Genomic DNA, 255,126 nt, shown 5'->3' on the forward strand with positions numbered 1-255,126 from the left:
AGGAGCAGGAAGAGCTTCACAGGGCGGATCTCTGTGGGATTGGCAGCTGTCAAGAGTGAAGGAGCAGGGGCCCAGGAAATAAGGTGGCAACTTTTGCCAAGAAAGCACACAGGGCCTCCCATGCCCCTTGCTGTGGCCTACGTGGGCTTTCTCCTGCCAGGGCCCCAAACACCCTTCTCTGGGTCCAGGGAGCCCAGCCCCCCCCCCCCCCACACACACACAAGTTGCAGGCAAGAGCAAGGACAGGCTTTGGGAGTGCACAAACGATTGAATCCTCCTTCACCTGGCTGGTCCATAGTGTCTCTGGGAGAAAGGAAGGCAGAGGCACTTCCTTGAGCACCAGGATGAGGCCAAGATGTGAGGAGGAGGCGGGCTGAGCACCATGGCACAGCAACATCCTGCTGCTGCTGCTGCCGCCAGGTAAAATGACTGTTTTCCTTGGCATGGGGATGAGACAGGAGCAGCCTCGACATGTCCCATTAAAGGATTTTCTCAGGAGATGCCGAAGACGCCACGGATGTTGCGGTGCACAGGAGGAGGGGGGCATCCTCCCCATCTCTTGGACCAATTTGCAGCTCCCAAAGGAGCCAACCTGGCCGGGGCGGGGGGGGCAGGCAGGCAGTTGCTCAGTCCTAGAAATGAAGAGTTGCAGGGCCTCCTGAATCCCCCAAATGCCCTCCGTACATGTTCAAAGGCACTCATGCTTGCACGGTAGTTCATAGGGCTGAGGTCCCCAACAGGCAAAAGGTTAACCTGCCCTTAAGTTCTCAAAAGAGAGAGGTCCTGGGGCACACAGGCCTGCCTGGAACAGGAGGCCTTGCCTGTTAAATATCAGGTTGGTGGGCCAGCTGTGGTGACTCTATACATGCTCAGAGGTACTCTTGCCATTGTTACTTCCCACGTTCCAGCAGCGATTGAGCTGTGGCAATGAAACCGGGTCCTGAGGCCCAGTCCTCGTGTGCCTTGGCCTGATGCTGCAGGCAATGCTGAGTCCTCTCTCTCTGTCTCTTTCCTTCACAGGTGCGACGAGCAGTTGGGAGGAACAGGTCCCTCAGTGATGGAATTCCCTCATGAACTGCGCCCAGCCTCCGTGCCCTGCCAGCCAGCAGGCGGCCTTTCTGTTGGGGAGGGGCTGCCTTGGCCGGCCAAGCTCCCCATGGCTGCCATCAAGCCACAGAGTGTGACCCTGGCTAGGCCATCAGTCCTGCTGCCTTCCAGAGAAAATGCTGATGGCCTCGACCTGCCGCCCCCTGAGGATCTGGATGGCTCCCCGTCTCCATGCCGCCTGGGACACCTGCATGGCTCCCCAGACATTGGGGCCTTTCCAAGCCTCCAGGCCTGCCCAGAGGAAGTCCACAGCGGGGGCCACAGGCCTACAGCCTCCTGGCACCTGGGATGCAACGGCTTGGCTGGATTCTCCGGCCCCCAGGCAAGGCAGGCTGGCAAGGCTGACAGCTGGCCCCACAGGGTAGCCTCCCTGTCACCCCCCTGCCACCCCTCGGCTTCCTCTCACAGTGACTCGTACCTCCACCAGGAGCCCAGCAGCCCCCCCTGGTTAACTGAGTGCCGACGGCGAGCCTCCCTGGGAGGGACAGGCCAGGAGAAGAGGGCCCGTGAGTATCTGGTGGGGGGCGGAGGTAGCCCCAGGCACAGCAGAGTCTGCTAGGCCCAGCAGCTGCAGTGGTTAGTCAACCTGGGTCTGGACTGTACTATTTACTGTGGCAGGTTGAGGCTTGCATGACTTTGTGGTTCTCCGTAAGAAGAGGAAAAAAAGTTCCCCATGCGTAGAAAGTAAGCATCTCAGGAAGAAGCCTGTCCCAGCCCTGACACTAGTTTTCTACCTGTAGGGAATCATAGAATCATAGAATAGTAGGGCTGGAAGGGGCCTACAAGGCCATCGAGTCCAACCCCCTGCTCAGTGCAGGAATCCAAGTCAGAGCATCCCTGACAGATGGCTGCCCAGCCTCGTCTTGAACGCCTCCAGTGTGGGAGAGCCCACTGTTCCACAACAACAACAGGGAATGTTGTTGCTGTTTGATGAAGCATTCCATCATGCGGGTTGCATGGCTTGTGGTACAGCATAGACGCAGTTGGGACCTCCTCCTTTGGTTCATGTGGGAACTAGACCTTTTCCCCCTTGCCCTACCCTGGAAGCCTTCGCCCCTTCTCTTCCTCACAGAACCCAAACCAGCATGGATCCATTCCTGCTTGCATTAATTCAGACGGCATTGCTGTAGGTCAGCCTCCCCCAACCTGGCACCTTCCAGATGTGCTGAACTACTACTCCCAGCATTCTTGATCATTGGCCATGCTGGCTTGGGATGATGGGAATTGTGCTCCAACATATTTGGAAGGCACCAGGTTGAGGAAGGCAACTGTAGGTAAACCAAAAGCAAAAATGTGTCTTCAGCTGAAAAGTGGCTTTTATCTTTGGATTCCTTGTCAAGTTTGGAGCCAAACAACTTGCAAGACCTCAGAGCTGAGCTCTCCAGCAGCTTAGATCTTCATTATTTTGCAAGGTAACCATCAAAGCCTTGTCAGGAACTCTCCTCTGAGAGGCTCATCCAAAGTCCCAGAACAGAGGGCGTGAGGTAAGGCAAAATGTTTGGCCAAACTCATTTTGCAAAACCAGCTCAAGTCTTCTCTGCAAGCACTTTGCCAAGTGCTTTGCCAGTTAGCCCAAGAGGGGACTAAGCTGTGTTTGGGATTGTCGTCTACACCCATTCAGTTCTGAGTACTGTTCCCAGGGCAGGCAGGGGTGGGGGGAGTCTCAGCAGGTTACAGGCAAAGATGAGCCATCTGGCTCTGAAGAGGGTGGGGCAGAGACTCACATCAACTTTCAAATCATAGATTGGCAAATCACAGATTGGCAAATCATAGACAAACTAAATGCGAAGACACTTATATATAAATTCATTGTCAAGATACTGTGCATGACTTTTCTAATTTTGTATAATTTATTCCAACATTTTTGCCGTTTTGCATAATTTATTTGCGAGAGTGTTGGACTGGGAGTCGGGAGATCCAGGTTCTAGTCCCCACTCAGCCATGGAAGCTTACTGGGTGAGTTTGGGCCAGTCACAGACTCTCAGCCCAACCCACCTCACAGAGTTGTTGTTGTGAGGATAAACTGGAGGAGGAGGAAGATTATGTACGCCGCCTTGGGTTCCTTAAGGTGGAAAAAAGGCGGGATATAACTGTAATTAATAAATAAATAAATAAATAAATAATTGAGTCCAACCCCCTGCTCAATGCAGGAATCCAGGTCAGAGCATCCCTGACAGATGGCTGCCCAGCCTCGTTTTAGTTTCACTAATCCTGAGGAGGAGCCAGGTGGGATCCAAGAGACAGAAGCCCCCCTCTAACCAGCCCCCCTCCCCTCCAGCTCCTGACATTTTCATAGAATCATAGAATAGTAGGGTTGGAAGGGGCCTACAAGGCCATCGAGTCCAACCCCCTGCTCAGTGCAGGAATCCAAGTCAGAGCATCCCTGACAGATGGCTGTCCAGCCTCGTCTTGAAGGCCTCCAGTGTGGGAGAGCCCACCACCTCCCCAGGTAATTGGTTCCATTGTCGTATTGCTCTGACACTCAGGAAGTTTTTCCTGATGTTCAGCCGGAATCTGGCTTCCTGTCACTTGAGCCCATTCTTCCGTGTCTTGCACTCTGGGATGATCAAGAAGAGATCCTAGCCTTCTTCTCTGTGACAACCTTTCAAGTACTTGAAGAGTGCTATCATATCTCCCCTCAGTCTTCTCTTCTCAAGGCTAAACATGCCCAGTTCTTTCAGTCTCTCTTCATAGGGCTTTGTTTCCAGTCCCCTGATCATCTTTGTTGCCCTCCTCTGAACCCTCTCCAGCTTGTCTGCATCCTTCTGAAAGTGTGGTGCCCAGAACTGGACACAGTACTCCAGATGAAGCCTAACCAGTGCTAAGTAGAGGGGAACTAGTACTTCACATGATTTGGAAGCGATGCTTCTATTAATGCAGCCCAAAAGAGCATTTGCCTTTTTTGCAGCCACATCACATTGTTGGCTCATATTCAGCTTGTGATCGACAACAATTCCAAGATCCTTTTCGCTTGTAGTGTGGTTGAGCCACGTATCCCCCATTGTGTAACTGTGCATTTGGTTTATTTTTCCTAGGTGCAGAACTTGGCATTTATCCCTATTAAATGTCATTCTGTTGTTTTCTGCCCCGCGCTCCAGTCTATCCAGATCACTTTGAATTCTGTTTCTGTCTTCCAAAGTATTAGCTATCCCGCCCAATTTTGTGTCATCTGCAAATGTGATCAGCATTCCCTGCACCTCCTCCTCCAAGTCATTCATAAACATGTTGAAGAGCACTGGGCCCAGGACCGAGCCCTGCGGTACCCCACTCGTTACCTCTCCCCAGTTTGAGAAGGTCCCATTGATAAGCCCTCTTGGAGTCCGATTCTGTAGCCAACTGTGGATCCACCGGATCGTTGTTTCATCTAGCCCACTTTGAGCTAGTTTGCTCATCAGGATATCATGGGGCACTTTGTCGAAAGCTTTGCTGAAGTTGAGGTATATGATGTCTACAGCATTCCCACGGTCTACAAGGGAGGTGACTTGATCAAAAAATGAGATCAGATTTGTCTGGCAGGACTTGTTGTTTTGGCAGGCCTCATTGCCGCACACACTCTCAGGTCTCTCTTTACCACCATGAGGGCTAGAACTTTTTTTTTTTTTTTAATGAAATCTGTTCTCAGCACCATCAATGGTGCACTTTTCTTTCACTGTTGTGGAACTCCAAGCTACCCACATGCCTAGCCCTGGGCCTTCATAGTGATGGCCTGTCCTCCCTCCCTCTCTCTCCCAGGGAGGAAGATGCGTGTCTATTCCTCTGACAGCCCCAGCGAGGGATCCTTCGACAGCCCCAGTTTGGACGGCATCACCTTCCTCCTAGGAGCACTGTTCCCCAGCGACAGCCCCCAGAGCTCAGGCGAGCTTGCCCCCAGGGAGACCGAGGGGCTGGGCCTGCGTCCTGCATCTCAAGGCCTTCCTCCTCCTCGTGAGGTGCCTGAACCCCTGGACCTGTCCTTGCCTCCTGGCTCCCGAAGCATGGCCACACAGGAGACCGGGAGGCGCTTCTCAGCCTCGGAGATGATGAACAAGCTGCAGCTTTCCCAGCGCTGCTGGACCACGTTCTCCCTCAAGCTGGGCAAGTCCTTCTCCGCCAGGGAGAGGGGAAGCCTGCCAGGTGGGCAAAGCGAGGGTGGACCTCCTAGTTCCCAAGGGAGGGGGCTCCCTTCCTGGGTCCCATCTCAGCACGAAATCTCTAACCATTGAGTGAGCAGTCTTCTGTTTGTCTCCAAAACGGCCACCAGAAATCTCTGGTGGCGTCCCAACAAAGCGCGGACGGAGAATGATGACAATGGTGGCCATGAAGGAGAAGAAGTGGTCCTGCTAGAGCACCCTCAGTGTGTCCAGTGCCTTACAAAGTAGAAGAGGGCAGATCCCTGCCCCAAGGAGATTGCAGGCTCACATTGGACAGGGGAGACAACAGAGGAAAGGGAAGGAAGTGGGGAGAGCAGGGGGTGCCCTACAGACTGGTTCTGGTCTAGTCAGACAATCCTGACAGGAACAGATTTTGTTTCTTTCTTTCTTTCCTTCTTTCTTTCTTTCCTTCTCTCTCTCTCTCTGTTCCTTTTTTATTATCCGAAGGGAAGATAGGGCTATTATGACATTCCTGTGTCTGCATCTTTCTTTCTTGCAGATAAACTGGCTGGAAAGGAGAGGAGTCTGAGCGGTGGCACCAGCAACTGGGATCAGAACCTGACCTCCACCCTGTTGCCCAAAGATGAAAGGAGCTCCAGGTGTGGGGCATGACCTGGAGGGACTACTGTGCCACTGACAGTTGGGGTGGGGCAGAGAGGGGGGCTTCCCTCAAGCCTGTGAGTTGTCCTCAGACCTTGTGGGTTGTCCTCAGACCTCGGTTTTAAGGTCTCAGGCCCTGGCAAACGTGGTGTGATGATGGACAGAGCACTTCTGGACATACGCAGAGTGCCCGCTCATGCCAGCCCACACACATCTGGGGTCAGGGACACACAGCGGCAGGCTCTGTCTCTCCCTGCCCTGACTTCTGAAGGGTGCCACCTTCCTCTTCTGTCCACCTCCCAGGAATGACTCGGCAGCAGAGAAGGAGGAGGGCACAATCCACAGAGATGTGCTGCTGCCTCACGAGAAACGCTGCTCCAGATTGCTCCTGAACTGTAAGCGCCTTGGGTACTGAGCCCAAACTGGCAGCAGGATTTGTATTGTGGGGGGGAGGTTGTCCTGCCTGCCACTCTCTCTGCCCAGGCAGGGTGGCAGCCACAAAGGGGCCCCTCAGACCACAGGCCTCTCTCCGGCCCCTGCAGAGACCCTTCCCCTTTTCCCCTCCCCAATGCGACTGCAGGTCCTGGCGGGGCTCCTGCGCCTCGAGGGACCATTTTGCTCTCAGGACATTGGCCTGTGCCCTGGCTGGCCACCTCCTGACCACCCTCCCTCTCCTCCTCCCACCCACCAGCGATCCTGTACCAGGAGTACAGTGCTGCTGCCACCAACCGGGAGATCCAGCGGCAGCAGCAGGGGGATGCCTCGGGGGAGGACGACGAGGCAGTGGCAGCAGAGGGGGCTCCACCGCTGCCCAAGAGCAGCCTGTCCCCAAGCGGCTCCTTCCACTCCCCACGCCCTTTGGGGGGCTCCAGCTTCTCACTCTGGCAAGACATCCCCAACGTGCGCAGCAGTGGCTTCCTGGGCACCATCAGCACACAAGCACGCAAGCTGCAGGAGGTGAGGGGCAGGGCGGGAGGGGGGGATCAGGAAGGGAAATGGGGATGGGGACACCACTTCCTGTCGGAGGAGGCCTGCTGGGCTCAGTGGACCAAGGGACTCATTCAGCTGAAGGCAGCAGAACATAGCAGCGGCCTTCTACTGATTCAGACCCCCCTGGGCCCAGCCAGCCAGGACTGTCAACACCGACTGGCAGCAGCAGCTCCCCAGGGTTTCAGGCAGGATTCTTTCCAAGCCCTAGCTGGAGATGCCACCATGGACTTTCTACATACAAAGCAGGGACTCTACCACCGAGCCAGAGACCTTCCCCTAAAAATAAGATCCCAGTCCTCATGGTTCCGAACAAAGGGCTGATTTAAATCATGGGAAGCTGCCTTATACCAAGTCAGACCCTGGGCCCATCTGGCCCAGTATTGTCGACACTGACTGGCAGCAGCGACTCCCCAGGATTCAGGCAGGAGTAGGAGCTTTTTCAATCCTACCTGGAGATGCCACCAGGAATCGAACCTGGGATCTTCTGCATGCAAAGCCTGGACAGTGCTGCCAGTCAGAGTAGCCAGTGCTGGGCTGGATGGGCCCAGGGTCTGACTCGGGGGAAGGCAGCTTCCTGTGAATTGCTTTGGCTACCTGATGCATCGCTAGCAAAGGGGGACGTGTTGTGGCCGAGTGGAGATTCGGACTTGGGTTTCACAACACACTCTCATCCAGGGTGGGCAGAAGGTGGATCTGGATCTGCTGGTCAGTCTCTGGGTGCTTTGCAGTAGATCGGCTGCCAACAGTTGAAGGGTAGCAACAACAGAATGACTGACTCCCACCCCACCTAATGATGTGGCTGAAACGAAGAGGGCTTGTCATAACCAGGAGTGGATCTCTGGGTGGAAGGACTGTGACCTCCAAGCAGTTCTGGCACTCCAAAGAAATTGCTGGGTGCCAAAGTTTAAAGTTCTAAATGTTTGCCTTTTGCACCAGTCGCTAGTTGGTGGATGTCTGCGTTGTAGGAAAAACCAAAGTAAATCTCCCAAGCCTGAAAAGACCTGCCTGCCCCTGCTCTGATCAGGAGGCCGACAGGGGTGCCATGCTGGCTGGGAAGGATGAGGGTTGCAGTCCAACATGTCTGGAGGGCACCAGGCTGGGGAAGGCGGCCCTGGAGCCACGGGGTGCCAGCCACATCTCTCCTGCCTGGCCAGCCGAGGGCATGTCGTGGGGGCAGGAGGGCTGCCTTGGGCTCCCTAAATCCTGTCCTTTGCAGGCCAAGTTTGAGCTGATCACCTCGGAGGCCTCCTACATCCACAGCCTCTCCATCGCGGTCGACCACTTCATGAACTCAAGGGAGCTCAAGGAGAGCCTCAGCACCCAGGAGAAGCAGTGGCTGTTCTCCAAGCTCCCGGAGGCCAAGGACGTCAGCAAGAGGTCTGTATCCCACCACAGGTGGGAGGAGAGCCACTGGGCCACAGACAGGGGGTCCTTTTCCCTTCTGAGAGTTGATGGCACTATGGAAAAAGGGGGGGCACTATGCTTAGCCCAGTTTTGCCTCTCATAAACAGGTCAGGTAGGTTTTTCAAATGGTTCTGAAAACTTGCAGGATCTGTTTGGCCAGAGGTGACGATGGGACAAAAGGAGGGTGATTATGACACCATCGCAGTGGAGACCCTCCAGAGCTGAATGTGGCCCTGGAGACTTCCACAGATGTTGCCCAAAAGGGCTCAATTTATACAAAGAAGAGGGTGGGTGAGCTCAAGTGTTGGTTGATTTCTTGCCAGAGAGGTGCCAGGGTTCAGTTGTGGCCAGGACACAAGGCCCACTGGACCTGACGGGGCCTAGTGTCAATTCCAAAACCTGTTTGTGAGCACTGGAATATGGGGTAAAAAGTAAGAGAGAGTCAGTAGGCATTTCTGGGCATGTGCAGAGTACATTTCCCTCACGAGAGTGTAATTATAGTGCACCTCTACAAGCAGGTTGTCAAGACGATGGGATGTGGAGCCTCAACACTTCCTCTCCTATTAGAAATGAGCTCCTGGTTCTGAGGGGGATGGGACTTGAATGGGTGGGTGCTTCTAAGCATGTGCAGAGTGCACGTTCTAAATCACTGACTGACCATGGCTGGGGGATAGAGAGGCTCCAGGCCAGCGGTGGGCTTGACACTCCCCTCTCTCGGTGAACCTGAACTGCAGTGTGAGGCACATCTGCTCCATCCACATCCCAGACAGCTGCAGAAATGGCTGTGGTCACTCAGCAGGATAGGAAATACTGTGCATGCTCAGAGGCACTCTCTTTTCACAAGCTCCAGGGCTGTAAAAATAGGGACTAGAGGTATGCCGTGGGAGGGGGGGGTGCAAAGTGGATCCTGGTTGCTGTCATGTTTCCCTCCTCCCCGGGTGCGCATGTGTAGATTCTTGCATGATCTGGAGGAGCGCCTGGAGGAGGACGTGCTGCGCTTCGACGTGTGTGACATCGTGCTACACCACTGCCCGGCCTTCCGCCGCATCTACCTCCCGTACGTCACCAACCAGGCCTACCAGGAGCAGACCTACCAGCGCCTGCTGTGCGTAAGCAAGCAACACCCCACCCCCCGTGCCCGTATTTTCGTAACCCGCCATATAGAAATAAATGCAGGAGAGAGAGACTTCTTCACCTAGGTCTTGTCTCTCCGTTGCCCCCCCCCCCAGAATGGAGAACCCCAAGTTCCCGGGGATCCTGGCAAAGCTGGAGGAGGGGTCCATCTGCCAGCGCCTGCCCCTCACCTCCTTCCTCATCCTGCCCTTCCAAAGAATCACACGCCTCAAGATGCTGGTGGAGGTACGGGGGCAGGGGCATTGGTGGCTAGCATGGGGGGCTGTGGGGGGAGTTGGTTTTCACAGAGCTCTGCCAGGTATAAGCGGACCACCAAGGCCAGATCCTGCATTTGGGCTAAATGGTCGTCACTGGCTGGTGCTGTCCATGGTCCTAAGAACCAATTTGCACCACTTGGAGCCAGTTGTCTTCTTCTCAGGCTGCACATCAACTTCAAGGTTCCAGTCCTCATTGTTATAAAGTAAAAACAAGCCTTCCCTGAGTGACTAGCCACTGTTTTATTGTTTTAATCGTTCAATCTTTTAATTTTTAAAATATTTTAACTTTGCATTTTGATTCTGTTTTCCTCTCTTATTGTTCACCGCTTGGGAATCCTGTTGGATGTAGAGCAGTATATAGATCTTGTAAATAATAAAGTAAGTCAATAAGAACTCCTCCTGTTTGGGATTGTATGGGCGTGTTTGGGCAGTAGCCTTTTTAACAAAACTCACCTGGTATAGAAGAGCTAAGCCAAGGAAACACAATATACAAATCAATTCATTGAGAAATGGGGTGTATTTATATAGCATTGGGATAATGCCTTCCCATATACGTTATCTTCTCTTATTGAATTAACAGAGCAATCCTATACTTTGGTTATGCTGGCTGAGGGGCCATGGGGAACTTCTGGCCCCACAAGGTGCTCCACAGCCCCTTTCTTTGACTCCACCCCATGACCTTTGATCACGGCAGGCTGGAGATGAGTACATCTGGCACAGTAACATCTGAAGGTGCTCTCAGCTGGAGTGAGGGAAATGCACACTGTACATGCTCAGGAGCATTCTTGTAAACAGGTTCTGAGCCCTGGGGAGTTTGGGTTCAAGCAAATCCCCTGTTCAAAACATGTGGCCCAGAGAAACACACCCAACCCGAGCTGCAGGGAGGTCCCCGTTCTTATCCCTACGGAGGTGTGCTGGGTGGAGAGGTTCAAAGCTCCTTGCCCAGTGGGCCGTGATGGTGATGGAAATGCTCCTCTTCCTCAGCCTAGAGGAAGGGCAGCTGAGGAGGGGGTCTGGGAAGGGGGGTGCATGAGCATGTATACCCTGCAATGACAATGACCCACCCATGTTGCCACACTGGAGAACAGCAGGGGGAACGAGTCCTCACCTAATCGCACCACACTATGGCAAGGGAAACACTGGGGGAAGGACGCTTTGCACACTGAAAGCCTGGTGCTGAGTGCGTGGGGGGCAGGGCGGACGTTCTACTAACGGAGCAGGGGTGTGTCTCTCCCTACCCCCAAAGCAATTGAAGTATAGGATTGTTCACTTATATATGTTCTAATGTGTCTGATTTAATGTTTTTTTTATCTGTCACCTTCCAATGACAGGTCTGTATGTGAGGACATAGGAGGGCACCACCTCAAGGGAAAATTGTTATTCACGGGTTATTGATACTGCAATCTGCAAAAGCCCACATAATGTGATATTTTTTTCCTCCTTGTTTGTAGAACATCCTGAGAAGGACGCTACAGGGATCCCGAGATGAGGAGACAGCCGCGAAGGCTTTCAGTGAACTGAAGAAAGTAAGGAAGTCCTCCACTGTTTGCCTCAGAGCTTAGCTTCCAAAGAGAGAGGCTGTGGTTTTTGCCCTGATCCCTTGTCCCAGGTGTCCCTGGCCCAAGTGAGCTGGTTTGTGTGTTACTTGCACCATGGAGGAACAGGATGCACCAGACCCCTTACTTTTGGTCCCCTTGGGGCAGCATCCCATCCTAAATACAGCTTTTACGAAGGAACAGGAAGAGCAGGGAGAAGGTCCTTCCCACCCGGCACAGTAACATCTGAAGCTATTCTCAGCTGGAGTGAGGGAAATGCACACTGTACATGCTCAGGAGCATTCTTGTAAACAGGTTCTGAGCCCTGGGGAGTTTGGGTTCAAGCAAATCCCCTGTTCAAAACATGTGGCCCAGAGAAACACACCCAACCACAGCTTATGGGAGCAACATGTCCCATGTGGTATCCAGGGCTAGACTCAGACTGTGGCTGGCATGAGGCAAATAAAATGCTCAAAGCTTGAATTCACTTGCAAAATCTCTCCCAGTTGCAGGTTTAAAAAAAAATCACATTCCTAGACCCAGAGGCTGTTAGCTTTTTTTCCCAGGGGCTGGAGAATTAAAGGTGGGTGAAGTGGAAAGTGATGAATTTGTCAACTTCCCCCTTAACACAACTGCCCTAGGAATCTTTCAGTGAGCCTTAAAATGCCACATCCCTCAGAACCCAGCATTGGCATTTGGGGGCGGGGGGGCAGCTGATAGAGTACACCCACAGATTCCCCTCCAAGTTCAGTAGCACCACTGACTCCGTGGCAGTTAGCTCATGTGGGACCTTTTGAAGGAGCCATCTGGGTGGCCACTGTATGAAGCAGAGTGCTGGCCTTTGGTCTCATGCTGCAATTCTTGCATTCTCCACCCACCCCTACCCCCAGCTAGTCAAAGAATGCAACACCAGCGTCCAGTCCATGAAAAGGACGGAGGAGTTGATCCATCTCAGCAAAAAGATCCATTTTGAGAGTAAGGTGAGCGTGATGTGGAGGAGGGCAAAGCCTCCACCCAAGAAATTCAGCATAACCCCCTCAAAATACACTGCCTGGCATCTTCACTGATGAGGTTGACTTGTTGGGTCTACCCCAGACTGGGCGGCCATTGATGAGGTGTCCCTGGAGCTCTCCGTTGGAATGACAGACTCACAGCACAGTCACTCTTTGTACATTTGCAAAGGCCATGGTGGTTTTTATAGACGACGCCACTTGGGTGGCATTGCCTTCCTGCCTTTGACAACATCATCCTGTGATGGAAAGCGCCACACCATTCCTCAGAACGACCTGGGACATTGGCCCAGCGGAGAATTCAGTCCCAGAAGAAACAGCAGAAGCTGCCTTCATCAGACCCTTGAGCCCACAGGATGGCAGACAAGGACTAGCAGTCCTTTCCAAGCTTTCCGGCAGAGATGGGTCTTTCCCAGCCCAGCCTGGAGATGCTGCCGGGGATCAAACCAGGGACCTTCTGCAATGCCTCTCTTTGTTTTGACTTACATCCCTGAGTCCCGTTTTTGATTTCCCTCCCCTCACAGATCTTCCCCCTGATCTCCCAGTCTCGCTGGCTTGTGAAACACGGAGAGCTGGTGGAAGTGGACATCCACATGAGCAACGCCTCCAGCAGCTCCAAGCCCAAGCTCTCAGCCAAAGTGGTCTACCTCCACCTCTTCAACGACTGCCTCCTCCTGTCCCGGAAGAAGGAGTGAGTGCTGGGGAGGCAGTGCCGCTGCCGGACTGGCACCCTTTTGGACAGAGGGAGGGGCGGGGCTGCCCCATCCATTTCAGGGCAGGAGAGGAAATGATGAAGAATCGAGGGCGTGGCAAGAGTTTCAATCGACACAAAGTCCGTTCGGGGGAACATCTATGCCTGTGCACATTCACAACATCCCAGCACATTTTGCATTCTGACAAGGGATTATTTGTTTGTCGTTCTTGTTAAGTCGTGTCCGACTTTTCGTGACCCCATGGACCATAGCACGCCAGGCCTTCCTGTCCTCCGCTCTCTCCCAGAGAGTGCTCAAGCTCATATTCATTGCATTGGTGATGCTATCTAGCCATCTCATCCTCTGCCGTCCCATTCTCCTTTTGCCTTCAGTCTTTCCCAGCGAGTTTTCTCTTCGCATTAGGTGGCCAAAATATTTGTGCTTCAGTTTCAGTATCTGTCCTTCCAATGAGCAGTCAGGGTTGATTTCCTTTAGGATGGACTGATTTGACCTCCTTGCAGTCCAGGGGACTCGTAAGAGTCTTCTCCAGCACCACAGTTCAAAAGCATTGATTCTTCGGCGCTCAGCCTTCCTTATAGTCCAGCTCTCACAGCCATACGTTGCTACTGGGAAAACCATAGCTTTGATTATACAGACCTTTGTCAGCAAGGTGATGTCTCTGCTTCTTACTATGCTGTCTAGGTTTGCCATAGCTTTCCTCCCAAGGAGCAAGCGTCTTTTAATTTCATGGCTACAGTCACCATCTGCAGTGATCTTGGAGCCCAAGAAAATAAAATCTGTCACTGCTTCCATTTCTTCCCCTTCTGTATGCCAGGGCCAGATGCCATAATCTTAGTTTTTTTAATGTTGAGTTTCAAACCAGCTTTTGCACTCCCCTCTTTCACCCTCAACAAGTTAGAGCAATACGACAATGAAACCAGTTACCTAGGGAGGTGGTGGGCTCTCCCACACTGGAGGCGTTCATGACGAGGCTGGACAACCATCTGTCAGGGATGCTCTGACTTGGATTCCTGCATTGAGCAGGGGGCCGGACTCGATGGCCTTGTAGGCCCCTTCCAACCCTACTGTTCTATGATTCTAAGAGGCTCTTTAGATCCTCTTTGCTTTCTGCCATTAGGGTGATATCGTCTGCGTATCTGAGGTTGTTGATAATTCTCCCAGCAAACTTAATTCTGACCTGTAATTCATCCAACCCGGCGTTTCTCATGATGTACTCTGCATATAAGTTAAATAAGTAGGGCGACAATATGCAGCCTTGTCGTTCTCCTTTCCCAATTTTGAACCAATCAGTTGTTCCATGTCTGGTTCTTACTGTTGCTTCTTGACCCTCGTACAGGTTTCTCAGGAGACAGGCAAGGTGGTCTGGTACTCCCATCTCTTTCAGAATTTGCCACAGTTGGTTGTGATCCACACAATCAAAGGCTTTAGCGTAGTCAATGAAACAGAAATAGATGCTTTTCTGGAATTCTCTTGCTTTCTCCATGATCCAGCGAATGTTGGCGATTTGATCTCTAGTTCCTCTGTCTCTTCGAAACCTCGCTTGTACTTCCGGTAGTTCTCGGTTCACATACTGCTGAAGTCTAGCTTGTAGGATTTTGAGCATAACCTTGCTGGCATGTGAAATGAGCGCAATTGTACGGTAGTTTGAACACTCTTTGGCATTGCCTTTCTTTGGAATTGGAATGTAAACTGACCTTTTCCAGTCTTGTGGCCGCTGTTGAGTGTTCCAAATTTGTTGGTATATTGAGTGCAGCACTTTAACAGCATCATCTTTTAGGATTTTAAATAGCTCAGCTGGAATACTGTCATCTCCGCTAGCTTTGTTGTTACTAATGCTTCCTAAGGCCCACTTGACTTCACTCTCTAGGATGTCCGGCTCAAGTTCAGTGACTGCACTATAGAATCATAGAATAGTAGGGTTGGAAGGGGCCTACAAGGCCATCGAGTCCAACCCCCTGCTCAATGCAGGAATCCAAGTCAGAGCATCCCTGACAAATGGCTGTCCAGCCTCGTCTTGAAGGCCTCCAGTGTGGGAGAGCCCACCACCTCCCCAGGTAATTGGTTCCATTGTCGTATTGCTCTGACACTCAGGAAGTTTTTCCTGATGTTCAGCCGGAATCTGGCTTCCTGCAACTTGAGCCCATTATTCCGTGTCCTGCACTCTGGGATGATCAAGAAGAGATCCTGGCCTTCTTCTCTGTGACAACCTTTCAAGTACTTGAAGAGTGCTATCATATCTCCCCTCAGTCTTCTCTTCTCAAGGCTAAACATGCCCTATCATGGCTATCAGGGACATTAAGATCTTTCCTGTATAGTTCTTCTGTGTATTCTTTCCACCTCTTCTTAATCTCATCTGCTTCTATTAGGTCCCTGCCTTCTTTGTCCTTTATCATGCCCGTCTTTGCACAAAACGTTCCCTTGAGATCTCCAATTTTCTTGAAAAGATCTCTAGTCTTTCCCATTCTATTGTTTTCCTCGATTTCTTTGCATTGTTCATTTAAGAAGGCCTTCTTGTCTCTCCTTGCTATTCTCTGGAACTCTGCATTCAGTTGGATATATATTCCCCTTTCTCCCTTGCTTTTCGCTTCCCTTCTTTCCTCAGCTCCTTGTAAAGCCTCCTCAGACAGCCACTTTGCTTTCCTGCATTTCTTTTTCTTTGGGACGGTTTGAGTTGCTGCCTCCTGAACAATGTTACGGACCTCCGTCCATAGTTCCTCAGGCACTCTATCAGGTCTAATCCCTGAAATCTATTCCTCACCTCCACTGTATATTCATAAGGGATATGATTGAGGTCATACCTGAATGGTTTAGTGGTTTTCCCTACGTTCTTCAATTTAAGCCAAAATTTTGCAACAAAAAACTCATGATCTGAGCCACAGTTAGCCCCAGGTCTTGTTTTTACTGACCGCATAGAGCTTCTCCATCTTTGGCTGTAAAGTACATAATCAATCCGATTTCGGTATTGACCATCTGGTGATGTCCATGTGTAGAGTCGTCTCTTGTGCTGTTGGAAAAGAGTGTTTGCTATGATCAGCGTGTTCTCTTGGCAAAACTCCATTAGCCTTTGTCCTGCTTCATTTTGTACACCAAGGCCATGCTTGCCTGTTATCTCAGTTATTTCTTGACTTCCCACTTTGGCATTCCAATCCCCTATGATGAAAAGGACATCTTTTTTTGGTGTTAGTTCTAGAAGGTGTTGTAGGTCTTCATAGAACCGATCAACCTCAGCTTCTTCGGCCTCAGTGCTTGGGACATAGACTTGAATTACTGTGATGTTGAATGGTTTGCCTTGGATTCGTACTGAGATCATTCTATCGTTTTTGAGATTGTACCCCAGTACTGCTTTTCCCATCCTTTTGTTGACTATGAGTGCTACTCCATTTCTTCTAAGGGATTCCTGCCCACAGTAGTAGGGATTATTTAGGGATAGGTAATTTCTTTTTAGAGGGGCAGTAGACTAAAGCCCCCCCCCATCTCTCTCAGGGTGGGCAACTTGTGGCCCTCCAGATATTTTGGCTTACAGCATCCATCGTGCCTCACCACTGGCTATGCTAGCTAGGACGGATGGGCACTGTAGGTCAAAACATCTGGAGGACCACAAGTTGCCCACCCTTGCTTTACATTTCCTTTTAGTCTTCTCAGTCTCCATCTTCATTATCTTGTCATCACACTTACTTAGTAACATATATCTATGAAGAGGAGCCCATCCCAGCCATAAGGTTCTTTTCTTCTCTCCCGGCCACTGCCTTACCCCCAAATATCTCTGGACATATTTCACACACACACCCAATTTGTTTAAAGCATTTTGTTTCAGTTTTCTACTGAAATTGGTTTGTCGTGCAAATGCGAGAACTGCCATCGGCACGAAGGCTCTTTCTGCTGCTTTTCAGTCGGCACTGGCCCCAGCCTCAGAGATACGGCGAGAGGCTCTGTCGGCTTCACTGTTGCCCCCCTCCCCAATCTCTGTCTTGCCTCCCTTCCCTCAGGATGGGCAAATTTGTGGTCTTTGTTCATGCCAAGATGCATGAGTTGAGGGTGACTGACTTGAGCTCCAAACTGCACGGGATCCCCGGACAGATCTTCCTCCTCCAGCTCTTGGACAGCCAGCAGCTGAAGCACCAGATCCTGCTGCGGACACGGAGCGAGTGAGTGTGGGGCTCCCTTCAGGAGACTGGGAGAAGAAATGGTCCGGGGGGGGGGGGGGGCTGCAGATACAGACTTGCGGTGGTGATGAGATGCACTCTGTAAAGTCCACCCTGGGAAGGCTGGGTGGTGGGGTGGTACTGTGGGCTCCCACCTGTGGGAGTTTTCCCTCATCACATGGTTGGCTTCTGGGGGTGGGGGTAGTCTTTTACCTCTTCTTGCAGTCTGTGACTTGGCTTATTTGCTCGAGTCACCTGGAGAGAAGCACCCTGTAGGCAGCAAGCACCGTGCTGCAGAGCACCTGTTTTCTGCCTGTGGCCCATGGCAATCTAGATGGCATAGGTCTTTCTGGGGCAGGGAAGTTGTGGGGAGGAGGCTGTTGTCATGCAGCAGGTGGGGGGATGAGCCAGAGGGCCTTTTGGTCTGCTCATAGAGCTGTCATTCGAAGGGCTCCAGCGCAGTGCGCCCCAGCACATCAGGAGCCAGACTTGGAGGGGGCTGTCTTGGCTTCTGAAGGCCTGTGTGGCCCCTGGCCAGCTGTTAACTCTTCACTTCAATCCCTGATCTGTGAAATGGGCTTAAAAGCGGCCTCCCTCTCTGTCTGTGAGGAGAACACACACTTTGAAAATTAAAGTTTAATGGTGGCCCATAAGTGCTTTCACAGTCGGCACCGTCACAGCCGTGCCCGGAAGGCAGTTGCACCCCCGCCCCCTGGAGCCAGGCAATTCCTGCACACCTGGAGAAGCAGGGCAGGAGGAGTCCCACTCTGACTGCACCTCTTGTCTTCCCCCTTCTGCACTTCCAGGAGCGAAAAGCAGCGCTGGATCTCAGCCATGGCCCCTGCCAGCCCCCAGCTGGACAAAGAGTTCATCTCAGAGAGTGACGGTAATGCCTGTGGGCGGGTGGGGTGTCTCCTCCCCCTTCCATAATGAAATGAAAATGATGGTGGATGGATAGCAATACCTTTTGTGCATATAGCCCCCCTCCCCCGCCAGAAGGCATTCAAGACCATGTACATCAAGGGTGTTGAACCTCTTTCAGCCCAAGGGCCAAATTCCATTTCAGAGAAGCTCTGCGGGGGATGTACAAAAGCTGAAAAACCACACCGTGATTGTCAGCCAGAGGGAAGGGCCATGGCCTTCTGGGGTATATCAGAGGGCAAGACTGGGACCCTAGGAAGGCCAAGTTTGGCTGCTGGGCCTGAGGCTGCCTACCCCTGATTTACATCAGCATAATACCAAAAGGAGCTTTAAATCTTGTTGGGGAATCTGTTTTTGCAAGCTGCTTTTTAAGGTGAGCAAAGGGTATTCTGAAGCTCTCAAGGAGCACAGAAAAACTGAGAGCCACTTTTTAAAGGCAAGAAGAGAGGGAAAGAGGGAGGAGAGGGGTTCCAATGGCTGAACCAGCCCCTGCAGTTGTGCCTTCCAGCGCCAGGTGATCTGCAGACATTGGCAAGCGATCCTGTTCACACCTGATGCCTGCACTGTGGAGGACTTTGCCTGCTGCTCAGGAGGCACGCAGAAAGAGCTGTCACCGCTGTGGGCATTGTGAAGGGGTCCTGGCACAAGACTCTCTGCTGAGTCGCAGGATCAAGCCCTGGGACAGCAAGAACAGGCCCTGGCTCTCTAGCAGGCGTTGCCGACTTCTGAGCCTGTGCTTTTACAGCAGTCTCACGAGGAGGATTACAGCCTTGCTCATCTCTGCAGGCCGCAAAATGCTTCAGTGGCTCGGCTGTGGCAGGTGGCGCAAAAGCCAGCCGGCCTGGCCACCCGGACGCTCCCTGATGTCCTTTGCCCTTGTGAGGGCTACCTCCTTCCTTGGCTCTCTCTGTCCTTCCAGATGCGGCCCAGGTGCAGTGCATCAAGGCATATAAGGCCCAGGAGCATGATGAGCTAACCTTGGAGAAGGCTGATGTTTTGGGCGTCCGGCTGAAGACCAGTGATGGTGAGCGGGTGTTTTGCGAGGAGCCGGCTCCTCCAGTTGCATCTCTCAGATAAAAAGTGCCAGAATTGCCATTTTCCCCTTTTCTGGCAAGGCTTCCACGTGCCTCTAACAGACAGCAACCCACCAGGCAGCAGGGAACTCTGTGCCAGGATCTCAGCCTGCCTGGCTCGGCTGTTGCAAAGGGGAGCAGAAGCCCTGCCAAAAAGGGGCCTGGCTTTCAGAGCAACTTTCTCTTGCTGTCTCTCTCCTCCAGGCTGGATGGAGGGGATCCGCCTGTCTGACAGGGAGAGAGGCTGGCTCCCCCTGACGCATGTGGAGGAGATCGCCAGCCGGAGTGCCCGGCTGCGCAACCTGCGCGAGAACAACCGCATCCAGCACGCCACGCGGACATTGGAAGGGGAGCGCACGTGAGGCCGCCTGGGTACCCCTCTGGCCAGTGGAGACAGCGGACCCAGTTTTCTCCTCTGTGGGATCTCAGGCTGAGTGTGGCAGGGTGGGGGGGCAGCCAGGCTGCCACAGTGACCATTTTGAGCACAACCTCTCTCCTCCCTAGCAACGATGGGACCACTGAGGCATCCATCAAGACTTTGGCCACATGGCAGGACTGGTCCTCTGCTAACTTTGGGGGCTGAGATGGAATGTGGACCCCAGATGTATTTGGGGAGCCTGCTTGCTTATATAAGAGATAGATGTTTTTGAAAAAATTAGCTTTATGTAGATTTTTACAGGGGCATAGCAATCCGTTTCCTGCCTCACTCGGATCTGATCTCTTTCTTCACATGATAACATCATATTGAAAATGACTCCTGGGAGGGACCCTGGTCCTCTTCATGGTTGGCAAGGGGCAAACCACTTGGCATTGCAAACTTTTCAACTGGCCGCTGTGCCTGTGAAGCGGACTTGGCAGTTTAATGTGCAGACATGAGCAGGAGATAATGTTTATCTCCATGCCATCAAAAGCTTCATCTGTTTGATTTGTCCACCTCAAGTTGCTACTAAATGCACAAGAGGAGCCCTGGCTATTTTCCCTGGTCAGTTGGCAATTCTACCCACTTCTCTTCCCAATGGGCAAGACCATCTGCTCCCCATCCCCAATCTGCTTATGCCAGCTGAGCCCAAAGGAGCCTTGTAGAAATTGGGCCAGCAGAGCCAAGAACTCCAGGTGGGCCAAACCTGGGCAAATCCAGCTGTCCCGTGGCTGGCTAGGGTTCCCCCTTCAGTGATGGGGAGTGGCACTCAGCACATACTCGGTTTGCAGACACTGCAGCAAGCAGATTCTGGGGCTGTATGGTAGGTGGAGGGGAGGGGGCATAGCTCAGGGGTAGAGTGAGCCTCTGCCTTGCAGGCAGAAATTCCCAGGGTCAGTCCCCAGCAAGCATCTCCACTTCAGGGGCAGCTGCTGACAGGGGTGGTCTTTGTCTGAGGCTCTGAAAAGTAGATGCTTTGCTCAGAGTCAGTGGCCCTGGGCTATGTGGACCCCTGGCCTGACTCTGTACCCAGGAGCTTCCTTCAAGGAAGTTGGCTTTCCCCACAGCCACTTCCCCCCACAGTGTAACACTGGATGCAGGTCTCCACGGGCCCTCCATACCAGGTTGGCTTGGGGACAAGACAGCCATCTGTCAGGGATGCTTTGACTTGGGTTCCTGCATTGAGCAGGGGGTTGGACTCTATGGTCTTATAGGCCTCTTCCAGCCATACTATTCTATGATCCTAAGAGAGATTTGGGGGCTCAGTGCTCAGCTTTCTAGCTCGGCTGTCCTGGCCTCCCTATCCTAGACTGAGAGGAGGCCTGGCCTGGCCAGGCACTGAATGGAAATGCTCTCCAGAAATGCTCAGAGGAACTCTCTCCCATTGTTCTGTTGACATTAGATTCCAGCCATTCACAATATGTTTCTAAACAAATTTTTTGTAAGAGGCAGGGGATTCTGCACCCTTAACAACTGGCTGGCAGGTAGGATTTCAACTGGTGCAGCTTCCCCCTCCTGTCACTGCAGCTGTGTGCAGCTTCACCTGTTGACTTCTGCCCTTTGCCATTCAAGGTGTCAACTGTGGTTCCTCCAGTTGCTGCTGGCTTTTTAATTTAAAAGGGCCTTGCTAATGAGCCACCTGGGAAAGTGATTTCTTTGCACGTGGGAAAGAAAGTAACAATTCCACTAGCCCCTTTGCCTGTCTTTTCTCCTTGATGTCCTTGTGGAAAGGCCTGGCCCTGGTTTTGCTCCAGATGGGGAATTCTGGGTTAGTTTGGAGGGTGGCTTAACAGAGAGGTTGTGGGCAGAATGAAATCTGATACTTCCCCAGGGAAATTAGTATTGCCCCCCCCCCGCCCTTTCAGGATTTCTTGGCTTCTGTACTCTTTAGTCCTCTGTTTCCTTCTGGATAAGCTTAGCTGAGCCTTTCTTTGAGGTCTAGAAATTAGTTTTCTCTTGGTTCAGTCTGAGTGAGTCCTTCTCTTTCCAAGTGTCTGGCCCTTAGAGATTGAGGAGGGAAGGAAGTCCAGCTGGACTGGGAACCCCATTCAAGGGGACACTCCCCAACAAATCTCTTGAAGCACTAAATACGTATTGAGAGCAGGCTGAGGGAGAAGATATTATTTGTGTAAATACTCGGTAGGAGTATAGGAAACAGGATACATATTTTGTAACTTAGATGCTCAAGTTGCAGCTGAAACAAATTCCAGAGTTTATGATTTGTTTAATGAGTGTTTCTGGTGTAGATAATTATACAGTTGATGGTTCTGTGAAATAGTAATCCAAGAAAGGAACGTTTAATAGAATGTATTCTTGAGAAAGGGAGGTGAGGGAGAGAGATGGGTTTAATCTAAAGCACATAAATCCACAAACCTTAGTTGACAAAAAATGTCCTGGGCACAGACGCCTTTGTTAGGCAAATGTGGCCTGGAAGGTTTTTTGTTTTTTTTAAAGCAACCTATTTTTGTTGTGTGGCCACAGTTCTTCCTCCAGGTGATTGGCAGTTTACAATTCTGATCTAACAAGTAAGTCCTACTTCTGTTTTTTATGGATGAAGCCCTAAACTAGCCTTCCCCAACCTGGTGCCCTCAAGATATTTTGGACTTCAACTCTCAGCACTCCTGACCACTGGCTATGCAGGCTGGGGCTGATGGGAACTGGAAGTCCAAAACACCTGGAGGGCATGAGGTCAGGGAAGACTGGCCTATGCTCACTGGGAAATTGTTAGTGGGAGATGGGAGGCAAGAGTTTCTATGGGAAAGGCACTCTGCATAAGCTTGGAGGGCCTCTCTCTCTGCTACACTCAGGTGCCTTGGGGATCACCCCTTGGAATGGCAGCATGTTCTAAAATCTATGCTCAGCCATGACATGTGTGAGCTGCACTCCCCCAAACCTTTCTTTCCAGCTGAATTGAAACCAGCTCCATGAGGTCAACCAGCTTTCATGAGGGCAACTGTCCTGAATGTAGAATACGCATTAAATAAAAGCAAAAACCGCTGAAGGAGGAGGAGCTAGGGTGCGGGTATCAGTTTGGTTTCCTGTGGGTGTGTGTTTGAAATGAGGGGCGCCTCTCATACAGGTTCTCCACAACCGTGGGAAACATCTGGCAAAGTATGGATCAACACCTCTGGGCAGGTGGGACGTCCTGGAGACTAAGCTGGCCTGTCCTGCTAAAACACTTTTGCCCTTGGCAAGGTGGGCTTCCCCCGATGGGTTACGGGCCCTTCCTGTGTGAGCAGCTGAGAGGCCTGTCTGTCACACAGGTGGGCATGTCTTTTCCAGGTGCCGGCTTGGTAGGGAGGACTGGGCAGGCTGCACGGTGCCCCCTCCATTGCACGTGAAAGGGGACAGCAGGTAGAAGGGGTTGGGCTCCGCAGCTCTTGCCCCAGGGCCTGTAGTTCAACACAGGTGGAGGGACCTCGGCTGAGGAAGGCTGTCCTAGACGCAGCGTCTGTTGCTGTAAGGAGCCTCTCCTCTCGGCAACAGCCTCTGGGCGTGAAGCCTCTTTTCCTCTGCCTTAGTTTCCAGCTTGTAAAATAACAACTGGAGTCTATTCCATGGTGTGTTGGGGGAGGGGGCAGATGCAGGAGACACTTAATATTCCTGGCAGCAGATGATGCTGGGGCAGGGGGAGACATTCCAGATGTGCTGTATTCCAGCCCAGTCAACAAAGCACAACACAGAATCCAGACTCCCTGCTCCTGGTGAAGGTGAACGAGTGAAATTACCAGCACCTGTGTGGCAACTGAATTCAGTAAACATGGGTGCAAACAGACTCCATGTGGTATTAGCAGTGGCATGGCTTCCACATAGACCACTGAAAAACAAAACCTGGATGTCAGTCCAGGCGATGCTACAGAGAACTGAACTCAATGGAAGGAGCTGATGTCTTCCCAGACAGGTAAGTGGTCTTTGGCCAGCATGAAGAGGACTTCAAATGTTGTGCCGATTTCATGGAATGCTGCCACAGGGAATTGCTTTTGTGTGGATGCTGGAATGTTTCACATGGCTAGTGGTTTGAGTACTTAAAGTGCCATAGAAATTGGGAGTAAGAACCATAGTTGAGAAGGTGGGGAACCCAAAAGATTGGAGGACAGAATGGGTCCATTGAGACCTTTGATTATGCAGGAGAATCAAAGCTTCACAGCACCCTTCATCAGGCAGACTGCAAAAGGAGCAACATTTTAGGTATGTATATATGAAACAGGCCAGCTTATCCATGCCTTTTTAAAAATGGCAGTTGTGATTTCCAAGGCCAATAATAGTCCAAGACCAGCACCAGTTCATTGGAATTCAGTGCCCTTGGAGTATGCCTTATATTCTTCTCTTTCCATCTTGCGTGGAGCAGAGTTCTGTGGAATGTAGGGGCCTGCAAACCCCTCCACCAGCCCAAGCAAAAGGCAAACGCCCTGTTACAGGTGTATTTTGCTAAGTTGTGATCCGGGATCAGTCTTGTTCTTGTCATCATCCTCCACCTGTAGATCTCTCAGACGCCAGGCTCTTTGCACTGCCCTCCATGGATCTCTTCAGCAGAAACTGTGCGTGTTCTGGCTCCCCACCCAAGCTGGGAACCCCTGTGAGGAGACCTGCCCCCTTGCCCCAAACTCACCAGAGGGCAGAGCCAAGAGGCCTTGGGACATAGGTCGCCTCCTAGCAGATTTGTTCTGGCCAAAGAAGTTGAAGAAAGTTCCTTCCGGAGTCCCAAGGGGACATATTGGTGGTGGCCCCGGGAACCAGGCAGAGGAGAAGCCATCCCTTCTAGTGGAAGGTAAGAATGAGGTCAGGTGCAGGTAATTTGAACCCCAGCAGCTGCTCAGAGTTAGAAGGGGCACCCGGATGTCCTCTGGTTCAAACCCAGAAGCAGGACTGTCATTCAAACTGGATGGCAAGCTCACAGCTCACTTCTTCTGGGTGGAAATGGGCAATACCTTTGGGGAGGCCCATAGTTCCCCAGCGGAGCACCAACTTTGCATGCAGAGGGTCTTGTCTCAATCCCCAGGAGTGTCTCCAATTAAAAGGTGCTTGGGAGCAGGACTGGGGACTGCCGAAGAGCCTGCACCAGGCACGCGTGACAGGCAGGAGGCGGTTTTATAGTTCTAAATGACTCTAGGTCACTCAAGCAAGCAAGTTAAGCTGTATGCTCCAGGGAATTCAAATCCCAACCACACTTGATGGTTGCTGACCACTCTGGACCAAGAGAGTGTTTCTTCCTGACTCCCCACATGGGGACTGGGCAGTATCCAAAAGGCCTGTTGGGTCTGCTAAAGGGCAATGTAACTGGATGACCCACACGGTGCCTTCCCAACACACCTGTCCTTTTGCCAGTCCCCAGAGGAGGTGGGGGAAGATTGCATGCTGTTGGGTGCTGGGAGCCCTCCCTGACCTCTGTGGCTGGAATGAGAGAAAGCGCACAATTGATTTCTCTCATGCATTTCGTTGCTGCCTTTTGCGGGTGCTGCCTTCCTTCCTCCCAATGCCTTTCAGCTGCTCTGCCTTCTTCAGGGGATGATAAAAGCAGGTACAGCATCTCTTCTTCCCCTGCCCCAGAGGCAAGCTGGTGGCCTCTTAGCACTCAGTTGCTGAGGGGGTCTCTGGGGGTGAGAGAGCAGAGAAGCTCAGCGGAGGCAAGAGGCACCTGGGGGGGTGGGGTTGTGCTTTGGCAACGGGCTTCTTCCTTAAAGGGCAAGCTTTGTTCTCCCAGGCAGGCTCTTTCCATGACACAGCCTGGTCCTTTCTGTCCCCCTGCAGGAGCTGCTGCAGCTGTCCACAAGGCCTCAATCCCCCTCGGTGCCCGGTCTCTTCCGTCACTGTCCCCTCCTGAGCTGGCTGCAGCTGACTGTGCTGCTCTGGATGAGCCCCCAAAGGAGAAGACTTCCCCCTGTGCCGGCACCCAGCTCCCAGACCTATCGGAGCCCACGACAGAACCACAGCTGCTTCCCCGCAAGAAGCTGTCCCTCCACACCTCCATTGAGTGCCTACCCACAGCTGGGGTGGTGCCACCACTGCCACCAGAGCCCAGGTAACTGCACAGGCCCCCTTCCGACTGGAACAAGTCACTATGACTCTTCCATGCTTGCTTAGGCCAGAAACTAGTTTGGAGGAAAAACCACAAAGAGTCTCGTGGCACCTGAAAGGCTAACACGTTTAAGGTGCCGTGAGACGCGTTGTGCTTTTTGCTGCAATAGATCAACACAGCTCCCCTCTGGAAACTCATTTGTAGGAAATCCTCCTCAAGCCTCTTCTTTGGCTCAGCTTGGCTCCCAAACATCTGAATGTTTCATCTTCCTCGTTTCTCTCTTCCTCTTCCTCCCCCCACCCAGGTACAAGTTTCTGGCTGCGCTTGGCACTTCAGTGGTTAAGCACCTATTTTGTCAGGTTAATATCTTTCCGTAGCATTAATATTGATCGGCTAGGCTTGGAAGTATGCCTTGAAAAGCAAAGTACTCTTTTTGAAGCCATCGCAACCCATATGCACACACCAATTCAGCCATGTGTCTCCTGGTCATGCTGGGCTTCTGGTGCAGTCAGCAGACCTCTCCAGTAGGGGGCGTGGCCACACAGAACGTCCAGCATGAGACCCGAAAGCTGCCTCTCCTTTGCTTCTAGAATGTTCTCGAGAACCTTTGGGAAAGAGACGAAAGCAGCAGACCAGTGGAGGAGGGAGTCGAAATATGTCCAGACCCGTGAGTGTGTAAATTGGTGTTCCTGGGGCTGGTGCCAAGAGTCGGCATGGTTGGGCACCTGCTGAGGGCCCACACCCCAGCAGGGTCCCACTGGCTTGCTCCTCCTCTTCCCATTGCAACCTGCTTGTTCACCTGCCTCCTGCTCCGGCCCTGACAACAGTGGTGGTGGTGAGGAGGAGCAGCAAATGCCAGGCCCCCTTGCTCCCTGGGTCTCTCTGCCTTCAAGCAAGCACATGGCAGCAATGAGGAGAAAGGGGAGGAGCAGCAAGAGCAAGAGAAGGCAGAGTCATTGAGGCAGGCAATGCACACGGGCTCTCAGAAAATTGGCTCTGGTACGGTCTATAGGTATTCTCCTCCATAGGGCTGCTTAGGGGCAGGAGGGAGGTTCCTCACCCTAGATGGCATTGTGTGCCCTATCTGTGTGGACCTGTTTGGAGCAGAAATGTATTTTGGGCATCCAACCCTTGGCCAACTTAATATTTTTGGCGTAGAAATAAATATATAAAGTCCATTGGCTCCCTGAGGACTTTTCTGTCTGCTAAAGCATAGGAACCTCCCCACATTTCCTGTTTTAGAATAAACTGTGGGATGGTGTTCCCTCTTCTGGACATGCAGTCTGCACACATACACCTAGAATGCACATTGTTGGGAACTGCAATCAGAAATGAATTGCTGTGCATTTGTGGTTGGATCCAGATTTATCCATAGGTAGACTCACGGAGATAACTGGGACTTAAGTTAGTTGTGACTAACTGAAGTCCCGCAGATGTCCATGGGGCTACTCTAAGTATGACTAAGTCTGGATCCAACCCTTTACTGCTACGTCTGCTAGCCAGAGAGCTTCAGCTATTGGGCAGTATAGAAATGAAATGAAAAATGAATATATGTATGTATGTATATATATATTTATAAAAATACGTTCTCCTCTTCTTGGTCAGAGCTCCTCTACCAAGACTACTGGGTGAAAAGGCTGAAGGCAGTGCAGCGCAAGCCCCGGGACCAGGCCTTCTGGGTAGATGCCAGCCTCTCTGTCGCTGGGCTCCTCTCCTCCTCCCTGCTGAGCGCCACCTCACAAGTCTCTCAGCGCGATTACAGCTTCGCCTTCTGGCAGGAATTCCCGGAGGTGAAGACCAGAGGTCTGCTGGAGGGGATTGCACTGCAATAGCGCCATTTGCAGGAGGTACCTAGAATCATAGAATAGTAGGGTTGGAAGGGGCCTACAAGGCCATCCAGTCCAACCCCCTGCTGAATGCAGGAATCCAAGCCATCCCTGGCAGATGGCTGTCCTAGAGGAACGGTGTGTGAGTGTCTGGAGGTGCAATGTGCATCATGCCATCAAGGTGAATGCATGGTGCTTTGCAGAGTGTGAGAGGCTGCCTTCCTGCCCCAAGGAGCTTATGACCTAAAAATTGCCACAGGAGAGGGAACTGATGGGGGGGGGGGAATGGGACAGAGGCAAAGGTCGATCAAGGGAGGTTCTGCATTTATTTGTCCCAGCTTTTAGTGAAAGTCGGGGTAGGGACTAGGGGACTTGTGCCACTGTGGTCATCCACGCAGCTTGTACGCAAAGCCCAATTGCCACATCCAGCCACAGCAGTATCTGTGCTGCTGTCACACTGTACTTCCAGGTGTGGGTGTGCACCACCCGATCAGGGTGTAATATACAACTGGATCCTGTGGAATAATGGCCGTGGCTTCCTCTCAGATGGAAATCACACTTCTGTGAGGCAGCAAGAATTCAGCAGGCTCCAGACTGGTTTCCAACCAGGACCCAGAGCAGCAGGCACCAACCTCTGCATGCAGCCCAACAGATCCTGGATGTTGAAGCAGCATGTATTTCTTAGGCCGTGCTGGGAAAAAGAAGCCGCATTTAAAATGTTGCATTACCTGCTCTTAAGGCTAAGCAGTGCATGGAAATGTTAATTCAGTTTTGCTGGTAAATTATCATTTAGGTACGTCCTGCGTAGCTTGCTAGGAAAGGAACAAATTGGACATTTAACAAAGACACTTTGCTAAGCAGACCTTGCAACCCTCCCATCTGAGCTACCAAGCAGTTCATATTTTAATACATTTTAACGCAAACGTGAGAGCTGTTTCCAAAGTGCTCTGCTTTGATCTAGCACACTTGGATCTGAAGCATTTCACTTCCAATTCCCAATCAGCCTGGTTTTGCATGGAGGGTGAGGGTGGGGAGAGGCCTTAATGGTCCTTGGGAGAGTTGGCAGATCTGCGCAGGCTTTGGGCTGACCAGGGGCTACCCCGTTTCCACAAGGTTTGGACCCCCCTCTAATGGTTGTTTGCCTTCGTCTCTGCGGCAGGCCATGTTTGAGGTGATCACCTTGGAGGCCTCCTACCTGTGCAGTCTCCTGGTGGCTGTTCTTCACTTCCAGAACTTTCTGGTGCTGCGGGGCATGCTCAGTATGGCTGAGCTGCACCAGCTCTTCTCCAACCTGTCGCAAGTCAAGGATGTTAGTGAGAGGTAACTCACCTGTCGCAAGTCATGGCCCCTCCAGGAAATTCCTGACTTGTGTGGTGGATAACTTCCTCCTACAGAAAGTAGAGGAAGGAACTAGAGGATCGGCTATCCTTGACTTGATCCTAACCAACAGAGATGACTTAGCGGATAAAGTAGCAGTTACAGGAACTCTGGGGGAAAGCGACCATGTTGTACTTGAGTTCTTGGTTCTAAGGGAAGCAAAAGCCGAGTGTAGTCAAACGCGTACCCTGGATTTTAGGAAAGCTGATTTTACTAAACTCAGAACAATGATCAGTAAGGTCCCATGGCAAGCGACACTAACGAGAAAAGGAGTCCAAGGTGGGTGGGAGCTTTTAAAAAACGAAATTCTCAAGGCACAATCACAAACAATTCCAACAAGAAGAAAAGGTGGAAGACAACAGAAGAAGCCAATGTGGCTTCACAAAAAGCTTAGGGATGACCTGAAAACAAAAAGGGACACATATAGGAAGTGGAAAGAAGGCCAAGTAACAAAGGAAGAGTACAGGCAGGTAGCACAGAATTGCAGGGATGGTGTCAGGAAGGCTAAAGCTGAGAACGAGCTGAGGTTAGCGAGGGATGCTAAAACCAACAAAAAGGCTTTCTTCAGCTATGTGCATAGTAAAAAGCAGAGGAGAGAAATGGTTGTTCAGCTATTAAATAAGGATGGCAAAACAATAACAGATGACAAAGAAAAGGCAGAGGTGCTCAATTCCTACTTTGGCTCAGTCTTCTCCCAAAAGAGGGTCTATGAGCCCCCTGGCAAAGGCAAAGTACAGGCTGAAGGGGCAGGATTGCAGCTTGAGATCGATAGGCATATGGTCAAGGAACACCTCAATACTTTGAATGAGTTCAAATCTCTAGGGCCAGATGAACTGCATCCTAGAGTAATAAAGGAACTGGCAGAAGAACTCTCAGAACCGCTGTCTATTCTCTTTGAGAAATCATGGAGGATGGGGGAAGTGCCAGATGACTGGAGGAGGGCTAATGATCAGGGGACTGGAAACAAAGCCCTATGAAGAGAGACTGAAAGAACTGGGCATGTTTAGCCTTGAGAAGACTGAGGGGAGATATGATAGCGCTCTTCAAGTACTTGAAAGATTGTCACAGAGAAGAAGGCCAGGATCTCTTCTTGATCATCCCAGAGTGCAGGACACAGAAGAATGGGCTCAAGTGACAGGAAGCCAGATTCCAGCTGAACATCAGGAAAAATGTCCTGACTGTTAGAGCAATAGGACAATGGAACCAATTACCTAGGGAGGCAGTGGGCTCTCCCACACTGGAGGCGTTCAAGACGAGGCTGGACAGCCATCTGTCAGGGATGCTCTGACTTGGATTCCTGCATTGAGCAGGGGGTTGGACTCGATGGCCTTGTAGGCCCCTTCCAACCCTACTATTCTATGATTCTAGGTAACCTTGCCCTGATCACCAAAAAGCCCTCCCTGCAGAAAAGTCTGAGATGCTGGGAATTCTGGGAGCAGAGCCTAAAGGTGGACTTTTTCTGCACGATGCATATACAAGCCTCATAGATCTCACAGAATCATAGGGCTGGAAGGAGCCTACAAGACCATCGAGTCCACCCCCCTGCTCAGTGCAGGAAGCCCGATTCCCAGGAGGTCTCCCATCCAAGTACCAACCAGGGCTGACCCTGCTTAGCTGACAAGGTCAGGCACATCCAGCCCTCCCTCCCTCCCTCTCTCTCCCCCCCGCCCCCCTTGCAGATTTCTCCTGGAGTTGGAGGAGCAGCTCGACCACGATGTCTTCCTTCTGAGGCTAGGGGATGTGGTGCTGAGGCACTGCCCTGCTTTCTGCCGTGCCTGTATTCCTTACGTCACCAACCAGATGTACCAGGAACAGCTCATGCAGCAGCTGATGTGAGGGATGGCGGGGGGCAGATGGAGGGCTGCAACGGAGGCAGTGAAATCAGAGGTGGAAGTGCTGCCAAACCATTACCATGAAAACGCTGGACAGGTCTCTTGGTGGCAAGTAGCTACAAATGGAGAGCCTCTGTTCAGGGCCAGGTTTTCTCGGAGAACCCGATGCTGGGGGAAAGGGGCCATGTCCCACTTGTGGGCCTGGACCTTGGTGCAAGCTGGATGCTGGGTTAGCTGGACCTTTCTGCCTGGTCCTGCAGGGCTCTTCTTCTGTCCTGCTCAGTGCCTAGTTTATGCACATAGTCAAGTGTTGTTTTTCTTCAGCATAGGATTGATTTCTTGTTCTAGAACAAGGGCGTCTAACCTCGTTCATCCACAGGAGTGAATTCCATTCTGGAGAAGCTCTCAGGGGCCACATTCCAGTGGTGGGTGGGACCAAAGGCAAAGAGGGTGGGGCCAAGGTACCCCAAATCCCAGCCTGTTGTAGCTTTCAGTTCTTCCTGCCAGTCACTGAGCCTTTGGAGAGGCATCTCATCCTTTTGGAATGGGGGGAAAATTGCACAAATGCCGGGAAGCCACTAAGCGATGGGTAATTGGAGGCCAGGGCCAGGGGAAAGGGCGGGGCCACCCAGGGAACCCCAGAGGGCCAAATTTGTTCCCCGGGCCTCGAGTTCTGCTCCCCCGCTTTAGAGTGTGAGCTTCTTCTGCGTGTGCCCAGGTCCAGCCCCTCTCCCTTTGCTCTGCTTTCCTTCCCCCTCCACCACACCAGGCGAGAGAACAGCCGCTTCCTTCAGGCCTTACACCAGCTGGAAGAGCAGCCCATCTGCCAGCAGCAGCCCCTGAAATCCTTCCTGGTCCTGCCTTTCCAGAGGATCACCCCGCTCAAGGTCTTGCTGCAAGTGGGCAGTGGCGCGGGGACATGTCTGGAGTTTAACTGCTCGAAGGAGAGATACTGGGGCCCAGGACGCCTCCCTGGGAGGTGCCAGGGAGGCCCCAGCTCTGAGCCCTGTGGAAATTGGCCGCGCTTGATCTGTGGTGTGGGAGCACTCTGCACATGCTCAGGGTTGCCTTCATGAGCCAGTGTAGTGTAGTGGAGCCAGTGTAGTGTAGTGGTGAGAGTGACGGACTGGAAGCCGGGAGATCCGGGTTCTAGTCCCCACTTGGCCATGGAAGCTCACTGGGTGACTTTGGGCCAGTCACAGACTCTCAGCCCAACCTACCTCACAGGGTTGTTGTTGTGAGGATACAACGGTGAGGAGGAGGATAATGTAAGCCGCCTTGAGTTCCTTGCGAGAGGGAGAAAGGCGGGGTATAAATGCAATAAATAAATTTATTGCATTTATAGAACTAGACGCCACTCTGCACCAGTGGAAGCGGTGGAGCTGTGGAACCGATTCCAGGTACTTGCAGATGAGACTGGAGGACAGCCTGCAGAGGAAGAATCACAGGGGAACCTGCATGAGAGTGAGCAAGAGGCTAAAGGTCAGTCAAACAGAGGCGATGAAACCCAGGCCTACAAGAAGAAGAAGAGAAGAGTGGTAGTAGTGGGAGACTCCTTGCTGCGTGGGATCGAGACCCAAGTATGTCGCGAAGACCCGTGGACTCGCCAGGTATGTTGTCTCCCGGGAGGACAGATTAGAGACGTGACTGAAAGGTTGCCTGCACTCATAAAGCCCACTGACAGGTATCCCTTTCTTCTCATCCATGTGGGAACAAATGATACCGCCAAGCGGAGCTACGAAGAGATCACGTCAGACTTTGAAGCTTTGGGAAGGAAACTCAAGAACTTTGGGGCCCAGATAGTTTTCTCATCCATCCTTCCAGTAGTTAGAAGAGGGATAGAAAGGGAACGAAAAATACTCCGGGTGAATGACTGGCTACGAAGGTGGTGCCGACGAGAGAGATTTGGATTCTGGGACCACGGGCTATACTTCCTGGAAGATGGGCTGTTGGCTAGGGATGGGTTGCACCTCACAAAGGCTGGGAAGAATGTGTTTGGACACAGCATGAAGAACTTCATCAGGAGGGCTTTAAACTGAATCCTACGGGGAAGGGAGATGTAATGTTGGGGGTAACAATGGACGTAGGCGCATGCACTGCAATGGAGAGAACAGCGCTGATAGCGCCCAATAATAGTCTTCAGACACAGGTAGGAAGAAAGCCAGACTATGAAGCACATGGTCTTCGATGTCTATATACTAATGCCCAGAGTATGGGAAACAAACAGAATGAACTTGAACTCTTAATACAGGAGGGAAATTATGACTTGATAGGTATAACTGAGACTTGGTGGGATGACTCTCATGACTGGAATACAGCAGTTGAAGGATATAACTTGTTCAAAAAGAACAGGAGGAACAGAAAGGGAGGCGGGGTTGCACTGTATGTGAAAAATACATATCTCTGCACAGAAATACAGGAGGAGGAGCTTGGTAGCCCCATCGAGAGCATCTGGGTTGAAATAAATGGAGCAAAGAATAAAAGGAACCTGGTGGTCGGAGTCTACTACCGGCCACCCAATCAAGGAGAAGCCAAGGATGAAACTTTTGAAAAGCAAATAGCCAATGTTTTAAGGAAGCATGATGTAGTAGTAATGGGGGACTTCAATTTCCCCGATATTTGTTGGGAGACAAATTCTGCAAAACATGGCCCCTCCAGGAAATTCCTGACTTGTGTGGCGGATAACTTCCTCCTACAGAAAGTAGAGGAAGGAACTAGAGGATCGGCTATCCTTGACTTGATCCTAACCAACAGAGATGACTTAGTGGATAAAGTAGCAGTTACAGGAACTCTGGGGGAAAGCGACCATGTTGTACTTGAGTTCTTGGTTCTAAGGGAAGCAAAAGCCGAGTGTACTCAAACGCGTACCCTGGATTTTCGGAAAGCTGATTTTAATAAACTCAGAACAATGATCAGTAAGGTCCCATGGCAAACAATGCTAGCGAGAAAAGGAGTCCAAGATGGGTGGGAACTTTTAAAAAAGGAAATTCTCAAGGCACAATCACAAACAATTCCAACAAGAAGAAAAGGTGGAAGACAACAGAAGAAGCCAATGTGGCTTCACAAAAAGCTTAGGGATGACCTGAAAACAAAAAAGGACACATATAAGAAGTGGAAAGAAGGCCAAGTAACAAAGGAAGAGTACAGGCAGGTAGCACAGAATTGCAGGGATGGCGTCAGGAAGGCTAAAGCGGAGAACGAGGTGAGGTTAGCGAGGGATGCTAAAAACAACAAAAAGGCTTTCTTCAGCTACGTGCATAGTAAAAGGCAGAGGAAAGAAATGGTTGTTCAGCTATTAAATAAGGATGGCAAAATGATAACAGATGACAAAGAAAAGGCAGAGGTGCTCAATTCCTACTTTGGCTCAGTCTTCTCCCAAAAGAGGGTCTATGACCCCCCTGGCAAAGGCGAAGTACAGGCTGAAGGGGCAGGATTGCAGCTTGAGATCGACAGGCATATGGTCAAGGAACACCTCATTACTTTGAATGAGTTCAAATCTCCAGGGCCAGATGAACTGCATCCTAGAGTAATAAAGGAACTGGCAGAAGAACTCTCAGAACCGCTGTCTATTCTCTTTGAGAAATCATGGAGGACCGGGGAAGTGCCAGATGACTGGAGGAGGGCTAACGTTGTCCCTATCTTCAAAAAGGGTAAAAAGGAGGAACCTGGGAACTACAGACCAGTCAATCTGACATCAATCCCTGGGAAAATTCTGGAGCAGATCATAAAGCAATCCATCTGGAAGCACCTTGACAACAATGCCGTGATTACTCGAAGCCAACATGGATTTGTCAAAAACAAGTCCTGCCAGACAAATCTGATCTCATTTTTTGATCAAGTCACCTCCCTTGTAGACCGTGGGAATGCTGTAGACATCATATACCTCGACTTCAGCAAAGCTTTCGACAAAGTGCCCCATGATATCCTGATGAGCAAACTCGCTCGAAGTGGGCTAGATGAAACAACGATCATGTGGATCCACAGTTGGCTACAGAATCGGACTCAAAGAGTGCTTCTCAATGGGACCTTCTCAAGCTGGGGAGAGGTAACGAGCGGGGTACCGCAGGGCTCAGTCCTGGGCCCAGTGCTCTTCAACATTTTTATTAATGACTTGGAGGAGGAGGTGCAGGGAATGCTGATCAAATTTGCAGATGACACAAAATTGGGAGGGATAGCTAATACTTTGGAAGACAGAAACAAAATTCAAAGTGATCTGGATAGACTGGAGTGCTGGGCAGAAAACAACAGAATGGCATTTAATAGGGACAAATGCCAAGTTCTGCACCTAGGAAAAAGAAACCAAATGCACAGTTACAAGATGGGGGATACGTGGCTCAACCACACTACGAGCGAGAAGGATCTTGGAATTGTCGTCGATCACAAGCTGAATATGAGCCAACAATGTGATGTGGCTGCAAAAAAGGCAAATGCTATTTTGGGCTGCATTAATAGAAGCATCGCTTCCAAATCCCGGGAAGTACTAGTTCCCCTCTACTCAGCACTGGTTAGGCCTCATCTGGAGTACTGTGTCCAGTTCTGGGCACCACACTTTAAGAAGGATGCAGACAAGCTGGAGAGGGTTCAAAGGAGGGCAACAAAGATGATCAGGGGACTGGAAACAAAGCCCTATGAAGAGAGACTGAAAGAACTGGGCATGTTTAGCCTTGAGAAGAGAAGACTGAGGGGAGATATGATAGCACTCTTCAAGTACTTGAAAGGTTGTCACAGAGAAGAAGGCCAGGATCTCTTCTTGATCATCCCAGAGTGCAGGACACGGAATAATGGGCTCAAGTTACAGGAAGCCAGATTCCGGCTGAACATCAGGAAAAACTTCCTGAGTGTCAGAGCAATACGGCAATGGAACCAATTACCTGGGGAGGTGGTGGGCTCTCCCACACTGGAGGCCTTTAAGACGAGGCTGGACAGCCATTTGTCAGGGATGCTCTGACTTGGATTCCTGCATTGAGCAGGGGGTTGGACTCGATGGCCTTGTAGGCCCCTTCCAACCCTACTATTCTATGATTCTATGATTCTATGAAATAAATAAATAAATGATTGCCCCACACATTCCCAGGCTGGATTGGCTTTGGTTAAGCCTTGCTTCTCGGGGAGCGGGGGGGAGCTTCAGAAGCTGAGACAGTCTCTCTTCTCTGGGGTTGAAGCACGTCAAGTTTTGCAGTCCTGTGCGGGGGGGAGTTTTGAGTGTTTCTCCTCTCCCCCCCCCCCCACAACTCACACACTCTGCTCTTCTCACCATGCCAGAACATCCTGAAATTGGCACTGGGCGATTCTGAGCTGGCCAATGCGATTGACCTGGCCCACAAGGCTGTGGGGGAGGTAAGTCCCAGAGTGGATGGGCAAGGTTCAAGAGCACCCCCCCCCACCCATCCCATGTCTGTGTCCTCTAGTGATGGGGGGGGGGGGTTCCCGCAGTTTTATTTTTTTATTTAACTATTTTTTATCCCACCCCTCAGACAAAAAGGCTTGCATGTAATGAGTAAAATAAGACAGCCACAGGGTTACAATCTAAAAAGGCACAATGCAAAAGGGAAAAGGGATGGGGAGGAAAGAGGAAAAAAATTAAACCTTTCTGTGGGGCTGGCGGAATGGCTCTGCTTCCCCTCCCCCCCCCGCCTCATCTCCCTCAGGACAGCCTGTTACGAAGTCACTGTTGTTTATGGAAGGGGGGGGAAGCTCCCCCCCATTGCTGAGTCCCTGAATAGACCCCCCCCTCTCTCTCTCACACACACACACACACACACACACACACACGCCCTGTTTCCTCTCCTTCCCCAGATTGTGCACCAGTGCAACGAGAACATCCAACTCATGAAACAGACGGAGGAGCTGGTGATGCTGGAGAAGCTGATGGACTTTGCCAAGGTCAAGGTGAGTCAGGAGGCCTCCTGCCTCCCATTCAGGCTTCACATAAGGTGTCTCTCTCCTCCCCCCACACCCAAGGTCCCTGAACACCTGTTAGGTTTGTCAGATAAAACCGGAACAATGAGGCTAAATTAATAATGTTATGCATGGTGCAGGGAGCATGGGTAGACATTTTTCTCCCACTCTCCTATTGCTAGAACTGTGGGACTGGAGAAACGGAGGAGGAGGAGGGGGAGGGGGACTATCAACAGCCATGGGAGGTGAATGGTGCCTCCATGTTCAAGAACCGTCTGTCTCAACTTATGAAACACGGGGGTGGGAGGAGGGCTGTCTCTCTCATGTCATCCTCCTGGGCTTCCTGTAAGTGTCTGGCCACTGTGGGATGCAGGACGAGGTAGCGATGGTGGTGCCCCCTTGGTTTGGTCCTGCTGCTCTTTTGCATTCTGATGCTTACATGTCTGCTCTCTGGCCAGGAAGGCAATGAGGCTGCTGGTCTCTGTGAGGTCCAGAGGAAGAACATGCATTGCATTTCCATCCATTATCCCTCCAAACCTGGGAGCGGATATTTGATGAAGCATTTTGCGCTCCAGAAGAGTTCTGGGGAAGGACGAGTGTGGCTATCCCAAGACCTTTCCCTCCTGAAGAGCAGGCTTTTGCGGAGGGGAAGGCCCATAGCTCTGTGCGGGAGCCCCTACTTTGCATTCAGAAGGCTCAGTCCCCAATAACATGCCCAGTTAAAAATCCAGTCACAGGTGATGGAGAAGCCATTTCTCTGACACCTTGGAGAGCTCTGGCCAGTCTTATCAGACCATGCCGTTAGGTGTTCAAGTACATGAGAAACGGCCTTTACCGCACTTTACTGCACTTTACCGCCCACACTTCTGGAGCAGGTTGCCATCAGAGGTGCATCAGGCCCCATCATTGCAGGCTTTTAGGAAGGCCCTGAAGACTTACTTGTTTACTCTGGCCTTCCCCGATCATGTTTTACCAGCCTGTTCTGGGCTATAGCTGCAGTTCTGTTGTGAGTTTTCTCTTATGCTGGTGTTTGCTGTTTTTATGAACGTTGGCTCTGTTATACCTATATTGGCTTTTGTTATATGAATTTTATTGTTGTAAGCTGCCTTGGGAGAGCTCCTGTCCTGAAGGTGGCCTAGAAATATTTTAAATAAAAATAAATAAATGCTGACTAGATGGATCCAGGAGCTCTAAGGCCATTTCTTATGTCTAGATGGAGAGGGGCTTTTTCAGGGGCTCCCAAGGGTGCCGCAACTTCCCGGGGTCGTCCCTTGCCCCCCTGTCTTTCCGAAGGATACTAACCAGCTGTCCTTTCTGTCTCCAGTCCTTGCCTCTGATTAGCCAGGGCCGCTGGCTGGTGCGGGAAAGAGAGCTCTCTCAGGTCCTGGTCCACGAAGCAGGGCTGAGCTTCCGGCCCTGGGTCAGCGTGAAGCCCGTCCACCTTCACCTCTTCACGGACTTGCTGCTGCTCTCTCAATGCAAGGAGTAAGTACCCCCTTCTTCCCCTGCCACAGGTGCTGGGAAACAAACCTGCCTAGAGTTCTGCCCTTTGGATGAGTTCTGCCCTTCCTAGCATGAGATAAATAAAGATGGTCTCTTTTAATGGGCATTAAAACTTCCAACGGTTTTTAATTTGTTGTTTTTTCTGTTTTGCTTCTTTTCCAACCAGCCACTTCACTATTGTGTTGTACTGAATTTTTTATGTTAGTGTTGCTCTAATGTTGCCAACCATCCTGGAGACATGTGACAAAGGGCAGTATAGACATTAACATATATGGCCGAGATGGGGGCCACTGAAATGAGCATTGAGGGCTGGTGGCTACAAGCTAGAATTTTCATCCTACTACAGCCTTCCCCAACCTGGCAAAGGCCAGGGGTGTTATGACTACAACCCCCATCACCCCTAGCCATTGGCCCTGCTAGCTGGGGCTGATGGGGGTTGTAGTCCAAAACAACAGGCAAGGGCCAGGTTGGGGAAGCCTACCCCGCTTACTTGGGTGGAGGCTGAGGGAAGGCTGAGCTTGTTTCAACCAAAGACTCAGGGTCCAGAACTCCAAGAGCATCTTGTTTGCTGGAGCGGGGGGGGGGGGGGAGGATCTAATGTTGCTGGGAATGTTAAAATATCACCGCCTTGCTCACCCACAGGGATGGCCGCTTCTTGGTGAAGGACTATGCCTGGATGTCTCACGTCAAGGCCGGGCAATTCAAAGCAATGCCCTTGGGGCTGCCAGACTGGACCTTCCGCCTCTCCCTCTCTCAGAACCACACAGGGGGCAGCACAGAGCTGGTCCTCAAAGCATCCAGCGAGTGAGTGTCTTGGGCTTGGAGAGCTGTTATCCAGGATCAGCATCAAGGGTTGGTATGGTTGGGCACGTGCCGAGGGCCCACACCCCAGCAGGGGCCCACTAACAAGAAGCCCCTTGGAGTTGCTCCTCCCCTCCCTCATTGCAACCTGCTTGTTCACCTGCCTCTTTTGAGGGCCCAGACAACTGTGGTGGTGAGGAGCAGCAGCAGCAGATGCCATGGCCTCCTTGCTTGCTGGCTTAGCAGTGAAAAGGTATCGAGCGTGTGTATCTGAAGGTGGGTGTTTGGGACAGAATAGGGATGCTGTTGGTGTCCCCACTGCTCCTGCCCCGCTGCTTAACAGCCTCCCTTCCTGAGCTGGCTTTGGTGGGCTGGGGATTGGTGCTGGAGTCTCCGCGGCTTGTTGTGCTGGGGGACCTCAACATACATGCTGAGGCCACCTTGTTGAGAGTGGCTCAGGACTTCATGGCCTCCGTTGCAACTATGGGTCTGTCCCAATTAGTATCTGGCCTCACTCATTCAGCAGGGCACACTTAGATCTAGCCTTCTGCAAAGGGTGGGATGATGGTGATCTGGAGGTGGAGGAACTTTCTATAGTTCCGTTGTCATGGACAGCACTACCTAGTGGGGTTTAGACTTGCTGGGACTTGGAGCCTCTGCAGGGGCAGTGGACTGACTAATATGGTCCACCCCAGGAGACTGATGGATCTGGATGGCTTTCTGATGGCTCTTGAGGATTTTCCTGTCACCTCGGCAGGCAATTCTCATGAAGCCTTGATTGATCTCTGGAATGGAGAAACAGCCCGGGCAGTTGACAAAATTGCTCCAGAGCATCCTCTCCCATAGAGTAGAGCCAAATGAGCCCCCTGGTTTTTCAGGACACAGCGGGCAATGAAATGAGTGGGATATCTACTAGAGCAACGTTGGAACAAGTCTGACAGAACATGAGATGGAGCTCATTTGAAAGCCTACTCCATGGCAATGAGGGTGGCAAAGAAACTGCACTACTCTGCCACCATTGCATTTTCACAGAGTCACCCAGTAGAGCGTTTTCAGGTGGTCAGAGGCCTGTTACACTCTGACTGGCAAACAGAAAAGGTGGACCACATGATAGCTCGCTGTGACCAATTTGTGCAACACTTTAGAATTAAAATCGATCGTATCCACGTAGACTTGGATGCCATCATTGATATAGGTCCAGTGGATGTAACTTTGGCCCCTCCTTGTCCAATTACAATCAATAGGTTTTCCATTTGTACAGCCTGAGGATATGGACAGGATCCATATCCTCAGGACATGACCATGTCCATGGATCCATGGACATCCATGGGGGACTTCAATTTCCCCGATATTTGTTGGGAGACAGATTCTGCAAAACATGGCCCCTCCAGGAAATTCCTGACTTGTGTGGCGGATAACTTCCTCCTACAGAAAGTAGAGGAAGGAACTAGAGGATCAGCTATCCTTGACTTGATTCTAACCAACAAAGTAGCAGTTACAGGAACTCTGGGGGAAAGCGACCATGTTGTACTTGAGTTCTTGGTTCTAAGGGAAGCAAAAGCCAAGTGTAGTCAAACGCGTACCCTGGATTTTAGGAAAGCTGATTTTACTAAACTCAGAACAGTGATCAGTAAGGTCCCATGGCAAGCGACGCTAACGAGAAAAGGAGTCCAAGAGGGATGAGAGCTTTTAAAAAAGGAAATTCTCAAGGCACAATCACAAACAATTCCAACAAGAAGAAAAGGTGGAAGACAACAGAAGAAGCCAATGTGGCTTCACAAAAAGCTTAGGGATGACCTGAAAACAAAAAAGGACACATATAGGAAGTGGAAAGAAGGCCAAGCAACAAAGGAAGAGTACAGGCAGGTAGCACAGAATTGCAGGGATGGTGTCAGGAAGGCTAAAGCTGAGAACGAGCTGAGGTTAGCGAGGGATGCTAAAACCAACAAAAAGGCTTTCTTCAGCTATGTGCATAGTAAAAAGCAGAGGAAAGAAATGGTTGTTCAGCTATTAAATAAGGATGGCAAAACAATAACAGATGACAAAGAAAAGGCAGAGGTGCTCAATTCCTACTTTGGCTCAGTCTTCTCCCAAAAGAGGGTCTATGACCCCCCTGGCAAAGGCGAAGTACAGGCTGAAGGGGCAGGATTGCAGCTTGAGATCGATAGGCATATGGTCAAGGAACACCTCATTACTTTGAATGAGTTCAAATCTCTAGGGCCAGATGAACTGCATCCTAGAGTAATAAAGGAACTGGCAGAAGAACTCTCAGAACCGCTGTCTATTCTCTTTGAGAAATCATGGAGGACGGGGGAAGTGCCAGATGACTGGAGGAGGGCTAATGTTGTCCCTATCTTCAAAAAGGGTAAAAAGGAGGAACCTGGGAACTACAGACCAGTCAGTCTGACATCAATCCCTGGGAAAATTCTGGAGCGGATGATAAAGCAATCCATCTGGAAGCACCTTGAAAACAATGCCATGATTACTCGAAGCCAGCAAGGATTTGTCAAGAACAAATCCTGCCAGATGAATCTGATCTCATTTTTTGATCAGGTCAGCTCCCTTGTGGACCGTGGGAATGCTGTAGACATCATATACCTCGACTTCAGCAAAGCTTTCGACAAAGTGCCCCATGATATCCTGATTAGCAGACCAGCTCAAAGTGGGCTAGATGAAACAACGATCCGGTGGATCCACAGTTGGCTACACAATCGGACTCAAAGAGTGCTTATCAATGGGACCTTCTCAAACTGGGGAGAGGTAACGAGCGGGGTACCGCAGGGCTCAGTCCTGGGCCCAGTGCTCTTCAACATTTGTATTAATGACTTGGAGGAGGAGGTGCAGGGAATGCTGATCAAATTTGCGGATGACACAAGATTGGGTGGAATAGCTAATACCTTGGAAGACAGAAACAAAATTTAAAGTGATCTTGATAGGCTGGAGTGCTGGGCAGAAAACAACAGAATGACATTTAATAGGGATAAATGCCAAGTTCTGCACCTAGGAAAAAGAAACCAAATGCACAGGTACACGATGGGGGATACATGGCTCAACAACACTACAAGCGAGAAGGATCTTGGAACTGTTGTCGATCACAAGCTGAATATGAGCCAACAATGTGAAGTGGCTGCAAAAAAGGCCAATGCTATTTTGGGCTGCATTCATAGAAGCATAGCTTCCAAATCCCGGGAAGTACTAGTTCCCCTCTACTCAGCACTGGTTAGGCCTCATCTGGAGTACTGTGTCCAGTTCTGGGCACCACACTTTCAGAAGGATGCAGACAAACTGGAGAGGGTTTAGAGGAAGGCAACAAAGATGATCAGGGGACTGGAAACAAAGCCCTATGAAGAGAGACTGAAAGAACTGGGCCTTTTTAGCCTTGAGAAGAGAAGACTGAGGGGAGATACGATAGCACTGTTCAACTACTTGAAAGGTTGTCATAGAGAAGAAGGCCAGGATCTCTTCTTGATCATCCCAGAGTGCAGGACATGGAATCATGGGCTCAAGTTACAGGAAGCCAGATTCTGGCTGAACATCAGGAAAAACATCCTGACTGTAAGAGCAATATGACAATGGAACCAATTACCTAGGGAGGTGGTGGGCTCTCCCACACTGGAGGCCTTCAAGACGAGGCTGGACAGCCATCTGTCAGGGATGCTCTGACTTGGATTCCTGCATTGAGCAGGGGGTTGGTCTCGATGGCCTTGTAGGCCCCTTCCAACCCTACTATTCTATGATTCTATCCTTGGAAAAATGAGGCCCACCATTTCTGTGCTGAACCCTTGACCTTCCTGGCTTATAAAAGTAGCTCAGGGCTGGGGGGTGGGGGGGACTGGCTGAGTGGGTAAGGGCAGTGGTGAATACTTCTTTATGGGAAGGTGTGACCCCATCTTGCCTAAAAGATGCAGTGATAAGACCTTCATTTTTGTTTCTGAAAACCTCCCTCAACCCCTGCTGTGTTGGATCATTTCCAGCCAGTCTCTAATGTTCCAAAGTTGGACAAGGCGCTGGAGCGTGTGGTAGCTTCCCAGCTCAAGAGATTTCTGGATGATGCAGATTATCTAGATCCATTCCAATCTGTCTTCAGGCCAGGACAGAGACTGCTTTGGTCACCTTGGTGGACAATCTATGCAGGCAACTAGACAGGGGAAGTATGTCCCTATTGGTTCTGCTGGACCTCTCAGCGGTTTTCAAAACCATTGACCATGGTATCCTTCCGAGGCATCTGTCTAAAATGGGATTTGGATGCACAGTTATATGGTGGCTCTGGTCCTTCTTGGAGGGACAATCTCAGAAGGTGGTGCTTCCTGTTTGATGACCTGGCCATTGGCCTGTGGTGTTCCTCAGGGTTCCATCTCTTCCCCAAGCTATGTAATGTATACATGAAACTGTTAGGAGAGATTGTATGCTGATGACACCCAGCTCTATCTCTCCTTTCCATCCAAATCCAAGGAAGCTGTTCTAGTTCTAATCCAGTGTCTCATGTCAGTAATGGACTACATGAGGGCAAATGAAACTTAATCCAGACAAGACAGAGACACTCCTGGTCAGTCAAAGGCAGATTAGGGAATAGGGATTCATCCTGTGCTGGATGGCATCACACTCCCCCTGAAGACTCAGGCTCGCAGTTTGGGTGTGGTCCTAGACTCAGGTCCTAGACTCTGCCTTGAACTTGGATGCCCAGGTTTCTGCAGTGGCCAAAAGTCCATTTCCACAGCTGAGGCTAATGCACCAACTGCACCCATTCCTAGAGATGTCTGATCTGGCTACAGTCACGCATGCCTTAGTTACATCCTGTTTGGACTACTGTAACACGTGCTACATGGGGTTGCCATTGAAAACTATTCAGATACTTCAACTTGTCCAGGATGCTACAGCCAGATGGTTGAGTGCATGACTCTTTTGTTACGACAGCTTCACTGGCCACTAGTCTGTTTCCAGGCATACTTCAAAGTGTTGGTTATGACCTATAACACCCTATATGGCTTGGGACCAGCTACCTGAAAGACCACTTTCTCCTATATAAGCTGCCCAGGTCTTAAGATCTCTGGGAAAGGCGCTTCTTTTGAGACCACTGCCTTCAGAGGCAAGTTTGGTGGCAACCAGAGAGAGGGCCTTCTTGGTGGCCACTCCCTGGCTGTGGACTCCTTGCCCAGGGAGGCTAGGTACACTCCCTCTCTGCTGTCCTTCTGCCAGCAGTCAAAGACCTTTTAATTCAAGCAGGCCTTTGGCATGTTAGTGGGTCTATTGAGTTGGATGCTGTTTTTATTCTGTTAGTGTTTTTAATTGTGTTTTGATGTATTTGTTTTATTACTGTTTTAATCAAGTTTTATTTATGATTGTAAGCCACCTTATGTGCCATTTCTCTTGATAGAAAGGCAGGGTGCAATCAAATACATAAATACATAAAGGTGGGCTCACCAACAGAAGGGTCTTGCCCAAGGGCCTTCAAACGCGAACAGCCAGCACTGCTGTTATCCTCCTGCTCATGTGGATGAGAAAGAAGTTCCTTGGACCAAAAAAAAAAAAAAATCCAGCGTGCAGGAGCCCCTGAACAGATGGGTGTCTCCCTCCCCATAATCAATCTGATTTCGATATTGACCATCTGGTGATGTCCATGTGTAGAGTCACCTCTTGTGCTGTTGGAAAAGAGTGTTTGCTATGATCAGCGTGTTCCCTTGGCAAAACTCTATTAGCCTTTGTCCTGCTTCATTTTGTACACCAAGGCCATGCCTGCCTGTTATCCCAGTGATTTCTTGACTTCCGACTTTAGCATTCCATTCCCCTATGATGAAGAGGACATCTTTTGTTGGTGTTAGTTCTAGAAGGTGTTGTAGGTCTTCATAGAACCGATCAACCTCAGCTTCTTCGGCCTCAGTGGTTGGGGCATAGACTTGAAAATTACTGGCAAAGGAATAGCCAGTAATTATTCCCTGCCCCCCTGTTCCATGGGGGCAAATCAGCAGAGAAGAGCAGTAGCTTAATCCCCATGATGCTGTCCATGGCTACCAAAGTTAACTTTGGATTAAACAGGATACAGTTTCTAGTCCTGTGTGAGTGCAACCCAGTGTGTGATTCTTTTTCTTCTGCTTTCCCTAAAGCCCAAAGACAGGAGTGGATCTCTCTGCTAGCAGGCAACTGACCTTCCAGAGACCATGATGGAGGAATCTTCCCCAGGAGACGTGATCAGAGCCCTACTTCAGTGTGCTGGATGTAGGGGCCCCCAGTTTGCCTCTAGTGCCCCATTTGGGTGTCTTGCGGTGGGGGTGGCCAGCGGGCTTTTCTCTCTCCATCCTGGGGCAGGCTACTTGTGGGTTGATGGATTTGTGGGTTTAGAGAAGGCGTGGGCCTCAGGTCCATCTTCAGAAGGTGTTGGCACTGCTGGAGAGATCTCCCTGATCTCTAGTTGAGTGGCAGAAGCAGGTTCAGGTTCTAAACACAAGCCCCCGCCCCCGAAGAACAGGCTCCCCTTCCTGTCCTGCAATCAAGACCCTGTTGTCGATTCCACCCCATCTCTGTCTTTGCCCATTCCACAGCTAATGGAGATGCCCCTGTATGCGCATTCGTGGTGGTGATGCATTTGTGTGTGTGTGGGGAGGTTCTAGTTCTTCTACCTTCTCATAGGAGCTAGGAATGTGTGCTTTTGGGATGGCCCCCATGTGGCAGTGGAAGACGAGAGCTCTAGCATCGGTGCTACCACATGATGAAGGGGCATGCCTAGAAGGAGGTTTTGTGGAGGATCATGGTTTCCTCCGCCTAAGGTGTTGCCCAGTGCCAGTCTCTGTGTCATCGACCTGCATTGCAATAGTCTTGCCATCTCCGAGATGCAGACCATGTGTCCAAAATGATGCCATAGAAATCACAGGACTTGCAGGGGCTAGAATGGAGACTGTGCCTCCCTGCCATCTTTCCCCAAACCTGGTGCTGCTCGCTCCCCCACACACGTCTGCCCCACACTACCAAACGGTTGTGCCGCCTCTTTTGCATGTGAGGTTGATCCTGTCTATGTACTGCTTTTGAAACACGCAGAATAAACTACTTTGAAAACTGTCTTAATCTCATGGTTGTCTTTTCTTGTTCTCCCCACACATGCCTAAAAAGGAACTTGGTCACTCTTGGAAGGTGCACTTTTTAAGACTCTTACAATCCCCTTTTGTTGTTTATTCGTTCAGTTGCTTCCGACTCTTCGTGACTTCATGGACCAGCCCACACCAGAGCCTTCTGTCGGCCATCGCCACCCCCAGCTCCCCCAAGGTCAAGTCCATCACCTCCAGAATATCATCCATCCATCTTGCCTTTGGTCGGCCCCTCTTCCTTTTGCCTTCCACTTTCCCTAGCATCAGCATCTTCTCCAGGGTATCCTGTCTTCTCATGATGTGGCCAAAGTACTTCAGTTTTGCCTTTCATATCCTTCCCTCAAGTGAGCAGTCTGGCTTTCTTTCCTGGAGGATGGACTGGTTTGATCTTCTCGCAGTCCAAGGCACTCTCAGAATTTTCCTCCAGCACCACAGTTCAAAAGCATCTATCTTCCTTCGCTCAGCCTTCCTTATGGTCCAGCTCTCGCAGCCATAGGTTACTACAGGGAATACCATTGCTTTAACTATGCGGACCTTTGTTGTCAGTGTGATGTCTCTGCTCTTAACTATTTTATCAAGATTTGTCATTGCTGTCCTCCCAAGAAGTAAACGTCTTCTGATTTCCTGGCTGCAGTCAGCGTCTGCAGTAATCTTCGCACTTAGAAAGACAAAGTCTGTCACTGCCTCCACGTTTTCTCCCTCTATTTGCCAGTTATCAATCAAGCTGGTTGCCATAATCTTGGTTTTTTTGAGGTTTAACTGCAACCCAGCTTTTGCACTTTCTTCTTTCACCTTCGTCATGAGGTTCCTCAGCTCCTCCTCGCTTTCAGCCATCAAAGTGGTATCATCTGCATATCGGAGATAGTTAATGTTTCTTCCAGCGATTGTAACTCCAGCCTTGGCTTCATCAAGCCCAGCACGTCGCATGATGTGTTCTGCATACAGGTTGAATAGGTAGGGTGAGAGTACACAACCCTGCCATACTCCTTTCCCAATCTTAAACCAGTCCGTTGATCCGTGGTCTGTTCTTACTGTTGCTACTTGGTCGTTATACAGATTCCTCAAGAGGCAGACAAGATTTATTTATAAATTTATTTATATTATTTATTTATTAATTAATATTTTTATTTATTATTAAATTTATCAATCACCCATCTGGCTGGTCACCCAGCCACTCTGGGCGATGTACAACGTACAATAAAACAGTTTAAAACAATAAAATTCTACAACAAAAACATTTTCTAAAATACCCTAACCCACCCCAAATGCCTGCCTGAACAACCACGTTTTTAATGCACGGCGGAAGCTCATTAAAGAGGGGGCATGGCGGAGTTCCCTAGGGAGGGAGTTCCACAGAGTGGGGGCCACCACAGAAAAGGCCCTCTCTCTCATCGCCACCAGTCTAGCTGTCCTGGCTGATGGGACAGAGAGAAGGCCATCCGAGGCTGATCTTGTTAAGCGGCCTGTCTGGTGCTGCTGGAGGCGCTCCTTAAGATAGGCTGGGCCGGAACCATATAGGGTTTTAATGGTCAAAACCAACAAGATGACTTGGTATCCCCATACCACCAAGAACTTGCCACAATTTGTGATGATCCACACAGTCAAAGGCTTTAGAATAGTCAATAAAACAGAAATAGATGTTTTTCTGAAACTCCCTGGCTTTCTCCATTATCCAGTGGATATTGGCAATTTGGTCTCTAGTTCCTCTGCCTTTTCGAAACCCAGCTTGTACATCTGGTAATTCTCGTTCCATGAATTGCTGGAGTCTACCTTGCAAGATCTTGAGCATTACCTTACTGGCATGTGAAATAAGTGCCACTGTTCGATAGTTTGAACATTCTTTGGTGCTTCCCTTTTTTGGTATGGGGATATAAGTTGATTTTTTCCAATCTGTTGGCCATTCTTGTGTTTTCCAAATTTGCTGGCATATGGCCTGCATCACCTTGACAGCATCATCTTGCAAGATTTCAAACAGTTCAGCTGGGATACCGTCATCTCCTGCTGCCTTGCTATTAGCAATGCTTCTTAAGGCCCGTTCAACCTCACTCTTCAGGATGTCTGGCTCTAGCTCACTGACCACACCGTCAAATCTATCCCCGATATTATTATCCTTCCTATACAGATCTTCCGTATATTCTTGCCAATCCCCTGCATTGAATAAAACTAAAAGTTGGGAGTCAGAAGAGTTGAACAGGTCTGAAACTGACTCTACAGCTATTTTCTCTATGTGTCCAGAGTGGCACAGAATGTTTTAAAATCCTGTTCCGTTGCAGGGGGTTGGTTTTACCTGTTGGGCTGGGACTGGGTTTTATCTGTTGGGCTGGGACTGGACAAACCACAGAACCAGTTCTGAAACGGGGTGGGGCTGTTTCTGTCTACAGGATCTGTAGTCTCTGCACTATGAGGATCTGTTTCCTCCCCATCCTTGTTTAAAAATAAAATATCGACCATGATGTTAAAGGTATCCACTTGTCTTCTTCAGTTGGTAGCATGAGCTTTAGCTGCCTTGGTCCCAGAGGTGGGAAAGAGACATGGAAAGTAAGGAGGTAGAACAACCCAAATGGCAGCACTAAAGAGACAAGATGGAAGCAAAGTTCTCCCAAGTATGCTGCTTGGCTCTCAGGATAGGTATGTCCACCATAGCCCATTTTCAAGAAACATCCTTTTTCTAACAATTATGCTGTAATATTTCCCCTTTGGCAGACGGTGCTTAGTCCTAAAGGACAGCACTGGGTAACCGACTTCCACTGAACCAATGTTGGGATGGACGAATCTGCCAATTTTGGTTCTCCACAGTTTCTCACTTTTCTAACCTTAAGCTCATTTCACACTGTTTCCACATCAGTTTGCATTTACTTTTTTACTCCACATAAAGATGTATACACGTTTTCATGCTTATTTCTCCTAATGTACATATTTTTGCAAGCAATCTCACCCAACTGAATGCTTTCCTTAATATACACATTTAATTAATTTTCTGATTGGCAAACTGCATTGCAAAATTTGGAATAGGGTAAATCACAAAGTATAATTGCATTTCAGTCTGTGTTTGGGAAGAGCAAATTAGGTAATGACATTCTTCCCCATCCCTCGTCCAATGTAAAGCGGTGCAGAGAGTATGCAAGCTTGCAGGTTTCACAAAACACTAGATTATGCATAGTATTGTGGAACTCCAAGCTTTCATAATTCCCGTGTAGGCGCCACCCAAAGCAAGATATCTTAAAAGGCAGCTGCAAACTTGAATGGGCTGATTTCAAGGCCAATTTCTATGTAATTGCAGTTAGTTTGTCACAGTGTGTTGGCTGTCCCTTTCCTGACCACTGGGGGACAGAAGCATCCTGTTGCTGTGATACATCCTGCCGGAAACATCTCTGGCTGTGGTGCAGCTCCTCCAAATACAGATCCTAGAATTTATATCTAGTTTTACACCCACAGGAAGCCAGCAGGGTCTCTGCTCTGGCTTTGAAACAGTGGTCTTGATTTGTCTTTGCTCAGCAAGACTCTGAAACATTCTGGCGTGAGATGTCCTGGGAGGGTGAGGCTGGGAGTGAATCCAGTGCTGGAGGTGGGTGAGGGAGGCCCCCTTAAGATGGGCCACCGTTCAGCAAGATAACATGCCTACCACATTTCCATCATCTCCCCCCCCCCCGCCATCCTTGCATAACGCTTGCATTTCCCCACACCTGTATTTCTAATTATATTTAATTCTCAGTCTTTAAAAAAAAATTAACCAGTGAGGCAGTAAAAGGGGGCTGGGCTGGCTGGCTCCCCTCCAGTCCCACCCGCTTGCTGCTTGATCCTCTCTGGCCCAGCCAGGAGTGCCGGCCTTGCGCATGTGCAGGATGAGGAGGCATCTGTGCACACTGTGGCAGCAACTCAGTGCCACAAGCCTCCAAGCCAACTCTGGCAAGAGCGGCTCAGTCCTCGCACAGGTGCAGATGACTCTAGCAAGATTTTCTTAAAGAGATTCATTGTTACATTTTTATTGCATTTATACCCTGCTTTTTTTCCTCTTGCAAAGAACCCACAGCGGCTTACATAGTCCTCTCCTTTTAATCCTGGATGGAGCATTTAGGGGGGTGTTCAGCTCAGTAACCCGTACAACAGTCCTGCCAGGTAGGCCAGGATTAATAGTATGGGAGCAGTGCTGAGAGACTGTAGCTGGCCCAGTGCATCTAGCAGATTTGAGATCTGAATAAGGGGCTGCGGGGTTCACAGTTCCATCTCTTATAGGCCTATGGGGGACAGGGGAAAGATTTCCGTTCCAAAAGATTGTTCTTCCTCCCCTCACCATACTTTGCAGGTGGAGGCATGACAGATAGTGTAGAAGCCAGACATTCAGACAGTGCAGCTTCACCCCAACGTCTGGTACTTTGAGGCAGGCTACTTCCAAGGTTCCAGCCAGGTGCGTAGCCTGGCTAATAGCCCTGTCCTTTGTGACTCTGGTCCATCCTTAAACTCTCTCCCTATCTCTCTCCTAGCCACCACCATCTCTTGTCATGAATTCCACAGGCTTGTTGTCTGGCTCCCCGTTGGGAGGGGGATGTGTCTGTCTATTTCTATAATGCATTTTCCACAAGTACATTGCGCTCAAGGCGGTTCCCAGAACAGGCGGCTTTTTCAGGGTGCATCCCCCCTCCCCTAGGTGGGGCATGGTCACTAGGCTACAAGAAAGGGACCTTTTCTATGGTGGCACCCTGTTGTGGAAGGCCCTCCTCAGAGAGGCTCACTTGGTGCCTATGTTGTGGTCGTCTTGGCGCCAGGGGAAGACCGTTTTGTTCTTCCAGGACTCATGGTCTTTCCATTTTTAAAATATGTTTTCTGATCTGCTGCTGGTTTTATTTTGTGGTGGTTTTTGTTTAAAATTGTGTTTTATTATATTTTATAGTTTTACCCTTTATTTGTGATCTGCCCAGAGAGCTTTGGCTGTTGGAGGGATAAACATGCAGTTAATGCCCTCTGGATTTGCCCCCCCGTCTCCAGGATCTTGGCCAGAGCAGGGAAGCCATTCCCAAGATCCTTTTATAACCGGAGCTGCTGCCAGGGAAGGTTTGAACCTGAAGCCCTCTGTATGCACAGCAGATGCTCCATCCGCCTCTGCACTGTGTCCCTTCCTGGATCTCTCTGGGCTGGCAGGGAGAGTGGGTGGCTGACAAGACCATCCCTTTTTGTCCTTTCTGGGGGTGGGGAGCCATTGGGTTCCCTTCAGGTTAGGGACCAGATGCTGCCTTTTGATGTGACCAGGGTTCGTTTGAGGCACTGGGGCCCAGAGTTCCCGTGGCTCGTTGCCACACATATTTTTGCAGCTGAGCAATCATCCCCGCCTCCTGTCCCCGTTGGGAATGAAATGTCCATTGGATGAATGGCTTCCTTAAGCCTCCCATCCATCTTGGTCGCATTTCTCTGCAAGATAATTGCAACAGTTGTTCTGGCTGACAAGTGGAAGGAATGTGGTGGACCAACAACCGAGGAGAAAGGGGAGCCTTGACGGATGCGCCTTTGATTTTTACAGGGGAGGCAGAGTCCTGACTTTGATCCTGATAGAGGGACTGGCAGCAGGCCAAAGTCCTTGGATTGGCCCTGTGAGAAATGGCCCCCACCCCTCAGAACCATTTCTGCTTCAGTCTGGGCCACTGGAGTGTTGTCATCACCAGAGAGCAGGTGAGAGAAGTTACAAAAGAGGTGCTTGTAGGGCAAACATTTTTTAGATGGCTTGTGCAAGCAAGCCAAGCTTCATAAGGATGCTTACATCTGGCCTGGTAAAAAGAAATTAATTATTATTAATAAATGTATGCATTGCTTCCCACCACAAAAAGCAAGACGATTTATACACATACACAGAGAGAATTTCAAAATCAATGTAAACCATAATCAGCACAATAAAACAAATGAAAATAAACACCATAAAAACATAACTGAAAAACAGTATTTGGTTATTTATGTGGTTATTTATTTATAATTAACATTTATATACCACCTTATCTGCCAAAACACCATCATGATGGTGTACAATAAAACCTTAAAACAATAAAAACAAGAACATTAACAACTGTAAAAACATCAAAACATTAAGTTACGTATTTTAAGAGGCTAAACAGAAAATATGCTTCTAAAAGCCAAAGAGAATCAGAGCCAATAATAGGCCTTGAGGGAGCGCTTTCCATAGTTTGGGAGCAACATGGCCCATTGTCATGTGTCTGAAAAATGGGCCTCTGTGGATCATGGCACCCTCAAAAGGGTCATGGCACCCTGACAAACGGGCCTCTATGAGTCATGGCACCCTCAAAAGGGCCTCTCCTGCAGATCTTCAGCAATACAATGGAAATACAATACAAACACGTTCATCCAGAATACCACAAAAGCAGCCCACAAGAACTGGGCCATCACCAATGTCCAAATGCCTGGAAAAATAAGTCCACCTTTGCCTGGCACCAAAAAGACAACAGTGTCAGCACCAGATGAGAGGGTTCCATCAAAGCAGGGCTATCCCAGAAAAAGCCCATTCCCGAACCACCACACACACACACCAAGCTTCTCTTAGAGGAAGCACACAGAGACTGGCCTCTGAAGCCAACTTTTGTGATGGGGCAGGCTCATATTTGCTTGAGATTCAAATATGGTGATCAATCGGAGCAAAAACAAATTCCTAAGAATACAAGAATGATCCTGCTGGATTAGTTCAAGGTCTGTTTCATCTCACATCTTGTCTCCAGCAGTTGACCGACCACAGGCAGCAGAGCATGATGGACAAGACAATCCCCAGCGTTACTTGGCCACTCTGGTATACTGCCTCTAAATGTGGAGGCTCCATGTTCAGTTACGACATGATGGATAAAACAAAGTAAGCTGTGCTGGAACATAAGCAAAATTCCAAAATCCACTATCAGAAAATATCTTTATTAGGACCGACCAAACATGCAGAACATTCTGGGCAAAATCTCTAAATCTGGCAAAATGTTACAAAAAATGGGTGGGGGCAGGGGGAGAGGTTGACATCATTAAGTCGGCATGGTCTGTTTCTTAAGATACTTTTCTCCCTCTCTCATAATACCAGAACCCAATGGGGTCATCCCATGAAGTTGATGGGTGGGAGATTCAGGACAGATAAAAGCAAGGACTTCTTCACACAGTGCAGAGTTAAACTATGGAATTCACTTCCACAAGCTGTAAGTGATGGCCACCAGTTTGGATGGCTTTAAAAAAGGGTTGGACAAATTCCTGGATTAAAAGGCTATCAATGGCTACTGGTCCTGATGGCTCTATGCTACCTCCAGTATCAGAGGCAGCGTGCCTGTGTACTCCAGTTGATGGGGAACTTGCGCAGGAAGGTGCTGTTGCGCTCCTGTCCTGCTTGTGGGCTCCCCATTGGGGCATCTGCTGGCCACTGTGTGAACAGAATACTTGCCTAGATGGAGCCTTAGTCTGATCCAGCAGGGCTCTTATGTAGTGGAGGAGGTACAAACTTCCTGGTTCAAGTTCCTCTAGTAGGGGTCGTGCAGGTTTCAGGTTACACCTGGAACAACATACACATGCACCTAATGGTCAATTGCCCCATTTTTGGAAGTGTAAAATCAAGTTGTTACTTGGATTTATCTCCAACCTTAAGGCGAAACACACAGGTGCCTTGGTAGGCACCGAGCAAACGTGAAGAGCAACACAGCCGAAGTTTTATATTATAGAAGATGGAAATTAGTTTTGGGTGGTGTACCAGATTTTAAAAAGTCAACAGAAGCCAAATTTGCGTGCTTGGAGGGAAGGTAGCCCCCCCAAAGATTAAAGTCCCATCTTTAAGTGGTCAATATCCATCCTGATTGATGACCATTGCTGATGTGTGTTTGTTTTGTTTCTCTGTTGTCTTTTTCCCACAGAAGGCCAAGTGGCATCATTCACAGTTCCCGGACAATCCCAGATCTGCTGCTGAGCTTCAGAAGCGGGGTGGGGAGAGTGCATCTTGTGTCTTCAGACTTTGCCCTGGCCCTCTTGAACATGGTTTTTTGCTGTTCTGAAGACCTCAACACTTAGTGACACCCCCACATCCTGTAGCAGCATGTTCCAGAAGTGAAGGATGCATGAAATCCACCAATCTACCCATATAGACACTTAATTGGGTGCATCTCCCACCACACCAAACATTTTCATCCCTGGTTGTGGCACCTCGTGATGCCCGCCCCCCCCACCCCCACCCCCCCAGGTTGAGAGTGGGGAGAGAGATCCCAGAAGCCATGCTTGGAAGAGAGGACCTCCTCTTCTTTGTCTCGTCATCATCATCAAAGCGAGGGATTTCAAAGAGAAACAGCACCACCCTCCTTCTAACTGTATCCAGCTCCATCCTAGATTGTGTCCTATCAAAGTCCAGAAGGAGACGGCAGACTCTTTTGGAGGCAGAAAGAACAGGAAGACAAACCTTGTTATCTGTGGTATGTTTCCCACAGCAGCGGGGGGAGATAACATGTATTCACAGTGGTATTTCTAGCTTAGAGCCAACTCCCCACACACACACAGTTCTCACCCCCTCCTGCAAATAGTTGGCCCAGTCTGGTCAATCTCACCCTCTGGAACACACCTGTGAAAGTCAGGAACAGACCTGGTGGGATGTGGCAAGATTTTGACTACCTTGGGGCTGAACAGGCCATGTTCGGGTTTTTTTCTTCCTTCTTACATTAGGAAAGGCAGTCTCTTTCTCCCCTCGCCTCTTCGTACCTCATCTAATTTTTTGCTAAGAAACATGAACGGACTGAGATGTTATCTTGACAAATGAAATGTGCAGATTTTGAGACGTTCTGTGGCAAAGTATGTGTGTGGAGGGGAAGAAGTTGAAAGAGACCCTAAATAGTCCAGTTCCACATTTTTAGACCTGGCAGCCTTCCTTGCAAACTCAGCATTTTACACAAGTCTTCCTGTAGGGTACTTGCTAAGGATTAAATAGAACAATTTGAGCTGAGGTAGGTGGGGGTGGGCCTGGGCCTAGGGCTGCCAAATGATCAGAAATATCCACCTTGGTCTGCTCTTGAGCCTTTACAACAAGAACTTTGATGTATACAAAGCAGGGGGTGGAGCATAGAAATAAGAGGCATCACCTACTAACGTCAGCTTATCGAGGTGCTGTGAAAGGCACAGCTACAGCGCTAAGAGGTTGGCAACCTTTACTGGGGGCTGGCTATGATTAGACAGACTAGGTGGGCTTCTGGTACCCAAGACGTCTTTTAATTGTGCCCCCAGATTTGAAAACGCGGAGGGTGGCTCTTCGCTTCCCGAGAAGGACCAGATGTGAGCGACGCCGCTCGCTCCCCAGGAGCGTGGTTCTCCAACTCCAGCCTTCGTGGCTAGATCTTAATTTTACAGCAAGGTGCGGTGATGGTCTAAGCGTGTTCCTTTGCGACATGGGGTGCCTTCCTCTCCTACTTGGGTGAAAGATGCATTTCCCAATCCTTGGCTTGCAGAGCGGGTGGCTCCCCCGGGCAGCGCGCCGCCTTCCCTCCTGTGTGGCCTCCTTCCAACAGGTGAGAACGGCGGCAGGGCCAACTGATGGGGGGGGCAGAGTCACTCTGGAGGAAATCCAAGAGTGAGAAGAGCACCTGGGCGTGGCGGCATCATCCTGGCTCAGTGTTTGCAGACAGAGGGTGGTGGAAGGGGGCGCCGCCCCTTCTAGAGCACATGCATGGGTTGGTAATAGAAGATCTGTGCAAAGACGGGCCCTTTCCCCAAAGCTGTCCTGTGGGGCTTATCGGAGCCTTCCCCCCGCTCCCGACCATCTTTTTCGTTGTGAAATGCAGGTCTGGCACGCCTAGACGGCAGGAACCACCTCAAACGTCTTGGCAGCCGCCCAGCTCGTCCTCCCCTGTAATCCCTTGCCAGTGGCCCGGGCGGGGTCTGGCGAGGGAGGCTGGATTTCAGCCTCAAACACGCAGACTGCAGCCTCATCCTTCTGCCGGCCCCTCTCGCCTACATTCGCCTCTGTCCTATGGATATGAAGTGACACCAGGTGGGGGAACGCTCCCGGGACTTCTGAACAGCCCCACGCCTAAGCGGGTTAGTTGCCTAGGCCTGATTTGTATCAGCAGGGATCTCACAGCCAATGACCAGTGATGGAGTTACAAAGAAGTACCTCTAAGCATGTGCTGAGTGCCAACTTTCCCTCACCAGTGACTACTGCTGTGCATCAGCCATCTGTCCTCCAGAGCTAACTTACCTCACAGGGTGGTTGTGAGGATAAAATGGAGAGGAGGAGGACCATGTAAGCCTCCTTGGGTTCCTTGAAAGAGGAAAAAAGGCACAATATAAATGTAATAATCATTCACAGAGAAAGGTTCTCTTGCAGGGCTCTCTTAAGAAAGAAGTACCCCATCTCAGGAGGCAAACAGATAGATCTGGACTGGGGGTGGGGGTACAATCCACTGGAAAGTTCTCCTTAAAAGCAGTAGAACTTTCCTTTATGAGAGAGAGTGCAGGGCTTCTTGTTACGTTCTTATTTAGGCCACTGATACTATCAGGTGGATGTCAGGATTACTGATATGCTAATGAGAGCCATGAGGTTTGATCCAAGGGTGCAGAACCTCAGGCCCAGGGGCCAAACCTGGCCCTCCTGGGGTCTCAATCTGCCCCCCAGGGTTCCCCAGATGGCCACACACCCTTCCCCCAATCATTGATCATTTGGTAGTCTCCTGACTTTGGGGCAGTTCCCCCCCCCCAAAAAAATGCTTTCCCCAAGGCTCAGCTACTGGGAGTCAGAGCTTTAACAAAATATGCTGGTATTTTTTGTATTTTAGCCCCACCTCTTTTGCCTTCAACCCCACCCACTTCTGGAATGCAGCCCCCAAGAACTTCTCTGAAATGGAATTCAGCCCTTGGGCTGAAAGAGGTTTCCCACCTCTGGTTTAATCAGTTGACCAAGGCTGCACATACACTTACTTGTGAGTAAGCTCCAGTGAACACAGAAGGCCTTAAATTCCAAGAACATCTGTTTAAGTGTAACCATAAAGCTTTGATTAATTGACTGATTGATTGGGGCAGACTTTTGAATCAGTAGGTTTGAAAGTGTTGGGCATAACTGTGTGGAATGTTAAGCTACTTTGGCTCTGTTGTGTTGCTGTAATATCACCTGCAAAATAACAGTGAATGTTTAAAAAAGGGAAAAGAGAGAAAGATATATTTTGCTGAATTCTAAATTGATCTCTCCCTTCTGTATGTCAAAATGGTGCCCACACTGCGGTGATGTTAAAATGTATATTTTAACTTTAATCAAGGCGTTGATCAGTTAATCCCTTAAGAGGCAGATGGGTAGCCAAATAAAAACTCTGCAAGTGGTTGACAGCTCTTGTTTTTAATTATTTGTAAATGGTTGATGAATGTTAATGTCTGTTTTGTGGTGGTTGGCTGCCGTGTAGAGGAGGGAGCGGTGGTTGTATGCTGCTAAGTGGGCTATAGATGTAAGAAAGAGAGAGTGAGACTTCCCCGCAGGGCATAGGCTGAGTCTTAGCTGGGCACAAGACCGAAGCTGCTCCGGTACTCAGGACACCTGCTTGTTAGTCCCACCCGGAAAGAGGTTCCACTGCCAGCAGCTGCTGTAATCCTGGTCTATCCGGGGCTCAGCGCTGTGGAGCTTAGTTCCTGGCACCTGCTCAGAGCAGGAATTCCCCGGGCTCTTTGGTGGGGGAAACAGCACATCTGGGATATGTATGCATCACCCACCTCAGCCAGGGCACAGAGCAAGAGTCTCTTGATGTGGGCTCCTCATATCTGGCAGGGAGCCAAGAGAGGGAGCCCCTGAAAGCGTTTGCCGGGTGGTTGTTCAGGCCGTTCACTCCAGAACACGGCCAGGGTTACTCAGCAGTGAGGGAGATGTTCACTGCACATGCTCAAGGGAACAGGGAACTCTTGGCTGTTGTGCTACTTCATATGTTTCTGGTGCACTAAGCACAAGAGGAAGAGGAATTTAAAAGATATTCGCATGCACGCTTCAGGTGTCATAAGAACATAAGAAGAGCCCTGCTGGATCAGACCAAGGCTCCATCTAGTCCAGCATTCTGTTCACACAGTGGCCAAGCAGCTGCCCACAGGAAACCCACAAGCAGGACCTGAGTGCAACAGCACCCTACCCTCCTGCCCTTGTTCCCCAGCAACTGCCGTGCCTAGGCATACTGCCTCTGATACTGGAGGTAGCACAGAGCCATCAGGGCTAGCAGTGTCACATTAAGCTGAGTTGCTCATCCTGCCCACGCAGTGTTATCATACCAGGGATCCTTGGGTGTGTGCTCCATTGGTGTGCCAGTGCTAACTGCGTAGTCGCGAATGAACTGCTTCAAACACGAGGCTATGCACAGGAAACCCTGTATGCACAGGACTATTTATTGACATGCCCAATGTGTTTAAAGTGAGACTGTTTCCTCCAGGAGTGATTGTGATCTGCCTGTGCCAGGGGAGGTAAAGGCCACAGACCTGCGTGTGTACTGCACATCCATGATCGCATCGCATGAGCGCCAGAGGCAGACTGGGTTCCTGAGAGCTGAGGCTAGTTTCAAAGCATGCTTCTGGTCCTCATGGCTGCAGAGATGAGCATGAAAACATGGAAGAGCCAGGTCTGCCTGACAAACCCCTACAAATTCGAGGAAGGAGAGCACAGTTGAGAGGTCAAAAGACTCCAGGCACTGGATGGCTGCTTCTCTGACCCTTGTGCTTGGGCTTAAAGCCAGAGCTTGATTTTCAACTGGTTTTTTTTTTAATTGCTGCTCATTCTCAACTATGGTTCTGCTTTTACCAGCTATGTCACTTTATGGGTTTTTTTTTCTGTTATGTCATTTTGGTATCTTTTGGGGGAAGTGGCTGACAAGCCTCATAAATAACAATAAAGTATCTATGAAGAGAGCACCTCTGAACTTGCACAGACAGCCTTATTTATATTGCACCACCATCAAAACACTCAGAGCTTCACAAAGTAGCAGCCAAGGGAGAGGATCTTGCCTGGGGAGGCGCTTACAGTCTTTTCTCCAACACTGAGTCACCACAGCCTGCCCTGTAGGCCATGATCTGGCTTTCAGGGTGCAGCCCATCTGACGTTTATGCCCTAGCACCTCTTGCTTTGTTTTCTTTTGACACTCAGTGGCTGGCAGAATCATGCTCCGTTAGGCAACCCTCTCCCAGTTTCTTCTCTGACACATTCTGCTCAGGCTGCAGAACTCGGCTCTTTTCCTGGCATGGAATGTGGTTCGCTTGGGCTTCACGGTTGTCCTGCTGTGAGCTTGATGCACTCCAGCCTCTGAGCAAGCTTGGGCAGGTGACTGTCACACCTGCAAGGCAGCATTCTGTCCAACCACCCCCAACTGTGTACAAGCTGCCGCCCCCATCTCCCTTGAGCTGCTGGCCATGAATTTTTCTTCGCTACAGAGTGCCTCTGCGGTGCTGCTGCATTCCTCTGCCTTGCTCGGCCGCTGGCTTCCAGGGAGTTGGCCTTCACAAGCCCTGCAGCTGGCAAGTTCCAGTGGAGATACCGCAGAGCATTTTGCTGCCTGAGGCAGAAACCCCAGCAGGCCCCCATTGCTCCTTTCCAGCATGAACACGGAGCATGATCCATGGGCAGGTTCTCGCACACCATCTCCATACATCTTGTCAACAGTCCTGTAGGGTGGGCCACTAGGGTTATCCCCATCTTGAAGATTTGCGGGGTTGGACTGAGTCTAACAAAACTGCTTGTTGAAGATCATCTGTGGCGGGGCGGGGGGAGGCTCAATGCAGAACCTAATGCAGGGGTGGGGAACCTGTTTCAGCTTGGGGCCAACTGCATTCCAATGGTGGGCGGGGCTGAAACCAAAAGGGGCAGGGCCAAATACCAGCTTATTGTAGCTTAATACTCTTACTGCCAGTCACAATCCTTTTAGAACGTGGGTGGGGGGAACTTGCAAATGCCAGGAAGCCCCCAAATGGTCGGTGGTTGGGGACAAAGAGAGTGGGGCCAGGGGAAGAGGGTGTGGCTATCTGGAGAGCCCCAGGGGACTGGACTGGGACCACAGGGGCCCAGATCTTCCCCACCCCTAACGAAATGGGACAGGATCATAGAATCATAGAATAGTAGGGTTGGAAGGGGCCTACAAGGCCATCGAGTACAACCCCCTGCTCAATGCAGGAATCCAATCTTCCTGATGGCTGAGGTTGTCACTGAGTGGCCCTGCTCTACATGTCACCTCCACCCCAGTGGTGGTATAGGGAGCGCGCACAAGTGGCGAGGGGGCTTCTCTCATGCCTCCAGGATTATGCCCCCCCCCCGCCCCTGGACACCCGCCTGACCCCCTCTTCATTTGCCTTGTGCCAGGCTGGGAGAAACATCTCAATTCCAGTTTTGAGGTCGCCTTAGAGTGGATAATGGTTGTGCTTTAATTGGGCTCCTGTGAGGAGTTCTGTAACTTTTCTTTTTTTGCATTGCTCGGCTGATGTTGACTATCGTGCTTGCATTGTATCAATTCTGTGAGCCACCTTGAGCCTTTTCCAATTGGAAATACAGAATAAAAACGTCTGCCTGCCTGGCTTGAGATTTGGGCTCTTGCTCCTCTAAACCTGGCCGGGAGACTGGCCACAGTGCTCCACCCCAGAGGTGGCTGCCTCCCAAGCAGACTGGGGCCTCTCTTTCTGCGTGCAGGCAGCGTCCAGCAGCCGTATGGGCTGTTCTGCCTCTTTCCTTCCCCTGCCAGCTTAATCCGGAGCCTGGTGGGGTGACCAGTGTTTTTTTGGCCCTCGACCCCTGAACTTCCTGTTTGTGTTGCTAAGGCCTGTCTCCAGGGCCGTGCTGAAAAGGAAGTGCCGAGCTCATCAGGTCCGGATGATAATGTGGCCTGGCCACTCACTGCCGGCATTGGCTCAGCGCCACGCTGAGAACTGGCTCTCCCATTCAGGCCTAAAGCCCCTGCGGCTTTGAATGTTTTGTCAGGCTAACAAAAACCAGGAGGTTGGCTTAACGCAGGATTCCCCAAGCTTCCCGGTCTTTTCTCTGTAGTTCCTCTGACAGTCATTTCCCCCAGACCATCGCCACCATTTGTGTAGGGGGTTATTATCTCTATCACGGTGCCCTTCTCTCCCCATTCCTATCTTCTAGGGGCTGGTCGTATCTCAGAAGTTCTGTCCAGAATAGCAGGAGACCAGTATAGGCAAAATGAACCATATCTCTGACAATCCGCCCCTCTTCCTTTTTCAAACCATGTATATATATTGTTGAGGAAGAAAACAAAAAGTTTTTGGAAAGAGCGGAGAGCAGCAGCAAACCTGATCAGAAAAGAAACACAGCACGCTTCGTCAACAATCTGTTTTATTGAACGCTGCGACATTTTAAAATTGCTTTAAAACTGGTTTAAATTGAGAATATAGATGTGTGCACACTTAGGATGCAATCCTGTGCACACTTTAATGGGTATCACACCCTGTTCAAGCAGTCAGATGTACATCAGAGTAAATGTGCACAGGATTGTGCTTTTAGAGAGTTCTCCCTGACGTTTTGCCAAAATTAACCATCACTTCCCTGCATTTTGGAGAGGGCCTGAAGTTTCCCCCTTGATATTATGCAAACTATTGTACATTTGCTAACACAGCGGTGCAGGAATAAATTATACTTGTGTGCTTTGTTCGCAAGATCAAATACTCCCCATTGATTAATCCTCAGCCAATCCCAGCCACTGGTTTGAAACAATGCAGATTAGAATCCCTCTTTCGCCCATAACGATGAGAGGAGAGACTGGGAAACACCCCTCTTTTCAGGTGGTTAAAGGGGTAACTAAGTTCTGCTGAGTTATGCATGTCAGACCACCAAAGGCTGCTGGCTCCCTTTTCTGGAGTTGGAATGTGTATTTTAGACTTCTGACACCGCATCAAGGGGCAACACTATGAGACACTGGGGTGCTGCTTCTCTTAGTTCCCTTCCCAGCACCCTATGCCCTGGCCAGTACCTGCAGGGCCTCATCAGAATCCTCTGTGACACACTGCCCTTCCCGCTGACTCATGCTAAGTCTGTCTGGCTGTCTCATCCCACAATCGTCCACTCCACCACGATGCTGCTGCCGCCTCTTTGATTGCTTCCCTTAGCAACCGGCTGCCTCTTGCAAACAGAAGGAGGGCAGAAGCAGAGTCCACCTCACTCAGCCCTTGGAACTTGACACGCCTCTGGAAGGAATGTGTCCAGCATTCTTGGCCTGTGTGTGCAGGAGAAGGGAGGGAGGCCAGGGGGGAGTGCAGAGCTCCACAGCATGGGATTAAAGTGACATCTCCTTCATCCTCACTCTTGTAGGGTGTTTTTTCTCCCAACTGTGGTTTTCTCAGCATTGGACACTGATATAATTTTACACGGCAATGCAATCATTATCTAAAGCAAACAACACTTTTTTTCCTCCAGGGCAAGACAAGATAGATGTTTTAAAAATGAAAAAAAGCTGAAACAGGGAAGGGAGGTGGAGGAAATCCTGAGGCAAATTCTCCCAGTCTGAATTAACTTCCAAAAATGAAAAAAAAAAAAAGCTGAAACAGGGAAGGGAGGTGGAGGAAATCCTGAGGCATATTCTCCCAGTCTGAATTAACTTCCAAAAATGTACACTTGCATCCTGCTAAGTGTTGTTGTTTTTTTTTAACAGCCTGGATCCAAAGTTCGTTAGAATTCCATCACCCCCTCCGTCTGCCCTTCTTGCCCCTGCTCCTATGATTTTAATGCACCCAGAAATGACGCGGCTGAAACTCCAGAAAAAGAATGAGCCCTCCCCACTTGGGAAATCCGGACTGAAATGCTGGTTCTAGGTGGCCTGAGTAAATGAAGCTGCAGCACTCCATATGTCTGGTTCTTGTGAAAGGCACAGGAGCGGCGGCAGGGCCAAGGGGTGGCAACCCTTCACCAGCTCACTGTGCCTGTCAGATTTCTCACATTAATGACACAGGGAACCTTGCTGGCAAAGAAAGTGGGAAACTTACAAGCCTGGAACCAGCTGCTCCCCCGTGCTTTGTGCACAGATGCGGCTAGGTGCAGCCAGCTCCTGACTTTACCCACATGGCCTCCTGGCCGCTGCTCCTTCCCTACAATGATAAGAGTGAATCTGCTTTGCTCCTCCTCATGCCTTAGGAATCCCTTTGGTGGTTCGCACTGATGACACAATCTGGAAGCTTCCTGCTTGCTCAGCTCGCCTCATCCCACGGAGCTGGCATTCTTTGCCCTTGAGATGTTTTGGGTGAACTCTGGTGAGTTTGCAAGATGGCTTGCAAATCCAAGAAGGAAAAATGAACCCCGCTAATTAAAATGTAATTGCAAATGTTAATGATCAATAAAAGCAGTGCTTTAAGGTCTTATGGTTTTAAATTGCACAGTGCTGTCTTGATGGCTTTTTAGCAAATAAGATGGTATATAAATGTTAATAATAAAATAATAACTTTTATTCATATACATTTTTAATCCAATATTTTGCATTATATTTATGCATTTATAATTAATTTATATTTTAATGCAAAACTTTTCAACACTTCCCCAGTTCAGAATTTTTTTTAATGCACCATCAATTTTTTTCTTAAACAAATTGTTGTAAGTTGCCAAGGAAAACACCACATTCAAGGGGCCTTATACTGCCCCAGGTAAGTACCCATTTGTGTCTCCTTTGTTGATTTAAACAGTGCAAGGCAAAATTAAATAAATACACATCAACACCCCCCCCCCCATAAAAGCTGCTATCTCCTTAGTTTACAGAGATCACGCTTGGGCAAATAAGATGATTTAAGGACTAGGAAATCGATGGGATGAGACAGCTGTTGAATTGATACTAGGTTTAGTGGGACCAAAGGCTCCCTGGGCCTGTTTTTAGTGCAGAGATTCAGCCCAGAATGATAAAGGACAGGGAGTTCCTGAGCATATGCAGAGTGGTCCACTCTCTTTGCTAAAGTAGCCAACACTGCCCTCCACAAAACAGGGATTAGTCAGAGGGGCCAATGTCAGGCTGGCTAAACCTCAGAGTGAATAGCAATAACAGAAAATGACTCCCACAGCCTGCCATTCGCTTCTGGTTGAGTTTACACCGAATCTCTGCAATGAAGAGACACCTGATTTAAAGCCAAGCAAGCACGAGCAGTCGGAAATGAGGCCTGCACAGCAGGGAGACTCTTGCTGCCTGCTGAGCCCAGGATCCGAATCCTGTTTGCAAGGATCCAGACCTGGGTTTGGGGGTCTTTGGCCACAGCCCTGGTGCTCATGCCAGGGAATCTGGCAGAGAGGATGATTCCAACGCCTCCCAGGGAATCTGGCCAAGAGGATGATTCCAACGCCTCCTGTCAAGAGATTAAGGCCATGGGGACAAGACGCAGCCAGGCCAAGGCCTCAGCAGCTGCTGGGCCCAGCCAGAGAGCCAGCTGCTCACTTCCCTGGCTCGCTTGGGCCAGTCCGGAGACTCACACCAAACCGTTTCAGAGCTGGCCTGAAAGGAGCAGAGCAGCAGTCTGGGCTGACCAAAGCGCCCTCCCCCGCCCCAGGTCTCACTCCCATTTTTCTGTTCCAGAGGGCGGGAAGGAAGCAATGAGTTGCATCACTGCCAGGGCAGGAAGTGCTGGCAGGAACAAGCAGCGCATTCCAGGCAGGTTGCGCTCTGCATCAACCTTCTTTGGCAACGGCACAGCACAACCGCTTGGATTTATTTGGGACCCTTCCCATCCTGCTTTTTTTGGCCCAATGTGGGTTCCCCTGAAGTGGCTCTCGACAATAACATGACTGCTGAATCATAAAAACAGAACAATTAAAACGAGACCAGCAGAAGCGGCCGCAATACTGGAGCAGAAAACAAAGTGCAATTGATCCAGCCATGTGCTGGAGGCTCGCCTTTGCCTCCTGGCACCTAAAGGGGGGGGGGCAAGGCAAGCTTCCTGGAGAGTGGGGGGAATTCCACAACTGTGGGGCCAATATTGAAAAGACACTGTCCCCACCTTCCATACCCCTGGAAGCACCTTCATAGACTGCCTACGTACACCAGTAAGATCACGCGCTGGGAACTGACCAGGGACTGGAGAGCGGAAGGGAAGCACACTCTGGCTTCTGCGGGATCAAGGGCCCCTGGGAGGCTGCACCCACTACTTCCCAGGAATAACATCAAGCCAAGAAGGAGAGGACCCCCTGCCACCCCCCTCCATCAGCCAGAGAAGGGGCCGTTGCAGGGAGCTCACTTCCTCCTCCCTGCCAGAAAGAACACTTGGCTCCAGCTGCCAGTTGCCTTGCCAGGACTGCAGAAGGAAGGGGAAAGGACACTCAGGGCCTTCCATCCGCCAAGGAGCCACCAATGGCTATGCAAGCAAAAACACCAGCAAGGGAAGATCAGCATGGCCCAAACTGGATAAAAATGCCCACATTGTTCTGGCCCTGAAGAACTGCCCCTCCTCTACCTTTTCCCTCCACTTCCCTGCCTTTCTGGGTCTTCATAGAATAGTAGGGTTGGAAGGGGCCTACAAGGCCATTGAGTCCAACCCCCTGCTCAATGCAGGAATCTAAGTCAGAGCATCCCTGACAGATGGCTGTCCAGCTTCATCTTGAACGCCTCCAGTGTGGAAGAGCCCACCACCTCCCTAGGTAATGAGTTCCATTGTCATATTGCTCTAACAGTCAAGAAACTATTCCTGATGTTCAGCCGGAATCCGGCTTCCTGTAACTTGAGCCCATGATTCCGTGTCCTGCACTCTGGGATGATCAAGAAGAGATCCTGGCCTTCTTCTCTGTGACAGCCTTTCAAGTCCTTGAAGAGCGGTATCATATCTCCCCTCAGTCTTCTCTTCTCAAGGCTAAACAGGCCCAGTTCTTTCAGTCTCTCCTCATAGGGCTTTGTTTCCAGTCCCCTTATCATCTTTGTTACCCTCCTCTGAATCCTCTCCAGTTTGTCTGCATCCTGGACACAGTACTCCTGATGAGCCCTAACCAGTGCTGAGTAGAGGGGAACTAGTACGTCATGGGATTTGGAAGCTATGCTTCTATTAATGCAGCCCAAAATAGCATTTGCCTTTTTTGCAGCCACATCCCATTGCTGGTTCATATTCAGCTTGTGATCAACAACAATTCCAAGATCCTTCTTGCTTGTAGTATTTTTGAGCCAAGTATTCCCCATCTTGTACCTGTGCATTTGGTTTCTTTTTCCTAGGTGCAGAACTTGGCATTTATCCCTATTAAATGTCATTCTGTTGTTTTCTGCCCAGCACTCCAGCCTATCAAGATCACTTTAAATTTTGTTTCTGTCTTCCAAGGTATTAGCTATTCCACCCAATTTTGTGTCATCCGCAAATTTGATCAGCATTCCCTGCACCTCCTCCTCCAAGTCATTAATACAAATGTTGAAGAGCACTGGGCCCAGGACTGAGCCCTGCGGTACCCCGCTCGTTACCTCTCCCAGTTTGAGAAGATCTCATTGACCAGCACTCTTTGGGTCCGATTCTGTAGCCAACTGTGGATCCACCGGATCGTTGTTTCATCTAGCCCACTTTGAGCTGGTCTGCTAATCAGGATATCATGGGGCACTTTGTCGAAAGCTTTGCTGAAGTCGAGGTATATTATATCCACAGCATTCCCATGGTCCACAAGGGAGCTGACCTGATCAAAAAATGAGATCAGATTCATCTGGCAGGATTTGTTCTTGACAAATCCATGTTGTCTTCGAGTAATCACGGCATTGTTTTCAAGGTGCTTGCAGACTGATCACTTTATCATCTGCTCCAGAATTTTCCCAGGGATTGATGTCAGACTGCCTGGTCTGTAGGTCCCAGTTTCCTCTTTTTTGCCTTTTTTGAACATAGGGACAACATTAGCCCTCCTCCAGTCATCTGGTACTTCACTTGTCCTCCATGATTTCTCAAAGATAGTAGACAGGGGTTCTGAGAGTTCTTCTGCCAGTTCATTTATTACTGTTTACTTTTGTTCGTAAGCCTGATGGCAGAGGGCCTGCCTCTCTTTCACTCTCTCTTTCAATTGGAAGAATTGTTGAAGGAGAATGGGATAAAAATGCAGTCAATAAGTAATAATAATACAGGAAAAGCCAGCCCATGAGGGTCCCATCTCCTGGCTGTTTGGGGCTTGAAAGGCCAAAGCCAGCACGTGAAATTGGCACCAGGAACCCCCTAGGAGCCAGTGAAGCCACTTCCACATTAGAAGAACAGGTTCCATGCAGCCAGGTCCTGTTAACTGCCTGGCAGCGGCCTGTTTCAAAAGCAGCTCCATATGCAGAATGTCACAGTAATCTAGTTTAGAGGGTCAGGAAGGCCCATTGAACTATGGCCAGATCCTCCTCCTTCAGCAAAGGAGACACTGGGCAACCTTCCCGCCCCAACCCATGGGGGGGGGGTGTTTTTCATTGAAGAAGGCCCCCCACACACACACACACGTACTGGGGGCATAAACATTGATCAGCGACAGAGCCATTCACTGTACTGAGCCTTTCCTGTGTCTGCCATGCAGCTGTAAAGCCAGGACTGCCAGGAATGAAAGGAAAACCTCTCCCTGCTACTTACTCTCCTGCATCAACCATGTGGCCTGGCTTGGATAGGTCACCATTTCTCAGCTTAGCTAGCAAGTTTCAGCTCCAGCAGGACCGGTGATTCATACCAGATCTCAGCCCTGGCCCATGCACAGCAGCAAGAGTGGCAAAAGTGCCTCTGAGCATATACAGAGTCCCTTTCTCATACATACAAGTCCAAGGTGTATTCTCCTCCTGTTTTAGTAAGGAAGCGCCTGTAGCAGCCTGATCCAGAATGGATGCAAAGATAAAGAAAACATAAGATATGTTTTTGGCCCCATTCGGTAGGGCATTATCTGGTGGAAAAAGCCCCACTGTGATAACAGGAGTATGCAAGAACAGCGCCATTTTGCTGGGCATCAAAGAAAGCTCCTTTTGACAATCAGCCCCTAGTTAGCTGTGTGGGGGTGGGATACACACACACACACCCCACCCCTTCCTGAAACATCAAAGCCACAGATATCTGGAAATACCAAATTTGCCTCGGCTCTGTTTCTATAAGGGCAAAGATCAACACAGGAAAATTTGCATTGCAGTTAACGTTCAGTGCTGCCTTTAGTGTTTGTGTGTGTAGGAGGACACCTCTTTGGAGGGGGGGCAAGCAGGAGGGGGAAATCTGCATGTGAAAAGGCAGGAGGGGGCAGCCACCATCTACACCACCCCCTGCCCTTCTTCCCAGTAGCACCTTTCGCCCTCCAACAGGGCTGCTGCTTTGTGGAAGTTTAATGACCAAGGAAACAGCCTTCCCAGGATGCTCCAGCCCCCCCTGTCCCCCACCCCCCAGCCATTCAAACCTGTTTGCACCCCCCAGCCATTAATAAGGACACTTCCTGGCCTCCCTCTTGTCAGAGGGGGCCCCTTAATGGTTTTACGAGAGGATGGGGTACTTTCTTCTTTTGAAGAAACCCATGCTTGTAAAACCTTCACCTCCCGGGCCCTGTCAGAGGAGAATTTCAAAGCTGGACTTCTTATTGCCAAAGCAGAAAGATCCGGCCCCCCAAGGAAGGCAGTCTGCATTGGGGGAGCCAGAGCACTGAACAGGAAGGCCCCAGTATGAGTTAGGCCATACTTCCCCAAGCTGGGGACCTCCAGATGTGTTGGACTGCTACTCCCATCATGCCATGCTGGCTGGGAATAATGGGAGTTGCAATTCAACACTTCTGGATAGCCCCAGCTTGGGGAAGGCTGAGTTCGACATGCCATACCCAGCAGAAACCAGCATGCACACTGGAAAGGAGAGGGAACAGGGGCTGAAAAGGCTTCAGAAAGTGGATTATCTGCCCCTTGTACTTCGGGTGACAGATTTAAATCCAAAATGGCCCCAGATGGATTGCCACCCCATGTGGCTGGACTTCATCATACAAAGGGGAAGTCCCAGAATCCTTTGCACCATGAGGTAGCAAAGGGCTAGATGCGCCTGATCTTGTCTGATCTCAGAAGAAAAGCAGGGTCAGCCCTGGTTAGTACTTGAATGGGAGACTGCCTGGGAATCCGGCTTCCTGAACTGAGCAAGGGGTTGGACTCGATGGTCTTGTAGGCCCCTTCCAACCCTATGATTCTATTATATTCTATTCTATTCTGTTCTGTTCTATTCTATCACACAGGGAATGCTGGGGAGCCATTTACCCATCCCCTAACAATATTGATTCACCGAGCAGCCAACACAGATCAAAACAATCACTTTGCAGCAAGCAATGTGGGAATACAGATTGCTTCAAGCGAGGTCCTCCCAACATGCCCATCAGGACAGAAAGCCACCTTCAAAGGGTCTATGAAAGGAGCCACATGGAACCACAAGAAGGTGACCTATCCTAGCATGCATTGCTTGACTTGGCATGAGCTGCCCCAGTGCAGGCTGGGACAGCTAGTTAGGCATTCTCTCTGTTCTCAGCATTCATCCATCTGTCCATCCTGTCACAGCTGAAAGATTAAACACCTTTAAGAGCCACTCAGTGGGGGCCTTTTTTTAGGTGCTCCTTTTCACACCCCAAGAAGTTGCAAAAATTGGCAGTGGCCGAATATGTGAAGCAGTCGTTGTGAAGTGACAGACAAGACAGCATGGGCAGCACTAAGCCAGGGAACTGAAATGATGATGCAAGGTAAGCAAAGGCAGAAATGGAGCAGGGTGGTGTTTACAAATGACCACTGAACTGATTTGAAACTCGTTTAGGGTTGTGGCAGTGCAGAGTGTGTGCACAGTTGCTGTGGCCTGCTCAGAGGACACACCATCTCACTCTAGCCAGAGCCCTACATTTTGGCACTGAGTGAGAGGGAGGAGAGGGGCTTTAAAGGTTAACAAGCTGCTTAATTGCCAGTTGCTGTGAAATGGCCGACCAGGCTATCTCTCTTGTTCTGGACCACCAGCCATGACCCCCAGAGCCACTGGTATCCAAGAGAGATCTGACTCTGATCAGGTTCCAGCAGGCTCTGAAGAAGCCACATTCTCTTCAGGGACCCTGGTGCTTTCCAGTCACTCTACCTGGCCTTCAGGGACCGCACCTTCCCTTGGCCTCTCATTCCTTTATTCCTGCCTTTCCCAAAGGGCTCCAGATGAGCAGAGGGAAGGGGGAGGCCCCTCAGTTGCACCTCATATTTGAAACTGCCCCTCAGATGGCAGCCACAAGGGCTCCCAACTTAAGAACATAAGAAGAGCCATGGTGGATCAGAGCCAGGGTCCATCTAGTCCAGCATTCTGTCCACACAGTGGCCAACCAGTTGTCGACCAGGAACCCACAAGCAGAGCATGAGCGCAACAGCACCCTCCCGCCCATGTTCCCCAGCAACTGGTGTACATAGGCTCACTGCCTCTGGTACTGGAGGTAGCACAAGACTAGTAGCCACTGATAGCCTTTTCCTCCAGGAATTTGTCCAACCCCCTCTTAAAGCCATCCAAATTGGTGTCCATCACTACATCCAGTGGTAGCGAATTCCATAGTTTAACTCTGCACTGTGTGAAAAAGTCCTTCCTTTTATGTGTCCTGAATCTCCCACCAACCAGCTTCATAGGATCTCCCCGGGTACTAGTATTTTGAGAGGAGAAAAATGTCTCCGCATCCACATTCTCCACACCATGCATCATTTTGTAGACCTCTATCATGTCTCCCCTTACCCTCCTCTTTTCCACACTAAACAATCCCAGCTGTTGTATCCTTCTCTCATAGGGGAGATGCTCCAGCCCCTTGATCATTTTAGTTGCCCTTTTCTGCACTTTTTCCAACTCTACAATATCTTTTTTTAGGAGTGGTGACCAGAACTGTGCACAGTATTCCAAGTGTGGTCACACCATAGATTTGTATAGGGGCAGTATGATATTGGCAGTTTTATTCTCAATTCCTTTTCTTATTATGCCTAACATGGATTTTGCCTTTTTTACAGTGGCCGCACACTGGGTTGACATCTTCATTGAGCTGTCCACCCCAACTTCAAAATCTCTTTCCTGGTTAGTCACCGTTAGCTCAGATCTCATCAAGCTATACTTGAAGTTGGGATTTTTTGCCCCAATGTGCATCACTTTACACTTGCTTGCACTGAACCGCGTTTGCCATTTAGATGCCCATTCTCCCAGTTTGGAGAGATCTTTTTGGAGCTCTTCAATCCCTTTTTGTTTTAATCACCCTAAATAATTTGGTGTCATCCACAAACTTGGCCACTTTGCTGCTCACTCCTAATTCCAGATCACTTATGAAGAGGTTGAAAAGCATTGGCCCTAATACAGATCCCTGTGGCACCCCACTATTTACTTCCCTCCATTGGGAGAATTTACCATTTATTCCTACTCTCTTCTTTCTGTTCTTTAACCAGTCACTGATCCATAAGAGGACCTGTCCTCTTATTCCATGACTGCTAAGTTTGCTCAGGAGTTTTTGATGAGGGACTTTGTCAAAAGCTTTTTGGAAGTTCAAGTAAGCAATGTGTACTGAATCACCCCTGTCTACACGTTTATTGACACTCTCAAAGAACTGTAGAGTTTAGTGAGACAGGACTTCCTTTGCAGAAGCCGTGTCAATTCTTTTTCAGCAGGGCTTGTCCTTCTATATGCTTACTAATTTTATCTTTAATAATGCCTTCAACCAATTTACCCAGAACAGATGTTAAGCTAACGAACCTATAATTTCCCAGATCCCCCTTGGATCCCTTTTTGAAAATTGGTGTTACATTGGCCATCTTCCAGTCCTCTGGTACAGAGGCTGATCTTAGGGACATGTTACATATTTTGGTTAGAAGATCAGCAATTTCATATTTGAGTTCTTTGAGAACTCTAGGATGGATACCTTCTGGGCCCGGTGATATATTTGCTTTCAATTTATCAATAAAGCTGAAATAAATAATGCTCTTTTGTTACTACTATTTGTCTCAGTTCCTTAGACTCCCTTCCTGAAAACTTCCCCACCAACCCCTATTTCATTAGATTTATTTCATTTCTATACCACCCAATAGCCAAAGCTCTCTGTGCTGTGCTGCCAGCAGCTGACTTCTGCACTCAAACTGCTGTGGAAGGCACAGGAACAGACCACCCAGCTGTCTTTTTAGTGGTCAGTTGGCAACCCTTTCCCCAGCAAGAACATGCAGAAAGGTGCTGAGGCTCACCCTTGCTTAGGAAGCAAGCCTTACACCCCTAATCCCAGACATGCAGGGACTAGCTGTGGTTACTTGATGGCAGGGAAGCACACTGTACATGCTCAGAGGCATGCCTTGCATTTATCATTCCACAGGAGATGGTACCTTAGAACCAGGTCCTTGGGCAGAGAGAGCCCCTGCTTTCAAGAGGCCTCCGTCACCCCTCAGCAGTGTATTTTACACACACTCAGAGGCTATCTGTTCCTGGTCTTTAACGCAGGTTCTGGGGCTAAAACCTAAGGAATTTGGGTATCCACAAAAACGGGGTGGGGGGAATTCAGCTGTAGGAAAAACCAGGAGACAGTAGACCAGGTTGGCACTTCCCAACACATTTTAAAAAATGATTATTTATCAAGGCAAATCAAGGTAAACACAGTTCAGAAGATACAAGAGTCAACACTTCCTGAAAAGCAACACCCAGGATAAGAAATAGCATTTAAAAATACATCCGGTCTAGGCCATAGCATAGACAATCACACACAGCCTAAAAGTCCCAAACATGTTGTAAAAATATGTCTGCCATTGTGACTGAGTGGGTAGGGAAGTGCTCTGTGTTGGTTCATGTCTGGGGAACTCCCTCCCTCGCTTTTCTCTTGGGGACATTCTGGCTCTGGATTTCCAGCATCAGATGGCCTCCAAGGCTGCCTGCAGCTCTGGGGTTCTCTGATGCAAAACATGCTTGGGGTACCCTTTACTAAATGCAGATGACTAATTTCTTTTATGATGGCGTTGCCCCAACTCTGGGGGGTCCTGCCAAGGGCACCACCATTGTCTTAAGTTGCTGCAAGAGGTTATATAGACAGGGGTTTCCACACTGAATTATATAATGTTTTGAAAGGGTATTACAGGGTTTTGGGGAGGGAAAGTATGTAAATGGTTGCTGTTGCTTTAATCAGATGGAGCAGGATAATATTGCCTACCGTGGTTAAGGGGGCTTCCGGTGCTACCAATTAAAAGGTCTTGTGCAGCTCTTCTGTTTTCTGTGGTAAGAAAAAAGATGGATGCAGCACTGCAGTGGGAATACACAGGAAGGTTGTGAGTGGAAGATGGTGATGATGTCTGACACACACACACCCTGGGAAATTCCATGCACCATAAAAGCCTCTACTGGAAACATTCTAAGCTAAGCTAGTTGCAAGTGTTTTAGGAGATAATCAAATATATACCCAGCTGGGTTAGTGTCATTTCATTTCAGTCTGCTCTGAGGAATTGCACTATGACATTTTAAAAGCAGCTTTTAAAGAGGGGTATCAGTAAGTTTTGCACATGGAACATGGAAGAAGGATTCCTGTGGGTTTTTCCTGATGATAGTGCTATATTTTACAACATGTTTAAAGACCTGGAGCTTTTAGGCTGTATGTAATTGTGTATATGATGGCCTAGATTGGATGTATTTTTGAATGCAGTTTATTACATTGGGTTTTGCATTTTAGACTACTTTGATTGTCTATGTATTTTGAAAAGTGTTTAGAAATTATTCTTGAATAAAGACATGTTTCTTGAAAAATGTGTTGGGAGTTACTAGTTTGTGTAGCTCCCTGTTTCCTTGCTCAAATGTAAGTCCCCAACCTGTTTTTACAGAGCAGTGGATTCAAGTCCTTTCAGGCCAAGAGACAGAAGGAACCTCCTTCAGCTTCTATGAGGTGTGAGTGGAGCACACCATTCTACAGCCTGGATGTAAGCTGTTGCATCTTGTCTGGATGATTCCCCTTCAGACAACAGAACTCCCTCTCTTGCAAGGGAGGCTCAAGGGGAGTGTTAGTATTTTTGGAGTCTCCCATGCACCATTTAAGCTACAACTCCCTCTCCTGTAAGTAAATGAGAAAAGAAGGGGAGGGGGACCCAGTGTTCTAATTAAAGGAATTAATTTTGTGGAAATCTGTTTTTTCTGTTCAGCCTCATCAGATCTCCTTTCCTCTTCTCACACTCTTCCCCCTTCGGCCCTCGCCCTCTATCTGGCTCTTGATGAGAGATCCATTGTCTGGGCAGAAATTGTCTTGCTTGGCCCATCGCCAAGGAGAAGAAAAACGATGCAGGCGGAGATTAAAGATGAGGGTTTCAGACAGATGTTCATGGAGGAGGATCCGTCCCAGACAAGTCCAGGTATGGGAAGCAGAAGGAGGATAGGACAAAAGACGGAAAGGGTTGAATAGATTTGTAATCTTGGCATGGATCAGGGGAGGGGGAATTTGGTTGCCACAGGCGATCACGTAGCTGTGAATCCATGATTCTCAAGCACTTCTGGGTAGAATTCAGCCCAGTTCATTGTGTCCGGAAAGCTAGGGAGCCATCCAGGCCCCGAAGCAGCAGCCTGCGGAGAGTTTGCTGGTATGCCTCAATTGTCCCCACTTCATGGGGCAGTTATTTTCCAATACCGGTTGCGCTTCCTCAAAACACAGTCCCTGTGTTTCCCTGTGGGGAGAAGTTTGGGATGCCCTTTAAAAATCCTATCAGGGTGCTCATTCATAAGTTAGAGCAGTCTTCCTCAAGCCCATGGCCATGCTGGCTAGGAATGATGGGAGTCGTAGTCCAACATAAGTGGAGGGCACCACCTTGGGGAAGACTGCATTAGGGCAAGGCAGATTTCAGCTTCCCACATGCCCTCCAGTTAAATCTCTGAAGTGGGGGGAGGGGAGAAGGATGCTTCCCCCCCCAGTGCACATGCCATGTCAGCACATGCACACAGATCTTTAATGTGGGCCAGTAGGCTGCTTCCCAGCCAACCCCTCCCACCGCAACTGCCTATCCAGCGAGTAAATGTGCTGCATGTGTTCGAGATGCAGCTGTTCTATTAAAAAGTGCAACCAGATCCATTCATGATTAAACAGTGTATTTAATATCCTTATACTTGGGGGGGAAAGAGTAAGCTCTAGCATACCGAAGGCAGAGAAGGATGTGTCATGGGGGTGGGGGTGGTTCAGGTAGCGGCAGTGTTGAAAGCAGGGAGCTATAGCCAGCTTTCCCCAGCATGGTGCCCTGTACGTGTGGTGGACTACAGCCCCCACAATCCCAGCCAGTGTGGCCATACTTTCTGAGGATGATGAGAGTTGGGGGCACAACACATCTGGAGGGCACCAGGCTGAGGGAGGCTGTGAGCATACAAGACCATCCCATTTTCATCTGTGAAATGTCAGTGGGACATTTGCAAGTTCTGCACCAGCTTCTTTGCATTGCATGACGTGCCAGAACTTAGGGCCATATCCAATGGCCAGAACTCCTGATGTCTTTGTGACCTTCCCCATCCAAATGGTTGCATAAACAAGGCGCTTCTTGGCCAAGGCCCCTGGTCTAACATACCACCATCAAAAGGTATGTTGCCTTTTTTATTTTTTTCTAAAGTGGTTTTGTGCATAACTGTCCAATATATTCCTTTTCTTTCTTCCAGGATTATTATTCCTTCTTTCTGTCCTTCATGGGAAGGGCCATAGCTCAGTGGTAGAGCCCCTGCTTTGCCTGCAAAAGGACCCAGGCTCAATCCCCACCAGGATCTCCAAAACCCATCTGAAACCCTGGAGAGCCACTGCTGCCAGTCAGTGTCAATAATACTGGCCTAGATGGGCCCAGGGCCTGACTCAGTATGAGGCTGCTGCTACCTATGTTCCTTTCTGTCCTTCCCAGCTCCAGGGCACGCTTCACACCCATTATTGGGATCCACTTTCAAACTGGCCATTGGAAGGCATCCTTGACGAGTGTCTGTTCTAGGGGTGGGCAACCTGGTGCCCTCCAGATGTGCTGGACTACAACTCCCATAATCCCTAACCACTGGCCATGCTGGCTGGCACTGATGGGAGATGTAGTCCCATCAGTGCCAGCCAGTCTGTTTCCCGCCTCCCAGCTGAGCAGAGCAGAGCAGAGCAAGCTGCTCCAGCTGGTCCAGGGACTACAGAAGCAAGCAAGCTCCCAGAGAGCGAGTGGACAGGGGGAGCAAACAGGAGTTGGCCAGGGGAGTTCGGCAGGGGAGGGCAAGGGGGAGGCCCCTAACATTTTTTTTCATTTTTCATTTTATTTTATTTTTAACTAACTTTTTTCCATTTATTTGTCTTGTAACACACACTTCCACACCAGTGGGACTCTGCTTTTAACCTCTACTGAATAGAAGAGCAGGCATAGGCTAGTCTAGAACAATCACAAAGCTAGACACAAAAAGGGAAAAGAGGCTATGGAAGGACAAGACTCTCCAGCGGTTGTGACCTGCAAGGTGTGTGCAATGTTTGTTTTCTTGCCTGAGAGCAACATGGCCCACACCTGCAACAAGTGGAAGTTGATCACGCTGCTGGAAGAAAAAGTAAGTGGACTGGAGCAGCGACTGTCGACCCTCCGGGGAATAAGAGAACACAAAGAGTTCTTGGACAGAATGGGGGAACTACAGCAGCAAAGGGAAGAACAGAAGCTTGAAGAGCAACAGCAAGATGAGGCAGTGGGAAATGCTGAGTGAAGAAAAATGGAGTAGTGGATACTCCTTAGAAAAGGGTGACAGTTAGGAGAACTAGAAGCCACTCTGCACCAGTGGAGGCAGTGGAGCTGTGGAACCAATTCCAGGTACTTGCGGATGAGACTGGAGGACAGCCTGCAGAGGAAGAATCACAGGGGAACCTACATGAGAGTGAGCAAGAGGCTGAAGGTCAGTCAAACAGAGGCGATGAAACCCAGGCCTACAACAACAAGAAGAGTGGCAGTAGTGGGAGACTCCTTGCTGCATGGGATCGAGACCCAAGTATGTCGCGAAGACCCGTGGACTCGCCAGGTATGTTGTCTCCTGGGACGACGGATTAGAGACGTGACTGAAAGGTTGCCTGCACTCATAAAGCCCACTGACAGGTATCCCTTTCTTCTCATCCATGAGGGAACAAATGATACCGCCAAGCGGAGCTATGAAGAAATCATGTCAGACTTTGAAGCTCTGGGAAGGAAACTCAAGAACTTTGGGGCTCAGATAGTTTTCTCATCCATCCTTCCAGCAGTTAGAAGAGAGATAGAAAGGGAACGAAAAATACTCCAGGTGAATGACTGGCTATGAAGGTGGTGCCGACGAGAGAGATTTGGATTCTGGGACCACGGGCTATGCTTTCTGGAAGATGGGCTGTTGGCAAGGGACGGGTTGCACCTCACAAAGGATGGGAAGAATGTGTTTGGCCACTGCATGAAGAACTTTATCAGGAGGGCTTTAAACTGAATCTTACGGGGAAGGGAGATATAATGTTGGGGGTAACAATGGACGTAGGCGCATGCACTGCAACGGAGAGAACAGCTCTGATAGCGCCCAGTAATAGTCCTCAGACACATGTAGGAAGAAAGCCAGACTGTGAAGCACATGTCTATATACTAATGCCCAGAGTATGGGAAGCAAACAGAACGAACTTGAACTCTTAATACAGGAGGGAAATTATGACTTGATAGGTATAACTGAGACTTGGTGGGATGACTCTCGTGACTGGAATACAGCAATGGAAGGATATAACTTCTTCAAAAAGAACAGGAGGAACAGAAAGGGAGGTGGGGTTGCACTGTATGTGAAAAATACATATCTCTGCACAGAAATACAGGAGGAGGAGCTTGGTAGCCCCATCGAGAGCATCTGGATCAAAATAAATGGAGCAAAGAATAAAAGGAATTTGGTGGTCAGAGTCTACTACCGGCCACCCAACCAAGGAGAAGACGAGGATGAAACTTTTGAAAAGCAAACAGCCAATGTTTTAAAGAAGCATGATGTAGTAGTAATGGGGGACTTCAATTTCCCCGATATTTGTTGGGAGACAAATTCTGCAAAACATGGCCCCTCCAGGAAATTCCTGACTTGTGTGGCGGATAACTTCCTCCTATAGAAAGTAGAGGAAGGAACTAGAGGATCGGCTATCCTTGACTTGATCCTAACCAACAGAGATGACTTAGTAGATAAAGTAGCAGTTACAGGAACTCTGGGGGAAAGCGACCAAGTTGCACTTGAGTTCTTGGTTCTAAGGGAAGCAAAAGCTGAGTGTAGTCAAATGCGTACCCTGGATTTTAGGAAAGCTGATTTTACTAAACTCAGAACAATGATCAGTAAGGTCCCATGGCAAGCGACGCTAACGAAAAAAGGAGTCCAAGGTGGGTGGGAGCTTTTAAAAAAGGAAATTCTCAAGGCACAATCACAAACAATTCCAACAAGAAGAAAAGGTGGAAGACAACAGAAGAAGCCAATGTGGCTTCACAAAAAACTTAGCGATGACCTGAAAACAAAAAAGGACACATATAGGAAGTGGAAAGAAGGCCAAGCAACAAAGGAAAAGTACAGGCAGATAGCACAGAATTGCAGGGATGGTGTCAGGAAGGCTAAAGCTGAGAACGAGCTGAAGTTAGCGAGGGATGCTAAAAACAACAAAAAGTCTTTCTTCAGCTACGTGCATAGTAAAAGATAGAGGAAAGAAATGGTTGTTCAGCTATTAAATAAGGATGGCAAAACGATAACAGATGACAAAGAAAAGGCAGAGGTGCTCAATTCCTACTTTGGCTCAGTCTTCTCCCAAAAGAGGGTCTATGACCCCCCTGGCAAAGGCGAAGTACAGGCTGAAGGGGCAGGATTGCAGCTTGAGATCGATAGGCATATGGTCAAGGAACACCTCAATACTTTGAATGAGTTCAAATCTCCAAGGCCAGATGAACTGCACCCTAGAGTAATAAAGGAACTGACAGAAGAACTCTCAGAACCGCTGTCTATTCTCTTTGAGAAATCATGGAGGACAGGGGAAGTGCCAGATGACTGGAGGAGGGCTAATGTTGTCCCTATCTTCAAAAAGGGTAAAAAGGAGGAACCTGGGAACTACAGACCAGTCAGTCTGACATCAATCCCTGGGAAAATTCTGGAGCGGATGATAAAGCAATCCATCTGGAAGCACCTTGAAAACAATGCCGTGATTACTCGAAGCCAACATGGATTTGTCAAAAACAAATCCTGCCAGACAAATCTGATCTCATTTTTTGATCAAGTCACCTCCCTTGTAGACTGTGGGAATGCTGTAGACATACCTCGACTTCAGCAAAGCTTTCGACGAAGTGCCCCATGATATCCTGATGAGCAAACTAGCTCAAAGTGGGCTAGATGAAACAACGATCCGGTGGATCCACAGTTGGCTACAGAATCGGACTCAAAGAGTGCTTATCAGTGGGACCTTCTCAAACTGGGGAGAGGTAATGAGTGGGGTACCGCAGGGCTCAGTCCTGGGCCCAGTGCTCTTCAACATTTGTATTAATGACTTGGAGGAGGAGGTGCAGGGAACACTGATCAAATTTGCAGATGACACAAAATTGGGCGGGATAGCTAATACCTTGGAAGACAGAAACAAAATTCAAAGTGATCTGGATAGACTGGAGCGCTGGGCGGAAAACAACAGAATGACATTTAATAGGGATAAATGCCAAGTTCTGCACCTAGGAAAAAGAAACCAAATGCACAGTTACAAGATGGGGGATATGTGGCTCAACAACACTACAAGTGAGAAAGATCGTGGAATTGTTGTCGATCACAAGCTGAATATGAGCCAACAATGGGATGTGGCTGCAAAAAAGGCCAATGCTATTTTGGGCTGCATTCATAGAAGCATAGCTTCCAAATCCCGGGAAGTACTAGTTCCCCTCTACTCAGCACTGGTTAGGCCTCATCTGGAGTACTGTGTCCAGTTCTGGGCACCACACTTTCAGAAGGATGCAGACAAGCTGGAGAGGGTTCAGAGGAGGGCAACAAAGATGATCAGGGGACTTGAAACAAAGCCCTATGAAGAGAGACTGAAAGAACTGGGCATGTTGAGCCTGGAGAAGAGAAGACTGAGGGGAGATATGATCGCACTGTTCAACTACTTGAAAGGTTGTCACAGAGAAGAAGGCCAGGATCTCTTCTTGATCATCCCAGAGTGCAGGACACGGAATCATGAGCTTAAGTTACAGGAAGCCAGATTCCGGCTGAACATCAGGAAAAACTTCCTGAATGTTAAGAGCAATACAACAATGGAACCAATTCCCTAGGGAGGTGGTGGGCTCTCCCACACTGGGGGCGTTCAAGACAAGGCTGGACAGCCATTTGTCAGGGATGCTCTGACTTGGATTCCTGCATTGAGCAGGGGGTTGGACTCGATGGCCTTGTAGGCCCCTTCCAACCCTACTATTCTATTCTATGATTCTAGTCCAAAGCATCTGGAGGGCACCAGGTTGCCTACCACTGGTCTATGCTATGAATGTAAATCAGCACAAAACTGGTTTCGGAGTATCATGGCTTCCACCAAAGAGGGTGCTGAGGACCCTTCCTTAGCCCTTCTACACCCTGCAGGCTACAACTCACAGAGTTCCTTGGCTGAAGGTTGTGGGCTGGTAAAGGAGGGAGCTGTGACACCTAAAGTGAATGTGAAAGGGGCCTGCATTTGTAGTGCGAGCAGCCTCTTAAAGGGCACCACAGCACTTTTAGTCCTTTTGTGAGTGACGTTGCCAAGGTCTCCCTCAGGTCAGAGCTAGCTGCAAGAAACAGGTGGGCAGCATGCAGGGAAATCTGAAGAGGGGTGGGGATACTAGAAGGAAGAGCTCCTCAATCTGAAGTAGGGGAAGGATCCCACCATTGTTGCTGGGGTGACAAATGCTGCTAGGAATGCTCCAGAGGCTGAAGTTCCCCCATGCGAAGAACTTCCTGGCCTTGAGGGTGAATTCCATAGGATGACACCACCACTTCCAACTCAAGGTGCCCTCCCTACCTGCAGAGCTAGAAGGTGGAAGATACAGTGCAGGAGCCCCCAGCCCTCCTCCTCAAAAGGAGATTAGAAGCCCTGTGATGGTTCCACACCAGCCTACCCTTCCTTCCAGATGTCTGATGCACTCATCCTCTGACCCCAAGATTCTGGCACTTTCCCTGGTGACCCTTCCCCTGTGGCCCAGGTTGTTTGCCAGGGGTGAAACTGCTGGGCCGAGGGACAGAGCCACCGGATACTGGTTGGTCAGGATCCCAGGCAGTGCAGCAGCCTCTTAGACCTGCCACGGAGGCCCTCTGGGTTCTCCATCTGTGTGCCAGCAAGTCCAGAGAGCAAAGGCCTCCTAGGGGGCTCAGCTGTTACGGAACCCGCTTCCCCTTGAGGCTCACCAGAACTGGAGCATTTTCCAGAAGTGTTGGAAGGCCATGAGTTGTCTTTTGGTGCAAGAATAGAGTGGTTTGGGGCCTGAAATTTTGGTAAACTTTTTAGCCTGTTTTTCATGCAATGCAGATTATTTTGGAATGGTGCAGGCTTGAAGTTGTTGTTGTTATATGATCAGTGTGCTTTACTAAGCAATTACAAGACTGGGCTCCTACCAAGGAAATTAGATTATTATGATGATGATGATGATGATATGTTATTTATATGGCAGCATTAATGTGTTTCCAGGTGATGCTTTTATGGCACCATTGTCCTGTCTCATTTACATAGTTTTACAGGGGAGGGTCCAGATGTCCTCATTGTCTTCCACCTGTAGCCCTCCCATGCTTTCCCATGGGTCCTTCCATCTGTTTTCTTACTGCAGAATATCTGTTAAGGAGAAAAAAACCCAAAATAACTGCATGAGGCCTTTTAATTGGTAGTGCTAGGAGCCTTCCCTTTGTCTGCAAGCACTGAGTAATAACAAAAAGATGGGCCCCTATCCAAAAGAGATTACAATCCAAAACTCAACCGAGGGGGAGGGGGAGATGGAGGCAGCAGGGTTATCGCAGTGACCTGTACTCAGGCTTGGCTATTGTAGGACATAGGGACTAGGGGGCTTTTGCCAAAGCTTCACAGAAAAGGTGAGGACGGATGTGAAGGAAGAGAAAAAGTGAGGTGCTCCTAGGCAGGTGTTGTAGGAAGGAGGGCCAAGCATAAGGGCCGTAAAAAAGAAATGGTGGAGATGTTGAAGGGAGCAGGGGATCTTTGGACAGCTGAGGGTGATGGGATGGGAGGAGTGAAGGTCCTGGGCAGGGAAGTATCAGGATATGGGAGCCGGACATAAAAATCAAGCTGGGTCCACATCCCTGCAAGCAAGCCTGAACTGCATACTACAACTAGAGCTGTTTAGTCCTAAACTGAGGGTCACATCCATTAGCCCCAAGGATGCATTCTACTGGGGCAGTGCCTGGATTTGGGTTCAAATCCTTCCTCACCCAGGAGACTCCCTGGATACCTTTGGGCAAGTCACAACCTGTTTAGGCTAACCTGTTTTCTTGGCCTTGCTGTGAGGATTAAAAGGAGGAAATTGTAAATGGGGAGAGCGGCAGAAATTAGGCACCCCATTAACGAAAACGGCACGTTGCTCAAAATCCACCCCAAGGGACCCAGGAACCTGATCTTTGGGCAACAGCTGCTTGCACAGAAAAAGCACATGACCTCTTGGCCTAACCACATCAGTGATGCAGAGTGGCATTTGGTATGTCAGGATCAGCCCTGGGGCAATTTTTTGACACAGACCAAAAAGGCACCTTGAGAGAGAGAGAGAGAGAGGTGGATGGTTAAAAGCAAACAATTCTGCAACCAGGAAAACCAACTTCACAATGAGATTGTGCAAATGTTTGTTCATTTGGACTCAATGTCCTGCTTAGATCCTCTTGAAAGCTCAGCATGGGTTATGCTATGTTTAAAAAAAAAAAAAAACTATTTAAAGGACAGAAAGTGCCCCTTGCAGATACGAAATATTTCTTCGGCTACTGGGTGGTATAGAAATGAAATGAAATAAATAAATGTTGTAAATTAAGCAGAAATATGCAGGAACTTGAGCAATTCATCTCAAGGCAAGGAGTGCTGAGGCTCAAGGTTCCTTGGCAAACATATCCTCTGCTCTGGAGGTTCTGTACCCTAATCCCAGAGTACAGGAGGAAGGCATGCTGTCATTACCTAGTGGCAACAGAAAGAGAACTCTACAGATGCTCTGAAACACCCTCTTCTTGCTTTTTACTTTAACGCTCCAGAGGAGAATCCACCTGACATTCTAAACTGGTTCTGGGTCTAAGCCCTGCCCACAGTTAAGCCCCAAGAAACACACTGAACTGGTTTATATTTTTTGATGTGAACTTCAGGAAATCGTTCTGCTCAGAAGGAAGAGACCTTCAAGGAAACACAGAGATGCTGCTGAGGGTGCTGTCTGTGAAAATAGCATTTCCTGTTCACAAGGTATTTCTGAAAGCTAGCTAGATTCCTAAGCCCTTTGGGGGCAGGGACATTTCTCTTTCCGGATTCTGTCACTCCATAGAATGCCACGTATGTTGCTGGTGCCCTAATAATTGCATAATACGATGATGGGCTGTGGGCTGCTCCAAATCCCATACAAGCCTTATTTTATTAAGCTCTTCCCAACAGTCCCACTGGGTAAAGCAAGTACAACCCCCTCCCGCATTTCACAGCTGCAGAACTAAGGATGGCATTATGGAGGTGCTGAGGTCAAAAGGTGCTCAGGAGCCAATCCCTCACAAGAGCTGGAGTACACAGGCAAGCAGAAACTTGCTTTGGCTCCTTCCAGGGAATAAGATTCCAGATCATCCCTGAGTAACTTGTTCTAGGGTTGCCCAACAGTTCTGAGGAGGAAGCGCCTTGGGAGAGACGCATCTTGCTGGATTGCACCACACACAGCTCCCTTGAAATTATTTTATGACAAAGGGAACTGAAAGAACTGGGCATGTTTAGCCTTGAGAAGACTGAAGGGAAATACAATAGCAGTCTTCAAGTACTTGAAAGGTTGTCACAGAGAGGAAGGCCAGGATCTCTTCTCAATCATCCCAGAGTGCAGGACACAGAATCATGGGCTCAAGGTACAGGAAGCCAGATTCCGGCTGAACATCAGGAAAAACTTCCTGACTATTAGAGCAATACGACAATGGAACCCATTACCTAGGGAGGTGGTGGGCTCTCCCACACTGGAGGCATTCAAGATGAGGCTGGACAGCCATCTGTCGGGGATGCTCTGACTTGGATTCCTGCACTGAGCAGGGGGTTGGACTCGAGGGTCTTGCAGGCCCCTCCCAACCCTACTATTCTATGATTCTATGAACCCACTGGCAGGAAATGTATCTCCCTACCACTACATCACGCCTCACCTGATGTCCAGTACTGATGGACTTGATATCCTACCTGTGAATCTGGAGTTGTGGACCCAGAGGTGACCTCACCCCAAGCATCATTAAAGGGTGGCTGCAGAGAAGACAGGCAGTTCTGGCCTGTGGGGCTAAGTTGACACATAGAAATGAACAGGAGGTGCACAAAAGCAGGATGCTACTCAGGGCTGGCTCCAGGTTTCGGAGGGCCCTCCATGGGCCCCTCCTTCTCAGAATCTAGCTTCTCATTGCCATGGTCACTAGCTGCCATTGTTCTTCCTCCTCCTCTTTCTCATCTTTGCTACCACTTGATTGCTTAGCAAGCAGAGAACCAGGTTGCAAGCAGGCCATGGCATCTCCTGCTCCTCCTTCTCACCACCACCACTGGCTGGGCCAAAGTGAAAGGCAGGTGCAGAAGCGGGTTGCAGGGAAAAGGAGGAGCAAGTCCAAGGGGCTCTTGTTGGTGGGCCCCTGCTGAGGTGCCTGACCATGCCAGCCGAGATTCTTCTCATGTGCATCTTCCGTCAATTTCAGAGCAGGAAAATCCCGTGGTTGACTGAGCTACATATTAACTTCTGGGCTGAGAAATTGCCAAGTGAATGTTCTGCCCTAGGCATCAAAATGCCTTCAGCCATCCTGGCTTGGGGATTATCCTGCAACCAATCTGTGGTGTTTGGCACAGATTTGAACCCCACCATCTCAAAGGGCTTTGCGCTGCCTGCTGACATGGAGGCTGGCAGCTGTTGCTCTTTGTGGCAGAAGCCACCCCAACAGCTGGAAGCAGGGAGCCACAGAGCTTCCCCAGCATTCATTCACACCTTGCTCTGATCACCTCTTGCTTACCGCCTGCACTCATCAAAACAAATTGCTGTTACGGTTATGGTTGAACTTTTACAAGCAATTTGCCCGCTTTTGTCTGCTTGGGATGGCATTTGGCCCGCACGCCTCTCTGGAACTTTACGGCCTGACTCCTCCTTCATTAAAGTTTATGGTAGCAAAACACCAGGCTGGTTAATATTTTAATAAGGGTCACCTAGAACTGGAGTGGGGGAGGGGGGAGGCTTGGTGCCAGGGAAGAGAACAGAAGGGAAACAATCATTTCTCCAAAGTGTTGTAAGAAAGGCAGAGGAGACGGCAAACAGGACTTGAGGTTAAATGTGTCTTTGCATTTGACATGGACGGTTTTTAAAAGGAACATAGCAGCTACTCAGGGAGCAGGGGGCTGATAATTAAATACAAACACAACCTGTAAGAAGACAAATGGTAAAATGAAAAGGACAAAAATATATTAGGGAAGAATTAAATAGAATCCCAGAACATTGCAATCCAGAGGGGTTGGAGCACCTTCCATGAGAGGAAAGGCAAGGCTCAAGTGTTTGGGGCTTTTTTAGTTTAGAAAAACGACTGCGAAGATTATAATGTTGAAGTAGCAGGTATGTAATTTAATGTCTCGTCAATACGTCAATTTATTTATTTGGATAATTAAATGATATATGTTGTTAGTTCTTTAAATTGTTATGTGATGTAATGTTGAATGTATTTTGATATGTTGTTGTTAAGAGAGAAAAAAGAGACTAAGGGGGTAGGGTGGAGATGATGGAGGCTTATAAAACTATGCCTACTATAGAAGAAGGAGTTTTTATCCGCTTCTCATAATACTAGAATCCAAAGAAATCTGGCATTACATTCAGGATAGCCTAAAGGAAGTCCTTCTTCACACAACACAGAATCTGAAATGAAATTTGGCCCCTGGGCTGAAAGAGGTTCAGCACCCCAGCATTACAGCATTTATTCCCCACCTTTTAAATAAATATTCAAGGCAGATCAGATCCATGGAGAAGATGACTGTGTCTATGGCTCCTAGCCTGTCATAGCTAAATAAAACCTCCATGTTCAGAGGCATTCTACCACAGAAAATCTCTTGCTGGGGCCAAACAACTGGCTGAGGTGGGTGGGGGCTGACTCCTTCTTGCCCTGCCAGTGGGCTTCCTGGAGGCATCCTTTCAACCACTGTGGGAAGCAGGATGGGAGGCTAGATGGGCCCACTTTGATCTGATCCAACTTCAGTGATATTCTTGTGTTCTTCACTTCTTAAAACAGCCCAGACATATAAGCTCAAAGTACTTTGAACCAGAAAGAGGAAGCAAAATGAAGTTAGTTTGAGCTGGTTCAGCCCTGCAATCTATTTTGAATGGTGGGGGTGACCATCTCTGAGCATGTATGAAACTGACTTCATAAGAGCAGGTGTGGTTTCACAGCTAAGAGCCTTAGCAGTTGTAAATAAGGCAGAGATACAGAACCTCAGGCCCAGGGTCCCAATCCAGCCCTCCAGGGTTCCCCAGTTGGCCACATCCCCTTTTCCCCAACCACTGTTCATTTGGTAGATTCCTGACTTTAGTGCAGGTTTTTTCCCCATTCCAAAAGGTTGAAATGCTTCTCCTAAGGCTCAGTGTCTGGCAGGAAGCACTTTCAGCTATAATAGGCTGATATTTGGGGCATTTTGGTCCCACCTTTGCCTTTGGACCCGCCCACCACTGGAATGTGTCCCCCGAGAGCGTCTCCAAAATTGAATTTGGCCCTCGGGCTGAAAGAGCTTTGACACCCCTGCTTTAAATCCTCACATCCACAATGTGAGGAGCTAGAAATATTGGTCTACCTTACAGGGCTGTTGTAAATAAGGACTGCAGTGTGTGTCTGTGAAGAAGCTCTTTAAATTGTCCTGGGTCAGATTAGATGATCTCAGTCAGGACTGGGTAGCTCCTAGCATTCTGTCAAAAGAAACATTCCCAAAGCAAAAGATTCAGGAGAACAAAAATGTCTCTGTGTTCTGCTCATGGAACTTAACTCTGTTTTTTTTCCCCTCAATAAGACACAGGCCTGATTGCCAAACCTTGATAGAAGTTGCGAAAAATTCTTTCCATACTTCCCTTTAGCTAAATTCTTAGGGGAAAAGGTTTCTGCATTAGGTCACCCAGGAGGAAGAGAAACAAAATAGGTTCTCTTAGAGGTGAATAATAGATTACTGATGTCATCGTGTGTATGTGTGTGTGCATGTGTGTGTGTGTGGTGTGTAGCTATTTGTGCAGAGTCCAGCTGCAGAGGGGTGGATTCCTGTGTGCATGGGTGACAGATTTCCCTAAAAATGACCCATCACGATCTTTTAGACTGACCAAAGAAGCCCGTTTTGATTATCACCTCTGAGTGCCAAGTCTAGATGCCAAGTACAAATAAGTAATATAATCTGAATAAGATTAACCTTATTTTACAAAGTTTACCATTATTATCATAGTTATACTGTTTGGAACTTAACTTGCAAGTTGTAATTTTGCTGATCATACTTTGTAATATTATTTTTAAAATTAAAGGTGTAATCCTATGCATGTTTAGACTGAAAACAGTCCTACCACTCCCAGCATTCCCCAGCCAGCCTTAACTGACCTTGGCTTTTGAGGAGGTATCAGGATGTAGCATTTTAAGGCTCAAACTGAATGTTGCTGCCTGAAAGCCTCTTCAGCCATTGGCTGAGGTGTTGTGATGTCATGGAACATCCACAAACATTCCAACTGATCAGCTTGAAAGTGTCAGCAACAGAACATTGGCAGTGTTGCTGCCATGTGGGAACCAAACAATCGGTATGGCTGGGTAAACCTAACATAGGGCCTAGAGCCAGGAAGGGCTGTGCATCATTGGCATGAAGAGCCTTGATTGGCAAAGGAGTTTTGGACTGTGGGTCAGAGGGGCCAAAGAAGTTGGGGAGGGCCTCCTGAATTTCCTATCAATTTAAACTAACCAGGCAAACGTTTGCCACTGATCTCTGGCATGTTGACATACCTCAAGTGTTCAGAGTAATTCACTACATTAACTTGGTAATCCTTGCAACAACCTCGTAAAGCAGGCCAGTTAGGATGTTTTTAATCTAGATTGGTTTTGATTTGATTATTCAGTGTGTATGTTTTCACATCAATACCTTCTCTGATGCCTAGGGGAGGGGTTAGTTGCTGAACATCCAAGTAAATAAGGAAATGGCTTAAATAACACTTCTTACTTTAGTTCTTACCTATGGACAATCTTCGATGTGAGGTAGGTGAGGTCACCCTTTGTTTTAAAGGAAATCCACTCTCCATCTGTCTCCTTGCAAACATCCACCAGTGGTTTTCATACAGGTGTTGTGTGTGTGTGTATGGGGGGGGTGTTGCTCCACAGCCAACCCCCTGGGAGCTGAGAATGTGGCATAGAGGTGAGAAGAACTCTAAAGATCTGACCAGCAAGAGGGGCCCTTTTCCCAGCAAACACATCCAGTGTGTGAATTCCCGGCATGTGGTGGGCAGTTGGGAGAAGGATTGATTTGTATGTCCTCTGTTTAGTTGTGGGGAAAGTGCAATACCAAATCTCTGGACCAGTAGGTAATAGCACCGTGTTTGCATGCAGTAGCTAATAGCGCCCATCTGAATCTGGGTTCCTTTGGGATGGCTGGATGCTGCACAAGAGCACAGCACCATGGAGGAGACCATTGTGGTTGGTCCTGTCCTCTGTCCAGGGCAGCCTTCCCAGATCTGGTGCCCTCCAAAGGTGTTGGACTGCACCTCCAGCATTCTCAGCCAGCATGGCAATTGGCAGTCCAACACATCTGGCATATACCAGGTTGGGAAAGGCTGTCCTGGAGAGATCTCACAAGGATCCTGAGGAGTTTGAGGGGTGCCATCTTGTTTTCCAATACTGATTAGTAATAATAGTAATACACCTGTTGTATGGAATATCATCTGCCTCCACATTCTTGGGTTCTAGACATGAGGAAACGGTGACATCCCCACCCCAATAAGTGACTCTTGGTCAATGAAGCCTGGGGGATGGAAGGCTACTGGTGGTGACTGTTCTACCAAGCTGTCTGTGCCCAAACACTCAAAGAGCCCTTTTGGATGAGACCAAGGCGGGTCTCCATCTAGCCCAGCGCCCTGTTTCCAATGGTGACTAGCTTGATATCCCAGTGGGTAGCCTACCTTCAGGGCTATGAAGGTCACAGCCCTCTGCTGCAGTGCCCCCTGCCCCTCCCCACACCCACAGGAACTGTTGGTTGCTGTTCAGTCGTGTCCAATTCTTCGTGACCCCATGGACCATAGCACGCCAGGCCTTCCCATCCTCCGCCGTCCCCTTCTCCTTTTGCTTTCAGTCTTTCCCAGCATCAGGGTCTTTTCCAGAGAGTTTTCTCTTTGCATTAGGTGGCCAAAATATTTGATCATGGTTAAGAGCTGCAGAGGCCCTGCTATGGCCCCAGAATTCCTTTCATCCTTTACCGCAGCCTTGCCCAGCCTGGCGCCCTCCAGAGGAGTTGGACTACAACTCCCACCAACAGGGCAAGGCTGCTTTACAGGAATGGTGGTAGGCAAATGAGACCAAGGAGGGTCCTTCTCTCCCAGCCCTTTGCTTCCCACAGTGGCCACAAGCCAGGTGCCACTAGCCAGGTCTCAACAAGCCGGGCCTGGCGGTCAAGGGCCTCCGAACCAGAAAACTCGCTTTGGCCGCGCTCCGATCGAGTCTGCACGTGCGTGGCTGGGTACTGCTGCTCTCTGCCCCACGAGGCAGGGCAGGACAAGAGACTAGAGCGGCGCTGCCTCGAGGGGCGTGGCCTGGGTGACGTCAGTGCGGGGCATGAATGAACAGGGCGAGAACTTTCCCACCGGCTCCCATTGAGCTTTTCGGTCAGCGGAGGCGAGGCTGCTTTTGGATTCCCAGACGGCAGGAAAGCGAGCGAGCAGCCAGCCAGCCAGCCGGGCGCTCAGGGCACAGCATGGGCAGCTTCCGCGGGGCCAGCGGCCCCCTCCTCCTTGTCCCCCTCCTGGTCCTGCTCCAGGCGGCGCTCCAGGGCGCCCAGACCCACGAAGGTGAGTGAGGACCTCCAGGAAACCACTCCACAAACGGAGTGTGTGTCTTTCCTCCCCCACCCGCGGGATCGCTCCTCTGCCACCTGCTGACTCCCTGCCACGTTCAGACGAGCCCACCCGTACACGTGATGGGACAGGAGAGAGGCGCACCCCGCCCTCCCACGCCACCGGGAGGCCGCGGGGACTCCCCTTTTGGCTGCCCCCATCTCGGGGGTCCCAGGCGGAGGAGGCTGTCTAAAGAAAGAGCTCCTCTTCTCTCCATGCACCCCCCGCAATCGGGACAAAGTTGTCCTTCCTTTCCCAAGGGGCTTGAGTTGCGAGCTTCTCTGGGTCCCGCCGCTTCCCCTTCCGAAAGAGGGTGCGTAGAAAGTTGTGGCTGAGTATCTCTTAAAAAGTTGTGTTCTCTGGAATATTGCAAACAAGTTAGGTGAAAGGGAGAGAGAGGCATCGAGTGTGGAGGCGAGGGGCAGTTTGGGAGAGCCGAAGCGAAAGTTGGCGGGGAGGGGGAGAAGCGACGAGGCCGCCCCGTCCTCTGGAAGGTTCACAGAGCCGCTCCATTAATCCGCGTTAGCACTTCTCTCCCCTCTCCTCCGATGGGCCAGTGAAGGTGGGAAGCAGTCGCTGAAACGCATAGAAAGAACTGCTCCGGTTTAATCGCAGTGTGTAACTGGGATGGGGGGAGGCTGGAAGTAACGGGCGGGAGGGTGTTCTCCCCCTCTCTTTGGTTTGAAGCCACCCAGAGTGCCTCGGCACTAGAAGGGCGGGATAGGAGTCTATAAGGGCAATTCTAGGTGTGTCTAATTGGAAGTAAGTCCCCTTGAGTTCAAGAGGACTTAGTCCCAGGTAAGTGTTTATAAGATTGCAGCCCAAATCTTGCCAGAACTCAGGTTTGTCCAGCAAAATGGGTCAGCAGGAGATTCAGAGCTGATAGGGAACTGTCAAGTTTCAGGCAATGCAGGATTAGTTTATGACATTCATTGTCTCGAGCTGAGTCGATAGAAATTTGTGGAGGAGGATAGGTCTGTGGATTGCTCCATAGAGCCTCCAGACCAGGAGGCATTCTACCTCAGAGTTCTAGACACTCCTTGGTGAGCAGGCAGGGAGGCCCCTGGTTGCATTCGTGCCCTGCTTCTGAGTTTCCTGGGGATTTCTAGCTGGCTCCCACTGGGGACGGGAGGGTGGATTACGTGCATCAAATCAGATGCAGCACAGCTCGCCTTCTCTGGTTCTGGAGTATGCAAAAGGGTGGCTGAGCTGCTCTTGGGGAGCCTCCTGAGGACGTGCCGGCAGGTAGTGGCTCTGCGAGTTTGAGGACTTGGGGTGCTGGCGACTCTCGGTTCTATTTTTTTAAGCAGAATGCTGACATCTTGTATAGCTTTTTGAACAGGTTGAAAGCTCAAATAGTTACAGGACATTTTTCAAATTCCAGAGCAGGTTTAACAGAAGCGGCTTTTTGTGTGTGGCATGTAGCTTATTCTGTGGTTATGGAATGTGGAGGAGAATTGGCTACAGGCAGATAGATGTTCCTCTGGGGAGATGAAGCAATTTACAGTAAAGGGATTGTGACTGAGGAAGCACACTGTGGAACTCAGAAGCTTGCACCTAAAGGAAGATGGCCCAAGAAGAGAGACCTGGCTGCCCTGTTTGTGTCTCCCATCCTTTTAGGGCTAACCACTTGAGCTCGGTATAGGACATGGCGCTGCCTAGACTGGAGACCAGGGAAGATGTTGATTTAGGGCCCTGTTTGTAACATTCAGGGGAAGTGTGGTGATTCACACACCTTGGTTACACAACGGAGCTGCTGCTGTAGTGATGGTTCATGCCAGGTTGGGCAATGGAGGCAAATATTCTGGTTGCCACGGGGAAAAAAAGGGTGGGTCAGGGAGGGGCAATGAATCAACACCAGGAGACAGGTGATCAATTCAGTTGCCATCCTTCATGGGAAGTTCCTCTTCTTTTTTGAGAGAGAAATTTGGACTTGTTTCGGAAGCCATTCATTTTCCTTCAGTTTGATTTAAAAAAAAAAACACCATACACTATGGGGAACAGGTGAATATTTGGTCTTCCCTCCCCCGGCCCAGGTCTGTACCTCCCACCTCTGTGAATAGTGTCTGTTTCCCCCCATAAGTGGAGATGTGTAGCAATTGGGGCCATCAGTCTTAGTCTCGTCAGTGCGTGGCTCCCAACTTGGGGCCTGTTGGAACAGAACTGGGTAAGCTGTACCTGCTTTTGCAAGCTCAGGAGTATGTGAACTGAGAGCAAATCCTTGAAATCCCAGACCCTTTTTGGAACCTCAGATGTCAAGTAACTCTCCCAGAGTCAGATGGGTGGGTTACTAGTGTATGCCAAGAGGAGAATCCTCATGGCTGAACCAGCCTGTGGGCCTCTTCTATCCTTGGCCAAGTCATGGCATGGCCAGTTCCTCCCTGCCCCAGCACAGCCACTGGCCAGCAGCAAAAGTCTTCCAGGTTAAGTCCTTCCATTGGGCAAGTCCAGACATGTCCTTGGGTGTGTAAGTTTATTGGCCTGAAAGCCAGGATTTGGTATTTGAGCCAGGTGCTTAACCCAGAGACTGTTTTTAATAGCAGGTATCTCTGGAATGTGTGAAGTCATGCTATTTTAGTTGTACCAGAGAAGAGTTCCTTGGAGCATGTACAGAAGGCTCTCTCACCCCTTTTCATCACTATAGCCAGCTTCTATAACACTTGGATATGATGGCTGAGCTCCTGGGGTGTGCCTAGGAAGTAAAAATGGCTAATAACCATTCATACCAGTCTTGATCTGGGGATCTAAGGTGGGTTACAGACCTCCTCAGGCACATGTCATCAAAGGCCACAAATTTCCCTCTTGCCTTCCCAAATCACTCCTCTTACTGACTCTCTGTGCATCCCTGTCTCAAGCATATCTTCTAAAAAGGGCCCAACAACACACAGGAACTTGCTCTCCACCTGGGCATAATTAAAGTAGAAGCAGCAGTGCTCAGAGCAGAATAATGGAAAATGTTCCACAGAGGATTGGAGGCTCCCCAAAATACAGAAGTCCAGAACTGGAAGGGGGAAGGGATATTCCCCCATAAAGCTCACGGGGTCATCCCTGACTCAAAGACAGATGTGTCTTGTTGCATGCAAGGGTAGAATGTCTTTCAAATTCTGGCTTGGATAAGAAGCCTTTTGGTGCACATCCGACCACACAATGGGTTTGTGCTTTAGTGTGCGATAGGAAGCCCATGAATTGGAACCTCCAAAATGGGAGCATGAGGTGGCATGTGTGTTGTGCATACAAAAATAACATGTGGCTTTAAAACCCAATAGCATCGCAGTCTGGTTAGCAACTATTGCCTGTGAATCAAATTTGGTCTATTCAGGTACTCAGACTTCACTGAAAAAGCTCGAGAAGATCAGCTGAATGGTGATGGAGGCCAGCAAAGTGGTCTTTCTGTTGGTAGTCTGTTCCCACTCCCTCCCTCCCTCTTCCTCCAGTCCAACCATTTCAGCTGACTTGAGAGGAGAGAACAGGGAAGCCAAAGTTGGGCTAACCAGCTGGCCACTTTCAGGAGGAAGCTTTGCTGACCAGTTAAATGTGGATTATGGGTTTCGATACAGAGCCACCTCTGGTTTTAAAAAGGCGGCAGCAGCAGCATTGGGTTCTGTGTTTTTGCCCGTTCATCAGCTTTTTAAAAACAGCAACTAGAGAGGGAGCGTGTGGGGCTGTCTGGCGGATGGGAGCGGCAATGGTGCTGCTGCTAGACCAAGTTAGGTTTACCCTGCAGCCCCACAGGGCTGCCTTTTCCAAACCTCAAAGCCAAAGGGCCCCGTTTGGCTTGCTGCAGAAGACTTGCTGCAGAAGACAGGAATGTTAATGAAGAGGCACGGATGGCTGCCTGGGCTCTAATTATGCTGGGGAAAGACATGAGGAGGGATCTGTCCAGTAGGCGGTTCCTCTCCAGACCTGCTATCTGGTCTTGGCGCTGCTAATTGTGGGCTCCCTCGGACCAAAGATGCTGGAGCTGAAGGACAGGCCCTCATGAGGTTTGGTTTTCCAAAGCAGCACCCCAAAACACTTGGTCCCACCAGATGGAGAGCTTGATACATGCAAGCCACTCTTCACACCTCACCTTGTCATAAATGCTTCTTCTCCTCCTCCCATTCAGATCTCCTAAATGGAGATGCCACAGTGAGATTAAGATCAGAATGGTTCTGGCAACGGAGGCATGTGTGGTATGGAACGGTGTTCTCTCTTTCTCCCAAGTCTAAAGGTAATTGGCCTCAAATGCAAAGGATTAATTAAATCTTGCGCCAGATCCCAGGTTGGTGTTCCAGCTAGATGGTATTGACAGTATTCTTTTCACCAGCATGGGGTTGATGTCAGGGTTTTTTCCCTACCTTTTTAGTGTTGACAGGATAAAACAGCTGATACTCAACAGCTCTGCACCCCTGATTAGAACCTTCTCTCAAAGCCTCTGGGCTTCTCTCCCTACCTAACCATATTTGGTTTGAGGCCTACAGCAAGCCCGCAACTTCCTGTGGTGTGGGAAACTCAGTGACTTAACTCTGCAGCCCAGTCAATGCTTACTGCAAAGCAAGAGGTGCTGGGGCTGATCCCCACCTGGACTGCCTTCTGCTCCTGGACCCTTTCTTGCTAACTCCAGATTTGCAGGAGCTTGCTGTGGCTGCTGATAGTCAGGCAAAAGCACTTTGTGTATGCACAGATTTTTTTTAAAGTTGAATTCTAGGACCCCCAAAACCTTTTCTTTCTTTTTAAAGTAAGGTTTTACTGATCCCCTGTGGCTTGTGTTGAGTTCTCATGGTTTGGGTAAATAAGATAATTGGTGTAAAAAGTTTTGAACACTTAATTTGTTAGATGAGAGCTGCTATGGCTTGCGTTGACCTAGAAGTTGAATCTTGTACAAGGAACTCTCTCCTCAATCTCTGGGGTATGTCTGGGGCTTCTCAGTGCTGTGAGAGACTTCTGCATGTGCTCAGAGGTACTCTGTTCTTTTGTGTCCTTCCATATGTTTTTGCTGGCCCCCTGGCATTAGGAGGAGATTCTAGTGGTAGGGTGCGTGTATGTTTTCAGCCCAGAACTTTGACTTTGGGCTTTGTGGTCATCAGGCTCACCCTCCATCCCACAGCGTTACTGATTGGCTGATTCCTGTGAACCACTTTGTCATAAACTCTCAGTCATGCATAGAATTATGGGGTGGTTTTCTCTCTTCTCCACCTCCCCCCACCCTCTGGCTTTCCACGCAACTGAAAAACAGGCAGTCAAAAAATCACATACTGAGAAGGGAGGAGGGTAACGTTTAAAATTAACTCTGGAAGTTGGTGGGAAAGAAAAGCTGTTCCAGATGCTGCTTGCAAATATTTTGAGTGGAGAGTCCAGGGAAACCTTGAACAACAGGCGGCTGGTGGGGTTTGGGGCTTATTTTGGGTGGGGAAAACAGCATTTGTTCCCTCCTTCCTTTCGAAGTAAATAAAAATAGCTGCAGAGGCTCTGATGGTGGTAAGCAGCTTTCCTGTGTCAAGGTGGCTAGGGTTGGAAAACCAGTGCAGTGTAGCAGTTCGAGTGCCAGCCTAGGATTGGGGGAATCCGGGTTCTAGTCCCCATTTGGGCATGAGGCTCACTGGGTGGGTGATCTTGGGCCAGCCATGATCAGTCACCCCAACCTTCTTCACAGGGTTGTTCTGAGGATAAATTGCAAGGGCAGGGAGAACCATGTATGCCCCCTTGAGCTTTTTGGAGGAGAGGCGAGATATAAATGTACTAAATAAGCAAATGGGGCGGGGAGGTCCCATGTGAAATCCTGGTCTTTCTCTTTGTGTGCTCATCAGTCTGTCAACAGCCCTCCATGGTCAGAAGCCAGCTGATGGGGGACAAATGGGCATGGTCTATTCCCTGTGTGCCTTGTGAGCTTCTACCTCACCTTGAGATATTTGATTAGGTGGAGCTTTTGGTCTGACCCAGCAAAGCAGTTCTTGCATTTAATATCTGCCATAGAACCTCCATGCATGGAGGCACTCTACTTCTGAACAGCTGATACGTCAGGGCAAACACCAAGGCGAGACGATAATATTCATGCTTGTGCTGGAAACCTCTGGCTGTCCCCTGTGGGAACCAGGATGCTGGACAAGATGCACTGCTTGGTCTTGACCTGATCAGGGCTGCTGTGGCATTCTGAGAGAGCACTGGAAGGGGACTGGGCTGAGTTTGTGGAAGTAGCACCCTGTGTCCAGTCCTGGCGTGCAATGTAAGGGGATAAGTCAGGGGTGAAGAACCTCTCAGCCAAGGGCCAAATTCCATTTGAGCGAAGATCTCAGGAACCGCATTCCAGTAGTGGGTGGGACTGAAGGCAAAAGGGGTGGGGCCAGAAATACCAACTTATTTTAGCTTAAAGCTGGTAATGAAGACTTCGGAGGGGCATTTCAACCTTTTAGAAGTGGGGGGGGGGTTTGCACAAAAACTGGGAAACTACCAAATGATCAGCAGTTGGGAGAACGAGGATGGGGCCATCTGGAGAATCCCAGAGGGCTGGACTGGGACCCCAGGTGGGCCAGAATTGGAACAGAGTTGCCCACAGCCTGTCTTCTTGGCTTGAGGGCAGAACAAAGAGGAACATTGCCACAAGTCAAATCCCCATTGCATCAGCCATGCAGCCAGTACAGCTGTGAAGGCAGGAGGACCCTCTGGAAATGGCCACCCAAGCCAAGGAGCTCTAGGTCCAGGTCTCTGTGGCTGCTGGGGCTCTCCAGCAAACAGGGAAGGCACCACTTTTGCTTTACTACATCTCCTGATATTCTTTCGGGGGTGGAGAGCTAGGATGGTGAGAGAGGTTCCCAACAGCTTCAAGCGTGCTATGCAGACATGCCTTGGAGGGAAACTGAAGGCCACTGATGGCAGCTTCTCCTTTCTCTACAGCCCACAGACGATCTGAGAGGGAGTGGGGGAGGGAGGATGCTGCCTGCTTTGCTGAGGAGAATGAAATACTATAAGGGAAATAAGCTTCAGAGATGCTGCAGATGGAAGAAAGCAAGAAGGGACCCCCCTCCTGATCCCATCTGCTTAGAGCAGGCATGTCGAACCTCTTTCCGTCTAAAGGCCGATTTCCATTCTGGAGAAGCTCTCGGGGGACCACATTCCAGTGGTTTGCAGGGCCAAGGCAAAATGGGCAGGTCCAAAAAACCACAAATGCCAGCTTGTTTTAGCTTAAAGCTCTTACTGCCAGTAACAAAGCCCTAGGAGAGGCATTTCAACTTTTTGAATAGGTAAAACACTGCACAAAAGCTGGGAAACTGCCAGTGTTTGGGGGGGGGTGGCCTTATGAAGAACCCTGGAAGACTGGACTGGGACTCCTGAAGGGCTGGATTTGGCCCCTGGGCCTGAGGCTCTCCACCCTTGGCTTAGAGTATAAAGAAACACCACTGGGAGGGGCAGAAGCACTCTTCCAACTGCAGCTGATGCTTGCCTGACAGCCATGCCCCCTCTGGCCAGGCTTCAGCCTCTGGCCTCTGTTTTACACTTCATGGATATTTCCACGCGGGAAAGGTGCTTGCTGTGCAGGATGGAATTCTACTCTGAACTGGAGCTTTTTTTCTTTTAAAAAGCCAGCTTCTAGTCCTCATGCCTGAAGGTGTAAAGTTTCACCACCACCTTCCTTCTCTACTAAAAAAAATCCCAAACTTGCTTGAAAATCTGCTGAGAGGATTAAATGACAAAAAACAAGGAAATGTATGCAAATATAAAACTTGCATAATTTTTATTATTTTTCTGGGTACAGAATGTAGCTCTCCTGGTTAGAGTTCCTATATAGACCTACCTGTGTCCGATCCCCTTCACTCTGAATCCCTTGATGTCTCTCCTAGCTGTGGGTGGCTACCATTTGCCCCAGGAGCTCAGTAATGCTGCAGTGCACAGAGTCACCAAACCCAGTGAAAACCCACCTGCAGGATAGAGCCAGTGGTGCCTCCAGAATGGAGGTGCATCTGCAAATTCCAATGTGCCACACAGCCTCCTTTCTGCAACTGGGCGGGTGGGAGATCTCTGCATCTTGAAACAGTTTTAGCCACTCTTGGAGAGGAATGGCAGGGGCATCGCATTAAGGCCTGTGTCAGGACACTGGCAAAAGACAGACAGACACATGACCCGTTGCATTGTCTCTCATGTGCTGTGGAACTGTACTGTCACTTTTTTAAAAAGATAGCATGTTATATGACTGATCTGTGCATTCTTCATATCACCTCCTCCAGTATTGGCTGATATTTCATTTATTCATCCCGTTCTCTCTCTAAGCCTCTCCCATTCCTTGGGGCAGGATGCAAGAATTTAAAAATGACACACATCAAGATAAGACTGAGGCAAACCAGAATCCAGGCTCTCTCTGTCTCTTAAAAGCAAAGAGCCTGCTGCCAGGAGCCCAGGTCAAATAAAAAGGGTTTTATGGCACTTTGAACAGAACAGAAATGTTCTGGCTTGGACTTTGCTGAGAATGAGGGGCGGGGGGACATACACATTTCTGCAGGTGCAAGGGAGCCACTATGAATGCTATTTTGTGTCTTTCTGTCTGGACTTGGCCCCATCAATGGAATTGTAGAGAGGGTATCTTCATTTAATCTTGGGGCTTAATCTTGAACTACTGGGACCACTTTAATACCTGTGCTCAGCCCTGGAATATGTAAAAACAGGAATGCCTTAAAACATGGGGAGAATGCACCCCGCACATTAACTCAGGCTAGTCCAGTATTCTATTCGCACAGTGGCCAACCAAATGCCTATGGGAAGCCTACCTTCTTGCCCAGGTTCCCCAATAACCAGTATTCAGAGGCATGCTCATCCTGATACTGGAGGTAATATATAGCCATCCTGACCAGTAACCACAGATAGCCTTATCCTCCACATACTTGTCTAATCCCCTTTCAAAGCTATCCACTATCCAAGTTAGTGGCCATCACTATATCTTATAGTAGTGAATTCCATAGTTTAACTTTGTGCTGTGTGAAAAAGTATAAGAGAGGCAGAAAAACTTTCCCGTCTACTTTCTCCACCCCATGCATATTTTTCATCACCACAACACCAAGAGCGCCTTCTTTGTCAGTCACGGCCAGCTCAGACATGATCAGCATACACACAAAAAAGCTAGTATTTTTTTTTTTGCCTCAATGTGCATCACTTCACATTCACACTTGCTTACTTTGAACCGCATGGTGGGTTTTTCTCTGGAGAGGCTTGAGCTTCAGCACATCTCCTGTTTTAGAAATTAACTAAAGCAACCTGAGACTGCTCTGGGCTGTAACGAAGGAGGCATTCTCAGCAGGTGGGGCGACACTTATCCTGCCTGGGAAAAGGAGCTTCCTGCTGGTCCAAAGTACAAGAACCAAGCCAGGTGTGACTGAGAGCAGGAGGGCTCCTCCCTGAAAGGCTAAAGTCTCTCTCTCTGTTTCTGTCCATGGCAGAAACAGGCAGGCACCAACCAACCCCCCTCCACCCCCTCTCAGAGATGCGCCCAGATTGTTTTCTGTGCTGGGATGTGACTTTAATGAGAGGTTTGGAGCTCTGGCAACCAAACACAGGAGCTCCATCCAAGGATTGTGTCTGGAAGAGATTTGTGGGGGGAAAGAATCTCTGGAGAGTGGAGTGGCAGGCACAAGAAACCCCAGTGGCTGGCAGAGTGTCTGCCTGGGGTGAGCAGGGTGGGTGTGAGGAAGGGCCTAACCAGTGAGGAGGATCCCCTCTTCCAAGGCCAGGAAGAGCAGGATGTGGGGGGGGTCACAGATCAGCGGATAGAGCACCTTCCTGCTTTGCATGCAGGAAGTCCAGCTTCAGTCCTGACAGCATCTCCCCTTAGAACGGGCTTGGATAGCCAGGCTTGGAAGGGCTGTGGTGAGCCATTGCTGTGGTAGACAATACTGGGTTAAATTGCTGGAGCCAGAAGCAAGGCAGCTGCTTATGGGAGAGATCAGAGGTCATTATGCAGAGCTTCTGCTTTGTTTGCAGAAGGTTGCCTGAATCAAGGCCTGGCAGCATCTTCACTTAAAGGAACTTGGGTAGAAGGATCTTGGAGAGGATGCACCCATCATCTGACTCTGTTTACAGCAGCTTCTAATGCCTGAAAAGACCTCCAGAGGTCATGGCTGTCTTACTGGCCCTCTTATAGCCTCTGCAAGGCCCTCCCTCCAATGGAGTGTGTTTGCAAAGTGCACCTTGTGACTCCTTTTCCAGTGCTGCTGAACGTGGCCCCCTGGACCATGTGCAGAATTGCTCTCTTGGCTGAACTGGCCTTCCGTTACCTGGTGACCATACACCTACCTCTCTCTCCTTGGAGCCCTTTGCCCTTCTGCTGTGGGGCTCCCACCCTGTTCCCAAACAACCGGCCTCTGCTTTACAGCCTCAGCAGCTTACTCACCTCCTCCTCCTTGGCTACAGGGACAAATATACAGTAAACCAAAGGAGCTTGGCTATGAGATAAGATAACTGGATGTCCGATGTACTTTTCATGGCAGCTTCCTGCCATGGCATTTTGCTCACAAAAACTCACACCAGAAGGCATTGCAGGTGACTCCAATGGTTTAACAGAGCAGGAGACAAATGGTGTTAAATAGAACAGCTCTTGGAGGAGCCTGGCCTCTGTATTTCTGCATGAGCCCTTGTGCTGATAAGGAGGCAAGAGCAGAACAACCAACCCATGCAGAGGGATCAACAGGCAGGCAGCCACCTCTGATGGCAGGTAATTCTGCTGTGCCTTTGCACTGGAAATCACACCCAAAGCAGAGATGTAGCAAGGTTTCCCACCCTTTAGGAAGCCAACATTATGCAGAGAGATGGCAGGCACCCTCCTCTGGGTGGGTCTTTGGGACTCATACCTTCATTTTGTAATTATTTTTTAATATTATACAATGCTGTCTCAGCACTCAGTTTGGGAATTACAGGTCTATGAAGACCCTTACTCCTTCCCTGGGGATGCTGCTGCTACTCTTATTTTTGACTAGTGGGGAGGACTGCTGCTGGGGGCCTCCTCATTCTTGGAGTAGTGGATGCATACAACAGAACTGCTTAATTTAAGGCACGTTTCAGCACATCTTGCAGCTTCCAGTTTTGCTGGATCTTGTCACTCTATCCGTTGCACCTCACTGCTAACTTAAACCCAGTTAGGAACCCTGTTGGATGATTGGCACAGCTATTCAAGTTGGGACACCACAGCAAAACCACCAGGAGATTACGACCCCCCCCCCCCATCTTGCTCAACTTTACTTAGGCTCTTTAAGTGCCCTGGGGCAAAGTTAGCCTTGCCTGATGCAGCAGGGAATTATACGCACCTGGGTCCAATCTGGGTAACAAGACACAGTGGTGGCTGCTTCTGGAGCCTGACACCCACTTTGTGCAGGTGTAAACGCTTGACTTCACCCATGCAAGAAAGGGCAGGACTCTAAGCCTAAGAGTTTGTTGCCTCTCAGGCAAGCAAATACCCAGGACCTGATGTTCATGGAGGAGCAGGGAAGGGAACTTGGGTGGAATGAGTGGGGGACATGAGGTAACCTTGGGCAAGAGGTAAGCCCTTTAAAAACCTGTAGAGTAACACTAAAGAACAGTGTCTCTGAGCATGTGCAGAGTTGCTCCCTGCCACATGGCACATTTAGGATTTGGAGGCAGGTTTTCCTGGTCAGAAAGTAGGTCTCCAGTACAAGTTGAAGCATCCTGGAGGGTTAGGGGCTTATTTTTTTCTTTATCTACTGCATTTCTATACCACCCAATTGTCAGAGCTCCCTGAGCAGTTCACAAAACAGAGTTGTCCCATGCCATTCTCCTTCCATCTCCCCCCCCCCCCTCTCATCATTCCTGGTGCATTCTGTCTTCTCTGGGCACAATAAAGTTTCTTCCTAACAGCTTAAGGTTGCACAGGACATGCTTTCCTGTGTGCGTCCAAAACCCCAAAAGCCACCTTTTTATATGTCCACTTTCTGCTATTCGCTGTGTGTTGTTGTTTCAAAGTTGCCCCATTCTGGCACTGGAAAGCCCCAGCTGTTTGGTAAGCGTTCCAAGAGATATTTAACCTCCTCCTAAGTTCTTGTTTTATGGCATCCAGATATCAAAAGGTTTACCTTGGTCTCTTTTCTGCAGTATGAAGCACTCCGTGGGATTGGGATCCTGCTGGGTAATAGCCTTCTTTTATGTATGTATGTTCTGTTTCTCTCTCCAGTTGTCCTGCTAGACTTCGCCAAAGCACAGGGAGATCTGGGCTGGCTCAATCATCCCTACGGCAAAGGGGTAAGTCCAGGTTCATGTATATAGACTGATGTCCTAAAACATTTTGGTGTCCAAGGTAGAGAACTCAAAACTGCATCTCTGCAGTCATAGTAATTGATAATATGCTACCCTTTTAATAGCGTTCCCAAATATTAAAAGGTAGGTGAAGTGATTTTCCTGGAACTTGGGAACTCCAGACAGAATTATTGCATCCTCTGCAGATGCTCCAGTCAAATCAGAGACAAAATTAACAGGGGTGGGGTGAGGCGGGGCAGAGTAACATTTTGGAGCAAATTTGCATTTCAACACAAACCCTTCTGTATGGGATTAATTGCTGTGATGGTTAGTAATGGCATAAATGGCTTTTTAAAGGATTTTAAAAATTAGTAGAGGACAGGTTCATCACTAGAAAATAGCCTTGATAACTGTAAAAAACCTCCATGTGCAGAGGGAGTGTGTCTCAGAGCAACTGATGCTTGGGAGGGCCAGTGGGGGAACTCTATGGCCTTCATATCCTGCTTGTTGGTTTCCCAGGGTGTCTGGCTAGCTGTAACTGAAAACACGATGCTGGATGAGAAGGTCCTAGCAATCGATTTGTTTTTATGGCATGTTTGAATTGACATTGTTTTTTAAGCTGTATCTTACGATTAGCTGCCTTGAGTGCCATTTCTGGTGGAAAGGCAGGATATACATTTAATAAATAAATGGCACTTGAACTTGCCCTCTATCCCTAGCCGTAATGGTATATAGGCACTACTAAATCTATCCTTTTAAGGCCATTTTTACTAGTGCCTACCACTGTTTCCAGTGGCAGTGAGTTCCACAGGCTATTTGTGCACGGCATGAAGAAACAGTTCCTTTGATGACTATGCATCTCTCCTCCCCCCACCAGTGGGATCTGCTCCAGAATGTCATGGATGAGTCCCTTATCTACATCTATTCAGTCTGCAACGTTATGGATGGTGATCAGGACAACTGGCTCCGAACCAACTGGATCTACCGCAGTGAAGCCCAGCGCATCTTCATCGAGCTCAAGTTCACTGTCCGAGATTGCAACAGCTTCCCCAGTGCGACAGGCACATGTAAGGAGACTTTCAACCTCTTCTATGCCGAGTCAGACGTGGATTACGGCATCAACTTCCAGAAGCGTCAGTTCCGCAAGATTGACACCATTGCCCCAGATGAGATCACCGTACGTGAGGACTTTGAGACCCGCAATGTTAAGATCAATGTGGAGGTGCGCTCAGTGGGGCCTCTCACCCACAAGGGCTTCTACCTGGCCTTTCAGGACATTGGGGCTTGCGTGGCCCTCCTATCTGTCCGGATCTACTACAAGAAATGCCCCGGAGTCTTCCGCAACATGGCAAGTTTCCCTGAGACCATCGCTGGTGCTGATTCACAGGCCTTGGCCAAGGTGCGCGGGACTTGCGTACCAGATGCTGTGGCCAGTGAGGAGCCATTCATGCACTGCAATTCAGATGGGGAATGGCTGGTGCCCATTGGCGAATGCCTTTGCCGTGCAGGGTACGAGAAGGATGGGGACAGCTGCAGAGGTAACTACTTTTATTTTCCATTTGTGTTGCTGAACCTCTAGCCTGCCTTTGCCCAGGGCTCAGAGTAAGGCCAGAGCCCAGTAAATGAGCTACCAGTGGATATAAAATGTGGAATTAATGTTACTCCATGCCTTCTTCAGTCTAATCATTCAAGGCCACTTCAAACCTGGAAAGTGTTCAGGGCAGGTTCTGACTTTATTTCTATACATTTTGGGGGGTGGGGTGTCTGTCCACTTCTTCTCAAGGTTGCCTTATCAGGCCATGGGGTAAGGACAAATATTGACAAGCAACTGGTCTGTGAATTTTTCTATGCCCCAGTGATCTGAAGATTGCAAAGAATACTTCTATACCACTTCCCCAACTTCTCCTGCCCCACTCTCCATTATGCCCAGACACTTTATAGGTCCAGCTTTGACAGGAAGTGCCATTTCTAGTCATCTCGTTATGCCATTTCCTCCATGCTGCTGATGCCATGAAGAGGATATGAGCCCAGGCATTTAATAAGCTGGCATTTAAAGGTGTGTGGGGGGGGGAATTTCGGTTTCTGTGAGCTTTGTGTGCTGGAGAGGATTCCACGATGACAGGACAATCAAGGGGAGGGGACAGCTGGATTCTTCTGTCACCGTTTGATTCCAGTGGGATCTGGAATCAATGCTGGGGCCAGTGGTGGGCAGAGCAAGTAAGTATGAAGAGACTGGAGGGTCCAACTGAGTGATAGCAGCACATCATGGTGCTCCTTCTCTAAATCGCAGGCTCCTCACTCCCTGAGTTGAAGAAGGGCCTTATTTCCAAATTCTGGACCACCTGGATCTACCGCAGTGGCTCCCGTCTCTTTGCCTTTGTGAATCTGAAAAATTTCCTTGCTAGAGAGCGAAGAAAGAAAGCAGCTCTTCATGAAGAGCATGAAAAGTTCTGAAGTTGCTTCGCCCCCACCCCACTCCTCAGGCTGGCCTTGCATTTCTTGTGTGGATGTGGAGGTCAAGGGTGTGGGTTGTTGCATGATCAGTACCCTCCCCCCCACAGCCGCCTCTGGATGCCTGGTGCTAGGCTGCTGAGCAGGTGTGCTGTGGCTTTCCTTTCTCTAGGCCCCTGCGGGAGGCCACGCAAAACCACACAGCTCCTTCCCCTCAAGCTTCTGGCTGTGGCGCAGCAGAAGGGAGGCACCGTCTCCCAGCCCGGGTGTGCCGTCTCCTGGCTGGGTTCCTGCCTGTCAGGAAGAGGAGGGCAGGGAGGCCTTGGGTACTGCAGGCGCCTGGCAGAGCCCAGCAAGGCGTCCTTGGGAGAACTGATCCTTATCTGCTGCCGCTGCTATTATTGTGTACCAGGTGTTGTACAGAAGTGATGCGGCCCCCACCTCCTCTGGCTCAGAGAATTTAAAATGGGAGGGAGGGCAGGGTTGTCCACGAATAGTGGGGTCGGGAGAGGATCAGGTGGCCTTAGAAGGCCAGCTAATGTAGTAGGGTATGTTTTCTGTATAGAAGGTTCCAGGTGCCATAAAAGTTCCCTTTTTATATAAGGTGAGTCTAGCTCCCAGATGGAAGTGAGAGAGCAGTGAGATCCCCCTGCCCACACCCTTGCACCTTCGCTCACCTCCTTGCTGAGCCCCCTTGTTGCCGAGTAGGGAGCCCAGTGGTAGGGGCAGGCGGAGACGAGGCGAGGCGGCTTTACTTCAGGAATGTGTCTGTGTTTTGCAGAGACAGATAAGACACTTCAAGGTTATGGAGTAATACAGGCTTCTTGAGCAAGCATTCTTTCCCCTGTCCCCGTGTTTTTTTTACTATCGGGCTTACCTGATAAAGGTGATTATCGAATTTCCCTCCCTCATGCCACCATCGGGCTATGTTATGAAGGGCCAAACAGAGAGGCAAATTATGGGGTTGCCGGTGGCCTGTTTCTGTAGAGCAGCTTTCCCCAGCCTGGTGCTTTCTGGGTGTGCTGGACTACAACTGCCATCATTCCCAATTAGCATGGCTGTTGGGAGTTGCAGCCTAGCACATCTGGAGGGTACCAGGTTGGGTAAGGCTGATCTATATATGGTTGTCTATGAAAGGATAAAAAGATGTCCTTCATACAGCACCTAGTTAAACTATGGACTTCACTACCACAAGATGTAGTGATGGCCTTAAAAGCCATCCAAGAGTGATACTGCTAGTGCAAATATCAGACAGCCCCACAAAAAGGTTTCCCTGTGGGGAGGCAGTACCTGTTTTATCTGAGACAATGAAATAACCCACGGTGGGCTGGCATGTCATGCAAACAGCACTGCTGTGTCTGCCCTTCTTTGGACTCTTGCCACCACCAAAGAGTTCATTTTGAGCAGTGCTTGGTACTACTAAGCAATGCCTCTGAGCATACACAGGGTGTATTTCCTTTGCCATTGAGTAACTACAACTCCCTACTTGCCACATGCAAGTGAATTAATCCAAGGCCTAATGCATGGTTAATCCAAGGCCTAATGCATGGTTCGAACTGTGGTGCTGGAGAAGACTCTTACAAGTCCCCTGGACTGCAAGGAGGTCAAACCAGTCCATACTAAAGGAAATCAACCCTGAGTGCTCATTGGAAGGACAGATACTGAAGCTGAAGCTCAAATATTTTGGCCACCTAATGCGAAGAGAAAACTCTCTGGAAAAGACCCTGATGCTGGGAAAGACTGAAGGCAAAAGGAGAAGGGGACAGCAGAGGATGAGATGGCTAGATAGCATCACTGATGCAATGAATATGGACTTGAGCACACTCCGGGAGAGAGCGCAGGACAGGAAGGCCTGGCGTGCTATGGTACATGGGGTCACGAAGAGTCGGACACGACTGAACAAAAATGCATGGTTTCCTGCAATCCACCTCTCCTCAAAGAACAAGCACTGTTTATTTCTCATCTAGTCTGGGGAGGGGCTGTGTTGGGGTGACATGAAGGGGAATAGAGGGTTCCTCTACTTCTCCTGCCACCCCACAATGGCATCTAGCCCCCTCCCAGTACTGGTCTGTAGGCTTAGTGTAGTTCCCATGACAATAGCCATTACTGTGTCTCATCCTCAGCATCTGTCTGGTGCTAGAGGAGATGTCTGTGGGGGGTGGATGTTTCTGGGCACCAGAGAGGAAGAGGGGAGGCTTGGCTTTCCAGGGGGTGGCTCTGGGAGCCAGAGAGAACTGGTGTTGTCTTTCTAGGTTTTTTTGTTTTTATTTATCACAGTCACTACCTCCAAGGGGCTCAGTGGCACGCCTGTTCTCCAACGTTGATTTTAACAGTAGGGATGGGAGATTAGTTGCCATATGCTTGGTCTCTGGTGGGGAGAATGGACAGCAGTGTTTCCCCTCACACCTCCTCCATTCTTTCACTGAGCACATACTGAGGGCTTCCTACATGCCACACCTATGGACACCCCCGCCGCCCTTCCAGAGTGCCCTCCCCAGTTGGCTACCCGACCACTGGCACAGGCCCCCTTCAGGGCTCCTGATCAGGCCTCCCTTTCCTTCTCAAGGAGTGCATCTTCTCACCTCCCATCCTTTCGGACATCCATCTTCAGTAAGACCTGCCTCTGCTTTTCTTGCTTGGCTAGAAATGGATCAGAATATCATCATCATCTTCTGACACTTCCCACTTCTTCTCTAAGTGTTTTGCAAAAGTGTGGAGTTCATATACTGACCACAAACACAGCCATCTTCTCCCCCCCACACACACCATTCCAGCCAGGACCCTTAGCAAGGGCATCTTCACAGACACTGGTTCTCTGTACTGTCTGAATGGAGGCATTGTGTCCATAAGAGCGGGGTGTGTGTGTGTGTGTGTGTTTATACGGGGCTTGGGTAGAGACCCCGCTGGCTAATAATCACCCTCATTAAACTAGACAGGCTGTTGGGGCTGTGAATGGAAGAGGGCTGACACGTCCCTTTGTCCCATTCAGCCTTGCTCTCCTGGCTGTCTCCTTGCTCCTCCAGCCTTGATTCATGGCTGCTTAAATGTTTGCTCTACTCTCCATAGAATCATAGAATAGTGGGGTTGGAAGGGGCCTACAAGGCCATCGAGTCCAACCCCCTGCTCAGTGCAGGAATCCAAGTCAGAGCATCCCTGACAGATGGCTGTCCAGCCTTGTCTTGAACACCTCCAGTGTGGGAGAGCCCACCACCTCCCTAGGTAATTGGTTCCATTGTCCTATTGCTCTAACAGTCAGGAAGTTTTTCCTGATGTTCAGCCGGAAACATCCTTGTCTGTCCTTTGGATCCTCCCTCATTGGCCATGAAAAGAGTCATGACATCAAGTTCCTGGAGACGCAAGGAAAATCCCATTTCTCAAGCCAACATCAGTTCGTGTTGAAAGTCCCCTCCATTTCAGGTCACCCACACGACTCTCACATTTCAGCTGGTGAAGAGGTCTGTGTAACTCAAGCTGGCTTAATCTGTGCTTCCAACAGCAATATTGCTCATGAGAGGCTTGAAAACTTGCCTCTGTAGTCTGCTGGGGGTACAGGTCTGTGTGAAGTATGTTAGCCTTAAAAAGAATGGTTGCCCGGTCTCTTGCTGCATTTCAGGGCACGTTACGTGTCTTCGTGCAATCCATGTCCATCTTGGAGGTTCTTGCTGAGCTTGTAGCTTCCGTGTGCCATAGGAAGGCCATGGGATCCCCAGTTGTAGCCAACAGGACAGCATGCAAATTCGTGAGGCATGCAAATGAAAAAATTGCTGCTAGCTGATGAACTCCTCTCACAACTGTGGCAAAGTTGTCAGCTGCCTTCCTCTCCCGCACCCTTGGTTTTCGGGAAAGTACTCCTGCTCCAACAGAGGCCTTCTAGCATGCTAGGTGCTGTTCACAGTACAGAATAAAGCAGTGCCAGTCCCACATTGAGTTTGCTGGATCCAATGGCTTCAAGAGAGACAGAATGATACTGGAGCAAGGGGGAGACTCTGGAGTCTGGATATTCTGGCAGTTGGGGCAGGGTGTTCTGCATATGTGTGAGGGAAAGAGGGTAGGCTTCTGTTGGGCTGGCCGCCCCCACCTGCACCCTGCTGTGCCATTGGGCTGCTACTGTCCTCCCTCCCCAGCCAGTTAAGTTAGATGCAGCAGCTTCCTCCAGCAGAAGCAGGGGCTGAAAAAGGAATTTGCCCTTTTGTGTAAAGATACGCTGACCTCCCATCCCTCTGGCCTCTGAGAAAAGAGAGGCCCATGGGCAGGAAACAAAGGCAGTTTATCTCCAGGAATAAACACAGATATTCTTGGCTTCCTGTGCATGGCCCTCTCCCCTCCTTTTTACCTCCTGCTGCCAGGTTCTCCACTGCCACCAGCCATCCCCTCCCTCCCTCTGTTGCTGCTTTGCCTCTCCCTGCTTTGGCCTTCAGAAAGATAGATGTCAAGCGGGATTCTATTCCCTTGACAACTCAGAGGCTGGCTACATTAAGATTTTCCTTTCAGACAGAATCCTTCAGAAGGCCCGTTCCTCTGCCACCACCACCACCCGGCTCCTTGACATGCACCCCTTTTTGCTACACATTTGTGTAGAGAACCTGAGGCCAGCAAAAGGTTGAGCATTGATTGTTAGACAAGTGGCTTAATATCCAGGAGGTGAATTACTGAAAATAGTCAAACCCCACTGGCATATCTATGTACAGAGAGAGCCAAGTGATATGCTAGCAGCCATTTAGCATGTAACATTCCAGCTATCAGGATGCACGTTTTTTGCATTTATGTTTCTAGTAGGGCTGCAACATTTAATTGATTTTAAAAGGCCCCCCCGCCCCCATTAACTGGGCAGTAGGTTACTTTTTAAAATAGTAATATACACATTTCTTTAAAACTGCAAATGGCACAAATCATCTTAAAGTCTCACAGTCTCACAGACAAATGGCAGGGAATGCCTCTTCTGGGGTGATATCTGCTGCTACAATACACATCTGTGCATCATCTAAAAGCAGAGAGCATGTTGCTTGCTTCAAAACTATTGTGTTGACATATGCAAATTTAATCAACGGATTCATATGATTGATTACAATTTTCTTTAATTGGGTTGCAGCCCTAGTTTTTAGTTCTCACCTAGTTAATAATTTAAAATAGTCATAGACTACTCATGGAAAAACACCACATAAAGAAGAGAGAAGTATTCAGCCTGTGATCACTGCCCCATAAAGTACCCTCTTAGATGCTGGGGTACAACATATGGGAACTACATGTCCCAGCATGCAACACTCCAAACTGATCAAGGAGGCAGAGTCATTCTATTTCATGTTTCTAAAATGAAGAATCTGTGGGGGCGGATTGGACTTCTGTGGGTTTTGGATTGCTGTGGAGACGAAAGACCAGACAGGTGGTAGTACACACCTGGGCAATGTCCTAGTTACCCCATCATCATCATCATCATCATCATCACCACCACCACCACCACCACCACCACCACCCTAATCCCTATTAATACCAGGAAAGCAGCTGCTGGCACACCTGTCTGCAGAAGCCCCAGGGAGAGCCTCAACATGCCTGCTAATTGCACATGGTCCCTTTCACCTTGAGGCATGGAAGAAAATCTTGGCCAAGGATGGCTTTGTTTGGGGCGGGGGCTTTTAACTTCTCAAAATAGAATGGAATTTCCAGGCTTGTTGAGCTTATGGTTAATGGATGGGGGGTCGGAGAGTGTTCCAGCTTCTTCACAGCCCAGGTGTGCAGGACTATTTCACCCTTTGGTGTCTCCCCCTTTCTCCACTGCACAAGTGAATACTAGCTGGGCCCTCCCTGTAGCCATACTCATCATGGAGGGAGGGTTAGTATCCATCTTTCTTCCACTGCCACCTCCACCTGCACTCCTGGTTGCAAGCTACAGCGGCAAACAGGAGCAGGGGAGTCTGTGTCTGGACATCCTGTCTGTAGGTTGTCTTGGACCCTGGTGGGTTGTCCCTGAAGGCTACACTTCCCTGTATGACGTATTGTGTTCCCTAATTTCCCTGTTGTTCCACTTCTGACAAGATAATGGCAGCCCTGCCAGAAGCATAGTTCTTATAAAGAGAGATCCTGGGGACCAAGCATACCAGCAAGCATTCTCCCCCTCCCCCCTCAGTTTCAGCTGTGGGGGGACTTGGGTCAGTGGTGGAGCCCCTGCTTTGCATGCAGAAAGTCCTGGGTTCAATCCTCAGCATCTCCAGGTAGGGCTGCGAAAGACCCTGCTTGGAATCCTGCTAGTCAGTGTGATGCCAATCTGGATGGACCAGTGGTCTGACTATAAAGGAGCTTCCTATAAGTTTCAAATTGCTTCGCAGTGAAATAAATGCACACTGCACATTTTCCAAGGAACCCTACTTTAGTGTTACTACACTACGTTTTTATTGCCCTGTTTAAAAACTCTTATTTCATTAATTTCTGTTTGGAAGAGGAGGCAGAAAGTTGGGTATAGGTCATCTTATAAATGAATAGTTCAAGGCCTAAACTTTGATGGAAAAACTGACAATTCTGGAGCTTGGCTTTGGTGATGTCGGCCTCACACAAATCTTTGGTGTGTGGCATTTCCTCTTGCATATCCCTTTCTAGAGCAAGCTGCCTCTTCATCAACACCCATGCACGGTTTTTTTCTTTTGGAAGCTGCAGACAGGAACCTTCCCTGGGCACTAGCCCCTCCCTCTCCTGACTGCCTCTCGTAATGTGACAGTTTTACTGCCCTCTCTTTGTTTCTAGGCAAGCTGGAGACCACACACACAATATTGATGGAGGTTTAGGATAGGGATGCTGTTTCTGGAGGAGCAGCTTTCCAAGAACCAGGCCCTCTCTTTTCCGCTTAACAACCCAATGTATGTTATTGTTGTTTAAATCTGAGTGGCAGTAAAGTCCCAGCTCGGGCAGGATTTAGAAACGCAGAAAAGGTTTCTAGGGATAAGAACCACTAAGTTCACAGGGTAAATTGTGTGAAAGGCATTTCATGGCTTCTGTTCTGGGGCCTCGGTCATGGCCCACTGGGGTCAGGGATGGGTTTTTCTCCCTTCCTGACACTGGAGATTGCTGCAGCCAGGGGAAGCACAGGCCTCCATCCCAATAAAAAAAACTTCATTCAGGAAGTCTGTGTGTTTTCCTTGCATGCTCAGGGTCTGATGCACTTGGGAATCTGATATGAATCCCCCCCGCCCCCCCAGGCCAGATTGGCTAGTGACCCTAGATTGGCGAGTCCCCTTTCAGTGCATGGCTTGGCTCATTTACTTCTGCATTATGGCCCATCATGAACTTAGGTGGTGGGTATGTTGCTGTCTTATAGGTAAGAGTATTTTTGAGTAGACAGTCTCTTGAAAATTAGTTTCTCTGTTTCCAAGTAGAATGGAGCTTCTCCCCAAGGCCCCCACTGCATTTGCGGCATCCTGATGGTGTTGTTTGTAGGGTCTTGATGCCAGCAAAGGGGGAGCCCTCATGCTGCTGGCTTAGAGAGGAAAAAAAGTTGGGATATGGAGTGTGGAATCCAAATGGGAGCCAGAAGCTTCCGAAACCTCTTCCTTTGCGGATCCCTCAAGGAAGTGACGTGATCTAAGGGGCTTCAGGGAGCAAATCTGGTTCCTATGGAAGAATGTGCTCATCGAGGAAATAAGCATGACTGACTGACTCACGTGTGAGTGTAAGCAAGATGGTATTGTCCTCTGCAGCCCAATCATGTACATTCACCATGATATGTGCATACCTGTGACGCATGCTGTAAAACTGAAGCAGCAGCACAGCACACTTCACCTCAGATTGTGTGTTTTTTATTGTGTTTTTAACAGAATAGTAACGAACTAGTAAGTACAGAGTACATATTAAGTTGAAATACACACAGTTCACTTGACAATAACAAAGTTGAGATTACAAATAGTTTATCTATGATACCTTTTTCTTTTCTGTTTTTAAGGCTCAGACTGTGTTTTCAAAGATCAGAGTGCCTCTGAGCATGTGTGTACCCTGCTTTTTCCCCTCTAGTGGTCTTTAATTTTCAAAGCACTTGATGATCTTTCTGGGCTTGCCTTTTACTTAAGCCCTTGTGGAGGCCAAGAGAGACTGGCTTGTTCATGATCAATGATGAGTTAGTGGCTGTAGTTTGATTTGAATCCTGGTCTCTTTTTTTTTATAGAAGCCATCGCCCACGCTGTCTGTTGCTAATGTGGATTACCCAGGAGGACTAACTAACCCACCCCTGTTCTAATCTTTGCAGCTTGCTCACCTGGGTTCTTCAAACAAGGTATCTCCAACAGCGCCTGCTCAAAATGTCCTTTGAACACACTACCTTCTTCTGAAGGTTCCACTTCATGTCCTTGTGAGAAAACCTATTTTCGGGCCCTGAGTGATCCTGTTTCCATGGCATGCACACGTAAGTGGGAGATCTGAGTGGCACTGTTGCCCATGTCCCAGGGAACGATAAAGACTTATTTTCTATTTTTCCCTACACCCAATGCCCTGTTCTACTGAGCTGAGGATGCTTAACCAAACTCTTTTGTAACCAAACTGTTTAGCCAGTTTGAATGTCTCTACATTTAGTACATCTGTTTCACAGCTGGGAAAACAGAGGGGAAACAAAGGGATAATATATATCCACAGAGGGCAGATCTGTTAATGTTTATTCACTCTTGATGGTGTGTATCTGAATCTCCATATCCAGAGGCAGTTCACCAATATTTATTGAAACAATGCTGGAAACAAGCAACAGGAGACTGCTACTGCCATCTTGCTCGGTTTGTTGTCAGTCATTGGAGGGGATGGCAGGAACTGATGAGTGCATCAGCTCCCTCTGGGCAAGGCAAGGTTTGTTGCGAGCAATAGAGGGCCACGAGGGATGGAGGAAAGCGACCATGAAGACCAGAGCAAGGACATAGGAAGAGCAGCAGCAGGGAGAGATCCAGAGAATGGAAACCAGGAAACAGGAGTGCAGAGTTAAGCTATTGAAATGCTGACCTAATTGGGGAGTGGTCTTCTGCCTCTTCTTTATCAAAGAGGCCTTGCATTTTTAAAATTAAGCTTTTTTGCTTTCTGCTCTGCAGAGCCCCCTTCTGCTCCCCACGGCATCACAGCAATTGGTTTGGGCGCCAAGGTGCAACTGCGCTGGTCCCCACCCCAGGACACAGGAGGCCGCGAGGACATCATATACAGTGTGTCATGTGAACAGTGTTGGCCAGAGTCAGGGGAATGCCGCCCCTGTGATGCCACTCTCCGGTATTCGGATAACCCCCACAACCTGGTTGGCACCTCCTTGACCATCAGCGATTTGGAGCCACACGTTAACTACACCTTCACCGTAGAGGCCCAAAACGGAGTGTCCTCCTTCAGCACACAGCGTAGCTACGGCATCACGAGTATCAGCGTCAACCAGACTGGTAAGGATATCCACTATCATGACCAGGTGAAACTGATGCAAGTGTCTGCTGTTCGGGTATGGTGTACAACGTATACAGTGCAGTGTATCTTCTCCAGGGCTATTGCCTTCATGCCCTGCTTGTGGGCTTACCAGAGATACTTGGTGGGCCACTGGACTTGCCTTGGTCTGATACAGCATAGCTTCTTTTACGTACAGTATAGCAGTGCAGATGGTGTACTATCTTCCTCAATTCTTGAACATGTTGGTCTTTAAAAAAACACCAATGAGCTCGTGGAGCTATATAAATATAGGGGCAAGACATGTGAAGGTGGTCTTGTGGCTTTTCTCTGGGACCCTACTAATGGCCCACTGTAGCGAGGGATGTTCGCCACCTGTGACAATCTATTCAATGTAACAAACACTCAAAGGGCTAAGATGCCTCCTTACAGATAGGGTGAGGCTTTTGCATCTGCAAATGTAGCATAGATCTATAGTTACTGACTAGTAATTAGAGTAAGTCAGGTGACCTGGCAAAGACAATGATGTTGCTAGAGAGAGTATAATCTATTGCACGCTGACCTCACGAAACCTCTTCTCCTTCCCCATTGTTCAGAACCTCCCCGTGTGACTTCGGTGACCATAGATAGTCGTACTGCCACCAGTCTGACTCTATCCTGGACAGTCCCACCCCGGCAACAGAGCCATGTCTGGAAATATCAGGTCACTTACAAAAAGAAGGTAGGTCGCAGTGTCTGTCTCTGTCTCTCTCTCTCTTTTCTTGGCACTTCACTGCTTTTAACTCACTTTTGCTCCTTCATGCCCTGTGATCCCCCTCCCTCTTTCTTCCCCAGGTTCTTGCATGCTGTGAGGGGCCCTACGTTTCCCCCTGCCAATGCTGACTTTTCACAGGGGAAACTCAACCATGTGGGTTTGTGCGTTCCTTTTCTTTGCAGAAGGATGAAAACAGCTACTCGGTGCTGCGCTGCGAAGGGAACTCTGTGACCCTGCCAAAGCTCACCCCTAGTACCAAGTATGTAGTGAGCGTCCAGGCATTGACCCAGGAGGGCCATGGGGCCCACAGCGTAGAACACGAGTTTGAGACACTTGCTGAACGTAAGTTGATGGGAGGGGAAGTGCCTACCATTAACACGGGGACAGGGAAAGTAAATTTAGGGGAGGGGTGACTGGGGCAAAGTCACCAGAAGAGAACCCAGGTGTACTGGCACTCTGGTTTTCTGGAAAACAGCATTTTCCTCACCAACATTTCCCCCTTTCCTCCACAGGCTCTGATGGCATGAATACCGCTGCAGTCCTTGGGGGTTCCATTGCTGGCTGTATCTTCATGGCCCTCTTGGTGCTGGCGCTTGTCCTGTTCATTCAACAGAGGTATGCAATTCATTTTTAAATCTGTTTGTCTGAAGCTAGGGATGGAAAATAGTCCTAAGAGAGCTGAAAGTTGTGAGAGGCTTTGTTTCCCATGGCATGTGTACAGGCAATTCTTGTCATCCTGTTGCCTCCAGTCTTAACAGGCTTTGCTGGTTTTGAAACAATACCACAGCCTGTTTTTTTCCAGAGGTAAAAGTGGGATGAGTGTGCATGCTTCCCGAGTGCCTTCAATTTTCTGTCTCCAGCCTCCTTTCCAACTAGTGTATTTTCCAGATGGCCCCTGGGAATCCTGGCCCCCTTCTTGTTGGTGTTTCCTCTGCTGAGGGGTTGCAAGAAGATTGGGAGAGGTGGATTCCAATGGCTCTTGATCTAGCATATGGAAATGTAGCATTCACTTTCTAGCAACAGCTATCTGAGGTCACTGTCAAACTAGACACAACATCTTAGGCTTTGGAAACGTTTTCATTTGTTTAATTCCTTTTGTGTGTTTAAACTCAAAGACCGCCATCAAAAGCTGGAGGGAAACTTCCTGCTGAGTCACACCAGCCACTTTTTTAAAGCAATTAATTTGCACTCTTTCAGTTGTATGTGTACAAGCACATTAATAATGGGTGCAGTGTGCCAAAATTGGGGAGTGCAGGACCTTAAGATGAGATTGTGAAGTACCTGAGGTTGATAAGTGTGAGTGCACACACGTGAAAGCACACACTCACAGAAATCAATAGAAGAAATTGGTAAGTTGTATATGGTACATTGGTGACTTTACACAAAAAAGTTAGAAGGCTTTAATAATGGAGAAGTGGGACAAAGCTTATGAAGGATGCTTCTTCAAGCCAACAACAGGGTAGTTTGTTCCTATTGAAGGAGGTATTCTATGGAAAGAGCTGGATTTGCACTGTCTCTAGGAGCTCTCAATCCACCCCTCATTGTCATTTAGGAAAAAGAACCTGAGGGCCCGGCAGACATCAGAGGATGTTTACTTCTCGAAGTCTGGTGAGTAATCGTCACTGGCCAGTTTGCACTTTGCAAACTCTACCAGGCTGAGTTTGCCAAATCTGGGACATTACGTAGAACAGAAAGTGTCCAAAAGCCAAAATATGGTGGTCGGTTCACTGTTAGCTAAAGGGAAGCTTAACTGAGCATATCTCCATACTGTTGGAATGCTACTCCATCCCTAGTGCCACAGAGGAATGGAATAAACCAACAGAGGGTGAGACTTGAGAGGGAGAGCCACTGTTCACAAAGCCAAGAGCCACCCCTTACTGCATTGTTCCATGTTACCTTCTTTTTCCTCCATAGACCAGCTCAAGCCCCTGAAGACTTATGTGGATCCCCACACTTATGAAGACCCCAACCAGGCTGTTCTGAAGTTCACAACTGAGATCCATCCTTCATGCATCTCCCGGCAGAAAGTCATTGGGGCAGGTAGGATACATTTCAATGATCTCACATGTTGTGGTTGACTGATGGCGAGACAGAGAGTGACTGTGTGTGTGTGTTTTCTTCTGGTGCAATGGTCTTTGGATCAGGAAGGAGAGATCTCTCAGGGGTAAAGGAGAATGCTGACTTGAGCATCTGGGCTGAAGCTACCTCCAATCCCCCCCACCCAGTAGTTCTTTAAAAAGATTATTTCATCTCTTCTGGTTTACTCCTACAGGTGAATTTGGGGAAGTCTACAAGGGAACCTTGAAAAATAGCAAGAAAGAGATCCCAGTGGCCATCAAGACATTAAAATCAGGCTACACAGAGAAGCAGCGCATTGACTTCCTGAGTGAGGCAAGCATCATGGGCCAGTTTTGCCACCACAACATTATCCGCTTGGAGGGAGTCGTCTCCAAATGTAAGAACCACCAGATGGGATGGAAGAGCCTTTATGGCCAATGCTGGATTCCACTTCCATCTCTTTTGCTACCGGGACTGCGCAAGTTCCAAGATACCAACTCCTGGGGAACTACAGTCCTGACTGAATCCTGCTTGGATTTCATAAGCTGATTCTCCCTTCTTTACTCTTTCCAGATAAGCCTTTCATGATCATCACTGAGTACATGGAGAATGGTGCTCTGGATAAATTCCTACGGGTAAGTATGATTTGTCTCCCTGCCAGCCCAGTTCTCATGTAGACAAGTGAGCTAGAAGTGGCTCTGTTTCTCAATGGATCAGTCATTCCAAATTCTTAAAGCACTCCTAACAGGAGCCTGTCTGCTTGGCCGTACCCTGATATTCCCTTGGGAAGGGGTTAGGAAGCTTATTCTGTGCTGGAACTGATCTGCTCAAAAAGCTCCTTCTAATATTTAACTTGCATTGTCCTGAGTCTTTCCCTTCTTGCTTCAACAGGAAAAGGATGGGGAGTTTTGTGTCATCCAGCTGGTGGGCATGTTGAGGGGTATTGCATCTGGTATGAAGTACTTGGCCAGCATGAACTATGTCCACCGGGATTTGGCTGCCCGCAATATCCTTGTCGACAGCCAACTGGTCTGCAAGGTATCTGACTTTGGTCTCTCCCGTGTCCTGGAGGATGACCCTGATGCAACCTACACCACTAGTGTAAGTGATACCAGGCTACAGTGCTTCTTACGTTGTTATTGCATCCCTGCATTCCCAAGGAAGCTGCAAAGAGTGGGAAAGGGGATCCATCTTTGCCATCAGTTTTTTAGGGATGGGATGGTTACCATGGCTGAATAAATTAGTGCTAGGGTTGGCATTTGGAGAAGCTGTCCGTACCACAGGAGAAAGAAACAAGGAGGCAAGAAGGGTGGAAGGAACTTCTAACTAGCTGGCAACAGCTGATCAATGGAAGGATTGCAAGTTATCGCATATCCTCCAGTGGGAGGAAGTCCAGTTGAGCACCCAGAATAATAGGGAGCCTATGGGAACCAACCCAGGCTTGAGGAACACCTGAAGAAAGAGGGAGGGAGGGACATTTCCCAGGCATCCTAAAATGGGTTGGCTGAAGTCTCTGCCCTGAGTCCAGAAGGATCTGACTTCCAGTCATTGACATCTGCCAGTAGGCTAAACCTTGTTGACACTGCTTCCCTATTGGGCACTTCAAGCATTGCCTAAAAGCATAAAGACCTATTTAGAAAACTCAGGAGTTTTGAAGGTCTTTTTTCCCCCAAGTTAGATGCTACTTCTGGAACCAGAGGTTCTGATGTTTGTGGGGGGGTTGTCTCTTGCAGGGTGGGAAAATTCCCATCCGATGGACGGCGCCTGAGGCTATCTCTCATCGCAAGTTCACCTCGGCCAGTGATGTCTGGAGCTATGGAATCGTTATGTGGGAGGTGATGTCCTATGGCGAACGGCCTTACTGGGAGCTCTCCAACCACGAGGTGAGCACTTGGACTCTCTTGCATGGGTGCTATCTGAGGGATGGATGGTGTCCCTATTGGTGACCAAAGTGCTGCTGGATCCCCTTATTTTGGGTTTTTATGGCCTATGAAGAGGAAAGCTAATTCTAGGAAACATGGTCCCACTTTCAGAACACAAACAGAGTTCCAGCAGGTCCATCCATTCTAAGAATCCAACATGGATTTGTCAAGAACAAATCTTGCCAGACAAATCTGATCTCATTTTTTGATCAAGTAACCTGCCTTGTGGACCGTGGGAATGCTGTAGACATAATATACCTCGACTTCAGCAAAGCTTTCAACAAAGTGCCCCATGATATCCTGATGAGCAAACTAGCTCAAAGTGGGCTAGATGAAACAATGATCCAGTGGATTCACAGTTGGCTACAGAATCGGACTCAAAGACTGCTTATCAATGGGACCTTCTCAAACTGGGGAGAGTGGGGTACCACAGGGCTCAGTCCTGGGCCCAGTGCTCTTCAACATTTGTATTAATGACTTGGAGGAGGAGGTGCAGGGAATGCTGATCAAAGTTGCAGATGACACAAAATTGGGAGGGATAGCTAATACTTCGGAAGACAAACAAAATTCAAAGTGATCCTGATAGACTGGAGCGCTGGGCAGAAAGCAACAGAATGACATTTAATAGGGATAAATGCCAAGTTCTGCACCTAGGAAAAAGAAACCAAATGCACAGTTACAAGATGGGGGATACATGGCTCAACAACACTACAAGTGAGAAGGATCTTGAAATAGTTGACAATCACAAGCTGAATATGAGCCAACAATGGGATGTGGCTCCAAAAAAGGCCAATGCTCTTTTGGGCTGCATTCACAGAAGCATAGCTTCCAAATCCCGGGAAGTACTAGTTCCCCTCTACGCAGCAATGGTTAGGCCTCATCTGGAGTACTGTGTCCAGTTCTGGGCACCACACTTTAAGAAGGATGCAGAAAAACTGGAGAGGGTTCAGAGGAGGGCAACAAAGATGATCAGGGGACTGGAAACAAAGCCCTATGAAGAGAGACTGAAAGAACTGGGCATGTTGAGCCTGGAGAAGAGAAGACTGAGGGGAGATATGATGGCGCTGTTCAAGTACTTGAAAGGTTGTCGCAGAGAGGAAGGCCAGGATCTCTCCTCGTTCATCCCAGAGTGCAGGACACGGAATCATGGGCTCAAGTGACAGGAAGCCAGATTCCAGCTGAACATCAGGAAAACTTCCTGACCATTAGAGCAATATGACAACGGAACCCATTACCTAGGGAGGCGGTGGGCTCTCCCACACTGGAGGCATTCAAGACGAGGCTGGACAGCCATCTGTCAGGGATGCTCTGACTTGGATTCCTGCACTGAGCAGGGGGTTGGACTCGATGGCCTTGTAGGCCCCTTCCAACCCCACTATTCTATGATTCTGTTCTAAGATCCAAATCTTAATGAAAATTTGTTGATATGAAGGATTGTGTTTTTTTTTACCCCCAACACAGTGAATGGTCTTTTGATGTGGACTGTGTTTGTCCATCAGTCTTTCTAGAAAATCATCTGTGCATCCATCCACGTGCCTCTGGTTGAAGCTCAGATGCAAAGATAAGGAAGGGTGCTGATTGTCATTATCTCTCACATGAAATTATAGCTGGAGAGTGTAGCTTGCAGTATTTCCTGCTTGCCTTTGATAGTGCTTTTTATGCTACAATATGGGAGGGTGCTCTTTCCAGGCTCACCCAGCTGAACCCCCTCCCTGTTGCTCAATTTTCTGATACTTTCCCTCCCAAACAGGTGATGAAAGCAATTAATGAAGGCTTCCGGCTTCCTGCACCTTTGGACTGTCCTTCTGCCATCTATCAGCTGATGATGCGGTGCTGGCAACAGGAGAGAAGCCACCGGCCCAAGTTCAACGATATTGTTAGCATCTTGGACAAGCTTATCCGTGCCCCCGAGTCTCTCAAGACTTTGGCCGAGTTTGACCCTCGGTACGTGTTGCCACGTGTACTGTGGGCAGAGCCCCCCGCTCTCAGAATCTTACATACTTCCTGTAGTTTGGGAACAGATGCCTGTACTTCTTTTCCTCCCTGTCCTGAGATGGAAGCATGTAAGAAAGAGGCCAAGGAATAAGCTTCCAACTGGTAGTTCTCCAACCACCTGCCCTCCTTCTCCCACATTTAAAAAGGACCTGACTCTAAAGAGCTGGGGTCCCTTTTTTGTCTTTGAAGGATCTCCATCCGCCTACCTAGCACCAGTGGCTCAGAGGGGATCCCTTTCCGAACTGTGGCTGAGTGGCTGGAGTCCATCAAAATGCACCAATATACAGAGCACTTCATGGCCGCTGGGTATAATGTCATTGAGAAGGTGGCACAGATGACCAATGAGTGAGTGTGGCTAACAGATAACATGCCCTAGGCAACTTTTGCACTCTTCCTCCAGTTTTGCCCACATGCCAACTGCACAAACGTTGTCCTCCTGTTGTCTTATGCTGCTTCTTTGGAAATCTCCTGAGAGAGGAGGTGGCTGGAATTCAGACTCCTCTTTTAAAAGAACTCCAGATTTAGTTGGCGGTGAACATTAAGGCCCATTTGATCCTTTCCCTGTTTGCAGTGGTGAGAGAGGCTTCTCTTTGCTTTCTACGTTCTGCACCTGCATGCCTCAGTTTTCCAACTGTAATAATACATTTATACCTTGTTTGTCTTAGTAAAAGAAACTCAAAATGGCTATGCATGGGAACACCATCTCTCAATTACTGGGGGTGTATGGGCGGCTCCCCCAGAAACACGTGACACCGGCAAACTTCATCTGCTCCCTCTTGTTGTTCTCCCCTGTTGGAAGAGGCTGATCCAAGCATGCATCCTATAATTAAGCCACGTTATGGAGGCCAAGAAAACCAGGAGTAGCTCGTTAAATGCAGATGGGTGCCTAGCCTCCTTGGATCACTGCAATGGGAGTCCACACTTTCTCTGCACAGGGACTGCTGGAAACCTTTCTGTGGCATTCAAGCTGTGGCTTCTCATATCTTGATGTGGGCTGCCTTTTTTATGATACTTTTCCTCTCCAGTAAAGTTGTAGACACTGAATATCAAGATATATTTGGGGAGCAAAAGGGGATGGGACAGATGTTAAATGAGGAGACTTATCCCAAGTTTTCCATCTTAAAATCACGATATAATCTCACCATCTCTTCCTTTTCTTCCCATTCCCAGTGATATCAAGAGAATTGGAGTGCGTCTACCAGGACACCAGAAGCGCATTGCCTACAGCCTCCTGGGATTAAAGGAACAAGTCAGCACCATTGGCATTCCAATCTGAGCTGGACAAATCCCACCACACACAGGTAGCTTTGTCACCCAATTTAGCTACTTAGTGGCCAAGCCAAGAACCATTTGGCAAACATACTTCCTGGTACATACTTGAAGTGCAGAATCCAAGTGACCTCTCTTGCGAAGGGTGCTGTTTCACAAAGAAGAGTTGGATGCCTGCCTTTCCTCCCCTGTGCTTCCTGAGCATTGCTCCATATTTATTGCTTGGCCTCTGTTCTCACTTATCTGCTAGAAATGGCAAGCACTACCCTGTGGTGTTGGAAGTCTCCAGGATGAGGTGGCAGACGGTGCTGCACCCCTTGGCTGTGTGTTGCCAAGCAAAACTGCCAAAACCCACATTTCATTTCTCCTGCCTCACTCCCAGCTTGGATATATCCTGAGGCCACCAAATACATAAAACCACCCCCCTCCCACTATCTCACTTTCTCCATTTGCAGCCTGCATGAAGTTGACCAAAGCAGCATAGAGCTGTTTGTTCCACTGCCAGTGCACCCAAATCATTTCTTGGAAACTTACTAGTCCACTGGCCTGTTTATTTCTACATTCAGAAACACACACACCCCAAATGTCACAGTGCTGTTCTTGTAGGTGTGTCTTGGCCCTTTGCTCTTTGAACAAGAATGAAGATGGAGAACTCTATCAATACAGCTTGATTCAAAGTCAAACCTGAACTGGTTAGGACTATGGTTTTCCCAGTAGCAACATATGGTTGTGAGAGCTGGACTATAAGGAAGGCTGAGCACCGAAGAATCAATGCTTTTGAACTGTGGTGCTGGAGAAGACTCTTACGAGTCCCCTGGACTGCAAGGAGGTCAAATCAGTCAATCCTAAAGGAAATCAACCCTGAGTGCTCATTGGAAGGACAGATACTGAAGCTGAAGCTCCAATATTTTGGCCACCTAATGCGAAGAGAAAAGTCACTGGAAAAGACCCTGATGCTGGGAAAGATTGAAGGCAAAAGGAGAAGAGGACGACAGAGGGTGAGATGGCTAGATAGCATCACTGATGCAATGAATATGGACTTGAGCACACTCCGGGTGAGAGCGCAGGACAGGAAGGCCTGGTGTGCTATGGTCCATGGGGTCACGAAGAGTCAGACACGACTGAACGACTGAACAACAACTGCAAATTTTGGAGATTATAGAAACATCAGTGGAACTATGGTACACCAACCTCTTAGTTTGCATTTCTCTGTTCAGGCACTGAAGGGCTTTTGCTATGTCTTTCCATTTTTAAGAAACCTAACCTGGTTGTATAAAAAATGAGGCCTTACGCAGACTCCGCTCTGGCATTTGCAAGTTTGGGCTTTGAAGTGGTTTTGCCAAGGATGACTGAAAATGACTCTCCAGAGAGTCATTGCATTATTTCCTGCCCCCTATTTATTCTTTTTTTTTCCCCCAACTGCTGCCCCTACTCCCTATTCCTGAAATGCACTCTTGACTGACAATTGTTCTTCATTCATATTATTACTTTCCTTTTTTAATTTTAATTTATTTTTTTATATTTATTGTTTAAAAAAATGCAGACTTGATGCTGTTAAGGATAATCATGCACAACTTAAACAAAAAAATAAGTTTACTTTTGTGTGTGCATGAATATTCTCTAGCTTTAATAAAATGTTTTTATTCTTTGTTACTGTGTAAATATGTATTATAGGGAACAAGGTGGGACTACTTCGTTTCCTTTAAGGGGCCAGCTAGTTGACACTGTTGGGTCTCATGACCAGCTTCTAGGAGGTTCTACTAGGTTCAAGTCTTCCCTTAGACTTCTTCCTCTCCCAGTGGGAAGAAAATAACCATAATACTAGAAGTCAGAGTGGTTACTGAGTGGCAGGAGATTCAGGCCAAGTGAGAGAAAGGACGTCTTCATGCAATGCTTAATTTAATAGAGCTTGCTATCATACTGGCTTTATCAAAGGGATTAGACAAACACACAGACCACCTCAGTCTGATCTAGCAGTGCTTCTCTTTTATATCCCTACACCCTTGTGGGCTGTAAGCCATGGAAACTGGCAATCCTTAACCACACTGGTTAATTTGGACTTGAAAATAGACCCCTCTAGCTAGCCAAATTTTAAAAATTTTGCCAGCAACTCGTCACTCTTCTTCCACCCTCCTTTCATCTAAGCTCATCTGCCATCTGCACCTCCTTGCTCACTCACAGTTTCTTTTTTATGTCATGCTTAGAGCAGCCTCCCAATCTCTAGAAACATAGGAAGCTGCCTTCTACTGAGTCAGACTCTTGATCCATCTAGCCTAGTACTGTCGACACTGGCAGTGGTTCCCCAGGGTTTCAGGCAGGTTTTTTTCCAGCTTTACCTGGAGATGCTGGGGACTGAACCTGGAACCTTCCACATGCAAAGCAGGTGCTCTGTCTCTGAGCTATGGTCCCTCTGGATGGGGGTGGGGAGAGAAGAACAACACGGAGTTGTCCATGTTCAGAAATATTATGTGGGAGTGCAACCCTTCAGAGTGAAGCTGGGGTAGGAGGAGAAAGTATACTGGAGCGGGGAGAGGAGGAGAAAGTATACTGGAGGGGAAATCATATCTTTGAATGTTCCCTTCAATATACAGAGAGTATCTGCACACAGAAAGCTAGCAAGGGTAGAATCTTCTCCCCTGACATTACTACCTTTCCACATGGAGGGTGCTTGTGAGATGAGTCTGTCCTCAAGCATTCTCCAATACTGCCTCATTCCTCCCCCGCCACCCAACTACATCACTCTCTTCCCCATGGGCAATGTGGACTACAGGCAATTAGTGTGTTAGATCTGTGTCACTCTGTATAGTACCTGTTAGTCATGTTGCAGTAGAAACATTTCTCTGTTACATGACAATACCTGTCTGCACAAGGTTGTGAAACAACTATAATGTTTTAATTCCATGGTGCATGCCAACCCTAGAAGGGAAAAGATGGCAAGCCTGATAAAGTGAGGCGGTGGATACATGTCAGAATGCCAAGCTACAAATTAGTTCCAAATCTCTCTGTGGAAGGGCATGGCAGCAATGCAAACTGTGTTGAGCAGTTTGTCCCCTGTCTTTGCTGCCAAGGGGGAGCAAGCTGCTGCTTGGCTCAGCCAAAGTTGCCAAGCCAGTCCTCCGCTTGCTGGATTTTCAAGAGGTGGTTTATCCAACCAAGTTGGTAGCATGTAACTTTTGGGGTATTGCAAAATCTTGGGGCATATGGGGGAGTGAAAGCTGCTGCTTGCAAATCACTTGAGTCTCTGGGCTTGGTTGGGACAAGGAAGACAAACCTGGCATAAGCGGTGACCTAGGGGAAGGTCAGCAGCTGAGATTGAAGTGCCATGAACCCACAGGAAGCTACCTTAGACAAGGTCAGAGTGTCATCCTCCTAATATTGTCTTCTGTGACTGGCAACAGGTCTTCAGAGTCTCAGGGAAAAAAAGGTCTTTCCCATCACCAGTTCTCGTAACTGGAGATGCTGTCAGGGATTGAACCTGAGACCTTCTGCATGCAAAGCAGGGGCTCTGCTACTGAACTAGGGTCACTCCCCTGAGGGAGGCAACCAAAAGGGGTGGGGGGAATATAAAAAAAACAGCAATGAAGGGACAGAAATTAGGCAGAGATTTGGCAGGCTAGCTGGAAAACATGGGGGAGTTGGCTGGAGAGGCCCACAGGCTGCCTACAGAGTAGATTTTATACATATTTCTCTTACTTTGGGGTCTCTGTAAGGCATCTACCTCCTAGGACAATTGCTCACAACTCCAAGGGCTCAGCATTCCCAGGCACCATGGTTGGTGACTGCTCCAACAAACATTTTTCTTACAGATTTGTGGGTCCCTCTTTCACCATAGAGGTTAATGGCTTAATTGGATTCCCCTCTCCCCACCCCCTCTGCTCCCTTAACCTACTCCCCACCTCCTGCAGCCCAGGGCCCCTTCCCCCTCCTCCAGCCCCCTCTTCATTGTTCTCCTAACTGTCCTGTGATCCCAGCATGAAGGTTGCTCAAGCAGCCCATTTTCCTCTAAACCCTCTTTTGTCCCTCTTCCTCTAAGCAAGTAGCTCTTTTGCATTTTAATGCCCACTTCCAAGGAAGCATGGGCCATCAGCAATTACAGATCCTGTAACAAAGATCTGAGAGACAGAACAACACACTTTGGCACAGGGAGGGAGATTATTATGGCAGAGGGAAGGAAACTAAGGGGAGGCTCCCTGTAAAAATCACTCTTATTGTTCAGTCGTGTCCGACTCTTCGTGACCCCATGGACCATAGCACGCCAGGCCTTCCTGTCCTGCGCTCTCTCCCGGAGCGTGCTCAAGTTCATATTCATTGCATCAGTGATGCTATCTAGCCATCTCATCCTCTGTCGTCCCCTTCTCCTTTTGTCTTCAGTCTTTCCCAGCATCAGGGTCTTTAAGCAGAACTTATTGGGTCAAGCTGTATTGCCCCACTGGGTGTTTTATTCTGCCTGATATTTAAACAACCAGTGCCTCCTAAAAACAAAAAGGAAATGCCCCCCTACAACCCTTTTTTCATGGGGAATAAGAACATAACAGCCATGCTGGATGAGACCAAGGGTCCATCTCATCCAGCATTCTGTTCACACAGTGGCCAACCAGATGCCTGTGGGAAACCCACAAGTAGAGCACAACAGCACGCTCCTGTTCATGTTCCCCAGCAACTGGCAGGGAGAAGGGAACTGCTGGCACTAGAGGTAGCATCATCCTGACAAGTAGCCATTGACAGCCTTATTCTTGTTGAATCCCCTTTTAAAACCATCCTGCTGCAGCAGACCAAAGATTCCTCTGCTGCAGTACCATGTTTTCCAGTGTGTGGCCAAATATGTATTATTATAAAAAATTATACGCCATCTATTAAAAAAGAAAAGAACCCAAAACTACTTATAACAGTAAAATAACTAACAATATGTGAAATATATAGATCAACAGTAACCATGGGGAAACAACAATTAACATAACAAGCTCAGAAATCAATTAAATAACAAGAACAGCAGCCCCCCGCCCCCAGAAGCCCAGAAGCAGCACATGAAGGCGACTGCTCTACCTGTCTCCCCAGCATCTGAGATATACTCTCTCTGAGTATGTCAGTTCTGTTCAGCTATTGTGGTTATTAGCTCTTGATGATGATAGCTCTTGATGATGATAATGGCAAGGATAATTTATTTAATGTATAATTAGCCCTAGAGCCGTACATAATGAAAGCAAAACCAGTGATAAAACACGTTAAAAAGAATTGAGGCAGCAACAAAAATTCAGCATTTAAAAGAGATGAATAACTGAGCAGCTAAAAACAGATGATTTTAAAATGGTCCAACCTGCCATTAATTGGTCTAATCTTCTCTTAATAAGAACACAAGAGCAGCCCTGAAGGTGGGTCAGACAAAAAGATCCACCTAGTTCAGCATCTGGCCGAAGGTTCCCACAGTGGCCAGTCAGGCAATAAAGGCAATGCCTCCGCCCCATGACTATTTCCCCCTAGTCAATAGCATTCAGTGCACTGCTTCTGAACAGGAAGTTCCCCTCATCATAGCTAGTGACCCTCGAGAGACCTCCTGCGTGAATCTTTTGGAGGCAGGGACTGGCTATCCCCACGTCTTGTGGCACTGAATTCTAGGGTGGAGAATAAATTGTTTTTTAAACAAAATTATTCAGATTTTAATTTTAAGTTTGCCTTAAATAATAACTAGGTTAATATTAAGTGCTGTGCAAGCACCAGGTCATTACTGACCCCTAGATGGACGCCGCTTACGCTGGCGTTTTCATGGCAGACTATAGAGGGGTGGTTTGCCATTGCCTTCCCCAGTCATGACTACCTTTCCCCCAGCAAGCTGGGTACTCATTTTACTGACCTCGGAAGGATGGAGGGCGGAGTCGACCTGAGCCGGTACGTGAGACTCGGCTTCTGCTGGGATCGAACTCAGGTCATGGGGAGAGTTTCGGTTGCAATACTGCCACCTACCACTCTAAACTGAATCAATGCCTTCTCCCTCATCTATTGGGTTAAAGGAGGCTTTTCTATGTAAATGAAGAATCAATACAATAATTTCTCAGCTATGATTTACACTCTGCCTACCAAACTTAGGCATTTATTTTACACCTAATGAAATAACCTGCTCTAGTCTGCCCAGCAACAATCAGACTTCTACCAATCAGCCATGCCACTTTTGTTTTTGTGAGGGTGGAGCTGAGCCAAAGCAGACTGAAGCACTCGGAAGAAGAAAAGACAAATGTGTCCAATGCTCAGGTTTCTATATTCCCATACTTAACCTTACAAAGTTACGACCCTAAATGGGAATATTTTAAAGACATTCCCTCCATAGGTAGAAAAGGAAATCCTGCCAAGCGCATACAGTGCAACAAAGAGATGCAAGGCCTAGCTGCAAGAAAGAAACCACAGTGTAATTAATATTTTAATTGTAAATCAACATGGTATAGTGTTCAAATTTGCATCATTGTTTAGGAAATATATGAGGTATCAATGGAAACATAATTTAAATCAGCCTTTTTCTTGCTGATTTAAATCATGATTTATGATCACCTTGATTTAAATCAATGTACCTTGCTGAATTCTATAAGTTAATTATATATTTTGTGAAAAAATACTTCCCTTTCTCTACCAGTCAGTTTGACTGGGTGACTCTAAGTTCTAGGATTATAGGAGAAGGAGCAGAAGGAGGGGGTGAAAAATAACTTTTCCTACATCATGCATAATTTCATAAGCCTCCATCATAGCTCCGCCCCCTTGTTGCCTTTTTGGTAAACTAAAAAGCCTGAAACGCTTCAGCTTTTCCTTGTAGGAAGATGCACCCCACTGTATCCGGGGCTTCTTCCCTGTTGCCCCAACTAGGTTATTATAAAATAATACTATTGATCCTCTGCAAATCAGCAATGAACTAACACAATAATACTGGTAGCATCTGATCATGTGCTCAGCATCTTCACTTGGGAAGGGCTGTGACAAGCTGCCCATGGCTCTTCCGCATCAGTACATATTCCCATATCAACACGAGCGGGAGGTGGCTCAACAGAACCCACTGCCGGAGCCAAGACAAATATCTGGGTTGAAGTATACAAGGACATAGAAGCCTCCCTCGGGGCCTGCACCCAATCTAAAAATAATAAGCCCCAGGCTGTGTTGGGTCTGTTCTGCTGGGATAAGCAGCAGTTTTGGCAGGGGATGCAGTCAGCCCCAAGCAATGGCAGAAGCAATTATTCTCTTGGTGAGTTTAGAAATGTTGGCTTGTCCTGACTCGGGAAAGAGCTTCTCCCAGAATTCCTGAGCCAGCCAAAGTTAGAAAGGCTCGGCCACTGGCTTGTAGGGGGAAGAAGGAAAGGTGGCTTGGGCATTTATTATTTAGTAGCTTCTAAACTTCCGACAGCAACTGATGTTCGGAGGAGGCACGCTGCCTCTGCTATTGTGGCTAAGCGGTGGTAACAGAGCTGTCTACTCAGAATTTCTCTCATGCAAGATGATTTCTTCTGGACTAGCCCATGGTGGGTCCAACTAGGGCAGCATTTTGTTTCCAAATAGATGCTTCTGTTTGTCCCTTTGAGAATGGCTCCTCCAATAATGCCCTTGATGAGTCATATTCTCTTGCTCAGCAAGTCTCACCTGGTCCCTGGTATCCACCGGACTTAGTGTCCAAAGCAGAACATTCTGGAGACCTCTCCTTGTCAGAGAGTTACTCCAAAACTGGGAATAGCAGCTCAAACCCATTAAGTAGATCATACTGAGAAAAGAAGTAGGTCTTCTGCATAAGACTGGGCTATGGGTTTGGCCCACAGATCTTTGCTCTCCTGCAGCCCCATCCCTTAGGCTGCAATCCTATGGTCCTTGGGAGGATGTCACAGGAGTCATAGGATAGAGCAGGTGCACCATCATCTGAGGTTGGCGAGGGAGGTGCACCATCACAAGCCTCCCCCATTGCAAGCGCAGAAACCTCTGTAGCCATTGCCTCGTTGATGTCAACACTGCAACCCCAGAGAGGGCAAAAGGGGGTCATGTGGTGGAGGTGGATCACGGGGAGGTTGCATTCGCAGGATCCAAAGTCCCATCCCGGTTCCCCTGACATGCCCCCAAACTGGCAGCAAAACTATGCCAACCCTGGAGATATAGTTCATTGGCCTTTCATTGGGACCAGAGGGACGGGGGTGGGGGAAGAAGGTGGACAAGGGAACCGAAGGGGGGCAAAGATAAAAATCCAGTCCCCCACCATCTTCCACCCTGCCTGTGCAAGACCAGCAGGGCACAGGAAAACCCACTGTGTCCGCCTTGGACTCTCCCTCCCTCACACTGTAGGGTTGCTCTGCCCATTAGGTATGTCAATGGGGTTGAGGGGTACATCAAAACCAGAGGGCCTCCAAGGAGCACTAGAAATGCACACTTTGAAAGGCGCAACAGATTTTGCGTGGATACTCTTAAGCAAAGGTACTATGAAAAATGGCCAACATAAAATGAAATCACATGCATCCACTAAAATAATTACAATGCCAGAACATTACTTTAAAGTATCTCAAAATACAAAATAAATATGAATAGGGCTTTTGTGAGATCAACATTTGAGTTCCGCCTCAAGATATTTCTTAGCTATGGCAAGTGATATAAATATCAATCAAATAAATATTTCCTCTCTGAGCTATGCCAGTGTTTTGCACCTGTCACTCAGTACCGGGTTCCTGCAGTGCTCAAGATTAGTTCCCCACCCACCCACCCCCAATGCTTAGCACCCTCTGGGCTCAAACCTGACTATCATGGGTGTTACTAACACTTAACATTTATTCAGCGGCAGAGGCGTGCCAAAGGCTTGGGGAAAACACAAAAGTGATGTAATTCTGTTCCAGTCTTGATCAATTCTTAGCTTAAAGGCCTCTGCCTTGACTTGCTGTTCCATCTAGGAGAGGATAACTGTTGTTGTTTCTAAACATATTTTACACAACCCAAGGTCCCCCACCTCCCTGCTTCTCTCACTCATCACCCTCAAAATTCCTCTTTGAGACAGCTACTATACCTTTAGAAGCTTTGTATGCAAAAAAAACCCCAAACAATCCTAGGTTAGCTTCCTGGCATCTTCAGGTAAGGCTGGGAAAGACTCGTTTGAAACGATGGAGGGACATGGCCAGTGAGTACTGACAACACTGTGGTATGCAAACCAGTCGTCTGGCTTCCAACCCTACTATTCCAACCCTACAACCCTTCCAACCCTACTATTCTATGATTCTATATGCAAGGAGTATCAGACCGTACAAAATGCAAACAGCAAATCAAAAGGCATTATATAGTAGGTGCAACATGGGTAAGGAATACATCATTAAAAAGGTTTAGGCAAATATAAACCGATTATAGAGTGGTGCATGGTGGGGGTAAGAACCTTAAAAAGGCTTTGCAGCCATACAGAGAACCCTGGGCACCACACTATGGCTTTAAGCAGTTCTGGAAATGTTGGCTCTCACAGTAAAGTTTAAAGGAATGGTGATCATCACTCAGTGTCACTTGGGACCTTGAAAGAGACTTGAACATGAAAGGCAAACTTAATACATACATCTCACTTTTTTAAAATTGCCTGTCACAATTAGTTGATTTCCAATCCTTTGTTGAGTATGGGGGACACTGCAAAGCTTCCAGAACTCGCTTTGTTTCCCTTCCCGTCCTCTCCAAAAGGGAAAGGGAAGAGACTCGATGACCCACATGGGTCACTTGGCACAAAAAGTGGCTTGGAGCAGCAGTGACCCTTTCAAACTGGAGCTTGAGAAAAATGAGTCAGCATGAGAATATATTCAGCTCGGCAGCAAAAGAGACCAAACACCCCCCATCCCCCACCCCCACTCCTTCAGCATGTGGCACAGTAGGCTCTGGGTACTTAGCTGCCGAGCTTCTAGCTGCCACAGATCGGATCAGCGGGAGGGCCTTGTGGAAATTGAGGGTGGGAGCAATTATCAGCATAAATCCAGGGTCGAGCAGACAGTATTGCTCTGTAGTTATAGATCAGACTGGCAAAGTAGCAAGCAGTTAACAGGCCTGAAGCAGTAAAGATGGGTGTCCTAAGGCAACTGGATTCATAAGTGCAATTTGCACCAGCTGATTCTGCCCATCACCTTTTTCCTAGCAAATTCTGCCAGTTGCTTGTAGAGCCAGCACCATATCCTGTCTTGACTTGAAGATTTAAAAAAAAATTAAAGCATTAAAACTAGCACTTCATTGGGGTTCAGTGATAGAGCACGTGCTCTGCATGCCGGAAGTCACATGTTCAAGGCCCAACATCTGTAGGTAAAAGGATCTCTGGCAGCCGACAGGAAATATGTCTCTCTGCTTGAAATCCCAGAGAGGCTTTTGCAGTGGAGGCTGGTGGCCAATCTGACTGAGGGGGCAGGGGCGGAGGACAGGTCAGCAGAGGCGGAGCCAAGGGGTCACAGAAAGCACAACAGTCTTTGAATCCCCAACAGCCAGCAACCCATACCACAGAAAAGAAGAACTGAGGCACATCAATTTTAAGATTGTACAGGCGAAGGAGGGGGTGAAGAAATCACACAGTTACACAAATGCACTCCTTTGGCCCCATATTCTCTTGTTCCAGAACAACTCCCATTTCACAGAGAAATATGAGTCAATAGTGGGGGGGGGGGGTCACACAAAATCATGATGCTGTCACTGCTCTGCCAGCCAGAGTAGACAACATTAGACTAGATGGATCATTGTTCAGACGACTCAATAGAAAGCAGCTTTGTATATTAAATTCCTTGCCATAACATACACCTTCAGGGAACCAGCCCTAGTGGGAGCACATAATTAGGTGGCCCACTTCTGCAGTACTAGAAATGTTTGAGGTAGGATATTACAGACTCCTTGTTGATGTAGGTAACAGAGCAGCTCTTCTTATCTGTCTCTTTCCAGCAAATCTTGGAGTCCAGCCAGGGGATTTTTTTTTTAAAGCCATTTAAGCTAGCAGCCATGCACATCTTGTGGCAATGAATTCCACAAGCTAATTATGTGTTGCACACAGATATACTTAAAAGCCACAAGTGCTTAAGCCTTTATCCGCCAGGGAGATGCTCCTTTTAAGCTACCCTTTCCCTGTACCTTCCTCGGTAGATCCAAATGAATTTCATTCTTTTTCAAGGTGGGGCAAGACATCACTGCATTCACTATTGTACTGTAGGATTTACATCTGGAATGGTCAACTGGGTGCCAGGGTTCTTTCTGAAAACACAAGGTGCAGCCACCTTGCCAAAGCTAAGCAGGTCAGGATCTAGTCAGCATCTAGATGAGGGACCATCTGGGAAGCTCACATACGCTGCCTGGTGTTTCATCATGGAAGAAAGGTAGAATATATATGTCATAAATAAATAAAACCAGTGGCCCCTAAGGCAATTTTATCTGACCCCCATCAGACTTATCAAGTATGCATTAAACATCTGCCCACTCATAAGGACAAGAAATAACGTTTTCAAGAAATAAGAAATAGAGATATGCCACAAGAGGATGAGATGGCTAGATAGCATCATTGATGCAATGAATATGAACCTGAGCACACTCCGGGAGAGAGCGCAGGACAGAAGGCCTGGCATGCTACGGTCCGTGGGGTCACAAAGAGTCAGACACGACTTAACGACTCAACAACAACAACAACAACGGTCACAACTCTCTTCTGAATTTGCATGCAAGGTATTTGTAAACGCGCAACATTAAATACCTGAATGTCACGTTACACCTGAACACGTGTGTCCTATACATGTGATACCATTCAGGCTAGATGGCACCAACTCGATCATGGGGCCTGCACACTTGTTAAGAGCAAGGGAAGGCAAGTTGGTGCCCTACAGATGTTTTAGACTATAACTACCATAAGCTCCAGCCAGCATGGCCAATTGCCAGGGATACTGGATGTTCTAGTCTGAAACATCTGGACAGCACGAGGTTGCCTTCTCCTGTGTTAGAGGATCAATTTGTACTGCAAAATGCAACAATAGCCCCTCAGACAGCCCTGGGAGCATAGGAAGCTGCCTTATACTGAGTCAGTTAATTGGTCCATCTATTATTTATTTATTTATTTATTTATTTCATTTCTATACCGCCCAATAGCCGAAGCTCTCTGGGCGGTTCACAAAAATTAAAACCAAACAACACACAGTAAAACAATTTAAAATATATAGAACATTAAAACCACAATATAACAATACAACCACAATAAAACCTAGCAGCAGTGCAAGAGTTTAAAATACAGGTTTAAAACAGCAAAGATAAAAATTTAGAAAGCTAAAATGCTAAAATGCCTGGGAAAATAAAAAGTTCTTCACCTGGCACCGAAAGGAGTACAATGTAGGAACCAGGCGAACCCCACTAGGGAGCTCATTCCAGAGCCGGGGTGCCACAGCAGAAAAAGCCCTCCTCCTAGTAACGACACATCTAGAGCTGTGTTGTCGACACTGACTGGCAGCAATGGCTCTCCAGGGGTTTCAGGCAGGGGGTCTTTCCCAGCCTTACCCAGGGACTGAACTTGGGAGCTTCTGCATGCAAAGCAGGTGGTCTACCACTGAGCTACTAAACGTCACCTGACCTCCATCCAGAGAATAAAACAGTCCCTGAGAACATTTCATCCTCCCAACAGTTCTGAGTGGCATACATGGTTCTTTGCCTTACCCCTTTTCATCGCAATAATTCTGTGCAGTAGGTTAGGCTGAGAGAGAATGACTGGCCCAAAGCCACCCAGAGACCTTCATGGCTGAGTGGCGATTTGAACCTGGGCCTCCCCCCGTCCTAGTCAGACACCCTAACCACTATACCTCACTGGCTCTCTATTCAAAATTAAGAATTTGGCTGGTTTAGATAATGGGCATTATGGGGACTCCATCACTGAAGTCAGAATGGAGAGACTGTCAAATACTTGGTTCAATAAGTTTTGCTTGTAAAAATCTGTTTTGCTGTTGTATTGGGACCATTTGGAATTCACAATCCACCTTTCCTAAATCTATAATAATTTAAGCCACCGAGGTGGGGGAATGATCTGAAGATGAGCTTGAGACAGTGTATATAGTTCCTTGGTGGAAGGTTTGCCATTATCTACTCTGTCATCTAAAGCAGGGGTGGACAGAAGGCAGATCTAGATCTGCTGGTCGATGTCTGGATGATTTGCAGAAGATTGCCAAGGATTTGATTCCCTATAGTTTAATGTCTGCAGCAACAAAATTATTCCCCCCTGCCTTAATTTATATCGCTGGCATTGTTATGATGTTACAGCAGTATAAGCCAGAGGACACTGGCTATGGTGGCTTACTTGTGCCACAATTGGTCCCTGTTTATTATATCCAGGGCTGATGTAGCATCAGTAATGGCTACAAACAGATGTTTGTTTGGGCCTTTCTTGTTATTAGATAACCAGTATTGTATTGCACATACGGTGGCCTTATTTGCCCCAGCAGCCAGGAAATTACATGTATGCTTTTAGAAATTAATTGTGTTAATATTAATGATTTTAACTGAATCTACGTTTTATGTGCAGTAAAAATGGAGATGGGTATGTGCTGCTGAAATGAAGGAAGACTGGGGTAACCAGGAAAGAATTTTTGTGACGATGGACAGTGAGCTCCATTCAGTTCTGGTACTCAAAACAAATTCCTGGGCTCAGAATTCTTTAATTCCAAGTGTATGTCTTTTCACCAGGCTCTGGTGGTGAATCTTGGGATTCTAGTAAAAAAATGTAGCTCCCACAAGCCTGAAGTCTGCCCACTCCTAGTGTAGGGAAACTATCTCAGTGTGTTCCTGGCCTCATAAAATGGTGAGGTGAGCTCACAGAATGGATGGGGTTTGAGGTATTAATAAATCCATCTCAGTCAGTGTGGCAGACAGGGTGAGGGGGAAGCTGGATTGAGCTCATTTAGTTATACTCACTTCAGCATCTGAGACGCTTGTCAAGAAGCACTCAAACTGTGTGCTTGGTTGTCCTTTCACAAGTGCTCAGCTCTGAGCCAGAATCATATGGATGGCCATTTCGCCACACGCAGGTAGTCAGTGTATTGTAAAGTTCTCCCTACCAGACTTGGCAAAGGGCTCACCCTGTAGAAATTTGGTAATCCGTATGGGCTTTGAGACAGCAAGGAAAAGGTCTACCTGCCTACAAACTGAGATCCTCTTCAGATGCTGTTCTCTAGGCATCCACACTTTGGGAAGTTAGCAAGCAGTTAGAGGGCCTTCTTTCTGGTAATGTCCAAACTATGGATCTCTCTCCCTAAACATGTTTGCTTCTCTATTGTCCTTCAAGAACCAGACAAAGTCCATCTTGCTCTCTTGTGCCCCTAATTATATTTGAGACCTCTTTTAATTGCCTCATTTCTGATTTTATTTGGGTTTTACTTGCCACCTTCACTGATTTTCTGTTCTTATTTTATGTAGTTGCCCAGCAGCCAAGCATTAGGATACATTAAGACCTATCAGACTGCCATAGGACCAAGTGTGTCCACTTTCTTGTTCATTATTATTTCTATTGTGCCACAGTTACATATGCAAAAAGAAAGGGCAGGTCTTTGCCTCAAGGTGCTTACAATTCAAGATTTGCCAGCTGGGGAAGAAAAGAGAAGGAAGAGGGAGGGAAAAACAAAGGCAACAGGCAATGGAAATGTTTAAGCACAATTACAGTACATCTTCTGGCTGCCTTCCCCATACAAGGTTACTTCCTTACATTATCTTCTAAATCCTGCTCCATATCCCCACTCACTGAGTGAAGTGCAATGGGTGGCTACATGAGTGAGGCCTTTTTAGTGGTGACACCTACTTTGTGGAGTGGAACTCCATCCCAAGAAGGACTTACTTGCTTCTATCCTTAGTGGAGTTCAGATGATATTATTTCAGACAGTGTTTAGGACTGAAGAGAATTCGTTGCCCTTTGGCTTTCTTGCACTTGCTTTTGCCACTGCCTTTAGGATATGATTGCTTTATTATGTTAAGTTCATTGTTTTTATTACTCTAAGCTGCCCTGAAGTTCATAAAGATGTGGGATATAAATGCTTTTAATAAACAAACAACATATGCATCTTAGGCGTGTGGATTAAGGGGATTTGTGTTAAACAAACTAAGTTGTAAAGAGAAATCTAGGCAACAGTCATTGTCACACTGGAAGGGTAATGGTCTAAGGAAGAGGGTGTTTTGGACCAAACAAATGCTGAGAAATCCACAATGCTAACTACCATTTCCACCTGACTACCAGCATCCAACTCCCCAGGATTCAAAATGGCAGCTACAGGCCTTCCCTCTCTTTGTTCTGCTGCCTTTATAGATCCATGATTGCTACAAAAGTTGAAATTCTTACACAAGGAGGGTGTCTCCATGACAATGGAAGGAGAAACCAATGGTGACTTACCCGGATTTTTTAAGGACATGGCTTTGATCTACACAGGGCTCCACGAACGAGTGCACCGCACCATTCTAAGACCTTCACAAGAACATACTTCCAGATGGGGGTGGGGGGACTGGAGTGAACATCATCAGACTGGCAGGGGCTGATCAACCAATGCAAAAGGCTTCCCCCATCCTTTCTTACACCTAATAAAGCTGCCAATGATTGCTTGGTGCTTCACACTAATTACTCCAAAGCAAGATTTAAGAAACACAGGTGCAGCCTTTCTCCCCTGAAGCTCCAGATGCTGCGAACAATTGAAACTTCGAAGCTTCACATTGATTACTCCCTTACAGCTGAGAAAGCAGCTTCAACATAGTACTTCACAGCCATTAGGAGAGTTAACCCTCTGAATACTTGAAGCACCATGGCTCCAACCAGCCCCCTTTCTAATCCCCTTTCTCCTTTCCACTGAAGCTCCCAATGCTGCAGAGGATCGAAGCTGCAAATTAATTACTTACGAAAAGCAAGGAAGCAAACATCAAAGGCATGCAGCTTTGACATTAAGTCTCCTAAATGCATTATTTCGATGCATGGGAATCTCGGTAACTTCTGGAATGTGCATTTTGGGAACAAGCCTCATTGACCACAATGGAATTTACTTCTGAGTAGACACTAATTGGTTTGTGCTGGGAAACAGAGGGACGGAAAACACAGGGACAGGAAACACCCCCTTGACCAGGGTCACAGTGAAAGGCACACCTGGGCAGGGCTAGCATGTTGTTGTTGTTTATTCGGTCAGTCGCTTCTGACTCTTCCTGACTTCATGGACCAGCCCATGCCAGAGCTTCCTGTCGGCCACCGCCACCCCCAGCTCCCCCAAGGTCGAGTCCATCACCTCCAGAATATCATCCATTCATCTTGCCTTTGGTCGGCCCCTCTTCCTTTTGCCTTCCACTTTCCCTAACATCAGCATCTTCTCCAGGGTATCCTGTCTTCTCATTATGTGACCAAAGTACTTCAGTTTTGCCTTTCATATCCTTCCCTCAAGTGAGCAGTCTGGCTTTCTTTCCTGGAGGATGGACTGGTTTGATCTTCTTGCAGTCCAAGGCACTCTCAGAATTTTCCTCCAGCACCACAGTTCAAAAGCATCTATCTTCCTTCGCTCAGCCTTCCTTATGGTCCAGCTCTCGCAGCCATAGGTTACTACAGGGAATACCATTGCTTTAACTATGTGGACCTTTGTTGTCAGTGTGATGTCTCTGCTCTTAACTATTTTATCAAGATTTGTCATTGCTGTCCTCCCAAGAAGTAAACGTCTTCTGATTTCCTGGCTGCAGTCAGCGTCTGCAGTAATCTTTGCGCCTAGAAAGACAAAGTCTGTCACTGCCTCCACGTTTTCTCCCTCTATTTGCCAGTTATCAATCAAGCTGGTTGCCATAATCTTGGTTTTTTTGAAGTTTAACTGCAACCCAGCTTTTGCACTTTCTTCTTTCACCTTCGTCATGAGGTTCCTCAGCTCCTCCTCGCTTTCAGCCATCAAAGTGGTATCATCTGCATATCGGAGATAGTTAATGTTTCTTCCAGCGATTGTAACTCCAGCCTTGGCTTCATCAAGCCCAGCACGTCGCATGATGTGTTCTGCATACAGGTTGAATAGGTAGGGTGAGAGTACACAACCCTGCCATACTCCTTTCCCAATCTTAAACCAGTCCGTTGATCCGTGGTCTGTTCTTACTGTTGCTACTTGGTCGTTATACAGATTCCTCAAGAGGCAGACAAGATTTATTTATAAATTTATTTATATTATTTATTTATTTATTAATATTTTTATTTATTATTAAATTTATTAATCACCCATCTGGCTGGTCACCCAGCCACTCTGGGCGATGTACAACGTACAATAAAACAGTTTAAAACAATAAAATTCTACAACAAAAACATTTTCTAAAATACCCTAACCCACCCCAAATGCCTGCCTGAACAACCACGTTTTTAATGCACGGCGGAAGCTCATTAAAGAGGGGGCATGGCGGAGTTCCCTAGGGAGGGAGTTCCACAGAGTGGGGGCCACCACAGAAAAGGCCCTCTCTCTCGTTGCCACCAGTCTAGCTGTCCTGGCTGATGGGACAGAGAGAAGGCCATCCGAGGCTGATCTTGTTAAGCGGCCTGTCTGGTGCTGCTGGAGGCACTCCTTAAGATAGGCTGGGCCGGAACCATATAGGGTTTTAAAGGTCAAAACCAACAAGATGACTTGGTATCCCCATACCACCAAGAACTTGCCACAATTTGTGATGATCCACACAGTCAAAGGCTTTAGAATAGTCAATAAAACAGAAATAGATGTTTTTCTGAAACTCCCTGGCTTTCTCCATTATCCAGCGGATATTGGCAATTTGGTCTCTAGTTCCTCTGCCTTTTTGAAACCCAGCTTGTACATCTGGCAATTCTCGTTCCATGAATTGCTGGAGTCTACCTTGCAAGATCTTGAGCATTACCTTACCGGCATGTGAAATAAGTGCCACTGTTCGATAGTTTGAACATTCTTTGGTGCTTCCCTTTTTTGGTTTGGGGATATAAGTTGATTTTTTCCAATCTGTTGGCCATTCTTGTGTTTTCCAAATTTGCTGGCATATGGCCTGCATCACCTTGACAGCATCATCTTGCAAGATTTCAAACAGTTCAGCTGGGATACCGTCATCTCCTGCTGCCTTGCTATTAGCAATGCTTCTTAAGGCCCGTTCAACCTCACTCTTCAGGATGTCTGGCTCTAGCTCACTGACCACACCATCAAATCTATCCCCGATATTATTATCCTTCCTATACAGATCTTCCGTATATTCTTGCCACCTTTTCTTCATCTCTTCTGCTTCTGTTAGGTCCTTGCCATCTTTGTTTTTGATCATACCCATTTTTGCCTGGAATTTACCTCCGATGTTTCTAATTTTCTGGAAGAGGTCTCTTGTCCTTCCTATTCTATTATCTTCTTCCGCTTCCGCGCATTGCTGGTTTAAAAATAATTCCTGATCTCTTCTGGCTAACCTCTGGAATTTTGCATTGAATTGGGCATATCTCCCCTGATCACTGTTGCCTTTTGCTTTCCTTCTTTCTTGGGCTGCTTCCAGCGTCTCAGCAGACAGCCATCTTGCCTTCTTGGTTTTGTTTTTCTTTGGGACGTTTTTTGTTGATGCCTCCTGAACAACTGTTTTAAATTGTTTTATGGTGGGTTGTACATCGCCCAGAGTGGCTGGGTGACGAGTCAGATGGGCGATTAATAAATTTAATAAATAAATAAATAAACAATGTTGCGAACTTCTGTCCATAGTTCTTCCGGGACCCTATCTACTAAATCTAATCCCTTAAATCTATTCTTCACCTCCACTGCATATTCATTAGGAATATTCATGAGTTCATATCTAACTGATCTGTGGGTCTTCCCTATTCTCTTTAGTCTGATTTTAAATTGTGCAATAAGAAGTTCGTGATCTGAACTACAATCAGCTCCAGGTCTTGTTTTCACCAACTGCATAGATGTCCGCCACCTTTGGCTACAAAGGATGTAGTCAATCTGATTTCGGTGTCGACCATCTGGTGAAGTCCATGTATAAAGTCGTCTCTTAGGTTGTTGGAAGAGAGTGTTTGTTATGCACAGTGAGTTGTCTTGGCAAAATTCTATCAGCCTATGTCCTGCTTCATTTTGTTCTCCCAGACCATGCTTGCCTGTAATTCCAGGTGTCGTTTGACTACCCACCTTAGCATTCCAGTCTCCTGTAATGAAAATAACATCTTTTTCTGAGGTAAATGCAGGGGTTGGGGCACACAACAACTATACTGTGGAGAGCCCAATTTAAGGGGAAAAATCGGACTTAAAATAGTCTCAGGAAATCCGTTTTTTCTGCATAAAGCTCCAGGGTGGCTGCAGGATGGCCATGACATCATGTTACCCAAACAACCTTGAAACGGAGACAGCTCGCAGCAAATTGACTGTGGAGACATCCCCAAGGACACTGATGCTCCCGTTTATAGTTGCACTAGCTACGAAGATGGGTGCCGGGCAGACCAGCTGTGGCTCCTCTTTTCTGCGGTCAGCAAATGACACACTGGGAGTCACAAGTTTTACGGATTGCCCCAGGGCCCAGCGGACTTCCTTGATTCCATTCTCTTTTTCACAGTCCTTATTGCTGACCTCATTGGAGTCACATGCTCACTTCCCTTTTGGATGAGTCATGTTTACTATTGGGTAAAATGGGTCTAATTCAACTGCACCATCTTCTTTAGAAGCTCTGGTGTTGTGTTTGCCAAGTGCTTCCAGCAATTGGGCTTGAAAATTTTACACAGCTATAGTTGTTTCATTCATAACTAATTGTATTAGTAAGCTTGGAATTCCAAAGCTGAGAACAGCCTGAGGAGGAGACTGGCTGTGAAGAAATATTTATTTGATTTATACCTCCACCCCAAAAATGGTGCTCAAGACGGCTTGTATGACTGGTATTCCACAGGGCCGGTGCAAGGGGAGGAGATTCAAACCATAAGAAGCTATCTCAGGGATCATCCAACCTGACATACTGTTATCAACATAAAAAAGCTGCTGAGTAATGCCCGAGCCAAACCACTAGCTCAACTAACCCAGTATTGCCTATTCTATCAGGCAGCAACTCTAAAATCTCAGACAGAGAAAGGCCTTCCCAGCCCTGCTACCTGACTAGGAATTCCTTCACTGAAATTCTGTCATAGTTATTAAACTACTGATACCATTACCAGAGCATCTGAAAAAAGCAAACTATTCGTTTAGAAAGGCACTTAAGTCTCTGTTTGAAGACTGCAATGGGTAAAAGAGACACCCCTCTTTCTTGGAGCGCATGTATCCATGGTTATCCAGGGCTGAATATCAGTTAGGGCTTAGTCCTAAAACAGGTTCTAGGACGAACACTCAGTTCTAGGACATGTGCAGCCATCATGAAGCTAAACCTGCCTTGAACATTCAGGGAGAGGCCACAGCTCAGTGGCAGCGCATGGGATTTGCATGCAGAAAGCCTCAGGTGCATTCTCTGAGGGCAGGGATGGGGAATGTGTGAGTCTCTAATTGTTGGACTGCAACTCCCATCATCTCTCACTATTGGCTATGCTGGTGAGGGCTGATGGAAGTTGCAGTCCACCAATATCTGGAGGGCTACACATTCCCCACTCCCATCTTAGGGCCTAGCGGCCCCAGCATGCATCGGACTGCTTCTCTCATGCCTCAGTGTTATGACCGTCTGTGAAGCACAACAGTGTCGGAGTGAATCACCCATATAGATGGGCCCCAGCGCTGCGTAGCTAACACAGACACGCTCTTCTTCCCAGGCCTTGACTTGGGTAGCTCCTATGACAAGTTTCTTTCAGGAACTGTTATCACTGGTCAAACGCATTTGAGAAAATAATTCACTTCATGACAGTGTGGCCTAGATAACCAACTGGAATTGTTTTCATTAATCAGTTGGACACATGATGTTTAGCTGGAACTCAAATGGAAATACATCTTCTCTTCACACGCACGCATGCACAGTATGGTGGAACTTAGGTTAACTGTCACAGTATTTTCCTTTTTTAAAAAAATAATTTCAAATTGAAGTATGTTCTTCTAGTTTCTTCTCAGAATCTCTGCAGGGACTGAAGCATGAAGATAAACTTCTTTTTCATAAAGGGCAAAGAGGAAGGAAACAGGGCAGCCATCCCCCTGGGAATGGGCAGTCTGGATTGAGCACAAATCTGCACAAGTGACTGTGGCAAGGAAACTGTTTGATTTGAGGCATTTCCCAATGAAAAAAGGTTGGGAAGCACGCAGCAAGGCCACCTAGATCACTAGGAGAAAACTGTTGTCCTGGGAAGTGCAGTGGACGGTAGAATAATCTCTTGTGGAGCTGCCAAGTCAAGGCTGAGCACCTGTAAACAGGCAATGCTAGCTGAAATGTGAGGAGCTCAGGCCTTTACTCGGGGCCTGGGACAATGGTTTCTCTGCATGCTGCTGCAACTTCCTTTTGTTCATTCACCTCCTGGACTTGGCACCTGTCCATGTGCCTGTGACTCATCTCCATGGCTCGCGCTCCCTGGAGGCTGGCGCCTTGGTGGTGCAATTTGTCCCTTTTTATTTTACTGGCTTTTCATTCTTCTGGGGGATAGATGGAGCCCCAAGGATAGAAGCAGCTTATTAGCCCGCTGAACAGACATGGTGTGGGTAGAGGCAGAGCACGTCCCATGAGTAAATCAGCAATAAAACAGACCTCAATAGGATCAGAGATACCCCTACAAGGTTTTGTTAAAATGTGAGCATGTGCAGGAAACACAGACTTTCTTTTCTGGGGTAGGAAAAGGAGCCATTCTTATCTTCTGCTATGTTCACATTACCGATTCTAAGTCCCTGCGATTCCATAAGGGAATGGAACTGATTTTGTGCACTGATTTTGTGCAATCAGTGTACAAAAGCATTTTTGTAGGAGCCACTTTTGGTCCAGGAAGGGCTCCACAAGGGTGTACATCGCAGCATTCTAAGTAGCTTCATATAACTTGTTTCTGGGTAGGGCAGAGGGCGGGTGGTTGGAGTGAATGTCATCCGAGTGGCAGGGACTGCTCAACCAATAAGAGAGGCTCCCCTACCCCCACAGGCTCCGTAAGGAAGATGTGAAGTAGTTACTTTCCCTTGTGCACATTTGTAAGACAAGCCTCCCAGTGAGCCCCAAGCCTCACTGAATATGATGGGTGTTACTTCTGAGTAGATACACATATGATTGTGCTGGGAACGAGGTGGGGAGAATACAGGGATGGGAAACCAGTCCCCTTTCTAACCAAATGGATACTGTGAAGGATTTCTGTAACGAAGCTGTGAATTAGTTACTTCCTAAGGCAATAAAGCAAACAACAGAGAATCAGAGCCTTGAGATCATGCTTAACTGCATTTAGGGAACTGGGCTTTAAACTGTGCCATTTCAATGGAGGGGGATCTCTATAAGTAGTGATGTGGGCATTCAGAGGGCGAGCCTCATTCAGCACAATGGGAGTTACTTCTGAGGAGATACTAAAGGGTTTGTTGTGGGAAAGAGAGCAGTAAACACAAAGACGGAAACCAGCCCCCATTTTAACCACAGGATCTCTATAACTTTGAGAAGGCTCAAAGTAGTTGCTTCCTAAGGCAATAAAGCAAACAACAGAGAATCAGAACCTCAAGATCACGCTTTATAGCACTTAGGGAATTGGGCTTTAAACTGTGCCATTTCAACTGAGGGGGATCTCTGTAAGTACTGATGTGGGCATTCAGATGGCAAGCCTCACTGACCACAAGGGGAGTTATTTCCGAGTAGACACTAATGGGTTTGTGCAGGGATGGGAAACACACAGGAAACACCCCTTGGTCCGGTCCCGGTGGAAGGCACACCCCTGGGCAGGGCTAGCATACCCGAGGTAAATTCGAGGGTTGGGGCACACAGCAACTATACCGGGAAGAACCCGACTTGAGGAAGATTCGGACTTTAAGCAGTCTCAGGAAATCCAGTTTTTCCCTGATAAGGTCCAGGGTGGCTGCTGGATGGCCACCATGCCATGTATCCCTAACGACCTCCACACACAGCCAATTCGGAGTAAATCGCTCGTGGAAACAGGCCCCTGGGCAAGGCTTCTCTCTCTAGACTATCTACCAGGCTTAATATAGGGCAGGACTCAGGCACAACTTTACCTCAAGTCCTGTTCTGGGGATCTTTGGATAGGATAGTGGGGGATATAAATAATACATTGTATAAGGCAAGGCTCAGTAATCCAAGTTGAGAGTGCTTTTGAGCATGTGCAAAGTGCCTTTCACCAACAAGTGTCCATACTAACCAGGCACCAGATCTTGAAATACAAAGTTGCATCAGACCATTGATCCATCCAACTCTTAATTAGCAGTGGCTGCTTACACTTCTTTCTGAAGCAAGACAATGTGCTGGTCTTTCGTTCGTACACTCCCAGCCATGGCTGCTATTTTGAGATCCTTTCAACTGGAGTAGGAACCTGGGCCGATCTGCATACAACGGATGGCCATTCTGATGTTGCTGAGCTAGGCCAATATTGTCTACACTGATTGGCAGCAGCAATCCAGGATCTCTGGAAAAGAGAAGTTGTGACCAGCCCTGGTACTTGAGATCATTTAAACTAGAGAAGACGGAGAGTGAACCCAGGATCTTCTGCGTGCAAAGCATATGGGCCTTCTCCATAAGGATCCTCATCGTATAATTTGCAGAAAGCAGGGAAGTGTGGATTGTGTATGTGTTTTGCTCCCCTCAGGGGTTCGCTTTACATAGTCCTCACCACCACAAAGCCAAGATTGCACAAGTAAAGCATAGCTGCTCCACAGTGGCCTGTGAAGACCAGTCCTGAATGCAAGCAACATGTAGCAACCTGACTAGGAATGGGGCCCAAGCCTGGACCCCACAGACTCAGGCTCTTGCTTTCTCCAAGCATATAACATTGCCCCTTGTCTGCTGCCCCTAAGACAAAGCACCCCATTGCTTCCCCATCAGCACTCCTGTCCCCTTGACCTCTGCCTGACTCAGCCCTGCTCTGCTAGCCACAGGGCTTACAGCACTGGCAGCTGCCTGACCCTCAGGAATGTGCTGCAAAATACCATTTACAAGAGAGATTTACGAGGGGGCCTCTTCCTGCTGGGGATTCACAGAGGGATGCAGCCTTTGAGGGAAATGGAGACAAGGGCACACAAAAAGTACTTTCCCTCTCCAAGCCAGCTCCACACAGAAGGCCCCTGTTTCCTTCTGACAATAGGGCATGCCACTGCCATCTGCCTCAACCAACCTCTGTTGCTTCCCACTGGGCTGCTACCCCTCCCTTCCAGAGGGACCAAAGGGGTCATCTAACTGAACCCTGTGCCCCATGATCAAATACCCCATACTACCTAACACCCCTGGCAGGTACCTGTGCATCTTTTCCTTAAAGCCCCCTATATAAGGAGATCCCACAGTCTCCCAGGTGGGCTGCTCTTTGAGTGGCTCTCTAAAGGTTTGGCCTAAAAGCCTACCTTCCTGCACCCAGCATGTTATGCTTTGGATGGGGGTGCTGAAGACCTAATTATAATCTATACATGAGGGGTTGACAACTGGGGTCACTGAGCCAGATATAACTCTCTAAAGAGGAGCGTTGCATGCCCACTTCCCCAGAGGCACAGAAGAGAGATGGAAAAGGAATGGAATCTGTGGCAACAGGGGCAGTTGCCACAGATTCCATTCCTTTTCCACCTCTCTTCTGTGCCTCTGGGGGAGTGGGCATGCAACGCTTGCCCTTTGACAGGTAAGCCCTGGCCTGCCACCTTTTACCCTGCTTGCTGACCGTGGTGTCTGTTAGCTCCCTAGCCTACCCAAATCACGAACTGAAACATTTCTGCTGGGGCACATGACATCACTCTTCCAAACAGTTGGAAGCATTTGTGCGGGAGCCAGGAAGAGTAGATGTTTGAGGGGGATTAGAGGGGGAGGTAGCCAGGTTTCCTACGATTACAGTTGGAGACAGAGCAGCTTCCCAGGCTGTCTCATTAATTACAGTAGCATGTTTCCTGTTGTTCAAAGCCCAGCACGTAAAATTAAAAGGTGGGCAAGAGGCTCACATGGCTGGTATGACCAGAGGGCTTCTCCCCCTCCCACTTCCCCCTCCCCAAACTGCCACCACACTGGGATGGGTCTTCCAGATGGCCCTGGCTGCTTCCAAACAAGGCTTTTATGGCGCCATCACCCTGCCTGATTCATGGAAATTTAACGGGGTCCAGACGACATCTTCTATTTGTGATCCTCCCATGTTTTCTTACCACTTCTTCCATCTTTTTCCTTAACCCAGAAAATCCATGAAGGAGAAAAAGATGGAAGAGTTGCACAATACCTTTGGATTGCTTTGGACAATCCGAACAATACCTTCGGACTGTGAAAAACAAGTCCTGCCAGACGAATCTGATCTCATTTTTTGATCAAGTCACCTCCCTTGTGGACCGTGGGAATACTGTAGACATCATATACGTCGACTTCAGCAAAGCTTTCGACAAAGTGCCCCATGATCTCCTGATGAGCAAACTAGCTCAAAGTGGGCTAGATGAAACAATGATCCGGTGGATCCACAGCTGGCTACAGAATCGGACTCAAAGAGTGCTTATCAATGGGACCTTCTCCAACTGGGAGAAGTGTAATGAGTGGGGTACCGCAAGGCTCAGTCCTGGGCCCAGTGCTCTTCAACATTTGTATTAATGACTTGGAGGAGGAGGTGCAGGGAATGCTGATCAAAGTTGCAGATGACACAAAATTGGGCGGGATAGCTAATACTTTGGAAGACAGAAACAAAATTCAAAGTGATCCTGATAGACTGGAGCACTGGACAGAAAACAACAGAATGACATTTAATAGGGATAAATGCCAAGTTCTGCACCTAGGAAAAAGAAACCAAATGCACAGTTACAAGATGGGGGATATGTGGCTCAACAACACGACAAGCGAGAAGGATCTTGGAATTGTTGTCGATCACAAGCTGAATATGAGCCAACAATGGGATGTGGCTGCAAAAAAGGCAAATGCTCTTTTGGGCTGCATTCATAGAAGCATAGCTTCCAAATCCCAGGAAGTACTAGTTCCCCTCTACTCAGCACTGGTTAGGCCTCATCTGGAGTACTGTGTCCAGTTCTGGGCACCACACTTGAAGAAGGATGCAGACAAACTGGAGAGGGTTCAGAGGAGGGCAACGAAGATGATCAGGGGACTGGAAACAAAGCCCTATGAAGAGAGATGGAAAGAACTGGGCATGTTGAGCCTGGAGAAGAGAAGACTGAGGGGAGATATGATAGCGCTCTTCAAGTACTTGAAAGGTTGTCACAGAGAAGAAGGTCAGGATCTCTTCTTGATCATCCCAGAGTGCAGCACACAGAATCATGGGCTCAAGTTACAGGAAGCCAGATTCCGGCTGAACATCAGGAAAAACGTCTTGACTGTTAGAGCAATACGACAATGGAACCAATTACCTAGGGAGGTGGTGGGCTCTCCCACACTGGAGGCATTCAGGACGAGGCTGGACAGCCATCTGTCGGGGATGCTCTGACTTGGATTCCTGCATTGAGCAGGGGGTTGGACTCGATGGCCTTGTAGGCCCCTTTCAACCCTACTATTCTATGATTCTATACTTATGCTAGGAGCCCTCCATCTGGAAGCAGCCTCTGTATCCAGCCCTTCATTTTCTAGGCTGGAGTGCAGGGTTTATTTTAGATGCTGCCCAGTGGACCTCGCAACAGGAGCTGTTGACAAAACTGCAAAATTCTGTCACTTTGTACAGCGAGTGGTAAAGAAGCATCGGGCCCACATCAATCCCCTTGCTACCCAAGCCTTCCAAGATGTGCCTCTAGTGAGATGATGGGACACTTCAGGTGCTAGAACTGGGCACTGGCTATCAGGTGCTCGAACTGGGCACCCACAGCCCTTGTGCTCATCTGCCCCAAGTGATTAGGGCAGTAAAGTATGTGCAGAGCATTCAGGGCAGGTAGTGGGGTGGCTCTGAACACCAACCTGCCCATGGGCTCTGCCCAACAGGAGTATATCAAGGCTTCCTGTTTAGGCTGGGAAATGATGGTCTTGACGGCCTCTGGGCTTGTCCTTTCTCTGGTTCTGACCATCCCGTGCTCCCCCTTGAAAGCTGCCCACAGCTCTGCTCTGACACTGACCACTAAGACCCCAAAGCAAGCCTTCTGTTCCCCAATAGGGACTCAAGTCCTGTTTCCACTCACCAGAGCATCAACACTCCAAGCCCTCTGAGGAGCAAGCAGTTCTTCTCAGGCCACCACACAGGACTATGTGGATGCTAGCCAAAATACATTGGATTACTTAATTCCATAGAGTCAACCCTTAAATTGTTTACTCATTTGACTTACTCATTTACAGCAACATCAGTATCCCCCTTTTCACTTAACAAAGAGCACATGTGTAACTACTTCCCTCTTTCAAATGGCTGAAGTTCTGGTTTTGCCTTCCAGCACCAGGTGGCTGACTATGAAGGCTATGTAGTCGATAGTGCAATCTGATGTCAACAAGTCATTGCTTGTCTGGAGCTTGGAAGCAGGAGTTGCATTTTGATATTACTTACAGACCATCCTGGGCTGAACAATGACATGGTTAAGGGAGTGACACCCATTCATATACCATTCCCCTCAAGCACCGCTGGAAATGTCAGACTTCATTTAATATCTAAAAAGAGATGCAAAAGTTCAAATCTTCCCAGATACTCTACCCTCTAAAATCCCAGATGTTTTTCTCTGTGCTGTGCCAAGACACTCTGCACATGCTCAGAGGCAAAACACTATTTGACTCTTCTGCCTGCCCTACGTTCATTATTTGTGGAACATACACAGGTTGCAAGAAAAAGAGAGCCACTTACAAATGTGCCCCATCTGGTTGTCGAGAGGTACTGTTCAGTTGCCAGAAGGAATCAGGCGAGTGGCTGTTTACAAGCTTACTTTATTATCGCTTCACATTTCCAGGGCTGGGCCCAAGAATCCTGATCTGCTTCCAGGGCTAAACCCTCCTGAACTCTGGCTCAAGTTAAGCCCTGTTTGTGGGCCAAGGCACATGCCTCACTCTCTGATAACTTGCAAAACACCATGGCAGGAGTGTGGGTGAGATTTGCAGCCACAGAGAACAGATTCAGATTAATTAATATTCTACTTACTCAGACTCTGATCTTCCAAAACATCCCATTAGTCCCCCCTCCTCCCCTTTCATAGTATTTAAAATGTGTGAATCATTTCCCCATGCCTCCTTACTCTCTGCCCAGGATGGGGGTGCTGGTGCCAAAACGGTGTTGTTTGGCTTTCTTGTAACTTGTCACCCCAGCCATACCATTTACTCCTTGCTTCTCCCCTCACAACACAACATTTCCAACAACACAGCATTTCTAACAAACAGCCACACACACTGAAGCTTGTGCCCATGAAGAAGGCAGCCAGGCGCCAGGCTTGGCAAGGGGAGGTGTGTGAATGAAGGGTGTCTCCTGAGAATGCCAGTCGCCGTACAAGTGGAGCACGGTATATGTTTGTCTGTGAAAGAGCTCCCGACGGATGCTCAGTTACACCTATGTGTACCTGCCAACCTTTGAAAACCTATAACCCAACCCTCTCCCACTCCCCACTATTTTGCCCACAAGGACTTTAAAGACAAGAAAATGTTACACCAGTTTTAAAGAAATTAATTCAGCTGCTCCGTATTATCTTGTTTAAATGTGATCAGGAGGCTGAATTAACTGCTAATTTATTCCACCCTGTTGGTAAATGCTACTTTGGACATCTCCTGTCAGACTTGCTGGAAAATAATCTGAAAAATAAAAGCAGCTTGCAATGCCTTTGGTTAGATCTGAGCTATCAAGCAACTCAGATTTAGTGAAGTTATCTTCATTTATCTGCACATGAGCTGAAAGGCTTAGAGAGGAGATAAGTTCTCTTCTTTAATGTGTTTCAGTACAACCTAGCAAGGTCACACAACACAGCAAGTCTGGTGAGAGTCGCTGTGGGTGGGGTGGAATGTTTATTGCATCGAGCTGTTAATGTTGAGCATCAGATGTCCAGGGTATGGGCTGCAGCTCAGTGGTAGAGCACCTGCTTTGCACACAAAAGGCTGAAGGTTCAATCCCCAGCATCTCCAGATAGGGTCAGGAAAGACTCCTGTCTAAAACCCTGGACAGCCATTCCTGCCAGTCAGTGTAGACCAGTCTTCCCCAACCTGGTGCCCTCCAGATGTTTTGGATTACAACTCCCAGCATTCCTGACCACCGGGCATGCTGGCTTGGGCTGATGGGGGTTGAAGTCCAAAACATCTGGAAGGCACCAAGCTGGGGAAAAGACCAATGGTCTTACTCAGTATAAGGCTGTTTTCAAAGTTTTTTCCACAGCGGTGTTGAAATCAAGAGGACTGCAACTCTGAGTGTCCTCATCATCAGTAGTCCGCCTGATACTTTCCAACTGTCCAGAAGAACACACACTTACCACTGACCAAACCAGGGCATGGAATGCCTCTCCTTGGAATTACCTTTTGTCTTTGCACAGTTAAGAGAAAATCCTGAGGGGAACCTTCCCTTTGCAAGCCAGCACCAAGCACCATAGTCCTGGTCATTTCTACTTAAAAGGGTCTCAGATAGAAAGGATCAGAAAGAATCTCTGCCCATGACCTTTGGAAGCAGCTGCCAGCTGATTCAGTATAAGGCAGCTTCTTATGGGAGGAGCTCACCTAGCTCAGGGTCACAACACACGCTGAAGGTCCCAAGTCCAAAATGCTGACATCTCCACTTAAAAGGGCTGAGCGCTAGCTACACACTAAAGGGTTAAATATGTAGCATGAAACTGATCCTCACCAATATGTTTTACCTTGAAGTAAGCATGTAAAGCTCCAGCCTGAATTGGGACCACCCACTTCCCAACCCCTAAATCCCCCCCCCCCCGAGGGGGCTAAAAAAGAGTGGGAAACTGCCTTGGAACCAGCACCACCCCTTTATAAATTGGATGGAATGTGTTTGCGCTGAGATGGGTGCAGGCCTTTTGGTTACATTCTTAACTCTCCTCTCCTCCCCCAGTTCTGCACACATTCTGAGGGCTTTGCATGTAGTTCAGCCCTTTCTTCTCAATCCCATGAACCTCAGCAGGTTGATCTTGGAGAATTCTCCCCCTATGAGCCTCACAAGGCTCATGGGAAAACAAAATTAGGATCTATTCTAACCTGCCCTAGGATAGGGCAGGGAAGATACTTACACTACCTTGGCTGGGATATAGCACATTGCTCTTAATTATGAGCCCATTAAGGATGTGCCTGCCCTGCAAAATGAAAGAGGAAGGCCATAGTGCAGGTGCAGCACCATCTGTGACCAGTATGAGGACAGGAGATTCCAGCCCGGGGTGAGTCATTCCCTTGGCCCTGCCCAGCTGGAATGTGTTTGCACTGAGACGGGTGCGGGCCTTTTAATTACATTCTTAAGTCTCCTCTCCCTCACCCACCACCACCGCCACTCCCAGGGAGTTCTTTGATAAGGGCAAAGACAGGAAGGAAGGAAGCTGTGGTGGCACTGTTGGCTCTTCAAACACATTATACTCTTCTGCCAGTAAGGGATGCCCCCTCCCCCTTCTCCTACATGGCAAGTCTTTTGGTTGGCAAGAGTCCCAAGGGGATCCAGATCTGATAAGAGGCATAATAATAATTTTTAAAGAGCTGCCATTAGATTAGACAAGGAGAGATAAATAGTGATAAGTGGCAGAAAGATGAAAGCAACTGGCATGTGACTAACACCACAAACAACCATTAAGACCAGGCCTTTCCCTGCAGCACCCCCAACCCAAGGCCACGCAGAAGGGAGGCTACTGCCAAAGGGTGCCTGTATTGCTGTCAGACACTCAGCCCAGCTATTAATTGTTGCTGGCGTTACAGAGTGGCTTTGAGGAAAAAGGTGTTCCCGATCTTGACTTGCTACACCTTTCACAAGTCCAGGGGGTGGGGAGAAGGGAATGACTGACCTATGGCACTTATGAATGTTCATCTATCTGGAGTAGGGCTGCAGAACCTCAGGCCCAGGGTCCCAATCCAGTCCTTCGGGGTTCATCAGTTGGCCACACACACTTTTCCCCAACCACTGTTCATTTGGTGGATTCCTGGCTTTTGTGCAGTTTCTTCCCCCGTTCCAAAAGTGTGAAATGCCTTTCCGAAGGCTCAGTGACTGGCAGGAAGAGCTTTCTGCTACAACAGGCTGGTATTTTGGGCCCCACCCCTTTTGCCTTTGGCCCCGCCCACCACCGGAATGCAGCCCCCAAGAGCTTCTCTGAAATGGAATTCAGCCCTCAGGCTGAAAGGGGTTCAGCACCCCTGATCTAGATATGTGCATGTCTTTTAAATAGTAAAAAGACAGTACTTTTGGTGGCACTGTTCTTGGAGTTGAGGGATATATAGTTCAAGATTGGCAACTTGTATTATAGCCACAGTGTCAAATTCTTCTAGTGGCCTTTTCACACATTACAGGGCAGCAAAACCCAAGCTTGGCATGGCATCTACACTCTACAGGGAGCTTCCTTAGAATCACAGAATCATAGAATAGTAGGGTTGGAAGGGGCCTAGAAGACCATTGAGTCCAACCCCCTGCTCAATGCAGGAATCCAAGTCACAGCATCCCTGACAGATGGCTGTCCAGCTTCATCTTGAATGCCTCCAGTGTGGGAGAGCCCACCACCTCCCTAGGTAATGAGTTCCATTGTTCCATCTTTCCATTTGTACAATTTTAATATTTATATACAATGGTGTATTTTGTAACATTCCAATTTTTATTTCCTCCTTTTAAAACAAAACTTACCCGGAGTCATGGGGATAGTGCGTGGAAGATAAACATATATACGTATATATAAGTTAGATAAATAAACAGAACAGGAATGTAGCAAAGCCACAATGAAGCACTAGCCTACACGTCCAGGCAAGTGCTCAGGGGTTCTTATGCTTACTTCAACCTGCCAAAACAGCTTAACCTGCATTTATGTTCTCCAACAGTGACACTCCTGTTCTGTGACTTTAGAGAAAGACATCTACGTGATTTCTCTCTTTTATTAAAAAGGCACCGAAACTATTCTGCACTTTGGCCTATAAGTTTGGCCCAGTTACTTACAGCCACTCTAAGTCAACAATCCTATTGTGGTGGTGTTCAAAACATTAACATCAGAATAGGAGCTCTACCATCTTCTTTGCCAAATCGAGAAGTCCAGCAGCCACCTGGGACACACATCCAACACAAATAGCACCATGAAGGTAGCTAATCCTGGTTCCAGGCTCTAGTCAAGGAAACCTAGAGGAGTTTACATAGGCTTCTGGAAAGGTTTCAAAGAAGGTTGTTAATTCACAGGACCATTCCTGCAACTCCTATTCACATCCTATATACCAAGTCAAACCAAGTAAAATCTCATAGTGACATTCCTAGACCTCATGATACCACGTTAGGTATCACGTCAGCCACGTTAACGTCAGCCACGTTATACATTTAAAACATAGCTTCCAGTGATGAAAGGGTAGAAAAGCAGCAACTGCAGAATGAGAAAGTAAGGGGAAGAAGAGCCCTGACCAAACATGAGTTGGACCAGGCAAGGATGCCTACCTTTGCTGTCTTCTTAATTGCACTGATGATGGTGGTGGATCATGCAGGATGGCTGTGTTCCGTTACTTTCACACGGTGTGGGGACAAAACCTTGTGTTCCAACCCTTTGCTCCACAGCTCTCAGGACAACTGAGGCTTATCCACACAAGCAGGTTCTCTCTGGGATATTTTGCCATTTTCTCCTCGCCTTTGTGCTCCTGGGGTTCAGGGTCTGACCTCAGCCTTTGCTTGTCGCTTTCTCTCTGGCCTTCTGTGCTCAGGTAGGTTTCTCTCCCTGGGCTTTTCCACTCAACTGGGTTTTCTCTGGGATACTCTGCACCTCTTTTTTGCACATCTGGAGTTTGAGGTCTGCCCTCCTCTTCTCTCTCTCTCTCTCTCTTGTGCGCCCAGGCCTCTCTGAGCAGTTGCAGCTGCTGTGAAAAAAGACAAATTCCATGTCAGGCATAATCAAACAAAGGAATCAAAAACAGAACTGCCAATATCATACTCCCCTTATACAAATCTATTCTGTGACTGCACTTGGAATACTGTGTACAGTTCTGGTCCAATATTACAGAGTTGGAAAAGATGGAGAAAAAGGCAACTAAAATAATCAAGGGGCTGGAGCAACTTCCCTATGAAGAAAGGTTGCAATGTTTGGGGCTCTTTAGCTTAGAAAAAGGGCAAGTAAGGGAGGGACATGACAGAAGTGTACAAAATTGTGCATAGTGTGGAGAAAGTGGACAGAGACATTCTTCCCCTCTTTGATAATATTAGAATCCAATGGAGTCATCCCATGAAGATGATTGGGGGGAGATCCAGGACAGATAAAAGGAAGCACTTCTTCACACAGCACATAGTTAAACCCATAGTTTATGGGTAGAATTCGCTACCACAGGATGGAGTGATGGACACCAGTTTGGACAGTTTTAAAAATGGATCAGACAACTTCATGGAGGATAAGGCTATCAATAGCTACTAGTCCTGATGGCTACATGCTACCTCCAGGATCTGAGACAGTATGCCTCTGTATACCAGTTACCGGAGAACATGGGCAGGAAGGTGCTGTTGCACTCATGTTCTCCTTCTGAGCTTCCCACAGGGAGCTGTTTAGCCACTGTGGGAGTAGAATCCTGGACAAGATGGATCCTTATGTTCTCTCTTTCTTTGTTTTTTTCCACTCATGTGGATTCTCTCTTCGGTGCTTCCTCATTCAAGTTGATATCTCTCTCTCTCTTTCTGGGCTTTTCTACTCAACTGGGTTCTCTCTGGGGTGCTCTGCTCTGGTTCCCTCTTTTGTGCTTCTGGAGTTTGGGGGGGTTGCCCTTCCATTTTTCTGTCTGTCACTGGGCTTTTCAGCTCAAGTGGATCCTCTCTTGGGTGCTTCTGTGCTCAAGCAAGTCTTCTCTCTCTCCCCCCCCTGGGCTTTTCCACTCAACCAGGTTATCTCCAGGGTGCTCCACCTTTTTCCCCTCTTTTTTGCACTCCTGGGATTTGGGGTCTACCCTCCTCTTTTCTTAGTCCCTGGCCTTCTGCACTCAGGTAGGCCTCTCCCATTGCGCTTTTCCACTGAGTTAGGGTGCTCCACCTGTTTTCTTCTTTTTTGCACTCTTTGCTTGACTCGTTCCTCCCTCTCTTTGCTCACATTCTCCCTCTGGCCTTCTGTGCTCAGGTATGTGTCTGTCCCTGGGCTTTTCCATTCAGGTGGGTTCTCTGCAGTACTCTGCCAAGTGATGTCTTTTTTTTTTTTGTATATACTCTTGGGATTTATGGTCTGTCTTTTCTCTCCGAGTTTGTCCACTCAAGTACATTTTTCTGAGGGTAATCTGAGCAAGAGGCGTGCTTTTATTGCTCTCTTGGGGTTTGGAGTGTGACCTTACCCTCACCAGTGCACTCCCCATCCTGTGGCTGGTCCTCTCTTCTTTCTAGTCCTCCACGGTGAGCTCCCTCAATGTTCTGATCTCGTTCTGGACCAACTTCTTCAGGCAGCTCCATTTCTCAAACTCCATCCTTGGGTTGCCTGCTACCTCTGCTGCCGGTCTCCAGGTTTTTTGTGGCAGGCTATGGTCTTCAAACTCCATCCATTTCTTCCTTGTTGGTACCAGCTATTGGCATCAACATCACAACTGTGCCTGCGCAGTCAAGCCTCTTATCTGTAGTTTGTGTCATGATTGTGGCTACCTTGTAATGGCAGCATGTGGCTGCATGGTGACTTCCATGTGCAGCAAACACTCTACATGTGCAAGGCTGGAGAAGGCTTAAGTTGGAGACAGAGTTGTTTGCCCTGAGGCTTGTGGGAGTCTAAATGCTTTGACCATTTCCACAGAACTGGAAAGCGTACTCTGGATGTACGTTTAGTCAGGGCCAGGTCAAATGTAGAAGAAAACTAGGCAACTGTCTGGGGTACCAAAATTCTAGGGACGCCTATGTAAATAATTTGGAGAAAGAAAGAGAAGCTGTCTGCATTTTTGGATTTATCCACTTTTTCCCATGCATTCTTATAAGAGAAATAGGGTTTCCAAGCTATATTAGTTATGTGCCCAGGAATCTGGGGGATAGCATTTAGTCCAGATTAACTAACACATAGCATAAGAACAGATGATAAAGTTATTTGAATAAACAAAAACAAAAAGGAAAACAGAAAAGTAGTATTCTGGGCAACTGAGCTCTTGATCATTTAATGTGCAATTGTTGTGCTGCTCACAGTGCTCAACCTATAATTAGACACAGGAGAAGGATGGGAGAGCAAGATTTTAATTTACTGAGGGCAGCAAAATTTATACCATCCCTTCATGTAGTATGGCAGGTGAATCAGTGATAACTTGAAGAAGCCTGAGGGAGTATAAGGAGGCATGCTATATCCAATGCCAAAGATTAGTATGTGATACTTCCTGCAAACTCCTGTATCTTTTTTCTCTGCCTTGATTCTTCTTTCAGCCTTTTCAAAAAAACACTCCAGAAACCCAGCAGCTGTGAAGCACCTCTCACTATCATATTATTCACCTTTTCAACTGAAAACACCCCTCCCAAGCTAACAGACAGCCTTAATCTACACTGCGATCCTGCGGTCAGCAGCTATAAAAATCCACGCTGTAAATCTGTCGCAATCGGGCAGTGCTATCTCTATGGTTTGTTTGGGAGGTTTTATAATAATCTCTTAGTGAGACATCAGGTTCCTGTAGGTGATGACACAGGGTTTATATAACCAGGTTTTCAGGCTGCCCTTTAATCAGCTATAGTCATGGGCCTCCCATCTCTCTCTCATTGGTTTTTCTGTTTTCTTCTCCCAACAGTAATTTTCAGTCTTTCCTGATTTATGTTCCTGCCTTGACAGCGGTTGGCCTTTCCCTCTTTTTCTTCAACATCCCCTTTATGCAGTTATAAGCCATGATGATGAAGCAGAACGTCTATCTTCAGAGGCAGTATCTCTCTCTCGATTTCCAATTCAAGTGTTCCTCTGCTTGTAGAAGTGGAACCAAAACCACACTTCTTACACACAAAACAGAGGTATCATCAGTCTTGGGGTGCCCCTGAGGTTTCCAAATAACCAGAAGTTTTTAGGAAAAAAACATTAGGGGCAAAACCCCTGCAACAACTCCCTAATAGCTTAATAGCATGGAATGCTGAGTGTCTGAGTGAGGACAACTGGGTGAGAGGGGGAATTGAATGGAGTGGCTGGAAAGGGAGAAGAAACAGAGGTATAAAAAAGATCAGAAGAACCAGTTCATTGTCTGGATAGATTGTTTTCCAGTTCACACTAAGAAGCTATTTTATAATGTCCTCAGGTACAGAAGACAGAGCTGCCCATAGAAATCAATGGAGAATTTTAATGTAGCTGGGATTGGACACCCCTTCCCACCCAAAAAACTTCCCAAACACAGCCGATGAGTACTGAGCATGCTCAGTGCTGACTGACTGTTGGAGGTGGGGGAAGGAAAATGGGGGTGGGAGATGGTATGGAGTGGCTGGAACCCTGAACAGAAGCACTCCACACTGCCACATCTTGTTGCACGGTTCCACTTGTGTCACTGTATACCAGATTCTGGGGAAACAGCATAGGAACGCTATTACCTTTAAGTTCTGCTTGTGAGCTTCCTAGAGGTAGCTGGATGGCCACTGTGGAAAACAGGATGGGGGACAAAATGGGCCTTTGATATGATCCAGCTGTTTGTTTGTTCATAATGACAAATGTCAGAAACAGCTGACTAAACTGGAGTCTAGACTTGATTTGTAATCTCTTTCTTTTCACCTCAAGTACATTTTATGCCAGGAACTGGGAATTTGGTTATTAAGTAACCAACCCTTTCCAAAAAACTTTGTGAATATACAAAGAAAATACTTCACACCCACTTACTCAAAGGGCTCTCTGGAGGGAAGTTTGTGGGACAGGGCACTACAGGATTATGCCCTGGGCCCAGTACACTTTAATATTTTTATCAATGACTTGAATGAAGGACTGGAGGGAATCCTTATGAAATTTAAAGATTACACAAAACTTGAAGGGATAGTTAACACTTCAGGCAATAAAAATAACATTCAAAATGACTTCATAGAATGATAGAATGGAAAACTGGGCTGAAACTAAGAAAACAAATTCAACAGAAGCATTTAGGGGGGAAAAGCCCCATCAAATGAACAAATATAAGATAAGGAATACCCCTCTTGGTAATAGTACATGTGAAAAGGGTTACTCGTGATTGTAGTTAAATACAAGCTGATCATGAGTCATCAGTGTAATGCAGCTACAAAAAGGGCTAATGCAATTTTAGCCTGTATTATTAGAACCATTGTTTCAAAGTCACAAGAATAGTTCCACTTTATACTGCACTACTCAGACCTCATCTGGAGTACTGTGTCCAGTTCTGGGCCTTGTACTTTAAGAAAGACATAGCCAAACTGGAATGGATTCAGAGGAGGGCAACACAGGTGTGCAGGGGTCTGGAAAACAAGTTGTATGAAGAAAAGTTAAAGGAACTCAGTATGTTTAGTATAAAGAAGAAAAGACTGCAGGGGGACATGGCAGCACTCTTCCAGAAGGGCTGCCACACAGAAGAGAGAACGTACTTGTTCTCTACTGTCCTAGAGGGGAGGACTAGATGTAATGGGCATAAGTTACAAGATGGTAAATTTAAGTTGAACATTGATGATAAGAGCAGTTTGCCAATGGGACCAATCCAGGAATGGGGGGTGGGATCCACTGCTGCAGCTCTTCAAGCAGAGGCTGGATAGTAATGTGGATACTCTAGGTTTAGATTTCCTGCACTGAGCAGTGGGTTGGACTATATTGGCTACAGGGCCAGCCCTCTCCAGCTCTATGATTCTGTGAGAGCAACGTGTCTCCAACAGCAGCTGGTACTGAATAAACCCCAAAATAGTATATGGAGGCATCAATTGTTTGTCTCTCCCAGCTTGAACAAGCCCCAGACATTTCAGAACATGCTGATCTTGACTTTAGTGGCCAAACTAATTTCTAGTTAATGACTACGGTAACAAGAATTAAGAAGTTTTCTACAGTACAGCCTAAAACAGGAAGAAAGCCATCCAACTGAAAACACAAGGAATGTAAGCAGGGCATTTTTGCCATTATGCTAGCCATGAATTATGTCTTGTTCTGCCCATGTTGCTGTCTCCGCAGGATTTGAGAACTTGCAGATTCCATGGCGCACAACCCTACAATAAGCTAAGCCAGTTCTATACTACATCCAAATAATTCTTTTGCCCAGCGCCACAGCTTTTTCCCCTTATTAAATGCTTGCGATGCTAGAGCATGGTCAAGTTGCCAATATGTCTAGAATAGCCATGCCTTAAAGTTGACTGTAGGACAATTATGCATTTGCATTACTGCTGCTGGTGAATTTTGAGGGAAGGAAACAACATGATGTGCATCACAATGTCGAAACAGATTGTTGCATGTCTAATGATGAACTTATGGAACTCACCAAACTTGTTGTGCTGTTTTGGGATTCAGATTTCATATTCTGTAAATGGGGGGGAAAAGCAAGGAAGTACCTAAATCAAGTAGGTTTGTTGTACTTGACTTTCTTAATTTGCATGATACTGCAGTCAGAAGGTGAACACTAGAGCTACTATGCTTGTGTTATCAATACCTAGCTCAGAGGTCCACAACCTGCAGCCCCCAAGGTTGCCCTGACTCGCCTACCCCCCCCCCAATTTATCTGCCACCTGCACTCCCTTCCCAGTGGTGTAGTGGTAACATTTGAAGTTCAGGCGCTCGTCATGACAGTCTTCATAGCCATGCCCCCACAGAGAGCTCAAAAATACAGCCACCTGTGTTGATCAATATCAACAGACCAGTGCTAACAGTTTTATCTCCACCAAGAGCAGGTATTTTGTAAAGTTTATTTACTTATTGTATTCACAACATTTGTGTATCGTTCCACACCTAGACAGATTCCAGAGCAGTGAACAATAAGAGATACCAAACAGGATAAAATAATAAAACATCATGTTAAAATAATTACTATTTTTTAACAGGAAACAGAATCCTGACAAAATCATGGCCGGTTACTCAAGGAAGCCTTCCTGAAATAAAGATGTTTTCAGGAGGCGCCGGAAACAGCATAATGTTTGCACCAGCCTGACCTCCAGAGACAGAAAGCTCCATAAGGAGGGGGCCACCACACTGAAGGCTCTTTTCCTGGTGGACTCCAGTCAGGCCATAGGTCCTTGTGGAACCACCAGGAGCATCCTTTGGCTGACCTCAGTGACCAGGCAGGTTCGTAAGGGAGAAGGTGCTCTCTCAGGTATCCTGGTCCAAGTTGTTTAGGGCTTTGTATATTAGTACTACAATCTTAAACCCGGCCCTGTAGCAAATAGGCAGCCAGTGCTGCTCCTTCAGCAAAGGAAAAGGGGCAGCTCCCGACAACAATCGAGCTGCTGTGTTCTGTCCTAACTCCAGCTTCCGGAGAAGCCTTAAGGGCAGCCCCACATAGAGTGCATTGCAGTAATCCAGTCTTGAGGTAACTGGCACCCATACCACTGTAGCCAAGCTATCTCTGTCCAGGACAGGCTGTAGCTGGCAAACCAGCTGAAGCTGGTACAAGGCACTCTCGTCTTAAATCTTAACTGCCCATTCAAGACCAAGCCACCACAAAATATTTTGCATTATAACGGGGAATAAGATATTGTTGCTGGGAAAATTCCCCCCAGGTGCTATGAGGTTTGCAGTTCTGTTCAGAGGGAACAGGGAATTCTGAGGCTGGTGGCAGATTCCATCAGCGTCCCTGCTAATCAAGATGTGCTGATGCTGCATCTCTGCAAGGCCTGGCTCCACTACACCATTGCTCCTCCACCAGACATCCTGATACAGATCATTCTTTTCCCACCACTGCTAGTGAGGAAAGAGCTATCTGTATCAGGATCGCTAGCATGTGTGTGCGTATATGCATGTATATACGTGTGTATATGTGTGCATGTATGTTTCTGTGTATGCATGCCGCCCGAGCCAGCATCACATACAGCACTTGGGGCCGAAAAGGTTGCACAACCCTGACATAGCTCATGTTATTCCTATCATTTCTGCAAATGGAACTCAGGTGCTGGCATTACAGATCCAGTTGCAATAAGCATCAGGAATGGTTCTCTGGATCTGCAGCAATTACTGCAATCTCAACACCAAGGACAGGAAGACATGCTTGATCAACAGGCCCTTGAAGCTCATTTCTTCTAAATGATGGAGCAAAGTAAACAAACTTCCCAAGATTCTTTCCTTCCTGTGAAAGAATGCTTGTGTTCTGGAGATGTCTTCCATCCTGTGTAATCCTGACCTGCTATGAACTTGCTTGGTCAGGGAAGGAACCTGCACAGTGCAAATGCATCTTCACTCATTAAGTTTGGCTTGGCACAGGGAAGTATAGGCGTCTTGATAAGGTGATAAGTTTGTCTAATCACACAGCATCACCCATGTTGTACCCCTCCAGCTATCATGTGATGCTCACCTTGTTTAGTTAGTGCCAAACTGGAAGAGGGTGGGTCATCATCCTCCCAGAGTAGCAGTGTAACTTTGTTGGCACTTAGGGTAGTTCTCGCTTTTGCACAGGCCAGGTTTTCCAAGATGGAAAATGCCAGACTACCTTCATGTTGTACCATAGAAGCCTTGGAAATTATTGCCAGACCACAATCATGGAATTCCATACAGCAGAATGGATGCCCCATATGCCAGACAGCACTGTCCCCTTAGTTTCAGAAAGCAGCCTAGCCACTGGTATCATTAGGCTATAGCTGCAGCAACCCCATTCCAGAATCTGTGTCTCCTGCCCGTCTGTCTGGCACATTGTGCTGCTTTGAGCAAGTCTGTGCCATATGGCAGGCTGGGTGTGGAAGAGGCGGAGTTCATTATGGGGGCGGGGTGAGAGAGAGAGAGAGAGATCTTGGAAAGCCAACCAGATATTCCCTAATTGGCTTGATAAATACAGCAGGTGTCATCAGCAGGCGTGGTACTGCCAACATTTTGTTTGTGTGGCAGGCAGGCAGGCAGGCCGACCTCAAGACTGTGATCTGGATTTATGCAAAAGAGCAGCACCGCCATGAGGGGGATCAAGCTACCACTTTTCAATTTCTTAGTAACATTTGGAGCATACCTAAAAATTGGGGGGGGGGGATACAGCCATTTTGTTAACAGTTGCTTGCAAACTCTTTGCATGAACCCCCGAACTGGCTCAAGGAATCCACCAGCATATCTCAAGGGTGTGATCGCCTAATCCATGGCAGGGTGCCATTTTAGGTAATCAGATCCATGTACATGCAACAGTGCCCTTGAGGCTGTAACTAGATTCTTACCCTCCTCTGCTGCTCTTCCGTGTGGCTCTGATGTTTATACGTTGCCGCCTATTCCCCAGAGGTGGTCGCTTCTTTTGAAGGAAGAAAAACAAGACATCACTGTAATAGTCCAAACAAACAACTTCATACTCCGAGACAAGAGCTGTCCTCTGACTGCGTCTCATGCACATCAGGAATATCTCCAGACAAGAGGCCCCTGGAACCAAACTCGTATGACATGGGTGGGGAATAAGGAGACAGGTCCATAATAAGGTTCGTGCTGGGGTATTACAAAACATTTTATAAGCTTAATAAAGATAATTATTGGAGAATTGAATGATGACAGAAACAAAGGTGCTGCGGTTAAATACAGAGTGGCGGGTTAAACACAGAGTGGCAGTTTGCTGTGTTTGGAAGCATTTAGGAGACATACTCAAGGGAAATTAATGCGGATTAGTTGCTCCTTAATAATGCCCATTCATCACCCTATTGAATTAACTATCAGCATGGCTAAAGGGTGAGTTTTTCCCACAGTTTCAAAGCTTCTTTAGAAATGTCATTGGGGACAAACAAAAGCAGGGGGGGGCTTTCTCCCCCATGCCCTGCATTTGGTGGTATATGACTGGCTGTTGTAAGAAAGATGGGTTAGATCATGGACCTTTGAATCACAGCAATTCTTTGGTAGAACCTTATTTTCTTAGTGTGTTTCTGCAGCCTCATTTATTTGAGTTAAACCCCGCCTTTCTTCCAAAAAATGGCACTTAAGGCGGCTGGGTTAAATACACACACACTCTTCATCTTTTTATTCTCACCACCTCACCTTTAGTCTCTTGTATATCTCTTTTAGCCTGCCCCCTCACCCTGTAGTTCTCCTATTTCTGATTCACCCACTTATCATCTCTAAACTTCTAGTTCCCTATTTTACTTGTTTATTTTTTTTCAGACTTCTGATGATCTATGTTCTTGCCTATATGAAAACTTATCCCACGGTGGCAGCACAATCCTGCACATGTCTACTCAGAATTGTTTTTATTTATTTATTTGATTTATATACTGCTTACCATATTTTAAATATATATTTACACAGTTAAGTCCCATTGTATTCAGTGGGACTTTGTTCCCAAGTATGTATAGACTGCAGCCTAAGGTCACAATCCTATGCATGTTTAGACAGAAAAAAAAGTCCTAAAACTCCAGCATTCCCCAGCCAGCCATGCTAGGAGTGGTAGGACTTTTCTGTGTCTAAACATGCATAGGATTGCACCTTAAATTGCTTAGTCTTTAAGCTGTTATCCTAGCCTTCTTGGGTTTTGCTACATCAGACTTGCATAGTTACACCTGTGAAATGTATTTTATGTCCAGCCTTGCAGCAATTCGCCAGTTTCATATATTTCCCTCAGCTGGTTTCTTCCTCAATCATTCCCATTTCCCTCAGCCGCCCTCTCCATTTTTCCTACATTCCCCATTTCTTGCCATCATTACAACTCTTTAGCACCTTATTCTTTAAACAATTTTCCCTTTCTTTTCACTTCCCCATTTTGCTTTCTTATCCCAACCCTCTCCATCCCACTAGTGCCTCAATTTCCCTCCTTCCTTTAAAAAAAGAACATTCTTTTCCACGTGTTCTCCCTCCACTTTTTCTTTTATACCTTCATTTGTCCCATTCCTTCAGCACTGCAGATATCCCTCTTTTGAAAAATGAAATAAACTGTAAGTGAACTTCAATATTTTCAATTTGCCTTCCCCTCCGCTTTCATTTCTTTATCCCAGTTTTCCCACCCCTTCAGTGCCTCACACTTCCTTTTAAAAACTTTCCTTGAACCTCTGAAATTTCTTCATCCCTGTTTCCCCCTCAGCTTTTTCTCCTTTCTAATCCCCCTTCACTATAAGGAAGGCTGATAGTAGTTACTATATACTATAAGGAAGGCTGAGCGCCGAAGAATCAATGCTTTCGAACTGTGGTGCTGGAGAAGACTCTTACAAGTCCCCTGGACTGCCAGGAGGTCAAATCAGTCCATCCTGAAGGAAATCAACCCTGAGTGCTCAGTGGAAGGACAGATACTGAAGCTGAAGCTCCAATATTTTGGCCACCTAATGCGAAGAGAAAAGTCGCTGGGAAAGACTGAAGGCAAAAGGAGAAGGGGACGGCAGAGGATGAGATGGCTAGATAGCATCACCGATGCAATGAATATGGACTTGAGCAGGCTCTGGGAGAGAGCGCAGGACAGGAAGGCCTGGCGTGCTATGGCCCATGGGGTCACGAAGAGTCGGACACGACTGAACGACTGAACAACAACAATCCCCCTTCTCCCATCCCTTCAGGGCTTCAGGTTTCCCTCAGCCTCTTTTGAAATATTCCTTGATATTCAACCTGCTTTTCTTTCTTATTCTACCCCTCCCAACTCTCGTCTCCTCAGTGCTTCAGACTTCCCACTTAAAAAATAAAAAGCTTTTCTTGAACTCTGACATTCCTACATTCAATTTGTTCGTCCCTCAACTTTTCTTTTTTGCTTCCTTCCTTCGCTTTTTAATCCCAGTCCTCCCATCTTCCTTCAGCACCTCAGGTTTCCCTCATTCCTTTCTTCGAAACCCTCCTTGAACCTCGACATTCCTTCAGAAATTGTTTTCCTCTCACCTGCTTCTTCCCCGCCCAACTTTCTATTCCTCAGTGTCTTATATTTTCTTCTTTACAAAAACTTATTATTACTTTTTGCTGTTGCTATTTCCTCAGCCGCCCTCCCGCCTTTTCTCCCTCACCGCCTCCCTCAGGCCCCTTTTTATCGCCTTTCTCGCTCATCGGTTAGGAAGAAGGGCCGTTACGTCACGGTATTTTTTTTAAAAGGCGGGAAAGAAGGCCCGGGCGAGGAGGACTGCGCCTCTCGCGCGCACTGCAGGCCCCGCCTGCTCTCTGTTCCTCCCCGGCAATTTCTCCGCCCACGCTCTCTCCTGGACGGAAACGCTGCCCCCTTTCCCTCTCCGTCGTGGAACGCCCCCTGGAGGCTGGAAGGGGAAGAGCAGGAATCCTGGGGAAAGGGCAGCCCTTGAGGAAGCAAAAGGGGAGATTTTTGATAGGAGGGAGAAGCAGGGATTTTCTTCTTTTCCTGAAGAAGGCGTGGCAAAGAGTGCGACTTGGCTGTGCTTCTCCTTTCTGAATCTCCACACGTGGCTGCTAAATGCATTGCTCATGGAAGATTCACTTTCACTGATTTTATTTTAATTATTGACACCCACTTCTCCAAACGTTTGTCTCCCTTTTCACAGACGCAATGAAAAACACGCACAGCCATGACATGGTGTTCCTCGCCACCGCCACCCCCATCGAATTTACATGCACACAGATTTGCAATTTACAGATGTTTGCAACAGTACAAAATGTTACAATTTCAAATTTACAAAATGTTAGTTTAGCAATTTGTAAAAATGTACATGCATTCCCCTCTCTAGGGCAAAAATGCGCTCCCAGGCTTGGACCAAAGTCATGAGCGCAAGCTGTGGCTTAGGTCTTGGACACAGAGCAAACAGGCTTGGGTTTGAATGTCCCTTCAGTCATTCACCTCACTGGGTGATGTTGGGCCAGTTACACACTCTCTTTTCTCAGACCAACCTACTCCACAGGGTTGTTGTGAGGATGGGAGTGAGGCGGGGGGCAGGTGGAGAGACCACAGAGGCTAGCAGGGAGGACACGTAGCGTGCCTCTCAATACCCATTGCTGCTGGGGCATTCCCATCACTATGGACTTCCCATGAGGGAAACCTGCTGTTCACCATGGGAACAGGACACTAGACTTTGGGCCTGATCCATCATGGCTCCTCTTATGTGCTTCCCTTGGCTCTTTGGAGAGAAAGTGGGTTTAAAAGGTTACTGTAGTAGAAATGCAGAACAGGCACACACACACCCCCAAATCACCGCTGTCTGCCATGTTGATGTGGCTGGTCAGAAAAATGTTCACCTTTATAACAGGTGTTTGTTTCTATCTAATCTATCTACCTCATGCAGAGCTGAAGGGAAGTATAGCCTGCAGACCCAGGTCTGCACTGCTTGCCTCCTCTCAGGAAGACCTTCATGGCAAGGGCGAGACCAACCTGACCACATCAATCAGCTGGAGAAGGAGCCGCTGCTCCAGTGCTTACTTTTCCTCTTCCCTCCCAATTCCTTTTTCCTTTTGCATCGTATCTATTTGATTGTGAGCTTGCAAGCAGGGACGGTCTTATCTTTCAATATCAATACAGTGCTCAGGAAGAACTATAATAATGGTAACATGAAATAGAGAAGGGAAGGATAATGTTCCCAAACCGGAGATTAAAGACTTTTACTGATTTTTATGTCATGTTGTTCCGTTGTTTCTAAATCTTGTAAAAACAACATAGAGTCTTGTGGCACTTTAAAGACGAGCAAATTTATTATGACATAAGCTTTCGTGGACGTAAAGTCCACTTCATCAGATAGTCAGTCTTGTAATCTTGCTATGTGCAACTTTTAGGACAGAAAGGTGAGATAGAAAATACGAATAATAGCAACCTTCTTTCTGATATTCAAAGCTGAGCTCTGGTGAACTTCAATGCAGGCTTTAAAACTCACGGAATGAAGAGAAGACCAGATGCTGAATGGGGTTATGCTTGTACAGGAGGGATCAGCAACTGGAGAGCCGCTAGGACCAAATTCAGTCCCCTGGGGAGTGATGCCAGCTGCTTTGCCAAAAGAGGGGTGTGGAGATGTGGTGCCTGTAAAGGGAAATGCATGCTGGGAGCTGGCTTTGGGGTCTGGAGCATGGACTGGGCCCACTACCTTGCCCTCCCTTGAAGCTAATTCCTGGCTAGGGCTGTAAAGTGCTTCCACCTAGGGACACAGAAAGCAGCCTTAGACCTAATCAGACCCTAGGTCCATCTAGCCCAGTATTGTTTGACGCTGTCTGGCAGCAGCAGCTCTCCAGGGTTTCAGGCAAGATTCTTTCCCAGCCTTACCTGGATATGCTGCTGGCGACTGAACCTGGGGCCTTCTGCTTGGAAAGCAGGGGTTCTGCCACTCAGTTACAGCCCTTCCCTAAGTTTCTAGTCCTTGTGGTTCTGAATAAAGGGCTAATTAAATAGGAACACAGGACACTGAGTCAGACCATCACTCTGCCTAACCCAGTACTGTTGACACTGACTTGCAACGGCTCTCCTGGGTTTCAGGCAGGGTTTTTCCCAGGCCTACCTGGAGATTCAGGGATTGAACATGGGCCCTCCTGCATGCAAAGCAGAGGCTCTACCACTGAGCCACAGCCCCTCCCCATTCCACAGAGCCCCACCCTGCCCCATAAGTGCAGTGAATGACAACTGTGTGTGTTCCTTTGGGGAATATGAAGAAGAAGAAACCAGTAGGGAGGGACGTCTGTAACCAGAGCTGCATTTGTGCCTCGCAGATCCCTGTGGGAAACGTAGCTGCTGTTTACCTTGGCAAAGCTAGAGATTACTGCTAAAAGCCCTGGAGCACAGGAGCGTTATCTTCGAAACAGGCTGGGGAAAGTGGGGCATCTGGCAAGCCAGCCCGCTCAGGCCTTCTGCAGCCCCTGTGGCATCCCATCAAAGCCCTTCGCAGGGAGGCTGTGGTGGTGGGCATCCCATAAGCAGTGTCCTGCAAAGGGGCCAAGGCAGGCAAGGAACTGACAGATTGGCTGGAGAGCCAGAAATCTGATGCGGCTGAGCAGGGAGAGAGACGCATGGGGTGCTGCCGGGTGAGGGCAGATAAGCTGGGGATGAAGGCTGGAAGACCCGAGAAAGGATGCCCATGGCAGCAGGAAGGAGGAGACGGACAGGGGGATAAACAGAAGGATTTAGAAGACGGCTGTGGAGGGGAGGAGCACAGGCTGTCCTGACCACCCAAGTAACCCAAGGGTCTACTTGCTTGGGGTGTCCATGAAGGCCTGTTGCCAACCAGAGAACCTGAGTCACAGTGCTGGGGCGCCCCCCCCCCCGGATGTCATGTGTCCCCTGTCACGTTTCCAGCACAGTTGCAACATTCAATCAGTGTAAAAAAAAATTACTTGATTAAGCACATTCTGCCCCCTGAGCCCAATTAATCAACCATCAAGTTTAAAAAAAATACTTTAAAAATGTATTTATGGATTTATATCCCACCTTTTTACAAAGCTACCAAGGCAGTTAACAATGAAGCACAATGAAACAGTAAAATATAATAATAAAATAAAATAATAGAAAGAGCAGCAGAGAGGAATCAATAAAACAAAACAAAATGGGAGTTGGTAAAAGCCCCAAACAGGTAACTATTTTGTTTCAATACATGCACAATCAAAGAGCTGCAGGTGGCAAGCAGCACCTTGCTCGAGGCACTCATTCCCCGTCTTCTCTCTCACAGAAGGGAATGTCTCTTTTTAGGTGGCAGCTGTGGCCTCTATCAAACAAAACCACTTAAATTATGTTCCCCCCCCCATAACCCTTTTTTCACTCAGGCATATTTGTGCAGATGTACAGTGCAATCCTATGCATGGAAAATCCTGTCAAGGCTTTACTCCCTAGTGTGTTCAGGATTGCAGCGTTATTACGCTGTTGAAATTGATATGACCAGTTAATTGATATGACATAGGCATACCACCTCTGGTACTGGAGGTAGCCTGGAGCCATTGATGGCTTCTCCTCCATTATTATGTCTACACCAGAGCTGTCCAAGTTGGTGGCCATCAGAGCATCTTGTCGAAAAGTTCGACTGCACTGTGTGCAGGCGTCCTTCCTTTGATCTGTCCTGGCTCTCCCACCACTCAACTTCATGGGAGGACCCCATTGGGTTCTAGTATTATGGGAGAGGGAGCAAATTGTCTCCCTGTCCACTTTCTCCACATCAGACGTTGTTCTGTGACCTCTATCATGTCTCCCGTCCCTCGCCTTTTCTCTAAGCTAAGCAGTCCCAGAAGTTGTCAACAGGGAGTTGCTCCAGCCCCTTGATCATTCTGGATGCCCCTTTCTGCCCTTTTTCCTTCTTAATATTGCGTGGAGTTCGGAAGTACCTTGTGGCTGGCAACCCCTGATCATATATTCAAACAAAGGATGCAAAGGTGGATCGCTCCCAGGTGTGGAATTAGAAACAGAGAGATGACAGAACGGGCTCTTCGAACTGATCACATAAATTTGGTACAGGACTTGCAGGGACATTTGGCAGGGATTCAGAATATTATTAGGCAGAATTTATCACGCATTTCTTGATTTTCTTCTTGATGGCCTTTCTTTCTAAAGCACATGGTGAGAGCACATTTCTTAGGCCCTATTTGGTCACATTTGCATGAACAGCAGAGAGGAATTAGGTACAGACAGTCCTTTTGTTAAACAAAGAAAGAAATGCTGGTGCCCTGTCTCCTTTCTGTAAACCAGTTTGGATGGCTGCTTTGACTTCAAAATATCATAGTTTTGTAAACATGCCCTACCCCACAGAAGGACTGTGAGAAGCTTAATGGATTACTGTTGAAGCATCCTATATATACAGCCCCATATTTTCAGCACTTACAGTCCCCAGAAATGGCAGCAGGGTTACTATTTACAAGCCCGCAGTGGAGGGACGGGGACCCACAGGCTGTTTTTCATTCCTCACGCCAGCCCCACCTGCAGTATGGGTCTTGTAAAATATGTAGCCTGTTGCGCTTGATATATATTGAACCATAAATAAAGCCCATTCAATATTTTATTATGCTCTCTGGACTTTTGTCATTTTTTTATGACCCTTCTTTGCTTCTGATGTGTGATGCAATCCTGTGTAAGAAATGGATGGTCTCACCAGCTGCACTGGGATGCCCCAGGAATCATTGATGGTGTTAGAGCCAGGTGGGGGAGAGAGAATAGGGGAAGGACAGGATTCTCCCCCTTTGGGGAGGGAAGCAGATCCATTCATTGCAAGCTATAAGGCCCACTGCTTCAGTTTTCTGGTTTCTCACTCAGACGTTAAGCCCTTAGACAAGCCGTGACAATATGAAATTTAAACAGGATCTGTGAGTTCACGTTGCCTAGATCAGTTACCCCTTAACTCTGTTTAATGACACTTTGTTTTTAATGGGGACAACCACCTTTTCCAGCCCACATATATCAGGACCAAGCATTTGTGGCTGTGTGAGGCCCTTTTTTTTTTTGGTGTTAGTTCTAGAAGGTGTTGTAGGTCTTCATAGAACCGATCAACCTCAGCTTCTTCGGCCTCAGTGGTTGGGGCATAGACTTGAATTACTGTGATGTTCAATGGTTTGCCTTGGATTCATACTGAAATCATTCTGTCGTTTTTGAGATTGTACCTTGGTGTACAAAATGAAGCAGGACAAAGGCTAATAGAGTTTGGCCAAGAGAACATGCTGATCATAGCAAACATTCTTTTCCAACAGCACAAGAGGCGACTCTACACATGGACATCACCAGATGATCAATATCGAAATCAGATTGATTATGCACTTTGCAGCCAAAGATGGAGAAGCTCTATACAGTCAGTAAAAACAAGACTTGGAGCTGACTGTGGCTCAGATCATGAGCTTCTTGTTGCAAAATTTTGGCTTAAATTGAAGAACGTAGGGAAAACCACTAAACCATTCAGGTAAGACCTAAATCATATCCCTTATGAATATACAGTGGAGGTGAGGAATAGATTTCAGGGATTAGACCTCATAGACGGAGTGCCTGAGGAACTATGGACGGAGGTCCGTAACATTGTTCAGGAGGCAGCAACTCAATCCATCCCAAAGAAAAAGAAATGCAAGAAAGCAAAGTGGCTGTCTGAGGAGGCTTTACAAGTAGCTGAGGAAAGAAGGGAAGCGAAAAGCAAGGGAGAAAGGGGAAGATATATCCAACTGAATGCAGAGTTCCAGAGAATAGCAAGGAGAGACAAGAAGCCCTTCTTAAATGAACAATGCAAAGAAATCAAAGAAAACAACAGAATGGGAAAGACTAGAGATTTCTTCAAGAAAATCGGAGATCTCAAGGGAACGTTATGTGCAAAGACGGGCATGATAAAGGACAAAGAAGGCAGGGACCTAACAGAAGCAGATGAGATTAAGAAGAGGTGGAAAGAATACACAGAAGAACTATACAGGAAAGATCTTAATGCCCCTGATAGCCATGATAGTGCGGTCACTGAACTTGAGCCAGACATCCTAGAGAGTGAAGTCACGTGGGCCTTAGGAAGCATTACTAACAACAAAGCTAGCGGAGATGACAGTATTCCAGCTGAGCTATTTAAAATCCTAAAAGGTGATGCTGTTAAAGTGCTGCACTCAATATGCCAACAAATTTGGAACACTCAACAGTGGCCACAAGACTGGAAAAGGTCAGTTTACATTCCAATCCCAAAGAAGGACAATGCCAAAGAGTGTTCAAACTACCGTACAATTGCGCTCATTTCACACGCCAGCAAGGTGATGCTCAAAATCCTACAAGCTAGGCTTCAGCAGTATGCGAACCGAGAACTACCGGATGTACAAGCTGGGTTTCAAAGAGGCAGAGGAACTAGAGATCAAATCGCCAACATTTGCTGGATCATGGAGAAAGCAAGAGAATTCCAGAAAAAGGTCTATTTCTGCTTCATTGACTACGCTAAAGCCTTTGATTGTGTGGATCACAACAAACTGTGGCAAATTCTGAAAGAGATGGGAGTACCAGACCACCTTACCTGTCTCCTGAGAAACCTGTACGAGGGACAAGAAGCAACAGTCAGAACCGGACATGGAACAACCGATTGGTTCAAAATTGGGAAAGAGTACGACAAGGCTGCATATTGTCGCCCTGCTTATTTAACTTATATGCAGAGTACATCATGAGAAACGCCGGGTTAGATGAATCAGAGGTTGGAATTAAGAATGCCAGGAGAATTATCAACAACCTCAGATATGCAGACGATACCACCCTAATGGCAGAAAGTGAAGAGGATCTCAAGAGCCTCTTGTTGAGGGTGAAAGAGGAGAGTGCAAAAGCTGGTTTGAAACACAACATTAAAAAAACTAAGATCATGGCATCTGGCCCCATCACTTCCTGGCATATGGAAGGGGAAGAAATGGAAGCAGTGACAGATTTTATTTTCTTGGGCTCCAAGATCACCGCAGATGGTGACTGTAGCCATGAAATTAAAAGACGCTTGCTCCTTGGGAGGAAAGCTATGGCAAACCTAGACAGCATAGTCAGAAGCAGAGACATCACCTTGCCGACAAAAGTCCGTCTAATCAAAGCTATGGTTTTCCCAGTAGTAATGTATGGCTGTGAGAGCTGGACTATAAGGAAGGCTGAGCGCCGAAGAATTGATGCTTTCGAACTGTGGTGCTGGAGAAGACTCTTATGAGTCCCCTGGACTGCAAGGAGGTCAAATCAGTCCATCCTAAAGGAAATCAACACCGAGTGCTCATTGGAAGGACAGATACTGAAGCTGAAGCTCAAATATTTTGACCACCTAATGCGAAGAGAAAACTCTCTGGAAAAGACCCTGATGCTGGGAAAGACTGAAGGCAAAAGAAGGGGACGGCAGAGGATGAGATGGCTAGATAGCATCACTGATGCAATGAATATGGACTTGAGCAGGCTCTGGGAGAGAGCGCAGGACAGGAAGGCCTGGCGTGCTATGGTCCATGGGGTCACGACGAGTCGGACATGACTGAACGACTGAACGAGGCCCTGGTCGACATGTGTGTGTGACGGAATGTGGTCATGGATTCCCGAGATGTTTAGGTTGGTGGATCCCTTTATTTAAAACTCCCTGCACACAGAGAACCAGCAGCATAGTATGTAAAGTGCCGGGTTAGAAGCTGTCTCCTTGATGCGCTTATTTTCTACTTGCAGGGAGTTTGTTTTACATAAGGAAGCATTAAAAAATGAGGCCTCCATTTGGTATATTGAACCACCCTACCAATTCAGGACCCTTAACACCAGATTCTACTAAGTATAGAGAACCAGCATGAATATGGAACAAGGAGGTGGATCTTATTCTGGATTAACTGACACCCAATGCACAGGTGTGTGATCTTTTTAATGCGTCCCAGATCCCCTGCTTCCTAACCATGTGCCTTATTTATTTATTTATTACATTTCTATACCACCCAACAACTCTCTGGGCAGTTCACAACAATTATCTATCTATTGTATTTCTATACCACCTTGCTGAAGACAACTAAGGAAGTTTACAAAAATTGCAGAAAATAAAAAACATAATCAAATAAACACAGTAAAAACAATCCTTAATAACAATATTAAAAGCCAAGTTAAAAAGATGTGTTGCAACTCTGTTCCTGGATGCATAGAAGATGGGGACCAGTCGCAACTCTAGCAGGAGTGCATTCCAGAGTTTGGAAGCGACACAGAAGGAAGCCCTTTCCTGCATGCCCAACAAGCAGGCCTCTGCAAGCAGTCAAGGTGTCTTCAAAAGGGCAAGTTAGGCTGTCCCTCAGATAGCTAGACCCTGAGCCACTTAGGGCTTTAAATGTTAACATCAACATCTTTGATTGAGCCTGGAAAACAATTGGCAATTGATGATCTTTTGGTATTTTGGTGATGTGATCATAGTACCACTTACCAGTTAGCAGCCTAACTGCCACACTTTGGACCAATTGAAGCTACTGGACCCTCTTCAAGGGTAGCCCCACATACAACACACTGCAGTAGTCTAACCATGGTATAACTATTTGTGTGAAGGAAACTCGTTCTTTTCCCCGGCCCTGTATCTCAGGGGTGTTGAACCTCTGTAAGGCCAAGGGCCGAATGCCATTTTCGGAGAAGCTTTTGGGGGCCGCATTCCAGAGGTGAGTGGGGTGGAAGGCAAAACGGGGAGAGCGCAAATATCCAAAATACCCATATACGTTAGTTTCAAGCTCTTCTTGCCAGTCGCTAAGCCTTCGGAGAGGCATCGCAACCTTTTAGAATGCAGAGAAACTGCACAACAGCAGCCCATCCCACAACCATGGAAGACAGCGCATGGCCAGAGGCTGGCATGATGCACTGGGGAGTCTGTCCTTGCCAGGTCGCTTTGGGGGAAGAGCCAACAGCCTGGTCTGGCCTGGGAGGGAACATAGTGTCTTGGCTCCCTGGCCCGTCAAGGAAAGGCTCAAGCTAAAGCATTTGGGGTTTGGGTTTTTTTTCAGTTTAGGAAAAAGAGGAGCACAGAGAACCATGATCGAGGTTTATAAAATTAGGCACAGATGTGAGGAGGAAGCAGACAGAGAGACATTTCCCTCCCGCTCTCCTTCTGGAATGCCGTGGTCACCCATTGGAAAGGATGGGCAGCAGAGGCAAGAACAGGCAAAAGAGCTTCCTTTGCACAACACACAGTTCAGGGATGGAATTTGCTGCCACAGGATATAGCGGTCACAAGCTCTAAAGTGGCCGTTGGGGGGGGGGAGATGCAAATTCATGGTGCAGGAGAAAGAGGGGGGCCCATCAATGCCTGTGAGTCACGAAGGCTTCATGGAATCTTCAGTCTCCATGCCCAGAGGTAGATAGCTTCTGAGCATGGAGGCTCTCTTCAGCCCTCGTGGCTCTGGATGGCAGATGCAAACAACTGGAAGCCCTTCTTATGTACTTTAGGAACATGGGAAGCTGTCTCATATGGAGTCAGGCCCTGGGTCCATCTAGACCAGGACTGTCGACACTGACTGGCAGCAGCGGCTCTCCAGAGTTTCAGGCAGGGTTCCTTCCTAGCCCTCCCTGGAGATGGTGCTGGGGATCGAACCTGGGGCCTTCCGCAAGCAAAGCGGGGGCTCTACCCCTGAGCTATGGCCCCTCTTCGAGCAGAAGTATCTGTCCAATGACCAGGAAGCAGGAAACTGAGCTAGCGAGGCGGGCCTTTGGTCTGATCTAGCATCAGGCCTCCTCTTACGATGGGCCACCTTGAGCTGTTTGCTCCGCAGCTGGCTTCTTGCAGCGCCTCTCCGTTTGCCTGTGGCCCTCGGCAGCCTGCCTCACGGAGGTTTAGCGGGGCAGTGGTCCTCCTCTCCCACCACCGTTGCAGCAGGGTGTCAGACTCACTTGCCTCCAGCCCAGTGATTCTGGAACCCCACATCCAATGCCTTTGGGCAATGTTCAAACGGAGAGGCTTCCAGCTGCCCACCCAAAACCCATCTGCAGCTCGCATCCCAGATGGCTCGATGCAGAAGCCAGTCCCTGTGTTTCCCAATGAGGGCTGCGCTCCTGGGAGTAACCATCTAGGTCTCCATGCTGTCCTGAAGAGCAGCACGAAAGGTGCTCAGGAGCCAACCAGCCAGCCTGCTCCCTGACATCCAGGCCTGGAAGATGTGACGCAGGAGAGAGTGCCCTGGAGCATGCGCAGGGTGCTTTTGCCTCAGTGATGGCAGCCCACTCTCGCCCACCGGTGGTTGGAGGGATGGTCTCCCAGTTAGGCGTCCCCTTTCTTTGGGGCAGACATGAGTCCTGAAACCGCTTCTCTGGAAACGCAGCACCGGGTGCGGCAGATGGTGGATCAAGCGCAGCTCTCGGGCTTTGCCGGTGAACGCGAAAGTCAACGCGCGCGCGCACCCCTCTCCTGCTCTGCGCGGCCATCACGCCACTGGCCAAGCGCCGAGGGAGCGGCAGCGCCTGGGCGGGGAGCCGAGGCACGAGGGGGCGAGCGAGCGCCGCAAGGAGCTCCACGCCCGCGAGGAGCCCCGCGTGCCGCCAGCCGCGAGGCTGGGCGCCCCCACCTGGGCCCCTCCCCGGCTCGGAGGGCTTCATCGCCTCCGCAGCCGGAGGACGGGGCGGGAGGAGCGCGCCGGAGGAGAGCAGCGGCTCTTCCGCGCGCGTCGCCGCCGCCGCCGCTACCCGTGGCGGCGGGATGCGCCGCCGGCAGCGCCCTCCGGGGCCCGGCAGCCTGCCGGCGCTCCCGGCCTCACGCCTGCTTCAGCGCCCGCGACGCGGCCTTCCCGCAGGGGCCTGGGGCAGCGCTCGGCCCCGGGCCGCAGCCCAGAGCTGGGGCCTGGCCTGGGCCCGCCCAGGCTCAACACGCACACGCGGGGCGCCTCCCGAACGGCGGCGGCGCTTCTGCCGCTGCTGCGGAAGCCGCGCCGAGGCGGCGGCGGCGCGCGGGCGGCGGCCGTCTCGCTCCCCGGCGGAGCATCCTGCCCGCCGAGCTGCGCCCGCCCCAGCGTCTCCGCCCGGCCGAGGAGCGCCGCTGCCCGAGCGGGGCGGAAGTCGCCGCCTGCCTGGGCAGGGCCAGGGGCGCGTCTGCTGCCTCCGGCCCGCGGCGGCCCGCCCGCCCGCCCGGGACAGGGCTGTCGGCCTCCTCCCGCCCGAGGGCCCTTCCGGAGCAGCTCGGGGGCGCGCTCCAGTGGCGGCGGGCCGGAGGCGAACGGGGGGCCCCCAGCTGCGGGAAGCACCCGCCGGCCGCGGCGGCCTCGGCCCTTCGGAAGCGGGCGGGGCTGCGCCCAAGCCGGGGAGCCGGTGCGGGATGGGCGTTCGCGGAAGCGGGCGGGTGCCGTGACGGGGTGTGATCTCCGCGGAACCCGCGGGACGCATCTTGGCCCTGGGCAGGCTGCGTCTGCCCGCGGTGCTGAGGTTCCGCACCCTTGGCCCAAGCAGAGCCAGGCCCGAACCCCCGGCTTCCCGGACGTCAGCTGAGCCACCGCTGTGGTCCTCTAGAGCCCCTGGAACATCACAGCCCGGCCAGGTGGCCTCTCTGTGGCCAGGGCCCCTGCGGCGCAGCGCAAGATGCCCCCTCCCCATTCCACATGCGGGACCGGCCACTGGGTCTTCCGCTCAGGCGACGGCACGGAGACACCCGTTGCGCCCGAGAGCAGCAGCAGGCTAGCCTAGCGGGCGCAGGGCAGGCATCGAGGCCCCGCAGCATGGCAGCTTCATCGCTGCTGGGAACAATTAGGGGGCACAGGAGGAATGGCAGCGGGGGCTCTACTACAGCAGCTACAGCCGGAGGCAGCTGCTTCACTCTGCCTTATGGCATGGCCGGCCCTTCACTGACACCAAGGAGGTGCCATGTACGGCGGGGATGCAGAGCCTCTGACACGTGGGAGCTGCTCCTTGCGTTCCTTCAGGGGCAGCTCGCCCACCTTCATGGCCTGGCGGTCATAGACAGCCTTATTTATTTTTATTTATTAAATGTATTACTCGCCCATCTGGCTGGTCACCCAGCCACTCTGGGTGATGTACAAGCATATAATAAAACAGTTTAAAACAATAAAATTCTACAATAAAAACATTTTCTAAAATACCCTAACCCATCCCAAATGCCTGCCTGAACAACCACGTTTTTAATGCACGGCAGAAGCTCATTAAAGAGGGGGCATGGCGGAGTTCCCTAGGGAGGGAGTTCCACAGAGTGGGCGCCACCACAGAAAAGGCCCTCTCCCTCGCCCCACCAGTCTAGCTATCCTGGCTGATGGGACAGAGAGAAGGCCATCCGACGCTGAACTTGTTAAGCGGCCTGTCTGGTGTTGCTGGAGGCACTCCTTAAGATAGGCTGGGCCGGAACCGCATAGGGTTTTAAAGGTCAAAACCAACGCCTTGAATTTGGCCTGGAAAACAACTGGTAACCAGTGCAACTCCTTCAGCACTGGAGTGGTGTGATCTCACCAGCTCTGTACCAGCTGCAGCTTCCGAACCGTCTTCAAGGGTAACCCCACATAGAGCACATTACAGTAGTCTAAACGAGAGGAGACCAGGGCATGTACTACCGATGGGAGCAGATGGTCGGGAAGGAAGGGGCACAGCCGCCGTATCAGATGGAGTTGATACAGGGCTGTCCGGCTCACAGCTGACACCTGAGCCTCCATGGACAGCTGGGAGTCCAAAATGACCCCCAGGCTGCGGACCTGGTCTTTCAAGGGTAGCCGTACCCCATTCAACACCAGGTCAACATCCCCCAGCCTCCTCTTGTCTCCCACCAAAAGTACTTCGGTCTTGTTAGGGTTCAGCTTATTCCTCCCTATCCAGCCACTCACCGTCTCCAGACATTTGGACAGGGATTCTATGGCCAACCTTGGTGAAGATTTGAACGAGAGGTAGAGCTGCGTGTCATCTGCATATTGATAACACCGCACCCCAAACCTCCTGATGATAGCCCCCAGTGGCTTCACGTAGATGTTAAATAGCATGGGGGAGAGGATGGAACCCTGTGGCACCCCACAAGTGAGTGGCCGCAGGTCCGAAACCTCCTCTCCCAGTGCTACCCTCTGGTACCTGTCGGAGAGGAAGGACTGGAACTACTGCAATATGGTGTCTCCAATGCCCAACCCCTCTAGGCGGTCCAGGATACCATGGTCAACGGTATCGAAAGCCGCTGAGAGGTCGAGAACAAGGAAGGAGCATTCACCCCTATCCAGAGCCCTCCTCATATCATCCACCAAGGCCGTTTCTGTCCCATGCCCAATCCTGAAGCCCGACTGAAATGGGTCTAGCTAATCAGTTTCTTCCAAGTGTGCCTTCAACTGCATCGCCACCACCCGCTCAATCACCTTGCCCCAAAATGGCAGATTCGAGACTGGGCGAAAGTTGTTCAGAACTTGGGGACCCAAGGAGGGCTTCTTTAAGAGCGGTCTTATCACTGCCTCCTTGAGGGCTGATGGCATCACTCCCTCCTCAACGGAGGCGTTCACCACCGCCCTGATTCCCTCACCCAGTCTCTCTCCGCAGCCCATAATGAGCCAAGATGGGCAAGGATCAAGTAAGCAGGTGGTCGGCCTTACAGATGAAAGCACCTTGTCCACTTCATCAGGAGGAAGAAGCTGGAACCAATCCCACAAAACCAGTTTGCCACAGGCTGCCTCTTGCTCACTAACTGTATCCACAGCGCACGGAGTAACACTCCTAATCCTATCAATTTTATCTGCAAAGTGCCTTGCCAAGGCCTCACAGAGGCCTTAGAATGCTCCAGTGGTTCTGGAACCACTGGACCGACTAGGCTCCGGACCACTTGGAACAGCCTCCTGGGAGAGCACTCTGCAGACGCAATAGAGGCAGCATAATATTCCTTTTTTGCTGCCTTCACCGCCACGTGATAGGCTGAAGATACAGCTCTAGCCCGTGTCTGATCGTCTTTGGAACGAGACTTCTGCCACCGGCGCTCTAGCCGTCTCGCCTCCTGTTTCAGAGCTCGTAACCGCGGATTGAACCATGGTGCAGTCCGAGCCCTGTTCAGAGGGAGAGGGCGTTTCGGAGCCACCCGATCTAATGCCCCAGTGATTGCGGCATTCCAGCCACCCACCAAGGTCTTGACCGAGTGGCCGTTGGTGTGCTCAAGAGAATCCCCAAGCGTGTTCAGGAATCCATTCGGATCCATAAGACACCTGGGGTGGACCATTTAAATGGGTCCTCCACCCCTGCGGAGGGGTTGTGGAACCAAGAAGTCTAATGTCACCAGATAGTGATTTGACCATGACAAGGGGGTGGTGGATATACCCCCAACTTCCAGATCATTCCCCGTTCCTCCAGAAACAAACATGCACATCAGAGACCACCTCAAGCACCTCAGCCAGGGAGTCAGTCGTGCAGAGGGGTGGATGGTACACGAGCAGAATCCCCAGACTGCCCTTTGGGCCCAACCTCCAGTACGTGCACTCAGCAACCTTGGTCTCCCGGAGAGGGGGTCTGGATAGCCTTATCCGCCATGAAAAATGGGCATTTCTGCCCTGGGAATGGGCACCAACTGGATCCAGAAGGGCTCCAAGCCTTTCAGGGCATTGCACTTGCTGAACTGCCAAATTGGTTCTTGCTGCCCAGCCTGAGTGATCCTGACATTTCTGTTGGCCCCAACCAAGGCATTCCTCGATGGCGTGAATAAGGACAATGGTTTCCTGTCACACTATGGGTGTTAATTAACTTAGCATTGCTAGGAGGAGGGTGTTTGCGCCAATTACCGCTACTGGAAGCAGTCACTGGGCTTAGTTTGCATGCCTTTGAGGTTCAATTGAACTTTCACAGCCTGGAGTTTTTGCATTTTGTCCCCATTTGACTCCAAGGTTGGCAGGTTCCCCACTCCTCCATACTCTACGCTCACATGCGTAGCCTCCTGCCAGGAGGCTAACACGTCTCGCTCCATCTGTAGTGGATTCTGGTCCCTGAAAGCTTATACTGCAATCAACGCGTTGTTCTTTAAGGTGCCACAGGTCTCGCTGTGGCTTTTACTGCGACAGAATCATGCCGCTCTGCCCCTGGAAGCATCCCCCAACAGTTCCTTTGGGATTCTGCTTCTCTTTGGCCAGCACAGCTCGCCTACAGCTTTTCCTGGCTCCTGCTCAGAAACGCTTGGGCCAAACCCCTGCTGGCGGCTACTTACCGATCACCAGTAGCTGGCCAGGCTCACATTGCATGGATTCTCTCTTCCTCCACGATCAGTGTTCAGCGCCGTCTTGACTATACTAGGCCCACAAGCACAGATTCAGAGCCAGAAAAGACTGCATCATTCAATGATATTTTAATCATGGTTAACATAGATTGCATGATCTCCTGCTGGCCATTTTGTGCCCCTACCCAGGAGGTGCCCAGGGCAGAACCCTGTTTCATCGGAAGCTGGCTTCTATGGTCCACACTGACCGACTGGCGGCAGCGGCTCTCCGTTGGCTCAGGCAGGAATTTCTCTAGTCCCAGCCAAGATGCCGCCAGGGCTTCAGCCTGGGGCCTTTGCTGTGCTCCACCATGAAGCTATGGGCCTCCCGTCGGGCTTTCTCCCCACCTTATAGTTACACTACTGCCACGGGCGCCCCTGAAGATGCAGCATCTTGGGCTGTCGTGTGCCGTCTGGCCAGCCCTCCCTGCCTCGTGCTTGAGAATACCAGCATGCCCAGCTAGCTGGGACAGTTCCCCTTGGCCCACCCTGGCTGGCTAACAGATGCCAAGTAGGGCTGTGGCATTTGTCCTACATTGTCCTCCTTGCCAGCTGCAGACACCATGGACACGGCTGGCTCCTTTGAGCTCTTCCAAGATCCAGCCTGGACTGAGAGATTCCTAGGGTTGTCCTGCAGCGGTGGTCTTTGCTGCAGTTCGAAGAACAGCTTCCAAAAGGGACCCAGGAAGCCAGGCCTCTCCTGCTGGGGCTGGGAGGGAGAGGTGGGCCCTCCAGCTTCCACGGCGATGCCACTTCTGCATGGGAAGAAGGCCCAGGGAGCCATCACCATCATGCCTGGCTGGTCTCCTCGGGAGGGGCAGGGAAGGTAATCTGCTGTCAAAGGAAGTAATTGAGCTGCTCCTTTGAAGGATCTTGCTCCGCAACACAGCACAATGATGCACTGTGGGCTGCAGGTCCAGAGGTGCCAACATCGTGCATCAGCCGTGGCAGCACGGAGCAACAGCATCACCGGCCAGTGGCGCAATGCAGCCTCAGGCCCCGGAGAAGGGACTTGTTTCCCACTCCAGAGGGTGGCAGGGTGCCCTGGAGATGTGGCAGCTGGCTGCTCAATGTATGCTCAGAGGCACTCTTGTCTTCATGTTAACTCTTACCTTTGTAGGCCAGGCTTACCCAACTTGGTGCCCCCCAGAAGTGTGGACCACAATCCCCCAGCCAGCACTGGGAGTTGTAGTCCAACACATCTGGGGGGCCCAGGTTGGAGGAGGCTGTTCTCTGCTGAGGAAACAGGGAACAGCAAGCAGGGCCCATGGCCCCTCTCAGCAGTGGGGCTGCCACCTTGTCCCCAGCTTCCTGGCAGGGCTGCTGCTATTTTAGCAGCTTTGTGACAGGCAGGAATCCAATAGGTTCAGCATCCCTTTCTTTCTAGAGCAAGTGGAAACACAGATGCCCTGCAGGATAAGACCGGGAGGGGTCCATCCAGTGACTGGGAGTCTGCTGAGTCCATGTTCTGTGTCCCCCCCCCCCCAGCAGCCTCCAGGAAGCTCACCCTGCCACTTACCAGGAAGCCCACCTCCACCCTGCTGACCAGCCTCTGCCAATGAGAGCGAGCCTCCGAACAGGAAGACTGCCCCAGCAAAGAGCCGCTGGGTCCCTGGCAGCATTTGTCCCATCCTTTAGGAAAGCCATCCCAGTATGTGAGCAACTGCTCGGATTTCAGCCTCCCCCCGCCCCCAACGCACACCTATGTTGAAGCAGCACAAGAGCCCCATTTGTGGAAGGGGTGGGGAGCAGAGTAGGGAGTGACCACCCCCTTTCTAAGGCACAGGTCACTACCTGCCAGAAGGGAAAAGCGGAAGGCAGCCTCCTGCTGGGCCTCAAGCGAGCACTAAGCAGAACCATGAACCGGGCTGATGCCTGAGCGTGGGAGGCCCGCTGCCGGGAAAACAGGGCTTGACCACACCCTGCACATGTATTTCCTGGGGAGTAGAGCATGAATCAAGCCACCTCCCCGGGATATAAGCAGGCAGGAGCCACAGGCGAGCTCCCCACGCCCAGGGCTCCCGGCTGGCACGGGGGGGGGTAGGCCTGGCAAAGAGCCCCCCCCCCTGCAGGGCAGGTGGTGTCAGCACGGCTTTCAGGAGTGCCACTTGCAGCTAGGAGGCTGCCCCAGACATCCAGAAAATGCCAGACCTGGCATGCAGGGTTGGTACAGCCAGGCACCTGCTGAGGGCCCACACTGCAGGAGGGGCTCACTGGCAAAAGCCCCCAGGCGTGCCCCTCTGCTCCCCCATTGCAGGTAGCCTCTCGCTCTGGCCCAGGCAATGGCCAGCGGTGGGGAGCAGCAGCAGCAGATGCCACAGCCTGCTTGTGCAATGCCCCATGGCTGCCAAGTGAAGGGCGGTGGCCAGGAGCCAGAGCAGCAGGCCAGAATGGGGGCGAGAAGGCAGACACCCTGAGGGAGGGGTCATGGAGGGCCTTGGCCAAGGACCCCCAGCCCCACTGCCAGCCCTGGCCCCCACTGCCGTGGGTGCACAGGTAATCTCTAATGCAAAGGGTGGGGGTTTCACTGAGGGCCCTCGCCCGAGGGGAGAAGGGCTCAGCCGCATTCAGCCCCAGAACCTGCCTTCAAGGCCAGGGCTGCACCATAAGGGCATCAGAAGAGCCCTAAGACTGGATCAGACCAAGGGCCCACCTCGCCCAGCGTGCTGCTCCCACAGTGGCCAACCAGATGCCGATGGGAAAGGACGCGCGAAGGAGGAGCAGGGGGCAGGCGGAAGAGAGGAGACGCCTCCTTTGAAAGCTCCCATCTCTGTGCAAGTCAGGCACTGGGACAAAGGAAGCCACGTCAGCCAGAGTCAGACCCTGCTGGGTCCATCCAGCCCAGTATTGCAGATGCTGACTGGCAGCTGCGGCTCTCCAGGGTTTCAGGCAGCAGGCTTCCCCGCCCTACCTGGAGATGCTGCCGGGGGATCCAACCCGGGACGTTCTGCCTGCGGAGCCTGTCCAGCTTAGAGACTTTGCTGGCCCACTTTCCAGGGGGTTGCTGTGTTAGTCCATTGCAGTACAAAAAGGGAATCTTGTGGCACCTTTAAAGACTAACAGATTTATTCTGCTTATGCCAGAATAAGTTTGCTGGTCTGTAACAGTGCCACCACAAGACCGCTTGTTGTTTTTGCTAGTCCAAGCATTCCCTCTACTGGCAATGCCAGGCAGCTCTCCAAGATGTCCTGATGCTGGGAAGATTTCACCTGCATGCACCAGAGGGGGAGCTGCTCACATTTCCCTATGCAGCCTCACTACACCTCTGTGGACAGCAATGTTCCAGTGTGTTTGTTGACTGAGGAGCAGCATGAAGGCTTTCTGAAAGCCCTCTGGGTTGCCCAAACACTTCTACACAACTGGAGAAGAAAGGGAAGACTCAGCTGGGGTGTCTCACCGAGACACGCTGCTCAGCCAAGTGTGTCTCTATGAGGAGAGACTGAAAGAACTGGGCCTGTTTAGCTGTGAGAAAAGAAAACTGAGGGGAGATAGGATAGCGCTCTTCAAGAACTTGAAAGGTTGTCCCAGAGAGGAAGGCCAGGATCTCTTCTCGATCCTCCCAGAGTGCAGGACATGGAAAGGTATCCTGATGAGCAAAGTAGCTCAAAGTGGGCTAGATGAAACAACAATCTGGTGGATCCACAGTTGGCCACAGAAACAGACTCAAAGAGTGCTTCTCAATGGGACCTTCTCAAACTGGGGAGAGGTAACGAGCGGGGTACCGCAGGGCTCAGTCCTGGGCCCAGTGCTCTTCCACATTGTTATGAATGATTTGGAAGAGGTGGTGCAGGGAATGCTGATCAAAGTTGCAGATGACACAAAATTGGGCGGGATAGCTAATACTTTGGAAGACAGAAACACAATTCAAAGTGATCTTGATAGGCTGGAGCACTGGGCAGAAAGCAGAATGACATTTAATAGGAATAAATGCCAAGTTCTGCACCTAGGAAAAAGAAACCAAATGCACAGTTTCAAGATGGGGGATACGTGGCTCAACAACATGACAAGCAAGAAGGATCTTGGAATTGTTGTCGATCACAAGCTGAATATGAGCCAACAATGTGATGTGGCTGCAAAAAAGGCCAATGCTCTTTTGGGCTGCATTCATAGAAGTAGTAGATCCCCTCTACTCAGCACTGGTTAGGCCTCATCTGGAGTACTGTGTCCAGTTCTGGGCACCACACTTTAAGAAGGATGCAGACAAGCTGGAGAGGGTTCAGAGGAGGGCAACGAAGATGATCAGGGGACTGGAAACAAAGCCCTATGAAGAGAGACTGAAAGAACTGGGCATGTTTAGCCTTGCGAAGAGAAGACTGAGGGGAGATAGGATAGTGCTCTTCAAGTACTTGAAAGGTTGTCCCAGAGAGGAAGGCCAGGATCTCTTCTGGATCATCCTAGAGTGCAGGACACAGAATCATGGGCTCAAGTTACAGGAAGCCAGATTCCGGCTGAACAGCAGGAAAAACATCCTGACTGTTAGTGCAATATGACAATGGAAGCCATGACCTAGGAAGGTTGTGGGCTCTCCCACACTGGAGGCATTCCAGATGAGGCTGGACAGCCATCTGTCAAGGATGCTCTGACTTGGATTCCTGAATTGGCCAAGGGGTTGGACTCGAGGGTCTTGTAGGGCCCTTCCAACCCTACTATTCTATGATCTTAAAACGGGCTTCTGTTATTGCGGCTGCCAGAGAGATTACCGCCTCTCCGCCTTTCCCAGTGGGAAAACAGCTACATACAGCCCACGGGAGGAACAGGGATTTTGGAGAAGGTGAAATCGACAAAGGGTCTGCTGGCACCCTGAAGACTACCAAATTGAGCATAGACTTTCATGGGCCATCAGATCTATGGAATATCTAAGGTGGCAGATAGATATACACACAGATGCATGAAGGGAGAGGAAAAAATTTTGCCCACGAAGTCAGGGTGGAATGTAAGAAATATGTGGATAATCATTGTAAATAATTTGTCATTACAATGATAATTAAAGCTTAGATGCATGTAAAGTAAATTACAATGACAATTCACAAAATAGCATTGCTAACTGATCATACCACAGGTGTTAAACGCCTGGACACAGATAAGAGGACCTTGGGGATTGGAGTTGCTCACCTCCCAGAGGCCAGCTAGAAATTCAACCACCACCAAAAAGCAGGAATCTCTTCTTCCTTCCAGGCTCATAGAAATAAAGAGTGGTTCAGAAATTGCATGAATACAAATATCTTTATTCAACATCCAATAGAATTAGGGCATCTGTGGCAATTCAATAGACTTAAAATGTGTCTGTACAACACAGATTTTTACAAGCAGCTGTACCTACAGTAATAAGCACACAAAAGGGCACACCATAGAATTTGTATATCAGAGACCATCCACAAAAGCGATACAAAGGAGAGAGAATTTCAAACATTTTCTTGACAAGGATCCAGTACCAGATCCACCAAAATCCAGTACCACCAAACTTCCAAAACGGGGGAAAGATTGAGTAGAAGAAATAAAGCCATGCGATGCACGTTTGTCAGGAAAGGAGTGAGAAATACTTTCAACAAAAGAGGAGGGAGGCCTGCAAATGCAGGCAGCTGTTCCCCCTGCAACAGCATAAGGCTGCCATCCAGGAGTAAGCCAGGGCTGGGTTTCCGCAAGCCCCCAAAGCACGGATCCTGGCTGGGGCTGCTCAGCCCACTGGCTTCACACCAGCATTTGCCTCCCCCGCACCATCCAGGAGTGCATGGAAGGGAACGTGCCAGGCACCGCAGGAAGCAAGTGCAGGGACTCCCGGCGCTTTGGTTTTCTTAGCAGGCACTGAACGGAACCCAGCCGGAGCCCTCCTTCCACTACCCACGCAGCCAGGAGGAACATACTTTGTGCACGGGAAAGCATCCTGGAAGCAGCCAAGCCAGACTTGCGCGATGTGTTGCTCAGACAGCCCCACCTCCTGTGCAAAACTAGAGCCCAGCTCCCAAACACCGCTGGCACAGCCTGGGGGATGCCTGCAGGAAGGCCGGAGAGGTGCCCGGCAGGAGAGGCCGCTGCTCAGCGCAGGAGAAGCAGCTTGTGTGCCGGCCCTGGTGCTCACCTGCGGGGGAAGGAACTCTGTGAGAAGAGGCGGCTGCGGCGAGGCGAGGCCAGAGGTGTGCTGGGGACGAGCCAGGGGTGCCCATGCAGGCAGCCCCCTCCCAGGAACCCACCCAGGGCACGCTCCGCCACGGAGTGCTCACGCCGGGGGTGCTGTGGTGCTGCAGTGCTGCTCAGGTGGCCTGGCGCTTCTGTGCCTCACCCCCCACATGTGGCTTGTTGCTGGCACCCGCCCAGGGGCTCAGCTCCAAGGGGGCCAGCCAGGAAAGCACCCCGTGCCTCACACCCAGTGCTGCAGCCCAGAAGCCAGGAACACAGAGGGGAGGGGAGGGGAGGGGGCTGCCGGAAGAGGCACATACAGGCCTACAGAGGCTCTGCTAGGGGGGCACAGCCCTGCTCAGGTGGACTTGGAGACCTGTAGGAGGCAAAAAGAGGCGGCCTTACGCAGCTGCCGGGCAAAACCAGCCGGGCCAGCAAAGTGTGGCCCGTGAACCCTGACTCTGGGCAGAAGGGAGACGCGATGCCACAGCAGGAGAGAGGCAATCCCGATTCCGTTGGCAGCTACCGGCGGGGCGGGGCGCCCGCCTGCCAGGGGAGCCCACTGTCGAGAGATACAGCCAGAACCTGAGGACTCCTCTGCGTCCCCAAGAGGAGGATCTCCTCTGCTCCTTTCTGTCTGTGTGTGTGTGGGGGGGGGGGGGGCTGGACATTCCCCAACTGGGTTCCTCAAGGCACCGCAAGAAGCCGAATCCTGCCCCTCGAGGCCCCCAAGCACAAGCCGCAGCCAGCTCCCGCCACCCTCCGCTCGCACACCTCTGTCTGCAACAGCGGTGTGGCCTTTTCCGTCTCCCAGGGACTGCTGTTGCTGTGGGTTCCATGTTCCACCTCTACTTCCATGTGGCAAAGGGGGTGCCTGACTCTGGGCTGGAGCCAGAGGGGTTGCCCCCTCCAAAGAAGCCCCACACACCCCGTCCTTACGCCCTGCTCCATAACAGATGCTGTGCTAGACGCTCCAGCTCCGGCCCTACAGGAGGGAGGGGGAACGGGGGGCCCAGGCGTTGCTGCACTGCAGCTGCCATCAGCCCTGCCCCCTGGCCATGCTGGGTGGGGTGGAGGGGAGCTACAGTCCAACAACATCTGGGGAGCTACAGTCCAACAACATCTGGGGGGCCACCCCCCCCCTCCTTGGAACTGGGACCAGGAGAGAGAATTCCCCTCATCTCAGGATTGCCCCCCACACACACACACACACACCCCACTTTGGCCACTGAACTGTCCTCCCAACGGGGCCCTGTAAGCGAGGCAAAGCCTGCCCAGGCAGAGCTCACCTCCTCCAGAAGAGGAGAGGCCTTCTGCAGTGCCATCTTTGGTGGCCGCAACCACTGCTCCTTTAGCCTCCTGAGCCCGCAGATCTGGCTCCTGTTCCTGCCGTGTGGCTCCCTCCAGCTGCCGCACCTGGCTGGAGAGGCATCCTATCTCCCTCTCCTGGAACAGAGCCCTGATGTGGGCCAGGCTGTCCTCCAGCGTGGCTGGTCCGGAGAAGTGGCACCGCTCACCCAGCTGCTGCACCTCCTCCTCCAGCTTGGCCCGCTCAAATTTCTCTCCGGCCAGATCCTTGGCGAGGGTTTCCAGGGCCAGCGCAGCCACGCAGCCGCTCTGCTCCAGCTTGGTCAGGTTCCTAGCAGCGTCCCGGTGAGCCACTGCCAGGGCATCCTGCAGGACGGCCATCTCGGCCCACAGCTGCGTCTCCACGCTTTCTTTCTCCTCCAGCTGGGAAAGGGCCTGAGCAGCCCTGGCCTGGGACGCAGCCAGCTCTCCTTGGTGCTGGGCCTCCAGGCACCTCATCTGGGCTCCCAGCTCTGCCACCGCTGCCCGTTCGGCCTGCAGTTGCTGGTGGTCCTTCCCCCAGTCCGCACCCAGGTCCTTTATCTGGGTGGGCAAGGACACATTCAGAGAACATCTCGGCGCTGGGAACCGCAGAGTGTGCCGTGCTGCCGAGGACGGAGTAGCGGCAGGCAGTGCTGGCCCTGCGAGCCCGCTTGCCGCCCGCTTGCCACCGCAGGGCCGCCCCCTCCCCTACTTCAGCATCCAAACTGGCAGCAGCAGTGAACACATGGGAAGTTCCCAACTTTAAAAATTAAGAAATAGGTGAACAGATGGAGAAGGAGGTTAGACATAGTGAGCAGAGATGAAAGCTGAGGGGGTGGAAAGGGGAGAAGGAAAGGGGCACAAGGCAGATATATGACAGATAGCTTCTTAGGAAATTGACTGGCGGCGGGAGGAAACTACAGGCAAATCAAGGAGCAGGATTCTGGCACTAACAAACAAATCCAGACACCTGCGACTGCATTGCTCCGCTAGAGGAACAGATACAGGGAAATCTTATTTGTTCCATTTCAAATAAACGGGAAAGGGTTCAGGGTGAATTTGGCAGCCTACAGCTGGCTCTGGTGTATTAGCTCCCAGCTCAATTTAGCACCATCAGAGTCCTGCTGCTACCTTCTGCTGGATCATCTCGATGTCAGCAGTCATGTCAGCCAGGTATTGTTCTGGAGATACCTGGAGAGCAAAGTGAGAATGAGCAATTGGGCACAGGAATCAGACCACCTCCCTGATATATCCAGGCCCCCTGCAACAAAGGGACAAACTGACTCTTGATGTGGGGAGCAGGGCCTCCACAGTTCTGGCTCTGCTTGTCTGAGAGGCGTCTTCCTGCCAGGCAGCCAGCCACTTCCACCTGAACTCTGTAGCCTGACTTAAAGAACCACTGTTATCAGGGTTCAGGGCTCCACAGCCATTCTGATCCTAAAATAGCTATACGCGGCAAATACACTTTTTGCTGGGTTGCCAGAAGGCACTGCAGGGAATTGGCAGAAGATTAGCATCACTGAAGGGAGCATCTGCAGCAGGACCCCTCCCCCCCCGCCCTGCCTGTGGACATTAACAAGGAGCCAGTGAAGAAGGACCCCAAGAACTAGGAGAACCTGCCCACACACGGAGAGTGGAAAAAATGGGGGCACTTTACCCCCACACTGCTCGGCAGGACAGAAGGACTCCAGCTCTTCTCCAGTCTTGGAAATGCTAAGAGGAAAGGAAACACAGTGAGGAGCCTAGTGAAGGAAGGAAGGCTTCCAGGGCCAAGAGACAGATGTGGAGGAAGCAGCTGCTCTGTCCACCTGGAAGTCTCAACACTTTTTGCAAGGGAAGCAACTTGAGGGGTAGGCAAGCAAAAGAGCAGCATCGAGGCAAACACAGCAGGAACTGCAGTTGAGAGGAAAAACACGGTGACCTGAGTTGGGAAGGTTTTTCCTTTTAGCAAGACCAACAGCCAGTGATCCCACCTGAATGGCCTTTTACTTCCAATTTACAAATGCCAATTAGAATCACCTCTGCCATATGAAAGAAAGACTAAGAACAGAGAAATTTCAAAATATATTTAGAGTTAAACATTTTGGCTTCCACCCTTATCAGTAGCTGTGATGTCCTGACTACATCCATAGTGGATCCCAAGCCCCCTTGTTGCTTTGCTGCCATGCAACTTACACCTCCCTCTCAGTGTGTGCATGCATGCATGCATTATATACACATGATTATACATGACACATACCATATGTTCAAGATGCTTCCCAACCATGGAGGCCCTTCAGCATACATTTTACCAGATTATTATTAGCTACGTGTTTTTATTTGTACTAGTTTTTAAAAATGTATTTAATATGGTATACAATAGTGACAAATTCACAAAAACAGAATGAAATTTCACACACACAAAAGGTTCTTGGCAATTATTATAAAAGCTTGAGTATGTTTGCAATCAATTAGACTGTTTGTACATTAATATTATATCATTTATACAGGGTAACGTTCTGTTCTATTTTAAAGTGAGAGTTTTTCTCCAGAATGAAGAGCAACTTACAGGTGGTCTGAGAACAGTTTCATTATTGACATACTAAATAATACTTGTAGGGTTTTTTTAAAAACTTTTAATTATAAAATTATGTTGAAAATTTTTTAAAAGAGCAGAAAAGCAGTATAAGAGCATTTGAAACTAGGCAAAAAGGATAAATACGTATATATATAAGAATCCAGCTGCTCCCTTGCAGCCAGAGGCCTGCAGAGTGGAAATGGCAGGCAGTGGTCTATACTGCAGGGCTGCTGTGAACCTAGCCCCCCCCCCCTTTGCTTCTCTCTACCACTGCACCTTGGAGGACTGTAACCACAGACTACAGTTCCAATTCTAATTTAAAAAAAAAATTAAAAATAATAGGCATAATAATGTCACATTTTAAAAGTATGATAAAAATCCCGCGCCCCCCAAAACAGGAAGCACCATTCTAAGATCCTCCTACCGATGGTCCTCAGCCCGAATCTTCTGCTCTTGGTGGCCTCGCCTTCTCGAGGCTTCCATTTCGAACCTTCTACCCCGCTTCCCGGTATCCTTCGCGCGTGATTCCCCGGTGTTCGCATCCCACCAGTCAGGGAAGAGAGAAAGGGAGGGGGTGGGCGGCCGACCAATCAATCGCGCACGGGGGCGGGCGCCGGGAAGCGGGGGGGAGGGTTCAAATGGAAGCCGAGAGCAGCGGGCGGAAGACGGGTGAGAAGATCCAGTGAGAGCGGCGAGATGGAGGAAGAGCAAGTAAGGCGGCGGGGGAGTCCTAGAGCGGCGCTTCCTGCTTCGCAGGGGGGGGGGACTTCCGAGCTTTCTCCGACTCGCCGAAGATGGTAGTGTCTGGCCGGGGGACCTCCGGGGACGGTTTTCGGGAAGGCTGGCTCCGCTTGACGGACTCGAGCACGCCCCGGGAGGGGAGAGAGCGGAGGGCAGGAAGGCCTGGCGTGCTGTGGTCCACGGGTCGCGAAGAGTCGGGCCCGGCTCGGCGGCAGCAGCTCGGAGTGGCCGGTGGCGGTGGTTCAGGCGGTCAGGCGCTTCGTGGCCCCACGGGCCGCTGCGCGCCAGGCCTTCCGGGGAGAGCCCGCACTTCTTAACCTCGCGTAGAGCCTTGTACGAAAATGCTCCCCCGCGAGTATCGGCCCCGCCTGCATGCAGCGGCCCCGCGAGGCTGACCGCCGCCGCGGCCCTGACGCGCCTCGCCCCCTTCAGGAGGGCGTCCGCAGCCCGCCGGCGCGCGAGTTCCCGGGGCGGCTCCTGAGGCGAGGGCGCGCGCTCCCCCGTTCGTTGCCTTGTGCGTGTTCTGCGTCTTCGCGTTTTATGGTTTTTAATCTGGGGACGCTCCGGAGAGCCTTCGTCAGCGGGCGGCTCAACACGGGGCGCGCGTCTCCGTGCGGGAACGGCCGCCGTAAGCGCGAGCGCGCGAGGCTTCCCGCGAGCAGCAGCTGCCGAGCCGGGGGAACGCTCGAGCCGCAGCAAGCGACGCTGCGGGGCTCGCGGCGCGCTGCTCGTCGTTTCCCGCTGCCGCGGGCGGCCTTACGGCGCGGCCCTACCGTGGCTGCTCCGAAGCGAGTCCCGCTGCGCTGAACGAGGCTCCTCCCGGGAGAGGGGCGCGGCTCGGCCTCCCGTTGTCCCGCGCGCGGAGCCCCGCCGCCGCGCCTCCCGGCCGCTGGCGCGCGCCTCCTTCCCTCCCTCCGGGGCCGGGCTGCCGCGCTGCCGCCAGCCGCCCCGAGAGCAGCGTCGCCGGCCTCCCCGCGGCTGCGCCGCCCGGCGGGGCCTCTGCTTGCGTTCGGCGCCCCCGCGCGCCCCGCCCGAATCGGGGAGGGCGGGGCCGCCCCGGCGGCGGGGCTCTTGCGGGGCTCCGGCCGGCCGGGCCCCAGGCCCTTCCTCGGCCTACGCCTGCGTTCCGGCGAGCGGGACCTTTGGGTTATACTTCGGAGACGCTCCTGGGCAGGTGCGGGGGGCGCGTTCCATGGGAGGGGGCAGAGTACAGCCCCCCCCAGCACTCTAGCATAGGGGCGGGGCCATTCGGACCGCGGGGGGCGGGGTTTGGCCCCAGGCCTGCGGTTGTGCACCCCTGCTGCCCTCGAGTCTCCCAGTGCCCCAGCGTCCTAGGCGAAGCTGCGGCATCCCACTTCCTGGCCCCCTCTGCTTCCCTCTCCCTCCTGGCTTCACAGCTCAGTCGCCAGCCATGTGGGCCAGAAGGGGGGGCTCTGAGGGGGGGCAGAGTGGGGGGCTCCAAGAACACAGTGACAGCTGCGCGGCAGTGCTGCAGGGGGGTGCCTATGGCTGGCAAGGAGGCTCCCTCAGAGGAGGAGAGGGGGCAGAGCACACCTTCCTTTGGCAGCAGGGTGAGAACGGGGGCTTCCCTCCCACAGCAGCCAGAGAGGGCCCATCCTTTGGGGTGTTATAGAAACTTGTAATATGTCTGTTATCCCATGATTTTATAAGCTAGGCTATGTCTATTTTACCTCTGTGTGAGATTGTCATGCTAAACAAAGACACAGTGCCTTATCAGAGACTCAGGAATGCCAAGAACGTGTTTATTAGAATACAAGGCTACCTCTCTGCGCATGCCTAGATATGTAAAAGGTGCTGCCTGTTTTTTGTTTCCCTCTCAGTTAAACAAAGAGAGTACAGCGCAAGCGTAAGACAACCCCCAAAGGTCTTGCCTATATAAACTTTTGGATCACATCACTTGTCACCTTTGTTGGAGCGTTAGCCCCAAGGGTTGCCTTATTCTGCAGAATAAAATCGTGTTGGACCAGATCTCTGCCTCCTCTCGTTCTTGGTAAACAAATTGGAAAGTCTACCAGGGAAAAGAACACAATTTTTGTAACAGGGGGAGGGGGGTAGATTTATTGTGCCTTGCAAAGTCTTTCTCACTGCATTCGTTCTTGTTTTGTTCCCCAGGCAACTTTAGAAGAAAAAATCTACGAGGATTTTGCCCTTCTGGAAAATGTTCACAAGGAGGTAGGCGCAGGCCCCTCATGGGGAGCAGGCTGGGCAGCAGGAGGGGGTTCCAATTAAACCAGGGATGGGGAATGGGTGGCTCTCCAGGTGGTGTTGGGCTACAGCTCCCAGTATCCCTCACCGCTTGGTGTTGCAGTCCAGGAACATCTGGACCTGTTTCCCACCCTTTCATGAAACGCTCCTATCCTTTGTGGCGCAATTTCAAGTTCAGCACAAGCCTTTCATTTGCTCAATCCAAAGTGGCGGGCATTCCCCATGCTCTGGGCCTGCAGGAGAGGAATCGCTGCTGTCTTGTGGAAACCTGATGATGGAGGGTCAAGAGACAAACCTCTACTGGCTTCTGAAGCCCCTCTAGCCTTCTCTGCCCCCCCCCCCATCTGCCCAGGAACTCTTTCCTAAATGCGCCAACTGCAGCTGTGTGCAGGAAGAGGAGCTGCAGCCTTCCCTTGCCTGGTGCCCTCCGGGTGTCGTGGACTCCAACTCCCTGCTGGCTGGCTGGCTGGAGGATTCTGGGAGTTGTACCCAACGCCTCCAGAGGGCACCAGGTTGGGGGAGGCTGGGGGACAGCTTTCCTTCCATCCCATGTGCTTCCCTCTCTCCCTTTCCAAGCAATCTGCAAGGGGAACTTGCACCATCCAAATCCCAGGCACTCCTGCCTGCCTCTGCATCGCGGGTGCTCTCTTCTGGATCCCCAGGAATGGATGGCCCAGGGTAGGCCCAGGAGATGCTCTTCCTCCCTCCCCAACCCATCCGCTTTACACTCCCAGAACCCTCTGTTTGCACAGCTGTTTCGCTCACATCTAGTTTGCGCTGCAGCCTGCCCTCTCCACCCATCTGCTCTCCACAGCATGCCACTCTTGCTGGCTGTGGTTCTACCTATCCCCTCAAAAAAATAATTTGGCAGAGGATCTGTGACTCCCTCCCTAGTTCACTGCTGGTGCTGATGCTGATGCAAATTGCAAGAGGGGAACTTGAAGCAAAAGTTGGGGGGGCAATTTGGAGGAATGGGGAGCTGGAAAGACAATTCTGCAGGAGAGGGGCTGTCCTTTACTGTCACTTTGTTGTGGAGGCGCTTTCTCCATCTGCTTCTGCTGGACTAGGTCCAGGCCCTGGGGCTGGGTTGGTTGGAGATCCAAGAGCTGCTAAAAGCAGAGGAGGGGAAGGTGGCCTCGCTGGAAGCCCAGGTCCAGCAGCTGAACTACCAGGAGGAGACGGCCCAGGTCAGGGAGGAGGCCTCGGCGGTGCAGCTCCAGGCTGAGATCGCTCTGCTGGAGGAGAAGGTGGAGGCGGCTGGGCAGGGCGCGGCGGAGAGCACGGCACAGCTGGAGAGGGGTCACCATGAGGCAGAGCTCATCCTCGAAGCCACCCTGGCTCAGCTGGCCACCGAGCGACAGGCGAGGGCAGCGCTGGAGGCCACGCTGGAGGAAGCTCCTGGGCTCAATGGGGAGCTATCTCAGCAGGGCCAGGGGGCCGAAGGAGCGGCAGCCACCAAGGAGGCCCCCTGCGTGGAGCTGCAGGAGGAGGCCAGGGACCTTGGGCTGGAGGCCTCTCCTCTCCCGGAGGAGGTGAGCTCTGCCTGGGCAGGCTTTGCCTCGCTTACAGGGCCCTGTTGGGAGGACAGTTCAGTGGCCAAAGTGGTGTGTGTGTGTGGGTGCCAATCCGGAGATGAGGGGAATTCTCTCTCCTGGTCCGAGTTCCAAGGAGGTGGGGGGGGGGTGGCCCCCCAGCTGTTGGACTGCAGCTCCCCTCCACCCCACCCAGCATGGCCAGGGGGGAGGGCTGATGGCAGCTGCAGTGCAGCAACGCCTGGGCCCCCGTTCCCCCTCCCTCCTGTAGGGCTGGAGCTGGAGCACAGCATCTGTTATGGAGCAGGGCTGCTTCCAGGATGCTTTCCCGTGCACAAAGTATGTTCCTCCTGACTGGGTGGGTAGTGGAAGGAGGGCTCCGGCTGGGTTCCGTTCAGTGCCTGCTAAGAAAACCAAAGCGCCGGGAGTCCCTGCACTTGCTTCCTGCGGTGCCTGGCACGTTCCCTTCCATGCACTCCTGGATGGTGCGGGGGAGGCAAATGCTGGTGTGAAGCCAGTGGGCTGAGCAGCCCCAGCCAGGATCCGTGCTTTGGGGGCTTGCGGAAACCCAGCCCTGGCTTACTCCTGGATGGCAGCCTTATGCTGTTGCAGGGGGAACAGCTGCCTGCATTTGCAGGCCTCCCTCCTCTTGTTGAAAGAGCCTCTCATGCCCTGGTTGACAAACAGGTGTTGCATGGAAGGTGTAATTCCTTCTGCAGGATCTTTCTTCCGTTTTGGAAGTGTGCTGTTGCTTGAACTGGTGCCCTTTTGTCAGCACTCCCTTCACTGGAACATAGCTATACTGGATATTGAATAAAAGTGTTTATACTTGGCCAAGCGCAGAATCCTTTTGCTCTGAGGATTTCTTCCGCAGGCAGCCTTGGCTAGCCCTCTCCCTTAATCCTGTAGGCTGTCTTCTAGAGCCCTAGGTGCTAATTTGAGGGACACAAATTGCCTCTGAGCATGGGCAAAGCATGTCCATTTTAAGAACTGCTGCGTAGCGCGGAGGTCTTAGGCAGCAGGGGGCCTGCCAGTTCCTGCGCCTCCTGCCAGTTCCCCCCACTTCTGGGGTGGGAGCTTCTGTCAGCCCCAGGGCCAAATTCTGTTTAGAAGTTCCCAGGGGCCTCGTTCCATTGGTGGCCAGAGGCAACAGGGCTGCAGCCACAGCCTAAGAAACACCCGCATACATTAGGTGAAGCTCTTGGTACCAGAGGCATCTCAACCGGGGTGGGGTGGGGGTTGTGCAATGGCAGCCTGTGGCGCGTCAGAAGGCCTTTCTGGCTCCAGGTTCCTGGGGGCCCCTGGGCTAGACACCCTCCATGCCCCCCTCCTTCAGCCAGTCCACTTTCTCGCCACCATTGTTACAGCTCATATTGCTCCTTGTCCTTCCTGGAGGAGGGGGCTATCAGTGGCTTCTAGTCCGGATGGCTCTGTGCTGCCTCCTGTACCCGAGGCAGCGTGCCTGTGTGTAACACTTGCTGGGGAACTTGGGCGGAAGGTGCTGTTGCACTCGTGTCCTGCTCGTGGGTTCCTGGACGACAGCTGGTTGGCCCCTGTGCGAACAGAGTGCTGGACTGGATGGAGCCTTGGCCTGATCCCACAGGGCTCTTATGTCATGTGCCTACTACCGGCTTGACTGGCAGAGTAGTGGTGAGCAAGGAGGCCCTGGCCTCCCCTGCTCCTCTCTCTCACCACCACCATTGCCTGGGCCTGAGCCAGAGGCAGGTGAGAGAGCAGGGTGCAATGGGGAAGAGGAGGAGCGGCTCCAGGGGGCTCGTGGCGGGGGGGCCCTCGGCAGGTGCCCAGCCACGCCGACCCTGCCTGAGGTTCTCCACCCGGCCTTACTTCTTCCTGGGGCCTAAAGCTGGAGGCACTTGGGCTGCGAAGAGGGCTAATCCTGCCAGCACAGCCCCTCTCTTGAGGTTCTTTGCACTGGCCACGCGGATCCCCCTGCCCCGTCAGTTTAACGGCGAAGGCGGGAGGAATCTCTCTGGCAAGACTGGCAGCCCCAGGCAGAGTCCCTGCCCTCCCGCCTGCTCCCCCGCTCCAGCACCACCCTTGCAGGGGCTGGGCTGCTCCTGCTGCCTGCAGGGAGGTCCCGCCTGGGGGGTTTTCCGATCAGAGGGGCTGCCGGAGGCTGCCTGCGCAGGGAGTTGTGCAGCCAGGGGCCCGCCGGGGGCCGGGCCAGGCTTGCTTGGGATGATGCCTGGGGCGGCGGGCCCCCAGCCTTGGCGCTCGAGCGCGAGACGGCGCGGTCTGCCTGGCGGCAGGGGCCGGCGGGGGGAGGGCGGGAAGCGGCGGAACTTCTCCGGCGGGGGCTTGGCCTCGGAGCGTTTCGGGGGTGGGCTGCGCGGCTCCCTCGGAGGGCGAGGCCACGCAGGCATGGCGCGCCGGGGGCGCTGGCGGCTCGGGGCCTGCCGCTTGCCCTGAGCGGCGGCGGCGGCGGCGGCGGGCGGGGCTCCGGTTCCGGGGTCAGCTGCGCGGGGAGGGCGGGAGAAGCCGCCCCGCGGCCCGGGCAGAGCGGCGCCCCAGCCGGCGCCTCGCAGCCCCACCGCGGCCCTGCTCACCGGGGCTGAGGGCAACCGCGGCCCAAAGCATCTGGGCGGCTGCTTCAGAGCGCTGCCCGCGCCCTCGCCGCCCGGGGAGCCGGCGCCCCGCGTCCCGCTGCAAGGGGCTCCCCCGGGCAGTGCGCGCGCGCCGCCGTAGCCGTAGCCGTAGCCGGGCGCCTCGGGGGTCCACCCCGCGGGGGCGGGGAGGGAGGCACTCCGCCGCCGAGGTCGCCCCGCCCCGCCCCTCGCCCGCCCAGCCGAGGCAGCTTCAAGCGCCGAGAAGGGAGCCGGCGTCGCAGCCAGGGCGACGCTCCGGCGCGGGCTCGTCCGCCTGCTCGATGCGCCCCGCCGGGGAGGGCCCAGGCGCGCCGCCCCCGGTGCCCGGCCCGCCATGGGCTCGTGCGCGGCCAAAGGTGAGCCCCGCCCGTCTTTCCCCCGCCGTCAGGGTCAAGCGGGGCCGTGGCGCGCCCCTGCGGGGATCCTTGGAGGCCATCAGGTCGCTCCCCGACGGCGAGGGGGCGGATCCTGGGCTCGGCCTGGGGGGAGCTGCTGCTTCACTAGGGGTGTGTGGGTCAAGTCATCTATTGCCCTTTCTCCCCCCAGCCCCGCGCCGCGCCCCCTTTACGAAAGGGACTCGCGCGAGACCACCCATTTAGGGCTCCCGGTTCAGAGCCCCGCCCCGCTGCCCTTCCAGGGAAAGCCGCCCTGAGCGAGGCGGGCTCCCCGCGCCCTGCCCGAACCGAGGCTCCCGCTCCCAGTGGCTGCTCCGCGTCCCTGGTGGCGAAGTGAAGCGTCCAGGGCGGGGGCAGCCTACCTCCGCCTCCTCATTGTTTCGCGGGCGCAACAGCAGAAGAAGGGAGGGTGGCCCTCAAGATGCCCCGCCTGAGGTCTTCCGGGGCCTGCCTGAAAGGGGAGGGTGGGCCAGATGGACCCACCTCAGTCTAATCCAGCACCAGGGCTCCATAGTGCTCCTAAAAGCAGGAAGGGGGTGTCTGTGGGGCTGCTGCCCAATCCTGCCCGAGCGTCCTGTGCTCCCCATTCTAAACCTAGGGGTGCTTTGGGGGCGGGGGTTGTTGTCATGCAGGAGTGTGTTCCACAACGGCCCACGTACGCCAGGGATGAGTCTGGCCATTCAAAAGAAGTTCTGGGGCCCAGATCTGGTCCAGGAACCTTTGCACTGCACATGCTCAGTGGCGCTCCTCTCTTCCTTCTTTGGGTGTGTTCTTGGGCTGAGGTTAACATGTACTGGGGCTCGGCCAAAGCAGGGAGTGAGAGCAGGTCCACGGGGTCCACGGGGAGCAAGCAAGGGTGAGCTGCAATGAGATCTCCAGCCACCACGTGGGAAGTGGCCGTGGTTCCTTCAGTGGCTGAGGAATCCTCCACGGGGTTCCATCTCGGCTGAGGAGGCGCAAGTGAAGCTTTGCAAAGCCTGATTCTAACCTCAGTGACGGAGATGGAAACAAGGTAGGAGAGAAACACGGTTGGATTCCCAGAAGCAGAAATACACAGACGACATCTGAGGCAGCCTTTGATGTGGCAAGCAGAGCAGGAATAAAGGTGCTGAGCAGGGGAGCTGCCGGCCCGTCACACCGCCTCCTTGCTCCCTCCCTCAGTTCCCCCTCTCACTTTTCTCATTTGCGCCAGATGATTTGTGCTAAACAGCTGAGACAGAGGAGAGGAAGGACTGAGATGAGGGGGGAAGTTCAGGGAAGAAGTGGGTCTCTCGAGGGGGCCAGTGTGTGTGTGTAAACAGCTGTTCCAGAGGATGAGAGATGGGAATAGGGATTTAGTACACAGTGGGTTTCTTTCTGCAGAGCTGTAAGGGGCTGGGGCAGAGAATAAGGCTGGAGAGCTTTAAAAGTGAGGACTAGAGCCTTGAGTTTTACATGGAAGGTGGTTGGGAGCCTCTGCTGCTCCAGTCTAGCAGCCTGACTTGAATCGGCCAGGGGTCAGCACTAGAGCTGACTGACAGTGCCAGGGGCCAGTCCTGGACATTATGGAGGTGTGACCCAGAAAGTGCCCTGAACATGTGCAGAATGTCCCATCTCCTTGACTGCACGAGGGCCTCGTGCATCTGGGATTCATAGAGGGGGGACCTTGGGGTGTCTGTGGGGCTGGCCACAGACGCACTGTTTAAAGACAGTCTCCAGTTGCTGTCTGTCTGAGCAGTCACTCTTTGTCACAGAAGAAACCCACAGAGCACCTGTTATAAGCCTCATGGGCGCTTGCCGGATGCAAAGGAGAGGAGCGGGGAGGGAGATTTGGCCTTTGCTGCCTGCGACAGGTGCGTCAGCACAAGCCTTGCAAGGTTTCTTTCACTGCCTCGGATGTGAGGGGACTACAGATGCCGCTGTCAGCTCTCCCTGCACACCCGAGACCCCGCTTTGTCTCCCTCCTTCCCATTTGAAAGGTGCTCTGTAGCTCCAAAACTTGCGCATATCGAACCCTGGCCAGTGAAAGGCTCCGTACTCGCCCACGGAGCGGCCATTTTCAGCTGCGCCACCGTTAAACTGGGGGTGGGCAGGGGGTTCCCTGTCCCTCTCCGACTGCTCTATCCTTCTCTCTGACTCACTTTGACCCCTCAGGTTTTCTGCCTTCAAAACTCCACATAACACTGCTGCCAGCAAAAGATGTTTCTGAGTAAGCTGCAGCTCACACGCAGGAGGCGTGAGGGCTCAGCCCGTCAGAGACTTGTGGGCTCAACCCGTCAGAGGGGCTTGTGGGAAAAGGTTGCCTGGGAGAAAGCTAGGGGATGGGCGTTCCCCTGGCGGGGCAAAGCTGCATAATACCAGCTGCCAGGGTGGAATCGGGGTGGTGCTGAGTGCCCGCAGGCTGGGCCAGTGCAGAAGGGTCTTCTGGAAGATGTTCACAGTTGGACAGCAACCACACTTTTGAGCAGCAGCAGCAGCCAGGGCCGGCTCTGCCGTGAGGCGGAGTGGAGCAGCCACCTCAGACAGCAGATTTGGGGTGTCGCGAAAGGGCAGCAAACTATTAGCAACTTCAGTCGTCGTCGTTCTTACCACTGCCAGGGATGGGGAGGGCCCTTGCAGGATTTACTGCCTCTTTTGCCAAAAGATTTTGGATGGCTTTGGGTGCTGTGCACCTTGGACTGGGGAGGGGCAGACACTGCAGGGCCAAATCTATTCCTTAAGAGTCCTCAGTGTCTGTTGGAACAATGGAAGATGTTTTTTTTCATTTAATTGCCATGCAGGGGCATCACAGCTGGGGAGGGGAGGGGAGGGGAGGGCTGCCCCCCGACACACATGCTTCAGTGCCCCTCCAGCCCCCTCCCCCTGGGCTTGGGAAAAATCTTTCCATTGATGCCAGTGAGAGTTTTTCCTAAGATTGGGGGCCATGCGGTAGAGGGTGGGGAGAGGGGATTTCCAGGGGGCCCAAATGTGGGGAGAGGGCTGCTCCTTAACCCTCCCCTCCCTGTGCCCCCCAATCCCCATCTGCATGGCAATTAAGCGTAGAAAAGGGCCTTCTGTTGGTGCCCCTGGAAAGGTCGGGCCCAAATCTTTTCAGTGCCTTTCAGAGCCCCTGGTGGGGGCACCATTGGCTACTCTACCTCAGGCAGCAACACGTCCTGGGCCGGCTGTGGAGCAGCGTTGAGCCAGGGCCACTCTGCAAAAGAGTCCCAGAAGCCGGTGGGGCAGGGCGGGGAGGCGCACTTGGCCACCATGAGCCAGTGATTTGGGGAACAGGTTCATCCTCCTTCCAGGGATGTTTCCTGCGCAACCAGGAGCAGGATGGGCTCCTCCCGTAGGGGAACAGTTTAGCCCCCTCTCCAGCCATGTGTCCCACAAGAAGCCCTGCGACTGGCTCACGCTCGGTCTTCTCTTGCAGAATTCTTCACCAGCGCCCACAAGGAGCAGCCCATGGTCGCCCCTCCGCCAGATCGTCCCCCCATCGCCCCCCAGGAAAACCGCAGCCTTCCTCTTGCCCCAGGAAAGGACAACGATGAGGTAGTAGCTGAATGCCCCTGCCTGGGACCACCCCCCAGGTGCTTCTGAATGAAGCGGTTCATAATCTCTGGAGCGCCTACGTTTGTCCCTTCAAGCTCTCCCCGGGGCTTCCCCCAGCCTACCTTATCACCGCTCCCACGTGCTGGTAGTTTCCCCCCCTATCGCCTTCTCTCCTCCCACTCCACCACCCAAAGGTCTTCTTTCCCCTCAGATGTCTCCCTTGCTGCCTCTTATGCCTGGAACCACATCCCAGAACAGCAACACAGGTCTCTGTCCACCTCTTTTCCCTCAAATCCCTCCTGAAAACTCATAGAATCATAGAATAGTAGGGTTGGAAGGGACCTACAAGACCATCAAGTCCAACCCCCTGCTCAATGCAGGAATCCAAGTCAGAGCATCCCTGACAGATGGCTGTCCAGCCTCGTCTTGAATGCCTCCAGTGTGGGAGAGCCCACCACCTCCCTAGGTAATGAGTTCCACTGTTGTATTGCTCCAACAGTCAGGAAGTTTTTCCTGATGTTCAGCCGGAACCTGGCTTCCTGTAACCTGATTATTCTGTGTCCTGCAGTCTGGGATTTATCACTCTGGGATTTATCGAAAAGAGACCCTGGCCTTCCTCTCTGTGACAGCCTTTCAAGTACTTGAAGAGCGGTATCATGTCTCCCCTCAGTCTTCTCAAGGCGAAACATGCCCAGTTCTTTCAGTCTCTCCTCACAGGGCTTTGTTTCCAGTCCGCTGATCATCTTTGTTGCCCTCCTCTGAACCCTCTCCAGCTTGTCTGCATCCTTCTTAAAGTGTGGTGCCCAGAACTGGACACAGCACTCAAGATGCGGCCTAACAAGTGCTGAGTAGAGGGGAACTAGTATATCATGGGATTTGGAAGCGATGCTTCTATGAATGCAGCCCAAAATAGCATTTGCCTTTTTTGCAGCCACATCTCATTGTTGGCTCATTTTCAGCTTGTGATCGACAACAATTCCAAAATCCTTCTCGCTTGTAGTGTGGTTGAGCCACGTATTCCCCATCTTGTAACTGTGCATTTGGTTTCTTTTTCCTAGGTGCAGAACTTGGCATTTATCCTATTAAATGTCATTCTGTTGTTTTCTGCCCAGCGCTCCAGCCTATCAAGATCACTTTGAATTTTGTTTCTGTCTTCCAATGTATTAGCTAACCCACCCAATTTTGTGTCATCTGCAAATTTGATCAGCATTCCCTGCACCTCCTTCTCCAAGTCATTAATACAAATGTTGAAGAGCACTGGGCCCAGGACTGAGCCCTGCGGTACCCCACTTGTTACCTCTCCCCAGTTTGAGAAGATCCCATTGATAAGCAATTTTTGAGTCTGATCCTGTAGCCAGCTGTGGATCCACCGGATTGTTGTTTCATCTCGCCCACTTTGAGCTAGTTTGCTTATCAGGAGATCATGGGGCGCTTTGTCGAAAGCTTTGCTGAAGTCGAGGGATATGATGTCTACAGCATTCCCATGGTCTACAAGGGAGGTTACTTGATCAAAAAATGAGATCAGATTTGTCTGGCAGGATTTGTTTTTGACAAATCCATGTTGGCTTCGAGTAATCACGGCATTGTTGTCAAGGTGCTTCCAGATGGATTGCTTTATCATCTGCTCCAGAGTTTTCCCAGGAATTGATGTCAGACTGGTCTGTAGTTCCCAGGTTCCTCCTTTTTGCCCTTTTTGAAGATAGGGACAACATTAGCCCTCCTCCAGTCATCTGGCATTTCCCCTGTCCTCCATGATTTCTCAAAGAGAATAGACAGCAGTTCTGAGATTCTTCTGCCAGTTCCTTTATTACTCTAGGATGCAGTTCATCTGGCCCTGGAGATCTGAACTCATTCAAAGTAATTAGGTGTTCCTTGACCATATGCCTATCGATCTCAGGCTGCAATCCTGCCCCTTCAGCCTGTACTTCGCCTTTGCCAGGGGGCTCATAGACCCTCTTTTGGGAGAAGACTGAGCCAAAGTAGGAATTGAACACTTCTGCCTTTTCCTTGTCATCTGTTATCATTTTGCCACCCTATTTAATAGTTGAACCACCATTTATTTCCTCTGTCTTTTACTATATCTGAAGAAAGCCTTTTTGTTGCTTGTAGCATCCCTCACTAACCTCAGCTTGTTGTCAGGTTTAGCCTTCCTGATGCCATCCCTGCAATTCTGTGCTACCTGCCTGTATTCTTTGTAGTTTGGCCTTCCTTCTGCTTCCTGTATGTGTCCTTTTTTGTTTTCAGGTCATCACTGAGCTTTTTGTGAAGCCACATTGGCTTCTTCTGTTTTCTTCGGCCTGTTTTTCTTGTTGGAATTGTTTGTAGTTGTGGAAAGAATTCCCTTTTTTAAAAACTCCCATCCATCTTGGACTCCTTTTCTCGTTAGAGTTGCTTGCCATGGGACCTTCCTGATCATTGTTCTGAGTTTATTAAAATTGGCTTTCCTATTTATTTATTTATTTATCTATCTATCTATCTATCTATCATATGGCACATTTACATCTCATTACAATAAAAACATAGAGCATAATAAATATAAAATATAGACAGACAAATATATAATATTACAAACGTATGTTTAAGTTACAGATATAGTTTTTTACTTCTGTTGTCACAGCCAGGAAATCAGCAAAGTCTCCACTGTAGGTTCGGTTTTGACACTCTGTCACTATATGTTGGATAGTTTGTTTTTCAGCCCCACAATCACAATTTGGGGCTGAAAAACAAACAATTTACTTTAACCACTAAGTCATCTCTGTTGGTTAGGATCAAGTTCCTAACTCTAGTTCCTTCCTCTACTTTCTGTAGGAGGAAATTATCAGCAACACAAGTTAGGAATCTCTTGGAGGGGCCATGCTTTGCAGAATTTGTCTCCCAACAAATATCGGGGAAATTGAAGTCCCCCATTACTACTACATCATGCTTCCTTGAAACCTTGGTTATTTGCTTTTCAAAAGTTTCATCCTCGTCTTCTCCTTGATTTGGTGGCGGTAGTAGACTCCGACCACCAGGTTCCTTTTATTCTTTGCTGCATTTATTTTGATCCAGATGCTCTCGATGGGGCTACCAAGCTCCTCCTCCTGCATTTCTGTGCAGAGATATGTATTTTTCACATACAGTGCAACCCCACCTCCCTTTCTTTTCCTCCTGTTCTTTTTGAACAAGTTATATCCTTCAATTGCTGTATTCCAGTCATGGGAGTCATCCCACCAAGTTTCAGTTACACCTATCAAGTCATAATTTCCCTCCTGTATTAATAGTTCAAGTTTGTTCTGTTTGCTTCCCATACTCTGGGCATTAGTATATAGACATCGAAGACCATGTGCTTTATAGTCTGGCTTTCTTCTTACATGTTTCTGAAGACTATGATTGGGCGCTATTAGAGCTGTTCTCTCCGTTGTGGTGCATGAGCCTTCATCCATTGTTACCCCCACCTTTATGTCTCCCTCCCCTGTAGGATTCAGTTTAAAGCCCTCCTGATGAAGTTCTTCATGCCGTGGCCAAACACATTCTTCCCAGCCTTTGTGAGTTGCAACCTGTCCCTTGCCAACATTCCATCTTCCAGGAAGTATAGCCCGTGGTCCCAGAATCCAAATCTCTCACGCCAGCACCACCTTTGTAGCCAGTCATTCACCTGGAGTATTTTTCTTTCCCTTCCTGTCCCTCTTCTAACTACTGGAAAGATGGATGAGAAAACTATCTGGGCCCCAAAGTTCTTGAGTTTCCTTCGAAAAGCTTCAAAGTCTGACGTGATTTCTTTGTAGCTCTGCTTGGCGGTATCATTTTTTCCCACATGGATGAGAAGAAAGGGATACCTGTCAGTGGGCTTTATGAGTGCAGGCAACCCTTCGGTCACGTCTCTAATCCATCCTCCTGGGAGACAGCATACCTGGCGAGTCCACAGGTCTTCACGACATACTTGGGTTTCAATCCCATGCAGCAAGGAGTGTCCCCCTACTACTGCTCTTCTCTTCTTGTTGCAGGCCTTGGTTTCATCGCCTCTGCTTGCCTGACCTTCAGCCCCTTGCTCGCTTTCATGCAGGTTCCCCTGTAATTCTCCCTCTGCAGGCTGCCCTCCAGTCTCATCCGCAAGTACCTGAAAATGGTTCCACAGCTCCACTGCCTCCGCTGGTGCAGAGTGGCATCTAGTTCTTCTCCTAACTGTCACCCTTTTCCAAGGAGTATGCTCTGTTTCATTTTTCCTCACCTCAGCATTTTCCTCTTCTTCCTCAGCTTGCTCTTGCTCTTCTAGCTTCTGTTCTTCGCTTTGCTGCTGTAGTTCCACCATTCTGTCCAAGAACTCTTTGTGTTCTCTTATTCTCTGGAAGGTCGACACTCGCCGCTCCAGTCCTCTTACTTTTTCTTCCAGCAGCGTGATCAACTTGCACTTGTTGCAGGTGTAGCCCATGTTGCTCTCAGGGAAGAAAACAAACATGGCACAAAAGCTGCAGGTCACCACCACTGGAGAGTCATGTTTCCCTGAATCAGCCCTTAAGCCTCACCTGGAAGGAACCACAGTTAAGCAGAAGGACATGGAGCAGAACCAAATGCTCTTCTGGCCTCTGTCTATGTTCCCTCCCTCTGTGGCTTCCCTGCTGTGGAACGTTAGGACTGGAAGCTCCTTGCGAGTAGAGATTTGCCTTGTGTTGCACTGAAGCTGTGCAGAGGGGCTTGTGCACCAACTGCCCCATGGCAAGAAGAATGCAGTTCAGCCTTCTGGTGAAACTGGCCGGCTGGTGGGGGAGTCAGTGGCCAGAGCCTCCTTTTGTGAGGGAGATTCCCGGAGAATCGCTGGGCATCATCAGGAAACCCCTGGCCCTTCCAGTAGTGTGCTGTATGGGGGGAGCCAGTAGGGTGGGGGATAAGTAGAATCATAGCATAGTAGGGTTGGAAAGGGCCTACAAGGCCATCAGGTCCAACCCCCTGCTCAATGCAGGAATCCAAGTCAGAGCATCCCTGGCAGATGGCTGTCCAGCCTCATCTTGAACGCCTCCAGTGTGGGAGAGCCCACCACCTCCCTAGGGAATGGGTTCCATTGTCGTATTGCTCTAACAGTCAGGACGTTTTTCCTGGTGTTCAGCCGGAATCTGGCTTCCTGTCACTTGAGCCCATGATTCCGTGTGCTGCACTCTGGGATGATCAAGAAGAGATCCTGACCTCCTTCTCTGTGACAACCTTTCAAGTACTTGAAGAGCGCTATCATATCTCCCCTCAGTCTTCTCTTCTCCAGGCTCAACATGCCCAGTTCTTTCTGTCTCTCTTCATAGGGCGTTGTTTCCAGTCCCCTGATCATCTTTGTTGCCCTCCTCTGAACCCTCTCCAGTTTGTCTGCATCCTTCTGAAAGTGTGGTGCCCAGAACTGGACACAGTACTCCAGATGAGGCCTAACCAGTGCTGCGTAGAGGGGAACTAGTACTTCCCGGGATTTGGAAGCTATGCTTCTATTGATGCAGCCCAAAATAGCATTGGCCTTTTTTGCAGCCACATCCCATTGTTGGCTCATATTCAGCTTGTGATCGACAACAATTCCAAGATCCTTCTCGCTTGTTGTGATGTTGAGCCACATATCCCCCATCTTGTAACTGTACATTTGGTTTCTTTTTCCTAGGTGCAGAACTTGGCATTTATCCTATTAAATGTCATTCTGTTGCTTTCTGCCTAGCGCTCCAGCCTATCCAGATCACTTTGAATTTTGTTTCTGTCTTCCAAAGTATTAGCTATCCCGCCCAATTTTGTGTCATCTGCAACTTTGATCAGCATTCCCTGCACCTCCTCCTCCAAGTCATTCATAAACATGTTGAAGAGCACCGGGCCCAGGACTGAGCCCTGCGGTACCCCACTTGTTACCTCTCCCCAGTTTGAGAAGGTCCCATTGATAAGCACCCTTTGAGTCCGATTCTGTAGCCAACTGTGGATCCACCGGATCGTTGTTTCATCTAGCCCACTTCGAGCAAGTTTGCTCATCAGGATATCATGGGGCGCTTTGTCGAAAGCTTTGCTGAAGTCGAGGTATATGATGTCTACAGCATTCCCACGGTCCACAAGGGAGGTGACTTGATCAAAAAATGAGATCAGATTGTCTGGCAGGACTTGTTTTTGACAAATCCATGTTGGCTTCGAGTAATCACGGCATTGTTGTCAAGGTGCTTCCAGATGGATTGCTTTATGATCTGCTCCAGAATTTTCCCAGGGATTGATGTCAGACTGACTGGTCTGTAGTTCCCAGGTTCCTCCTTTTTACCCTTTTTGAAGAGAGGGACAACGTTAGCCCTCCTCCAGTCATCTGGCACTTCCCCCGTCCTCCATGATTGCTCAAAGAGAATAGACAGCGGTTCTGAGAGTGGGGAACCTTTCCTTCCCCAGCTGAGAGTGATGTTATCGATGTAAGGGGTGTGTGTAAAACAACCTGGCTGGGGAGGGTGGGAGTGGTAGTCCGTCCAGAACCTCTGGAGGGCACAAGGTTGGGGAACCTTCTGAAAAACAAAGAAAAATGCAGTGCTGAGTCTGCCTGGGACAGTGGGCCTGTTCGCCTGATCACAGAGGAGGAAGCAAGCCACAGTGTCTTCGTTCTCCTGCTGTGCGTGCAAGTCGCATGCCAGAGGGGTTGGCATGGTTACCCTCACCAGTGCGGCTGGCCATAGCTTGTTGCCTTGGTTAGCAAGCTACCCCAGGTCCCTAAAACCCCACAGGCGCTGGGCAGCTCACTAGCCATGGCAATAAGCCCCCTTGCTGGCCTCACACAACACAGCGAGCGGCTCCAGTGAGGGCAAATGTGCCAGTCCCCCAGGACGCGACTGGCATGTGTGGCAAGCCTCCGTGGCTGTTTCCTCATCCGTGATTGTGCAGCCCATTCAGAACGGGCTTTGAGCTTGGGAAGCCACTTTTGGGGGCGCTTGGTCCTGGACAGCCCCTCTGGGAGGGAATTTGCTGCTCATGGGAGCACTAAAGCTGTGTGGCGCTGCCTGGGCGCTCCCTGCACCTTGGCAAAGAAGCAGAGTTGTGGCGGCCCGCTTGGCCGTGCAGGCGCTCATCGTGACAGGCAGACGCCCCGGTTCTCCACTTCGCAATCCTTGGGCGTGTCGGCCGCACTTTCAGCCTCTCTGGCCTTTTGAGGGCATGTACCCCTTCCAGAGAATCCTCTCCACCCGCCACATCCTTAGAAGCATCTCTGTGGCTCCCGGCTGAAAGGTGGGATCAGCACAGACGGGAGCCGGGAAGCATGCAGAATCCATGCTGCTGTGACAGTCGCTCGCTTCCTCACAAATGACTCTGATCCTTCACGTCCTGCTGGGATCCATAGCTCACTTGCTAGCAGCAAGGGCTCCTGGATCGCCCATCGGCCCTGATGTCAAATGGCCAGGAAGCCTTTAAGCCCAGCCAGTCACCCGTTTGGGGGTGGGTGGGGGTTCTGCGGAGATGGTTTGTCCCTGGGGCCTGCAGCTCACAGGATCTGGTGCCACGGGAGGGGAGCCCCTGCCTCTGGCTGAGATCTTGGGGCACTGCGCCAGGCGCCTGCTCTGGTCTAAGGCGGCTTTCTCTGTTCTGAAGCGAGTTTGCAGCACGAAAGGCCAGCCTCACTGCCCCTCTGCCTCGGGTGCTGCCAGATCCTCCCCCTCCTCACCCCTCTCTGCGTCTGTTCCCACAGCGGTGTCTCCAGGCCTCCGGCAGCATCCTCTCCCATGCCAGCGCCTCCAGTGCCTACCACGTGACGGCCCTGGCCTCGTCTTCCCTGGTGGGTAAGTATGCCCCCTCCCACTGAGCGCCAGGGTTGCTGCCCCTCTGCCAGGGCCACTGTTGAGGAGCAGTTGGCCACTTCTTTATTCGGTAGGGCTGCTGCGCCTTTTCACAGTTTCACAGCAAGCAGAAATCTCAGGTGACGCTTGCCCATCAGAACGTACAGACTGCCTGTGGTGTCAGATAAATGCACAGCCCATCCACCTATTTCCAGCCCTGAGCTACCAAACTCTCTGGGAACCCTACAACGGCCCCTTCCCTGTCACCTATCTCCAGCATCTCATCCTCAGAGGTAGATTGCACCCCCCTGCCCAAAACATGGCGCGTCAGCTGCTGTGGCTGGACCCCGTCAGCCATCTAAGTCGCTTTTCTGTGGCTGCCTTTTTTGCCAGGAAAAACTTCGCCTATTGGATTTCTGCTTGTTGGGCCGCTGTTAAAGAGAGGCCTGCCAGGGGAAAATAAATTGCCGCAAAGAAAAATATAAAATGGGGGAGAACGTGATCCAAATGAAACCAAAGCACTGTGGAAGGGCACCTTGCACACTGGATAATGGTATAACTAACAGCCCTCCCAAACCTGTTGCCCTCCAGATGTGTTGGACTACAACTCCCATAATCCCCAGCCAGCATAGCATGTGGGAATTATCCTGGCTGGGGATTGTAGTCCAACACATTTGGGGGTCACCAGGTCGGTAAGTCTGGCCTAAAACAAGAATATGCCAATTCCATTATATTCTCAGGTATGGGTGAGCAAACAAATAAGGAGGGAAGGAATGCAGGAATTAAACGGAGAGGGTCTCAGATCCATCCGTGTGTTCCTCCACGAAACGTTGCAGACTCTGGAACCTGTCAAGTGTGGCCTGCTGTTCTGCCGTTGCCACAATTGTCTGAGTCTGGCAAGAAGGCATTGCCAGATGTGGGCTTCCGAGGGTCCCACCGCAACCCCGCCGTCTTCATCCCGATGCCAATCAGGGCCTAACGTCGCGGGGCATTGAAAACGCTGCTTGCAGTGGTTTCGAGGTTTTTTTCTTCTTTTTAACCAATACTATGTGGGGGGGGGGAATTGGGACTTGCATGCGTGGGGAAGGGAGGTTTCAGTCTTCCCAGCCCTGCCGGCAGTGAGAGCATTCGCGGGTCGCTATTTGCAGCACAGGTGGGGGCGGGTTTTGCAGGGAAGACAGCAGCAGAAGCAAAGGCTGAAACCTTCCTTCCCTTTGCACTCCTGTCCCAATGGAACCTGGGAGCCCCACGCGTCATGTCCATTTTTTAAAAAAGCAACGGCCTGGCATCCTGGCAAGCATTACACTGAACAATGCGTGCAGGGGGTCCCGCGGGAGGCTTCTCGGCGGCGCTCGGAGCAACAGGAGGCTCCACGGACTCGGGCCGACGTGCTGCAGGGGCACCCGCGTGTGGCCGCACTTGGGTCCCGTTGGGTGGGGCGTCGCTCGTCCCCCTGCCGCCATTTCTGTGGAGGCGTGGCTGGCGATACAGACAGTGGCTTGCTGGATAAAGACACAGTTGAAATGGAGGGTGCTGCGGTCTCCTCATGGAGCCCTGTTGCTTTTCCTCAGTTAAAAGCAGATAACTGCAGCCAGCAGGGTCGGAGAGGCCCCGAGAAGCGAGAGGCCGTGGTCACCCGTAGCTGGGCACGAAAGACTGAATGGGGCGGGAGGGGCAGCGGCCGTCGCACGGCCCTGAGCTTGGCCAGCCGGGCGTTCGGTGCTCCCGAAGCACCGGCCCCTGCCCAGCTGCGCTTAAGGAGCCCAGCACTGTGGGGGTTCATCCGCCTTGTGGCATTTGTTTCCACGGCAACCCCCTGCAGTGCTCGCCTGCACGAATGCGGCCGGGCCAGTGCGGTGCTGGTCCCTTGGCCTGGTGCCTGGCGACGGCTCAGGCGCAGAGCTCCCCTTCTGCCCTGCCTGGGCTCAGCCCAGTGCCTCCGGCTCCATCTCTGCCCCCCAGGCCTCGTCCAGACCATCAAGGACCACGTCACCAAGCCCACGGCTATGGCGCAGGGCCGCGTGGCTCACCTCATCGAGTGGAAGGGCTGGAGCGCCCCCCAGGCGGGCCGGGAGCTGGCACTGACGCACGAGGAGTGCTACGCAGACCTCACCGATGATCTGAAGGAGGCACGCTTCGCGGCAGGTGAGGCAGGGGCGGGGCTCATGACGTAGGCGCCGGATGGTGACACGGCTCAGTCCTGTCGGGGTCTGATGTGCCATGTAGTGTTGGCAGCAGTGCCAGCTCCTAGTTTTGGGGGCCCTTCGGCAAGACCCCTCCCTGGCCCCCTCCCCCAGGGATCCCGCCTTCTCACCCCGCGGCCACCCGCCGCTCCTGCTCCTGCCCCTCTCCCTCATCATGGCCACCGCTTGCTTGCTTGGCAGGTAGGGAGCACGGGGCCACGCGGGCCGCGGCATCTCTCGCTCCTTGCCACCGTTGTCTGGGCCAGAGCGAGAGCGGGGTAAACAAGCAGCTGGCAATGGGGGAGAGGAGGAGCCGCCAGTCCAGGGGGCTCTTGGCAGTGGGCCCCTGCTGGAGCGTCGGCCCTCGGCAGGTGCCCGACTGTGCTGACCCTTGCCCGTTGCCCTGGGACTAGAAGCCTCTGAGCACATGTTCAGCCCCGGAATTTGTACTGAGGACTAGAACCAACCTCTCCAAGCCTTTCACACAAAAATCCACTCCTGGTTTCCCCGCAGCGTTCTTTTTCAGCAACCTAATAGTGGGGGGGGGGGGGCTTTCCACTGTTGTTCTTGTTTGAGAGAAGCCCTTGGGGATCCCCCGCAAATCACCCAGAGGCCTGCCAGTGGATCCCAGCCCGTGCACCCAGGCTGGGCTAAGTGTCAGTTGGGCTGACACTCGGCTGGCACCGCTGCGCTCTGGCATCAGTGCCGGAGGCAGCCCCCTCGTCCGACTTCTCTGGCTTCCCCCATCCAGGTGTGGCTGAGCAGTTTGCCATCACCGAAGCTACACTGAGTGCCTGGTCCTCCCTGGGCGAAGAAGAGCTGAATTACGGGGGGGCCTCGCAAGACGTTGTCCAGCTCCAAGGTACCCCACCCATCAGCCTCTTTTTCTCTCCTCTTTCCCTTCCTGTGGGTGCTCCGTCCTCCAAGGTTTTGCTGAACTGGTTGGCTGCCCATCCGAGGGCAGGGCGGAGGTGGGCGTTGAGTTAAAACCATCGTCAGGCTTCAGGTGAGGAGCTGGACTGACCTGAACCACGGTGCATCCAGGCCTGGACCTCAGGCTGAAGTCCAGGGTGCCACAGCCGGGGGGGACCCCAAGGGACAGAAGAGCAGGCCATCGGGGCAGCAGAGGCAAACTCCATTTTTTCCCTGTCATCGTGATGATGCTGTGACTTGAGTGAGTTCAGCATGCAAAACTGCACAGGCTCAGGGGATTTTTAAACATCAGGGTTGGCACACAGGTTTGCTCCTATTCTAACGTATCGGGGATGTAGAAGCAGTCAGAAAGCATGGCCTGGTGATTGTGGGGGGTGAAGAGAAATGCGAATGGTGTGTTTCAGGACTGAAGTAAGACACGCTGCCATCTAAAGGGGCCCCTATAAGACCATGAAGTCCAGGGCCTAAAATTCCCTCGCTGCACCTGAGCGGTCTCTTGGCATCCGGCTTCATTCCGATGCCAGTCCTGAGACTCAAGCTCTTACTTGGGATTCTCAGGTCCTGATGTGGATCGGGGTACATTAGGACTTCCCCACCCTGCTATCCTGACCTCTCCTCTTCCCCCCCTTCTTTCGTGTCTCCCCCACTGTGGAACGTTCCTTGGTGGGCTCCTCGGGACAAGGGGACCCCTTCTCTCTTTCTTGCCTTTCATTCCTCTAAGTTCCACGTACGTTTTTCAGAGTTTCATGGCTGAAATTCTGACCTGGGGCCTCTTCCCTTCCCTTCCCCGTCTCCCTTTTCCTTCTCCATCTAGACCTGGGAAGCCTGTACCTGCAGGGGAATTATCTTCTCGGCCCACAGGGCATGAGCAGCTCCAACTTGATGGACAGCCTCCAGGCCTTTTCTCAGTCTGGCCACGGATCCCCTGTTCCCAGCAGACACCCGATGGCAGCTACCTGGAATGCCCTGAAGGACAGCTTGGGGAAGCCACTGCCTGGGACAACGGGGGAGGAGCAGGAGAGTGCACCCAGATCCCTCTGGCTGCAGTGCAGCGCCACCTCCCTCCGCTATGTGGACAGCAGCTCCCTCTCTGAGGACGAAGTCTTCTACAACTGACAGAGGACGGGTGGGCAGGTGGAGACGGCGGGGGCTGAGCCTGGGCTGCGGGAGCTCAGGAGGGCGTGGTCGTCCCGGGCTGTGTGGCAGATTCAGTCCCACGGCCAGAGGACGAGGAGCTGTCCGTGATGCTGGAGAAGGCTTCTCCGAGCGCAGGGGGCAGAATCTCCTCCAGCCGAGGGCCAAACTCCACTTTGAGGAAGCTCTTGGGGGCTGCACTGCTGTGGTGGGCTGAAGGCAAAGAAGGGCGGAGCCAAAGCACCAGCAGATTTTAGCGTCAGGCCTTAGGGGAGGGGCCTTTCCGCCTTTGAGAAAGTGCGTGAGGGGGAAATACTGGGCAGAAGCCAGGAGCCGAGCCTGCACGGTGGTTGGGGGAAACCGAGTGGAGCCTGGGGGAGGTGCCTGGCCACCTGGGGAATCCCCGAGGGCTAGAGGGAGACCCCAAGCAGTCCGAATTTCACCCATGGGCTGGAGGTTCCGCACCCCTGCATTCATGCGACAGCTTTGGGCACTTTTGTTCACTTAAGCTGCTGCTCTGGATGAGGCCGAGGAAGTAAATTATTTTGACAGTGCTGTTGCTGCTGCTGGCAGATCTGCCATACTGGGGCGCACCCCTCCAAATTGTTCTTCTCATACCCGGGGTGGGCAGAAACCCACTAGGGTCCTTTCTTGGCACTTCCAGTATCTGAATCAGAGAGCTGGCTGCTCATGGCTCTGATGCGAGCCTGCTTGGCTGCAGAGGCGCTGGCTGCAACGTTCCTCTACAGTGACTTGTGGCCACCCACAGCAGCAGATTGAATGCTGGGAATCCAAGACACGTGTCGCCTGCCAGCCCTTCTGTGTCTGTACAAGCTCCCTGTGGCCCCATCTGTTTGCTTGATCGCTTGCTGACGCCTGGGGAGAGCCAGGATGTTTCCTTCTTGGGGACCAGCCAGCCGGCAGCCAGCTGTCTCAGGTGTGCCTGCCTGCTCCGCGCTCAAGTTGTGTATATGTGTAAATTAAAAATGGTATTGCACAGCAGCATCAAAAGGCCTCCGAGGTTTGCACTCTCTTGTCTAAGATGCTTTCCGTGAGACCCCGCCTGGCCCAAGGAGCAGCTCTGCCATGAGCAGGTGGCCTTATTTACAAGGGGGAAAGGGAAAGCTGCCAGTGCCACCCCCTCCAGAAAACCCCATGTTCGCACCATTCCAGCCCTTGCCGCAAAGCCCATCAAAATATCCCCCCCCCTTCAGATGGTGAATCTGGCAGGCATTTCAGCCCAGCCCCAATACTACCATGCAAAAAAGAGTGTTTTTTGAAATCTTTCATGGTTATTTAGTAAATGCTTTTTCGTGTGTGTGTGTGTGCGTGCAAGGTTTTGAAAGTGCAAGCCATATCTACCCCCCCCCCCCATTTCTCCACGTTTCCCCACGGCTCCCGCCATATACGTTAATGGTTTGGAAATAGGTTTTTTTTTTTAATTTGCAATGAAAACTAAATAGCGAGCAATAGGAATCCGCCGTCTGCTGCCTGTCGCAGCTCCCTCCGCCTCTCCGCGACGCTGGGGGCTGCTCTTGGGCCCCGGTGGGGAAGGAGAGGCTCTCTACTTCGCTGGTTTGGGATTTGCCAGATCCTCGATGGCCCTCCGCATCTGAAGGGAGAGGAGGAGCCGGGCTCAGAGCTGCGGGCAAAGGCTGCGCTGCCGCTGCAGGCAGTTTGGAGCGGGCGTCGCCGCCGCAGCTCCCGCCCTGCTCCCGCGGCACCGGCTCTGCGGGGATCCCCTTCCCAGCAGCATCTCCCCTTCCTTCCCGGAGCTCGGGGGGCGGCGGGCTCTCCCAAGCCCCGCGTCATCCTCCCAACAAGCCCGCGAGGTAGATCGGGCGGACAGAGCGGGTCACCGGTGAGCTTCGTAGGACCGTCGGCAGCTGCGTCACCGAGCCAGGCCCGGGGGGCTCTGGCCCGGGCTTGTCAGCGCCTGCTGGCGACCGCGGCTCTCCGGAGCTCGGGCGGGAGTTTTCCCAGCCCCGCCTGGAGAGGCCGGGGGCCTCCTGCGCGCAGAGCACGCGCGCCGCCGCCGCGCCACGGCCCGTCCTCGACGCTGCGGCCCTGGAGCGCCGAGGGAAGGCGGATTTAAATGGGGCGCCGGGAGCTGCCTTCAGGCCCTGGCCCACCTGGCCCCGCCCGGCTGCCGCGGCCCACAGGCTTCGGGCGGGGCTCTCCCAGCCCCCTCGGAGGTGCTGCCGGGTGGCAGCAGGGCCGCAGCGGCGCTCCGCCACTGAGCTGCGCCCCCCGGTACTGGCGGAGGGGTCTGCACTGGGGCCTGCTCGCCCCCGGCCCGGCCCGCCCCGGCCCTCCGCCTCCTGCCCCGCCCCGCCCCGCCGCGGCGGGAGAGGCGACGCGCAGCCCGGGGTGCGAGTTCGGCCCAGGCGGCTTTTCTCCCCAAGGCCCCGCGTGCACGACGACAGGAGACCCAAGCCAGAGGGCTGCGTCCGAGGGACAAGCGGCGGCGCCCTGCCCACCCAGGCCGGGCGGGCTCGGCGCCCCCCACCCCCGCCCCGCTGCAGGGAGCCGGCCGGTTACCTCATTCCTGGAGACGACCCCCACCACCTTCCCCAGCTGGGTGACAAACGCCCGCTGCAAGCTCAGCAGCTCGAAGAGGCGGTGGGCCTGCCGGAGAGAGGGAGCGGGGCTCAGAACGCCCCGGAGACGGGGGCGAGGCCGCGGTGGCAGCGCCGCACCCCGCGGGCCTCGCCTGGGGCCGTCGTGCCAGGCCTCCCGCACCCCACAGCCCGGGCCCGCCGGCCCGCCCCGGGAGCTTCCGCCCGCGGCGGCAGGGCCGGCCCTCGTCGCCGCGGGCCGGCGCGGGAGCCAGAGTCCCGGCGCTGCCCCGCGCCCGGCCCCTCCGTTCACCTGGTGCAGCGACATCCACGGCGACAGCTGCAGGGTCACCGGGCTGATGGCGCAGCCGCCCGCCAAGGTCCGGCGCGACGGGGGCTGCAAGGGAGGGAAACGAGCGTTGCACCGCCGGGCCGGAGCGCGCCGCCTCGCCGGGCAGACGGGGCGCGGCGCGGCGGGCTCGCGGCCGGACGGGGGCTGCCCCCCGCCCCCCGAGGGTCCCGAGGCGGCGGCGGGGCTGCGGCCGCGCACGGCCCACCTCTTCCCGCTGCTCCGCGCGGGGCGGGCGGGGGTCGTCGTGGGTCTGGAGAAACGCGAGGAGCTCGGATCTCTGGACCACCCCCAGCAGCACGGCCGTCCCTGCAGGAGAAAGAGAGGGCGGGGCGCCGAGCCATGGGCCGTTCACGGGGAGGCGGCGCCGAGGGGGGGGCCGGTGCTGGCTGCGGGTTCTGGGGGGCCCCGGGGCGAGACCCCTCCGCGCCCCCCGCTACGCCCACCTCCTCGCCGCCGCGGGCCCGCTGCGCGGGCTCCTCTTCCCCGTCGCGGCCGCTGCTTGGCACGCCGGGAGCGAGGAGGCCGCGGCGTCTCCTCGCCCCCGCCGTTGCCTGGGCCGCAGGGAGAGGCGGGGGGACAAGCTGGGGGCGCTGGGGAAGAAGCAGAGGAGCGGTCCAGGGGGCTCTTGGCAGCAGGCCCCTGGCGGGGCCCTCAGCAAAGGCCCGCCCCTGCCGACCCGTGGCGCGGCCGGCCAGGGTGGAGGCACTGGGCCACATACCCCAGGCCTCCTGCGCGCAGGAAGCGGCAAGAATTCCCCTCGTCCCTGCATCCCGGCCACCCCACTTGTTTTCTGTTCCCGCTACTGGAGCAGCAGTGCTATGATTTTCCCTGCACCATTTCCATCAAAAGCGATGGACTACCGGGGCAGATCGGCAAACGCCGCTTCACGCCTGGGTCTCCTTGGTTGTGCTGGTGTGCGCACAACCGCAAGGCCAGCAGCTAGAAGAAGTCCCAACCAGCCTGGTGCTGCAGGAAGGATGGGGGGGGCGATGGGGGGTGGAAGGGAGGGTGCGGCAGGGGGGCTCCTGCCTCCCCTCCTGGATCCATCTGCCGTCCTAAAGCCACAGTACCAGCGTTGTCGACCACAGGATACTCCGGGTCATCTGTCGAGGTGACCACTCTGTGGATGTCCAGGAATGTCGCCTCCCTGGGCAGGGTGACCAAATCAGTATTCATGAACTCTTGAGTAGTGACCTTGTAGGAGCTGTGTGTGGAAGGAAACTCGTGTTATTTATTTAAAGTGTTTTTATCCTGCTCCTCAGACCCCCCCCCCCACCACCAAAGGCTCCCGGGGTGGCTTACAATCAGTTAGCAAAAAAGACCGTCCCTGCACGAAAGGCTTAGGATCTAAAAAAGTCACGACATGCAAGGAAAAAGGGATGGGGAGGGAGGAGGAAAAAAGCTAGTGGACTTTCCAGCAGAGCTGGTGGAACAGCCCTGCTTCCCCTCTCGTTTCCCAGGGGCTGGGCAGGGACAGTCCGAAGAGCAGCCCTGGCCATCCCTGTGCCTGCTCCTGCCTCCCTTGCCCCTTCTCCCCTCCAGAGGGCAGCTGATGACTTGACAGCTGCCTCTCCAGTGAAAGCCCAGGAAAACGAACCAGCCAGAGCCAGTGCTTCGGGATAGAAGATACCACACCTGCTATTGAAGGCCCCCGTGAGTTTAACCCCCCCCCCCCAATAAATCTACACTCTGCCTTGGGATATGTGAAGCAATATAAGGCATGAGAGGCTTGGTGCATGTGCAGAAAGCCTGAGCAGGGTGGGGCTAAAGGGGAGGTTGCCAAGGCTGCCCCCCAACCCCCAGGGGTCCAGGTCACGGCCATGAGCCCTGCTGGCCATCCCACTGACTCACCCGATGTGCCTGCTGCGGATACGGGGCAGGTATGGGAGCCTCTTGACGATGATGGTGCCGTCGTAGAAGGAGGGCTGGCACTTCTGGGCAATGGCATTGGCGATCAGCACCGCCAGGGTGACGGGCAGGATGTGGGCGATCTGCCCCGTCATCTCAAAGGCCAGCAAGGCCGTGGAGAGGCTGTGCGTCACCGAGCCGGAGAAGGCAGCGGCCCCTGTAGGGAGGCCAGAGGCTGGGGGGACAGAAGCCACAGGAGACTCCCCTCGCAGGACCCACCTGGGGAGTCTCCCTGGCCCTCTTTGGGGGAGGGGGCAGCAGGAGGGGCACCGTGGCAGAGCCCTCAAAAGAGTTGGGGCCATGAGTCTGCATGGGCTCCTTAGCACCTATAGAGGCCAATGTAACAACCACGACAAAGGCTGACTTAAATTTCGCCAGAAGCAAAGCCAGCCAATGAACGTCGCACCCAGATCCTCTCGGGTGATGCGTATTGATTTGCGCCTTGCTGCGGAGCATCCCGAGCTGCGGGGGGAGTGCGTTCTCTCAGCCAAGGTGCCATGCAGGAAGATGCACCTTCTTGGTGGGGGTGGAGGGTGTTGCAGCATGTGCAGAGGGGGAGTTCATCCTTCTCCACCCCCTGCAAGCCCTCTTGAAAATTGCCCCCCGAGGGGCAATTAAGCTGAGGGGAAACCCCTTCCCTTGGCCCCAGGGGAGGCTCCGGGGAATAGATCCAGGCGTGGGAAAGGGGTTCAGGGCCGGAGCCCCATGCGGCCGGCCGGCCAGGCCCACGGAGGCTCCGGCCAGGCCACGGTGTGGCCATGCTGAGGCACAGCCCTTCACAGCGGCCGAGCAGCTAAAGGTTGCTCTCTGGCAGCCCAGGCGTGGGGGACTCACCTGCCAGCGCGTACCCCCCAGGAGTGATGAGGCCAAGGGAGCCCTCTGACGCGATGCCCTGGGGGAAGAGGGCAGCGGCGGCTTCCCCCACCATGCGCCCAAGGGCGGCTCCTGGGGGGGCAGGGAGAGAGAGACAAGCGAAAGGCCCTGTGTGGGCTTCCTGTGGGCCCTCCAGCCACCCGTGGCCTCGCGCTGGCCTGGCCTACAACTCCCATCAGCCCCAGCTGGCATGCCCAGTGGTGAGGGATCAGGGGACTTGTCAGTCAAAACATCCGGAGGGCCACAGAGGCTGCCCACTCCTGATTTAGGCCATGTCTGCATGACACATTTTGAACTCGTTTCAAGCTGGATTAGCCCCATGTTTCCTTTTTAAGTCTGCAGAACTAATCCAGGATAGAGCGCAAGGGTCATTGGGGGTCGGGGTGGGTGGAAGATTGGAGGCCCTTACCATAAATAAAGATAGGCATGAAATACCCAGCAGGCATGGGCATCGTGGTGGCCAGGATCAGCATCCAGAACTGCAACAGCAAGAAAGGTGAGGCAGAGGGTCTCTTTGCACGACTACTGCAGCAACTGGCAGCCAGCTGGAATACTCACAAACACTCCAACTTCTGAGAGTGAAGGTTCCATCATCAAAGGTTGATAACAAGCCCATCTTTGCTTATCCTCTGAGGCCCCCTGTGTCTTTCCCCACCCCACACTATCCGAAGTTAGGCAAGTTGTGGCCAGAAAGAGAGAGAGAAAGAGTACTTCTTGGTTGTGGCACCTCAGATGTGGCACACCACCACCCTGGAAAGCTCGCCTGGCACCAACTTTGATGTGTGTCTTTGTCAGCCAAGGCATTCTGGAATGTTTCGTAGCTAGTTTTAATCTTGTTTTATATAGCTTTGCTTGGTTTTAATGTGTGTGGGGGGGTGCAGCTCCTGTGCTATATGGGTGTGTGTATGGTTTATTTCGTTGCTTTTAAACTGTGTGCCACCCTGAGGGTCCTGGAACTGACTGATAAATCAACTACGTAAATAAAAATGAGGGTCTATAGAGGGTCTATGACCCCCCTGGCAAAGGCGAAGTACAGGCTGAAGGGGCAGGATTGCAGCTTGAGATCGACAGGCATATGGTCAAGGAACACCTCATTACTTTGAATGAGTTCAAATCTCCAGGGCCAGATGAACTGCATCCTAGAGTCATAAAGGAACTGGCAGAAGAACTCTCAGAACCGCTGTCTATTCTCTTTGAGAAATCATGGAGGACCGGGGAAGTGCCAGATGACTGGAGGAGGGCTAACGTTGTCCCTATCTTCAAAAAGGGTAAAAAGGAGGAACCTAGGAACTACAGACCAGTCAGTCTGACATCAATCCCTGGGAAAATTCTGGAGCAGATCATAAAGCAATCCATCTGGAAGCACCTTGACAACAATGCCGTGATTACTCGAAGCCAACATGGATTTGTCAAAAACAAGTCCTGCCAGACAAATCTGATCTCATTTTTTGATCAAGTCACCTCCCTTGTAGACCGTGGGAATGCTGTAGACATCATATACCTCGACTTCAGCAAAGCTTTCGACAAAGTGCCCCATGATATCCTGATGAGCAAACTAGCTCAAAGTGGGCTAGATGAAACAACGATCCGGTGGATCCGCAGTTGGCTACAGAATCGGACTCAAAGAGCGCTTATCAATGGGACCTTCTCAAACTGGGGAGAGGTAACGAGTGGGGTACCGCAGGGCTCGGTCCTGGGCCCAGTGCTCTTCAACATTTTTATTAATGACTTGGAGGAGGAGGTGCAGGGAATGCTGATCAAATTTGCAGATGACACAAAATTGGGAGGGATAGCTAATACTTTGGAAGACAGAAACAAAATTCAAAGTGATCTGGATAGACTGGAGTGCTGGGCAGAAAACAACAGAATGGCATTTAATAGGGACAAATGCCAAGTTCTGCACCTAGGAAAAAGAAACCAAATGCACAGTTACAAGATGGGGGATACGTGGCTCAACCACACTACGAGCGAGAAGGATCTTGGAATTGTCGTCGATCACAAGCTGAATATGAGCCAACAATGTGATGTGGCTGCAAAAAAGGCAAATGCTATTTTGGGCTGCATTCATAGAAGCATCGCTTCCAAATCCCGGGAAGTACTAGTTCCCCTCTACTCAGCACTGGTTAGGCCTCATCTGGAGTACTGTGTCCAGTTCTGGGCACCACACTTTAAGAAGGATGCAGACAAGCTGGAGAGGGTTCAAAGGAGGGCAACAAAGATGATCAGGGGACTGGAAACAAAGCCCTATGAAGAGAGACTGAAAGAACTGGGCATGTTTAGCCTTGAGAAGAGAAGACTGAGGGGAGATATGATAGCACTCTTCAAGTACTTGAAAGGTTGTCACAGAGAAGAAGGCCAGGATCTCTTCTTGATCATCCCAGAGTGCAGGACACGGAATAATGGGCTCAAGTTACAGGAAGCCAGATTCCGGCTGAACATCAGGAAAAACTTCCTGAGTGACAGAGCAATACGGCAATGGAACCAATTACCTGGGGAGGTGGTGGGCTCTCCCACACTGGAGGCGTTCAAGACGAGGCTGGACAGCCATCTGTCAGGGATGCTCTGATTGGATTCCTGCATTGAGCAGGGGGTTGGACTCGATGGCCTTGTAGGCCCCTTCCAACCCTACTATTCTATGATTCTATGAGCACAACTTCCATCATTCCCAGCCAGTGGGGAGGGAGTGTCTTGAACGTCAAGGATCCAAAGAGGCAGGCGGGTGACAGGGAGGAGGGGAGAAAGAACCTCAGATAGGACCTAGAAAACGGGGCTGTAGGAGGGTTGGAGAAGGGCTGGATTCCAGATTTGATTAATACAAAGCAGCTAGATCTTTGTTTGCGGGGTGCTCCCAAATGAGGTTTTTATAGTGCCACCGCCCTGCCTCATACACAGAATTTCCCAAGAGGGTCCAGACATTGTCATCTTTCACTCATAACCTGCTTTCCTAGCATCCCTCCATCTTTTTCTTTACCGCAGAAAATCCATTAAGGAAAAAGAGATGGAATTGGCACATGAGGCCTTGTGACTGGTAGTGCTAGGAGCCCTTCATAGGAACATCAGAAGCGGCCTTCTACTGAGTCAGACCCACCTTGGTCCATCTAGCCCAGTGTTGTCAACACTGACTGGCAGCAGCAACTCCCCAGGGTTTCAAGCAGGAGTCTTTCCTACCACTACCTGGAGATGCTGCCTGGGATTGAACCTGGGGCCTTCTGCATGTGACGCAGGGGCTCTACCACTGAGCTATGGTCCTTCCACTAAAAATAAGCTTGTAGTCCTCATGATTCTGAATAAAGGGCTGATTTAAATAGGAACATAGGAAGCTTCTTCATGCAGTGTCAGACCCTTGGTCTGTTTAGTTCAATAGCGTCTACACTGACTGGCAGCTGATCTCCAGGGTTTCATGCAGAGAAGGGTCTTTCCAACATGGATTTCAAAGCCAACATGGATTTGTCAAGAACAAGTCCTGCCAGACGAACCTGATCTCATTCTTTGATCAAGTCACCTCCCTTGTAGACCATGGGAATGCTGTAGACATCATATCCCTCGACTTCAGCAAAGCTTTCGACAAAGTGCCCCATGATCTCCTGATGAGCAAACTAGCTCGAAGGGGGCTAGAAGAAACAACGATCCGGTGGATCCACAGCTGGCTACAGAATCGGACTCAAAGAGTGCTTATCAATGGGACCTTCTCAAGCTGGGGAGAGGTAACGAGTGGGGTACCGCAGGGCTCGGTCCTGGGCCCAGTGCTCTTCAACATTTTTATTAATGACTTGGAGGAGGAGGTGCAGGGAATGCTGATCACATTTGCAGATGACACAAAATTGGGCGGGATAGCTAATACTTTGGAAGACAGAAACAAAATTCAAAGTGATCTGGATAGACTAGAGCGCTGGGCAGAAAGCAACAGAATGACGTTTAATAAGGATAAATGCCAAGTTCTGCACCTAGGAAAAAGAAACCAAATGCACAGTTACAAGATGGGGGATATGTGGCTCAACAACACGACAAGCGAGAAGGATCTTGGAATTGTTGTCAATCACAAGCTGGATATGAGCCAACAATGTGATGTGGCTGCAAAAAAGGCCAATGCTATTTTGGGCTGCATTCATAGAAGCATAGCTTCCAAATCCCAGGAAGTACTAGTTCCCCTCTACGCAGCACTGGTTAGGCCTCATCTGGAGTACTGTGTCCAGTTCTGGGCACCACACTTTAAGAAGGATGCAGACAAACTGGAGAGGGTTCAGAGGAGGGCAACGAAGATGATCAGGGGACTGGAAACAAAGCCTTATGAAGAGAGACGGAAAGAACTGGGCATGTTTATGTTTAGCCTTGAGAAGAGAAGACTGAGAGGAGATAGGACAGCGCTCTTCAAGTTCTTGAAAGGTTGTCACAGAGAAGAAGGCCAGGATCTCTTCTGGATCATCCCAGAGTGCAGGACACGGAATAATGGGCTCAAGTGACAGGAAGCCAGATTCCAGCTGAACATCAGGAAAAACGTCCTGACTGTTAGAGCAATACGACAATGGAACCAATTACCCAGGGAGGGTGGTGGGCTCTCCCACACTGGAGGTGTTCAAGACAAGGCTGGACAGCCATCTGTCAGAGATGCTGTGACTTGGATTCCTGCACTGAGCAGGGGGTTGGACTCGATGGCCTTGCAGGCCCCTTCCAACCCTACTATTCTATGATTCTCAGGCCTACCTGGAGATGCTGCCAGGGACTGAGCCTGGGACCACCTGAATGCAAAGCAGAGGCTCTGCCACTGAGCCATGGCACCTCCATCTGGAAGCACCCCAGATCTCTAGGAAAAGAAATTTGGCACTCTTTTCAAATCTTCCCAATTGCCCTCAAAGGCCAGTGCATAGTGGGGTGGAAGCCCAGCCCTACAGAGACGAGGCAGAGAAGAGACCTCCCTGGCACAGATGCGCCAATCCAGCTCCCTGGTAGAGGGAGACTGACAGAAGGAAGATCCTTGTTGGGCGTCTCAGAGGCCAGATACCTTCATCACCAGGAAGACTGCCAGCGTGCCAAAGATGGTGATGTTTGGGTCCCACCACTCAAGCCACAGGCCATCGGGGTCAACCTGAAGAGGCCTGGCCAGCGATGCATTCTGGGAAAGGACACTCCAGGTGTGGTTGTCAAGGAGAGAGGTGAGGAGTTCCTTCATGCTCAGCTGCAGGGAGGAAAGGTGGCTATCTGGAAGGTCTGGCGGTGCCAGGAGAAGCACCCGTTGTCACCCACCTCCCCACAGAGCCATCAGACCTTGCGGTGCAGGAGAGGCTCTGATGAGGATGAGGCACAGGCTGCTTCCTCAGGGTAGGGCAGTTAGTGCCTTATTCAGGGCCCTCCTGGCCAGAGGACACAGCTGTGCCATCGTCCTCTGGCTCAGAGGATGAGTTAACCGCAGAACCTCCATCTCCCCAGCCTCTCAGACAGGCTACAAGATCAGGTGAGGGCCCTTTAATAGTCCAATCAGCCAAACCAGGCTTCAGTTGGCTTTTGCTCCCTCCTGAGGCAACATCCTCCCGTTCTAGAGGGGCCCTCTTGGAGCTATCGAAGGTCATATTCTCCTGCTTTGATCTGACTAGCCGATGCTACCAGCTTCTCCTGCGAACCTCAAGGAGCTACAGAACAGGACACTCGGCCACCATCATGAATCTCTTGTTGAGGGTAGCCTGGAAGTTCTCTCTGTGCCTCACCAGACTCTCACTCTGTCGCCTGCCCAGCGCCTGACACCCCTTGCCCGCAGGTGAGTAGAAGCAAGCAAGCTATGGTTGTTTAGCGGCAAGAGAAGGCCACTCTGTATTGCTCCAGGACACCCTCTGTTTGGAAGGAGGGAGGCAGAAGGTAATCACCAATATTTACCCTGGAGGCCATGAACTGGCCCAGGCTAAGCGGGAAGGTGATGGATGAGAGCAGGAGGGCCACCAGTGCCGAATAGAGGGGTTTCCTGGAAAAGCAGACAAAAAAAGTCAGGGTTATTTTTCAAGACCCAAAAAGGAAGGCCAGATTTACTGACACAAAGCTAATTCCCCTGGGAATCTGCAAGCCATACACCATTTAAAGCAGAATCCCTGGCTTGTGGCAAGCAGAACATTCATTTCTGTTCCTGGGCCAGGTTCTACTGATGGAGAAATTGGTAGGCTTTAGAGATGACACAAAGGTCGTCCATCTGGCAGAAAGTGGCAAAGCGTTCTGTATAACTTGAATCCTTGCATACATTTTTTTTAACTCAAGGTTTGGGGTTTGTTTTTGTATTTTTACAATGTTTAGGGCAGTACAGGGCTCACTCGAAAATGTTAGCCGATATGGATTTCCTCCCCCTCCTAAACAAAATTTCAAAGTATGTTGTGCAGGATTCATGTTTGCTAGATGTATTCTACATCCTGCTCATTTGCCCTCATTGGATTCTGAAAATCGGAAATCAGCCTGGTTTTGCAACCTGCAGTGTCACAGATCTGTGGAGGAGGAGCAAAGGAGCACCATGAAACACAGAGAGCAGAATTATTGCCGCTATTTGTTTGTAACCACCCTGCAAGGCAGGCCACGATTATTCCCATTTGACAGAGTGCGGAACTGAGGCAGCGGAGAGGTGTGTCTGATGCCCATCAGTCACCCCTTGCAAGAGGCCTGACGTCCTGCGCAGACAAACACCCTTCTTGCAAATGGGCCCGCTCCTGCGGTGGCTGACTCTTGAGCAGCCTCCTCCCCCCGGATGCTTACTCTGTCGCCAGGAGCGTGGCTGTCATCGGATTCCTCCGGACGTAGCCCAGGAACCAGCGCTGGCAGAAGAGGTAGGCGCAGCTCGCTGCTCCGCAGACCACGCTGCAAAGGACAGCAGCACTGAGGCGGGTGACCCCCTCTGTGGCTGCGCCCCCGGCCTCCCCCCAGATGCCCTGCAGGCATGGGGAGAGACCCCCGCTCACCCTAGGAACATGAAGAGGAAGGTCTCCGGCAGGTCGAAGGGGAAATCGATCTTAAAACTGGTCTTGAAGAGCGCCATGATGGTTTCTGACAGGGAGAAAGCAGGAGATGGAAAAGTGACCACGATGCAAGAATACAGCCCGTGTCCCTGTGACCCTGTCACTCTTCCCACACCCAGGTTTTCCCCTCCCAAGCTTTCGAGGGGAAGGGCCCTAGCTCAGTGGGTGGCCCCTCTGCTTTGCAGGCAGGAGGTCCCCGGTTTGATCCCCGGCACCATCTCCAGGTAGGGCTGGAAAAAACCCTGCCGGAAACCCTGGAGAGCCACTGCTGCAGGTCAGGGTCAGCAGCACTGGCCGAGACAGACCCGGGGTTGGGCCTCGTCTGGTCCAAGGCTGCTTCCTCGCTCCCGTGTAATTCCTCTCCACTTTCTCTCACCACCTCTGCCCTATCCCAGCGGCGTGATCCTGCCATGCCAGCGGTGTCCAGCCAGGAGGACTGTTAGGCTCTTAAAAGATTCAGGGTTCAGGGCCATAGGACACAAATCCCGCATGAAATTTGCACAGGCAAATTTATACCTAAATATGCACATTTAGCAAACCATGTCCAGGACTGGCATCGCCAGGCTGGGGGCTGCGAGCCATGAAAGCCCCCAAAACGATCCGAGGCCAAGCCCCCTTTGCTTTTGGTGAAGCAAATTGAGGGAGATGACACAGGTCAAATTTAATTCCAGAAACAGTTGCTCTGGGAGGCGTTCTGAGTCACTTCCCCGGTGCTGGCTGCATCTCAGCCTGCCTGGTGTCTGTCACCTGCTCTCCATGGCTGTTGCAGCCCCTGGGGCAGGGCCCCGCCTTCCCCCAAAATGTCTACATGTGGCAGAGAAAGAAGTGGGGGGGGGAATAGTAATGTGGGGGGTCAAAGGAGAGGGAGCTCATGAGGCCTGACTTCTATCATGACGTTATTATCATGCTACTCGCTGTTTCATTCTCCATCCTTTCCCCGACACAAAACGTTCCCCCTTTTCTTGCTGCAGTACAAGGAGCGTTTTGAATTTTCAGCAAGCTTCTCAAGATCGCTCTCCTGGGGGGTTGCGGCCAGTTTAGAGTGTTTCCATGCATCAGGGCTGAAACTGCCTTTCCGTGTCTCCCTCCCTCTCTTTGCATGTGACAGTGCAAGAGAAAGTAAAGGGCAAGAGGCACTTTTCATGCCAGTGTGCCTCCAGATGAACCAGCCTCGCCCCCCGCCCGATTCAGTTTTCCCGAGCCGTCTCGAGCATCAGCTTGTTGCACCTCTGCTCCGGGTCCTCGCCCCATTTTTCCTACCTTGCTCACTGCTGAAGACGGCCAGCAGGCGAAACATGAAGGCTCCGCAGGTGGCCGAGAAGAAGCCCCTCCAGTAGTCACGGACGGCAAAGTGGGAGGACATGACCTCGATGCTGAACAGCACCCCTGGGTGGGACCAGGCACCATGTTACCGCGCAGGAAGGGCTGGGTGGCAAAGCCTCTTTTAGAGGCCCACCAAGGGTGCCAGCCTACGCATGCTTTCGCGGTAAAAAGGCCTCCAACTCCCAGTATGCCCCAGCCAGCCATGCTGGCTGGGCAATGCTGGGGGGTGTAGGACTTTCTTCTGCCTAAACATGCATAGGATCGCGCCTTAAGGCAGCGCTCAGCACCTCCTAACCAATATGCCCAACCTGGCCCAAGAATAGCCACCAATTGATCCCAGACCTGCTACATCTCTTGCCTTATTAATGAATCACTTGATAATATTTGCATACTGCCCCTTGGGCATTTACCAGTTGGGCAGTATACAAACATAATAGTATGTTTGCTATTATGTAACTACTAAACAATAAAAATACTGTTTGATATAACAACATTTCTAAGCGGTTTGCATGCCGAAGTATTTTCAAAAATCACTATTAAAATACCCAGTCAATTTCAGCTACAACAAAGATAAGTAAGTAACAGAACCAATAAATTAAAAAACCATTAAAACCTTCAGTTGAAAACAAAGGGAGCTGCCTCATGACCATTGCCTAGGCATTTTACTGTATTAAGCAGTATATATTACTAATAAATAAATAATAAATAAATACAAGCCAGGGAAAGCTTGCATAAACAGGGACATTCTCAGGTGGCGTTTAAAACTCACCACGCTTCCTGCCTCCAGAATCGCATGGAGAAGGGTGTTCCAGAGGTGGGTGCCACCAGTGAGAAGGTCCCGCTTTCCAAATGTCACATAGCAGCATTCCATTGGTCACAGAATGAATAAGCCCTCCCCTGAGGACCTTAAAGGATGGCTGGGTGTCTATAGGGGCAGGCACTTTGCTAGGTACCCTGGTCGTGAGTTATTCAGGGATTTGCATGTTAACAAAAGAACCTTGAACCTGACTCTGTAGCTAGCAAGGTGTGAAGTGCTTGCTAGAGCAAAGCCAAACACTTTCTTCAAATGCTGTGAACTTGGCTACCCATTTGCCAGGTGGTTTACTGAATCTGAGCCCCTGGAGAGCTCAAAGTGATGGTCTGGCTAGCCTGCGTGCTTGCTTCTGTGCCCACGCACCTCCGACCCGGCACCTGCTCATGTTTTTCAAGCCAACAGCTAATGACAGGCACAGCCGAGGCACTCTTCCAACGAAAGCACCACCCAGAGTGCAGCCCACATCGCTGGGTCCTTCTGAGTATCTGCTTGCAGCATGTGTCTGTCTGCACAGCCCCGCTGACCACTAATGGACAGCTTACCACTAATGGGAGCCCCGAAGACGGTTGCCACGCCGACAGCAGCTCCTGCCACCAGCATCTCGTTCTGTTTGCTTTTATCCTAGGAGGAGAAAAGAGGCGCATGCTGGGATGGCCCTTGCTGTGTTTCACGGCCGACGTGGCTTCATTGGAATTCACGGTAGCTCCAAAATGTGTGTCGGCTGGATGACGCTTATGCACGCACAGCTCAGGCCAAAACCTCAGGAGCTGCGCCAGGCAATCCAGTTTAACAAACACCTTTCCAGTAATAAATTGGGTGTCGATCCCCATGTACCCCCCCAAGCAAGCACTGAAAATATTGCGTCTGTGTGTCCGCGGGTCTGTGCAGGCACCACTTTTTCAACTGCTCCAGTTGCAAATGCAGAGGTTTCTGAACGCTGTATTAACAGACAACCCACTTTAAGAAATCCAGAGTAGGGCTCCCTCCCTGGGCTTGCATATCCCCTGGAGGGCATGGCTGCTTCCTTGTCCTGACCTCATACTCCCCGGAGACGCTGGTCCGAATCTTCCCCAGGTAGGCGGCGATCATGCTGGAGAGGTGGACAAAAGGCCCCTGGGAGAGAGGAGAGACACAGAGGATTGTATGCCGAGTGCTGAGACCAAGGGTGTTCAGGCTCAGCCCTGAGGGGCAAAACCGGCCCTCTGGAGTTCCCTAGATGGCCATGCCCCCTCCCCGGCCCCTCCCCCTTTACCCTGACTGCCAATCATTTCCCAGCTTTTGTGCAAATTTTCCCCCCAATTTAAAAGGTTGAGATGCCTCCCCTAAGGCTTCCTTACTGGCAGCAGGAGCCTAAGCTACAATAGGCTGGTATTTGAGGGCCCACCCCTTTTGCCTCTGGCTCTGCCCACCACTGGAAGGCGGTCCCTGAGAGCTTCCCTGCAATGGAATGCGGCCCTCTGGCTGAAAGGGGTTCCGCACCCCTGTTCTGAAGCCTTTTTTCTATTTAAAAATATCCACAGATGTTTTCCAATGGTTGACACAGTCATACAAAGAAAATGGAAAGCCCTCCGCATGGGCCAAGTCCCGGGGCCAGGAGCCCTGCTACCGCACCCCACCCCCCACAGCCAGCTGGGCACTTACGACTTTCCCGAGGAAGATGGTGCTGCCGCAGGCCAGGGTGCAGGTCAGCCCGATGACTTTGGCCCCAAAGTTCTCAATGGCCAAGTATTCCTCCAGGATGACCCCCGTCAGGATGACCTTCAGCTCGGGGATGCCAGAGCCTGGCCGGAAGAAGTGCCCAGAGAAAGGAGGGTTGCCGGGTCCTCTGCCCCTCCGGGGCCCCTCTAGGCTGGGCACACCTACGCCTCTCCCTGGCGCTGGCAGAGCAGCTGCCACACTCCTTTGCCTTCAGTGGGTCATGGAATCCGAGAGTCGGAAGGTACCCTTGGGGGTCATCTAGTCCAGCCCCTGCCCGAGGCAAGCTCTGCAATGCAGGGTGCAGCTGCAGCCTGCCTGACAGGTGGCCAGCCATCTGCTTAGATAGCTTCAGCATGGGAGAACCCCCACCCCACCCCGAGGCAGCCTCTGTCCCCTGCTGAATGGCCCTCGCACAGGATGTTTCCCGGTCATTTAGCTGACATCGGCTCCCCTGCTGCCTCCACCCCTCAGCTGCAGCCCTGCCCTTGGGAGCAGCAGCGAGGAGGCGTGCTCCGTCATCTGTGTGGCCTAAAGGCTGCTGCTGTGTCCCCCTCTAGCACTTCCTTCTCCAGGCGAAAAGTGCCCATGGGCCAAGGAGGGAGGCAGCAAGAGGGGGCAGACAGGGGGGGCTGCAGCCAGTGGCCCAGGCCGGCCGGACTCAGCCCCACGGCCGCAGGAGCCAGCCATGGCTCCGCCCAGACTCACCCCCGGAGTGTGTGGTGATGCTCTGCGCGAAACCCGTGGAGAAAGCCGACAGCGCGACGGGGTACATTGTCCAGCAGAGGAACTTCAGCACCGGGTAGTCCCCAATCTCTCGGTAAAGCCACGCGTGGGCTAGAGGGCCGGCACAGGGAAAGGAAATCTACAGATGTGCCGGAAGGCACCGGACGGCTGCTGCAGCCGAGCTGGGATTGGCACTGGGCAGCACAAGGTTTTGTGCTGTCCCAGTTCTTTTCGAAGGCCTTGTGGGAAAGGCCGCTCTTGCGGTGGCTTTCAAGGACTGGCCACTAGTCACAGTGGCCACGTAGTACCTCCAGGGTTAGAGGCAGCATGCTGGGGAGCACGAGTGGGAGGGGGTGGTTGTCCTCCTGTCCTGCTTGTGGGCTTCCCATGCGGGCATCTTGCTGGCCACTGTGGGAACAAAATGCTGGACTAGATAGACCTTTGTTCTGATCCAGCATGGCCCTTCTTGTGTTCTTAAGCAGCCCTCCAGATGTGTTGGATGACAACTCCAATCATTCCCCAGTCTGGGGGTGATGGGAGTTGCAGTCCTACACATCTGGAAGGTGGCCGATTGGGAGGGGCTGTTCTTAAGGGAGGCATGTGCTCACCATGCGTTGAATTGTTCTGCCGGGTTCTTGTCCTCAGCAGTGCTGCAAAGCCACCTTGGCAGCCACTCTGTGCCCCCAAAGCAAGATGTTGATATTTCTTAAATTAATCCATTAAAATTAAATAAACAAGAGAAGGAGGTGGTGACACCTGGGTGCTGTGGGAGGGAGCTCTGGGCACACAGGGGGTGGGGGCCGGGTGGGGATCTTTAAAAGCGCGGGAGGCCTTTGAGTAGCTGACGGGGGTCAAACAGCCACGTTTCTCCACGGAGCGTTAGGCAAAAAATCTGCCCTCAATGCAGTGCGTGTTTAACCCTCTGGTCCAACTCTGTCCTCTTCCAAGGTTACGGACACTGGGAGAGCCCGGCTGAATCGCAGCCAAGTGTGCTGTTCCAGTCCACCCCACCCTCGTCTCCCCTCCTGGCCAGTGGGGTGCCTCCAGGCAGCCCAGACAGAGGCTGTGGGGGCAAGAGCCCTCCTCTCCTGATGTCGCTCCCCAGCGGACTCCCTCTGACCCTGGGGTTTCTGGCCTTGCCTGCATTTTCCACCCCTCCTTTCAAAGCCATCAGTGTCTCACGCCATCTTGCCACGGTGAGTTCCAGCCGTTAATGCTGCATCCAGTAGAACAGGGGTGTTGAACCTCCAGCCTCTTGGGCAAATCTGGCCTGCCTGTGGGCCTGATCTGGCCCTCCTGGGTTCCTAGGTGGCCCTGCCCCTTTCCTGGCCCCACCCCCTTTCCCCCAACCACCAATCCTTTCCCAGCTTCTGTGCAGTTTTTCCCCCCATTGGGAAAGCTTAAAGTGCCGCCCCTGAGGCCTCATTCCTGGGGGCAAGAGCATCACACCGGTGTTTTGGCGGCAGGATCGAAGAGGTTTAACACCCCTGGATGATAAAGACACCCTTCCCTTTCGCCTTCTCCGGATCTCCCGCCCATCCGTTTCCCTCACCGACTCGCTTCGCGAGAGAGAAAAACCTCTCTCTGTTTCCTCCATCAGGGCCAGCACCAAAACTCACACTGGCACACTCCGGATGTGTTGGACTACGGTTCCCACCATCCCCAGCCAGCACGCCAGTTCTGGTCCAACACATCGGGAAAGTGCATGGTTGGGAACGGCTTTGCCCGTGGGGGAGCGTGAGAAAGCAAAGCCAGAGGAGGGGGCCCTGTCCCGGCCGCGAGAGGCTTGGCTGGGAAGGGGTTACCGTTGGCCACCTTGGAGACGGTGAAGTCCATGGCAAAGCTGACCAGGGCCATGAAGACGCCCAGGCCGAAGAGGAAGTACCAGTCATCGCCCACGCGGAACAGCTGGGCCTTGACGCACTCCAGGCAACCTGCAGGGGGTGGCAGGGGACCAGCGTGAGCCCCGCGCGAGACCGACGGCGCCCACCAGAGGACCCCACTTGGCCCCCGCGAGGGGAGGCGGGCGAGGGGGTGCCCCCCGACACTGCAAAGGGGGGTCGGCCGGCGTAGGAGCATGTAACCCGAGCCAAAGCTGTTTAGTCCAGTCCACCACCAGGTTGAGGATTCGAGATGTACCAACTGTATGTCCGGAGACAGACAGAGCAGCACGTCCTCCGCGCCAGACAGGCCAAGAACACGCCTCCTGTGGGTCACGGCCCGTACTGATGCTTCGCTCCGTTTTGGTATTTTTAATGGGAAATTGTTTTGGCTATTTTATATTTTGTATGTTTTAATAAATGTGTTGTAAGTCAGCTTGGGACTGTTCTAAAGAGAAAGGCAGCGAAGACGTGATGGCGATGGCGAGGCTGATGTCAGCTAAGCATAAGAGGCATGAAAGGGATGGTCTCTGCTAGTCCACGTAGATAACAGAGGCACAGATCATAGACAATCAGCCCTCTCCGAGTATCCTGGAGGAAATCCCAGTGTGTGCACGACTCTCTGTAAATCCCCTGAACCACCAGGATGGTGAGGTTGCAACATGGGGGGGAGGGAGGAGACGAATTTTCCCAGCAACAATATAGGTTCCCTGTTGCGATGCAAAGCATTTTGGGGTGGCCTGGTCTGGAATGGGCAATTAAGGCCCATTTTCTTCACAAAAGAGCTGCTCCTGGTAGAGATGAAAAGTGCTAGAACTGTTTTGTTGATGTGGATTAACAGGGCAGCCTGCATTTTGTGGCTCTCCTTGGGGGCCTGGCTATGGGGAGCTGTCAGGGTGAGTGCTTGTGCATGGGAATTTAACACTGCACCACTGCAGGTAAACAATGCTGTGTGGTCGTCTGGCTTGGAACAGGGCGGTTCCGCTTTCCTGCCATGCCTAACAGAATCATAGAATAGTAGGGTTGGAAGGGGCCTGTAAGACCATCGAGTCCAGCCCCGAATAGACCCACCTTCCCCCATGAATGGGTCAATTTCTCCTTTTTGCGCTGGTTAAGCCAGCTGCATCTTGTGGCTTTGAGTTCCATAGGTGAACTGTGTACAGAAATCTTTTTCCTTTGTCAACCTTGAATCTCCTGGCAATCAGTTTAACTGGATTATTGCAAGGAGGAGTACTATAAGAGGTGGGAGAAAAACTTCTCTCTCTGTCTCTCTCCACACAGTGCGTCATTTTAGAAACCTCGACCATGCCATCTGTCTCTGCACCCACCCTCCACGCAATTGTGGGGCTAGGAGAAGGGAGAGAGACAACAAACATCAGAATCCACCATTGGGCAATACCTTTATTAGGGCCAACCTGAATTGCACAGAAAATGTGCCAGCTTTTGAGTTCTCTAGAACTCTTAATCAGCCTAGCTGGTAGACAGTAATTTGATGAAGAATTTTGAAGAACTCGAAAGCTGGCACAATTTTGTACAATTTGGATTGGTCCTAATAAAGGTTCTGCCCAATGGTGGATTTTGGATTTTATTTTATTTTATTTTGCCTCATGGACCAGCACAGCTATTTTGGCTTTTTTTTAATGAACAAATATCAGAGCTCTCTTCCTGCCCCGCCCCCATCATGAGCTTGCTGGAAGTAGAAAAGCCCCCCTCCTCTCCGCCAAGTCCTGCAGAATCCCAGGTGGAGGCGGCTGGGGGGTGGGGCTCAGATTCCTTTCCAGGTCATTGAGCACCAAATGGGTTCATTTCTGCCTGGGGGAGCGGCAGGAAAAACAGGCACAGCCTGGGTCTTATGCCATGCAAGAGGTCCTTTAAATGGGTAGATGGGCAATGGGGGGGGGGAGGCAGAATGGCTGTCCAGTGTCTCAGTTTGCTAAATCCACCGGTGCCCCCCCCCTTTGGGCATCTGAGTCCTGTCTCCACAAAACATGGCTCCTGATCCTGTCTAGGTTGCGGGCCCCTGGCTGCTTGGACAGGGTGTCTGCTGGCAAGACAGGGTGCTGGTTTGGGGGACAGACAGCATCCCATCTTCAACCTGCAGGGCTGTGGTTCTGAAACCAGCTGCTCCTGCAGCGTCTGCGCAAAGACACATTCCCATGGTGGGTGAGCTAATGTTGCTCTCTAAGGAACCACCAATTTCTGACTTGATTTCTGCTCCCCCCCCATCACCCCCCCCCCCCACTGGGGAATGGCTTTGAATGGAGGAGAGTGGTATTTAACCCGGCAGGCTAATTCTTAACTCTTCTATTGTTTTTTCTGCTCATTAATTCTGCTTCCCTTGTAGATGGCACTTTATAAGACTATCAGCTGACAGATGATCTGCCCCACAGGGCTTGTAATCAAAGATATGATTCCTAACACTTCTGCCTTAAAAGTTATCAATGCTTCTTGGATCCTGGTCCTAAAAGAACCCCTCCAATGCCCCCCTCCCTATTTTAATACAGCTCCAAGCTGGAGGAGCAGCAGAGGAAAGCTGACCCACATTGGCTCTGGAAGAGGCAGGGGCCTCCGGGCTCCTTACCCCAGGATCCCTGGTCCTGTGGACGGGCCCAGAGAGTCCCATGTAAGGCCAAAGCCCAGGCGGGTTCCTCGGAGGCCAGCCCAGAAGAGGTGGGAAGTTGAGATATCAGCGCAGGGGGCATGGTGTCCCTGGGGGCTCCCACCCATTTGGGCCCCTCCTCTTACCTCTGACCTTCCTCCGTGTTTTTGGCCAGGGTCTCCAGTTTTTCTCCAAGGCTAGAAACCTGCCCTTTTCCTCATCCTCCTCATCCTTGGCTACATCTTTCTCTTTGCAAGCCTTGGGCACTCCTTCTGCCTCCATGATCCGCTGTCAGGGCCGACCAACCCTGCCAAAGTTGGATGCGACTGTGTGGGCTGAGGAGGAGGAGCTGATCCGAGGGAAGCCAAAGTGGCAGGATCGAAGCAGGGGTCCTGTGCTCCTGTTGGCAAGCGCTGAGCTGCAAGAGGGAACAAAGAAGGCCCCTCAGCCCCTCACTCTATCTTTGGCCCTCTTTGGGGCTGGGGAAGGGGCCTTGTTTGAGCCACAGGGGATTTGAACTCGGTCCTGCTATGCATTGACCATGGAATGAGCAGAAGAAGAAGGAAGGAAAGGGTACCTATATGCATACAGAGAGTGCCTTTCCCCTTCTTCACTGATAGTTACGGCCCACCCATCCACACCTGGAATTAGGGAGAAATAGAAGCAGGTGGAACTCCAGGTAGGCACCGATCATTTTATCTGGGATGCTGTTGAAGATGACTATCATTTTTAACAGCCTACCACTACATGGTGCCATGGACTACAACTTGTATCACTGGCCGTACTAGCTGGGCATGATGGGAGTTGCAGTCCAACATATCTGGAAGGGACCAGGTTGGGAGAGGCTGGTTTATAATCTGCAAATATATACATCTGGTTTTTGTGAACCGCCCAGAGTTTTTGTGAACCGCCCAGAGAGCTTCGGCTATTGGGCGGTATAGAAATAAATAAATAAATAAATCTATGAAGTGTCGGAGTCTGTAATCTGAGGCACTGGAAGTCAGCCCCACTCAACCCAGAGGGTGTTCCTTGCAAGTAAACCTGCATGGGATCATGCACAAAATGGCTCGTTGCTGTGCCACAATTAAAACTGAGCCCTTACACAGTCTGAAAGAATTTTATTCTAAAATGAAGTTATTTATTTAAAATATGGTAACATTCCTGTCTTCTCTTTCTACCTAAAATAGGAACTCCAGGGCTCTTTAGAAACAGACAGCAACAACTGATGATAATCCACCAAATTAGGACAGTTAATCTCAATAAAACAGTCTGGGCCCCACAAATTTTAGGGGAGAGAAACAACCAGGGGTTTGTGCTGAGAGCTCTTGCCCTCTGTGTTGCAACCGACAAGCGCAGTTCCTTCCCCTGTGCCCAAGGCTGATGATGCGATCCCCTGCATGTTTACACACAAGTAAGTCCCTGTATTTAATGGAGCTTACTTCCAGGTAAGAGTGCAGAGGATGGAAGCCTGAATTATCCACACACACAACCCCCAGCCCACCCCAAATAGGACTGCAGTCCTGGAATGTTTAAAAGACTCACGCCTCTGGTGTCACAGCAACTACGATGTCCTCTGAAGTCTCCTCTTTCTGTGCACCTGCACTGGCCAGGTAACACACACCTGTCTCCCCAGCTTCCTCTCCACCACACCTCCCTCCCTCCCTCCCTTCCTCCCTCTCTGACCTCTAACCAAACACCAGTGTTTGTGGGCCCTGCAGAAAATGCCCTTGAGCGAACAAGTCTGACCCACACTAGATAGAGCTGGCCAGCAAATGAAAGCCAGAGAGCTGCCCAGAGAAGGCCATGAGGAAACATGGCCTATATTGGAACTGGCCCAAGCAAGCCTGCTCTGACTCCCGCTCACCTCCTCCTCCTCCTCCTCCTCCCACTCCCAGGTGGTCATTTGATCAAGAATATTAAAAATCCCAGAACCTGTTTTCATTGACAGGGGCTCACACCTGTTTTGTGGTTTCCAGAATTCCATGTGGCACTCCTGCGTGACCAAAAAACAGAATCATGGAACAGGGCTATGTTGGTAGGAGCAGGATCTCAGTGCCCTCCCCAGTAAGTAAATGGCTGCTAGTCACTTTTATGGTGGCCCACAGGGGCTTCATAATGTGGGCTTCACAAAGTCAGACCTAGCATTCTTTCATGGGGCCGATTTCTGTTGCTTAGAGAATAGGCAAGCTTTTGAGGCACACAGAATAATTGGTCAGGCAGAGCTCTCAAAAATGCTCTTGCCAGATCTCAAAAAGGAGAGCTGGGAAAGGGGCAGAAAAAGGGAAACTAAAATAATCAAGTGGCTGGAGCAACTCCCCTATGAGGAAAGGTTGCAATGTTTGGGGCTCTTTAATTTAGAAAAACAGTGATTAAGAGGAACGTGACAGAGGTGTACAAAATTATGCCTGGTGTGGAGAAAGTGGGCAGGGAAACATTTCTCTCCCTCTCCCATAGTAATAGAACCCATTGGGGGTCACCCCATGAAGCTGAATGGCGGGAGATTCAGGACAGACAAAGGAAGTCCTTCACACAGAGCAGAGTTAAGTTATGGAATTTGCTTCCACCAGTTTGGATGGCTTTAAAAGGGGGGTGGACAAATTCATGGAGGAGGAGAAGGCTCTCTGCGGCTGCTAGTCCTGATGGCTGTATACTGCCTCCTGCATCAGAGGTTGTATACTGAGAGACGTGCATGGGAGGGCGCGATTGGCCTCCTGTCCTACTTCTGGGCTTTCCATTGGGGCATCTGGCTGGCCACTGTGGAACAGAAGGCTGCATCCGATGGAACTCATCTTGCCCCCTACCAGCACCCCCGCAGTGGGCGATCTGTTCAAAGAGCCGGTGGAAGTGAGGATGCAGGAATGGACACATTGGAGTGTGTTGCCTAGGGCCTGAATTGGGAGCAGGGATGGTCCTCCTTTCACTACACAAACTCCCTCCTCTTCTCCTTTGGCACCTGCTTGAAGAAAGCATCTCCAGAGGAGGTTTAGGTCCTCCGTGGTGCCTGGAGGAAAGGAGGCAGCTGTTACCTGACAGAACTCTCCGATACAGTGTGGGAGATGCGCTGTCACTCAGCACCATCTTGTCAATGAGATGAGGCCAGAGCACGGGAGCTGAATTGGCCCTTGTGTGCCCAGTGGGCACTCCCCCCTCCCCCTTTACCACGACAAGCCTCTCCCGGTGTTCTGCGGGTAGAAATGGTTTCATGGTGGAAGGCGGAGGCCGGAGGCAGCAAACATGTGTATTGCATGGGGAAATATGTGGCCCACCCCTTCCCAAACACACGGGGAGAGCAGGTGCTCTCCAAGCGCTAACCAGGGCTGACCCTGCTTAGCTTCCGAGATCAGGCGCATCCAGCCCTTTGCTCATGAGGAAACACTTTCCACTTCACAGTTAAAAGGCATTGGGGGTTCCCCGCTGCCCTCCCACCCCCAACGCCATTCTCCAAGTGGACAGAACCTCCAAGGTCAGGCCTAGAGACCCAGCGCTTTCCATATCTTATTCTGCTGCTGGTTTTAACTGGGTTTTATGTGCTGCTGGAATATTCTTTGCTGCTGGTTTTATCTTGGTTTTATTCAGTGCTGCTTTTGTTTTTGTTAGTTTTAAATGGTTGTATTTTATGTTTTGTACACTGCTCAAAGGACAACAAACGAATAAACAAATGAATTATTAAATAAATTTACAGAGCTCTGTCGTTGACCTTGCTCCAAATGGATCAGGTCAAGGGAGACAACTCGTTCCTCAGTCCTGTGTTTCTCCGAAAACGCCAGTCACAGCAAAGCTGCCCGGTGCACACTGGCTCCACCCATGTTCTTGTGCGGGGCGGCGGGGCTCCTCTCAATCCTGGCTTGCACCCCGGGGGACAGCTAGGCTATGGGATTTATGGGGATCCAGCAGACCTTCTGTGGGGAGGGAATGGGGGCGTGACATGGTCATTCCTCCATGAGCCCAGGCTGCTGGGCCTCGAGGGAGCCACGCGTGACTCAGGCTTGTGCTGCGAGGATGACCAAGCAGCTGTATTTAGCTCTGATCCCGCTCCCCGTCCCGCCTGGCTGTGAGCCCCCCCCCCCCCCCGGGAATACCAGAATACCTCCGGCAGCGCCACCAGCAGCCCGCCCCGCCCAGACGGGCCGAGTGTGCAGCCAGCGCACATTCCAGAGCGGGAGGGGCCGGGTCAGCGGGGCGCTGGGCCCGCGACGGGCCGTGGGGCCTCCTCAGCCAGCCGGGGAGCAGAACCTCGCCTGGGCGAAGGCTCAGGGAGGCGAGGACGGGGGGGCGCGAGGGGGACGCAGCTGGGGGGGGGAGACGGGGCCCTCGGTCCGCTCTGCCGCACGCCGAAGTTGCCCGCTCCTTTTCCCGCCCTGCCAGGCCCGCTTCCACAACTGCGCGCCGGGCAGCATGTGCCGCGGCCAGGCTCTGCCGGGACGCTTCCCTGCCGGAGGCGCCCCGCGACTACTGCGCGCCCCAGCCTTCGGCCGGCGGCGGGCGCCCCGCGACCGCTTCCCGGCCGCCTCTCGGCCCCATATATGGCCCAGGGGCCGCGGCCCTCTCCCGCAGGCCTCCCTCGTTCCCGCCGCTTCGGCGCCGCCGGACGCGCCTCCGCCGCCCCGGCAGGCCTGCCGTTCCCCGCTCCGGCGGCAGCGCCCGCCCGCCCCGCGCGCTCGCGGGCCCGCGGAAGGCCGGCTCCGCCGCCTGCAGGGCGCGGGCGGCGGCTGTCGCGGCGGGCAGGAATGCCGGGCGCTCGCGCTCGCGCGCTGCTCGTCCGGAGCCCCGCGGGGAACGTTCCAGCAGGCCCGCCGGGGGAAGCGCGGCGCCCTAAATTTAGACGTTGACGGGAGCGCTGGAAGGCGGCCGAGCAGCGCGGGGCTCTTTATAAGCCGCCGCGCTGCCTGGGCGGCAGCGCTGCGCCACAGCCGGCCGAGGCGCTGCTCGGAGAGGTCCGCCGGGAGCCGCCGCCGCCGCCGCCGCCCGCATCCGCGCGCTGGCCGGAAGAGGCGCTCGGCTTCGGGGCCGGCGTTTCCCCTCCTCCTTCCGCAAAGCCCCGCAGCGCTGCTCGCTCGGCAGCCGCCCCGCGCCTCCCTCCCCGCCGCCGGCGCCCTCTCCCTCCTCCCAGCTCCGCGCGAGCGGGCAGCCTTCGTCCCATGGAGAACGCCCGCGGGCTATTCGGGGACGATTTCGGGGGCTTCGTGCGGCCGCGCAGTGAGCCCCTGAGCTTCTCAGGCAAGTGGGGGGCTGCGGAGGCGGAAGTGGGGAGCCCGGGTGGAGCGGCCAGGCTCTCCAGCGCCTCCTCGCCTTGTCCCCCCGCCGTTCGGGGAGCGCGCCGGCCTCGGGGCACTGAGCGCGGCGCGCTTCCCCTCGCCTGCCGTCGAGCACGCCAGGCGCCGGGCCTCTTGGAAGGGCCGAGGGCCCCGGCGGCGATGCGGGCCCTGCCAGCGGGAGGTGACGCAAGGCGCTGCGTGGAGGCGGCGGGGGCTGCCCGCAACCCCGAGGGGCGCTGCCTGAGGACCCGGAGGAGGCGCGCTCGGCCGGAGGGGCAGCGGGGGCTTCTGCTGGGTGCCCGACGGCCAGGGGCTGGAGGAAGGCGGCAGCGCTGGGAAGCAGCGGAGAGGAGGGCGCCCCTCCAGCCGGCGCCCCTCTCGACCGCTGACGGGCGGGATCTGGAGCAGAGGGGCGCAGCCTGGAGCGGGCGGCGCCTCTGTTTTTGGACGTAATGACGCTCCTCGGTCAGAAAGGCTCCCGGAGCGGTTTATATGCAAACGGTCAAGGACCCCGCGGCTCACTGTCCCAGAAGACGCGGCGCAGGAGGAAAAGGGGATGGGGAGGGAAGAGGGGAAATGCCGCACCGAGGCGCACCCCGCGGGGCAGCTTGAATGCTCGCTGGCGACGCTCCTGCTGGCGCTGCACACCGGGCTCTTCCCGGGCCCCTTGGCTGTGAGCCAAGGAGGTGGGCTGTGGGGGGGGCAGGAATGCTTTTCCCACCTTGTGTCTCTCGTCCACCCTGCCCCTCTGCGCACACACCATTTCCCGAGCAGCATCAGACGCGCAAAACCTACAGGGTTAGGCACACCGTACTACCAAATACGTGTGCGCGCGCGTGTGTGACTGGCTGTAAGAGAGGACAGAGGCCCTCTACCTTTGACCTTTGTGTAGAACCTGGATTTTGTACAGCACCCTGCACTAGGGATACAGGCTGCTTTGCCAGCCCTGGGATCAAGTCCCATCTTCCTGCCTGCAGCATCCCGGGGATGCTGCAAGTTGGTAGGAAGGACAAGGGCTCTCCCTCAAGCAGCTCCAGTGCTGTAGCACACAGCTCAGACCGGAGAAAAGGAGGCTGTGTTCCTCCTCCAGATAACCCCTGTTGTGGCATGGCAACTGCCCAGTTCCGCTCTGGTCTTGCTGCAGTCCCCCACACCCATGTGGGGCCAGATGTGGGTGAAGCAGCAGCCTCTGCCACGTCTGAGAGTCAGGGAGAAGCAGCCCCCAGAAACAACCTCCCCCCGAGCAGAGCAGGCTCAAGCAATGCAAGCCATTTCCCCCAGTATCCTGTCCCTAGCAAAAGACGCAATTAAACGCCTTTCCATCAGCCTGGAAATCAGTTCTTGCAGAGGGTTTGGGGTTTACAGCATTTTGTCCTCTCTCCTCCCAGCAGGCCGTGCCGGTGGGACGGGGAACATCAAGACCTTAGGGGACACGTACCAGTTTGCGGTGGATGTCAGCGACTTCTCCCCCGAAGACATCGTCATCACCACATCAAAAAACCAGATCGAAGTTCATGCAGAGAAGGTGAGTGGCCCTGTCATCCCCCCTCCATGTGCGGCTGGAGTCAGACAAACGGTCTTAAGGGCTGGAACGGGCGTAGGAAAGGCGGGCCTGCCTGCCTGCGACGGCGGGGGTGGGGGAACCTCCAGCCCCTGTGCCTGACCTGGCTCGCAGAGAGAGCTCTGGAGAACCTGGGGCTCGACCAAAGCACCCACCAGCCATTTCAGAGATGCCAAGACGCCAAGCAACGTTCCTCAGCATCCATTTGCAAGAGAAAGCGGATCTTCTTTGGCAGCGTTGGCCATTTTTCTTTACCCGCCAACAGCTGGGAAAGAAATGTGTTCCCGCTTGACGTGCAAACGGGCATCTTAACAAGGTCATGTGCAAGACCCTGAATGGGTCCTCCTGGGCCTCAGAAACCTAACGGGGCGCTGTAGACCTTCCAGATTCACCCTCAGTAGGGGAAAATTACTCCTGTGGGGGGCGGATAGGGCAGGCGCTGTGGATCAGCACCACTGGTTTGAAAGAGGACTGCTGCCCATGCTGCGCCCACTTAGCCAGCTGATCCTACCGGGAGGTGGCTAAAAAAGTTGACAGGGAGGGGGGAGCAAGCAGGCCAGCCCACGTTTCCCTCGTGCAAAGCAGGCATGTCTCCGCTGGTGGTGGCAGAGAGAAGGCCGCCTGGGAAGCACAGCGAAGGCCTCCTCCCATCCCGCTCTGTCCCCGGCAGCAAATTCTCTCTCTGCCCTTGCTGGGCACGCAGAGATCTCTCCTGCCATCAGCGGGACTCTCCTGGAACATGATGTTCTGGGCGGTAGCCATGGCGACGGGAACACTCTCCCATTGAGCATCTGCTTTGTGTGCCACCTGCCTCTGAAACTTCCGGAGGGCCGCTCAGGGAAAGCCGGGACCTTCGCGGACCGGGCCAGCCACCTGTCCTGGCGGGTGGCCCTGAGGGAAAGGCGTTTCATGGCCCTGGGGGTGGCCAGCAAGGCTGCAGGCGAGGCAGCTGAGGATCTGAACCCTGGGCAGGCTGCTGTGAATGTTCTCCGAGAGTGGTGGCCAGTGGGGGTGGTGGATGCTCATCGCAGGAGCCCCTCTCCTTTGTGACGCACCCCCACCGCAGCGTTGCAGTGGTGTAGTGGGGGGGGGCATTGCTGGGCACTTAAAAGGTTGGGTGCCAGGCCCCTCGGACAGAAACCTCCAGGAAATTCGTCTCTGCTCATTGATATCTATCTCTACACATTTAGAAATAATTACTAGGCTTAAAAAAAAATTGCGCTGAAGGCAAAGCCCACCAATCACTTTCTCATCCAGATCATCTCAAATCAATTCTTTAATTAATTTGTACTCACTTCAGATCATCCGGAATTAGAGATTTCCTCCTCAGCTATAATTAATTTGCAATCATGTGAAAGGGCATGGCTGGTGTAATAAGCAGCAAATCACTCCTTTCCATGGCAATGAAGCGAGGGAAAAGCCCTCCGCTGGCACCAATGGAGATTTGGGGCTCGGGCAGATAGATTTGGGGCCAGGGCCCATGGAACCAGGTCTTGCATCGCCCCTGGGAACTGGACCCATTGTCCCCCCCACCCCTGCAAAAAGGCCTGGCTGCAGCTCAGACGCCCCCTGCTTCACCCTCGCGAGAAAAGGGGCTGGTGGCGTTTTGAGTCATTGCGCTGATTCCATACACGTGTATCTCCCATCAAGGAAGCTCCGGCACCATTGCCGAGGCTGCCAGGTGCTCTTGCATCCACACACGCCTGAACTGCCTTCCCCAGCTGGGGCCGTCTGGATGCTTTGGACGACAACTCCCAGCGTCCTTGACCATTGGCCATGCTGGCTGGGAATGGAACGTTAGAAACACCTGGTGGGAGCCAGGCTGGGGGAGGCTGTGTGCAACTTCCAGACCTGGTGGTGCTTTTTCCCTGTTGGGGAGACCCCCGCCCTCTCTGCAGGACCCCTCCCACGAGGCCTGCCGTGACGCGTCGCGTCGCGAGGGACCCATCCGCATCAGCTGCACTCCTCCTTCCCAAGGCTGTGTGCACCAGGGTTGTGCATTGGGCTTGTGCGGCCTGCTGTGGGCAACCGCTGGTGCAATGGAAAGATTCAGCGGAGTTCCGCCCATGCTGTCCGAGTTTGCGGAATGACACGGTTGGATAATGCTCACTCATGTGCGTGTGTGTGTGTGTGTGTGTGTGTGTGAGAGAGAGAGAGAGAGGGTGGGGGAGCAGGGGAACAAAACAGCTTTGGAAATGTTTTTGGACCCAGTTCCTTGAAGGGCCACCTTCACCCACACAACTCTGCCCACACTTTCAGATCAGCAAGAGGGGCCTTCTCCCGTGCCCACCTTTGAGGGCTGTTAGGGGAGCAAGTACCCAAGAGAGGGCCTTTTCTGCAGTGGCCCCATGCCTCTGGAATAAATTGCAATAACACAGACAAATGCATGCCAAAGCCGCCGCCCCTGCCCCCCGGTCCCTGATTCCTGTCTCTTTGCCCGCCCCTGCAGCTGGCGCCTGATGGGACAATCATGAACACCTTCACCCACAAGTGCCAGCTGCCGGATGATGTGGACCCCACCTCCGTCACCTCAGCCCTGGGCGCCGACGGCAGCCTGACCGTCAAGGCAAGGAGGCGCCCCGCCAAGCGCCCGGAGCACGTCCAACAGACCTTTCGGACTGAGATCAAGATCTGAGTGTCCTGGAGCGACAGGGTGGCTGGGAACTGGGGGGGCAGGAGGCTTGGCATTAAGGGAGTGGGCGGGGGCTGGTGCTGGAAGGTGTAGGGGGGGCTGTGCTGAGTCTTAACTCCCAGCAGGAGTTCTCCTTTGTATATATTAGATTGTCTTTGGGTTGTGATAAATTATTGGTGACACTTGTTAGCTCTGCCCTCTCCGTTTTCTCCTCGGCTGCTACTGTTGTATCCGCCCCTCCCCACACCTCGTTTTAAAAGGCCTGGGTCAGTGCTGTGCCTCTAAGCCAATTCTGGAATTGGTGGGAGGGGGGCTGCTGCCTCACTATGTCCATGCTTGCTTCGCTCAGCCATTCCTCCAGCTCCACGCCTGGTTTTCTGTGGCAAGGGTATTCTGACGACAATGAGGACTAGAGCCCTGTTCTTTCTTTAAAAAAGAGAGAGAGAGAAGCCGCCAGATTCTAGAATATACATAGAGATACTCTCAGCTGGATCAGGATGGACCCCTGGCTCTCCAAAGCTCTCTTAGTTGGAAATACAGCTGCCCCCCCTCCCAGGTCCCTTAGATGGAAATACTCAATAGTTTAACCCAGACCCTGGCTCCCATGCAGTGTCTGCTGTGCTGCGTTGTGCAGATGGTTGTAGTCATACCAAGATCTCTGGCCTAGAACCCAAGTAATATCCAAGAAAAACATGCCCTTTGGGTGGGATTTGGGATTAGAGGGCAGCCATTCCTAAGCAACCGAAAGGTCCCATGGGGACAGCCCCGGGACGCTTGCTGCCCCTGTCTTGCAGGCACAAGAGCAGATCCTCTTCTGCCTGGAACAGGAATGGAATTTCACAGGGTTCAAACTAGGTCAGGATTTTCAAACTCTGAATCAGAGTTGCATTTTTGAATGTTGCATTTTTGAAAGGAGACGTTATAACAAATTCAGGGCACAATCCTATGCATGTTTCCACAGAAGAAAGTCTTTTTTCTGTTGAAATATGCCTTGGATTGTGCCCTAAGGCTGCAATCCTAATGTTCGAGTAAGTCCCGTGGGACGCAGTGCAAGTCACTTCCAAATGAACATTTATTTATTTATTTATTAGAACATGTGAAGGATTTCAGGAGGGGCGGGCAACTGGCGGCCCTCCTGCTCTTGTTGGACTACCACACCCATCATCCTCCACTGTTGGCTATGCTGGCAGGGGCTGATGGGCTTTGCAGTCCAACATCATTTGGAGGGCCACCGCTTGCCCAACCATGGATTCTAGTGTGTCTTCAGACCATTCACACGATAATGTTATGCATTGATTGGGCAAATCCAGGATTTTTATACCTCCCCGTCTTTGCAAACCCCGTCCTTCAATTCTCGCAGCCTCCATAAATGGGAATGTTGAAGGGAAACACACGAAGTCCAAGAATATAAACTGGAATTGCAGTAAGCAAATGTGCTTGCAAAAGAGCCCCCCCACTCCCCCATCTTGGTTCTCGGAAGAAACATCTCTTTGGGGGGGCTCTGCCGTGGCCTGGGCAGGATCTGAAGAGGGCGCAAGGGGCGAGCGTTTGTCCTTGGGGTTCGTCCTGCAGTTCCCCTGCTGTGCCAGTCTCCGCGGGCTGAGGGCTGGGGAAGGAGTGAGTCACCCCTCCTGAAATAGGCTGCTGCCTGGCTGACAATGGACAGCAGCCACCAGCTGAGCCACGAGGTCCAGAGGCTGGACAGAAGACAGCCGCCCCCCCCCCCGGCCGCCGCCACTGTGGGGGGAGCCCTCAAAAAGCTGCGCGTAAACAATCCGCCAAGCAACGTGCTGCTGTCCTGGCTCATCCAGGTAATTCTGTCCCGCACTTCACATTCCCGGCTGAAAAAATGTCATCTAGTGAGCCGAAATGTGCTCAGCGCTTAGACCAGCCCCCTGCTAGAGGCAGCGTGTTCACGCACACCACTCAGGCTCAACAAAATCTAGATCTCCAGGAGAGAGGAGGAGCAACTGTAGCTCCATGTGACTCAAGTGAGTGAGCCTGGCTGCATTCTTATTGGGCTATGAAAAAACAACCCAAAGGGTTCAGTTGCCAGTCAACCCAGAGTGTGTGTGGGGGGTGAATTCCTTCCTGTCCTCAAACTGGAAGAGTTTGCATAGCAGCATCATGCTCCCTGTGCGCCATTCCGTGTGCCTGATCTCCGCTGCGTGTGCCCTTTGGCCTTCAATGGGGGACTGCCCATCTTGGGTGCTGTTTTCACAAACAGTTTGGGACATACAGGCAGAAATGTCACTTGCATTTTAGACAACACAGTCATAGGCAGGTGAATTTTGCTAGTCTGGCATAGGAATAACAAGAGCCCTGTGGCATCTCCCCAGGCCAGGCAATTTAATTGTGTGACTAAAACGGAACCATGTTAGGGGCTCTGCGTTCACTGCTGGTGGTGCCAGCGCAGAGAAGAAGGCTGTGTACATGCCAAAAGCAGATGAGCCAGGCCATAGAACTTCAGGTTATGGGTGGAGATCACAAGCCGAAAGGCCTCCCACCTGTGAAAGACAAAGCCTTTGCAGCTAGAAAGCCAGCATGTTAGGGAGAAGTCTAGGCTAGAACCCTGACATGCTAGCTTTCCAGGTGCAAGGGCTCATTTCATTTTACAAGTTCTATCCAAGGAGCCTGCCTGCCGTCTGAAAGAGATACAGCCCAGGCACAGGCGGATCATCCCAGCTAGAGTTTGTGCGCCCTAGGCATGAAAGCTGTGGAATGGATGGCTTCCTGGGCGGCGTTTCCCTGAGCGAGTCTGAGTTCAGCAGGAGCCAAGAGAGCCCTCCTCCACGCCCACCCTCCTGTGCAGAGGGTGCAGACAAAGAGGGCTGCTGGGACATGTGTGTCTGCAGAAGCGTGTGTGTGTGTGTGTGTGTGTGAGAGAGAGAGAGAGAGAGAGAGAGAGAGACGGGCGGCGGCGTGCTTGCACAAGCCTTTGGCCTGTCTCCAGAGCGGCCAGGCGTGCCCTGGTGTTGTCTGCAAACAACCCGCGGCTTCTTCTGTTTGGCCCCGGGAGGGGGCTGTTGATGGTTGCCACACGCCTTTTCTTGGCACTGCGCGGGGCAAGGCATGCGGATGAGCTCAGAGGTCACTGCGCCCTCCCCCGCCCCGGGCAGGCGGCGGGGAGGGTCAGCTGTTTGCAGGGGGGTCAAGACAGGCTAAGGGCGACTCCGCCTGCGCCAGAAATGGCGCCTGACGGGCGCCCAGCCCGACAGAGCATCGCCCCGCAGCCGGCGCCCTCCGGGTCTGTGTGTGCGGAGAGGGGGCTGCGGGGATGCTCCTGCCCCGCCCACCAGCGGGGCAGCACCTCGGGCCCCAGCCAGCCCCGGGCCCCCAACGGCCCCGGCCCGGCGCAGCTCCAGCGCCGGGGCGCCCTCCGGAGGCCGGCTCGCGGGCCCGGCGCGCGGGCGGAAAGGGGCTCTGGGCCGCGGGGCGGAGGGCGCCGGCCGCCCCTCGGAGCCGCAGCGCGGAGGTGTGCGGCTGCGCGGCGTGCAAAGGCTCGCCTCGCCGGAGAGGCCGGCCGGCGGGGCCCCGAGGGCTGCTGGGGAGGCCCGCGAAAACGCGCCCCGAAGCGGGCTGAAGGGACCCCCGGGCTGCCCGAAAGGGCTCTCGGGCCCGCAGAGCTTTGCACGCCGGACTGAACGAGCTCCTTTTCAGTCGTGCGGCTTCTCCTGCCACGGGCCGACCGACACGGCCGCGCGGTCGGGAACCGTGGCCGAGGCGCAGCGAGCACACGGCGCGCTTCTGCCAGGAGCCCTCCCCGGCCGCCCTGGCTGTGGCGCGCGGGGCGGGGCGGGCACCGTTCCATCCTCCAAAGCAAGCCCTTGAAACGCGCGGCCCCTCCTGGCGCGAAGGCGGTCCGCTGGGGTGCCACGGCCGGCCGCGATGCCGTTGCCAGCCACGGGCACAGGGCAAGCCGCCTTGCGCCGCGTCAGCCCCGTCTGGCCCAGTATCGTCAACACCGACTGGCGGCCGTGGCCTCACAGGGTTTCGGGCAGGGATTTTTCCAGCTCCGCTGGGAGATGCTGCCGGGGATCGAGCCGGGGATCTTCTGGGCGCAAAGCAGGGGCTCCACCCCTGTGCTGCGCCCCTCCCTAAGCGTCCCCCGAGTGGAGGCGCGCGTGGACACACGGACGCACTTTCCCATTGCCAAAGACTGTTCCCCACATCCTGCCTGCCGTATTAATTCATTTATTTGCTATTATTTTCATTCAGATTTATATGTCGCTTTCCACTAAAGTATCAAAGTGGTGAACATAAAATACGACGGCGTGAAAACAACCACAACCATAAATACAACCATGAAAGCAAAACGGCAGTTAATCAGCGGTAGCACCGCGCGCCCCGCTGGGGGCTGCAAACCGCAGCCGGCTGGGCCCCGCCGCACGGGAAGCCCGCGTGGAGGCACGAGCTCGAAGAGGCCGCCTCGCGCTGGCGCCGCGGGGCCTCCGGCGTCTGCCGGCACAGGCTGCGGCGCCCGAGGCGGGCCCCGGAGCGCGGCCCCTGGGAAGGGCGCCCTCTGGCGACCGCGGAGGCCAGGCGGGACAGGGGCGAGGGCTGCGCGGGGCGCCCTGGCGCACGCGGAGGGCTCCGCGTGTCGGCGGCACGGACACGACCCCGCGGCCCGCCTGCCTCGCGAGGCCCAACGGGCGGAGCCAGGCCGCGCGTGCGGGGGCCGCGCTGCTGGCGCTGACCGGCAGCGGCGGCTCGCCGGGGATTCTGGCAGGCGGTTGGCCCGGCCCGGCCCGGCTGCCGGGGCGGAACTTGGGCCCGCGGCGCGCAGAGCGGGGCGCCCCCGCGCTGCGCCCCCCCTGCGAACGGGCCGCCGGCGGGGCGCGCCGCGGCCCGCAGCGCCACCGCGGCGCGTGCTCGGCGCCGGGGCACGAGGCAGGCCGGACGCGGTGCGGGGAGCGGCGGCGGCCTGCGGGCCTCCTGGCAGCCCTGGGCCCGGCTCCGCCAAGCGCAGCCCTCGCCCCGGGCCCGGGCGGCCGCCGCCACCCCGCCGGCCCCTTCCGCGGGTGCGGCGCGCTGTGAAGCCCGCAGTCCTGGGCGGGCCGAGTGCGCAGCGCCGCGGGCGCGCCAGGCGCGCGGTCAGCCTGGGGCGCGCCGCTCGCCTTCTCCTCCCGCGGGCGGGCGGGCGGGCGGCCTCTAGTGCCTGCGCCCGGCGCCACGGCGGCCGGGAGACGAGAGCGCGGCTGGCCCGCCCAGAGACGCCGCCGCCTCGCTTCTCGCGCACGCCAACGCCAGGCGAGACGCGGCCGCGCGCGCGCACAGTCCTCGGGACGGCGGGGGGAAAGCAAACCCACGCACGCCCCTAGTGCGCCTGCGCAGGCGTGCCGTCGCAGAAGAGGGCGGCGGCCACGGGGGCGCCGCTTCCGCCCGGCCCCAAGATGGCGGCGCCCTTTGTCTGTTCCGTGTCACTCTGAGCGCCGCCGCCAGTCGCCCGTCGGACGGGATTATGTGACGCGCCCGGGATGGCAGGTGGGGTGGGGGTCAGGAAGGGGAGGGGCGTGGAAGGCCCCGGGGAATGGTGGGGGACAGCAGGCGAGGGAGGGAAGGGGGGCTGGGGGGCTGTCAGTCAGGCATGGACAGGGCTGGGGGGAGAAGCCAGCCTAGGAAGGGGCGGGTCGGTGAGTGGGGGGCGGGGAGGCCTGAAGGGGCAAGCAAGGGGTCGAGTCGAGGCAATGGAGGGCAGAGGGGGAGGCCAAGCTGGGGGAGGGGGCCGAGAAGGTGGGGGAGGGGCGTGAAGGAATAAGTGGGGAGGGGGGCAGCTGGGGAGCTGCCTGTCAGTTGAGGCCACGTGGGCAGCTGGAGTGGCAGCTTGGCCTGGGGGGCGTGCGTGTGGGAGCCTGACTTTGTAGGCAGGCAGGAGAGCCCCCTCGGGGATCTTTTTCCTGCAGAAGCGGAGTTCAAACTGGGCTTTCAACAGAGAAGCGAAACATGTGAGGATTGAGCCCTTTGTAACAGCAAAAGAAGGCTGGGTGGGGGCTGCCTGTTGGTCAAGGCCATGGGAGGGGGCAGCCCAAGTGGCAGAGGCTGCTTGGGGGCTGGCAGGGCAGAGGGGGCATGTGGGGAAGTTGGGGATGTGGATGGGGGTGGAGAGATGTGCTGGGAGGAGTTTGAGGGTCTTTGGGGGGGAGCGGCCAGACTGAGGGGAGTTAAGATAGGTAGGTTGAGGGTATAGGTTTGGTGGGGAGTGGAAGGTGTGGGGAAACTGGGAGTGTGAATACCGAGGCAGGGGGCCAGTGGGGCTGCTCTCTTTGGTGGGGAGGGAGTTGTGGGGTGGGAGAGGCCTCTGGGTGGCAGCGAGGAAGCTTCCGTCTTGGTGGGGTGAAACTGCGGGGTCACGGAAGGGAGGAGGTTGAGGGTGCTACGAGTCCCACCCAAGCACTGAACGCATGGAGGACCTCACTGCCGCTCAGGCTCAGTTTCCCTGTCTGTAAAACAGGAATAGCTGCACCAGCCTTGTCTTGAGGTCCACAGCACCAAAGGCTGCAGGGCCCTTTGCAAACACGTTCAAACTATCAGGGAAAGAAAAGGATACTTCAAAAAAAAAGAAAAGAAAAAGGCAGCCCATTTGGAGTGGCAACTGTGAAGCTGGCCAAGTGCCTCAGGATTAATACGTTGACTGCTCTGGGGAGGCCCATTTATCTCTGCTGAGCTGTTGTGTGGAGAAGGAGTTCTAAACCTGTGGCTGGGCAATAAACGTATTATTCACGTTGTTTTCCCCCAAAGCGTTCAGGGTGCAGTACGTGGTCCTTCTCCCTCTTATCCTCACAACAGCCCTGTAATGTGGGTTAGGCAAAGATAGTAAATGCCCCAAGGGCACCTAGTGCATCTTGGGAAGTGAGCTTGGATGTGGATTTGGATTTTCTTGCTCGTAAAGACAGTTTATTTTATGTATTACTACTTTACATTAGTAGTAGTAGCAGCAGTAGTAGCAGTGTGCCATATAGGCTCTAAATATTTTTTATCTGCTTCCCTGGAATTCCTCAAGGCAGCTCAAAAAATAATTAGACTGTATACAAAAATATGTAACCATTTCCAGAGGGGTTGCTGTGTTAGTCTGTTGCAGCAAACAACAACCAAGAGTCTTGTGGCACCTTAAGGCTGATGCGTTTATTATGGCAGAAGCTTTCATGTGGACTATAAATGTGCTAGTGTTCAAGGTGCCACAAGACTCTTGGTTGTTGTTTGCTGGAACTGTGTGGAAGATACCTGAGTAAAAGCAGCCCCCATGAAGGGCTTGATCCACGGTTCTGCAGGCTGTCTCCGGGGAAGGAGTGGGGCCTGTCTGGGCGTGCTCAGAGTCCTCCTGCATCTCTCCTCAGCCATGGACTTCCCTCAGCACAGCAAGCAGGTCCTGGAGCAGCTGAACCAGCAGCGGCAGCTTGGCCTGCTCTGCGACTGCACCTTCGTGGTGGACGGCATCGACTTCAAGGCGCACAAGGCTGTGCTGGCGGCCTGCAGCGAGTACTTCAGGATGCTCTTTGTGGACCAGAAGGACGTGGTGCACCTGGACATCAGCAACGCGGCAGGTGGGCCGGGGCAGAGTCCGGGAGCAATCGCCAGGGACCCCCGGCCTCGGGGGGCACTAAGGGAGCCCGCCTCCACCCTCTCGGGGAAGAGCAGGACAGAAGGCTGTTGAGGTGAATTAGTGGCTGGCAGCGTGGTGGTTGCACGGGCCACCCACGTGGCAGGACCACGCACCCACCAGGCCCTGAACAGATCAGGCCAAGCCGCCCTGATGCCCCACAGAGTTCGCATCTCCAGGTGAGTCCAGCCAGCCAGCCATCTTGTGCGTTGTAGGCGAGGCAACCACCCGCACCCCCCGAGTGGTGGGGAGCCTCCCGCTCCGGGCCCAGCGGTGAGTTGAGCAAAGTGCCTCCCAAGGAGAGTGCCACTGGGCCCGGCGGGGTCTCCCCGCCAGGAAGCACCCCCTCCCTGCTTCTGGGGGTTCAGGGAGCCCCCAAAGAAGCAGCGGTGGACCCCTTTCTGACCTCAAGAAGGAACTCCTGCGAGGCAGGGCTGGGCATCTGGCCCCTTCCTTGGCCTTATTGTTCGTATCCATGTAACTATCTCTAGGCCACCTTTCGGGGCAAGAGCCCTCTGAGAGGGACCAGTCCAGCCCTCTGGCAAGAACAATCTGCCTCTTCCCCGGCAGCCCAGTGGGTGGGGGCCAGGAGCGAGCGGGGGGGGGAGGGGGTCCCCCGTTCTGCCAGGCTGAGAGGCCTCCCTGGCGGGCAGGAGGCCCTTCCAGCTGCAGTAAGCTGGCATTGGGCCCCTTCAGCTTTGGCCTGCCCACACTGGGGGGTGGCCCCTGGATTCAGCCCTCAAGCTGAAAGAGGTTCAGCACCCCAGTGCAGCGCTCCAGTGCTGGGCCTGAACAGGGCCGGGCCCTCTTTGCTGCACTGGCCAGCCACACTGGAATCTGGGATGCCACCCAGCTGGTCCTTGGCTTTCACCCTTGGGTTTTGGCGTTGCTCCCAAGGCGTGCCGGGCTCCATCCGCAGATGCCTGCCGGTCCGAGGGGGCCGGTGGCTGTCCTCCTCCCCGCCCTAATGGCCTCCGTCTCTGGCGCAGGTCTCGAGCAGGTGCTGGAGTTCATGTACACAGCCAAGCTGAGCCTCAGCCCTGAGAACGTGGAGGACGTGCTGGCTGTGGCAGGCTTCCTCCAGATGCAGGAGGTCATCGGCGCCTGCCACACGCTGCAGGCACTCTCGGCACCGGCAGGAACCAGTGCGGCTTGCACGGAGGCCCCGGCGGCGGAGGGTATGCTGCTCTTCCCTTGTCTCCAGGGCTGCTCATGTTTCTTGCTTCTGTGGTCATGTTGTGGGGATGAGCACTAGGCGCGGAATTTAGCATTCTGGCATTAAAAAGAAGAGATTCTTGTCCTTGTGGCTGCAGAGATCAGCTTGGAAACCCCTAAGCACCAGTCCCTGGTGTCTCCCCCCGACCCCTGCAAGAGACCTGCTAGCAGGGAATGAAAGGCCCAGAGGAGGGGGTTTGTCGCATCTGGGTGTGAGTTGCTGCTCTGCACTTGAGGTCTTTCCATCAGGAGGCTGTCCCAAGGCGCGGAGGCGATTGCTGCTCATGGCCAGCTCATTCGTGTGGAAGAGCGGGAAGAGGGCTTCCCATTTCTGAGTTGGCTGGGAAATCCCTGCTTTTGCAGGCCAGGGCTGAATCATTATGCAAAAGAGGTACAGCTGGGCCAGACCCGACTCTCCTGGGGCCACCTTAGTGCAGATTCTTCCTGGGCCCAAGGAATGCAGAGCCTGACCAGCTCCAGAGCCTTCAGTCCGGGAGAGCGGCTCGGGCAGGCCCCAAAGGCAGATGGACTCCCTTCCCCCTGCTTGTCTCAAGCAGGCTCCACCCTCATTTCTTTTATTTAAATTATTTTTAAAATCCTGTTCCTTAGCCAAAAAAAGCCTCCCTGAGTGGCTTCCAATCAATCAGCAAAAAAGACCGTCCCTGCACGAAAGGCTTAGGATCTAAAAAAGACACGACACACAAGGAAAAAGGGATGGAGAAGGAGGAGGAAAAAAGCGAGTGGACTTTCCAGCTGGGCTGGTGGAATGACCCTGCTTCCCCTCTCGTTTCCCAGGGGCTGGGCA

At 51.1% G+C, this 255,126-nt stretch overlaps 10 protein-coding genes and 2 long non-coding RNA genes across 28 annotated transcripts in view; 9 read left to right on the forward strand and 3 right to left on the reverse strand.

The window, feature by feature from the left end:
• ARHGEF19 (Rho guanine nucleotide exchange factor 19) overlaps positions 1-19,721 on the forward strand; it is a 26,169-nt gene extending 6,448 nt beyond the window's left edge. Inside the window, exons 3-17 of the mRNA XM_084822287.1 lie at positions 1,021-1,613; positions 5,737-5,836; positions 6,141-6,232; positions 6,529-6,794; positions 8,044-8,204; positions 9,184-9,336; positions 9,461-9,590; positions 9,977-10,000; positions 11,074-11,148; positions 12,048-12,137; positions 12,692-12,858; positions 16,867-17,025; positions 17,829-17,908; positions 18,863-18,967; positions 19,221-19,721. Of these exons, the coding sequence (XP_084678413.1) occupies positions 1,021-1,613; positions 5,737-5,836; positions 6,141-6,232; positions 6,529-6,794; positions 8,044-8,204; positions 9,184-9,336; positions 9,461-9,590; positions 9,977-10,000; positions 11,074-11,148; positions 12,048-12,137; positions 12,692-12,858; positions 16,867-17,025; positions 17,829-17,908; positions 18,863-18,967; positions 19,221-19,378 (2,353 nt within the window). The 3' untranslated portion in view covers positions 19,379-19,721. The remainder of the gene's footprint in view (positions 1-1,020; positions 1,614-5,736; positions 5,837-6,140; positions 6,233-6,528; positions 6,795-8,043; positions 8,205-9,183; positions 9,337-9,460; positions 9,591-9,976; positions 10,001-11,073; positions 11,149-12,047; positions 12,138-12,691; positions 12,859-16,866; positions 17,026-17,828; positions 17,909-18,862; positions 18,968-19,220) is intronic.
• Positions 19,722-24,195: 4,474 nt separating this feature from the next.
• Positions 24,196-29,057, forward strand: LOC146335134 (uncharacterized). Its single transcript, XM_084821737.1, has 3 exons — positions 24,196-25,453; positions 26,041-26,117; positions 27,056-29,057. The coding sequence occupies exons 1-3, from the start codon at positions 24,831-24,833 to the stop codon at positions 27,280-27,282; spliced, it is 927 nt and encodes a 308-aa protein (XP_084677863.1). The 5' UTR covers positions 24,196-24,830; the 3' UTR covers positions 27,283-29,057.
• LOC146335135 (rho guanine nucleotide exchange factor 19-like) lies at positions 28,320-45,737 on the forward strand. Its single transcript, XM_084822288.1, has 9 exons — positions 28,320-28,334; positions 28,436-28,596; positions 30,333-30,485; positions 31,255-31,522; positions 35,748-35,822; positions 36,282-36,374; positions 37,708-37,868; positions 38,529-38,690; positions 44,789-45,737. The coding sequence occupies exons 1-9, from the start codon at positions 28,320-28,322 to the stop codon at positions 44,844-44,846; spliced, it is 1,146 nt and encodes a 381-aa protein (XP_084678414.1). The 3' UTR covers positions 44,847-45,737.
• Positions 45,738-51,694: 5,957 nt separating this feature from the next.
• Positions 51,695-166,007, reverse strand: LOC146335136 (uncharacterized). 2 transcript variants are annotated; one of them, XR_014785998.1, is made up of 5 exons: positions 165,723-165,974; positions 163,109-163,179; positions 160,249-160,287; positions 154,331-154,743; positions 51,695-52,614 (listed from the first exon to the last, which is right to left on the reverse strand). It is a non-coding gene; the product is annotated as an uncharacterized LOC146335136 (long non-coding RNA). The 2 variants fall into 2 exon arrangements; XR_014785997.1 differs by lacking the exon at positions 160,249-160,287 and having other exon boundaries at positions 165,723-166,007.
• Positions 53,632-57,072, forward strand: LOC146335137 (uncharacterized). Its single transcript, XR_014785999.1, has 3 exons — positions 53,632-54,180; positions 54,983-55,263; positions 55,537-57,072. It is a non-coding gene; the product is annotated as an uncharacterized LOC146335137 (long non-coding RNA).
• Positions 89,536-123,511, forward strand: EPHA2 (EPH receptor A2). Its single transcript, XM_084821560.1, has 17 exons — positions 89,536-89,784; positions 101,972-102,039; positions 102,911-103,571; positions 112,709-112,864; positions 113,532-113,864; positions 114,459-114,583; positions 114,799-114,958; positions 115,129-115,231; positions 116,169-116,224; positions 116,531-116,656; positions 116,889-117,071; positions 117,248-117,309; positions 117,566-117,775; positions 118,408-118,557; positions 120,347-120,540; positions 120,781-120,936; positions 121,762-123,511. The coding sequence occupies exons 1-17, from the start codon at positions 89,556-89,558 to the stop codon at positions 121,865-121,867; spliced, it is 3,078 nt and encodes a 1,025-aa protein (XP_084677686.1). The 5' UTR covers positions 89,536-89,555; the 3' UTR covers positions 121,868-123,511.
• Positions 166,008-186,559: 20,552 nt separating the features above from the next.
• On the reverse strand, positions 186,560-191,996 carry LOC146335139 (uncharacterized). 3 transcript variants are annotated; one of them, XM_084821991.1, is made up of 6 exons: positions 191,779-191,996; positions 190,455-190,510; positions 189,929-189,988; positions 188,758-189,358; positions 187,789-187,844; positions 186,561-187,430 (listed from the first exon to the last, which is right to left on the reverse strand). In XM_084821991.1, the coding sequence occupies exons 1-5, from the start codon at positions 191,894-191,896 to the stop codon at positions 187,807-187,809; spliced, it is 873 nt and encodes a 290-aa protein (XP_084678117.1). In that variant the 5' UTR covers positions 191,897-191,996; the 3' UTR covers positions 186,561-187,430; positions 187,789-187,806. The 3 variants fall into 3 exon arrangements, with proteins under 3 accessions (XP_084678118.1, XP_084678117.1, XP_084678116.1); XM_084821992.1 differs by lacking the exon at positions 187,789-187,844 and having other exon boundaries at positions 186,560-187,430; positions 188,986-189,358; XM_084821990.1 differs by lacking the exon at positions 187,789-187,844.
• Positions 191,997-193,506: 1,510 nt separating this feature from the next.
• On the forward strand, positions 193,507-196,688 carry LOC146335140 (uncharacterized). The gene is made up of 4 exons (XM_084822289.1): positions 193,507-193,666; positions 194,084-194,106; positions 194,229-194,288; positions 195,389-196,688. The coding sequence occupies exons 1-4, from the start codon at positions 193,507-193,509 to the stop codon at positions 196,205-196,207; spliced, it is 1,062 nt and encodes a 353-aa protein (XP_084678415.1). The 3' UTR covers positions 196,208-196,688.
• A 908-nt stretch (positions 196,689-197,596) lies between these two features.
• FAM131C (family with sequence similarity 131 member C) lies at positions 197,597-215,364 on the forward strand. The gene is made up of 8 exons (XM_084822290.1): positions 197,597-198,233; positions 198,660-198,815; positions 200,588-200,686; positions 202,249-202,367; positions 210,013-210,103; positions 212,063-212,245; positions 213,035-213,145; positions 214,031-215,364. Exons 1-8 carry the CDS (start codon positions 197,597-197,599, stop codon positions 214,330-214,332), a joined length of 1,698 nt encoding a protein of 565 aa, XP_084678416.1. The 3' UTR covers positions 214,333-215,364.
• Positions 215,365-215,628: 264 nt separating this feature from the next.
• On the reverse strand, positions 215,629-236,434 carry CLCNKA (chloride voltage-gated channel Ka). The gene is made up of 19 exons (XM_084821989.1): positions 236,208-236,434; positions 233,388-233,516; positions 231,565-231,693; positions 230,803-230,942; positions 230,197-230,274; positions 229,704-229,782; positions 228,285-228,410; positions 226,968-227,052; positions 226,765-226,866; positions 225,907-225,991; positions 225,041-225,214; positions 220,451-220,520; positions 220,003-220,113; positions 219,112-219,325; positions 218,331-218,464; positions 217,466-217,566; positions 217,222-217,305; positions 216,892-216,978; positions 215,629-215,962 (listed from the first exon to the last, which is right to left on the reverse strand). Exons 1-19 carry the CDS (start codon positions 236,341-236,343, stop codon positions 215,915-215,917), a joined length of 2,112 nt encoding a protein of 703 aa, XP_084678115.1. The 5' UTR covers positions 236,344-236,434; the 3' UTR covers positions 215,629-215,914.
• Positions 236,435-240,754: 4,320 nt separating this feature from the next.
• On the forward strand, positions 240,755-245,699 carry HSPB7 (heat shock protein family B (small) member 7). Of its 2 annotated transcripts, none has more exons than XM_084821993.1 (3): positions 240,755-241,278; positions 242,705-242,841; positions 245,327-245,699. In XM_084821993.1, exons 1-3 carry the CDS (start codon positions 241,200-241,202, stop codon positions 245,510-245,512), a joined length of 402 nt encoding a protein of 133 aa, XP_084678119.1. In that variant the 5' UTR covers positions 240,755-241,199; the 3' UTR covers positions 245,513-245,699. The 2 variants fall into 2 exon arrangements, with proteins under 2 accessions (XP_084678119.1, XP_084678121.1); XM_084821995.1 differs by having other exon boundaries at positions 242,708-242,841; positions 245,327-245,697.
• Positions 245,700-250,772: 5,073 nt separating this feature from the next.
• The window catches only part of ZBTB17 (zinc finger and BTB domain containing 17), a 22,486-nt gene continuing 18,132 nt past the window's right edge, over positions 250,773-255,126 (forward strand). For 3 of the 13 annotated variants that reach the window (XR_014786077.1, XR_014786076.1, XM_084822298.1), the window contains exons 1-3: positions 250,873-250,993; positions 252,844-253,050; positions 254,096-254,284. Coding sequence is in view for 11 of the 13 variants with exons in the window: in XM_084822298.1 (XP_084678424.1) it covers positions 250,987-250,993; positions 252,844-253,050; positions 254,096-254,284 (403 nt within the window). In the remaining 2 variants the exon portion in view is untranslated. Of the gene's footprint in view, positions 250,994-252,843; positions 253,286-254,095; positions 254,285-255,126 lie in introns of those variants that run through there. The other 10 variants (XM_084822300.1, XM_084822301.1, XM_084822303.1 and 7 more) reach the window with 8 other exon arrangements.

Source organism: Heloderma suspectum, chromosome 15 (genome assembly GCF_057233095.1).
Source record: "Heloderma suspectum isolate Gila_16-S chromosome 15, 16-S_ref, whole genome shotgun sequence".
Classification (NCBI taxonomy): domain Eukaryota; kingdom Metazoa; phylum Chordata; class Lepidosauria; order Squamata; family Helodermatidae; genus Heloderma; species Heloderma suspectum.

Bases quoted from the DNA above. Each gene is read 5' to 3' on its own strand.
- LOC146335140 (XM_084822289.1), top strand. From the start codon at position 193,507: ATGTGGGCCAGAAGGGGGGGCTCTGAGGGGGGGCAGAGTGGGGGGCTC. The intron at 193,667-194,083 runs GTGAGAACGGGG...GTGTTGGACCAG, and splicing joins CACCTTCCTTTGGCAGCAGG to ATCTCTGCCTCCTCTCGTTC. The intron at 194,107-194,228 runs GTAAACAAATTG...TTTGTTCCCCAG, and splicing joins TCTGCCTCCTCTCGTTCTTG to GCAACTTTAGAAGAAAAAAT.
- LOC146335139 (XM_084821990.1), bottom strand. From the start codon at position 191,896: ATGCGAACACCGGGGAATCACGCGCGAAGGATACCGGGAAGCGGGGTA. The intron at 190,511-191,778 runs GTAGGAGGATCT...CTTTCCTCTTAG, and splicing joins ATTCGGGCTGAGGACCATCG to CATTTCCAAGACTGGAGAAG. The intron at 189,359-189,928 runs GTAGCAGCAGGA...TTGCCCACCCAG, and splicing joins TCGAGATGATCCAGCAGAAG to ATAAAGGACCTGGGTGCGGA.
- EPHA2 (XM_084821560.1), top strand. From the start codon at position 89,556: ATGAACAGGGCGAGAACTTTCCCACCGGCTCCCATTGAGCTTTTCGGT. The intron at 116,657-116,888 runs GTAGGATACATT...TTACTCCTACAG, and splicing joins GCAGAAAGTCATTGGGGCAG to GTGAATTTGGGGAAGTCTAC. The intron at 120,937-121,761 runs GTGAGTGTGGCT...TCCCATTCCCAG, and splicing joins GTGGCACAGATGACCAATGA to TGATATCAAGAGAATTGGAG.
- HSPB7 (XM_084821993.1), top strand. From the start codon at position 241,200: ATGGAGAACGCCCGCGGGCTATTCGGGGACGATTTCGGGGGCTTCGTG. The intron at 241,279-242,704 runs GCAAGTGGGGGG...CTCTCCTCCCAG, and splicing joins TGAGCCCCTGAGCTTCTCAG to CAGGCCGTGCCGGTGGGACG. The intron at 242,842-245,326 runs GTGAGTGGCCCT...CCGCCCCTGCAG, and splicing joins TCGAAGTTCATGCAGAGAAG to CTGGCGCCTGATGGGACAAT.
- LOC146335134 (XM_084821737.1), top strand. From the start codon at position 24,831: ATGAGAGAAAGCGCACAATTGATTTCTCTCATGCATTTCGTTGCTGCC. The intron at 25,454-26,040 runs GTAACTGCACAG...CTTTGCTTCTAG, and splicing joins CCACTGCCACCAGAGCCCAG to AATGTTCTCGAGAACCTTTG. The intron at 26,118-27,055 runs GTGAGTGTGTAA...CTTCTTGGTCAG, and splicing joins GTCGAAATATGTCCAGACCC to AGCTCCTCTACCAAGACTAC.
- CLCNKA (XM_084821989.1), bottom strand. From the start codon at position 236,343: ATGGAGGCAGAAGGAGTGCCCAAGGCTTGCAAAGAGAAAGATGTAGCC. The intron at 229,783-230,196 runs GTCAGGACAAGG...TTCTCCTCCTAG, and splicing joins GCGTCTCCGGGGAGTATGAG to GATAAAAGCAAACAGAACGA. The intron at 225,215-225,906 runs GTAAATATTGGT...TCCTCCCTGCAG, and splicing joins GCCAGTTCATGGCCTCCAGG to CTGAGCATGAAGGAACTCCT.
- LOC146335135 (XM_084822288.1), top strand. The intron at 31,523-35,747 runs GTGGGAGCACTC...TCACCATGCCAG, and splicing joins GGCCGCGCTTGATCTGTGGT to AACATCCTGAAATTGGCACT. The intron at 36,375-37,707 runs GTGAGTCAGGAG...TTCTGTCTCCAG, and splicing joins TGGACTTTGCCAAGGTCAAG to TCCTTGCCTCTGATTAGCCA.
- FAM131C (XM_084822290.1), top strand. From the start codon at position 197,597: ATGGGGAAGAGGAGGAGCGGCTCCAGGGGGCTCGTGGCGGGGGGGCCC. The intron at 200,687-202,248 runs GTGCGTCAGCAC...CTTCTCTTGCAG, and splicing joins GCCTTTGCTGCCTGCGACAG to AATTCTTCACCAGCGCCCAC. The intron at 213,146-214,030 runs GTACCCCACCCA...TTCTCCATCTAG, and splicing joins AGACGTTGTCCAGCTCCAAG to ACCTGGGAAGCCTGTACCTG.